Source organism: Pseudophryne corroboree, chromosome 3 (assembly GCF_028390025.1).
Source record: "Pseudophryne corroboree isolate aPseCor3 chromosome 3, aPseCor3.hap2, whole genome shotgun sequence".
Classification (NCBI taxonomy): Eukaryota; Metazoa; Chordata; class Amphibia; order Anura; family Myobatrachidae; genus Pseudophryne; species Pseudophryne corroboree.
The window spans coordinates 340,239,695-340,528,052 of NC_086446.1; the positions used below are offsets into that span (position 1 = coordinate 340,239,695).

The 288,358-nt window shown below is 46.3% G+C and overlaps 3 protein-coding genes and 1 long non-coding RNA gene across 7 annotated transcripts; 2 read left to right on the forward strand and 2 right to left on the reverse strand.

Moving 5' to 3' along the window:
* Positions 1 to 44,583: 44,583 nt before the first annotated feature.
* On the reverse strand, positions 44,584 to 133,461 carry PNPO (pyridoxamine 5'-phosphate oxidase). Of its 2 annotated transcripts, XM_063959633.1 has the most exons (8): positions 133,222 to 133,439; positions 116,291 to 116,387; positions 57,141 to 57,265; positions 56,911 to 57,010; positions 56,164 to 56,217; positions 48,247 to 48,375; positions 45,192 to 45,262; positions 44,584 to 45,113 (listed from the first exon to the last, which is right to left on the reverse strand). In XM_063959633.1, the coding sequence occupies exons 2-8, from the start codon at positions 116,291 to 116,293 to the stop codon at positions 44,948 to 44,950; spliced, it is 648 nt and encodes a 215-aa protein (XP_063815703.1). In that variant the 5' UTR covers positions 116,294 to 116,387; positions 133,222 to 133,439; the 3' UTR covers positions 44,584 to 44,947. The 2 variants fall into 2 exon arrangements, with proteins under 2 accessions (XP_063815703.1, XP_063815702.1); XM_063959632.1 differs by lacking the exon at positions 116,291 to 116,387 and having other exon boundaries at positions 133,222 to 133,461.
* A 95-nt stretch (positions 133,462 to 133,556) lies between these two features.
* Positions 133,557 to 151,309, forward strand: LOC135055493 (uncharacterized). 2 transcript variants are annotated; one of them, XM_063959631.1, is made up of 7 exons: positions 133,557 to 133,659; positions 134,035 to 134,178; positions 134,259 to 134,746; positions 135,556 to 135,626; positions 135,754 to 136,062; positions 136,592 to 136,838; positions 150,868 to 151,309. In XM_063959631.1, exons 2-7 carry the CDS (start codon positions 134,066 to 134,068, stop codon positions 151,119 to 151,121), a joined length of 1,482 nt encoding a protein of 493 aa, XP_063815701.1. In that variant the 5' UTR covers positions 133,557 to 133,659; positions 134,035 to 134,065; the 3' UTR covers positions 151,122 to 151,309. The 2 variants fall into 2 exon arrangements, with proteins under 2 accessions (XP_063815701.1, XP_063815700.1); XM_063959630.1 differs by having other exon boundaries at positions 133,609 to 133,813.
* A 3,506-nt stretch (positions 151,310 to 154,815) lies between these two features.
* SP2 (Sp2 transcription factor) lies at positions 154,816 to 188,897 on the reverse strand. Its single transcript, XM_063959634.1, is given in 9 exon segments — positions 154,816 to 155,641; positions 155,728 to 155,921; positions 156,055 to 156,229; positions 156,380 to 156,671; positions 158,035 to 158,616; positions 158,619 to 158,939; positions 167,664 to 167,732; positions 168,228 to 168,390; positions 188,606 to 188,897. Coding segments are annotated over 7 exon segments (1,728 nt in total). The 5' UTR covers positions 167,727 to 167,732; positions 168,228 to 168,390; positions 188,606 to 188,897; the 3' UTR covers positions 154,816 to 155,540.
* Positions 188,898 to 189,056: 159 nt separating this feature from the next.
* LOC135055496 (uncharacterized) lies at positions 189,057 to 193,755 on the forward strand. Of its 2 annotated transcripts, XR_010243763.1 has the most exons (3): positions 189,062 to 189,335; positions 191,819 to 191,868; positions 192,879 to 193,755. It is a non-coding gene; the product is annotated as an uncharacterized LOC135055496 (long non-coding RNA). The 2 variants fall into 2 exon arrangements; XR_010243762.1 differs by lacking the exon at positions 191,819 to 191,868 and having other exon boundaries at positions 189,057 to 189,335.
* The last annotated feature ends 94,603 nt before the right edge of the window (positions 193,756 to 288,358 follow it).

A 288,358-nucleotide genomic window follows, 5' to 3' on the forward strand; every position in this document is an offset into this window, starting at 1 on the left:
GATTGAGGCAATGAAAAATGTTTTACACATTTCTGATAATACGAGTACCACCAAAAAGGGGTATTATGTTCGGTGAGGAAAAACTACCTATAGTTTTCCTGAATCTGAGAAATTAAATGAGGTGTGTGATGATGCGTGGTTTTCCCCCGATAACAACTGATAATTTCTGAAATGTTATTGGCATTATATCCTTTCCCGCCAGAGGTTAGGGTGCGTTGGGAAACACCCCCTAGGGTGGATAAAGCGCTCACACGCTTGTAAGGGCTCTACCCTCTCCTGAGATGGCCGCCCTTAAGGATCCTGCTGATAGAAAGCAGGAGGGTATCCTAAAATGTATTTACACACATACTGGTGTTATACTGCGACCAGCAATCGCCTCAGCCTGGATGTGTAGTGCTGGGTTGGCGTGGTCGGATTCCCTGACTGAAAATATTGATACCCTAGATAGGGACAGTATATTTTTGCCTATAGGGCATTTAAAAGATGCATTTCTATATATGCGTGATGCACAGCGGAATATTTGCCGACTGGCATCAAGTCTAAGTGCGTTGTCCATTTCTACCAGTAGAGGGTTATGAACACGTCAGTGGTCAGGTGATGCGTATTCCAAACGGCATTTGGAAGTATTGCCTTATTAAGGGGAGGAGTTATTTGGGGTCGGTCTTTCAGACCTGGTGGCCACGGCAACAGCTGGGAAATCCACGTTTGTACCCCAGGTCGCCTCTCAACATGAGAAGACGCCGTATTATCAGGCGCAGTCTTTTCGTGGACAAGCGGGCAAAAGGTTCCTCATTTCTGCCCCGTGACAGAGGGAGAGGAAAAAGGCTGCAGAAATCAGCCAGTTCCCAGGAACAGAAACCCTCTCCCGCCTCTGCCAAGCCCTCAGTATACGCTGGGGCTTTACAAGCAGAATCAGGCACGGTGGGGGGCCCGTCTCAATGAATTTCAGCGCGCAGTGGGCTCACTCGCAAGTAGACCCCTGGATCCTTCAGGTGATATCTCAGGGGTACAAATTAGAATTCGAGACGTCTCCCCCTCGCCGTTTCCTAAAGTCGGCTTTACCGATGTATCCTTCTGACAGGGAGACAGTTTTGGAAGCCATTCACAAGCTGTATTCCCAGCAGGTGATAATCAAGATACCCCTCCTGCAACAGGGAACGGGGTATTATTCCACACTGTTGTGGTACCGAAGCCGGACGGCTCGGTGAGACCGATTCTAAATCTAAAATCTTTGAACACTTACATACAGAGATTCAAATTCAAGATTGAGTCACTCAGAGCAGTGATTGCGAACCTGGAAGAAGGGGACTACATGATGTCTCGGGACATCAAGGATGCTTACCTTCATGTCAAAATTTACCCTTCTCACCAAGGGTACCTCAGGTTTATGGTACAGAACTGTCACTATCAGTTCAGACGCTGCCGTATGGATGGTCCACGGCACCCCGGGTCTTTACCAAGGTAATGGCCGAAATGATGATATTCCTTCGAAGGAAGGGAATTTTAGTTATCCCTTACTTGGACAATTCCCTGATAAGGGTAAGATCCAGGGAACAGTTGGAGGTCGGTGTAGCACTATCTCAGGTAGTGTTGCGGCAGCACGATTGGATTCTCAATATTCCAAAATCGCAGCTGGTTCCGACGACTTGTCTTCTGTTCCTAGGGATGATCCTGGACACAGTCCAGAAAAAGGTGTTTCTCCCGGAGGAGAAAGCCAGGGAGTTATCCGAGCTAGTCAGGAACCTCCTAAAACCGAGCCAAGTCTCAGTGCATCAATGCACAAGGGTTCTGGGTAAAATGGTGGCTTCCTACGAAGCAATCCCATTCGGCAGATTCCACGCAAGAACTTTCCAGTGGGACCTGCTGGACAAATGGTCCGGGTCGCATCTTCAGATGCATCAGCGGATAACCCTGTCACCAAGGACAAGGGTGTCCCTCCTGTGGTGGTTGCAGAGTGCTCATTTTCTAGAGGGCCGCAGATTCGGCATTCAGGACTGGGTCCTGGTGACCACGGATGCCAGCCTGCGAGGCTGGGGAGCAGTCACACAGGGAAGGAATATCCAGGGCTTATGGTCAAGCCTGGAGACATCACTTCACATAAATATCCTGAAGCTAAGGGACATTTACAATGCTCTAAGCTTAGCAAGACAGCCGGTGTTGATCCAGTCGGACAACATCACGGCAGTCACCCACGTAAACAGACAGGGTGGCACAAGAAGCAGGAGGGCAGTCGGCAGTATTCATTCCGGGAGTGGACAACTGGGAAGCAGACTTCCTCAGCACGACCTCCACCCGGGAGAGTGGGGACTTCATCCAGAAGTCTTCCACATGATTATAAACCGTTGGGAAAAACTCGACAGGTATTGCGCCAGGTCCAGGGGCCCTCAGGCAATAGCTGTAGACGCTCTGGTAACACCGTGGGTGTACCAGTCAGGGTATGTGTTCCCTCCTCTGCCTCTCATACCCAAGGTACTGAGATTGATAAGATGGAGAGGAGTAAGCACTATATTCGTGGCTCCGGATTGGCCAAGAAGGACTTGGTAACCGGAACTTCAAGAGATGCTCACAGAGGATCCGTGGCCTCTACCTCTAAGAAGGGACCTGCTCCAGCAAGGACCCTGTCTGTTCCAAGACTTACCGCGGCTGCGTTTGACGGCATGGCGGTTGAACGCCGGATCCTGAAGGAAAAAAGGCATTCCGGATGAAGTCATCCCTATCCTGATCAAAGCCAGGAAGGATGTAACCGCAAAAACATTATCACCGCAATTGGCGAAAATATGTTGCGTGGTGCGAGGCCAGTAAGGCCCGACGGAGGAAATTCAACTGGGTCGATTCCTACATTTCCTGCAAACAGGAGTGTCTATGGGCCTGAAATTGGGGTCCATTCAGGTTCAAATTTCGGCCCTGTCAATTTTCTTCCAAAAAGAACTAGCTTCAGTCCCTGAAGTTCAGACGTTTGTAAAAGGGGTACTGCATATACAGCCTCCTTTTGTGCCTCCAGTGGCACTTTGGGATCTTAATGTAGTTTTGGGTTCCAAAAGTCACATTGGTTTGAACCACTTAAATCTGTGGAGTTAAAATATCTCACATGGAAAGTGGTCATGCTGTTGGCCCTGGCCTGGGCCAGGCGCGTGTCAGAATTGGCGGCTTTATCCTGAAAAAGCCCTTATCTGATTTTCCATTCGGACAGGGCGGAATTGAGGACTCGTCCTCAGTTTCTCCCTAAGGTGGTTTCAGCGTTTCACCTGAACCAACCTATTTGTGGTGCCTGCGGCTACTAGGGACTTGGAGGACTCCAAGTTGCTAGACGTTGTCAGGGCCCTGAAAATATATGTTTCCAGGACGGCTGGAGTCAGGAAATCTGACTCGCTGTTTATCCTGTATGCACCCAACAAGCTGGGTGCTCCTGCTTCTAAGCAGACTATTGCTCGTTGGATTTGTAGTACAATTCAGCTTGCACATTCTGTGGCAGGCCTGCCACAGCCAAAAATCTGTATATGCCCACTCCACAAGGAAGGTGGGCTCATCTTGGGCGGCTGCCCGAGGGGTCTCGGCTTTACAACTTTGCCGAGCAGCTACTTGGTCAGGAGCAAATACGTTTGTAAAATTCTACAAAATTGATATCCTGGCTGAGAAGGACCTGGAGTTCTCTCATTTGGTGCTGCAGAGTCATCCGCACTCTCCCGCCCGTTTGGGAGCTTTGGTATAAACCCCATGGTCCTTACGGAGTCCCCAGCATCCACTTAGGACGTTAGAGAAAATAAGAATTTACTTACCGATAATTCTATTTCTCATAGTCCGTAGTGGATGCTGGGCGCCCATCCCAAGTGCGGATTGTCTGCAATACTGGTACATAGTTATTGTTACCAAAAAAAAAAAAAAAACGGGTTATTGCTGTAGTGAGCCATCTTTTCTAGAGGCTCCTCTGTTATCATGCTGTTAACTGGGTTCAGATCACAAGTTGTACGGTGTGATTGGTGTGGCTGGTATGAGTCTTACCCGGGATTCAAAATCCTTCCTTATTGTGTACGCTCGTCCGGGCACAGTATCCTAACTGAGGCTTGGAGGAGGGTCATAGGGGGAGGAGCCAGTGCACACCAGATAGTCCTAAAGCTTTCTTTAGATGTGCCCAGTATCCTGCGGAGCCGCTATTCCCCATGGTCCTTACGGAGTCCCCAGCATCCACTACGGACTATGAGAAATAGAATTATCGGTAAGTAAATTCTTATTTTATATATATATATATATATATATATATATACACACACACATATATATATACACACATATATATATACATATATACACATATATATACATATATATACACATATATATATATATATATATATACATATATATATATATATATATATATATATACAGTGGTCGAAGTGGAAATTTTGAAGTGGGGGTATGGAAAAGTTAAGGATGCAATTATGCGCGCGCGCGCTCCAGGAAAGAGGGGGTGTCCAGTGTAGTAGAACCCCTTATACTATCTAATACTGGTGTCCCTTTCACCTTATAGCACACGGTACGAGCCAAAATTCAGATTAAAGCACACGGTACGAGCCGAAATTCACAATATAGCACATGGTACAAGCCGAAATTTACATTATAGCACACGGTACGAGCCGAAATTCACATTATGCCACGTGGAATGAGACAAAATTCAGGGAAAGTGACAGCAGGGACATAGGGACAGGGAAAGTGACAGCAGGGACATAGGGACAGGGAAAGTGACAGCAGGGATATAGGGACAGGGAAAGTGACAGAGGGACAGTGAAAGTGACAGCAGGGACATATGGACAGGGAGAATGACAGAGAGAGGGATAGGAAGGGCATACAGTAGGAACTAGGGAGAGAGAAAGGCAGCAGGGTAATATTACCTATTTAGCAGCGGCGGTGCTGAGGTTGCTGTGGTCTGCGGTGCAGTGGATGAGGAGACTGTGGTCGGCATGGTGCAGAGGAGACGGAGGTGCATAGAAGGACTGAGGGCTGTGGTGGCGGCGGTGGAGCAGAGGAGAAGGCAGAGGACGGCGGTGGTGCAAGGAGGAGGCTGGTGGCGGCAGCACTGTGGCTCCTATGACCGCTGTGCTACTATTTCAAGTCTGTCGGGGACCGGCAGCCAAACATGAGTTGGCTGCCGGTCCGAGGCAGATTTGAAATACGCAGTCATAGGAGCGAGAGCTCAATGCAGCAGGGGTCTTCAGTGGTCAGTGCTCGAAGCAGTGCCGATATGCCATACCGTTATATACTGGCCAACTTCGAGCACTGCTACTATTACATGAGTGAGCCACCTGAGCAGAAGCAGGATCTGCATCCATGAGCATATTAAACCTTCAAAGCATATTTAAAAGCATTTAACAGAACTCATGTTTCATTTTGAACATATAGGGTCAAATACTAATCAGAAGTGAGAGGTACTGTGCCCTAAATGATTCAGTTACAAGATTTATGTGTACCGCTGCTCCCTCATACGCTCCTCCATCTGGAGTCTCTCCCCTCAGCGTGGCCAGCAGCTCAGGCTGGGTGCACCAGCTACTGCCCTTTGTCTCCTCTGATTGAACTTTAGGATGAGCAAGAGTGGCGGTGCTCACCCCGCACTTTTTAGTAGTGTCCAGCGCAGACCGGGAACTGCTGACATGGGTCAGCCAGGGCACTGCAAGCGTTGATGTGTGTGAGTTGAAGGAAGCGGGGACACAGGCGGTAACTCGCTTGGAGGGGAACTGATCCCAGGCGAGTACCTGCAGCTAAGGGAAAGGAATGAGAGGGGGCTGCCGCTGCTGCTGAGACTGAGAAAGGTGCCAGGGTCAAATCACGGGCAGCAGCAGCCGCGGGTAACTGGACGTGTCTCGCGTGCATTGCCATTTAGTGCCTGCCGCAGTGCTGTCGCTGCCGGTCCTTTCCGCTTCCCCTGACGCCGGGTGCCCGAAGCTCCCAGCACAAGAGAGCTTTGTTGAGCAGGGCTGCGCTCTCTATCTATAGGAGCTGCTGGCTGCGCTGATCATCGCTGCGGGGGTGTCTCCGTCTCCATCAGGGGGGGTTTCTGAATACTCAGAACCCCCCCCCCTGCATGCAGGACAGCACTGCAGCGGCGGCCGGCAGGAGGCATGAGAGTGGGCGGCGGGCAGCGGCCGTGCAGGTGGTGCTGCCAGATGGTGCGCCCACAGTGCAGTTGCGCTGTGTGCAATGCCCCTCACCTAGTTACGGCTCTGACCACACATGCAGAAACCCTCTGCTCACCTTCTCTGCGTCTCACAAAGACACGGCGGTTGGAACCAAAAATCTCAAATTTGGACGCATCAGACCAAAGTACAGATTTCCACTGGTCTAATGTCCATTCCTTGTGTTTCTTGGCCCAAACAATTCTCTTCTTCTTGTTGTTCATCCTCAGTAGTGGCTTCTTCATAGCAATTCGACCATGAAGGCCTGATTCACGCAGTCTCCTCTGAACATTTGATTTTGAGATTTCTGCTGCGGGGTACACTGGGCTCCACAAGGATTAACATCGGGGTGTATAGTAGGATCATGATCCGAGGCACCAACAGGCTCAAAGCTTTGACTGTTTCCAAGATGCACAGCACCGCCTCCTCTATAACCCCGCCTCTGTGCACAGGAGCTCAGTTTGTAAGTTGGTACCATGCAGTAAGCAGGCCTATCAACAGGGGGGCTGCTCCTGCAGCCCTAAGAAAAGCTAATTTCAGAAGAAAGAAGGCTGCAGCAGTGTTAGATGCCAGTCAGACATTCCCTGCTGCAGCTCCATCACTCCCCCAGCGGCGCTGTATACTCCCGTGCCCTGGTTGCCGGATCACTGCAGCGGAGGCTCCGGTGTTCTTCATACGTTAGTCACACACTCGCCGCTGTCTCCCGGATCGCGTGGCCGCATTAGAAGGGGAGGTAAGGGATCTCTTTGGCCCGCTGTAATCTTGATCTGGCACGGCCGTGGGATGCGGGCCGCGCGCGCTGGCATGGACACTGTAAAGGACAGCCGCTCCACTAGCCTCCGGGACACAGGGCACAGGTATGGTTTTTGTCTCTGTGTAAACCTTTTTCATAACAGCCCGCAGCGCTCGGTGGGGAAGCCAGCAGGGGGATAAGGCCTGACCTGTAGCCCCCTACCCCAGCCCCAGGGCACCATTCGAGTAAATGTTCCCACCCTGGAGCTGCATGTATATCTCCCTCACTCCCTGTCAGCCGCCATTACATGGAGTTCCTGGGACTGCTGGGGCAAATCCTCCTCTGTAAAGCCGCCTGCTCGTCAGCGCTGTGCATTTTACAGGACACTCAAGTATTCTACCTGTCAGTGGACAGTGTTAGTTAAGAAAGAGTGCATACAGTCAGGGTTGTGTGGTACAAATACCCTGTGATATACATCCAGTGCTTACTGTGTTTTGTTATATCTACTGTTTACATATATATATCTATATAGCTATACTGAGTATCACTTTGTATTGCTAGTCCAGTGCAGTCTTATTGTTTGGAATAACTTCTGCATTGTACATTTGTGACTATATGTGTGTGTGCATGTAGCTGCTGCGTGGCTTCCATCTTGTGTATTTCACTCAGCTTGCTACTCCTATATCCTGTAACCTGAAGGGGGCTAAGTGCGGCAGGTTTATTAAGTGGTATAGGTATTTCTCTGACGTCCTAGTGGATGCTGGGGACTCCGTAAGGACCATGGGGAATAGACGGCTCCGCAGGAGACTGGGCACATCTAAAGAAAGATTTAGGACTATCTGGTGTGCACTGGCTCCTCCCCCTATGACCCTCCTCCAAGCCTCAGTTAGATTTCTGTGCCCGGCTGAGCTGGATGCACACTAGGGGCTCTCCTGAGCTCCTAGAAGAAAGTATAGTTTAGGTTTTTTATTTTCAGTGAGACCTGCTGGCAACAGGCTCACTGCAACGAGGGACTAAGGGGAGAAGAAGCGAACCTACCTAAGTGGTGGTAGCTTGGGCTTCTTAGGCTACTGGACACCATTAGCTCCAGAGGGATCGAACACAGGACCCGACCTCGTCATCCGTTCCCGGAGCCACGCCGCCGTCCCCCTTACAGAGCCAGAAACAAGAAGGTGGTCCGGAAAATCGGCGGCTGAAGACTTCTGTCTTCTCCAAGGTAGCGCACAGCACTGCAGCTGTGCGCCATTGCTCCTCATGCACACCACACACTGCGGTCACTGATGGGTGCAGGGCGCTGGGGGGGGGGCGCCCTGAGACGCAATAATAACACCTTGGCTGGCAAAACTAACACCATATATAGCCCCAGAGGCTATATAGGTGTATATTAACCCCTGCCAGAAACGATAAAATAGCGGGAGAAAGCCCGCCGAAAAAGGGGCAGAGCCAACTCCCTCAGCACACTGGCGCCATTATTCCCTCACAGCTTCGCTGGAAGGAAGCTCCCTGGCTCTCCCCTGCAGTCCTGCACTACAGAAAGGGTAAAAAAGAGAGGGGGGGCACAATTTAGGCGCAGTATATATATATATATATTATAGGCAGCTATAGGGGAAAACACTCTGTATAGTGATATCCCTGTGTTATATAGCACCCTGGTGTGTGCTGGCATACTCTCCCTCTGTCTCCCCAAAGGGCTTTGTGGGGTCCTGTCCTCTGTAAGAGCATTCCCTGTGTGTCTGCTGTGTGTCGGTACTGCTGTGTCGACATGTATGATGAGGATAATGATGTGGAGGCGGAGCAAATGCCTGTGAATGTGATGTCACCCCCTGCGGGGTCGACACCAGTGTGGATGGACTTATGGAAGGAATTACGTGACAGTGTCAGCTCCTTACATAAAAGGTTTGACGACATAGGACAGCCGGCTACTCAGCTTGTGCCTGTCCAAGCGTCTCAAATGTCATCAGGGGCTATAAAACGCCCGCTACCTCAGATGACAGATACAGATGTCGACACGGATACCGACTCCAGTGTCGACGATGATGAGACGAGTGTACCCTCCAATAGATCCACCCGTTATATGATTGAGGCTATGAAAAATGTATTACACATTTCTGATGATACCCCAGGTACCACAAAAAAGGGTATTATGTTTGGTGAGAAAAAACTACCAGTAGTTTTTCCTGCATCTGACGAATTAAATGAGGTGTGTGAGGAAGCGTGGACTTCCCCAGATAAGAAATTGATCATTTCTAAACGGTTAATGGCTGCGTACCCTTTCCCGCCAGAGGATAGGTCACGCTGGGAAACACCCCCTAGGGTAGATAAAGCGCTGACACGCTAATCAAAGAAGGTGGCACTACCGTCTCCGGATACGGCCGCCCTAAAAGAACCTGCTGATAGAAAGCTGGAAAGTACCCTAAAAGCTATATACACACACACTGGCATTATATTGAGACCCGCTATTGCATCAGCTTGGATGTGCAGTGCTGCTGCTGCGTGGTCAGACTCCCTGTCGGAAAACATTGATACCATGGATAGGGACAATATTTTGCTAACGATTGACCATATAAAAGACGCGGTCTTATACATGCGTGATGCACAGAGGGATATTTGCCGGCTGGCATCAAAAATAAGCGCTATGTCCATTGCCGCCAGACGGGGGTTATGGACTAGGCAATGGTCAGGTGATGCTGACTCCAAGCGGCACATGGAAGTTTTACCCTATAAAGGGGTGGAACTTTTTGGGGAAGGTCTTTCAGACCTCGTTTCCACAGCTACTGCTGGGAAATCGACTTTTTTGCCACAGGCTACCCCACAGCAAAAGAAAGCACCGTATTATCAGGTACAGTCCTTTCGGCCCCAGAAAAATAAGCGGGCTAGAGGCTCATCCTTTCTGCCGAGGGGCAGAGGAAGGGGGAAAAAGCTGCAGCACACAGCTAGTTCCCAGGAGCAGAAGTCCTCCCCTGCGTCCGGTAAGTCCACAGCATGACGCTGGGGCTGCTCAGGCGGAATCGGGAACGGTGGGGGCACGTCTCAGGTTTTTCAGCACACAGTGGGCTCTCTCACAAGTGGATCCCTGGGTCCTTCAAGTAGTATCTCAGGGGTACAGGCTGGAATTCGAGACGTCTCCCCCCCGCCGTTCCCTAAAATCTGCCTTGCCGGCAACTCCCTCTGCCAGGGAGGCAGTGTTGGTGGCTATTAAAAAACTGTATTCACAGAAAGTGATCGTCAAGGTACCCCTCCTTCAGCAAGGAAAGGGTTACTACTCCACAATGTTTGTGGTACCGAAACCGGACGGTTCGGTGAGACCCATCTTAAATTTAAAAGCCTTGAACACTTATATCAAAAGGTTCAAGTTCAAGATGGAATCGCTCAGGGCGGTTATTGCGAGCCTGGAGGAGGGGGATTACAGGGTATCCCTGGACATCAAGGAGGCGTACCTGCATGTCCCCATTTACCCTCCGCACCAGGAGTACCTCAGATTTGTGGTACAGGACTGTCACTATCAGTTCCAGACGCTGCCGTTTGGGTTATCCACGGCACCGAGGGTCTTTACCAAGGTAATGGCCGAAATGATGATACTCCTTCGCAAGAAGGGAGTTTTAATTATCCCGTACTTGGACGATCTCCTGATAAAGGCGAGGTCCAAAGAACAGTTGATAGTAGGGGTGGCACTTTCTCAGGAAGTGCTACAACAGCACGGCTGGATTCTAAACATTCCAAAGTCACAGCTGGTCCCGACGACACGTCTTCTGTTCCTGGGAATGATTCTGGACACAGACCAGAAAAGAGTGTTTCTTCCACTGGAAAAAGCCGAAGAAATTTCCAAGGACTGTGGTCAAATCAGGAGATTTCTCTTCACATAAATATCCTGGAGCTAAGGGCCATTTACAATGCCCTAAGCCAGGCAAGACCCCTGCTTCAAAACCAGCCGGTACTGATCCAGTCAGACAACATCACGGCGGTCGCCCATGTAAACAGACAGGGCGGCACGAGAAGCAGGATGGCGATGGCAGAAGCCACAAGGATTCTCAGATGGGCAGAGAATCATGTGTTAGCACTGACGGCAGTGTTCATTCCGGGAGTGGACAACTGGGAAGCAGACTTCCTCAGCAGGCACGACCTCCACCCGGGAGAATGGGGACTTCATCCAGAAGTCTTCCAAATGCTGGTCAACCGGTGGGAAAAACCACAGGTAGACATGATGGCGTCCCGCCTCAACAAGAAGTTGAAAAGATATTGCGCCCGGTCAAGAGACCCTCAGGCGATAGCGATGGACGCTCTAGTGACACCATGGGTGTACCAGTCGGTTTATGTGTTTCCTCCTCTACCTCTCATACCCAAGGTACTGAGAATAATAAGAAGGCGAGGAGTGAAAACCATACTCGTGGTTCCGGATTGGCCAAGATGAGCTTGGTACCCGGAACTTCAAGAGATGCTTACAGAGGACCCTTGGCCTCTGCCGCTCAGACAAGACCTGCTGCAGTAGGGACCCTGTCTGTTCCAAGATTTACCGCGGCTGCGTTTGACGGCATGGTGGTTGAACACCGGATCCTGAAGGAAAAGGGTATTCCGGAGGAAGTCATCCCTACCCTGATCAAAGCCAGGAAGGATGTCACCGCAAGACATTATCACCGCATTTGGCGAAAATATGTTGCTTGGTGTGAGGCCATGAAGGCCCCGACGGAGGAATTTCAACTGGGTCGATTCCTGCACTTCCTGCAAGCAGGGGTGACGTTGGGCCTCAAATTGGGGTCCATAAAGGTCCAGATTTCGGCTCTGTCGATTTTCTTCCAAAAAGAACTGGCTTCACTGCCCGAAGTTCAGACTTTTGTCAAAGGAGTACTGCATATTCAGCCTCCTTTTGTGCCCCCAGTGGCACCTTGGGATCTCAATGTGGTTTTGGCATTCCTGAAATCACATTGGTTCGAACCACTTAAGACTGTGGATTTAAAATATCTCACGTGGAAAGTGGTCATGCTGTTGGCCTTGGCGTCGGCCAGGCGGGTTTCAGAATTGGCGGCTTTGTCTTGTAAAAGCCCTTATCTGATTTTCCATATGGATAGGGCAGAATTGAGGACTCGTCCTCAGTTTCTCCCAAAGGTGGTCTCAGCTTTTCACTTGAACCAACCTATTGTGGTGCCTGCGGCTACTAGGGACTTGGAGGATTCCAAGTTGCTGGACGTAGTCAGGGCCCTAAAAATTTATATTTCCAGGATGGCTGGAGTCAGAAAGACTGACTCGCTGTTTATCCTGTATGCACCCACCAAGCTGGGTGCTCCTGCTTCTAAGCAGTCTATTGCGCGCTCGATTTGTAGCACTATTCAGCTGGCGCATTCTGCGGTAGGCTTACCGCAGCCTAAATCTGTAAAAGCCCATTCCACACGGAAGGTGGGCTCATCTTGGGCGGCTGCCCGAGGGGTCTCGGCTTTACAACTTTGCCGAGCAGCTACTTGGTCGGGGGCAAACACGTTTGCAAAATTCTACAAATTTGATACCCTGGCTGAGGAGGACCTGGAATTCTCTCATTCGGTGCTGCAGAGTCATCCGCACTCTCCCGCCCGTTTGGGAGCTTTGGTATAATCCCCATGGTCCTTACGGAGTCTCCAGCATCCACTAGGACGTCAGAGAAAATAAGAATTTACTCACCGGTAATTCTATTTCTCGTAGTCCGTAGTGGATGCTGGGCGCCCATCCCAAGTGCGGATTGTCTGCAATACCTGTACATAGTTATTGTTACAAAAATCGGGTTTTGTTGTGAGCCATCTCTTCAGAGGCTCCATTTGTTATCATACTGTTAACCGGGGTTCCTATCACGTGTTATATGGTGTGATTGGTGTGGCTGGTATGAGTCTTACCCGGGATTCAAAAATCCTTCCTTATTGTGTCAGCTCTTCCGGGCACAGTTCCTAACTGAGGCTTGGAGGAGGGTCATAGGGGGAGGAGCCAGTGCACACCAGATAGTCCTAAATCTTTCTTTAGATGTGCCCAGTCTCCTGCGGAGCCGTCTATTCCCCATGGTCCTTACGGAGTCCCCAGCATCCACTACGGACTACGAGAAATAGAATTACCGGTGAGTAAATTCTTATTTTCACAAGATATACTTATTGTGTATTTTTCTTTGTGATTTATAGTCTTCATATATCTCTTGGATTCCTGGTTTGTGCTGACACACTGCACTGGGAGTTCTTGTTAGGTATATCGCTGCTACTATTGTACTGGGATGTCTGATATTGAGCTTATCGTTATGCCAGCTACACGGGGCAACGGATCTGGGGCTTCTCCCACATTGCGTGGTGGTGATGCTGCAGACACTTTTGGGGACAACATGGCAGCAGAGAGTTCAGGTTCGGGGGGTTCCTTACCTCCCAGTGGGTCTGTAGCACAGGGGGTCACTAATGACCCACCTTGGGCTACCTTCTCCACGTTATTAAATACGCTGGTAACAAAACTTACGCCCCCTGTGGGACCTCCTATGCCAGTGCAGCTGTTTATGGTCCCTGCAGTCAATTCGCCATGGGCAGATCAAATCTCATCTCAGTTACAGCATTTGAACCGATCGCTGACTAAAAATAAGTCTCACTCCCGCCTGCCTAGGACTAAGAAGTCTTCTAAACAGGCCGCTACGTCCTCACAATCCACCGCTGTTCCAGACACATCCTTTGAGGAGGATGGCGCATATACTGACCCCACAGACACTGACTCGGATGCCTCTGATGGGGAAGGGAAGTCACTGGTGGATGTCCCTGATTTGATTGAGGCTATCAGGCTCATTCTTCAGGTCTCTGATGAGCCTGAGGCTGTATCTAAAAACCCGGACAGATTTAAACGTAAGAAGGTGGTTAAACAAGTTTTACCTCATTCTCAACTCCTCGCTGACATACGTCAGGAATCCTGGGAAAATCCAAGAACAAAATTCACACCGCATAAGAGACTGTTGGCTCGCTATCCTCTCTCTGCGAAGCTATGTAAGAATTGGGAAACTCCTCCGCCTGTAGATTCTCATGTTGCACGCATGGTAGTTTCCTCAGCTCTGCCAGTGACTACCGTCACCTCTCTGAAGGAACCAACGGATAGACGTGTGGAGAGTTGTTTGAAAGCAATTTACACCCTAGTGGGGGCTGTGCATAGACCAGCCATTGCAGCGACATGGGCTGCTGAAGCTGTTGAAGCATGGGCTCAGGAGCTGGAGGCGGAGCTACCTTCCAACGCTTCTGATCATGCCAGACAATGTCTCTCATATATTGCCATGGCTTCTCTTTACCTTAAGGAGGCGGCTTCCGATGCCGGGGTGCTGGCGGCCAAGTCCATCTTGGCTCGACGTATCCTTTGGTTGAGATCCTGGTCGGTGGATATGGATTCTAAGAAAACCCTGGAGGTGCTTCCCTTTAAGGGAGACATTCTTTTTGGAGAAGACCTCAATAAGATTGTGGCTCACCTGGCTTCTGCTAAAACAGCTTGCCTACCAAGTACGGCTCCTTCTGCACAGAAGGCTAAAAGTACTTTCTCTCGGCCCTTTCGTCCTCCAGGTAAAGCAAAAGGTCAGGCGTACCTGAAACAAGTTCGTACTTCCAAACCTGCCAAGCCCAGACCAAAGCGGGCCTGGGCTGCCCGTCAGCCTGCTTCCAAAATTGACAAGCCTGCCATATGACGGGGTGGGCCTCCCTCTAGGGGATTCCAGGGTGGGGGGCCGGCTTCTAGGTTTTGCCCAGGAATGGTTGAAGACCACTTCCGATGCCTGGGTAAGGGAAGTCGTCACTCGAGGTTACGCAGTATCCTTCAAGAAACGTCCCCCCTCATTGATTTTGCCTGACAGATGTCCCTTTAGACACGGTGAAGGCAAACACTCTTTATTCGGTGGTATAATCCCTCCTGACCACAGGAGTGGTAGTACAGGTGCCTCTGGCTCAGAGAGGCAAGGGGTTCTATTTACTGCTGTTTCTAGTCCCGAAACCGAACGGGTCCTCGCGGCCCATTCTCAATCTCAAATCCTTGAATAAGTATGTGAGGGTCTCCAAGTTTCGTATGGAAACTCTACGCTCTATTGTTCTGGCCTTGGAGCCTGGGGACTATATGGTCTCCCTGGACATACAGGATGCCTACCTGCATATTCCTATTGCAATGTCACATCAGCAGTACCTGAGGTTTGCAGTGGGCAACCTTCATTACCAATTTCGGGCGTTACCTTTTGGTTTGAGAACGGCTCCGCGAGTTTTCACCAAAGTAATGGCGGTAATGACGGCTGTACTCCGCTGTCAAGGGGTCGGGATCCTGCCGTCCATTAGACGATTTGTTGATCCTGGCAAATTCCCCAGAAATTCTCCTGCATCATCTAGATCTGACTGTCCAGTTCATGAAAGCCCACGGGTGGCTAGTCAACTGGAAGAAATCTTCCCTGGTTCCTGCTCGAGCATGGTGCACCTGGGAGCGTTATTGGACACGCACAACCAGTGGTTGTTCTTGTCTCAGGAGAAAGTCCTGAAGCTTCAGGACAGTATTCGATGCTTCCTATCTCGTCCGCAAGTGTCGATACATTTGGCAATGCAAGTGCTAGGTCTCATGGTGTCGGCTTTCGACATGGTGGAGTATGCTCAATTCCATTCTCGTCCTCTACAGAAGTTAATTCTTGCCAAGTGGGACGGCCTGCCTCACCGGATCAGATCTCAAATGATCTCCTTGTCTCCGGAGGTCTGCCTGTCACTGAACTGGTGGCTTCAGGACCATCGATTGAGCAGGGGTCGTCCCTTCTGGATATCCAACTGGGTCCTGCTGAAGACGGATGCCAGTCTGAGAGGTTGGGGCGCGGTGTTGGAACAACACTCCCTTCAGGGTCGGTGGACCGAGGAGGAGTCTCTACTCCCGATAAACATTCTGGAACTGTGGGTGGTGTTCAAAGCACTGACCCTAGCCCAGCACTGATACAGAACAGACCTGTTCAAGTACAATCGAACAACGCCACCACGGTGGCATACATCAATAATCAAGGCAGCACTCTAAGCCGCATGGCAATGATGAAAGTATCACGGATTCTTCAGTGGATAGAACGCCATCTGCCGGCCATATCCGCAGTGTTCATTCCGGGAGTCCTAAACTGTGAAGCGGACTTTCTCAGTCATCAGGACGTACACGCCGGGGAGTGGAGCCTCCATCCGGAGGTCTTTCAACTTCTCGTGGACAAGTGGGGCCTTACAGATGTGGACCTGATGGTGTCTCGACACAATCACAAGGTTCCGGTTTTCAGAGCAAGGACAAGGGATCCTCAAGCAGCATTCGTGGATGCTCTGGCAATTCCATAGCACTTTCGGCTGCCGTACGTGTTCCCTCCGGTGTCACTCCTGCCCAGAGTAATATGGAAGTTCAAGCAAGAAGGAGGAAACCTACTTCTGATTGCTCCAGCCTGGCCCAGACGGCACTGGTTCTCCGATCTACAGGGCCTCTTGCTAGATCGTCTCCTTCTACTTCCACAACGACCAGACCTCCTCGTTCAGGGCCCTTGTGTTTACCAGGACTTGGTCTGCCTGGCTTTGACGGCGTGGCTCTTGAAGCTTCCATCTTGAGGGTCTTTCTGAGGCGGTCGTTTAAACTATGTTGAAGGCCGTAAGCCGGCTTCTGCTCGGATTTACCATAGGGTCTGGAATTCTTACTTTACTTTGTGCGCATCTCATAATCATGACGTTTTCAAGTTTAGTACAGCCAAACTGTTGGCCTTCCTACAACAGGGCCTGGACTTAGGCCTTCGTCTGGCCTCCCTCAAGGTTCACATTTCTGCCTTGTCGGTTTGGTTTCAAAGAAAGATTAGTGCCCTACCTGATGTTCATACCTTCCCTCACGGCATGTTGCGGATTCAGCCTCCTTATGTACCACCTGTGGCCCCTTGGGATCTGTCGGTGGTTCTGGAGGCCTTGCAAGAGTCTCCGTTTGAACCTCTTGCGTCTGCAGACCTTAAGTGGCTTTCCCTTAAGGTTTTGTTTTTGCTGGCTATCGCTTCAGCTAGAAGGGTCTCGGACTTGGGTGCCTTATCCTGTAAGTCCCCCTATCTGATTTTTCACCGTGACCGGGCGGTTCTTAGAACGCGTGTGGGTTATTTACCCAAGCTGATGTCTTCCTTCCACCTTATCCAGGAGATTGTGGTTCCGGCCTTTAATTCTCCTGAGTTGTCATCTAAAGAGCAGTCTTTGGATGTGGTATGGGCTCTCCGTATCTATGTGAAGAGAACCTCCTCCATTCGGAAATCTGATTCTCTTTTTGTACTGTTTGCTTTTCACAAACGTGGCTGGCCTGCTAACAAGCAGACTTTGGCAAGATGGATTAGAATGGTGATTGCACATGCTTATGTACAGCCTGGCCTTCCAGTTCCTGCTACTATTAAAGCCCATTCTACTCGGTCTGTCTGACCTTCTTGGGCGGCTCGCCGTGGTGCGACCCTTGAACAATTGTGCAAGGCGGCTACGTGGTCCTCTGTGAACACGTTAATTAGGTTCTATGCCTTCGATACTTCCGCCTCCCAGGATGCTTCCTTTGGACGCCGGGTTCTTGTGCCCGCTACAGTGCGTCCCCTCCCATAAGGAACTGCTTTAGGACATCCCCAATGTTAATCCTTGTGGAGCCCAGTGTACCCCGCAGCAGAAAACGAGATTTATGGTAAGAACTTACCCTTGTTAAATCTCTTTCTGCGAGGTACACTGGGCTCCACAAGGCGCCCACCCTGACGCACTTGGCTTCTTTGGGTTGGTATGGCATTAGCCGCTGACACCCTCTCCTGTAGTGAGTGTGTGGTGTATGTGGCTACTCACGATTGTCATCTCTGGTACCTGCTACTGCATTGGACTGGTTAACGAAACTGAACTCCTGTGCACGGAGGCGGGGTTATAGAGGAGGCGGCGCTGTGCATCTTGGTAACAGTCAAAGCTTTGAGCCTGCTGGTGCCTCGGATCAAGATCCTACTCTATACCCCAATGTTAATCCTTATGGAGCCCAGTGTACCTCGCAGAAAGAGATTTAACAACAGTAAGTTCTTACCATAAATCTCGTTTTGTCTGCTACTTGAACTCTGTGTAGAATTTATGTGGGCTCTAATCTGAGGTGTTGTTAAGTAGCGGTTTCTGAAGCTGGTAACTCTAATGAACTTATCCTCTGCAGCAGAGGTTACTCTTGGTCTTCCTTTCCTGGGGCGGTCCTCATGAGAGCCAGTTTCATCATAGCGTTTGATGGTTTTTGCAACTGCACTTGAGGATACATTCAAAGTTCTTGAAATTTTCCAGATCGACTGACCTTCATGTCTTAAAGTAATGATGGACTGTCATTTCTCTTTGCTGAGTTGAGTGGTTCATGCCATAATATGGATTACAACAGTAGTCAAATAGGGGTGTCCACTGTGTACTAACCCTACCTCTGCACAACACAACTGATGGTCTCAAACACATTAATAAGGCAAGTAATTCCACAGATTGACTCTTGACAAGGCACACCTGTTAATTCAAAACCATTCCAGGAGACTACCTTATGAAGCTGATTGAGGAATGCCAAGAGTGTGCAAAGCTGACATCAAAGCAAAAGAGGGGGCTACTTTGAGGAATCTAAAATATAAAACATATTTTGATTTGTTTAACACTTTTTTGTTTACAACATAATTCCTTATGTGTTTTCTCATAGTTTTGATGTCTTCAGTATTAATCTACAATGTAGAAAATAATTAAAATTAAAAAAACTATTGAATGAGAAGGTGTGTCCAAACTTTTGACTGGTACTGTATAAGCATTTATTGATTGCCTAAGCCCTGTAGTGCCTGTCTTGGTTGGGATTTGCCAGTCTGAATCTATGCAAGTGTGTGTGTGTGTGTGTGTGTGTGTGTGTGTGTGTGTGTGTGTGTGTGTATATACATATATATATATATATATATATATATATATAAAATAGTGAGATTCAGCGCCACTTGTGGTATACCCCTTAACGTAATTCAAAATTATATTGGTTTGATAAAGAGACACTCCCTGTGATATAGAGTGTCAGCTAACCCCAAGTAACAGATATGATGGGGATAGCAGCGATCAATGGTGTCATTATAGCTCCATCTACAGTCTGTTGAATTTGATGCTTTTTATATACTTTATCCTAAATTAAGTGCTCATGTTCATTTTGTAATTGAATATATTCTTTCTTGATTATTATCACTGTAATGACACCATTGGTCGCCGATATCCCCATCAGTTATGCTTAGCTACCCTGTACTTGTCCGATATTGTCTTCAACTGTAAGTCACTGTTTTTCCTGTTTCGATTAAGTGCATATGTACTCTGTAATTGGGAGCTGCGGAACCCTTGTGGCGCCATATAAATAAAAGATAATAAAAATAATATGTGTATGTGTATATATATATATATATATATATATTGTAAAAGAGCTGGCACTCACCCTAAGTATATGGCTCCGGTGCCCTCTGGAATAATAAATATACGGCAGATAGAGACATGCAGCGGCACTCAGAGACTGATCCCAGTTGATAACGTGCAAACAGTAACTTTAATCCATAGGAAACAAAGTGGCGTGACCAACGTTTCGGGGCACTAACGCCCCTTTGTCAAGGTGATACAAATGTGCAAAGAAACAACATACCTTTAAATAAGCAATGAAGACCCGCGAACGGGACACACGCCGGCGGAAAGTGGGTGGGAACGGAGTCCGTTTGGTGCACTTCCGGGTGTGGTGACGTCAGCGCGACCTTGCGTCGTGGTCCGTCACTCCCTGGAAACACGGAGCTTACACGGTCGCCTAGGAGACCAGTGCTTGGTAGTAACCAGTGGGCGGATAGACGTAGGTACAGCTGACGGAACAAAGAAATGCAGTGCAATATAAACATGTATCTGAATCTGTAAAACTAAATACATGTAAAATACTTGGGTGATTGGTGAAAGTGCATTGTTGAAAAGATACACAATATGGCATACATGAAATAAAAAACACATATGAAGTGAATAAAAAATGAAAAATAAAAATAGAAAATAATAATACGAGCAGGTCATGTATAGCTGGATACATACTATAGAATAAATGAGTAAGAAGACAGCGACAGTGTGACCATATATCATTTCACAAGGTGGGTAAACCATGTGGGCAATTAATAGCAGCAGGAGAGGATTATAATTGAATATAAACAAACTAATGCATGGTTAATAACCTCACTGTACACAGATAATGAAAAAACCTTTGTTGCATGCTCACAACATATAGAAAAACCACAAGGACTTTACACACGAGATTTATGGAGCATAAACGAAATATCACTAAAAATCTGAAAACCCATTGCTTGTCAAGTCATGTATCAAATTGTTTAGAGGGTTCACTTGATAATATTAGTATAATTGGCATTGAACAAATTGGAGCGACACAGAGAGGTGGTGATCGCTTCAATAGGCCATGCAGACGCGAAGCCTTCTGGATATTTAGATTATGCACATTAAAACCGCAAGGACTAAATGATACTGTTGAATTAAATAATATATGAATATAACAATTAGTTAAGTGATTACTAATTGGCTAGAACACCACTCATTTTATTCATCTATATGAGTGGTACATGTAGGAAATTCTCCCCCTATAACTGCGAGATATTACATCATATGTATACATATCTTCCTCCTTTTAACAATTGTTCTTTATGATTGGTTTCCCTTGTATATGCATATGTACGTATATATATGTATGTGTATGTGCACGTATGTATGTATATGTATATGTATTACTACTTTGATTGTTGTCTAAATCTTCAGATATATCATTTGATGAAATATAATTAATTAATAAAATATTATTATTTTTTTGATTGTTTGACAATCATGTGATAATAATTATTATAATGATTATGACTAGTATGAGTATTGCTTATATATATAAATTTTCTTTTATTAATTTTTTAATCTGAACTGAGATAAATTGAACATATCAGTGGTGTGGAAAATTGCGATGATGATTGTTATATAGCTTAATAACTAATGATGGACGTGTGTGTGATATATTTATGTTTGTTTTTTTTAATAAATGCCACATAAGGAAAATATATATATTAATGGGCAAATACGAGATCGATACAAACAGGAAATGATACCATAACAACCATCAAAACGTATGATGGAACGCATGATTGGAACGCACGTAGTGCGCATGCGTGACTTACGGAAACTGGAAAGAGAGGGAGGTCCCTGGGTTCCGTTAAATACAGAGTGGTGTCAGACAGCACCATTCATTCATTTATTCTCTCTGGAGAAGCCGCCGAGTTGCACAAAGGCGGGGAAACGCGTTAGAGGAGTGCTATCCTCGGCTGGGATCAATTGTTGCTTACAACCAGCACCGCAAGCGTGAGGACCTGTTTGGAGCATAGGAGTGAGACGTCACCCCGGTTAATTACATCCCGGTCTGAAGACACGCCGAGTTGCTGCTTGATTAGCGTGGCCACGCTGGACTGATAAGTATATTACAAGCTGTCTGCAGTTGTTACAATTGAGCAAGGAGTTTTCTGCACTAATACGCTTGCTACTAACAAATTTCAAGCTTGAATTATCATCAAATTACCAGCTGAAAAAGTTGATGTTTTTAAACTCTCTCTACTCTCTATTATGGCATGCTAATGGCTACTAACATTTAGCCCATCAATTAAGCATAATTATTCCGGAGTGGCTACATTATATATTGTATATATTATATATGTTTTAAGTGATATTAGAATAGACACCGGCCGTGTGATTTATGTTTGTCTTGTAATTGGTAAATAAATGTTATATGTTTTAAATTTATATTGATTGGGACAGCGCTTCATTATTTTGTATATACCTTTTTGTATCTGTTTGTGAGGTTGACAGTGACCTCTGGGTGAAGCAGCAGTCCTAATCATTTGATATTCAACATCATTGTAATTATTATCAGCGCCCAGTATTTGCTATATTGTCACAACATATAGGCCTTAAAGATATGGTCAAAAACTTAGGTTTGAAACACACTCCAAGCGATCTTATCGTTGAGGCCTTTAGGTCTAATGGTATTAAGTGAATAAATCCATCTGGCCTCCAATCGTAGGAGTTGGCCCCCATGGTCACCGCCGCGTATAGACTTATATGGTCAATGATCTGTAAGTTCAAGTCCTGAAGAGAATGGTGAAATTCAGCATAATGTTTCGCAACTGGCTGATCTGAAGATTTTCCAGAGATCGCATACTTGATGGCCGATCTGTGCATGGCAAAGCGTTTTCGGGCAGTGCGTAACTTACAGGGGCAAGTAATTAAATATACAATATGGGTAGTGGTGCATGTGACAACATGCCTAATATTGTATGATTTGCCCGTAGAAGTAGATTTAAAGGATGCCCCTGGTTGCATATTGGCACAGGTTTTGCACCCAAGGCATCTGTAGCATCCCGGAGGTTTGGTCAAAAAGTTAGAAGTTGAATGATCCCCGAAGCCTGTTATGTCCGAATGCACCAAATAATCCTTAATGCTTTTACCTTTCTTGTAGCATGTAAGGGGTCTTTTTTTCTTAAAGATAGGTAATTTCTTATCGGTAGATACTATCGGCCACATAGCTTTGAGGGCTCGAGGTACCACAGGACTGGCGGTGGTATATTTGGTAACTAATGGTACAAATTGGTCTTGTTTCTTAGGTTTTTGTTGTAACAGATTGTGCCGAGGAATAGCCGCAACCTCTTGTTTGTGCTTAGAAAGTTCGCCTGAGTCATAACCCCTGACTAAAAAGCGGTTCACGACAGTAGAAAGGGCCTGATCTAATCTAGATGGATCACTAGTGATTCTTGCTGCCCTCATCAATTGGGACCTAGGAAGGCTTTTTTTCAGCGCCCTGGGGTGTTGGCTGTTGGCTCGCAGTAAAGTGTTCTTATCAGTCGGCTTGTAGAAGATATCTGTTCGGATGCTTCCATTGTTAATGGAAACTTGGACGTCCAGGTAATTAAGAGAATGGAAATTGCTTTCCGCCGTGATTTTAATTGGTGAATCTCTACTGTTGAATTTGTTGACTAGTTGCTCGAAGAGCAATTGGCCCCCCGTCCAAAGAATGAACACGTCATCAATATAACGTGAGTAGTGTAGAATATGGCTGCTGTTGACAGTGTCAGTGAAGAACATAGCCTGCTCCTCCGGCATCATGAACACATTGGCGAAGGAAGGGGAGACGTTGCTCCCCATAGCACATCCGCTGGTTTGACAACAGTATTTCCCATCAAACAAAAAATAGTTCCTAATCAAGGTGAGTTCTAACAATTTAAGAAATAAATCTAGATTAACAGTGGTCAAATTTTCTTTAATAAGGAACTGTTTCATGGCCGCCAGGCCCTGGGTATGGGGGATGCTAGTAAATAAGCTGCAGATGTCAATGGTGCAAATTAAAGTGCCTTCACGTATGTTGGAGAGTAAATTGGAGAATTCTACCGGTGTCCCTTTAGGGACCTCTCCTGTGGTCACGGAAACCACCAAAACAAGAGGGCGTCCACCAGCAGGGGTCAACAAAACCGCAGGATCCAGAAACACCTCCAGTAGATCCAGTAGATCTAGTGATCCATCTAGATTAGATCAGGCCCTTTCTACTGTAGTGTACCGCTTTTTAGTCAGGGGTTATGACTCAGGCGAACTTTCTAAGCACAAACAATAGGTTGCGGCTATTCCTCGGCACAATCTGTTACAACAAAAACCTAAGAAACAAGACCAATTGGTACCATTAGTTACCAAATATACCACCGCCAGTCCTGTGGTACCTCGACCCCTCAAAGCTATGTGGCCGATAGTATCTACCAATAAGAAATTACCTATCTTTAAGAAAAAAAGACCCCTTACATGCTACAAGAAAGGTAAAAGCATTAAGGATTATTTGGTGCATTCGGACATAACAGGCTTCGGGGATAATTCAACTTCTAACTTTTTGACCAAACTCCGGGATGCTACAGATGCCTTGGGTGCAAAACCTGTGCCAATATGCAACCAGGGGCATCCTTTAAATCTACCCCTACGGCAAATCATACAATATTAGGCATGTTGTCACATGCACCACTACCCATATTGTATATTTAATTACTTGCCCCTGTAAGTTACAGTATGTGGGCAAGACGGTACGCACTGCCCGAGAACGCTTTGCCATGCACAGATCGGCCATCAAGTATGCGATCTCTGGAAAATCTTCAGATCAGCCAGTTGCGAAACATTATGCTGAATTTCACCATTCTCTTCAGGACTTGAACTTACAGATCATTGACCATATAAGTCTATACGCAGCGGTGACCGTGGGGGCCAACTCCTACGATTGGAGGCCAGATGGATTTATTCACTTAATACCATTAGACCTAAAGGCCTCAACGATAAGATCGCTTGGAGTGTGTTTCAAACCTAAGTTTTTGACCATATCTTTAAGGCCTATATGTTGTGAGCATGCAACAAAGGTTTTTTCATTATCTGTGTACAGTGAGGTTATTAACCATGCATTAGTTTGTTTATATTCAATTATAATCCTCTCCTGCTGCTATTAATTGCCCACATGGTTTACCCACCTTGTGAAATGATATATGGTCACACTGTCGCTGTCTTCTTACTCATTTATTCTATAGTATGTATCCAGCTATACATGACCTGCTCGTATTATTATTTTCTATTTTTATTTTTCATTTTTTATTCACTTCATATGTGTTTTTTATTTCATGTATGCCATATTGTGTATCTTTTCAACAATGCACTTTCACCAATCACCCAAGTATTTTACATGTATTTAGTTTTACAGATTCTTATACATGTTTATATTGCACTGCATTTCTTTGTTCCGTCAGCTGTACCTACGTCTATCCGCCCACTGGTTAGTACCAAGCACTGGTCTCCTAGGCGACCGTGTAAGCTCCGTGTTTCCAGGGAGTGACGGACCACGTCGCAAGGTCGCGCTGACGTCACCACACCCGGAAGTACACCGAACGGACTCCGTTCCCACCCACTTTCCGCCGGCGTGTGTCCCGTTCGCGGGTCTTCATTGCTTATTTAAAGGTATGTTGTTTCTTTGCACATTTGTATCACCTTGACAAAGGGGCGTTAGTGCCCTGAAACGTTGGTCACCCCACTTTGTTTCCTATGGCTTAAAGTTACTGTTTGCACGTTATCAACTGGGATCAGTCTCTGAGTGCCGCTGCATGTCTCTATCTGCCGTATATATATATATATATATTGGAGAGAAAGTGTACAGGTGCGCTGGTGATGATTAGGTAAAGGTGTTCAGTTCACAGTAAATGAATCTCTGTGCTGTTGCACTGGTGTGCCTAACACCGCTGCAGATCTCCAAAGCCGCTCAGGACTCCTTGAGCAAGTGTAACTGGAAAGAAAAATCAGGAGAACGCGCCCATAGTGCAGATAAATTTATTTCAAACAACGGGTAACAATGGACATTTCATGAATAATGAGAGACCCGTACCCTATGAGACCCACTCTTTGGGCCAGTTTTAACACATGTCAGAATCAACCAGGCAACACACCAGACCTGCTGTCATCAGAGACCGGACCAAGCACCGTGCCGGAGACAACCAACCCATCAGGTCACTCGCAGGGATGCAGCCGAATTGTGTGAGCCGGGAGTAGGAGAACGCACGTCTGGCAGGCCCCGCGTTCGTATTTACTTGAATTTCAAAACTGCATTTTATTGGCTATCCGACTGTCATGTGTTTTAAATAGCCAATAAGAAAAATCTGGATAAATTCAAACTTAAACTAAGATCAGAGTAAATCCGAACCTGCATATTTAGATAGATAGATAAGATGTCCAGTAGTTCCCTGGGTACTGAGACTGAACTGCCCCCCCTTCCATGTGGTAGGAACCAGGTGTCACTCAGCGGATTTTTAGAAAAGTGCACATATAGTAAATGTAAAATAGCATTGTGAGACACAAGGTGCTGTGTAGTGAACAAACTGACAGCTGACAAGTTCTTACCTTGTATAAGAATGTATACAATAGTGTAAGTCCCCTCACAGAGTGCCTATTTGCGTCACAGATTTTATATATATATACACACACACACAGTACATCCAGAAAGTATTCACAGCGCTTCACTTTTTCCACATTCTGTTATGAAACAGCCTTATTCCAAAATTGAATACATTTATTTTTCCCTCAAAATTCTACACACCATAGCCGATAATGACAACGTGAAAAAAAGTTTTTTTGAGATTTTTGCAGATTTATTCAGAATAAAAACGACAAAATCACATGTACATAAGTATTCACAGCCTTTACCATGAAGCTCAAAATTGAGCTCAGTTGCATCCTGTTTCCACCGATCATCCTTGAGTGTTTGTGGATATTTCAGCTTGCAGGTTTAATAGTTAATTAACATGGAATGTAAGAGGAAGAATAAAAGGGAAAAGAAAAAGAAACGCGATCAGAAATTGGTTCAAATCTTTAGTCTCTGCTTCCACTCCCTGCCACCCGCGTCTCTACGTCCCCTCCCTGCCGCCCGCGTCTCTGCGTCCCCTCCCTGCCGCCCCACGTCTCTCTATCCCCTCCCTGCCGCCCGCGTCTCTGCGTCCCCTCCCTGGTACCCCGCGTCTCTGCGTCCCCTCCCTGCCGCCCGCGTCTCTGCCTCCCCTCCCTGCCGCCCCGCGTCTCTGCCTCCCCTCCCTGCCACCCGCGTCTCTACGTCCCCTCTCTGCCGCCCGCGTCTCTGCGTCCCCTCCCTGCCGCCCCACGTCTCTCTATCCCCTCCCTGCCGCCCGCGTCTCTGCGTCCCCTCCCTGGTACCCCGCGTCTCTGCGTCCCCTCCCTGCCGCCCGCGTCTCTGCCTCCCCTCCCTGCCGCCCCGCGTCTCTGCCGCCCGTGTCTCTGCCTCCCCTCCTTGCCGCCCGCGTCTCTGCGTCCCCTCCCTACGTTTCTGCGTCCCCTCCCTGCCGCCCGCCTCTCTGCGTCCCCTCCCTGCCACTCTGCGTCCCTTCCCTGCCGCCCCGCGTATCTGCCTCCCCTCCCTGCCGCCCCGCCTCTCTGCGTACCCTCCCTGCTACCCCACATCTCTGCGTCCCCTCGTCTCTGCGTCCTATCCCTGCCGCCCGTGTCTCTGCGTCCCCTCCCTGCCGCCCCGCGTATCTGCCGCCCCGCCTCTCTGCGTCCCCTCCCTGCCGCCCCGCCTCTCTGTGTCCCCTCCCTGCCACCCTGTGTTAGAGGGCCAGGCACAGTCACAGGGCAAATATATAGGAGATATATATATATATATATACATACATACATACATGCATTATATATTTACAACTATCTCTTCTTTATATGGCTTTAGAAATCATATGACCTTGAAAATAAATCTTCTCTCCAGCTTTAGATAGGAGTGGGGCATCCCATTTACCCCTTGCTAAGTTCCCAGTTATTCATTCGCTCAATAGCCACATATAATCTTAAAACTGTTTAAGTAAATACTTGACAACAAGGTCCTAAGTTCACTACTAAAGACATTCCTATTGGATCTTGGATACCTTCTATTTTTAACACTTTATTATTAACTAAAGATGTGAACCAATTTCTGATCGCGTTTCTTTTTCTTTTCCCTTTTATTCTTCCTCTTACATTCCATGTTAATCAACTATTAAACCTGCGAGCTGAAATATCCACAAACACTCAGTAGATGGCCACCGGGATACTTTGTTTACATTGAACAATGTCCACAACAGCAGGACTTCTAAAACATGGCTGTCACCTTTGTAAAACATTCTGACACTCCCTTTGTGATACGGAGCGGACACGTGCGCAGTGGGACCGCGGACACCGGAAGTGGGGCGGATACGAAGTCGTGCCCCACCGGAACAGGAAGTCCACAGCTCCGTACTTTAAACAGTATTTTAACATGTTTCTATTGTGTTTTTGTTATACTGTAACAGCGGTTTACATTCTTAGCACTATACTAATGCTAATTTGCCATTGGATTTGGATTTTGCTTATAGTGTGCCAATTAAGTAATCAACAACAGGAAATGATGTAATACCCACTTCCATTATGGATTAGGTATATATACATATATATAGTCTGTGAATAAACTGCCCTTTGATGAAGTCCAGCAGTGACGAAACGCGTCGGGTGCCACTTGTTGCTAACTCCTCCTCTTGAGTGAAGATATATATCTTATTTATCTTTTAATACATTTGTGTACCTTTTTGTTTTTTTATGCATTTTAGATTTTTTATACTTTTTTTTTCTCTTTTTGAGGTTTTCTATATATGTTTTTAAAGTTGCTCTTTATCCAGTATGATTTTGTTTTAGTGCTATATTTTGTGAATAAATATATCCTTGACTTTTAGCTTCTATAGTCCTCCACATCATTCAGTTACCATTGGTCGCTGAATACCACCTTATCTGTCCTAATATATATATATATATATATATATATATAATAGCAAAAAAATACTGCGGTACTCAGGGTCTTGTAAAGATGCTGTATATTGGTCAGCAATCACATCAGGAAAGCTGTGCACTCAGCTTTACAAGACCCTGAGTGCCGCAGTATTTTTTTGCTATTGTTGATTATCTTTCTGAAGGCACCGGGGCACGGACTTCACCAAGGGAGTGCCGGGCTACACGATCCTCTCTCTCTCTCTCTCTCTCTCTATATATATATATATATATATTGTGGCAGGAGAGGTACTTTGCCACTTGTAAGCCACACACAGGGTCCTGGGTGTGGATGGGAAGGGTGTATGGACCGGGTTCCCATCCATTTGGCCCAGACCAGGTCTTATAGGCTTCTTAGCCCAAGAAGCTGCTTCATCAGCCAGCACCTAAGTGCTGGGTTTAAAGCAAAGTCTCTCCCATGAGTCAGGGCTCCTGAAGGCAATTAGTGTCCAGGTGATAGGCCTGCTAGGGACAGTGGGATCCTAAGGGCTGGGCCACTAGTGTCAGGATGCCGTGACCTGAAGGGTTCCTTATTAAGTAATAGGGAGTGAGGCAGGGCCTAACCTCCCTGATTGTTTATACTAGAGACAGTGATCTTTCTTTTATGTATATCTTTGTTTTTAAGCTACCTGAAAAAAAGTATTTGTTGTTTTTGCACAAGCCTGGAGTCGGTCGTTGGTGGAATTTTGTAGCAGAGCACATTCTAGCAAGTCTCCTCTTACAATATATTTATTGTATATAAAATCTATATAGGGCCAGCGCAATGCAATAAGCATTGCAAGAGGGCACCATACCTGCCTGAAATTGTTGCCTCCTTGCTCTCTACTTTCTGAGCGTCAAGTAAACTGGTGTGGTGGTCGCAGACTGTGGCCAGTAGGCAGCAAGGGCTATTTGAACTTAGTGCCAGGCGCGAGCAACTCGCGGTTTGCGGACAAACAGCCAATCAGAAGCTGAAGTCAAACGCCACCAAGCGGAGTCTTTATTACGACGGCAGTCAACAGAAGAGGACATCAGGTGAACAGTTCTGGTGGAAGAGGCAGAAAACAGCACTGCTTGCCTGTCCTGGATGAGGACTGGAGAGTGCTGCAGGTGGTGAAAAGCAAAGAGCTAAACTAAGCTCCTCACTGCAGCCTCTTCCAGCTCACTGGTAGCTGGCCCTGGCCAACGGTAATTTACAACCCCTCCTCCCTAGACCACCAGGTGTCAAACATTAGGCCCCTGGGTGCAGTTAGGCTTCAGGTGGGCAGATTGCCCATGCCACAAGTAAAACTGATTCTGGGCATTGGGCCCAGATCACTTTTTGTGCCCTAAGGTAGAAAGGCAATAGCCTGAGCCCCTATCGAGTGCCTGGGCATTAGGCCCAGTCCACTCTCTATAAACAGATAAGTGGGGCCCCTACTGTGTGCATAATGTGTATCAGAGCCGGCCCTAACCAATATGATGCCCTAGGCAAGATTTTGGCTGGTGCCCCCTAGCACCGCCGCTAGTTCTGCAGGAGAAGCCTGGCATGAGTCAGCTGTCAGCTCTGCTAACGTCGGGCACCTTTTGTTTATGAAAATGCATATTATTTGCATTATTATATGGCTAGGATGCACAAGCAGCTTCTGCTGATTAAAATGATATGCAGCATGACTATGCGACTGCAGCTGTATCTGCATATGAAATGCTACATTACAGTGATTTCCAGGAATACACGCAACGTAGCATTTCGTATGCAGATACAGCCGCAGTCACACACAGAATATAGGCATGCCGCATATAATTTTAATCAGCAGGAGCTGCTGGTGCCCCTAAGCATGCCAAATGCCCTAGGCATTTGCCTAGTTTGCCTATGCCTAAGGCCGGCTCTGATGTGTATACAGAGTACTACTGTGTGGCATAATGTGTATAAGGGGCTCTACTGTGGCGCGTTATGTGCGTAAGAGGCTCTACTGTGGGGTGTAATGTGTATAAGTGGCTCTACTGTTTGGCATAAAGTCTATAAGGCCTCTACTGTGTGGTGTAATGTCTATAAAGGGCTCTACTGTATGTCATAAAGTGAATAAGGGGTACTGCTGTGTGGAGTAATGTGAATAAATGGTAAATATTAAACATAAAGATACATGTCAAGAGAACATATTTGTAGGAGGGTGAAAACCTATAGTTTGCAGGAGGGCATAAACACCCTTGCAACGGCCCTGTATATATAATACATAATTCATCCATGTTAGGAATTCATTACATCTATATACTAGCTGCAGTACCCAGCTCGGATAAAGAGGGCCTAATTCAGTATGGATCGCAGAAGATGGTTGGGAACTGCACACATGCAGCGATGCGAATGCCTCTGTCTGAAAGGCACAGGCGTTCCTGGGGAGTGGTGAGGCCAAGGACTGTGTTGTGGACGCAGTTTCCTTGGCCTCGCAAGGCCACCTGCGAGGGCAAGCCTGAGTAAGCTCAGTAAGCCGATGGTCACAATGTTCATCACAGTATCTCCTCCTGCATTTTGCACTGCAAAGGATTGCAATTGCAATCCTTACTAAATAAGGCTCAGAGATGGCTAGATAGCTAGATAGATAATGTGTCCAGTCAGTGACTCAAAATATAAATAAATAACAATAAAAAAAATGTAAAGTCCAAGTGCCAGAGTCAATTATTCTTAAAAAAGGATTAGTTAGACAAGATCAGATGCAATAAATCTGTATGTAGTCAAAGCGCCCCCCACCCCCATGTGCACGCTGAAGGTGCGCACGCTCCTGGAAAAGTGGGTGTGGCCTCGCAACTTCATATGATCAAACTATAAATATATTTTAACACCCCCTCTACACACACAAATAGCAGTCTTACACATAACAGCCTTAGTAGTGTTCCTTACATATAATGTCTATAGCATGTAGACTCTGGCACTGTGCCAGAGTCTCTAGTGCTCAGACAGAGCACTAACAGCACTGCTGCGCCTGCCGGCTACGGGGCTCGGGAGAGGAGGGGACCCACACCCGGACACCAGAAATGTAAGTATATAGAAGAAATGGGTGCAGTGTGTGCAGTGTAGGCCCCCCACTGCACCCATTCTAGATACGCCACTGTGTCCCCAGTATAGTGCCAGATACACAATGTCTCCAGTATAGTGTCAGATACACATAATGTCTCCAGTATAGTGCCAGATACACATACAGTGTAATGACCCCAGTAGTGCAGTGCCAGATAGACATGATATGCCCCCCAGCAGTGCCAGATACACGTCTCCAGTATAGTGTCAGATACACATAATGACCCCAGTTGTGTAGTGCCAGATAGACATGATATGCCCCCCAGCAGTGCCAGATAGACATGATATGCCCCCCAGCAGTGCCAGATAGACATGATATGCCCCCCCAGCAGTGCCAGATAGACATGATATGCCCCCCAGCAGTGCCAGATAGACATGATATGCCCCCCAGCAGTGCCAGATAGACATGATATGCCCCCCCAGCATGATATTTACCTGGACACTTTTTCACTACCTTCCCACTCTGAGAGGACCCAGCAGCTACCTATACGGAGAAAGACCCACACCATAACGCATGAGGAGCTCAATATACTAAGACCATTGGAGCCAACATTTCTCTAACGGTGAAAAGCTGCCATAGTCGGAATCTCTTATGCATATGGGACAATGCTGTCTATATAGGAAATTTGAAACAGGGGTTACAATAGGAACGGACTAGTCCAGCTCACGTGTCATTTGTTCCAGACGTACACAAAGGGTAATTTTATCCCAACCATTGTTTGATTAGTGTATTTTAACTTTATGTGACATGTATGTGTTTAAATGTTTTATTAAATTGTTTTATTAGATATTTTAACATTGATATTCATCATTTCATAACTCCATCACAGCGCAGCCTCCTTCTGTTGTTCTTTTACTTGTTCTATATTATCTTGAACAGTAAAGGTGCATACACACTAGATGAGTTCTGTGAGCGATATCGTCTAGTGTTTTCCCTCCCAGGCCGGGCCGCCGTCCATGTGCATACACACTGTTCGATATTGCTAACGATATTGCACAGCGGCGTCATGCTGCGGCCGGGCTGTACATGCAGCTTTTGGACGGTAGTTCAAATTGTGCTGCATGCACAGACAAGGGAGGGGGACAATAAAGATGCGCAGGACCGCGCATTGTTCATCGTCTGCAGTATACACACTGTAAACAATATCGCTCAGGACGGTAAAATAAGCGATACACGTATATCTGCTCCAGTGTTCCTTGTTGGTTGTAGCAGCAGCTGACACGTTTCGCTGCATGCAACTTGCAGCTTTTTCACCGATAATCGGCAAATTTGCAATTTTACAACTGAAGCTTCATAAGGCCCTTAGTTAATAAAGGCAAATCTGTCCATCTTATTACAACATTTTGGAATTTAATCCAGGCATTAATTGTCAAAACGCTGGGTGCATTTTACTGTGTAACCGCTGCAAAAACATACTGTATGTCATTGCATCATAGAACATTGTTGTCAAAGGTAAAAATATTGCAATCACATTATTAACACTGTTATACCCCTTTTCCACTGCAGCAATAACCAGGGTTATTGCTGGCACTACCTAGGTTGCGGATCAGTGGAATAAGGTCTCCAGGAACAGGTCCCTCAGGAATCTGACCCTTGTAACTACCAGGGCCGAACTCAGGTAAGGGTACAATTCCTTTAAAAAACTATGGAGAGCCAGCTCACTGGCGCTTGTAGATTGTCATCTCCCAGCGTCGACAGAGGAGACCCATCACTAACCCAGGTCCAGCCTGCAGTGTGAATGGGTTTTCAAGCTGCTGTGACACGGCTTAAAAACCCATGTTCAGTTACCCAGGTGAAACCTATGTTTTAGGGGGACAAGGGGTATTAAGTTTAGGTATCAGATTTTAATTAGGGTCAGGGTCAGGCTTAAATGTGGAGTGTAATCACATTAGTGGATTTGCTTGGGTTGAGGTTTTGATTGGATTATGGTCATATTTGTCCTTTACAAGTGGTAAGAGTAACTAAATATCACAACAATGGAACTGTAATTTAAAACACATTGGGGGTGATTCAGACCTGATCGTAGATGTCCTAAATTTAGCACATCTACGATCAGTTTCTCTGACATGCGGGGGGATGCCCAGCACACGGCTAGTCTGCCCGCATGTCAGGCCCTACCCCTCACCCCGCACGGGTGCAAAAGCATCGCACAGTGGCGATGCTTATGCACCCACCAAGTAGCTCCATACCTGCGCAGCCTAGCTGCACTGGCAGGCGACTACTCACCGCGTTCTGAGTCGCAGCGGCTGCATGTGATGTCATGCAGCCACTGTGGCCCGCCCCCGCAATGGTCTGGACACGCCTGCGTTGTCCGGACCACGCCCCACCAACAGCGTTTTAATTCCGTTGTCACGCCCTATGACCGCCTCTGCCGGTCAATCAGGGAAAGGCGATCGCACCAGTGAGATGCTTTTGCATCTCACTAGGTCTTTCTGGGTGCGCACGCATAGTGAGGATGCTGCACGTGCACACTCCAGAAAGGGCTTCAGGCTGCGATCGCTGTTGTACCAGCGATCGGGTCTGAATTAGGCCCCATGTTTATTCAAATCAAACCATCCTGTGCTCTTAACCAAATCTGGCACAATCCATTATCCATATGACTTTATGGGATGAATACTGTTTATAGGGTATTTATCTACACATACTCTATAATAAAGGGTTATGTCTGTACATAGCACTTTTTTTGAGAAATATACTTCTAGGAACTGTTTATGAACTATGGAGACGAATTTTGAATTTATGTCTTTATGTCTGTCTATGTCGGTATCACACATAAACTACTGGATGAATTTGGATTGCATTTTCACTTTTGTATAGCTTAGTGACCTAGAAAGAAACTGAGGTATGTATGATCTCGATGTGACATCAGGAAGAGGAGCAATAAAAGAAAAAACAGATGCTTGACGCTCGGCGTATGCAGGTTCCTCAAGTCAAAAATTACTATATATGTATCTCTCTCTATATAATATATATAATGCATTTAATATATAATTGTATCACATGATTCCCTGCAAAGCTGGGACCCTCCCACCATGCTATAACTGCTATAAATAGACTTGTAGGTCCATTGTACCCCTACCCCTTGAAGAAGTCTCATCAGACGAAACACGTTGGGAACCTTCACCTACCTCATTTAAGATAAGGAAAAAAACCTTAATACATGCTTTTACTGTAGTTTTATATGATTCATTTAAGTGCTTTTAGTTCAGTTGTGCTTTTATTGTTGTCCCATTTTTTTTAAATGTTTCTTTTATGCTTAATTGTACGTTAATAAATACCTTTTATTGTATAGAATTGGCAATTTTATACTTATTGCACTGACACCGTGGTCGCTATATATCCCTCACCCCCCCCTTATATATATATATATATATATATATAGTCAGAAAATCTGGCGGCACTCAGGAGACTGTTCAAAAGGTGCTTAGTTTAATGGAATAACATCCATGTTGGATGTTATTCCATTAAACTAAGCACTTTTTGAACAGTCTCCTGAGTGCCGCCAGATTTTCTGACTACATATATATATATATATATATATATATACACATACACACAAGATCTATTTCGCATAAAAATCTGACTATATATCAATCACTGATCAGGTTATCTTGACTCATGACTTTTCAGTTTACACGTCAATCCAGTAGACAGCGCGCCAAGGCAAATGGGGTAATTCAGACCTGATCGCTGCCGTGCATTTTCGCACAGCAGGCGATCAGGTCTGTATTGCGCATGTAAATGCACCGCAATGCACCAGCGCGTAGGACGACTTCACCGGGCATCGGAGCATAGCGACGGGATGGTGCGAAAAAAGTGATTGCACGGGTGATCGCAAAGTGACTGACAGGAAGAGGCCTTTTGTGGGTGGCAACTGACCGTTTTAGAGTGTCCGGGAAAATGCAGGAGGGACCAGGCGTTTGGAGGGAGGGTCTCTGACGTCAGCTCCGGCTCGATCATCGCAGTGGCTAAGTCCTGGGCATAACAGAAACTGCAAAAACTGATGTTTGTGCAGTTCTACTCCAAATGCGATTGCACACCTGCACACAGCTAATACCCTCCCCCTGTCGGCGGCGACTACCTGTTTGCAGGGATGCAAAAAAACGCACCATAGTGAGCAGGTCTGAATTACCCACATAGCACCAAGGATCTGTTTGTATTAATACCTGAAGGAAAACATTTCTAAAGAAATGTTGTGGTCAATGTGTACAATATAAAATATACATCACAATATTAGTTGGCACTACGGTCTTTGTAAAATTAGTTCTACTGAGCAATAACAGACATCCACGTGAGCAAAGCCGTGGGCAAACGCTAGGTTTATATACATTTTTTAATGACTGTCTGAGCAAATCAAAATGATTTAGCCTGCACACTAATGAGTGTCAAAGTCTAATAAAGAAGAAAAGGAATCACTGTTGACACTGTCAGGTTCACAGATAGGGTAGTACAGTAAAGGGGGGTACTCACGGGAGAGATGTGTGCTGAGCGATCTTAACACAGACCGCTCAGCACACATCTCTCTCACCGCTCAGCACAGCGCGATGTGCTGAGCGAGGGGGAAAGCCGACGGGGAGCCGCTCACTTCACACAACGGTGAAGTGAGCGACCCGCTAGATTGAGCCTGCATGCAGGCTCAATCTAGCACCGGCGATAGCGATGCGCGGGGCCGCGCATCGCTATCGCTGGGGGGCATACACACGGCAGATCCGTGCTTAAAATCTAAGCAATCTAGCAAGATTGCTTAGATTTTAAGCACGGATCTCTCCGTGTGTACCCCCCTTTAGAAAGGTTTAACTGAGCAAAATGTTAGATTAGCAGATAACTAAATAGTAACATGTTACATAAAATCCTAATGAAGCATTTCATTCTTTATTTCGTTTTTAAGATCCTGTGTAAAATAGACCTCTATCTCAACCCAGCCTAATTTTTTCAGTTTGCAGCAAGATAATTCTAGGTACTCACTAGGTAACATGAAGAATGCTGCACGGAGGCATTTTGAGCCTCCAGACCTTGTGAGAAGAAGGCAGTAGATGCTAAGAGATGACGTGGAGAAGGGGATAAGTAAAAATGACTTATCTTTAATAAATAGGGACACCATATTAAATATATTTAGCATATAGAGTCAGGAAAGGAAGATAAGAGTACAGCTTACTGCCTGGGGATAAGGCACACAAATTAGACATTTTATTTGGAGAGTTGAAAAAAGAAATAGGTACAAGCATTTAACATAGGAGACAGAAAGCAGATGTGACCATACTGAAGTTACAAGCAAGTAGTAATGTAAAAGTAAAAAGGCTTATGGATGCTGTTAAATTGTCAGTACAGAAGAAATAGATTCTATTCAGATTCGTTATTTAGGACACTACCTGCTCATTTATGTAACATGGATGAGGGGGTTTTGTTGTACAGGTTATAGGAAAACTATTCTGCATACCCCATACAAATATTAAATGGCATATACTGTATGAGCTTTAATTTTACCTACAGTAGATGGTAGGGTGTGCAGATATACACAGTCCTGATTTATGTTGTCATATACTTGTGTCACACTCACCTGCTGAACTCTGTTACAATGTGACAGGTGTGTCCTACCTATAAATATTCATGTTTCAGTTCCTGTTCTCTCCTGTTTGTTGAGCTGGGAGGGTCAGGTTTAACCTTCAGAGGGAGAGAGAAACAGGGACACCTGTATTAAGCCTAGAGAGACTCCTGAGTCTGAGAGAGCAATAGGCACCACTGTCCTAGACAAGCAGCTCTTACTGGAAAGCTGACAGATCTTTCAGAACCACTTACACCTTGAGAAAAGAGACACCTTCATCTGCAAGATCTTAATTCCTGAGGGTGATAGAATAATATTTCACTATATAAGAGATATCTGAGGTATTTGAGAGTACGACTCTAACACTGAAGACAGATCGGAGAGACACCTGTAACAGAAGGGTGACAGGTGCCTGGTGCTGTGACAAACAGACATTGTCTGAGGAACAGGTAAGCTTGAGGTCGTCCTCCGTAAATCTTGGTTCAGCAACCTCTTTTGATCTTCACATCTCTGTGTGATCTCATCTTCAACCATGCATGGTTTCTTTCTGCAGAATACTGCTCTTATGTTTTATTTATCCCTGTCCTCTTTGTAACAATGCAACCTCATTTGTTATATTTTTACTCCCTTGATCGCACTTGACCATATTTCAGTCCGTCAACTTATCTCTGATCTCAGTGTTTTAATTACTCCAGGCCCCGTGTACTGCAGCAGGTGTCCAACAACCACAATTCTTTGCTTGTAACTGGGTCATGAACAGTCAAGAGAGTTATCCTTTAATATTTTTAATTCAATGCTTGTCAGTGTTTAGGTCAGTGGTTCTCAAACTGATCAGGGTTCTCAAACCCTGAGGAGCCTCGGGACACTAGCAGGGGTGCCTTGGATTGGTGGTCCATAACCAATTTAAATAATTTATGGTCAATGTAATAGGCAAAAGCATTGCTAGTGTCTGCCAATCATAAAATATGAGGACAACAGAACCAAATCATGTCCCTCACTACACAATTTAACCTAGGGATGACATACAAAACACAAATTATTTGATTCAATATTTCTTTCTGAATTTCTCAATAAGAAACTTTTGGCCGAGGGGTGCCGTGAAAAAAATTCTAATACTCTAGGCCGCCGCAACTCAAAAATGTTTGAGAACCACTGCTTTAGCTGATTTAACAGCTAAGAGTAAAGCAGAGGTAGAAAATCATTATAATCACAGAAATTAAAGATTCTCAGCCTCAGAAAAGCGTCTCGACACACATAAGAATAATGTATTTATTCAAATATACAATGATTTAACAAATACATTTATCACAAATTATGTTTACCAGATAATGGGGTCGATTTATTAAGCATGGTGAAGTGATCAAGTGGAAGGTGATAACGCACCAGCCAGTCAGCTCCTAACTGTCATTTTTCAAACCCAGCCTGTAACATAGAAGTTAGGAGGTGATTGGCTGGTACTTTATCACATGCAATTTATTACTTCACCAGGCTTAATAAATCTGCCCCAATATTTTTGTTAGTTTAAAAATATTATTTCATATTCTGAAACAGGAAACAGGTAGTCATATAAAGCTACTATGTTAAATCTATGCCATCATCACTTGTAAAAATATAAGATTGTAGAAAGCAGGGTGCCTGCTGAATGTACAGGATCCGTTTTATCCCACCCACTGAAACTCAAACAAAATGGTTCATCCATAGGTTCCTCTGTGTTTGCTATAATCTCACTTTTCTATTGCTTGTCACTTTATAAGGCACTATTTTTGCCGAAATGGATATACAATAATGTGGTGATAGATTCACTGTTTGCAACATTTGTCAAGTTGTTAAATAATGCTATGCAGTGGTTATATGACTTTTCCAGTCACCAAGTGACTGTAGTGATTTTGTTGGACAATTGAAAACATTTTTTTTCCCTTTTGCTGGCTTTTAGCTTACACCTATCGCCATTTGCCAAGAATGACAAACAGGCACAAGTTTATCCAAACTGAACATTCCTAGTCACTAACCATCAGATCAAATGACTAGATTAAAAGATTGAATTTAAAGTAGAAAAGGATATGATATTGCCAATTTGGTTTTACAGTTTATTCAACTTATCCTGATAATGTGCTGTAGTTTGGAAATAAATGACAGTGACCATGCTGTCTAGATTGGTCTAAAGCCGCATATAGACGGTATGATATAAACTACCGATATGGACTATATAGTCCATATCGGTAGGAAACATAGTACACCGTATGTATACAGCTTGCGATGCCAATACACTCTCCCATGGGGTTGGTATCACAAGAAAAAATAGACTGTGCAGGCAGGTCAATTTTGACTAGAAAATGTACAATCTAGTACATAGTATAGTCAAAATTGTCCATAGCAAAAATCATACATAGCCAAAAAAAGTCAATATCGGTGGTTTTGGGCTCCGGGAAGTTCAAGCAAAATCGCATAGTACAAATTGGCCACATAGGCAGAATCGGACCATGTGTATGCACCTTTACTGTCTAGCCAGCAGATCAGCACAGATTTCCTAAAATGGCCCTGCTCTTAAAACCATATCCAAGATCTGTGATAGGGGGCTGTCTGCAACCAATCTTATCTAGCCATTATCTGCTATTCAGACCACATCAGTGTGCATGTGTGGCTAGTGTGTACTTTTGGTACTGTGTGAGTCACGATCCACCTTATCTCTCATTCTTTCATTTTGCACCTTTTTTCCCAGCACCATGGCTGAGTCCTCACATAGTTGGTGGAAGCTCACATTTCTCAGAAAAAAGAAATCCACCCCAAAAGTTGTGTATGAATCAGTCGGGGAACATGCAGGCTCTGAGAAGGGAGCAGAGGAGAACCCAGGAGACAGCAACTACACTGCACGCCTGGAGAAAATTGTTGACAAGAATACTAAAGGCAAGCACGTAAATGTGTCCAATTCTGGGCGATTTAAGGAAAGAAAGAAAGTCCGCCCTTCACTGAATGAGACACCTGGACTGTGTCCTGAGCCCCCATCTGGACAATAAAATAGTTGTACTCGTGGATTGTTCATCATTTTCCTTGCACGGATATATGACAGAGGCATCTTCAGTGCACGGAGACTCACAACGTTGGGAGTCTCATTATGTTTTGCACTGATCGGTTTGTAAAATGGCTTTAGTCAAGAGCTGCCCCTGATTTTGTTATGAGGACCCTAAGGGGCACAAAATCATGTGGCCTATTCCTGTGTTTACAGACACATTCATGCACATGTATGGGTACATGCCCTACTACCATTTCATATGAATGTGTGTGCGTGCACCTTTGAACATAAGTGCTATGGACACTACAAGACAAGGCACCCACTGACATCTCAGGAAGAGACATTGTCATATCTGTTTACATATACATATGTATCAGAACATGTGCCACATACATCTGCTGGGAATTACCTACTGTGTATAATATAGTAATTATATTTATTCAAGTGCTGGCATTAGTCACGTGTTTGTATCCACATTATATACAGAGATCAACAGGTATGCCTTTGCCCAGTACGCGCTGTATGCAAACATAAGTGGTGTATGTTCCATATAAACAGAACAGGGCCTATGTTCTATACGTGTATGTAGTTAAAACACATGCTGCATTGATTTATAAACATGGCGGTATACAGCTTTAATTTTAGGAAATCATTACAACATGCAGACTCCTAAATATAATGTATATATTTTTTATTTTATTTGTTATTTTGTTTTTTAACTTGAGCTGGTTAATTTGTCAAAGGATTTAATCCATTTGTTAATAAATTGCACAACATGTTTGGAAAAGACAAGCTGTGTCTGATTACAGATATATTTGTAAGTTCTATGCCCTCAACTCTAAGCGTGATCCTGATTCATGTGTGTCTCCAGGCTGGTCTGGCCTTTGGACTGAGTTTAGAGAAAAACTGGTATATCCCCCACAACTCCTGTATAAATCACAACTTTAATATTTACTGGAGTACATCGAGCTGCATATAATATATGTATATATATATATATATATATATATACACACACACAAACACACACACACACACACACACACACACACACACACACACACACACACACACACACACACACACACACACACACAGAGAGAGAGAGAGAGAGATACAGTGGGGATTGAAAGTTTTGGCACCCCAGGCAAAAATCCAGTTTAATGTGCAAAAAGAAGCCAAGGAAAGATGGAAAAGTCTACAAGAGGCATCAAATTACAGATTAGACATTCTTATAACATGTCAAAAAAAGTTTGATTTTATTTCCATCATTTACACTTTCAAAAGAACAGAAAACAAAAAATGGCGTCTGCAAAAGTTTGGGCACCCTGCAGAGTTAATACCTTGTACTGCCCCTTTGGCAAGTATCACATCTTGTAAACGCTTTTTGTAGCCAGCCAAGAGTCTTTCAATTCTTGTTTGAGGTATCTTCGCCCATTCTTCCTTACAAAAGTCTTCCAGTTCTTTGAGATTCCTGGGCTGTCTGTGACGCTCTGCTCTTTTAAGGTCTATCCATAGATTTTCAAATATGTTGAGGTCAGGAGATTGTGAAGGTCATGGCAAAACCTTCAGTTTACGCCTCTTGATGTAATCCACCGTGGATTTTGAGGTGTGTTTAGGATCATTATCCATTTGTAGAAGCCAGCCTCTCTTTAAATTCAGCTTTTTCACAGATGGCATCAAGTTAGCATCCAAAATTTGCTGAAATCTTATTGAATCCATTTTTCCTTCTACTCGTGAAATGTTCTCTGTGCCACTGGCTGCAATACAACCCCAAAGCATGATTGATCCACCCCCATGCTTAACAGTTGGACAGAGGTTCTTTTCATTAAATTATGTGCCCTTCCTTCTCCAAACGTACCTTTGCTCATTGCGGCCAAAAAGTTCTATTTTAACCCCATCGGTCCACAGAACTTTATTCCAAAATGCATCAGGCTTGTCTATATGTTCATTTGCAAACTTCAAACGCTGATTTTTGTGGTGAGGACGTAGAGGTTTTCTTCTGATGACTCTTCCATGAAGACCATATTTGTACAAGTATCTCTTTATAGTGGAATAGTGTACCACAACTCCAGTGTCTGCCAGATCTTCCTGGAGGGATCATGCAGTCAAACGTGGATTTTGACTTGCTTTTCTCACAATCCTGTGAGCTGTTCTGTCTGATATTTTCTTGGTCTTCCAGATCTTGCTTTAACTTCCACTGTTCCTGATGACTGCCATTTCTTAATTACATTCCGAACAGAGGATATGGGCATCTGATAACGCTTTGCTATCTTCTTATAGCCTTCTCCTGCTTTGTGAGCATCAACTATTCTCAGTTTCAGTGTTCTACACAACTGCTTAGAGGAACCCATGGTGCTGATTGTTGGAGCAAGGTCAGATGAGTCTGGGCTTTTAAAACCTTTGAGATTGACATCACCTGGTCTTTCCAGACGATAATTGAGAACAATCCATGACACTGCCAGGTCTCAGCTGTCCAAAGCGGGCAGTACAAGGTATTAACTCTGCAGGGTGCCCAAACTTTTGCAGACGCCATTTTTTGTTTACTGTTCTTTTGAAAGTGTAAATGATGGAAATATAATCAAACTTTTTTTGACATGTTATAAGAATGTCTAATCTGTAATTGGATGCATTTTGGAGATTTTTCCATCTTTCCTTGGCTTCTTTTTGCACATTAAAATGATTTTTTGCCTGGGGCTGGGGTGCCCAAAGTTTCAATCCCCACTGTATATATATATATATATATATATATATACACATATATATATATATATATATATATATATATATATATATATATATCTAGATATAGATATATAGATATATATATATATATTATTATTTTTTTACAGCGTTTCCCACAATGGGGGAATGATAGCACTCTACAGACTTTGGAACTATACAGGAAAAAAATATTATTCAAAAAAAGGAATTTTTTTACATACCAGTTCCACAACAACGTTTCGGTCCCAAAACGGGACCTTTCTCAAGGTGAACAGCAAAGCAGTAGATGCAGCATAGTCAAAGGAAAAACGACAGGTGTGGAGAGTAGTTGGGGCAGGCTTTGATTAGACACCCCAGCCAGAGTATGTTTTTAGGTGAGGGTGTGAGATATTCCTGTGTATGTATGTATGTATGTATGTATGTATGTATGCATGTGTGTGTATATATATATATATATATATATACACACACACACACACACACATAGATACATACTAGTTACCAGTCCGTTAAAAATGACGGTACAACTTAACAGTAATGTTAGCACCGGCAGATGTGCACGCCTATACGGGGTACCGTCTAGTGGCCGCCAGCACGCAAAACACTTGAATTCCCCCCCATATATATTTTGGGGAGGGTCTGTATGGTGTATAGGATGAGACAATAGTATAGTACCTGCCCACTATGTCTAAACTTTGTAGCCCGCGATAAGCCTGCAGGCTGCACTTAACACAGATTTTTGTCAAACCTCAGGAGGCTCAAATAGAAATCCATGGTAAGTAGGGCTTTCTGCCCTTATCGTGGCCACTGCAAATGCTGGATCCCTTTTAAAGTCATCATATCATGCTGTGAAATTGAGAAATACAACAAAAATAACAAATACAGACCAAGAGGCAGAGTTACTACCAGTCAGATGTTCAAAGCCTACAATGATCGGTGGCTTTCACTGCTGGATTTCAAATGGTAATAGTAATTAATGCTAAGCAGGCTTCTTTAGTATTAATCATTATAGCTGTTTGAAAGCTGACAATTACAGACAGCTTTGAAAATCCAGCGTTTTAGTAAATCTGCACCCAGTGTATTCAAATACACATATCTAACGCTAGATAATTGCTATACATGTAGTTAGAAGTGGCATAACTGTTTGTGGAGGGTTACTGTAAATAGTCTTTAACATTTGGCAAACAGGCATTGACTGAGGACATAATAGGGATCAACCAGAGTTTTTACAAGAATAATAGAAAAAAATACATCCCTAATATTTTAAAGAAAAAGGGCCCAATAATCATAGGACAGTTCCCCTCCTCTTAGCTCTTTATTGTTTACCTTCATATGTGCCAAAACCCTACATCATCCTTACTTTAATCACATATGCTTTTCTGTATTTTAAGAGTAACCTCAAGACGTTAGTCATGTAATGACGCATGAATATCTTAGCTGTATACAGTATTCATGACTTATTTATGTCCTACTTCAACCTATCAGATTTCTGTGCTCCACATTCCCTCAGAAGTATTAGTGATGTCCATCTTGCTATTTGATGTGCCAAATAGACATGTGCGTCTATGTATGTTTGATTCTGGTATGCCTTTACTGTGATATTTTTATTGCAAGGATTATTTGCACGTATACCTGCATATCTTTAATGCAGTAGCCAACTGCACTGTGTGGCTTCTGTATGTCTGCTACCTGTTATGTCCCAGGTCATCATTTTTCTCTGTGGGTCACTGGTGCAGCCGCTCCTTCAGTTTTATTATTGTCATATTCTGCCTCCTCCATATTTGCACAAGGTGTTCCTAGTGACTCAGCTCTAGGCACGTGAGTAACATTTTCACTCTATCTGTGCCTGTGACATTCAGTCTCCAAGATTGCAGATCATGGCACCTGATCATTTTAGTAACTAACATTTAATCTCATGCTATGCCTGTTTATAAGAAAAATAAAAATGCATCTACATAGAGCATGCAAAAACAAACAAACAATAGAAACCAAATGTTTACATATTGTGATGCTAGAACACCATTTATTAAGTTAGGAATACATTTCCCAGCTGGTATATGATCTTCAGTACAGATGTATCTGTTTAGTTTTACATAAGAAGTAAAATTTTAATTATTCCACAAGATAATTACAATGTCCAAATAGCAGAGGTAAAGTGTCATCAATACGAGGACTCACACACAGGCAATGGCATTGAGGGGCATATGTTCGGCTAACAGAAATGCCAGTGTGATTGCTATATGGCACAATGAAATACAAGAACCTGGAGGTAGCTGCCTTTTCAATGAGTAAGATAACCATGCTGCTCTTTGTTCCACAAAGATCTAGGAACAGTATTAGGTTATCTCAAGCTCTGGACCTAAGGGGCCAGGCGCTCATACATCCATCCACCCTCACCAGGGTGAGTCCAGGGGCTTGTCTCTGCTTCTCCTTCTGTTGGACGACGGAATACAATACGGTCATGCAGGCGATTAGTTTGTCCCTGCCAAAACTCAATGACAGAAGGACGGACAATGTAACCACCCCTGTGAAAAGAGCAGAAGACATCCTTAGTCAAGCATGTGTGTATTGAGTTTTCCATCTGAGCGCAATCCAACACTCACCATTCAACTGGTCTAGGCACCTCCTTCTCCTTGTACTTCTCCTCAAGCTCAGCATTCTTCTTACGCAGATACTGTGGAACAAAGATCATCATGAGTTTGTGCCATGAGACAAAGAAAATGGTGTGAAATGTGGTGTGAGTAATGTATAACTCCCAACAGTTCTTCTTTTCATAAGATTTATGAACTTTATGATACATTCCTTTTGGGAGTCTTAAAAGTGTATAAATTGTCTACAAATGGCTTTAAGTTAAACTCAGGGGTTTTGAAATTCTGGCAATTTATGTCTAGATATCTGATCCGATGTGTAACAGAGACTGGCATAACTACAGCCCCGCATCCACTGTGGAAGTTTGGAGTCGCCGGAATTGGGGAAGGGAATAAAGGGGGGAGTCCCTGCTGTTGAAGCGGATTCCCATACAGCTGTCCGCATGGGAATCTGCTAAATGTCCCTCCAAAATTGGCCGCCATCTTGGAGGGGACAGATGCTAGAGGTCACACTTGATCTCTAGCGTCTGACAAGGGGCACTGCGCTACAGCACTATCCTGGAAGTTCCGGGTGCGATTAACGCTAACAATCGTTACACCCCTGCAACGAGCATTACACCCCTGGCCACGAGCATTACACCCAGAGCATTCACCACTGGGAACGAGCATTACGCACCTGGCAATGAGTATGACACCCAGGGCAACGAGAATTCACCCCTGGCAACAAATATTGACCCCTGGCAACAAGTATTACACCGCAACGAGCATGACACCCAGAGCATACACCCTTGGCATGAGCATTAGACTGCAATGGGCATGACACCCAGAGCATTACACCCCGAGCATGAAACCCCTGGCAAGAGCATGGAACCCAGGGCATGAAACCTCTTGCAACAAGCATGGAACCCCTGGCAACGAGTATTACACAGCAACGAGCATGAAATCCAGAGCATTCACCCCTGACAACGAGCATTACACCGCAACGAGCATGACACCTAGAACATTCACTTCTGGAACAAGCATGACACTCAGATAATTCACCCCTGGCAACGAGCATTACACCCCTGACAATGAGCATGACACCCAGGGCATCTGCTCCAGGCAATGAGCATTCACCCCTGGCAACAAATATTACACCGCAACGAGCATAACACCTAGAGCATTCACCCCTGGCATGAGCATTAGACTGCAATGGGCATGACACCCAGAGCATTACACCCCTGGCAACAAGCATGACACCCAGAGCATGAAACCCCTGGCAAGAGCATGGAACCCAGAGCATGAAACCTCTTGAAACAAGCATGGAACCCAGAGCATGAAACCCATTGCAATGATCAGGTACTTTAAAAGTAATTAGAAGCCTTACTGTGGGGCATAATGTGTAAAAGGCATTGTGGTGTGTGGCACAATGTACCACTGGCATTGCAGTGTGTGGCATAATGTATCACGGACATTGCGGTGTGTGGCATAATGTATCACAGGTATTGCATTGTGTGATAAAATGTGTCAGGGGCATTGCGGTGTGTGGCAAAATGTATCATGGGCATTGCGATGTGCGGCATAATATATCACGGCATTGTGGTGTGTTGCATAATGTATCAAGGCCATTGCGGGGTGTGGCATAATGTATCAAGGGCATTGTGGGGTGTGGCATAATGTACAACAGGCATTGCGGGATGTGGCATAATGTATCATGGGCATTGCAGTGTTTGGCATAATGTACAATGGGCATTGCGGTGTGGCATAATGTATCATGGGCATTGTGGTGTGTGGCAAAATGTATCACGGCCTTGCGGTGTGCGGCATAATGTATAACGGGCATTGCGGATTGTGGTATAGTGTATAACGGGCATTGTGGTGTGTGGTATAGTGTATAATGGGCATTGCGTTATGTGGCATAATGTATCACGGGCATTGCGTTGTGTGGCATAATGTATCACGAGCATTGCGGTGCGCTGCATAATGTATAACGGGCATTGCAGTGTGTGTGGCATAATGTATCGTGGGCATTGCGTTGTTTGGCATAATGTATCACGGGCATTGTGGTGTGGTATAATGTATCACAGCATTGCGGTATGTGGCATAATGTATAATGGCATTGCGGTGTGTGGCATAATGTATAATGGCATTGCGGTGTGTGGCATAATGTATAATGGCATTGTGGGGTGTGGCATATTGTATCATAGGCATTGCGGTGTGTGGCATAATATGTCACAGAAATTACAGTGTGTGGCATAATATGTCACAGACATTACAGTGTGCGGAATAATGTGTCAGGGGCATTAAGGTGTGTGGCATATTGTGTAAGGGGCATTACTATAAGCAGTAAAAATGACAAATAATGTATGAATCAGGATTTTCTTTCCTGTGGTGGCCAATGTCTGGGCGTGCAGGTTGCAAAACTGGGGTATAAGGTAGTCTGTTCCTTCAATGCCACGCCCCTCGCAGTGAAGACAGTGAGGCCTTTTTCGGAGCATGCGTCTTAGCAAGTTGTTTACTTTTTAAATGGGAATAAGGGGGAGGAGGGCGCCAGAAACTTTTTTTGTTTGGGGTAGTAAAATTTGTAGTTACGCCGCTGGTAATGGTAACAGACATGACAATCAGAGTGTGTCACAGAGGCTGTGTTTGTTAGAACAAGAGAGAAGTAGTTGCCTATATGTACAATAGATAACAGGCAAAGAAAGGTCCATATTTGCTAGCAGTTGAAATCAGTCGGTGTCAGAAGCTTTTATTGGGAAACACAATAGATGTCCATTCACAATATTAAGGGTTGTCAGTATAACAGATCACTCACACAAGTCTGTGTCACTAATTATAGAGGTGTGTATTACTGATATGACAAATCTACAAAGAATGTGTCCGTGTCTGTCAGAATAACCAATACCATGGGAATTATTATTTGCTAGCCAAACAAGTATCAAAGAATTCACATGTCACAAGAGGAGGAGAGTCTGTGACAGGGTGGAAGTATGTGAGAAGCAGTGGTGTTATACTGCCAGGAAACATAATACAGACATGATTCAGACTCTGCCTATCTGCCAGTGCCAGGACCGGTCTCCTCCCCACTCACCTCTCGGTCTGGGATAACTTGGCTCTGATGGCTCACAGCTGCCCCAATTTGACTACTTTTGGGGCGTGAGTGGAAATAATCATCAGATTCTTGGTCTGAGAGTCTTTCCACAGACCCTTCTATCCTCACCTGAGGGGTACAAGTCACGTCAAAACAGATACTAGAATACAAATGAATAACATGAATAATACCTTAAGAATCATACAGAGACAAATCTGCATCAAACCATTAAAAAATACAACTAGGGAGATGGATGAGCACAAGAAACATTATCTTTCTTTATCATCATCACCACTGAAGAGCTTACGTTTCACAAATCAGAATCTTACAGATCATGGGTCTTCAACCTGTGGCCCTCCAGCTGCCGTGAAACTACACATCCCAGCATGCCCTGCCACAGTTTTGCTATTAAGGTATGCTAAAACTGAGCCAGTGCATGCTGGTATGTGTAGTTCCACAGCAGCTGGAGGGCCGCAGGTTGAAGACCCATGTTATAGATAGATAGACAGATAGATAACATATTTATATCCATTATATATATCCATATACATACATACATACATACATACATACATTTACGGAGAGAATATTCACAATCATTACCTTCCACACAAACAAATACACACTAGGGTTAATTTTCTCAAGAAGTCAATTAACCTACCAGTATGTTTTTGGATTGTGGGAGGAAACCAGAGCACCCATAAGGAAACACAAACAAAGAGTAAGCATACAAGCTGTACAGAGATCATGAAATGAAAATGTAATCTTCTACTAAAAAAGTAATAATCAAACACATATCTACTACAGGTGTATGCAGTAGTGAGCAAACTTTTATGATGTTGCCATATCAACCCTTCTACCCCTCAACAACAGTGACAGACTGCATGAATCATAGGGAGAGGTTCGATGTGATAAGAGTAACCTTTCCAGTTCCTATGTTGTTTTACAACGCACTGTTTTATGCCTAGTTTATAAACAATGAATGAATAGATGCATACACAAACATGGGAAGTGGACTTCAGAGCAGTAACTTTACTGCACATGCCACCATTTTAATTGTGTGCTGTTATTAATATTTCTTTCCTGCATTACAGGGTTAACAAAATGTTCTCCCTATTTGATACTTTCACAGAACGGTTTCATTTTATTTCACACTGGAAAAATAGTTATGGCTCCATTACAGGCTAAGGCCCACCTGCAATGCACATGGTTTTGCCCATTGCTGCGATCAGGTCTGAATTAGGTCCTAAATGTGTGTAGACTCACAAAATATTGTACTAGAGCACAGGTTCTCAAACTTGGTCCTCAGGACCCCACACGGTGCATGTTTTGCAGGTCTCCTCACAGAATCAAAAGTGAAATAATTAGCTCCACCTGTGGACCTTTTAAAATGTGTCTGTGAGTAATTAATACACCTGTGCACCTGCTGGGTTACCTGCAAAACATGCACTGTGTGGGGTCCTGAGGACCGAGTTTGAGAACCCCTGTACTAGAGCATATACATTGCAGAGTAACTGACAGGAAGTGACTTTAAGGGAGGTGACGGTGAGTGGCGGCAAAAATACAGGCATGTTATGGACATTTTCGGGACGTGTATATGCTGTCAGGTGCGAACATGTATGCAGAGAAACATGGCGCCTGCGTCGCTGCTGACACATCCAGTCTGCACACTTGATGTTCCTCGCTCTTGCGTATAGGCTGTGTATGTGCAGAGTTGGACTGGCCCACAGGGGTACAGGGGAAACCCCCGATGGGCCCCACTGCCGGGGGCCCTCCTCCACCTCTAGGGATCAGGTTCCAGACCTGATTATAACATGTTACCTTGTTCTACACAGGACTATTAACATTTATCTGACGTCCTAGTGGATGCTGGGGACTCCGTCAGGACCATGGGGATTAGCGGCTCCGCAGGAGACAGGGCACAAAATTTAAAAGTTTGACCACTAGGTGGTGTGCACTGGCTCCTCCCCCTATGACCCTCCTCCAAGCCTCAGTTAGGTTTTTGTGCCCGTCCGAGCAGGGTGCAATCTAGGTGGCTCTCCTAAAGAGCTGCTTAGAAAAAGTTTTATTAGGTTTTTTATTTTCAGTGAGTCCTGCTGGCAACAGGCTCACTGCAACAAGGGACTTAGGGGAGAAGAAGTGAACTCACCTGCATGCAGGATGGATTGGCTTCTTAGGCTACTGGACACTAGCTCCAGAGGGACGATCACAGGTACAGCCTGGATGGGTCACCGGAGCCGCGCCGCCGACCCCCTTGCAGATGCCGAAAAGAGAAGAGGTCCAGAAACCGGCGGCTGAAGACTTCTCAGTCTTCATGAGGTAGCGCACAGCACTGCAGCTGTGCGCCATTGCTCTCGGCACACTTCACACCAACGGTCACTGAGGGTGCAGGGCGCTGGGGGGGGCGCCCTGGGCAGCAATGAAAAATACCTATTCTGGCTAAAATACATCACATATAGCCCCTGGGGCTATATGGATGTATTTAACCCCTGCCAGGTTTTCAGAAAAACCGGGAGAAGAAGCCCGCCGAAAAGGGGGCGGGGCCTATTCTCCTCAGCACACAGCGCCATTTTCCTACACAGCTCCGCTGCTAGGAAGGCTCCCAGGCTCTCCCCTGCACTGCACTACAGAAACAGGGTAAAAACAGAGAGGGGGGGCACTTATTTGGCGATATTAACAATATTTGAGCTGCTATAAGGGGAACACACTTATTTAAGGTTGTCCCTATATATTTATAGCGCTTGGGTGTGTGCTGGCAAACTCTCCCTCTGTCTCCCCAAAGGGCTAGTGGGGTCCTGTCTTCTATCAGAGCATTCCCTGTGTCTGCTGTGTGTCGGTACGCGTGTGTCGACATGTATGAGGACGATGTTGGTGTGGAGGCAGAGCAATTGCCTGTAATGGTGATGTCACCCCCTAGGGAGTCGACACCAGAATGGATGGCTTTATTTATGGAATTACGTGATACTGTCAGCACGCTGCAAAGGTCGGTGGACGACATGAGACGGCCGGCAAACCAGTTAGTACCTGTCCAGGCGTCTCAAACACCGTCAGGGGCTGTAAAACGCCCTTTACCTCAGTCGGTCGATACAGACCCAGACACGGACACCGAATCCAGTGTCGACGGTGAAGAAACAAACGTATTTTCCAAGTAGGGCCACACGTTATATGATCACGGCAATGAAGGAGGTTTTGCATATCTCTGATACTGCAAGTACCACAAAAAGGGGTATTATGTGGGGTGTGAAAAAACTACCGGTAGTTTTTCCTGAATCAGAGGAATTGAATGAAGTGTGTGATGAAGCGTGGGTTACCCCCGATAGAAAACTGCTAATTTCAAAGAAGTTATTGGCATTATACCCTTTCCCGCCAGAGGTTAGGGCGCGCTGGGAAACACCCCCTAGGGTAGATAAGGCGCTCACACGCTTATCAAAGCAAGTGGCGTTACCGTCGCCAGAGACGGCCGCCCTCAAGGATCCAGCTGATAGGAGGCTGGAGAATACACTAAAAAGTATATACACACATACGGGTGTTATACTGCGACCAGCAATCGCCTCAGCCTGGATGTGCAGTGCTGGGGTGGCTTGGTCGGAGTCACTGACTGAAAATATTGATACCCTGGATAGGGACAGTATTTTACTGACTATAGAGCATTTAAAGGATGCATTTCTATATATGCGAGATGCACAGAGAGATATTTGCACTCTGGCATCAAGAGTAAGTGCGATGTCCATATCTGCCAGAAGAAGTTTATGGACGCGACAGTGGTCAGGTGATGCGGATTCCAAACGGCATATGGAAGTATTGCCGTATAAGGGGGAGGAATTATTTGGGGTCGGTCTATCGGATCTGGTGGCCACGGCAACAGCCGGGAAATCCACCTTTTTACCTCAGGTCACCTCCCAGCAGAAAAAGACGCAGTCTTTTCAGCCGTAGTCCTTTCGTTCCTATAAGAACAAGCGAGCAAAAGGACATTCATATTTGCCCCGAGGCAAAGGAAAGGGTAAGAGACTGCAGCAAGCAGCTCCTTCCCAGGAGCAGAAGTCCTCCCCGGCTTCTGCAAAGGCCTCAGCATGACGCTGGGACCTTACAAGCGGACTCAGGGGCGGTGGGGGGTCGCCTCAAGAATTTCAGCGCACAGTGGGCTCACTCTCAGGTGGACCCCTGGATCCTGCAGGTAGTATCTCAGGGTTACAGGTTGGAATTCGAGAAGTCTCCCCCTCGCCGGTTCCTAAAGTCTGCTTTGCCAACGTCACCCTCCGACAGGGCGACGGTATTGGAAGCCATTCACAAGCTGTATTCTCAGCAGGTGATAGTCAAGGTACCCCTTCTACAACAGGGAAAGGGGTATTACTCCACGCTATTTGTGGTACCGAAGCCGGACGGCTCGGTAAGACCTATTCTAAATCTGAAATCTCTGAACCTGTACATACAAAAATTCAAGTTCAAGATGGAGTCACTCAGAGCAGTGATAGCGAATCTGGAAGAAGGGGACTTTATGGTGTCCTTGGACATCAAGGATGCTTACCTTCATGTCCCAATTTGCCCTTCACACCAAGGGTACCTCAGGTTCGTGGTACAAAACTGTCATTATCAGTTTCAGACGCTGCCGTTTGGATTGTCCACGGCACCCCGGGTCTTTACCAAGGTAATGGCCGAAATGATGATCCTTCTTCGAAGAAAAGGCGTATTAATTATCCCTTACTTGGACGATCTCCTGATAAGGGCAAGATCCAGAGAACAGCTGGAGGTCGGAGTAGCACTAACCCAAGTAGTGCTCCAACAGCACGGGTGGATTCTGAATTTTCCAAAATCCCAACTGATCCCGACGACACGTCTGCTGTTCCTAGGGATGATTCTGGACACTGTTCAGAAAAAGGTATTTCTTCCGGAGGAAAAAGCCAGGGAGTTATCCGAACTCGTCAGGAACCTCCTAAAACCAGGGAGAGTGTCTGTGCATCAATGCACAAGAGTCCTGGGAAAAATAGTGGCTTCTTACGAAGCGATTCCATTCGGCAGATTCCATGCACGAATTTTTCAGTGGGATCTGCTGGACAAATGGTCCGGATCGCATCTGCAGATGCATCAGCGGATAAAATTGTCGACAAGGACAAGGGTGTCTCTGCTATGGTGGTTGCAGAGTGCTCATCTGTTAGAGGGCCGCAGATTCGGCATACAGAACTGGGTCCTAGTGACCACGGATGCCAGCCTGAGAGGCTGGGGAGCGGTCACACAGGGAAGAAACTTCCAGGGCGTGTGGTCAAGCCTGGAAACGTCTCTTCACATAAATATACTGGAACTAAGAGCAATCTACAATGCTCTAAGCCTGGCAAAACCTCTGCTTCAGGGTCAGCCGGTGTTGATCCAGTCGGACAACATCACGGCAGTCGCCCACGTAAACAGACAGGGCGGCACAAAAAGCAGGAGGGCAATGGCAGAAGCTGCAAGGATTCTTCGCTGGGCAGAAAATCATGTGATAGCACTGTCAGCAGTGTTCATCCCGGGAGTGGACAACTGGGAAGCAGACTTCCTCAGCAGACACGATCTTCACCCGGGAGAGTGGGGACTTCATCCAGAAGTCTTCCACATGATTGTGGTCCATTGGGAAAGACCAATGGTGGACATGATGGCGTCCCGCCTCAACAAAAAACTGGACAGGTATTGCGCCAGGTCAAGAGACCCTCAGGCAATAGCTGTGGACGCTCTGGTAACACCATGGGTGTACCAGTCAGTGTATGTGTTCCCTCCTCTGCCTCTCATACCCAAGGTACTGAGAATTATACGGCAAAGGGGAGTAAGAACGATACTAGTGGCTCCGGACTGGCCAAGAAGGACTTGGTACCCGGAACTTCAGGAGATGCTCACGGAAGATCTGTGGCCTCTACCTCTAAGAAGGGATCTGCTTCAGCAGGGACCGTGTCTATTCCAAGACTTACCGCGGCTGCGTTTGACGGCATGGCGGTTGAACGCCGGATCCTAAGGGAAAAAGGCATTCCGGAAGAGGTCATCCCTACCCTGGTCAAAGCCAGGAAGGAGGTGACTGCACAACATTATCACCGCATTTGGAGAAAATATGTTGTGTGGTGTGAGGCCAGGAGGGCCCCGACGGAGGAATTTCAACTGGGTCGATTCCTACATTTCCTGCAAACAGGATTGTCTATGGGCCTCAAATTAGGGTCCATTAAGGTTCAAATTTCGGCCCTGTCGATTTTCTTCCAAAAAGAATTGGCTTCAGTTCCTGAAGTCCAGACTTTTGTAAAAGGAGTACTACATATACAGCCCCCGGTTGTGCCCCCAGTGGCACCGTGGGATCTCAATGTAGTTTTGGATTTTCTCAAATCCCATTGGTTTGAGCCACTCAAATCGGTGGATTTGAAATATCTTACATGGAAAGTAACCATGCTACTGGCCCTGGCTTCAGCCAGGAGAGTGTCGGAATTGGCGGCTTTATCGTATAAAAGCCCATATCTGATTTTCCATTCGGACAGGGCAGAATTGAGGACGCGTCCTCAGTTTCTTCCTAAGGTGGTATCAACGTTTCACCTGAACCAGCCTATTGTGGTGCCTGCGGCTACTAGCGATTTGGAGGATTCCAAGTTGCTGGACGTTGTCAGAGCATTGAAAATATATATTTCAAGGACGGCTGGAGTCAGAAAATCTGACTCGCTGTTTATACTGTATGCACCCAACAAGCTGGGTGCTCCTGCTTCTAAGCAGACGATTGCTCGTTGGATTTGTAGCACAATTCAACTGGCACATTCTGTGGCAGGCCTGCCACAGCCTAAATCTGTCAATGCCCACTCCACAAGGAAGGTGGGCTCATCTTGGGCGGCTGCCCGAGGGGTCTCGGCATTACAACTCTGCCGAGCAGCTACGTGGTCAGGGGAGAACACGTTTGTAAAATTCTACAAATTTGATACCCTGGCTAAGGAGGACCTGGAGTTCTCTCATTCGGTGCTGCAGAGTCATCCGCACTCTCCCGCCCGTTTGGGAGCTTTGGTATAATCCCCATGGTCCTGACGGAGTCCCCAGCATCCACTAGGACGTCAGAGAAAATAAGAATTTACTCACCGGTAATTCTATTTCTCGTAGTCCGTAGTGGATGCCGGGCGCCCATCCCAAGTGCGTATTGTCTGCAATACTTGTACATAGTTATTGTTACAAAAAAATCGGGTTGTTTATTGTTGTGAGCCATCTTTTCAGAGGCTCCTACGTTTATCATACTGTTAACTGGGTTCAGATCACAAGTTGTACGGTGTGATTGGTGTGGCTGGTATGAGTCTTACCCGGGATTCAAAATCCTTCCTTATTGTGTACGCTCGTCCGGGCACAGTATCCTAACTGAGGCTTGGAGGAGGGTCATAGGGGGAGGAGCCAGTGCACACCACCTAGTGGTCAAACTTTTAAATTTTGTGCCCCGTCTCCTGCGGAGCCGCTAATCCCCATGGTCCTGACGGAGTCCCCAGCATCCACTACGGACTACGAGAAATAGAATTACCGGTGAGTAAATTCTTATTTTTTTTTACAGTGCATTTCTGGTACGAAATCTGGAACATTATCATGCATGTGCTAGCAGTATTATATATATTTATCAAGGGGCCTGGCCCATGCACTCTCTAATGGTTAGGCAAACCAATATGGTGGCTGAAGACTAGCTACACCCCTAAACATGGACCCCTACCACAGCATCCCCCCGATGGGCCTTTCATGCCCCAGTCCGACACTGTGTATGCATATGCAACTGTGAATGCGTTTACGATCGCTCCGGTGGATGTCTCATTTAATTTCTGGGCAGCAGCATCACTTTCTAACATTAGCAGTTCCGTAGCCTAGAAAATCGCAATTGCAAGTACATTAGCGCACAACTCTGAATCAGGCCCAAAGTTCTGCCACAGTTCACAACCCACATAGAGCACTTACCTGACGATTCAGGGGCTCCCAGAAAAACAGGAGAGATGCAACTGGGTTGGTCTCCTGCAGAGATATATTAAGATTTGAAGACACAGAAATATAGTTAACGGGGACTCTAATTTCTTTCTATACAAAATTATGCAATTACAGTAGTTATTACATTTTAGATTGGTTTGTGCAGGCCTGTGCCATCTGAAATGTCAGCATCTCATGCTCCTAGCAGGGGCGCATCTAGAGAGGAGGAGGCCCTGTGCAAACTCTGACTGGGCCCCGTCCTCTCTTGCCGGCAGTGCCATAGCTTTGGGCAGTAGGGTCTAGTGTGCATGTGGCAGGTCTCTGGAAAAATGGCGCGGCAGCAATGTTCCCAGCGATTTCCTTACTGCGCATGCGTGAAACACCAAGAAAATGTTGCACACTTTATAAATATGCCAGTGGCTCTCAGTATGACTAGGAGTTTGTAGCTCTCTTTATAGAATGATGTGAGGTGGTATGTTGTGGTATCTGTAATAGTGCTAAGCTTCATCTCCGTCAGATTGGAATGCCTAAAGATATGACAGTTGTCAGTGATTTTTCATAATATGTATTAATTTGTAAAAAAAAAAATAACAATATGTATCAGTGTTTTGCTTAGTGTAGGTACTAGATCAATAGGGTGATTAACTATACTGTAGAGCCACAGATGAATGTAACATGTTCTGGGGTATATATTGTTCTCTGTAGGCTTGGAGATGACTGTTCGACTTTAATGACCCTCACCAACTCTTTTCCTTTTCTGCTCTGCTGGTTTGTGTAAAATCGGAACCCATCGGAGCCAAACCCTTTCAGGAGAACCATACGGGCAGAGGGCTTTCCATCCCTACACAGAAAGGAAAGAGGCAGAGGAGAGATAAGGGTGAGGAAAATGCAAGACACCACACTCATGGACAGAAAGAAGTGATTAGTGGTGTGATATATTTTGGAGAGAAAATAAATAGCTAAGTCAATACCTGGTGGCAGTAGCCAGACACATAGCATTCGGCTCAGCAATCACTGGGCAATTTAAGACTTCCTGAAACCAAGCACCAAACTGAGCAATTGGATCAAGGGAAGCTAGATGACTTTCTTCAAATGCCTGCCAAAAATAATATGTATAATGAGGAGTGTTAAATGGGAAATACCACTAATTTATCCATATAGCTAATGAGGCAACACTAGCAGATATGAAGCTTTATAAATGAATGCTCAGCAGTTATATCAAGAAGTGTCGGTTTCTGTTAGCCCTAAACACAAAACAGTTCTTCTGTGTTCTCTGCATTGGACGCATTTATTCACTAAAGTCATATCTCTGGGCAATAAAAATAAAACAAATTGACCTGTTGACAAAGTCAAGTCAAAAGTACAAACCAAAGCAAGTACAAAGGTAAAGCACATTAAGATGTTAAAAAGAAAGGGCATATATTTAGTAAAAGGTGTGGGAGGTAAATAAAAAGTCAGAAGGTTAAAGCAGTCTGATGTTGGAAATCTTTTCTATTAACAAAAAAAATATGTGAGGCAATTCAACTAGCCAGCACAGTTCTGATCTTGCACAATTTTACCAATTTTTAGGAGATATATACAGTATATATTTAAAGACACGTTAACAGTGGTCTAGTGGTGTCAGGGATGACTCAACCATTATAAACTCTCATGGCTTTGGTCCAGAGTCCAAGAAACAGAAAGTTCTGCCAGCCCCGACTATGCAGTGTCTGTGTGGAGAGGGGACATTATACCAATGGGCAGCCTCATTTGTAAGGGAGACCTTGCTCTTTCAAATATGGATGCCTCTGAATAATTCCCCCATCCCTGGACCCCATAGTTTTTCTGCAGTGTAGTGGTTACTGCCTGGTGATATCAAGCAGGGGTGCTCCATCTCTCTAGGTGTCAGGGTGGGGAAAAAGATTTTACAGTTCCCCTCTCCCCATCCACTGGTTTATTTTTGTTGTTGTTTATAAGGGTTGGGGCTGAAATGCCAGCCAGCGGGATGCTGGCAGTGAGAATACCGACCATAGCATCCCGTTGTTTAGAATCGGGATTTAGGCCGGGAAGGAAGCTACACCTCACCCCATAACCCTCCCCCGCAGCCTAACTTTAACCTTCACTGGTGGTGCCTAACGCTAACCCCCCTCCCCGCAGCCTAAACCTAACTCTCCTCGGGGGCTGCCTAGGTCTAACCCCCCTCCCCCCAGCCTATCCCAACCTCCACAGCCAAACCCCCCCCCCTTACAGTACCTCTCCGATGTCCCTGCAGTCATCGATGGGGATCTCGGCTGTTGGGTGACCGGCGCTGGCAATGTGATCCTATTCAGGATGCCGGCGCCGGCATGCTAATCAGTGTTGGGATTCCGGCGTCGGTCTTATGACAGTCGGGATCAAGACCATCGGTATCCTGACCGGATCCCGTTCATGATCTTGACGTCACTTAACATAGAAACATAGCATTTGATGGCAGATAAGACCCACTGGGCCCATCTAGTCTGCCATAAACACATGTACATGCACACACTTATACACTAGAGTTAATTTTTTTGGCAGAAGCCAATTAACCTACCAATATATTTTTAGATTATCGGAGGAAACCGGAGCACCCGGAGAAAACACACACAAGCACAGGGAGAATATACAAACTCCACACAGTTACTGCAGCTTTCCCAGAGGGATTCATCATCTGTAGTTTTACTCTATGGCTCACATGTATTAAGCCTTAACAAGTATTAAAGTGGAGATAAAGAAAGATAACATGGCCAGCCAACCAGCTCCTGTTATTTTTCAAACAATGGGGCAGATGTATTAAGTTTGGAGAAGGGATAAAGAAGTGATAAGTGCAAGGTGGTAAGGCACCAGCCAGTCAACTCCTGTCATTTTGCAAATCCGCAATGATTGGCTGGTGCGTTATCACCTGCGCTTATCACTGGTTTATCCCTTCTCCAGGTTAATACATCTGCCTCAGTGTTACATGGCAGTTAAAAAGCTGATTGGCTGGTCATTTATCACTCTTTATCCATCTCCACTTTATCACTTGTTAAGGCTTATTACAGTTGGGCCTATGTGAGGATGACAAGTCCCACTTATCGTTCACTACAAGGTTCATTCACTATGGCTGTTGAGCCATTTTTGAGCTGAGTGTTCCCACATCATTTGCCAGCCCAAATCACCAGCAAACTGATGCTGCTGAAGCTGCATATTGTACAGGAAGTGTCAGTGGTTCCAGATGTTGGTAAACATCATGCAGTGGGAGGAAGGAATATTATTATGTAATTCACAGAGAAACGTATCATCCATGGCCACAGCCGGTGTCAGGGTGTTAGGCAGCACCCTGCAAACTATAAATTTGCGCACTACCATACTTTACAAAGGGTCAGAGTGTGCCAAAAGGGGTGTGGTCTCATGAGGAAGGGGTGTGGACACACAATAGTATCCCCATTTTTATATTACACCACACAGTAGCACAATCTTATTCACATTACACTGATAATACACATAATGCCACCAGCAGTAGCGCCCCTTATACACATATTGCCCATAAGAGTGATGCTTATAGACATAATGCCCCCAGTAGTAGCGTCACTTGTATACATAATGCCCATAGTTGTAGTTCCGCTTATACACATAATGCCCACAGCAGTGCCGCTTACACACATAATGCCCCCGGTAGTAGCGCCCCTTATACACATAATGCCCATGGCAGTAACATCCTTTATACACATAATGCCCATAATAGTAGTGTCCTTTATACACAGAATGCCCACACACACGCATACACTTTCTCCCTCACTTTCCCTTCACTTACCTAACAAAGTCTGGCTGGCCGGATCTGTAACCCCATGTAGCTCCGCCCATCAATACCATGTAGCTCCGACCCCCTTTTCAGGTGCTAAACACTACTGCTCTCACAGGAGGAGGGGAGGGGGCTTCTAGCTGCAGGTGCTGCTGCCTTTCATACAGTGTGACAGGCGCAGCAGCAGGGGACATCAGCAGGGAAGCAGAACAGGGAGAGCGCCTCTCCAGCCTGGCGCCTCCCTGCTTTGCACTCCTTTGCTGAGCGGGTAGCGCCGGCCCTGGTCATGGGTGTAACTATAGGCAGTGCAAGGGGTGCCACTGCTATGGAGCCTAGAGGTTTAGGGGGCCTGGACCCAGGTTATAATGTTACATACCAATTTCCCAGATTTACCTGCTAAGTAATTGGGTCTGATCCACTGCACTGGTTGTTATGCACTTTCCCAGTGGCTGCCATTGTCTGCAGCCACTGGGTGGGGGGTCCTGTCGTGGTGACCAATCAGCAGTGATCAGCAGCACGCCAAACACGGGGATCCCGGTTCCTCTGAGAGCAGCAGCGGAGGGAAGTTTAAAAAAAAGTCAGCGCTTGTCCGGCATCCCTCATGGTCGCTGAATGTACTCGAACTTTATTACATCCTGCCCCTTATGTTGATATGGGGCCCAAAAAGTTCTGGTTACACCCCACATTTCATCACACACTTATGCCGCAAACTTGGCAGGAACCAGGAGTGTGGGCTATTCTCCTAGGAGACTGGGTGAGCGTAACGATATTTGTGAGTCTCCGGGACATTTCCAGGAGAGTTAGTTATCCAATGAAACTGATACATTTAAATGCACTTCCCATTTCTCTTACGTCCTAGAGGATGCTGGGGACTCCGTAAGGACCATGGGGTATAGACGGGCTCCACAGGAGACATGGGCACCTAAAAGAACTTTCTAGTATGGTGTGCACTGGCTCCTCCCTCTATGCCCCTCCTCCAGACCTCAGTTAGATCTTGTGCCCAGAGGAGATAGGGTGCATTACAGGAGCTCTCCTGAGTTTTCTGTAAAAAGTATTTTGTTAGGTTTTTTATTTTCAGGGAGCTCTGCTGGCAACAGACTCCCTGCATCGTGGGACTGAGGGGAGAGAAGCAGACCCACTTCTTAAGAAGAAGAAACAATATAGCAAATTGTTTTAAATTTATATTGATTGGGACAGCGCTTCATTATTTTGTATATACCACTTCTTAAGAGTTAAGGGCTCTGCTTCTTAGGCTACTGGACACCATTAGCTCCAGAGGGAGTCGGAACACAGGTCTCACCCTGGGGTTCGTCCCGGAGCCGCGCCGCCATCCTCCTCACAGATGCCGGAAAAAAGGAGCCGGGTGAGTATGTCAGACATAAGAAGACATCAGGCGGCAGAAGACTTCAGATCTTCATGAGGTAAGCGCGCAGCAGGAAGCTGCGCGCCATTGCTCCCACACTTACACACACACATGGCACTGATGGGTGCAGGGCGCAGGGGGGGGGGGGGGGCGCCCTGGGCAGCAATAAACCTTGTTTTAGGCAAAAAAGTATGTAGTTACGCTGCGGAGGCAGTAAACTACGGATCCCCGCCATTTTTTTCAAATTCACGAGCGGGACCAAAGCCCGCCGCGCGAGGGGGCGGAGCTTGATCCCTCAGCACTAACCAGCGCCATTTTCTCCACAGAGGCTGCAGAGAACGCTGGCTCCCCGGACTCTCCCCTGCTGAGCATCACAGGGCTGAAAAAAAGAGAGGGGGGCACATAATTAAGGCGCAGTGAGTGGGGAAATCTATATACATTTATATATACTGTATTTGCTGGCGTATAAGACTACTTTTTTGCCCTGCAAAACATGCCTCCAAGTGGGGGGGTCGTCTTATACGCCGGGTGCACTTCATACGTCGGGTGCCATAGTGGCCTCCCGATGCACTGCGGCCGCGGCGGGTCATCAGCGTGGCTGCGGCGAGCATCAGCAGCGATACAGGGGTGCCAGCCTTTTCGGCGTGACTGGCCCGTTCTGCTTGGCGGGAAGCAGCGGCGCACCGACCCGCCCCTTGCACATGCGGTCATAATATACAGTATGTCACTTGGTATTAATAGACTGCTGCTAGTGACAGGGAGACAGGGAGGGCAGACAGGGAGCAGAGACCAATCCAATCAAGCTTTGTATACAGCCAACAGCCAACCACAGTACTGCACCATTGTACAGTACAATACAGCATAGAAAAAGTCCATCCGTCAAACGCCTATCAACCCTATCATGGCACCAGCAAAAAGAAAGAAATATGATGCAAGTTTTAAACTTCTTTGTTCTTTTACGTTTTATTTGGTGTGTGGAAGGTGTGCGGAAGAGGGGGTAGTCTTATACGGCGAGTATATAACAAACTCTATATTTTGAGTGGAAATGTTGGGGGTCGTCTTATACGCCCAGTCGTCTTATACGCCGGCAAATACGGTATATATAAAAGCTCTATCTGGGTTTTTCTTTCCCTGGGTCAGTTGGCGCTGGTGTGTGCTGGCATACTCTCTCTCTCTCTGTTTCTCCAAAGGGCCTTCTTTAGGGAATTGTCCCCTTATAGTTATATCCCAGTGTGTGTGGGGTGTCGGTACGTGTGTCGGCATGTCTGAAACGGAAGGCTTATCCAAAGAGGAGGTGGAACAGATGATTGGTGTGTCTCAGTCGGCGGTGCCGACTCAGGATTGGATGGATATGTGGCATATGTTAAATGCTAGTGTAGCTTCACTGCATAAAAGACTGGACAAAGCAGAGTCCAGTGCGTCGGCAGGTAATCAATCTACGGATTATACAGACTCACAGGACCCATCGGGGTCTCAGAAACGTCCCTTCTCACAAATAAGGGACACAGATACAGACACGGACTCGGATTCCAGTGTCGACTATGATGAAGCAAGATTGCACCCCAGGGTGACAAAAAGTATTCAGTGCATGATTATTGCAATAAAAGATGTGTTACATATCACTGATGAGCCCTCGGTGCCCGACACGAGGATACACATGTTTAAGGGAAAGAAACAAGTTATAAACTTTCCTCCTTCCCATGAAATTAATGAGTGATGTGAAAAAGCATGGGAAACTCCAGATAAGAAACTGCAGATTCCCAAAAGGGTTCTTATGGCGTACCCTTTCCCTACACAGGACAGGGTACATTGGGAATCCTCTCCCACAGTGGACAAAGCCTTAACACGCCATTCCAAGAAGGTGGCGCTACCGTCCCCTGACACAGCGGCCCTCAAGGATCCTGCGGACCGCAGGCAAGAGACTACACTAAAGTCTATCTACACTCATACTGGTACTTTGCTTAGACCGGCAATTGCGTCGGCATGGGTATGTAGTGCAGTAGCAGCTTGGACGGATACACTGTCAGCTGAACTTGATACCCTAGATAGGGATACAATTTTGTTAACATTAGCTCATATTAAGGTCGCAGTCTTATATATGAGAGACGCTCAAAGAGACATTGGTTTACTGGGTTCAAGAGCCAATGCTATGGCTATTTCGGCAAGAAGAACCTTATGGATCCGCCAATGGACGGGGGATGCAGACTCAAAAAGGCATATGGAGGTTTTACCTTACAAAAGGTGAGGTATTATTGGGGGCGGCCTCGCGGACCTGATCTCTACAGCTACCGCGGGTAAGTCGACCTTTTTACCTTTTGTTCCCCAACAGCAAAAGAAACCCCCACAATATCAGATGCAGTCCTTTCGGTCGCATAGATCCAGAAGAGGTCGGGGCTCCTCTTTCCTCGCCAGAGGTAAGGGTAGAGGCAAGAGGACACCTGCTGCGGCTGGTTCCCAAGAGCAGAAGTCCTCCCCGGCTTCCGTTAAGTCTACCGCATGACGCTGGGGCTCCCCTGCGGGAGTCCGCACAGTTGGGGGCACGCCTTCGACTATTCAGCCAAGTCTGGGTTCAGTCAGATGTGGACCCTTGGGTGATAGAAATATTCTCCCAGGGCTACAAGCTGGAATTCAAAGAGGTGCCCTCACGCCGATTTTTCAAGTTGGCCATACCAGCTTCTACCCCAGAGCGGGAAGTAGTGCTAGCTGCAATTCAAATGCTGTGTCAACAGCGAGTGATTATCAGGGTTCCCCTGAGCCTACAGGAATATTGGTATTATTCAACCCTATTTGTGGTTCCGAAGCCGGATGGTTCGGTAAGGCCCATTTTAAACCTAAAATCCCTGAACCTGTACCTGAAAAGATTCAAATTCAAGATGGAATCGCTCCGAGCGGTGATAGCCTGCCTGGAAGGGGGGGATTTTATGGGGTCACTGGACATAAAGGATGCTTACCTTCATGTCCCCGTATATCCCTCTCATCAGGAGTACCTGAGATTCGCGGTACAGGATTGTCATTATCAGTTTCAGACGTTGCCGTTTGGGCTGTCCACGGCCCCGAGGATTTTCACCAAGATAATGGAGGAAATTATGGTGATCATACGCAAGCGAGGAGTCACAATTATCCCATACTTGGACGATCTCCTGATAAAAGCGAGATCAAGAGAGCAATTACTGGAGAACGTGTCACTCTCTCAGAGAGTGCTTCAACAACATGGGTGGATTCTCAATCTACCAAAGTCACAGTTGGTTCCGACAACTCGACTACCATTCCTAGGCATGATACTGGACACGGAACTAAAGAAAGTTTTCCTCCCGTTGGAAAAAGTCCAGGACCTCCAGAACATGGTCCGAGAACTACTAAAGCCGAAAAGAGTGTCAGCTCATCAATGCACTCGTTTCTGGGGAAAATGGTGGCAACTTACGAGGCCATTCCCTTCGGCAGGTTCCATGCAAGGACGTTTCAATGGGATCTTCTGGACAAATGGTCCGGGTCCCATCTACAATTACATCAAAAAATAACACTGTCCCCCAGGGCCAGAGTGTCTCTTCTATGGTGGCTACAAAGTGCTCACCTTCTAGAGGGTCGCAGGTTCGGCATTCAGGACTGGATCCTGGTAACCACGGACGCGAGCCTCCGAGGATCGGGAGCAGTCACCCAAGGAAGAAATTTTCAGAGACTATGGTCAGACCAGGAGTCCTGTCTACACATCAACGTGTTGGAGCTAAGGGCCATATACAACGGCCTTCGACAAGCGGAGAATCTTCTTCGCAACCTACCGGCTCTGATTCAATCAGACAATGTCACAGCAGTAGCTCATGTGAACCGCCAAGGCGGGACAAGAATCAGAGTCGCGATGGCGGAAGCCACCAGGATTCTTCGCTGGGCGGAAAATCACGTAAGCGCTCTGTCAGCTGTCTTCATTCCGGGAGTGGACAACTGGGAAGCAGACTTCCTCAGCAGACACGATCTCCATCCAGGAGAGTGGGGACTTCATCAAGAAGTCTTTGCAGAGATAATGGGTCTCTGGGGAGTTCCTCAAATAGACATGATGGCGTCACGCCTCAACAAGAAGCTTTGGAGGTATTGTGCCAGGTCCTGGGACCCTCAGGCAATAGCAGTAGACGTTCTGGTAACGCCATGGGTGTTCCAGTCGGTCTATGTGTTTCCTCCGCTTCCTCTCATCACAAAAGTGTACTCAGATCTTCAGGAGATGCTCACAGAAGATCCTTGGCCTCTTCCTCTAAGAGAGGACCTGAGGGTATTTTTCAGGGATATTGAATGGGAAGGTTTGTTTTTAGGAAAAAATACTATGGAGAAATGGGAGGTACTAAAATTCCTGCTAGCTAAAAATACACTCAAATATATTCCTATGAGTAGCAAAAAAGGGAATAAAAATCATAAACCGATGTGGCTTAACAAAAAGATTAAGGAATTTATGGGCAAGAAAAGGCGAGCATTTAAAAAATACAAATCTGACGGGGAAGCAGAGTCATTTCAGCACTATAAGGAATGTAACAAAAATTGCAAAAAGGAAATAAGAGCGGCTAAAGTAGAAACTGAAAAACTAGTAGCAAAGGAAAGCAAAGCAAATCCCAAAAAATTCTTTAAATACATCAATAGCAAGAGATTAAAAAAAGGAGAGTATAGGCCCTTTGAAGGACACGTTGGGAGTCTTAAGCAAAAATGATAATGACATAGCGAACACACTAAATGAGTTTTTTTCAACAGTATTCACTAGAGAGGACCCAATTCAGGAACTGACACACAATCTCAATAAGGACAATATCACACTGATAGGTACTTATTTAAGCGAGGAAGTAGTCTGTCACCGATTAAAACATTTAAAGATTAATAAATCACCAGGGCCCGATGGTATTCATCCAAGGGTTCTAATGGAGCTTCACTCTGAACTGGCAAAACCGCTATCTCTGATCTTTGAGGATTCAGTTATATCAGGTATGGTTCCCAAAGACTGGCGTATAGCGGAAGTAGTGCCTATATTCAAAAAGGGAAGTAAAGCTGAACCAGGTAATTATAGACCAGTTAGTCTTACATCTATAGTGGGGAAAGTATTGGAAGGTATTCTAAGAGATAGTATTCAGAAGTTCCTTGAAACCAATAAGGTCATTAAAAGGAATCAACATGGGTTTATGAAGGACAGATCCTGTCAAACCAACTTACTTGGCTTTTATGAAACAGTAAGCGCAAACCTAGATCAGGGTAAAGACGTGGATGTAATCTTTTTAGACTTTGCCAAAGCGTTTGATACTGTACCACACATGAGACTTATATACAAGCTACAAGAATCAGGGCTAGGAAGCACAATATGCACTTGGGTCAAAAACTGGTTAGATAATAGGAAGCAGCGCGTTGTGGTTAATGGATATTTTTCAACTTGGACTGAAGTGCTAAGTGGTGTGCCGCAAGGCTCAGTATTAGGACCGCTATTGTTCAATATTTTCATTAACGACCTAACAGAAGGTCTAGAGAGCATGGTGTCAATTTTTGCAGATGATACCAAATTGTGTAAGGCTATAAATACAGAGGAGGATGCCGAGTCTCTTCAGAACGACTTAGTTAAATTAGAAGCATGGGCAGCCAAATGGAGAATGCGCTTCAACACAGACAAGTGTAAGGTAATGCACTGTGGTAACAAGAACAAAAATTACACCTACCTACTAAATGGGGTAAAACTAGGGGATTCTGTAGTGGAAAAGGACTTAGGTGTCCTCATAGATAGCAAGCTAAGCAGTAGTACCCAAAGTAGGACTGCAGCAAAGAAGGCTAATAAGATATTAGCATGCATAAAACGGGGTATTGATGCTAGGGACGAGAGTATTATACTCCCATTATATAAATCACTAGTGAGGCCACACCTTGAATACTGTGTACAGTTCTGGGCACCGTACTACAAAAAGGATATCCTGGAGCTTGAAAAGGTACAAAGGAGGGCGACCAAACTAATTAAGGGCATGGAGACGATGGAATACAAGGAAAGGCTTGAAAGACTAGGCATGTTTACATTGGAAAAGCGGAGACTAAGAGGGGATATGATCAACATCTACAAATATATAAGGGGACAATACTCAGAGCTTGCGCGGGACCTGTTTTTGGTTAGATCAACACAGAGGACTCGTGGACACTCGCTCAGGTTAAAGGAGAGGAGATTCCGCACAATACGGCGTAAAGGCTTTTTCACGGTAAGGACAATACGTGTTTGGAATTCCCTGCCCGAGGGAGTTGTAATGGCGGAATCTGTCAACACCTTTAAGAATGGGTTAGATAAATTCCTATTGGATAAGGATATCCAGGGGTATGGTGCATAGTCATGCATTATAGTTACTATTTAGTCAAATCATCATGCAGAGGACACCACTAATAGGTTGAACTCGATGGACAATTGTCTTTTTTCAACCTCAGATACTATGTTACTATGTTACTATGTTACAGCAGGGGCCCTGTCTGTTCCAAGACTTACCATGGTTACGTTTGACGGCATGGCGGTTGAACGCCGGATCCTAGCGGAGAAGGGTATTCCGGAGGAGGTCATACCTACTCTAATAAAGGCTAGGAAGGAGGTGACATCAAAACATTATCACCGTATCTGGCGGAAATATGTCTCTTGGTGTGAAACCAAGAATGCTCCTACGGAAGATTTCCATCTGGGTCGTTTTCTCCACTTCCTACAGACAGGAGTGGATATGGGCCTAAAGTTAGGCTCTGTTAAAGTACAGATTTCGGCTTTGTCAATATTCTTTCAGAAGGAATTGGCTTTTCTTCCAGAAGTCCAGACTTTTGTAAAAGGAGTACTGCACATCCAGCCTCCTTTTGTGCCCCCAGTGGCACCATGGGACCTGAACATGGTGTTGCAGTTCCTTAAATCACACTGGTTTGAACCCCTTAAAAACGGTGGAGTTAAAATTTCTCACCTGGAAGGTGGCCATGTTGTTAGCCTTGGCATCTGCGAGGCGTGTGTCAGAATTGGCGGCCTTGTCTTACAAGAGCCCTTACTTAATTTTTCATGTGGATAGAGCGGAATTGAGGACTCGTCCTCAATTTTTACCCAAGGTGGTGTCTTCATTTCATATGAACCAACCTATAGTGGTGCCTGTGGCTACGAGTGACTTGGAGGATTCCATGTCCCTGGATGTAGTCAGGGCCTTAAAAATGTATGTAGCCAGGACGGCTAGAATTAGGAAAACAGATGCATTGTTTGTCCTGTATGCTGCCAACAAGATTGGCGCGCCTGCTTCGAAGCAAACTATTGCTCGCTGGATCTGTAACACGATTCAGCAGGCTTATGTTACGGCTGGATTGCAGTTACCGCATTCAGTAAAGGCCCATTCCACTAGGAAGGTGGGCTCTTCTTGAGCGGCTGCCCGGGGCGTCTCGGCATTACAGCTTTGCCGAGCAGCAACTTGGTCGGGGTCAAACACTTTTGCTAAATTCTACAAGTTTGATACCCTGGCTGATGAGGACCTAGCATTTGCTCAGTCGGTACTGCAGAGTCATCCGCACTCTCCCGCCCGATTGGGAGCTTTGGTATAATCCCCATGGTCCTTACGGAGTCCCCAGCATCCTCTAGGACGTAAGAGAAAATAAGATTTTAAACCTACCGGTAAATCTTTTTCTCCTAGTCCGTAGAGGATGCTGGGCGCCCGTCCCAGTGCGGAAAATCTGCAAGACTTGTATATAGTTATTGCTTACATAAGGGTTATGTTACAGTTAGAATCGGTCTTGGACCGATACTGTTGTTTGTTCATACTGTTAACTGGTTAGGTGTATTCCAGGTTATATGGTATGATTGGTGTGGGCTGGTGTGAATCTTGCCCTTAGATTAACAAAATCCTTTCCTCGTATTGTCCATCTCCTCTGGGCACAGTTCTCTAACTGAGGTCTGGAGGAGGGGCATAGAGGGAGGAGCCAGTGCACACCATACTAGAAAGTTCTTTTAGGTGCCCATGTCTCCTGCGGAGCCCGTCTATACCCCATGGTCCTTACGGAGTCCCCAGCATCCTCTACGGACTAGGAGAAAATATTTACCGGTAGGTTTAAAATCTTATTTTTAAGACCACAAGGATTAAAATTAGGTAAAGTTAGACTTTTTTACAAGTATTATCAATGTGGGATCCGAATAAACACTGTTGTGGAGCAGCCTTTTCATAGCCAAAAACTTTAAAGACAATAGATAAAAAATACACAAGAGTTGTAATATACAGTTCACAATTACTTAAACTTTCCACTATAGCTCTGTCAGTAAGTACAGTTTAATTAGAGGGTAACTCCACTTCTGTAAAGTGCTCACATTCTTGGGCTATACTTTTAATAGACTTTATGGGTGGGAATTCAGTTGATATCTCTGCCTGATCTCCCGTCTAAAGTGACGGGAGATCGCAGTGGCAAAATTCAAATTTGATGCTGTTTATTGTGCCACTAAACTAAAGGCAGCAATCGCGAAAACTGCAGTTTGGGTGCCCAAACGGGTCACTTTTCACACAGTTCAGCTCGCCAGCATGGGGGCTGCGAGCTGAAATGTGTCTCCCTGCAGCTCAGCACGCCCAAACGAAGCAACAATTGAATTGCTCCATTGGGTGTCATCTAGTGATGGTCGTGGGGAGAAACAATTGAATTCCACCGTATACCTTCAATTTAGCACTTTTCCTGGTATTTAAAGAAGTGCTGAAAATATGGGAAAAATAGCTGATAAACCTAGTGAGCATGGTTTCAGATTCTGTTTTCTCTTAATAGAAGTCTATACATGCTGCAATTTTGATAACCAGATAGGGCGTTTTAGATTTAAGTGGCTTTAAATCACATTGTGCATGGGCAGGCCACTAATCCTAATTTAGGATCAATAACACATTGACAGGGACAGCAGACATAAGAGGTCAGATTATGACAGCAATAACGTGACAAATTGCTGCATGGTAGACTAAGCAAATTTAAAGCAATACATAGTAAGTTATTTTGAGTTTGGAACTTTCCCCACATATACTATACTACCCCAGCTCCTACCAGTTAATGTTGGCAACCCCCTTTCAGTTATTGTGGACAGTTTACCAACATGTCTTTCTAGGGAACCTAAATTAAGTATGTTTTTTAAAATATAACAGCTTGGTCTTTCACAGTCACTCTTTCTATTTATGACAACAAAACCAACCAACCAACCAACCAACCAACCAACCAACCAACCAACCAACCAACCAACCAACCAACCAACCAACCAACCAACCAACCGAGCTGCTTAACAAATAACACACAGACCAATTTTCCAATAGAACTGCATAACACAGCAATTATCAGTCCACATATAAATTCATTGTCTTCATATACTGCTAGCAATTTCTAATAGAACTATTATCACTGCAAAAATCTTATAATTGTAGCACAGCCATACAGCTAGCCAATATTGGGCCAGGGTAAATTGACTAAGAATCATGTTTGCCCAAGTTTGCAGTCTCTGGAGTGATTGGCCATTTGTGGAAACACAGAAAGCTAAAAAAAAAGGCAAACACGGGAGTGTTGTACCAAAGCAAACTTTCAAACACGGGTGTCTATGCAAATTTGATTAAAGACACCGTCGGAACAAACTTTGAAGTATTATTCCATAGACATTATTGAAACACAGGAATTTACAGAAAAAACGTGTTTGCAAATTCTGGAGAAAATTTAGCAAACTCAGCTCAAAACAGAAGTTTCAAATACACCTCCTCCTGCCCAGCGAGTTTGACATGTGTGACCACTTAAACATCACTGTGCACACAATTATGATGCCTATAAAAGGGGAGCAAGCAGCTGCATCAATTTCTCTGGTTACATTATGTCAGAATTTGCTAGTTTAGCTCCGATGCAGAGTGCTGTGGAATTCCTGATGCTCTACTATCAGATTGGAAGGACCTAGGAGCAAGAAACTGATAACCATCAGCAGGGCCGTAACAAGGGGGGCATGTGCCCCGGGTGCAGGATTTGAGGGGGGCACCAAAGAGTTACAGAAGAGCAGGGATCACCCCCCCCCCCCCTTCCACCGGCAGTACTGTGATAGCAGACAGCTCCCGGGGCAATGTCTCTGACCCACCTGTCTGTCCGCAGCTGGCTCTGACACTGGGCCTAATTCTGAGTTGATCGCAGCAGGAACTTTGTTAGCAATTGGGCAAAACCATGTGTACTGCAGGGGGGCAGATGTAACATGTGCAGAGAGAGTTATATTTGGGTGGGGTTTGTTCAAACTGAAATCTAAATTGCAGTGTAAAAATAAAGCAGCCAGTATTTACCCTGCACAGAAACAAAATAACCCACCCAAATCTAACTCTCTCTGCAAATGTTATATCTGCCCCCCCTGCAGTGCACATGGTTTTGCCCAACTGCTAAAAAATTTCCTGCTGCGATCAACTTGGAATTACCCCCACTGTGCGGGTGAGCTCCAGTACCTGGGATATCTCCTATGCCGGCTACTGTCTTAAACTTTTTTCTTTGCTATGCAGTGCTGCGACTAGCGTGCAGTGCACCATACAAGCTATGTGCACTGTGCTCCCAGTTAGCAGTATCAACCTCCACTTTGCCTCCCAGATGGGGGAATATGATGTAGCTTATAGGGGGGGGGGGGGGGGGGGGTGTAGTATAGTAATGTAGTGTACCATATAGGGTATGTAGTGTAGTAATATATTGCAGTATATAGAAACATAGAATTTGACGGCAGATAAGAACCACTTGGCCCATCTAGTCTGCCCCCTTTTTTTTTTTTTACCATATTTATATCTCAAACTTTATTTGATCCCTATTTCTTGGTAAGGATATCCTTATAACCCTTGTTATATTTTAAGTTTCTATCATGTCCCCATGGGCGGAGACAGAACTTTGTGGGCCCCATAGCAACATATTGAAGGGGCCCCTGTCCCAATGCTTTAAGAGAGACACCTCTCTGCAGGAATTGTTAATTTTATGCCACATAGTAGTGCTGGTGCTCTAGTTCATTTTCTGAACCATAGTAGAGCCTTAGTTAATATTATGCCCCATAGTAGTTTATTTTATGAACCATAATAGTGCCCTAGTTCACATTATGTCACATTGTAGGGCTGCCAATACATATTATGTAATACACTATCCCCAGTTTACATTATGACATACAGTGCCCTCAGTTCATGTTATGCCACACTATACTGCCTCCACTTCATATCGTACCACATTACAGTGCCCCCATTTCATATTATTTAACATTATAATGCCCTCCAGTTCATTTTATACCGAATTACAATGAGCAGTTCCACTCTAGTATATTGCAGGCCTCGAAAAGTGTGTAAGGGCCCTTATGTATCTACCAATGGTGAAAAAAATAAGATTTTACTTACTGGTAAATCTATTTCTCGTAGTCCGTAGAGGATGCTGGGGACTCCGTAAGGACCATGGGGAATAGACGGGCTCCGCAGGAGATAGGGCACTTTAAGAAAGCTTTGGATTCTGGGTGTCCACTGGCTCTTCCCTCTATGTCCCTCCTCCAGACCTCAGGTAGAGAAACTGTGCCCAGAGGATATGAACAGTACGAGGAAAGGATTTATGTAACCTAAGGGCGAGATTCATACCAGCCACAATGCAAAACAATGGGATGGGGAACAACTGGCGGCGCAAAAAAACCCCCAAAGTGAACGAAAAGGTACGATTACCTAGACACAGCTGAGACTACGCAATGTCCTTATGAGTCAGAAAGTCCAGAGTTCAGGGAATTCTCAAATAGGTTTCTCGTGAATGTCCGAAACCAAATGGTAACATGTAAAAAAACACAAATGGTATACACTAGTTCAGAAAAACATCCCAGATGTGATTTTTTTCAGTGATAAATGCTTCTTCCCGGATTCCTTGTACTGAGATGTCTATGGGAGGTGATGTTCTAGCCGTACAGGTTCACCTCGGTGTGAAAGGTAATATCGGTTCCTCACATGTGTGCTTACTTAAATATACTTCCAAACAAACTTATAAAGGTTTCTTTAGATTCTTGACATATAAACTTTATATCATATAATCTTTTAAAGTAGCAGCTCACATTCAGGCTTACTTCAAAAGATGCCGTTCTTCCATGTAGCGGTTTCTTTATAGGCAAGTCATCCTGTCGTCCTCAAATGTCTCCTCGCTTCGTGATGTGCTCGATAAAAAGCATACAAACGAGGGGACGTGTGAGGATTCGTATTAAATTTATTGTAAAAATAGTAAAAAAAATACTTCCAGAGATAAAACAGAAATAGGATCCCCACAATGAAAACCAGAAATGAAGATCTTATGCAGCACAGTCCGACAGTAAGAAAAGATGGTACCCCGGGAAATCTCACCGCTTTCTGGCTGAAAAAACTGGTTGCTGTGGTGATCCAATTTGTCACATGCTCCCACCAACGCGTTTCTACTATAAGTCTTTGTCAAGGTGCCAAATCAATCACACCGTATAACTTGTGATAAACTACCCAGTTAACAGTATGAACAAGTAATATAGACTCGGTTGAAGACCGACCAACTATAACATAACCCTTATGTAAGCAATAACTATATACAAGTCTTGCAGAAGAAGTCCGCACTTGGGACGGGCGCCCAGCTGTTAGGGTCTCCTGCTCTGTGCTGCCACGTCGTCATGGCAACCGGGAGACAAGTGCTAGCGGAGTAACCTGAGCGTAGCCGATACTCCGGTTCGGGTCTTTTGCTGTACAGTGGTTACAGGCTCTGTGCACAGCAGGGGATCCGGTGCTGGTTTTTGTGCTCACAGTCTGTGAGGTCTGAGTGGGGCGTGGACAGCACCTGCTATATAAACCCTCTTCTCAGGTTAGGCAGATGCTGCTGAATCTTTGTTGGTTAGTCAGTTCCTGAAAGCTAGCTAGTACTGTGTAAACTTTGTATTTGTTTGTTGCTTACTGCAAATAGGCCTTGGGATTTGGTATTACACTCTGCCAACCCAGACCTAGCAGTAAGACTGGAGTCAGTCGTTTAACCTGCTGGGGTTCTTTTGCTACTCTGTGAACCTAGCAAGTTTGCGGCTGTATTCTCAGACTTGCCTGCCAAAATCCTTTATCACTGTGCAAGGTGTTCAGGTGTCAGTTTAGTGGCAGTAAGCTGAACCAGTGCACTGCAAGTGAGGACTAGGATTGTGGAGACTCTCCTTGTGTCTATTATTCCATCTCTGACCAAGGAGTTTACTGCCACACCCGTTGGTAACCCTTTAGGGTTTTGCTGTTGCCCTTAGCAACAGCATTTCGGGTTCTCTACGTATTAAATCACTACATCTCGCTTCTTTCCATCTGAGCATTCCTAATACTAGGGAGACACCCAGTTTCTTAGCCTTTGGGCTTCTCTGTTCACTTTGTGTTTATTTTGTTATCCTATCACCTTCTGTGTATGTAATGTCATATTCCCCAGTCTGTCTGTGAGTTCATTTGTTTTGCATCCCTCACCGTTCAGACACCAGTACATTCCTGCTGGCACTGGTGTGCATAACATATTCAGCAGCCTAATACTCCTGTTGAAATTTTGTGGGAATATGGAGCATACCCCTCAAAATACTTTGCAACAGGTGGTCGATCAGGTGCAGGTCCTGACTCGACAATTTAATGATTTGTCCATTAAAATGCACACCTCGCAGGCCGCTGGCGGAGCTCCCGCAGCAGCAGTACCTTCAGGGGTTAAGGAGCCGAAAGTAAATCTCCCGGATCGTTTTTCTGGAGATCGCTCGCAGTTCTTTTGTTTCAAGGAGAGCTGCAAGCTATATTTCCAGCTTAGGCCTCAGTCTTCTGGGTCGGAGATTCAGCGGGTGGGCATAGTGATTTCCTTGCTACAAGGAGACCCACAGGTCTGGGCATATGGGTTGCAGCCTGACTGTCCGTCACTTAAAAGTGTTGATGCTTTTTTTACGGCACTGGGCATGTTGTATGATGACCCTGACAAGACGGCCTCAGCCGAGGCTCAGATTTCGATCCTTAAGCAAGGGCAAAGGCCAGTTGAGGTTTATTGTACGGAGTTTCGGAGGTTGGCCCATGATACCCAGTGGAATGACCCAGCCCTGAGACACCAGTACCGAAGAGGTCTTTCTAACCAGTTAAAAGACCAACTGGTACAATATCCCTTGCCTGATAGCTTGGATCAGCTCATGCAGTTATCCATTCGGGTGGATAGACGGCTGAGAGAGCGCAGGCTTGAAAGGGAGACCGAGGTTTCCTTCTTTCCCAAGGGAACCTCAGACTCTGAGGAATTTTCCGAGGAGCCTATTCAGATTGGGGCTACCCGCCTCTCCTCGCGTGAGAAGACGCGGAGGAGACAGCAGGGGTTATGTTTGTACTGTGGGAATAAAGGTCATGTGGTAGTATCATGCCCAGAAAAGCCGGAAAACTTCAGGGCCTGAGGGTGATGGGAAATATCCTGTCAGGTCAGAAGTCGGAATTTCCCAAGAAGACTTTTATCATTCCGGTGACCTTGAAGTTCCTCGGTCAAACTGTCAAGACTGAGGCCTTTGTGGACAGTGGGGCCGACGGGGTTTTTATGGACCGCCAATTCGCCCTGAAACACTCTGTTCCCTTAGTACCCTTGGCATCGGAGATTGAGATTTGTGGGTTAAACGGGGAACCCTTATCCCAGGGTAAAATTACCTCTTGCACTAGCCAGATTTCTTTGTTTATTGGAGCCACACACTCTGAAAAATTGTCCTTTTATGTGACTCTCTGTACTTTTGCCCCATTGGTGTTGGGGTTACCCTGGTTAAGGGCCCACAATCCTCAATTTGACTGGGTCTCTGGGGAGATTCTTAGTTGGGGTACTGATTGTTTCAGGAGTTGCTTGAGCCTTCCAGTCAGGCTTTCGCAGCTAAGTTTGCCAGGATTGCCAGGATGTTATGCAGATTTTGCGGACGTGTTCTCCAAAAGAGTTGCAGAGGGACTACCTCCCCATCGCCCCTATGACTGTGCCATTGATTTGTTGCCGAATGCTAAGCTTCCCAAGAGCAGGTTGTACTCCCTGTCACGTCCTGAGACTCAGGCTATGGCAGAGTACATTCAGGAGAACTTGGCTTAGGGATTTATCAGACCTTCACAGTCTCCAGTTGGGTCGGGGTTCTTCTTCGTGGGTAAAAAGGACGGTTCGTTGCAACCCTGCATCGACTTCAGGGAATTGAACCGTATCACGATTAAAAACTCATACCCACTGCCTCTCATTTCGGTCTTGTTTGACCAGCTTCGTACTGCCACCATTTTTTCTAAGATTAACCTACGCGGTGCGTACAATCTAATCCGAATAAGAGAGGGGGATGAATGGAAGACTGCCTTTAATACCCACTCAGGGCATTATGAATATTTGGTGATGCCTTTTGGGCTCTGTAATGCCCCGGCAGTCTTCCAGGACTTCATGAACGATGTGCTCAGGGAATATTTGGATAGATTCTTAGTTGTATACTTAGATGACATCCTAATCTTCTCCCATTCCCTGGAGGAACATCGGAAGCATGTACGCTTAGTCCTCCAGAAACTCAGAGACCACCGGCTTGGGGCGAAGCTGGAGAAGTGCGAATTTGAAGTTCAGCAAATCGCATTTCTAGGATATATTATCTCCCCAGAAGGTTTCCAAATGGAGGGTTCCAAGGTACAGGCAGTCCTGGATTGGGTGCAGCCCACTAGTTTGAAGGCGCTTCAGCGTTTTCTGGGCTTTGCGAATTTTTATAGACGATTTATCGCTGGATTTTCGTCTATAGTGGCGCCCTTGGTGGCACTCACTAAGAAAGGGGCGGATGTTGCTCACTGGTCTTGTGAGGCCAAAGCGGCTTTTGCCCGTCTCAAAAGGGCATTTGTCTCGGCCAAGGTGCTGCGACACCCAGATCCAGAGCGTCCTTTTGTGGTGGAGGTGGATGCCTCTGAGATGGGTATTGGGGCAGTGCTCTCTCAGATTGGGGTGTCTGATAATCGCCTTCATCCCTGTGCTTACTTTTCCCATAAATTTTCGCCTGCCGAGATGAATTATGACGTGGGTAACCGGGAATTGTTGGCTATTAAGGATGCACTCGAGGAGTGGAGACACTGGCTTGAGGGGGCTAAGTTTGTGGTCTCAATTCTCACCGACCATAAGAATTTGGCATATTTAGAGTCAGCGAAGCGCCTCAATGCCAGGCAGGCACGATGGGCTTTGTTTTTTGCTCGCTTTAATTTTTTGATAACATATCGCCCTGGGTCAAAAAACATCAAGGCTGATGCGCTCTCGCGGAGTTTTGCTCCAATCCAGGAGACCACCGAGGAGCCATTGCCCATTGTGTCCCCATCATGTATTAAAGTGGGCATTACCCAGGACCTCTTGTCATTAGTCCTTAGAGCACAGGAGCAGGCTCCTCCAGACCTTCCGGTAGGTCTTTTGTTTGTGCCTCCTAGGTTAAGACAGCGAGTGTTCCTGGAATTCCATGCCAAGAAGTCAGCAGGTCACCCGGGTATTGCCAGAACTCGGGAGTTGCTATCTAGGGCGGTGTGGTGGCCCTCGGTGGCTAGGGATGTGGATCAGTGGGTTCGGGCATGTGACATCTGTGCCCGAAATAAGACTCCTAGAGGGGTTCCTGTTGGCCCATTACATCCACTCTCTATTCCATCTAAGCCATGGACCCACATTTCAATGGATTTTGTGGTGGACTTACCCAAATCCTCGGGGATGACAGCCATCTGGGTTGTCGTTGACAGGTTTTCGAAGATGGCGCACTTCGTTCCATTGGTTGGGCTGCCATCGGCCAGACGCCTGTCTGAATTATTTATGCTGCATGTTGTGCACCTCCACGGGTTGCCACTTGATGTGGTCTCTGACCGCGGATCCCAGTTTGTGGCCAAATTCTGGAGGGCATTTTGTTCCGATCTCCAGATTTCTGTCAGCTTGTCGTCAGGCTACCATCCGCAGTCTAATGGGCAGACTGAAAGGGTGAACAAGTCCTTGGAGCAGTTCCTCAGGTGTTATGTCTCCAAGTGTCAGACTGACTGGGTGGCTCATCTGTCCATGGCGGAGTTTGCCTATAACAACGCAGCTCACTCTGCTACAGGGATCTCTCCCTTCCTTTGTGTGTATGGGCATCATCCTAAGGCCAATTCTTTTGACCCCCTGGACTCCACGCCTGGTGGTTCCTCTGTGGTTTCGGTCCTTAGAGGTATTTGGAGGAAAGTGAAGAAAGCCCTTGTGTCTGTGTCATTAGTGACCAAAAGGGTTTTTGATAAGCGGAAAAGACCCTGCAGCTTCAAATTAGGAGACTTCGTCTGGTTGTCTACCAAGAATTTGAAGTTGAGACAGCCATCTCATAAGTTAGGCCCCCGGTTCATCGGTCCTTATAAGATCACTAGGGTTATCAATCCGGTGGCATTTCAGTTAGATCTACCCCGTTCTTTGGGTATCAATAAAACATTTCATTGTTCCCTTTTAAAACGGGCTATTAGTAATCCTTCTTCCAGTGGAAGACCTTCCCCTCTTCTGATACGTGGCCAGAGGGAGTTTGCTGTTGAAAGGATTCTTGACTCCAAGATGGTTCGGGGTCGGCTGTCATTTTTGGTGCACTGGAAGGGGTATGGCCCGGAGAAGGCGGTCGTGGGTGCGCAGTTGTGATCTTCATGCCCCCAGACTGTTACGCTCTTTCTTCTCGCAGTTCCCCGATAAACCCGGTGGTAGGGGTTCTTTGACCCCTCGTCAGAGGGGGGGGTACTGTTAGGGTCTCCTGCTCTGTGCTGCCACGTCGTCATGGCAACCGGGAGACAAGTGCTAGCGGAGTAACCTGAGCGTAGCTGATACTCCGGTTCGGGTCTTTTGCTGTACAGTGGTTACAGGCTCTGTGCACGGCAGGGGATCCGGTGCTGGTTTTTGTGCTCACAGTCTGTGAGGTCTGAGTGGGGCGTGGACAGCACCTGCTATATAAACCCTCTTCTCAGGTTAGGCAGATGCTGCTGAATCTTTGTTGGTTAGTCAGTTCCTGAAAGCTAGCTAGTACTGTGTAAACTTTGTATTTGTTTGTTGCTTACTGCAAATAGGCCTTGGGATTTGGTATTACACTCTGCCAACCCAGACCTAGCAGTAAGACTGGAGTCAGTCGTTTAACCTGCTGGGGTTATTTTGCTACTCTGTGAACCTAGCAAGTTTGCGGCTGTATTCTCAGACTTGCCTGCCAAAATCCTTTATCACTGTGCAAGGTGTTCAGGTGTCAGTTTAGTGGCAGTAAGCTGAACAAGTGCACTGCAAGTGAGGACTAGGATTGTGGAGACTCTCCTTGTGTCTATTATTCCATCTCTGACCAAGGAGTTTACTGCCACACCCGTTGGTAACCCTTTAGGGTTTTGCTGTTGCCCTTAGCAACAGCATTTCGGGTTCTCTACGTATTAAATCACTACATCTCGCTTCTTTCCATCTGAGCATTCCTAATACTAGGGAGACACCCAGTTTCTTAGCCTTTGGGCTTCTCTGTTCACTTTGTGTTTATTTTGTTATCCTATCACCTTCTGTGTATGTAATGTCATATTCCCCCGTCTGTCTGTGAGTTCATTTGTTTTGCATCCCTCACCGTTCAGACACCAGTACATTCCTGCTGGCACTGGTGTGCATAACACCAGCATCCTCTACGGACTACGAGAAATAGATTTACCGGTAAGTAAAATCTTATTTTCTCTTACGTCCTAGAGGATGCTGGGGACTCCGTAAGGACCATGGGGATTATACCAAAGCTCCCAAACGGGCGGGAGAGTGCGGATGACTCTGCAGCACCGATTGAGCAAACAGGAGGTCCTCTTCAGCCAGGGTATCAAACTTATAGAACTTTGCAAAGGTGTTTGACCCCGACCAAGTAGCAGCTCGGCACAGTTGTAGTGCCGAGACTCCTCGGGCAGCCGCCCAAGAAGAGCCCACCTTCCTAGTGGAATGGGCCTTAACCGATTTAGGCAATGGCAATCCTGCCGTAGAATGCGCCTGCTGAATCGTGTTACAGATCCAGCGAGCAATTGTCTGCTTTGAAGCAGGAGCGCCAACCTTGTTGGCCGCATACAGAACAAACAGAGCTTCAGTCTTCCTGATCCTAGCTGTTCTGGTCACGTAAATCTTCAAAGCCCTGACCACATCCAGGGACTCGGAGTCCTCCAAGTCCCGTGTAGCCACAGGCACGACAATAGGTTGGTTCATATGAAAAGATGAGACCACCTTGGGCAGAAATTGAGGACGAGTCCTCAACTCTGCCCTATCAACGTGAAAAATCAGGTATGGGCTTTTATATGATAAAGCCGCTAATTCCGAAACACGCCTTGCAGAAGCTAAGGCCAACAACATGACCACTTTCCAAGTGAGGTATTTCAACTCCACTGTTTTGAGTGGTTCAAACCAAGGTGACTTGAGGAAACTTAATACCACGTTAAGATCCCAAGGCGCCACCGGAGGTACAAAGGGAGGCTTAATATGCAGCACTCCCTTCACAAAAGTCTGTACTTCAGGAAGAGAAGCCAATTCTTTTTGAAAGAAAATGGATAAGGCCAAAATTTGGACCTTTATGGACCCTAATTTTAGGCCCAAATTCACTCCTGTTTGAAGGAAGTGAAGCAGACGGCCAAAATAGAACTCCTCCATAGGAGCAGCTCTGGCCTCACACCAATAAACATATTTCCGCTATATACGGTGATAATGTTTCGATGTCACATCCTTCCTAGCCTTGATCAGGGTAGGAATGACCTCCTCCGGAATCCCTTTTTCAACTAGGATTCGGCGTTCAACCGCCATGGCGTAAAACGCAGCCGCGGTAAGTCTTGGAACAGACAGAGCCCCTGCTGCAGCAGGTCCTGCCTTAGAGGAAGAGGCCACGGATCTTCTGTGAGCAACTCTTGCAGATCCGGATACCAAGTCCTCCTTGGCCAATCTGGAACAATGAGAATTGTTCTGACCCTTCTTAGTCTTATTAATCTCAACACCTTGGGTATGAGAGGCAGAGGAGGAAACACATAGACCGATCTGAACACCCATGGTGTCACCAGAGCGTCTACCGCTACCGCCTGAGGGTCTCTTGACCTGGCGCAATACCTCTTTAGCTTTTTGTTGAGACGGGACGCCATCATGTCTATTTGAGGCAGTCCCCACCGACCCGTGATCTGTGCGAAGACTTCTTGATGAAGTCCCCACTCTCCCGGATGCAGGTCGTGCATGCTGAGGAAGTCCGCCTCCCAGTTGTCCACCCCCAGGATGAACACTGCTGATAGTGCGCTTACATGGCCTTCCGCCCAGCACAGAATCCTGGTCGCCTCTGCCATGGCCACTCTGCTCCTTGTGCCGCCTTGGCGCTTTACATGAGCCACTGCCGTGATATTGTCCGACTGAATCAGGACAGGTTTGTTCTGAAGCCACTCCTCCACCTGGCGTAGGGCGTTGTAAATGGCTCTTAACTCCAGGACATTGATGTGGAGACAAGTCTCTAGGCTTGACCAGAGACCTTGGAAAATTCTTCCCAGTGCGACCGCCCCCCAACCTCGGAGGCTCGCGTCCGTGGTCACCAGGATCCAGTCCTGAATGCCGAACCTGCGACCCTCTAGGAGGTGAGCACTGTGCAGCCACCACAGGAGAGATACCCTGGCCCTGGGAGACAGGGTGATCCGTTCCTGCATATGTAGATGGGACCCGAACCATTTGTCCAATAGGTCCCATTGGAAAGTCCTTGCATGGAACCTGCCGAAGGGGATGGCCTCATATGAAGCCACCATCTTCCCCAGAACCTTTGTGCAATGATGCACCGAAACCTTTTTTGGCTTTAAAAGGTTCCTGACCAGGGCTATGAGCTCCTGAGCCCTCGCCACCGGAAGAAAAACTCTTTTTTGGTCTGTGTCTAGAATCAGGCCCAAAAAGGTCAGACGTGTTGCAGGTACTAGCTGGGATTTCGGTAAATTGAGAATCCAGCCGTGCATCTGCAACGTCTTCACGGACAGAGACACGCTGTCCAGCAACTTCTCCCGAGATCTCGCCTTTATAAGGAGATCGTCCAAGTACGGGATAATTGTGACTCCCTGCTTGCGCAGGAGCACCATCATTTCCGCAATTACCTTGGTGAAAATTCTCGGGACCGTGGAAAGACCAAACGGCAACGTCTGAAATTGGTAGTGACAATCCTGTACTGCAAATCTCAGAAACGCCTGGTGAGGGGGGAAAATCGGAACATGAAGGTACGCATCCTTTATGTCCAGGGACACCATCCAATCCCCTCCCTCCTGGCTGGCGATGACCATTCTGAGCGATTCCATTTTGAACTTGAACCTCTTCAAGTACAGGTTCAGGGATTTTAGATTTAGAATGGGCCTGACCGAACCGTCCGGTTTCGGTACCACAAACAGGGATGAATAATAACCCTCTCCTTGCTGGAGATGAGGAACCTTGATTATCACCTGTTGAATGTACAATTTGTGAATTGCCGCTAACACTAGCTCCCTCTCTTACGGGGAAGCCGGCAGAGCCTATTTGAAAAACCGGCAAGGGGGCATGTCTTCGAATTCCAGTCTGTATCCCTGGGAAACAATCTCTATTGCCCAGGGATCCACCTGTGATTGAACCCAGATGTGGCTGAAAAGACGAAGACGTGCCCCCACTTGATCTGACCCCCCCCCCCCCCCCCCCGGAAAGCCCCAGCGTCATGCTGTGGACTTTGCGGAAGTAGGTGAGGACTTCTGCTCCTGGGAACTAGCTGAGTGCAGCTTTTTTCCCTTGCCTTTACCTCCGGCAACAAAGGACGATCCTCGTACCTTCTTATTTTTATTGGAACGAAAGGACTGCATTTGATAATGTGGTACCTTCTTATAATGCTGCGGGGAAACATAAGGTAAAAAATAAGATTTTACTCACCGGTAAATCTATTTCTCGTAGTCCGTAGTGGATGCTGGGACTCCGTAAGGACCATAGGGATTAGCGGCTCCGCAGGAGACTGGGCACAACTAAAGAAAGCTTTAGGACTACCTGGTGTGCACTGGCTCCTCCCACTAAGACCCTCCTCCAGACCTCAGTTAGGATACTGTGCCCGGAAGAGCTGACACAATAAGGAAGGATTTTGAATCCTGGGTAAGACTCATACCAGCCACACCAATCACACCGTATAACTCGTGATACTATACCCAGTTAACAGTATGATAACAACTGAGCCTCTCAACAGATGGCTCAACAATAACCCTTTAGTTAGGCAATAACTATATACAAGTATTGCAGACAATCCGCACTTGGGATGGGCGCCCAGCATCCACTACGGACTACGAGAAATAGATTTACCGGTGAGTAAAATCTTATTTTCTCTAACGTCCTAAGTGGATGCTGGGACTCCGTAAGGACCATGGGGATTATACCAAAGCTCCCAAACGGGCGGGAGAGTGCGGATGACTCTGCAGCACCGAATGAGCAAACTCTAGGTCCTCCTCAGCCAGGGTATCAAACTTGTAGACTCTTGCAAGAGTGTTTTAACCCGACCAAGTAACAGCTCGGCAAATTTGTAAAGCCGAGACCCCTCGGGCAGCCGCCCAAGAAGAGCCCACTTTCCTCGTGGAATGGGCTTTCACAGATTTAGGGTGCGGCATTCCAGCCGCAGAATGTGCAAGTTGAATCGTGCTACAGATCCAGCGAGCAATAGTCTGCTTAGAAGCAGGAGCACCCAGCTTGTTGGGTGCATACAGGATAAATAGCGAGTCAGTTTTCCCGACTCCAGCCGTCCTGGAAACATATACTTTTCAGGGCCCTGACTACATCCAGAAAACTTGGAATCCTCCAAGTCCCAAGTAGCCGCAGGCACCACAATAGGTTGGTTCACATGAAAAACTGATACCACCTTAGGAAGGAATTGGGAACGAGTCCTCAATTCCGCCTTATCCATATAGAATACAGATAAGGGCATTTGTATGACAAAGCCCCCAATTCTGATACACGCCTGGCCGACGCCACGGCCCACAGCATGACCACTTTCCACGTGAGGTATTGTAGCTCCACGGATTTAAGTGGCTCAACTCAATGCGACTTCAGGAAATCCAACACTACGTTGAGATCCCACGGTGCCACTGGAGGCACAAACGGGGGTTGACTATGCAGCACTCCCTTAACAAAAGTCTGAACTTCAAGCAGTGAAGCCAGTTCTATTTTGGAAGAAAATCGATAGAGCCGAAATCTGGACCTTAATGGAACCCAATTTTAGGCCCATAGTCACCTCTGACTTGTAGGAAGTGCAGAAAACGACCTAGCTGAAATTCCTCCTTTGGGGCCTTACTGGCCTCACAGCACGCAACATATTTCCGCCATATGCGGTGATAATGGTTTGCGTTCACTTCTTTCCTAGCTTTAAATAGCGTAGGGATAACTTCCTCCGGAATGCCCTTTTCCTTCAGGATCCGGCGTTCAACCGCCATGCCGTCAAACGCAGCCGCGGTACGTCTTGGAACAGACAGGCCCCCTGCTGCAGCAGGTCCTGTCTGAGCGGCAGAGGCCATGGGTCCTCTGAGATAATTTCTTGGAGTTCTGGGTACCAAGCTCTTCTTGGCCACCCGGAACAATGAGTATAGTTCTTACTCCTCTCCTTCTTATTATTCTCATTACCCTGGGTATGAGAGGCAGAGAAGGGAACACATACACCGACTGGTACACCCACGGTGTTACCAGAGCGTCCACAGCTATCGCCTGAGGGTCCCTTGACCTGGCGCAATATCTTTGTAGCTTTTTGTTGAGGCGGGACGCCATCATGTCCACCTGTGGCCTTTCCCCACGGTGTACAATCATTTGGAAGACTTCTGGATGAAGTCCCCACTCTCTCGGGTGGAGGTCGTGTCTGCTGAGAAAGTCTGCTTCTCAGTTGTCCACTCCGGGAATGAACACTGCTGACAGTGCTAACACATGATTTTCCGCCCATCGGAGAATCCTTGTGGCTTCTGCCATCGCCATCCTGCTTCTTGTGCCGCCCTGTCGGTTTACATGAGCGACCGCCGTGATGTTGTCTGACTGGATCAGCACCGGCCGGTGTTGAAGCAGGGGACTAGCCTGACTTAGGGCATTGTAAATGGCCCAAAGTTCCAGAACATTTATGTGTAGGGAAGTCTCCTGACTTTTCCATAGGCCTTGGAAGTTTCTTCCCTGTGTGACTGCCCCCCAGCCTTGAAGGCTGGCATCCGTGGTTACCAGGACCCAGTCCTGTATGCCGAATCTGCGGCCCCCTAGAAGATGTGCAGTCATTACCACAGCGACACCCTGGCCCTTGGAGACAGGGTTATCCGCCGATGCATCTGAGAATGCGACCCGGACCACTTGTCCAACAGATCCCACTGGAAGATCCTTGCATGGGGCTTGGCGAATGGAAATTCTTCGTAAGAAGCTACCATCTTTCCCAAGGCTCGCGTGCATAGATGCACCGATACCTGTATTTGTATTAGGAGGTCTCCGTCTAGAGACGCCAACTCCTTGGACTTCTCCTCCGGGAGAAACCCTTTTTATCCTGTTCTGTGTCCAGAACCATACCCAGGAACAGTAGACGCGTCGTAGGAACCAGCTGTGACTTTGGAATATTCAGAATCCAGCCGTGCTGTTGTAGCACTTCCCGAGATAGTGCTACTCCGACGAACAACTGCTCCCTGGACCTCGCCTTTATAAGGAGATCGTCCAAGTACGGGATAAGTACTTCGGCCATTACCTTGGTAAATACCCTCGGTGCCGGGGACAGACCAACGGCAACGTCTGGAATTGGTAATGACAATCCTGTACCACAATTTTGAGGTACACTGGTGACGAGGGTAAATAGGGACATGCAGGTAAGTATCCTTGATGTCCAATGATACCCTGAAATTTTCCAGGCTTGCAATAATCGCCCTGAGCGATTCCATTTTGAACTTGAACCTTTGTATATAAGTGTTCAAGGATTTCAATTTTAGAATGGGTCTCACCGAACCGTCTGGTTTCGGTACCACAACATTTTGGAATAGTAACCCCGGCCTTGTTGAAAGAGGGGTACCTTGATTTCACCTGCTGGAAGTACAGCTTGTGAATTGCCGCCAGTACTACCTTTCTCCGAGGGCAGCAGGCAAGGCTGATGTGAGGCAACGGCGAGGGGGAGTCGTCTCGAACTCCAGCCTGTATCCCTGTGATACTACTTGCAGAACCTAGGGATCCACCTGTGGGCAAGCCCACTGATCCCTGCAGTTCCCGAGACGCGCCCCCACCACACCTGTCTCCACCTGTGGAGCCCCAGCTTCATGCGGTGGACTCAGAGGAAGCGAGGGAAGATATTTGATCCTGGAACTGGCTGACTGGTGCAGCTTTTTCCTTCTTCCCTTGTCTCTGTGCAGAAAGGAAGCGCCTTTGACCCGCTTGCTTTTCTGAAGCCGAAAGGACTGTACCTGAAAATACGGTGCTTTCTTTAGGCTTTTGTGAGGAAACCTGAGGTAAAAAAATTTCTTCCCAGCTGTTGCTGTGGATACGAGGTCCCAGAGACCATCCCCAAACAATTCCTCACCCTTATAAGGCAGAATCTCCATGTGCCTTTTAAATGCAGCATCACCTGTCCACTGCCGGGTTTCTACTACCCTCCTGGCAGATTGGACATTGCATTAATTCTGGATGCCAGCCGGCAAATATCCCTCTGTGCATCCTTTATATATAAGACAACGTCTTAAATATGCTCAATGTTAGCAAATATTATTACCCCTTGCTTAGCGTATTAATATTATCTGACAGGGTGTCAGACCACGCTGCAGCAGCACTATTTATGCTGAGGCAATTGCAGGTTTCAGTATATAACCTGAGTGTGTAAATACAGACTTCAGGATCGCCTCCTGCTTTTTATCAGCAGGTTCCTTCAAGGTGGCCGTATCCTAAGACGGCAGTGCCACCTTTTGACAAACGTGTGAGCGCCTTATCCACCCTAAGGGATATCTCCCAACGTGACCTATCCTCTGGCGGGAAAGGGTACGCCATCAGTAACTTTTTAGAAATAACCAGTTTCTTCTCGGGGGAAACCACACTTCTTTACACACTTCATTCATTCATCTGATGGGGGAACAAAACAGTGGCTGTTTTTTCTCCCCAAAAATAAAACCCCTTTTATGTGGTACTTGGGTTTATGTCAGAAAATGCGTAACACATTTTTCATTGCCGAGATCATGTAACGGATGTTCCTAGTGGATTGTGTATATGTCTCAACCTCGTCGACACTGGAGTCAGACTCCGTGTCGACATCTGTGTCTGCCATCTGAGGTAACGGGCGTTGTTTTGAGCCCCTGATGGCCTTTGAGACGCCTGGGCAGACGCGGGCTGAGAAGCCGGCTGTCCCACAGCTGTTACGTCATCCAGCCTTTTATGTAAGGAGTTGACACTGTCGGTTAATACCTTCCACCTATCCATCCACTCTGGTGTCGGCCCTACAGGGGGCGACATCCCATTTATCGGCCTCTGCTCCGCCTCCACGTAACCTTCCTCATCCAACATGTCGACACAGCCGTACCGACACACCGCACACACACAGGGAATGCTCTGACTGAGGACAGGACCCCACAAAGTCCTTTGGGGAGACCGAGAGAGAGTATGCCAGCACACACCAGAGCGCTATATAATGCAGGGATTAACACTATAACTGAGTGATTTTTCCCCCAATAGCTGCTTGTATACATATATTGCGCCTAAATTTAGTGCCCCCCCCTCTCTTTTTAACCCTTTGAGCCTGAAAACTACAGGGGAGAGCCTGGGGAGCTGTCTTCCAGCTGCACTGTGAAGAGAAAATGGCGCCAGTGTGCTGAGGGAGAAGCCCCGCCCCCTTTTCGGCTGACTTTCTCCCGCTTTTTCTGTGATACTGGCAGGGGTAATTTTACATCTATATAGCCTCTGGGACTATATAGGATGTATATTTTGCCAGCCAAGGTGTTATTTATTGCCCTCAGGGCGCCCCCCCCCAGCGCCCTGCACCCATCAGTGACCGAAGTGTGAGGTGTACATGAGGAGCAATGGCGCACAGCTGCAGTGCTGTGCGCTACCTTGGTGAAGACCAAGGTCTTCTGCCGCCGATTTTCCGGACCTTCTTCGTGCTTCTGGCTCTGTAAGGGGGACGGCGGCGCGGCTCCGGGAACGAACACCAAGGTCGGGTCCTGCGGTCGATCCCTCTGGAGCTAATGGTGTCCAGTAGCCTAAGAAGCCCAAACTACCACCTGTTAGGTAGGTTCGCTTCTTCTCCCCTTAGTCCCTCGCTGCAGTGAGTCTGTTGCCAGCAGATCTCACTGAAAATAAAAAACCTAAATATACTTTCTTTCTAGGTGCTCAGGAGAGCCCCTAGTGTGCATCCAGCTCAGCCGGGCACAGAAATCTAACTGAGGTCTGGAGGAGGGTCTTAGTGGGAGGAGCCAGTGCACACCAGGTAGTCCTAAAGCTTTCTTTAGTTGTGCCCAGTCTCCTGCGGAGCCGCTAATCCCCATGGTCCTCACGGAGTCCCAGCATCCACTTAGGACGTTAGAGAAAATTCGATTTACCGGCCGTAGCAGTAGAGACTAGGTCCGAGAGGCCTTCTCCAAACAACTCCTCCCCCTTGTAAGGCAATGACTCCATATGCCGCTTTGAGTCGGCGTCTCCCGTCCACTGTCGGGTCCACAAGAGCCGCCTAGCAGAAATAGACATAGCGTTTATTCTAGAGCTTAGTAAACAAATGTCTCTCTGAGCATCCCTCATATACAAGGCAGCATCTCTGATATGCTCCATGGTCATTAGAATGGTATCCTATCTAAGGTGTCCATCTCCGTAGATAAGGAGTCTGCCCATGCCACGACAGCACTACAAACCCAGGCCGACGCCATGGCTGGCCTAACTATAGTTCCTGAATGTGTGTAAATGTGCTTCATGGTAATTTCCTGCTTGCGATCAGCAGGATCCTTGAGGGAAGCAGTATCCGGAGAAGGCAGTGCCACCTTCTTGGATAAGCGTGTCAGCGCCTTGTCTACTTTAGGCGCAGATTCCCATCGTATCCGATCCTTCTGTGGAAAAGGATACGCCATGAGAATCCTTTTGGGAACATGGAGTCTCCTATCCGGAGATTCCCAAGCCTTTTCGCATAATTCGCTTAGCTCAAATGAAGATGGAAACGTGACCTCAGGCTTTTTCCCTTTATACATGTGAACCCTCGTGTCAGGGACAGGGGGTTCCTCCGTGATATGCAAAACCTCTTATGGCAATAATCATGTACCTAATACCTTTTGCCACCTTCGGCTGTAATTTTGCATCCTCATAGTCGACACTAGAGTCAGTATCTGTGTCGGTATCTGTGTCAGCGACCTGGGATATGGGGCGCTTTTGAGACCCTGAAGGTCCTGGCACCACAGGGACAGGCACGGACTGGCTACCTGACTGATCCTTAGCTTCAGCCTTGTCTAATCTTTTATGCAGGAGATTTACATTTGCATTCAAGATATTCAGCATATCCACCCAGTCCGGTGTCGGCGTTGCCGACGGCGACCTGACATTCAAGCACTCCCCCTCCACATTAAGTGAGCCTTCCTCATCAAACATGTCGACACACACGTACCGACACACTGCACACACCCAGGGAAACTTTTTCTGAAGACAGTATCCCCTGAAAGGCCCTTTGGAGAGACAGAGAGAGAGTATGCCAGCACACACCCCAGCGCAACAACCTGGAGACCAACACAGAATGATTTTCCCCAGCAGCGCTGTATTATACTTTATCCGCCAATTATGTACCCCCCCCCCCCCCATCCCCTCTCTTTTTAAACTCCCTTCACCGTGTGTAAGCAGGGGAGAGTCCGGGGAGCTTCCTCTCAGCGTTCTGTGGAGAGAGAAATGGCGCTGGTGAGTGCTGAGGGAGAAGCCCCGCCCCTTCGGCGGCGGGCTTCTGTCCCGCTCAAAATCGTGTAAAATGGCGGGGGCTCAATTATATACATGTACAGTGCCCAGCTGTACATGTATATACCTATTTGCCATCTAAGAGGTGTTATTATTGCTGCCCAGGGCGCCATCCCCCCTGCGCCCTGCACCCATACAGTGACCGGAGTGTGTGAGGTGATGTGGAGCAATGACGCACAGCTGCAGTGCTGTGCGTTACCTCTGTGAAGCTGAAGGCTTCTGCCGCCTGAGACGTCTTCTTGCTTCTGTTCTTCTGGCTCTGTGAGGAGAATGGCGGCGTGGCTCCGGGGGTGGACGCCCAGGACGAACCTGTGTTCACCCCCTCTGAAGCTAATGGTGTCCAGTAGCCGAGGAAGCAGATCCTATCAGTTAAGTAGGTCTGCCCCTCTCTCCTCAGTCCCTCGATGCAGGGAGCCTGTTGCCAGCAGTGCTCCCTGTGAAAAAGGTAAAAATCCAAACAAAAATGCTTTCTGTAGCAAAGAACTCAAGAGAGCTCCCTGCAGTGCGCCCTTCATCCTCTGGGCACAGTGTAAAACTGAGGTCTGGAGGAGGGACATAGAGGGAGGAGCCAGTGCACACCCAGAATCCAAAGCTTTCTTAAAGTGCCCTATCTCCTGTGGAGCCCGTCTATTCCCCATGGTCCTTACGGAGTCCCCAGCATCCTCTAGGACGTTAGAGAAATGTATATAACACATGTAACTGTAACAGGGAAGGGGGCCCCTCTCAGCTCTTGGCCCCATAGCAGCTGCACTCCCTGCACCTACGGTAACTACACCCTTGCATGTCCCCCCCTTTCCCTTCTCTGCTCCAAACTATACATATTGAGATTTCTTAGTCTTTCTGGGTATGTTTTGTGATGTAGGCCATGCACCATTTTAGTTGTCCTTCTTTGTACAGTCTCTCTCTAATGTATTAATGTCCTTTTGAAGATATGGGCTCCAGAATTGAACACAGTATTCCAGATGAGGCCGTACCAATTACCTATACAGTGGCATTATTACTTCTTTCTTTCTGCTGCTGATTCCTCTGCCAATGCAGCCAAGCATCTGACTAGCCCTTCCTCATTGCTTTGTTACAAAGCTTACCTGCCTTTAAGTCACCTGAAATAGTGTCGCCTAGATCCCTTTCCTCCTCAGTAGTTTCCAGTATAGTGCCATTAATACTATATTTAGCCTTTGGGATTTTGAGACCCAAGTGCATGATTTTGCATTTTTTGGCAATAAACTGTAATTGCCACATTCTTGACCATTCCTCTAGTCTACCTAGATCCTCAATCATTTGTTTTACCCCACCTGGTGTGTCTACCCTGATATAGGGGCATCTAGTGCACTGATGTGGTGTAGCATGTAAGGGGATGTAGTGTAGTAATGTAGTAGAAAGAATTAAGGTTCAAAAAGGGTTGCGATTACCTAAAGGATAAAAAAAATGGGCAGACTAGATGGGCCAAGTGGTTCTTATCTGCTGTCAAATTCTCTGTTTCTATGTAGTGTAGCATATAGGGTATGTAGTGCAGTGCATAGGGACATGTAGTATAATGATGTAGTTCAGCGTGTAGGGGATGTAGTATAATGATGTAGTGCAGTGGATACTGGAATGTAGTGCAGTGATGAAGTGTTATGATATAGGCCCTCATTCCGAGTTGTTCGCTCGGTATTTTTCATCGCATCGCAGTGAAAATCCGCTTAGTACGCATGCGCAATGTTCGCACTGCGACTGCGCCAAGTAACTTTACTATGATGAAAGTATTTTTACTCACGGCTTTTTCTTCGCTCCGGCGATCGTAATGTGATTGACAGGAAATGGGTGTTACTGGGCGGAAACACGGCGTTTCAGGGGCGTGTGGCTGAAAACGCTACCGTTTCCGGAAAAAACGCAGGAGTGGCCGGTGAAACGGTGGGAGTGCCTGGGCGAACGCTGGGTGTGTTTGTGACGTCAACCAGGAACGACAAGCACTGAAATGATCGCACAGGCAGAGTAAGTCTGGAGCTACTCAGAAACTGCTAACTCGTTTGTAATCGCAATATTGCGCGTACGTCGGTCGCAATTTTAAGAAGCTAAGATTCACTCCCAGTAGGCGGCGGCTTAGCGTGTGTAACTCTGCTACATTCGCCTTGCGAGCGAACAACTCGGAATGAGGGCCATAGTGCACTGTATGGAGACACACAGAGGAGCATGTAGTTGAACACGCTGGCGCTGCCGCATAGTGCATTTGAGGCACATAGGGGAATACTGTCCAATAGTATCCACTATTCTCAAAATTTTGATAATCTGTTTATTTTAGTCTGACAGGGTTTTTTTTGGGTGGGGTGGGGGGCGCGCCAAATTACTGCCTTGCCCCGGGTGATGAAAATCCTAGTTTCGGCCCTGCCTTCAGCAGGTTTTGCAGGTTCCACGGAGGCTGCGCAGGCCTCATTTTTTCAGAGGGCATCTAAACCTGAACGCATTGGTCAATGGTGAGGTAATACAGATGTTTCGGCTCAATCGTAATCTCTCATGAGCAGGGCCCTCTTAACCCATGTGCTTTTCCTTCTCTTACTTGAATTATCTTCTATTCCATACTCCCTTCGACGGCACCAAATCCCTTGGTTTTCTGCCACCCTGATACTTATTTTAGTGTCATCTGCTGATGCAGCATTGTTTATATACCCTGTACTTGTCCTATATTGTCTTGAACTGTAAGTTACTGTTTTCGCTTATATGTTTATGTACTCTATAATTGGGCACTGCGGATCGCTTGTGGTGCCATATAAATAAAGGATAATAATAATAGTAATAATAATAACAACAACAACACCACCAACTTACACCATCTTTATGACCTTATCAAACTGGACCTAGACCCTGAGACAGCATGTTCATGCCTTCTGGATGTGTTGAACTTTTTGGCTACTGGCAATTTTCTGTTTGTAACCAAAAAAAGTTATTGGGATCTCAGTCAACCTTCTCAAGGTCCTCGCACAGATCCTTACTACATTCCAGCCACTAACAGATGCCTATATCTACTTCCCTAGCCAGGAGTCACAGTTGCCTGCAGTCAGGGTAGCTTTTTATCATATTGCAGGCATGCCTAATGTCCTGTGTGTGATTGACCACACACACATTGTGCTGAGACCACCTAGGGCCAGGGCACCAATCTAACTCAACATACATGCTCACTCATCTAATGTGCAGGTGGATTGTGATGCAAACATGAAAATAATGAGTGCTGTGATGGGTTATCTTGGAGCATGTAATGATTCCTTTATCCTCAGTCAGACATCCCTCCATGATACATTTGAGATGGGACAAATGCCAGAGGGTTGGCTGCTGGGTAACTACAAATGTCACTGGCCCTTTAAGACAAACACACACTCTTGTATGCTAATTAATTATGCATGTATATCCTCTGTCTTACAGGTGATTCTGATTATGGCTATTTCTCCTTGCTTTTGGTTCCGTTGTCACTTCCAGATTCCACTGCTGATGAGCACAAGTATAATGAGGCACATCAGGCCACTAGAGCAGTGATAGAAAGATGTTTTGGGCTATTAAAATATCAGTTCCGCAGTCTGGACAATTCTGATGGCATTTTGTTGTTTTCCTTGTTAAAAATTTCTAACATTGTGCTCAGCTGCTGTCTCTCACACAACATCTTACACATGATATATATTATGAGGCAGTGGAATTTGTTGCATCTTGTGACAGCATGTGCACAGAAAGTGGGAGTCAGGTAAGGTAGCATCTCATAAACTAACTCCAGCAGTAAGTATATGTATTATTTTGTTACAAAAATGTCCATTGTGGTTTTTCGTAACTGAAGTTTACTATGGGAAAATTGCTACAATTTTCATGTTCACAGTGTTTTAAGTTCTAGCTGCATCATGTGGTCTACTTAAAAACCAAAAAGGTGCGTGTTTGCATTCTTAAACCCTTAAATAATAAAAATGTGTGTATTGTATTTGCTAATGCAACTTCCTTGTGTGTGTTATATCTATAAGCATACATGCAAGTGTCATGTGAACCTTTTCCAGATGGCTACATATACTATCCTCATATTATTTTGTCTCTATGTGCCATTAAAATGTGTCCAAGTATTTGTACACTGTCTGTGTATTTGTCCCAAACCAATACTGCAATATAAATGTAACATTACACATTTCACTTTATAAAAAAAAACAGACAAAAAAATCTGTTAAGTTTTATTGTAACAATATCTTTGCTGAACAACAAGGTTCAAAACGATGTGTACCCAGGCTAATTTTGACTTTGCACACAAAAAAGGGTGTAATAAAATATAAAACTTTGCATAGCTATGTTTGTATTAATTTCGAACAAAACAAACATTCTCTCCCAGGCCTACCTCTAGATGAGGAAGGTCCTCTACATTGAGAGCCACTTGGCTCTCAAGTGAGCAACGTGTGCCTTGATGGGGAAGCCACAGCGATTGGGGAAGCCTCAGTTAAGCTGCCAATTGAGTCCCTATATTTAAAAGGGTGGCATTTAAGGCCTGGGATGCGTCATTTTGGGACTCCGTCATGCGGATGACTGTTTGATGGTGTGAAGTGTTTGCCTCCAACATCCGTATGTACGCTTGATAGAATTGTTGGCTGTCATGCGCAGTAATGTATTATGGAAGCAATTCTAGTCATTCCAACTATGCTCCATCGTGTCGGCTACCCTGGTGACTTTAGTAGTCGAGATGTTTCTGTTTGTCTTGTGGCAGCTTTTTGTCTGGGTGGTGATTTGCCTTGCTTGGGTTTCCAAACATTTTAGTTGTGTGGGTTTAGTTGTGTGCAGCAGCCATTTTTTCGGAGACCTGCGCATGCGCTGTAGACTCTGGCACTGTTCCAGAGTCTCTAGTGCTCAGAGTGATAACAGCGGCTACAGGAGAGGAGGGGGCCCACACACAGACACCAGACCGGTAAGTATAGAAGAAATGGGTGCAGTGTGTGCGGTGTAGCCCCCTCTGGACCCAGGGGCCCGTGTGCACCGCACACACTGCACCCATTATAGATACACCACTGGTCCGAATAGTTAGGTAATGCAACAGAATAAAGCCAATAAGTGGAATACTTAAATGGCTTTATTTCAGTGTATGTGCAGAAGACAGTAATGGATGATGCATCTTCACAATGATCTTTACCTGTTGCAATCAGCAACCAAATAATTGCTTAAACACTAGCCTTTCTAAAATGGTTGAAAAACAACAACAACAACAACAACAACAACACCACCACCACCACCACCACAATAGAAACAGATATACATCTGCCTCATTATGTGTCAAATAATAATTTCTGCTTTTTATATGTATATGGAATGGTGAAAAAAGATTTGTAGTTTAAAAAAAATCCCTCTTTTGACACAAATCACACTATATGTACATTACATACCATAGTTTCATATCCTTGCATACTAGGGTTTATAAGCAAGGTGTGCACACACATAAATACACACCATGAATAAGTTGGCCTATACAAGCTGCATGAAATATAGTTGAAAGGACTGACATAGAGTGGGCACTATGCCAGTTGGTGTGGCAACTGTTGTATATTTTTGCATGCACATGCCCATTTATTGACATATCGATCTTTACAACCAGAGAGGCATAACAGGGTATTCACACGTAGGCAAATTTAAGGAAGGGCGTGTTCACACAAATGTACCTCTATCAGCAATTATGTGCATATGCCCCTATTAGGATATATGACCAGATGCAAATAGGTGATGATGACTTATTGCAAGCTTACCATACAGATCCAGGTGCATCTTGAGATGTATATGGCACTGCATATGCTCAGCAAAATGCATTTTTTTGCATGCACTATTCTTAAAAAATAATCCGCTAGCAGCTTTGTATCAACCATGGAAAGCTTATTAGAATTATATTTACAGCTCTATCCAGGCATTGAAATGTGATCACCTGCACAGATAACAGGGCCGAAACTAGGATTTCTGCCACCCAGGGCATGCCAGTAATTTTGGTGGCGTACCCCCACCAATTAGACTCCACCTCACTCCTCCCCGCTGCAACCATAACCACCACAAGTATACAATCACTGCCCAGCTCTGAGTTCAATATCAGTCTGCATGACTGCAATAAAATGAAGCTAAACTACAAAACTGGAAAAAAATGTAACCCCCCCTCCCCCCCCACAAAACAAACAAACAAACAAACAAACAAACCTGAGAAGCCCCAGGCCTGTGCTCACCTTTGCATTTAGTTTATGCTTTTGAACCGATGACCACCATCTGTGCGCTGCTGTTGCTAAACAGATTGTAGCTCCCTCTGCGGCTATGGCAGATCAGGGTGCCGTTCTCCAGGCTGAGGTACTGGGGCGGCATCTTGAACATGGAGAGGGGCATAGCCAGTACACGTCTTCCTGGGGAGGTTGAGAGGTGGCTCCATTGCTCTGGGTCACTGGGACAGTTCATGGGTTCACAAAGAGCAGACATCCTGGATCCCAGTGCGGGTTCTCTCGTCACTGCAGCCTGGGGAAGATGGCGGTACCGGCTCAGGTCTGGAAGCAGAGGGTAAGGCTGGGCTGTAGCTCCCCTGCTCTTACCTACTACATCACAGGGGGGACATGACCTGCATAGATCAGTGGAGGGGACCTGGCAGGGCAGTAGGAGTAGAAAGTCAACAGCCGACGGAGTAGGGACGGCTTCTCTCCAGCACAGTGTCGTCCTGCAGTGCTTATGCCCACTTACCGCATCACCCTGGATCCAAGAAAGATGTGTGTGGCAGTGTGGGGTCCCTGGGTAACCGTCTCGGTACACCTTGAAATCCGGCACCCCCCATAGTTGCAGCCCTTGCTATAATATTGCATGAATTCTATTGCACTATACAGAGAAGGCATGAGTACCTGCATGCTTACCAATGCATGCTGGGATAATAAGATTTTTAATCTACCGGTAAATCTTTTTCTCCTAGTCCATAGAGGATGCTGGGGACTTCGTAAGGACCATGGGGTATAGACGGGCTCCGCAGGAGACATGGGCACTATAAAGAACTTTAGGTATGGGTGTGCACTGGCTCCTCCCTCTATGCCCCTCCTCCAGACCTCAGTTAGAGAACTGTGCCCAGAGGAGACGGACAGTACGAGGAAAGGATTTTTGTTAATCTAAGGGCAAGATTCATACCAGCCCACACCATCCACACCGTATAACCTGAACTATACGCAACCAGTTAACAGTATGAACAAAACAGTATCAGCCAACTACTGATCTTAACTGTAACATAACCCTTATGTAAGCAATAACTATATACAAGTCATGCAGAAATATGTCCGCACTGGGACGGGCGCCCAGCATCCTCTACGGACTAGGAGAAAAAGATTTACCGGTAGGTTTAAAATCTTATTTTCTCTTACGTCCTAGAGGATGCTGGGGACTCCGTAAGGACCATGGGTTTATACCAAAGCTCCAAACCGGGCGGGAGAGTGCGGATGACTCTGCAGCACCGATTGAGCAAACATGAGGTCCTCCTCAGCCAGGGTATCAAACTTGTAGAATTTTGCAAAAGTGTTTGAACCCGACCAAGTAGCTGCTCGGCAAAGCTGTAAGGCCGAGACGCCTCGGGCAGCCGCCCAAGAAGAGCCCACCCTCCTAGTGGAATGGGCCTTTACTGAATTTGGTAACGCCCATCCAGCCGTAGAATGAGCCTGCTGAATCGTGTTACAGATCCAGCGAGCAATAGTCTGCTTAGAAGCAGGAGTGCCAACCTTGTTGGCTGCATACAGGACAAACAGTGCCTCTGTTTTCCTAACCCGAGCCGTCCTGGCTACGTAAATTTTTAAGGCCCTGACTACATCAAAGGATTTGGAATCCTCCAAGTCTCCCGTAGCCACAGGCACCACAATAGGTTGGTTCATATGAAAAGCTGACACCACCTTAGGCAAAAATTGAGGACGAGTCCTCCACTCTGCTCTATCCTCATGGAAAATGAGATAGGGGCTCTTATGAGATAAGGCCGCCAATTCGGACACCCGCCTTGCAGATGCCAAGGCCAACAACATGACCACTTTCCAAGTGAGAAACTTTAATTCAACTGTTTGAAGAGGTTCAAACCAGTGAGATTTTAGGAACTGTAACACCACGTTAAGGTCCCATGTTGCCACTGGGGGCACAAAAGGAGGCTGGATGTGTAGCACTCCCTTTACAAAAGTTTGGACTTCTGGGAGAGAAGTCAATTCCGCTTGGAAGAATATAGATAGGGCCGAAATCTGTACCTTAATGGAGCCTAGCTTTAGGCCCATATCCACTCCTGTCTGTAGAAAGTGGAGAAAACGTCCCAAGTGGAAATCTTCCGTAGGAGCATTCTTGGCTTCACACCAAGATACATACTTCGTCCAGATACGGTGATAACGTGTCGCCGTCACTTCCTTCCTAGCCTTTATCAGAGTAGGGATGACTTCTTCCGGAATACCCTTCCCCGCTAGGATTCGGTGTTCAACCGCCATGCCGTCAAACGTAACCGCGGTAAGTCTTGGAACACGCAGGGTCCCTGCTGCAACAGGTCCTCCCTGAGAGGAAGAAGCCACGGATCTTCTGTGAGCATCTCCTGAAGATCTAAATACCAGGCCCTTCGAGGCCAATCTGGAACAATGAGTATTGGGGGTCATTCCGAGTTGTTAGCTCGGTAAATTTCTTCGCATCGCAGCGATTTTCCGCTTAGTGCGCATGCGCAATGTCCGCCATGCGACTGCGCCAAGTAAATTTGCTATGCAGTTAGGAATTTTACTCACGGTTTTTTCTTCGTTCTGGTGTTCGTAATGTGATTGACAGGAAGTGGGTGTTTCTGGGCGGAAACTGGCCGTTTTATGGGTGTGTGTGAAAAAACGCTACCGTTTCTAGGAAAAACGCGGGAGTGGCTGGAGAAACAGAGGAGTGTCTGGCCGAACGCTGGGTGTGTTTGTGACGTCAAACCAGGAACGACAAGCACTGAACTGATCGCAGATGCCGAGTAAGTCTCGAGTTACTCAGAAACTGCACAGAGATGTCTTTTCGCAATATTGCGAATCTTTCGTTCGCAATTTTAAGAAGCTAAGATTCACTCCCAGTAGGCGGCGGCTTAGCGTGTGCAAAGCTGCTAAAAGCAGCTTGCGAGCGAACAACTCGGAATGACCCCCATTGTCCGTACTCTTTTCCGTCTTATGATTCTCAATATTTTTGAGATGAGAGGAGAGGAGGGAACACATAGACCGACTGAAACACCCATGGTGTCACCAGGGCGTCCACCGCTACTGTATGAGGGTCCCTTGACCTGGCACAATACCTCCGAAGCTTCTTGTTGAGGCGTGATGCCATCATGTCTATTTGAGGAAGTCCCCAAAGACTTGTTATTTCTGCAAAGACTTCTTGATGAAGACCCCACTCTTCTGGTTGGAGATCGTGTCTGCTGAGGAAGTCTGCTTCCCAGTTGTCCACTCCCGGAATGAATACCGCTGACAGAGCGCTTACGTGATTTTCTGCCCAGCGCACAATCCTGGTGGCCTCCGCCATTGCCACTCTGCTCCTTGTCCCGCCTTGGCAGTTTACATGAGCCACGGCTGTGACGTCTCATTGAATCAGAACCGGTAGGTCGCGAAGAAGATTCTCCGTTTGACGTAGGCCGTTGTACATGGCCCTTAATTCCAGTATGTTGATGTGTAGACAAGCCTCCTGGCTTGACCACAGTCCCTGAAAATTCCTTCCTTGTGCGACTGCTCCCCATCCTCGGAGGCTCGCGTCCGTGGTCACCAGAACCCAGTCCTGAATGCCGAACCTGCGACCTTCTAGAAGGTGAGCACTCTGCAGCCACCACAGGAGAGACACCCTGGCCCTGGGGGACAGGGTTATTTTCTGATGTATTTGAAGGTGGGACCCCGACCACTTGTCCAGAAGGTCCCACTGAAATGTCCTCGCATGAAACCTGCCGAAGGGGATGGCCTCGTAGGCTGCCACCATTTTTCCCAGAACTCGAGTGCATTGATGAACCGACACTCTTTTTGGTTTTAGCAGGTCTCTGACCATGTTCTGGAGGTCCTGGGCTTTTTCCATTGGGAGAAAAACCCTCTTCTGTTCCGTGTCCAGAATCATGCCTAGGAATGATAGTCGAGTCGTTTGAATCAATTGCGACTTTGGCAGATTTAGAATCCAACCGTGCTGTTGTAGCACTCTCAGGGAGAGCGACACGCTTTTCAGCAATTGATCTCTCGATCTCGAATTTATCAGGAGATCGTCCAAGTACGGGATAATTGTGACTCCCTGCCTGCGCAGGAGCACCATCATCTCCGCCATCACCTTCGTGAAAATCCTCGGGGCCGTGGAAAGCCCAAACGGCAACGTCTGAAACTGGTAATGACAGTCCTGTACAGCGAATCTCAGGTACTCCTGATGAGGAGGATATATGGGGACATGAAGGTATGCATCCTTTATGTCCAGTGACACCATAAAATCCCCCCCTTCCAGACTGGAGCTCACTGCCCGGAGCTATTCTATCTTGAATTTGAACCTTTTCAAGTACAGGTTTAGGGATTTCCGATTTAAAATGGGTCTGACCGAGCCATCCGGCTTCGGGACCACGAACAGGGTTGAATAGTACCCTTTTCCCTGTTGGATTAGGGGAACCGTGACAATCACTTGCTGTTGACACAGCTTTTGAATTGCAGCTAACACTACTGCCCTCTCTGGGGGAGAAGCTGGCAAGGCCGATTTGAAAAATCGGCAAGGGGGCACCTCTTCGAATTCCAGTTTGTAGCCCTGGGATACAATTTCCATCGGCCACGGATCCACGTCTGACTGAACCCAGACCTGGCTGAAGAGTCGAAGACGTGCCCCCACCGGTGCGGACTCCCTCAGTGGAGCCCCAGCGTTATGCGGTGGATTTAGTAGAAGCCGGGGAGGACTTCTGTTCCTGGGAGCTAGCCGAAGCAGGTGTTCTTTTCCCTCTACCCTTACCTCTGGCGAGGAAGGATGAGCCCCGACCTCTTTTGGACTTATGCGACCGAAAGGACTGCATCTGATATTGTGGAGTTTTCTTTTGCTGTGGGGGAACAAAAGGCAAAAAAGTAGATTTACCCGCGGTAGCTGTGGAAACCAGGTCCGCGAGACCTTCTCCAAATAAAACTTCACCTTTGTAAAGTAAAACCTCCATATGCTTTTTTGAGTCGGCATCCCCCGTCCATTGGCGGGTCCACAGGGCTCGCCTAGCAGAAATCGCCATGGCGTTGGCTCTTGAACCTAGCAGCCCAATGTCTCTCTGAGCGTCTCTCATATATAAGGCTGCGTCTTTAATGTGACCTAAGGTCAATAAAATGGTATCCTTATCTAGGGTCTCAATGTCAGCAGACAAGGTATCTGTCCAAGCTGCAACCGCGCTACATACCCATGCCGATGCTATTGCCGGTCTGAGTAAAGCCCCCGTATGTGTATAAACAGATTTTAAGGTAGTCTCCTGTCTGCGATCAGCAGTATCCTTGAGGGCTGCTGTGTCGGGAGACGGTAACGCCACCTTCTTGGACAATCGCGTTAAAGCCTTGTCCACCCTGGGCGAGGATTCCCACCGTACCCTGTCCTGTGCAGGGAAAGGATACGCCTAAGAATCCTCTTGGGAATCTGCAGTTTTTTGTCTGGAGTTTCCCAAGCTTTTTCAAATAACTCGTTCAGCTCATGAGATGGGGGAAAGGTTACCTCAGGTTTCTTTTCCTTATACATGCACACCCTCGTGTCAGGGACAGAGGGGTCATCTGTGATATGCAAAACATCTTTTATTGCCATAATCATATAATGAATACTTTTGGCCACCCTTGGGTGTAACCTCGCAACATCGTAGTCGACACTGGAGTCAGAATCCGTGTCGGTATCTGTGTCTGCTATTTGGGATAGAGAACGTTTTTGAGACCCTGAAGGGCCCTGTGACACATTTAAAGCCATGAATTGACTCCCTGTTTTTTTCCTGGACTCTGCTTTGTCCAACCTCTTATGCAATAAGGTCACATTTGCATTTAAAACATTCCACATGTCCAACCAATCAGGTGTCGGCGTTGCCGACGGAGACACCACAATCACCTGCTCCACCTCCTCCTTAGATGAGCCTTCCGCTTCAGACATGCCGACACACTCGTACCGACACCCCCACACACACAGGGATATTTATCTGGAGATAGTCCCCCAATAAGGCCCTTAGGAGAGACAGAGAGAGAGAGTATGCCAGCACACACCCAGCGCCAACTGACACTGGAAAACAAATTCCCAGAATATATAGCGCTTTTTTATATAATTATGTATAATACACTCACTACGCCTCACAAGTGCCCCCCCCCCCCCCTCTTTTTAGCCCTGTGTCACAGTGTTCAGCAGGGGAGAGTCCGGGGAGCCAGCGTCTCTGCAGTGCGCTGTGGAGAAAATGGCACTGGTTAGTGCTGTGGGACCAAGCTCCGCCCCCTCCAGCGGCGGGCTTCGGTCCCGCTCAATTTTATAATACTGGCGGGGGATTTATATAACTACTGCCTCCGCAGCCTATAATACTCCTATGCCAGCCTTAGAGGTTTATATTGCTGCCCAGGGCGCCCCCCCTGCGCCCTGCACCCATCCGTGCCTGCTAGTGTGTGTTGTGTGGGAGCAATGGCGCGCAGCGTTACCGCTGCGCGCTTACCTCCGGGAAGATCTGAAGTCTTCTGCCACCTTGAAGTCTTCTTTTCTTCTTATACTCACCCGGCTTCTATCTTCCGGCTCTGCGAGGAGGACGGCGGCGCGGCTCTGGGACGAACAGTGAGGGGAAACCTGCGTTCTGACTCCCTCTGGAGATAATGGTGTCCAGTAGCCTAAGAAGCAGAGACTATCACTTAAGTAGGTCTGCTTCTCTCTCCTCAGTCCCACGATGCAGGGAGCCTGTTGCCAGCAGTGCTCCCTGAAAATAAAAAAACTAACAAAATTCTTTTTTCAGAGAAACTCAGGAGAGCTCCCTGTAATGCACCCAGTCTCCTCTGGGCACGGGATCTAACTGAGGTCTGGAGGAGGGACATAGAGGGAGGAGCCAGTGCACACCCATTCTAAAGTTCTTTATAGTGCCCATGTCTCCTGCGGAGCCCGTCTATACCCCATGGTCCTTACGGAGTCCCCAGCATCCTCTAGGACGTAAGAGAAATATACAGCAGCTCCACAAAAGTTTGTGATCCAACAGTTGCCTAAACATGCTGCACAGATTAAGCTAGATCATTCCATTGGTAAAAATTCTGATCAGATGACCTTTTACCATATTCTCTATGCAACCCTAGGGTAAGAACATGTGCCTCAAGGTTGCGTGATAGCAAGCATTACACTATATCAAAGTTCATTGTCACGTTATACTTATATGCTGTTAAACATTACCTACACTCTACACTGTCTAATTCACTGGTTTTCTCCAAGCAGGCATTTGACTCACAGTAAATCTGTAAAACATCCTAGGTGACCAATATAAATTTTACCTCTTACATTTCACTACTTATTTCTTTATTAGTTTTTAGACTTGCCTTTTATTTTGCTTCATACTTTAATAATCATGTGTTCTGCTGTATCCTTATCTAAGCAGAATAAAACAGCTCTGATATGTGATGTACTTTTGTCCAGCAAACTGATTTTATGTAATATTCAGTCACCAGCTACATGTGAACAAAAGGACTAAATAACCCAAATACAGGCAAGCTGTGGTACAGCAATCACCCTACTGGCAACAGGAAGGCAAATATACCTTTGAAGGGATTATAGGGGTAATGACCTTGGACAACAAATAATCCTTTGGATTCCATGGCTTTACCTAATTTGAACATCCTGGACTTCTCATTTGACGGCTTTTAATCGCTCCAGATTTACTAATTCCATAATTGATTGAAGTTTAACTATCATCTAATCCCCGGACTCTGATCATTACTGTATCTAAGGCTTAAATTCTATTTTGTATGTTACAAACATGATCACTACATATGCAGAACAGCAGAATGGTACTATAACTCCACTGATCGCTGCAGCTCTTGCTGTGGAACCTTATAGATTCAGTATTTGGCCCAAAACTTTGAGTGATTTCAATTAAAGCGGTCGTTCATCTCCCTTCTGTCCAGGCTAATCCCTGCTTTTGACAGACAGTGAGTTGTAACTGCTCACAACTATCCATGTCCCACCCCTTTACGCAGGCTACATAACTTTTTCACAAGTCTGGCTTCATTGTCTCACACATAGATCTTACCATCTACAGTAGGGATAGCTGTACAACCACTTTACAGTATGCATAATAATGGACATCTTTTAATACAATCGTACAAAACTAAAAAGTGTGGTTGCCCACAGCAACCAGATTCCATTATTTTGTAATATTTTGGGAACCTCACATGGACTCTGACCCTACTTCAATGCTTGCCTGTACATTTAAATTCTAAGTACAATATTGTACAAATGTTTTACTAAACATGCACAGTCATCCTTGATCTATTTGAAGTATTTAAATTGTATAAGTGATGAAAAAAAAGACTGCATTGTATAAATAATAACTTGCTTGCTTTTTATTCAGGATCTCCACTGGAGTACAATAGCACTCTACTGCTGTTACTGAGTGCCACCAGCACTAAGAATCCACAATAGGGAGCTGTGAACCCCCATTAGTAATCGTAATGCCCAGAATGATTTCATTAGCAACAGCAATGCAATTAATAAGCTACCTGCAATATTAATGCCCAAGCAGTACCAGTAAGGTCCTGCAATACGCACTAATAACAATGGGGGTCATTCAGACCCGATCGTTCGCTAGCGTTTTTTGCAGCGCTGCGATCAGGTCAGAAATGCACATGCGTATGCACCGCAATGAGCAGGCGCATCACACGGGTACAAAGCAGATCGTTGCTGTGCGATGAGTTTTATGAAGAATCCATTCACACAGCCGATCGCAAGGAGATTGACAGGAAGGAGTTTGTGGGTGGCAACTGACCATTTTCAGGGAGTGGTTGGAAAAACGCAGGCGTGTCAAAACGTTTGCAGGGCGGGAGTCTGACGTCAATTCTGGCCACGGACAGGCTGAAGTGATTGCAGCGGCTGAGTAAGTCCTGGGCAACTCAGAAACTGCACAAAGTTTTTTTGTACCACTCGGCTGCACATGCGATCGCACACTTGCACAGCTAAAATACACTCCCCGGTGGGCGGCGACTATGCGAACACAGGACTGCAAAAAACAGCTAGCGAGTGATCAGGTCTGAATGACCCCCAAAGTCCAGTAATAAGCCACCATTAATAATTATGAATAATAAACAATTTTCTAATAAAATGTCAGTTGGTGAAGCAGTAAACTACTGTATCTATTTCTACTAAAATAGTCAATCACTTGCAACTATTTATTAGTGTATGGGCTGCAGTGATTTTTTCTTATTCAAAGTGTTTTAATTTCTAATTGTTATTACATTTACAGCATTTAGTGTTCACTCTAGAATTCGGGCAGGGCGCCGGACTGAGATGGGCACAAGCGTGTGTGCGGCACCGAAAAGGGGCGTGGTCACGCAAAATAGGGGGCGTGGTCATTTTGAGTAATAAAAGTGGGCGGTTCAGCCCACAGACGTTATAAAAGGGGGTGTGGGCAGCCGGTGGCATCACTGTTGGGGGCGTGCCCAGCACCTACGGAGGTGCTGGGCTTCCCCCAAGCTCTCTCACAGCGTGAATGGATGCCGCACGCATGCGCACGGTATCTTTACACGCTTGGAGCATCAGCGCTGGCTTCCTTTTGGACTGCCAGATGCTGATTGCTCAGTGAAAAAGTAACCCCCCCCCAAAAAACAAACAAACAAACTTTGGCCTGCTGTGTGCAGCCCTTGTTCAGTGCGACCAGCTTCATGCTGGCACCAGAAAAAACTGATGTGCCTTAGCATGGGGGCAAGGTATGAAGGCAGAGGAGCCCACTGCATCATGGGAGCCTCACAAAGCTTTATTGTTTGGTGCCAGTCCTGGTCTCCACCAGATTATACCTCAAGGTTAACCCTGTAGAGACCATGGACCCCGAAGAAGAAATATTATTGCACCAGACATGTTATTAGAGCAATAGTGCTTTTGTGAATATTATGTTGGGTAAATTGGCATTAATGGCAATCTGCAAACTCTAATCTGATTTAAGGCATAGCTTTTTGTTAATGCCTGGGTAAATAGTATACTCCTCAGGCAATGTTTGCTGTGGAATTTACTGCTAGAGTGTAGTGGGAAGAGGGTGGGGTTCAATCATTCAGCACATGTCTGTACCACTATTTATTGATTAGTGTATGGCGGCAGTGTTTTTTTTCTTATTAAAATAATTTTCTTTCTAAGTGTTATTACATTTAAAACATTCTTAAGAGTTATAAAAAAGAGTTAAACAGGAGGAAACAGTAGGATAACAGTCTACCTAAAATCACTACTACTGTAAAACTACTTTGAGGAAACAGCTTTTTCAATTCAATTCAAACACCTGGAGCCTACTTGCTAGGTCACTGCTTGGAAATCGCAAGGTGAAAACATTTGCTTGATAACCTTCTGATGGTTTTTAGTCTTTTCCCTACTGCTCCTGTACTCACCCTTGACACTCCCCAGCTGGACTTCAATGACCAGGCCATGAATTTCTGCCTGACACTATTCCTGATGCAGCTGTAGGCCAGGGCTCTGTTCCCTGCACGGCACTGTCTACCGAGCGACTAAACCACTGACTTTGCACCCTTTTCTTGAGGGCTGGGGCACATGTCCCCATTTCCAGGGTTTGGATTATAAAACAGTTAAATGGACAAGAACCTGGTTGCAGGATAGGAAACAGACAGTTGTAGTAAATGGAGTGCAATCTATGGAGGGAAATGTTACCAGTGGAGTACCCCGGGATCTGTACTTGTCACCAACAAAAATCTTGAAGAGAACTGGTCCATTACAAATGGTATTGAAGGGAAAGTATGCCTTTTTGCAGATGATACAAAGATATGCAACAGGGTAGACACACCGGAAGGAGAAAACAAATGATTGATGACTTAGGTAGACTTGAAAAAACGGTCAAGAACATGGCAACTACAGTATAATGCTAAAAAATGCAAAATTATGCACTTGGGTCACTAAAACCCAAAGGCTAAATATAGTTTCAAGGGTACTATAATGGAAACTACTGAGGAGGAAAGGGATTTAGGACTCACTGTTTTAAATTACTTAAATACATGAAAGTAATGCAACAAAGCAATTAGAAAGGCAAGTCAGATGCTTGGTTGCATAGGGAGAGGAATTATTATCAGGAAAGAAGAAGTGATAGTGCCACTGTATAGGTCATTGGTACGGCCTCATCTGGAATACTGTGTCCAGTTCTGGAGACCATATCTCCAAAAGGATATAAATACATTAGAGAGTGTACAAAGAAGGGCAACTAAAATGGTCTGTGGCCTACATCACAAAAAACTTACCCAGAAAGACTAAAGTTTGGAGCAGAGAAGGGAAATGGGGGACATGATAGAAACTTTCAAATATACCAAGGGTCTTCACAAAGTATAGTAATGAAACATTCTTCAAAGGAAGAGAAGTATTAGAACTCGAGGACATACACTGAAACTGGAAGGAGACAGGTTCAGGGGAAACTTAAGGAAAAATGACTTCACAGAAAGGGTAGTGGATAAGTGAAATAGCCACCCATCAGGGGTGGTAGAGGCTAAGACAGTACAGCAATTTAAACATGCTTGGGCTAGGCATATGAATATCCTTACAAAGAACTAAGGTTCAAAAAGGGTTGAGATTACCTAAAGGATAAAAAAGGGGCAGACTAGATAAGAACCACTTGGCCTATCTGCAGTCAAATTCTATGTATCTATGTTAATCTCTGTAAGTTTGGGCTGTATTGCACCCCTACCTTATCCCCCATCCTAGTACCCTCAGCCTAAACATTATTCTTAATACTCTATCCCTAAAACTCCCTAACCATAACCTCTACACCATGGGTCTTCAACCTGTGGCCCTCCAGCTGCTGTGAAACTACACATCCCAGCATGCCCTGCCACAATTTTGCTATTGAGGTATGCTAAAACTGAGGCAGGGCATGCTCGGATGTGTAGTTCCACAGCAGCTGGAGGGCCGCAGGTTGAAGACCCATGCTCTACACCAAATACCTTATCCCTAAGACCAACCCTAATATCTAAACACAATCGCCTAAACCAACCCCAATACCCTAACCTAGTGGTTCCCAGACTAAGGGGGAGATTTACTAAGCAGTGATAAAAGTGGAGAAGTGAGCCAGTGGAGAAGTTGCCCATGGCAACCAATCAGCATTGATGTAACATTTATAATTTGCATACTTTAAAAATATACAGAGCAGCTGATTGGTTGCCATGAGCACTTCTTCAGTGGCTCACTTCTCCACTATTATCACTGCTTAGTACATGTCCCAATAAGTCCTCAAGGCAACCTAACAGTCCAGGTTTTAAAGGATATCAATGGCTGAGCACAGATGGTTAAATCAAATTTTTTGAGGTTCTAATTAAGTCACCTGTACCAAAGCTTGGTTATCCTTAAAACCTAGACCATTAGAGTGCCTTGAGTACTGAGTTTGGGAACCTCTGCCCTAACCCAAACCCCTAAACTAACCCTAATACCCGTAATCCTAATACTTTGAGCCCTAAACCTTAAAGGGCAGATTGGATGGGACATATGGTTCTTATTTGCCATGAAATTCTAAGGGAGTTTCCATGTGATTGTCATTCCTTCTTGTAAGAGTGTCATGGGAGCATCGGTATCCGTTTGTATGGTCGACATTCATTAGGTCGACCACTATTGGTCGACATTGACATGGTTGACATGGATGACACATAAAAGGTCGACATTCGTTTTTTTAAAATAAAATAAAAATTGGGGGAACTTTTCCATACTTTGCGATCCACGTGGACTACGATTGGGAACGGTAATCGGTGCCGAGCGCAGCGAGGCACCTTGCCTGACGCATGGCGAGCGAACGCGGTGCAGTAGTTGGGGTTCCCCGTCACTTTACGCAGAAAACGACACCAAAGAAAGTTAAAAAAAACTAATGTCGCCCCTTTTCATGTGTCGACCTTTCACTCATGTCGACCATTTTCATGTGTTGACCATTTGTCCATGTCGACCATAACATGGTCGACCATTCATACTGGAACCGGAGCATCATGGGCATGTATGCTGACTTCCTTGCTCGATGTAGCATGCTGACGGATATTCGACACCTTCTTCATACGGATCTTTGGCACCCAGTGTGGGATATTCGTACTGACATCTGTGGCTGGAAAAGCAGTGGGCAGGATAGGCTTTCACATGGTCACAAGGATTTTCACTATTCTCACATTAGCATAAGGAAATAAGCAGGCTGTCACGGCTGGTTGTAACAGCATCCACAGATGCGCCTGGCCTGGTTTTTGCCTTGTAAATTAATGCTTTAAAAAAAACAAAACAAAACCTCAGGTTTGCAGAAAGTCCCACACCTCTGGCAAGTCGGAGGCAATTACATTTAGCCTGATGTCTTTCATGAGCAGTGAATTAGTAGGCTGCATTAAATAAGAATTTACTTACCGATAATTCTATTTCTCATAGTCCGTAGTGGATGCTGGGGACTCCGAAAGGACCATGGGGATTAGCGGCTCCGCAGGAGACTGGGCACAAAGTAAAAGCTTTAGGACTAGCTGGTGTGCACTGGCTCCTCCCCCTATGACCCTCCTCCAAGCCTCAGTTAGGATACTGTGCCCGGACGAGCGTACACAATAAGGAAGGATTTTGAATCCCGGGTAAGACTCATTACCAGCCACACCAATCACACCGTACAACTTGTGATCTGAACCCAGTTAACAGCATGATAACAGAAGGAGCCTCTGAAAAGATGGCTCACAACAACAATAACCCGATTTTTGTAACAATAACTATGTACAAGTAATGCAGACAATCCGCACTTGGGATGGGCGCCCAGCATCCACTACGGACTATGAGAAATAGAATTATCGGTAAGTAAATTCTTATTTTCTCTAACGTCCTAGTGGATGCTGGGGACTCCGAAAGGACCATGGGGATTATACCAAAGCTCCCAAACGGGCGGGAGAGTGCGGATGACTCTGCAGCACCGAATGAGAGAACTCCAGGTCCTCCTCAGCCAGGGTATCAAATTTGTAGAATTTAGCAAACGTGTTTGCCCCTGACCAAGTAGCTGCTCGGCAAAGTTGTAAAGCCGAGATCCCTCGGGCAGCCGCCCAAGATGAGCCCACTTTCCGTGTGGAATGGGCTTTTACAGATTTTGGCTGTGGCAGGCCTGCCACAGAATGTGCAAGCTGAATTGTACTGCAAAACCAACGAGCAATCGTCTGCTTAGAAGCAGGAGCACCCAGCTTGTTGGGTGCATACAGGATAAACAGCGAGTCAGATTTTCTGACTCCAGCCGTCCTGGAAACATATATTTTCAGGGCCCTGACTACGTCCAGCAACTTGGAGTCCTCCAAGTCCCTAGTAGCCGCAGGTACCACAATAGGCTGGTTCAAGTGAAACGCTGAAACCACCTTAGGGAGAAATTGAGGACGAGTCCTCAATTCTGCCCTGTCCGTATGAAAAATCAGGTAAGGGCTTTTATAGGATAAAGCCGCCAATTCTGAGACACGCCTGGCTGAAGCCAGGGCTAACAGCATTACCACTTTCCATGTGAGATATTTTAAGTCCACAGTGGAGAGTGGTTCAAACCAATGTGATTTTAGGAACCCCAAAACTACATTGAGATCCCAAGGTGCCACTGGAGGCACAAAAGGAGGCTGTATATGCAGCACCCCCTTGACAAACGTCTGAACTTCAGGAACTGAAGCCAGTTCTTTCTGGAAGAAAATAGACAGGGCCGAAATTTTGAACCTTAATGGACCCTAATTTTAGGCCCATAGACAGTCCTGTTTGCAGGAAATGCAGGAAACGACCCAGTTGAAATTCCTCTGTAGGGGCCTTCCTGGCCTCGCACCACGCAACATATTTACGCCAAATACGGTGATAATGCTGTACGGTTACATCCTTCCTGGCTTTGATCAGGGTAGGGATGACTTCATCCGGAATGCCTTTTTCCTTCAGGATCCGGCGTTCAACCGCCATGCCGTCAAACGCAGCCGCGGTAAGTCTTGGAACAGACAGGGTCCCTGCTGGAGCAGGTCCTTTCTTAGAGGTAGAGGCCACGGGTCCTCTGTGAGCATCTCTTGAAGCTCCGGGTACCAAGTCCTTCTTGGCCAATCCGGAGCCACGAGTATAGTCCTTACTCCTCTCCTTCTTATGATTCTCAGTACCTTGGGTATGAGAGGCAGAGGAGGGAACACATACACTGACTGGTACACCCACGGTGTTACCAGAGCGTCCACAGCTATTGCCTGAGGGTCCCTTGACCTGGCGCAATACCTGTCTAGTTTTTTGTTGAGGTGGGACGCCATCATGTCCACCTTTGGTTTTTCCCAACGGTTCACAATCATGTGGAAGACTTCTGGGTGAAGTCCCCACTCCCCCGGGTGGAGGTCGTGTCTGCTGAGGAAGTCTGCTTCCCAGTTGTCCACTCCCGGAATGAACACTGCTGACAGTGCTATCACATGATTTTCCGCCCAGCGAAGAATCCTTGCAACTTCTGTCATTGCCCTCCTGCTTCTTGTGCCGCCCTGTCTGTTTACGTGGGCGACTGCCGTGATGTTGTCTGACTGGATCAGCACCGGCTGACCTTGAAGCAGAGGTCTTGCTAGGCTTAGAGCATTGTAGATGGCCCTTAGCTCCAGGATATTTATGTGAAGTGATGTCTCCAGGCTTGACCACAAGCCCTGGAAATTTCTTCCCTGTGTGACTGCTCCCCAGCCTCTCAGGCTGGCATCCGTGGTCACCAGGACCCAGTCCTGAATGCCGAATCTGCGGCCCTCTAGAAGATGAGCACTCTGCAACCACCACAGGAGAGACACCCTTGTCCTTGGTGACAAGATTATCCGCTGATGCATCTGAAGATGCGACCCGGACCATTTGTCTAGCAGATCCCACTGGAAGGTTCTTGCGTGGAATCTGCCGAATGGGATTGCTTCGTAAGAAGCCACCATCTTTCCCAGGACCCTTGTGCATTGATGCACTGAGACTTGGCCTGGTTTTAGGAGATTTCTGACTAGTTCGGATAACTCCCTGGCTTTCTCCTCCGGGAGAAACACCTTTTTCTGGACTGTGTCCAGGATCATCCCTAGAAATAGAAGTCGTGTCGTCGGGATCAGCTGCGATTTTGGAATATTGAGAATCCAACCGTGCTGGCGCAGCACTATCTGAGATAGTGCTACTCCGACTTCCAACTGTTCCCTGGATCTTGCCCTTATCAGGAGATCGTCCAAGTAAGGGATAACTAAAACTCCCTTCTTTCGAAGGAGTATCATCATTTCAGCCATTACCTTGGTAAAGACCCGGGGTGCTGTGGACAATCCAAACGGCAGCGTCTGAAACTGATAGTGACAGTTCTGTACCACAAACCTGAGGTACCCTTGGTGAGAAGGGTAAATTGGGACATGTAGGTAAGCATCTTTGATGTCCAGAGACACCATATAGTCCCCTTCTTCCAGGTTTGCAATCACTGCTCTGAGTGACTCCATCTTGAATTTGAACCTTTGTATGTAAGTGTTCAAGGATTTTAGGTTTAAAATTGGTCTCACCGAGCCGTCCGGCTTCGGTACCACAAATAGTGTGGAATAGTACCCCTTTCCCTGTTGTAGGAGGGGTACCTTGATTATCACCTGCTGGGAATACAGCTTGTGAATGGCTTCCAATACTGCCTCCCTGTCTGAGGGAGACGTCGGTAAAGCAGACTTTAGAAAACGGCGAGGGGGAGACGTCTCGAATTCCAATTTGTACCCCTGAGATACCACCTGAAGGATCCAGGGGTCCACTTGCGAGTGGGCCCACTGCGCACTGAACTTCTTGAGACGGGCCCCCACCGTGCCTGAGTCCGCTTGTAAAGTCCCAGCGTCATGCTGAGGACTTTGCGAAGGCGGGAGAGGGCTTTTGTTCCTGGGAACTGGCTGTTTGTTGCAGCCTTTTTCCTCTCCCTCTGCCACGGGGCAGAAATGAGGCGCCTTTTGCTCGCTTGCCCTTATGGGGCCGAAAGGACTGCGCCTGATAATACGGTGTCTTCTTAGGTTGAGAAGCTACCTGGGGTAAAAATGTGGATTTTCCAGCAGTTGCCGTGGCTACCAGGTCTGATAGACCTACCCCAAATAACTCCTCCCCCTTATAAGGCAATACTTCCATGTGCCTTTTAGAATCCGCATCACCTGACCACTGCCGCGTCCATAAACCTCTTCTTGCAGAAATGGACAGCGCGCTAACTCTTGATGCCAGTCGGCAAATATCCCTCTGTGCATCACGCATATATAGAAATGCATCCTTCAAATGCTCTATAGTCAGTAATATACTGTCCCTATCTAGGGTATCAATATTTTCAGTCAGGGAATCCGACCACGCCAGGCCCGCACTGCACATCCAGGCTGAGGCGATTGCTGGTCGCAGTATAACACCCGTGTGAGCGTATATACCTTTTAGGATATTCTCCAGCTTTCTATCGGCAGGTTCCTTAAGGGCGGCCGTATCAGGAGAGGGTAGTGCTACCTGTTTAGACAAACGTGTGAGCGCTTTATCCACCCTAGGGGGTGTTTCCCAACGTGCCCTATCCTCTGGCGGGAAAGGGTACGATGCTAATAACCTTTTAGGAATTATCAGTTTTTTATCGGGGGAAACCCACGCCTCATCACACACTTCATTTAATTCCTCGGATATAGGAAAAACTACAGGCAGTTTTTTTCTCACCAAACATAATACCCTTTTTAGTGGTACTTGTATTATCAGAGATATGCAATACATTTTTCATTGCTTCAATCATGTAACGTGTGGCCCTAGTGGAAGTCACGTTTGTCTCCTCATCATCGACACTGGAGTCAGTATCCGTGTCTGTGTCTGCCATTTGAGGTAATGGGCGTTTTAAAGCCCCTGATGGCGTTTGAGACCCCTGGACAGGCACAAACTGAGTAGCCGGCTGTCTCATGTCGTCAACTGTCTGTCGTAAAGAGCTGACACTGTCACGCAATTCCTTCCATAAGCTCATCCACTCAGGTGTCGACTCCCTAGGGGGTGACAACTGTATAATAGGCAATTGCTCCGCCTCCATCTCATTTTCCTCCTCAAACATGTCGACACAATCGTACCGACACACCGCACACACAGGGAATGCTCTGATAGAGGACAGGACCCCACTAGCCCTTTGGGGAGACAGAGGGAGAGTATGCCAGCACACACCAGAGCGCTATATATAGACAGGAATACCACTATAAAATGTGCTTTTCCTTTATAGCTGCTGTTAGTATCAAAACTGCGCCAAATTAGTGCCCCCCCCCCCCCCCCTCTTTTTTACCCTTTTCTGTAGTGCAGGACTGCAGGGGAGAGTCAGGGAGACGTCCTTCCAGCGGAGCTGTGATGGAAAATGGTGCCCGTGTGCTGAGGAGATAGGCTCCGCCCCCTTCTCGGCGGCCTTTTCTCCCGCTTTTTTGGCGAGTTCTGGCAGGGGTTAAAATACATCCATATAGCCCTGGGGGTTATATGTGGTGTATTTATGCCAGCCAAGGTGTTTACATTGCTGCTCAGGGCGCCCCCCCCTAGCGCCCTGCACCCTCAGTGACCGAAGTGTGAAGTGTGCCTGAGTAACAATGGCGCACAGCTGCAGTGCTGTGCGCTACCTTGTTGAAGACTGATGTCTTCTGCCGCCGATTTTTCCGGACCTCTTCTTGCTTCTGGCTCTGTAAGGGGGCCGGCGGCGCGGCTCTGGGACCGAGCTCCGATGCTGGGCCTGTGTTCGGTCCCTCTGGAGCTAATGGTGTCCAGTAGCCTAAGAAGCCCAGTCCACTCTGCACGCAGGTGAGTTCGCTTCTTCTCCCCTTAGTCCCTCGATGCAGTGAGCCTGTTGCCAGCAGGTCTCACTGAAAATAAAAAAACCTAAAACTAAACTTTCACTAAGAAGCTCAGGAGAGCTCCTAGTGTGCACCCTTCTCGGCCGGGGCACAAAAATCTAACTGAGGCTTGGAGGAGGGTCATAGGGGGAGGAGCCAGTGCACACCAGGTAGTCCTAAAGCTTTTACTTTTGTGCCCAGTCTCCTGCGGAGCCGCTATTCCCCATGGTCCTTACGGAGTTCCCAGCATCCACTAGGACGTCAGAGAAAATAAAATGTAAGGTCATTGTGCTTTAGGGAAATAGGATGTTGACGCTTTTCGTTTGTACAGTGTCTCATTGGTCTCTCTAAAAAGGAATCAGCAATAGTCCCCCCCATCATTGCAGGGTCCTAGTGTCCTTGGTAGCAATGCTCCGTTGTCAGAATGTCTGAGTGAAAATGTTCCCCCTGTTCTCCACTTAAATTACCCAGGTTGTCAGGGAAAAAGACATCCTACAACCCATATTCTTGTAGTTGTCCAACAGTTCATTCAATTTGGACACGTAGTTGGCCTCTTTTCTGGTCTGTAAGAATTCACACACAGCAACCTGACCAAACAGCAGACTCAATTAGTCAAATAACTGAATTAATTCGGAAGCAGTTTCCTTATTTGGGGGCCAACAAATATGCCTTCTTTTAGCTTTGCTTCATTTAATTTCGTAAATTTTTCCTTCAGATACTGTAGTTGAAAGCCTGGCCTCCTTTATCCAGAGCTTTCACAAAATTCTTCATTAGGCCCAACTTAATGTAAGGTAAAATTATTTTATGTGGCTCAATCAATGGGGTGTACTTGATATTTTTCTCTCCAGTAACATAAATCTCTCTCTCTGGCCACTTTGTGATATAGAGGGACATGAGCAATCAAGTAACATGGCATCCAACTCTAAGAGGATGGTTCAACCCCAGGACCAACACATGGAGGAGAATGAGGAAGATGAGGACTGGGATTCAGATGACAGAGGATGAAGAGTCTGGCCAGGATGCGCACCCCATAGCGCAGGCAGAAGAGAGTCTTGCCAAACACTGTGATTAAATACTTTCATTTTTTAGATTACATTTTTCTAAATATCTCAAAAACCTCACATGATATCAAATTTCTGATGGTGTATTTAGATTCTAAATTCCATGGAAATTGATGTATATCGTGTCAGAGGCAAAATGGCTATTGAGTAGTGTCATTGCTTTTGATATAGGGCTGAAATTAGATCTTACCATGCACTGACTCCAAGCTTAAAAGTTATTTTTTTCTTGTATCATGTCTGCCTTTTACTCCTTCCACTGACATTTAGCACCAGTCACACATGGATACCTATATAATGATAGGTATAGCTCACAAATAGTTTTTATAGACACTGCCAAAGTCTCCTCAGAATACAAAGGCAACATTTAAAAGGGAACAAAACTTTTTCTTTCTATTTAAATTAAACTTTTATTCCAATGACAACATAATGTACAAAATAAATCTATTTAAGAACATTCCAAAATACATAAACAAGTTTCACATAAACATTTTGTTACAAATATTTATTGTGATGTGAGAAACAAGTTTGGTAACAGAAAGGCAAACGGAATGGAAAACATGGGTGAGAAAAGGGAAATGGAAAAGCTGTGCGCTCTGCGAGAAATAGACAAAAAAGGCAGGAGAACTAAATACATAAAATGTGTGTATATAATAAATATTGAAGGTTTTCTCAGAAAGTGCGGTCCTGGTGCAAGCAAAGCAGACACCCCACTTTTTTTATATTATTATTACCGAGTATTTTTTATCTTTGTAGCACTGACATAAAATAAAAAAATAAAAACTTACAAGTAGTACTGTAAGCAAAAGTAATTCATTCTATCACTACTGTGATTAAAACAGGAGAACACACTATTTCTCATACATTAACGTGAATTATTATTACTACAATATACGTATACCATATATGGTATAAGGACAATAAGTAAATGAGAAGCAAATGGAAAATGCATTAAAAACACATCACTATTCTTATCAAGTATTTTCCAGCCAGTGTGTGAATGAGGGGATCCGGTCTGAAGATCGACAATGTTTAGGTCGACCACTATAGGTCGACAGTCACTAGGTCGACATGGATGGAAGGTCGACAGGGTTTCTAGGTCGACATGAGTTTTTCACATTTTTTGGGGGGGGATTTTTTCATACTTAACGATCCACGTGGACTACGATTGGAACGGTAAAGTGTGCCGAACGAAGCAGTAGCGGAGCGAAGGCACCATGCCCGAAGCATGGCGAGCGAAGCGAGCCATGCGAGGGGACGCGGTGCACTAATTTGGGATCCCGGTCACTTTACGAAGGAAACGACACCAAAAAACCCCCAAAAAACCTCATGTCGACCTTTAGACCTGTCGACCTAGCACATGTCAACCTAGAAACCCTGTCGACCTTCCATCCATGTCGACCTAGTGACTGTCGACCTATAGTGGTCGACCTAAACATTGTCGACCTAGATACTGTCGATAAAACGAACCACACCCGTGAATGAGACCTGACTTGACTCACAAGTTCCACTGGGCAAAGCCAAACAAGATATTCTATAATACAATTAAATAATGTAATCAATATGGCACTTTTTCATTTAACTGTATTAATATTTATTTAATTGTACTGTAGTCGCATATTTTGCCTAAAATTAATAGCTAAATAAACCCTACTTACACATAAGGTATATTTCCATTGACATAAACCACCCTAATTTAGATTTCCTTTTAGATATATATTTTCAGTACGTCAATCTTGCACCTGAGCAATCTACACGCACTTATTGCCACTAATAAACCAGAGCTACATCACTCTTCACCTTCAACTATATATCAATCAAAAATATAATAAACTCATATAAATTATAATAAACTCGAGAATTACCAAAAGTTTTTCCTAGATGTGTGATAAGATTTCTTGATTTTGCTCTTAGGAACGAATGACAGATGAAAAAGGTAAAAACAAAAAAAGTGGATTTTTTTTTTTTATTTCAATAATTTTTATTAAGAAATATGCAAACAAAGGGGTACAGAAAAAAGATGGAGGGGGAAGATGGGAAGGGGAACAGACATAGGGAAAGAAAAATGGGATATACACAGATACAGTATCAAAAACATATAAATAGAGAAAGAAAGAAAAATACATCAACTGACATATACAGTATAAAAACATTAGTGAGATATAATATGTAAAGGGAACATAACCTCCATTAGGTTTCCTCTAAAGCGCAAAAAAGAGAAGAGAAAGATAGAGATAGATAAGGGGAAAAAACGGGAGAAGCAGAGAACAAAATACAAATACAAGGGTTACAAATATATGAAAGAAGCACATTAAGAGGAAGAAGCTTCATTGAGACTAAACTGTAAAAGTTAAGTTTTAGAAGAGTATGGTAGTAAAACCGCTCCCTCACCATCTGTAATATATTCGTGCCAAGACCTCCACTTCACAAGGGGAGCAGAGGTCAAGGAAGAATAGGGTATAGTCTCTATTTCCATAAATAAATGGAAATGTATCTTGTAAAAAACCTTTATAACCGGAGGGGGAGCAGATAGTTTCCAAGCCTGAACTACAGTAACTCTTGCGGCAATAAGCATATGTCCCAGTAAATATCTATGATACAATGGAACCTCAGGTGGGTAAACATGTAACAAAGCTAATAAAGGCATTGGACTAAGGGACTGGTTTAGGACTGCATTAATTAACTCAAAAATCCCGATCCAGAAATCCTGTGACCTAGAACAGAACCAAAAAATGTTGAACAAATGGCCAATTTCTCCACAGTTTCGCCAACAAAACTTAGAGCATGAAGGCCAAATGGTATGCAATCTCTCCGGGGTTAGGTATAGTCTATTCAAAAGCTTAATGTGCATCTCTGTATGGTTCAAACACCTAGACATATGAAAGGCCAAATTGTATATATGTCCACATTGTACATCAGACATTGAAACATCTATATCCTTTACCCACCGAAGCCGCACATTAGACTTCTGGGAAGGAACCATTTGAATAAGCACATTATACCAGAAAGAAATATCTCTCGAAGAGGAGGCTAATGACATACATGTTACAACGGATTGGGTTATAGGACAGGAGGAGTGCCGAGGTGTGGGTTAACTGTTAAACCAATGTCTAACTTGAAGATATCGATACATTTCTATAGAAGGGAGTGAAAATCGTTCTTGCGGTTGGGAAAATTTTAATAAGACACCTCGATCAAGCATATCATCAAGGGTTCAAATCCGGCAAGAAGTCCAAGATGAGAGTTTTAAATTAGGAATTAATTTAACAATTGCATCTAAAGAGCAGCGTATGGAAAGGCATATCCTGGAAGTTTAGAAGTTAAATTGTCCCAAACTCGTAAAGAAGAAGCTGTAGAAGGAATTAAGGATAGTGGGAGAGGTCTCAGATGCTTAGGGGTAAGCAAAAGATCTTCTAGTGGATAATTGGAGCATGCATTTTTTTCAATGGATACCCAGGTGGGAGAAGAAGAAGGCCACCTCCAATGTTTAAGAGATGCTAAAATACAAGCTTCCTGATAAAGATTTAAGTCCGGGAGTGAGAGACCACCGCGATTTTTAGGTAAAATCATCCTATTACGAGCCAGCTAAGGGGGGTGAGATTTCCAAACATATTTAGTAAGTAAAAGTTTGCACTTATCCATATATTGTTTTGGAAATATAAATGGTATAGTTCAAAACAGATACATAAGCTTGGGCAATAAAGTCATTTTAAAACGCCGCTAATCTACCCAACCAGGAAATTTCAAACGACAGCCAGGAAGAAGTGAGAGACTTAAGAGCTGCAAGAAGAGGAGGCATATTTATGTCAAAGAGAGAGGAGGTGGAAGGGGAGATATGTATTCCAAGGTATTGGAGTGTCAAAGTCAGAAAAATATCTCTATGCACACTACCATATTTGCACCTCACACAGGTCCGTGCTGCGCATGCGTACGCTCTCCCGTACGTGCGCATACTCACAGTCGCGGGCACCCGCAGGCGCACGGTATGCGTATTTACGGTAGAGTTTATGTGATCGTAGCGTGCGACTCAATCGTTACATATTTTCACTATATAATGTATTTTGTAGATCATGGTCCCTTTGATAGATTCTGAAAGTTTGGTTAATATAGAATGTTCATGAACAGAGAAATCCCTCTTTGTTTGATACGAAGGGTCAGACAGGAGTAATACAGTGGTGTTTAGTATCCATCGGAAGAATATTTAATTAGAAATATTCCGGTGTTGGTTTGAAGCAGATCAATCGCTCGTGCGAATAGTTATGGACATAAGAAGTTTATGAACATTTACTTTATTTGCACTTTATTACCCATGCGGCGGGAAACCCAGTTTCCCTCCCACCTGAGCTGTTGGAAATAGTCACAGCCCACCTGTATGAATCAACCTATGACCTTTTGTTATAATGCGAGGAGGAATTCCTGTGTCCAATGAACAATGAGATTGTAGGGACCATTGAATTGCATTGTGTGTGGGGCATAAATAGGCAGGCCGACCATATCCAGTTCACTCTCTCTTCAACGGTTCTCATTGCTGATAATCGGGAGCTGGATATCGAGGCGCATGCGATCGTTTCCCCTTGTGCGTAAGTGTTTCTCCGCAGCTATATTGATCTTCTTGTTATTATGAGCCATTTCTCTCTCTCTTCTCTTTCTCTCTTATTTTCCCTTAGGTAGTAATTGTATTGTATTTCCTGTGTAGTTATCTGGTTAGGTAGTCTATGTTATATTGTAGTGTATGATTTGTATTTGTATTAATTCTTTTGCAAGTATATCATTCAAAATATATATATCTTAGGCGTTGGACCCTAAGCCCAGGTATCTGTGTATTTCTTATAGTGTCTAGTATTCTCAGAGCGTCGGTGACGCTCAAACAGCTTTTAAGTTAATAAGGTTACACTAGGTTGCATCTACACCCTATCTCTACACTAAGGTTTTACAGCATATTACATTGTTTCTGGTTTAGATATAAAGGTTTAAAATGGTGAGCGTCAGCGCCGCTCGTGATCTTGAGCGTCCGCTACGCTGATAGCGTAGCATTACGGTAGTCGCTCACCTATAAGTGTGCCCGATACCAACAGCGTATTTTCGTGAGCGTCTGTATCGCTCGAGCAGCCCGCTCCCGATACAGCGTCCATTACGCTATAGTGAACCATTACGTTAGTCAGCAGCCAATAGCGTGCCTGCCTGTGATCTCTTGGCCGTGAGCGAACGTGACGCTTGAGCGTCTCGACTACGGCTAAGCGATTGTTACGCAACGAGCGTACCCTTACAGTACTTCATACGTAAATAGCGTGCAGTGTTCTTAGACCTCACAAAGGGTTTTTATATACGATAAATATTTCTGCTTTATCAATTGGCGGCTCGCCCGTCCTTCACATATCTGCACTAGGTAGATACAGCAGACATTATCCATCAGCAAAGGGCGGGAGGTTATATTCCTCGTAGTGCTGTCGGGATAAGCGTCTGCTTCTCTTAGTAAAGGGTGCTGAAGGAATCCGGGACCGGAGGTAAGAACAAAACGATAGTCTCTTTTAAAACTGTTTATTTTTCTGTCTTGCGTACACACGCACGCACATATATATCTGCATTTCTTTTTCATTTGTGTATTTTCGTATATCACTCTTCTGTTTGCCTTTTTATAATTGATAAACGTGCTGAGAGAGATTTGCCGCTATTTCAATAGTTTGAGTAAAGGTAATATAGTTAAAGTATAGACAAACACAGCTGTGCCCGAGAGACAAGGAGGTCAGTGTGGTGCGCGGTAGATGATCGAGGATCATCTACATTGATAAACGTATAAGTTGTGTTACGGTGGATCTTTGCTTTGCGTACACGTGTCTCTAACAAAAGACTGAGACTTGTGTACGCAATCCAAGGGCCGACGCACGCAGCGTATATTACGCAACGGAGCGTACGGGTACCCCCACGTAACTCAAACCACAAGTGTTATTTTTAAAAGGCGATAAATAGCGCAACGCGGTAAATAACGCAAGGCGATAAATAGCGCAACGCGGTAAATAACGCAAGGCGATAAATAGCACAAATTGATTTCAGTTTTTCCAAAACTTAGTTTAAATACCTTACTTTACTGTAACGCCTCTGGGGAGAGCTATCAGACTACGGGAAATGATTTTTTCTGATCAGAAAACTATAAGAATGATAGTGGGTTGAAAACGGTATGAGTGTATTGAATCCCGCTTTGTGGACTTTGTGATCTATGTGATAAAACGGTATTGAATTCCGCTTTGTGGACTTTGTGATCTGTGTGATCTTTGGTGGAACGTGATGAGCACGGTCTGAGTGAAAACGTGCAACAGAGTGTGATAAAGTTTTCATTGTATTACGCTCTGGCTGTTTTGGAGCACAGTAGGGAGACTCCAATGATCCTACCATTTATGGGCAACAAGTGTCTATAAGTGGTACGATTGGACCGCACGGTTGTATGTGTGACCAATAACGCAACGTGATATGAGGTCGTATATCCATGCGTAAATCTTGCCCTCATACGTGTTGTAGGGAGCACATGCAAGCGTGATTTGTGTAAAGAAAAAGGAAGGGAATTTTCTCAGGAAAATCTCTAGAGATAGGGCCTGCAACGGCTACACGTGTCTGCTAGAAGGCGGACCGGAGATACTCGGAGCAGAAGAAGTTCAGTGGAAGAGCTTTAAGGATTTCCAACGTAAATTTCTGTGTTTGGTGCATTTTAGGAAGTTTTCCTGTGTAAGGTCCACAATGGCAGCCAAGTGCACAACACAGAGACGTTCAGCAGTCAGGATTCAGACTCCAGAGGCTTGCAGACCCCGAGGGTCTGCTCGGTTAGTAATGTGGGGGAAATATGGTCCCCACACTGAGACCTTTTGTGATGAATGGACACGAATGACTGCGGGGGATAAGGCACCATTTCCCGGGATAGGTAGTTTTGACACAGAGGTGTTGCATAATTTAAGGCGGAGGATCTGTCTCATAAAATTCTGAAAACAACGAGTTAAACATTATGATTGTTTGCAGTTATGGCAACAGGAAAGTGAAATGCAAAGAAATGTAACTTTGTAATCTCTTGGCCGTGAGCGAACGTGACGCTTGAGCGTCTCGACTACGGCTAAGCGATTGTTACGCAACGAGCGTACCCTTACGGTACTTCATACGTAAATAGCGTGCAGTGTTCTTAGACCTCACAAAGGGTTTTTATATACGATAAATATTTCTGCTTTATCAGGAGGGACTCAGATTTCCAGTTATAAGGATATTGAGAGTGTAAAGTGGTTATAAGAGAATCAGGTAAGTTAATAGTGAGATCGTCCAAGTATTCAATTTATAAAAAGAAGCGTCACTAAAGCTAGCTAAAATGTTGTGAAGGTGGGGGAGAGAAGAGGTAGGGTGGGAGACAAAGAGAAGTACATCAACCGCAAAAAGACAATTTATGTGAGGTCTCTCCTTGTAGCAATCCGGGAAAATGACTATCAAGTCTAATTTTAGCCGCCAAGGGTTTCATTACTAACACAAAAATCAAGGGGGAGAGAAGGCACCCTTGACGCATGCCATTAGAAATAGGGAACGTGTCCGACAGGAAGCCATTGCTAAACACCCTAGCTGTAGGAGAGCTGTACAATGCCAAAATAGAGGCCAAAATTTGATCACAGAAACCCATTTTAGTCAAAACTGTGCGCATATATAGCCAGTTTAACCTGTCAAATGCTTTCTCAGCATCCAGAGAAAGCAATAGGAATCCCTCCCCATCAGAAAGAGTCAAGCAAATTAAAAACTCTCTGGGTATTGTCTGAGGCTTGCCTGCCGGGCACGAACCCTACTTGGTCTGTGTGTATCAGGGAGGGCAGGTAAGCATTAATACGGGACGCTATCAATTTAGCATACAGTTTGACATCCCCATTCAACAGGGCAATTGGGTGATAATTGGAACATTGAGTTGGGTCCTTCCCTGGTTTAGGAATGGCAATGATTTGTGCTTCTAGCATTCCTGAAGGGAAGGAGCCCACGTGAGTTACCTAATTAAATAGGGATTTCAAAGTAGAGGAGAGTACAAAGGAGACGTAAAAGTCATTAGTGAAGCCATCAGGCCCTGGGGCTTTGTTTTTAGGAAAAGATTTAATTGTCCTTTCAATTTCCTGTACAGACCAGGGAGCGTTCAAAGAATCCAACTGGGAAGTAGTCAGAGTAGGGAGACAAACTGAAGAAAGAAAAGATTGTACAGTTGCAGAAGTGGGCTGCGGAGTAGACAAATCAGAACAGATTGTACAATTGGGCATAGTAACTTGCGAATTGATTAGCTATATCAAGAGGATTCGCTAATTTAGATCCTGACGGGGAAGAAATAAGTTTAATTCTATTCCGAGCTTGTTGGGCGCGTAGTTTACGTGCCAGCATCCTCCCCGGTCTATTACCTAACAAATAAAATTTCTGTCGCATTCTATTAAGAGCAGCTTGTGTTTTAACCATAAGAAATTTTTGTAGTTTGCTACGAACCTCGGACATTTCCTTTCGTAAAGCTTTGGTAGGGTGAGATTTATTCAGATCTTCAAGATCTTTAAGTTTAGTTTCTAAATCAGCCAATGTTGTGTATTTCGTTTTTAAGAGTGGCTCCAGCTTTAATAGCTGCTCCTCTGGTTACCGTTTTAAAAGCACACCCAAAATTTAAGATCGAAGTGTCGGAAGGAGAATTTGTTTCAAAATATAAGGAGATGGAATCATATATAATTTTCCTTGCTAAAGGGTCAGTTAATAAATGTGGGTAAAGGCGCCATGGTCTAGGGGGATGTGATTATTGGAGATATGCCATCTCCAAAGCAATGGGGCATGGTCTGACTAAGATATGGGTAAAATATCTAAAGGTCCAGAATGTTGGAGGGTCCATTTATCACAGAGAATGAGGTCAATACGGGAGTAGGAATTATGGACTGGAGAGAAGAACGTATAGTCCCTTCCCGTTGGATTCTGGATTCTCCACACATCATAAAGATCAAATTCCATGAGGGGATTGCTAAGCGCCAGGGAGGGACCTAAGTAAGATTTGTAGGAAGCTGAAGCAGGTGGAGGTGTCCTATCAAGACTTGGATCAACTACCAAATTAAAGTCTCCTAAGAGAATTAACGAACCAACTCGGACCTTCTGGATCAATAAGCAGAGCTTCCTTAATAAAACAACTTGGTTCGAGTTGGGAGCATGGAGGGACACAATAGTAACTAGTTTATTTTCTAGTAACCCTGTGAGAATAAGATAGCGGCCTGACTTATCAGCAATTTGCGAATGTAAAACAGAAACAGAATTGTGGAATAAAATGGCTATCCCATTTCTTTTAAAAGGGCCATTGGCAAAGTAACCTGTTGGGTAACGTTGATCTTTTAATACCGGGGGGCCTAATGAAGAGAAATTAGTTTCCTGGAGGGCCACAATGTCCGCCTATTGTTTATAAAAAGAGGACAGAGTTAGTCTACACTTATTAGGAGAATTTAAACCTTTAACATTTAGAGAAAAAAGTCTAACCATCGTACAACAGACAGCAAATATTGAGTAAACCGATATCCCGGGGGGGGGGAGGCAATCAGGGAAAACAGCAGGGTCAGCAAAAAAAGAGAGGCAAAATGAGAAAGAAAAAAAGAAAAGAAAAATGGGGGGGAGGGGCAGAGGGGATAGAAAACCCCAAAAAGATCCAGTGTATCGGATCAGCATTGCTACTGTAGGGGAAAAATTACAGTAGAGTAGGTGGGGGGGAGGCAACAACATAACCAGCTGAAAAGAGAAAAAATAATCCCACCAAACAGAAATATATTAGCAGAAATAACTGTCGGGTAGAAAGTCAAGTAGTAGACCATTCAGGTTGAGGCGGAGTACGACGAACAGGAGCTGCGGGAAGTTTCACCAAAAAATCCCATTCCGTAAGCAACTTCACTCCAGCATCCAGATCGGAGACTATGTACGAGGAATTGTCATAGGTGATAATTAGTTTCACTGGAAATCCCCACCTGTAACGTATATCCTGAGCTCGCAGGGCAGCAGTGACTGGAGCTAATAGTTTCCGCTTGGAGATAGTGTAGGCAGAGAAGTCTGGAAAAAGTTGCAAGCCTCCCAAGACGTCAGAGTCCTCCTCATCCCAAGCGGCACGTAAGATACTTTCTTTGACAGTGAAAAAGTGGACCCTAAGTACAGTGTCTTTAGGGAAGGGAGACGAGGAGGACCGCTGTCTGGGAAGACAATGGATCCGGTCAATCAGGAGGTCCTTAACGCCTGCCTTCGGTAACAGTTTACGGAACAAGGAAGTTGCGTAATCTAGTAATTTTGAGTTAGATACAGAGTCAGGGATCCCATGTATTTTAATATTATTCCTGCGCGAACAGTCCTCAATATCGGCTATCTTATCCTTGAACGCCTCTATTTTGGCCTGCTGGTGGTCTTGGGCATCTATAAGGTCATTATGTGAAGTGACTAACTCTTCCATTTTGCGTTCCAAATGGTCTGTTCTGTGTCCGATGGTGGTCAGCTCTACTTTAACTTCTCGGATAGCTGCAGTTAAATCTTGAGACAGATCTGACTTAAAAGCCGCTAAGACTTGACAGAGAGTCTTTACCGTTAAAGTGCCTGTAGAGTTAGGGTCAATTCCCGATACAGAGAGCAAATGAGTCTTCTCCAGCTGGCCAGGACTAGCAGTGGAAAAGGAGGCTAGTGCCCCGGGGGAGGATTGTGGTAATTTCTGACTTGGAAAAGAAACAGGCGGGGGTAATGACCCTTTAGACTTCTTAGGCGGCATGATTTCAGAGAGAAAGAGCACAAGAATGAAAACGTTCAGGCAGGTAACAAGTAGATTCAGCGGCAGGAGGTTGAAGGAGCTGGAATAATGTCGGATCCACTGCTATAACATGTGCTGAGTGGACAGACCCTGGGTGGACGTGTAAAGCTGTGTATCACATTACTCGCTCACTGCAGCAGGACACTGCATCACATAGTCACATATACCAAGAGTATAGACTGCACGGTAAATCTTGTAATACTGTGTAATATTGTAATATTCCCAGTAGAGTGGGTAATAAGAATGAGAGGTGGAGGGTAACTCAGGATAGAGAGCACCAGTCCAGGTCCTGCCTAAGTCTGGGTCTCCAATCCCGAGTAATGCAGGGCTGAAGGCTGCAGGCTATGCCAGAATCCAAAATGGCCACCTGCTATTTCTAACTCTCTGCTGGGCAGAGCTCCACAGTGCACCCAGCTGCTGTGAGAGGGGGCCCAGCGGTTCCCACGACCCACGTTCACCATGGGGTGCATGGGGTCCTTCTGGGGGTAAGTGCAGCAAGCCTGGGCCGCCGGATGATTTTCCCGGCTCCGGAAATCTTTCAAATCTAGTCCCCGGCTTCTGGAGGTCAGCTAGGCCGCAATCCGCGGGAGCGTCTAAGACGGTTCCCCGATTCCGCGGCTGTCAGGAGCAGTTCCCCACAGTGTGCTGTGGCAGGGGAGAGGGTACAGGAAGGGACAGGAGCATCAGCTGTGAGATTAGAGGAGCTAGAAGTGAGGTACACTGCAGAGCTCCTTACACAAGCGTCCTGCACCTTTAGCAGCTAGGCCACGCCCCCTCAGTAGAATTTTTTTAAATAAAACAAACGTATCTTCTTTGTTGTTCTATAAACAACTACAAACACTTTAAATTACTAAAAAACGTGTTATTTCTCTTTAAATCTACATAGGGTAACACAAAACATTAAATGTTTATTCACATCAGCCCCTCCCCTGGTGATATTTAAAATCAAATTCCCCTACCACAGGTATAGAAACATGCAAGCACCTGTGGTCTCTTTATTCACACCTTATTGCACATGACTGGGACCCAAGACTTCTCTATGGGCAGCCCTAATATTTATCAAGCAGTGCAGCAGTCATGTTGCTGTTTTTGCTGGTATTACCTACAGTAAAATAAAAATAATCATCCCTACACAATGTAATTTATTTTTTGAATGTACAAGGGTTGTCACTATTAAATGGTTTGGTCAAAAGCCACAGACCAAGGTTAAACAAAATCTGGTATCCAGGGTGTATTTTCTAGCAGACATAGTGACCAGCAATCCCGGTTATAATGCAGCTCTTCTATACTACTCAGCCAGGTACTGTATTGCATACCCGACCAGGGCATCTCACTGAAGAAGATAGTGGAGGCACTGAAGAGAAAGTGGTCGAAAAGCTCAGAAAAGTACTATATTTTATTGCCACAGCAATAGAAAACACTTTTGGGGGGCTTTTTATTAACCAGAGGAATCAAAAAGTTACAAAATAGCAAAAAAAAAGTTATATTTTTACAAGAAAAAATGCTTCATTTGACTAATAAGGCATTTTTCCCCCCTCTGTGCTGCAATGGCTATCGACATATTTAGATGACACCCAGTACCTACTCCATGCTGAGTATTGATACAATTGTTCCCCAGAAGGCCATGCTCACCTCTCTGGGCCCCAGGTAATTAACAGATGCCTGTGGAGTCCCTCTCTCATCACAGCCTGGTGGCTCTAACTAGCTCCAGTGCTAATATGATGCTGGGCTGGGGCCTCACACTGAGGAGGATGCGGTGACTTCTCCTCTCAACAATCCTAGCACCTCATGTGCTGCCTTGTACCCACCCACAAAAATAAATACAACATATATAAGATGGTATCCGGTCTCTAGGTTGTCTATACTTAAGTCGACACTGCCTAGGTGAGACACTATTGGTCAACATGGGTTCTAGGTCGACATGAGTTGTTCACATTTTTTTCTTCTTCATTTTTTTAACTTTTCACACTTTACAATCCACGTGGACTACAATTGGGAACAGTAACCTGTGCCGAGCGGGGCAAGGCATTTTGCCCGAAGCATGGCAAGCGGACTGTCAACCTGTGTGTGGTCGACTTTACATACCACACCCATAAAAGATACTGTAATACTTGTCACCATTTCTGTGGCTCATTAGTACTTTAGCCATTTTCTATACCTTTTTGAATTTGATCAGATGAGAAAGTAAAAAGGCAATAGGAGTAGCAATAACTGAACAATGAGGTATAGGAATTTGAATGCAACTGGTTTTATTTATGTAGGTTTAGATTGATCTGTATAAGCTCCAGTTACTGTTCACATACTGGAGTAAATTTGTGATTATATTTTATTAGGAGGGAGTAATTGTGAAAGTGTTTACAGACAAGGCATCCCAATGGGGGTTACAGTTCTGTCTTACCATTAAATAGCAGAACATACAGAGAGCTTATTGGATGCGCTGTCACTGTCAGAGAGCACTGCATCATACGTTTGGACACTAGCAAGTTTTTGATAGCAAAAAGACACAAATAAATTATGAATTTTACAAGTTGCTTGTGAGTGGCTGGTGGTCAGAAGTAAACCCAGGCATGCCGTCTATTGATCATTAGTGGTGGTCAGGGTTAGCGAGTATGGGGTTCATTCTTTCTGAAATGGAAGGGAGGGGGGGCTGTTTTTATTTTGACTAATAAAAAACAAGACACAAGACATTTTACTTCCTACAGTATGTGGACTACGAAAAATATTAAAACAAAAGATTACATTTCATAAATTGGTATCTAAATTTTTTGAGCGACTAATTATGTTAACAAAATAATAAAATTGTGTTTAACTTATTGTTAACAGGCAGGAATCTATGTTGGTACCAATGGTGATGTTAGGAAGTGCCACCCTAAAGGTCCTAAGCTTTCTCATTGCCCCACCTCAGCCCAAGAGGGATGTGGAGGAGCCCTAACATATTTTAACAAAGGACTAATAGAGTGAGGTTCAGTTGTTATTGCGGTTCCCAGCATACGAGCCAGCAGCTATTCAAATGTTGCTGCCGATGGGCGCAAGAACTTTATTTCAGCTTGCTACTCCAAATGAATAACCATAGTCTTTGGGGGCGCATTGCCTTGGGCTGTGTTTTTTGTTTGCTAAGAGGAGCAAGGATAATTATTTGGTCCTAAACTCGAATAATAACTCTAATAAAAAGGAGATAATTACTGATTTTGATGATCATCAAGGTCAGATCTGAGCTACTGATCTTAAATAATGCTGATGTAGAGAGCGTGAGCAATTTTAAACTGCTCTGTGTTCATATTAGCTCAATGGGTTCAGTATGATTTACCGACGGTCATAATTCAGACAGCCATTGGCCTACAGTCAAAATACCGACACTGTCAAAACACCTACATTCATTATGCCGACATGTTTAAAACGCCAGTCAGAATACAGACAGTTGAAATGCCGACATGTCAAAATACAGACATGAGTTTCTCTTTTTTTTGTGTGTCAATGTCGACATAGACACCGTCTAACTGTACCGCTACGCTCGCCATGCTTCGGGCACACTATTATATTCCCCTCCAGGTCCACTGGGATGGTAAAGTATGAACAAGTCTGTTTTTTTTGAAAAAAATCCTTAAAAACGCATGTCAGCATTTTGACATGTCAGTATTTCAAATGTCAGCATATTGAACGTGTCGGCATGATTGTCGGTGTTTTGACCATGTTGATAAATCAACTGCTACCCATCTCAATGGCCAACTGTAAGCTTTTATCGCAAGTGGCAAGATTTGCTGAATATGTAATGGCACATGGCTGTCCTCCATTAAGAGAATAGAAGGTGAAAAGAATTGTTATGCACTGTTACAATCCTAATCATATTGTGTTTTCTTAACTGCCATCAAAAAAGTGTTATCGACGTATTAAGTCATGGACATCTAGGTTGAAAAATACTTTTTCGCTCAGTTAGTGTTAGGATATATTTAAATGAGAGTGATTAGTTGAATTTTATGTCAGATCTCTGCTTGTATTGGGATTATGGGCGTATCAGGAAATGTGTTTCATAGTCAATACAGTTGTTTGTTTTGCATGTTGATAATAAAGTATTTCATTCAGTCATTTTCATTCAATAGGGAATTCCTCTTCCTCCTATAGAAAGCACAGGGTGACTAGAGCTGTCACACTGTCTGATTATTATTTCAATCATAACCCAGATGTTTTAGCATTCATTTTAATGGGGTTTCTACATAGAACACTTATACTCCTTTCACACCGCAGCTTGAACCCGGTAAATTGACGATTTTTAAGGCTTCCTAAACGGTTCGAGCTGCGATGTGAAAGGGTCACCTTCAATTTACCGTTTTCAAAATACCGGTATTTTGAAACGGTAAAAAAGCAGGGTCCTACCCGTTTCAGACCCGTTTCATTGTGCAGTGTGAAAGGGTCTGAAACGGTATTTGCAAGCCCCAGAAGGTGATAGGCTGTCTCCATGTGTGATGTCACCAGGCATAAGCAGGAAATAAACATTTAAAATGACAACTACTGTTTTGTATGGGTGAAACAGGTTCAGTGTGAAAGGTACCAAAACGGTAATGAAATGGTAATATACTGGTTACAACATGCGATGTGAAGGGGGTTTAACTGCTCAGACCAGTTTTAAGAACCGTTTAAATAACCATTTCAAAAGCAGGTTTTGCGATGTGAAAGCAGCAATAATCATCTAGAATGTAAGCTCCCATGAGCAGGGTCTTCTCTACCCTATGTCTCATGTCTGTCCGCCTCGTATGACCCTGATGTCATGTCTCAAGTAAAATCTTCTACTGTTTGTTCAGTCACATGGATGGAATTCATACCTGTATTTGTGTTGGGTGTAAATGCTATCTCATAACTATCCATGTATGCATCATCATGCTTAATTGTATTCATATATCTGTTACTAAGTTTCTTATATTTATTTATGGCATATCTGTATAATGATTGTCCAGTGCTACATAGTCTTTGGCGCCTTCTAAATAAACAATGATTATGATGATGCTGAAGACAGCGATGAAATTAATGGTTTAAGCTTCTACATTTTTAACACATCTCTGGTAAAATAATGTTTTGTTTTCTAAATGAGTGCCATTTGTCACAAGTCACATGAAGAAAAATCACTGCTAAACAAATTACAATGTGGTGACAATGAATTCCTTTTTTTTTTTTTATTTCTTTTTTTTACAGATTGTAACTTGCTGACAGAGTTGTTAAATGAAGTAATAATTTTAAATTTCTGAAATAGCGTTGGCATGTATGCTTTAGCCCATGAATAACATACATGTATGATCCTTCACAATATGACAGCATTAAACAATATTAAGTACTGCACATGTAAATCACATCATCACACTTCCTCCCCTTTCCGATAGGAGATGGCCAGTAAGCAGGAGGGTTCCTTCCTCTTCCAGAGAGATACTGTATCCAGATAATAGTTGACAATGTATAGGTAAGCAGGTACAAAAGGTCAACAGAAGGTCATCAGTGCTTATGGTCGACAGGTTCAAAAGGTTGACATGAAAATGGTTGACATATTTGAAATGGTTTACACATGTTTTTTCAACATCTGATTGACTTACTACTATACATGTGAACTTATATTGGGAATAGTAACCTGTGGCGAGAGAAGCGGAGTAGAGCGAGTTACCAAGGGTCGAAGTTTGTACTGATGGTGGTCAGATAACAGTAAAAATCCAAGAATTGTCACAAAACAACGCAAAAATGTGTTGACCTTTTGTACCTGCCAACCTAATGCATATTGACCATTCACTGCCAACCTAAACATTGTCAATCTATTAATCCACATATTTCCAGAGGTACTCCTACTGCTGCTAGCCAGTATCACCAGGAAGCTGAGCATCACTCAGCTGTTCTAGAAATTTTTGTTGATAAAAGGATTCTTTATCATTGCCAAAAGCAGCAATTAAACAAAATAAACAAAAAAAAACAGGCCATAATAATAATAATAATAAAAAAAAACAACTATGCCTATAAGGCTTACAGGGGTAGATTTATTAAGCCTGGTGAAGTGATGCGCAACGGAATATGCTGCGCTATATAAGAAACTGTTAATAAATAAATAAATAAATAAATAAAGTGGAAGGTGATAACGCACCAGCCAATCAGCTCCTAACTGTCATTTTTCAAACTCAGCCTGTAACATAGAAGTTAGGAGCTGATTGGCTGGTGCTTTATCACCTTCCACTATATCACTTCACCATGCTTAATAAATCTGCCCCACAGTTCCACAAAAATGGAAACCATCAGGCTGCCTCTCCCTGCCACATGCGAAATATGACCTGACATCGCTAGCCAAGGTTACGGCCTTTTACCTCATCGTCATTCCGGTAACTCTTCCGCATAGCCCCTAAATCCATGACGTCACTTCCAGCGTAGCCGCCGAACGCTCGGACAGACAGTGATAGACTATACCGGGCAACGTGCGGCGCCGACGTCACCAGCCCCCGTAACATGCCGCGTCACCGGGTGACGTCACTAGCCCGGAGCAAAGTCAGCGTCAGTTGCTGTGGAAACAAATGTCGCGGAAAGGGACTGGTCGGTACCGGAGGCGACATAGAATGATGTCATGGTAGGCGGAGTTAATGAGAGAAGACAACCAATAGCAACGGAGGAATGGGCGGCCCTAGATGCTCTCCACCGTTCCGCTTTGTAGCTATATTACGGAGCAACCAATCATAAGCGAGCTATAACCCAAAAGGGGTGGAGCTAAAGATCCGGAAACATAGGGCGACGTAAACAGTCACATGGAGGTGAGCACCGGCGGGGAGATCGGGAGAAGAGATCAGGGGGCGCAGACCGGCGGGGATGCTATGGCACGAACAAAGCTATGGGCCGGGAATGCGGAATCCCAGAATTGACCCCGGCTGCCCTAATCTAAGGTCACATGACCAGCAGCCAATCTAGGTAATGCTGGGGTTACAGATACCTCTTCCCTGGGTTTCATGCTAATTGTCCAATGTCCGTGTCCATATTCTTGTTGGTGCATATAACCAATGGCAAAAACAATATTATGACTGGGTTTTGCATTCAACAGCAGAATGTGTTTTTTAGAGTATGTGGATCCTAGCATGTGATTTATGTGTGGTTCACTGTCCACAGCAGTAATCATAAGGTGTTGCTTGCAGATCCTTGGCAAGGCCAATCATAGCCAAGCAGATGGACAGGTGTGCAGAGCCTGAATGTAGACAAGACAAGTCAGATGGTACACCTAATGGTGCAATCATAAAGTGTTCACAAGACGGACTCAGTCAGACAATACAGACACCCAGGTGAACCAAAAGTAGAATCTTTAAGGTTGCTTTCAGAGTGGTCACCATTCATAGTAATATTTTCTATTTGTATGTTACAGATGTTTGTCCACTTCAGTTCTGCAGAGGTCCAATGAGGACTTTTCCCCCAGGAAACGTCAGAGAGCCTTGAATGGTCCTCTATGCTCTCCCATAATTCCTCGGCAACAAAATGCCACCTTGCATGAGAGCCAGAGAAGTGGTGAACATGACACAAGAATCTCCAGCAGAGACACAGGCCTTGTTGAAGGTCCTGGTGTATCGGGAGAACACTACTGGGCTACTCGTCCTGGGAGTCGGGTAACAGCACTTTATGCAAAGTTGGTTCAGGAGCTGGAGGCACAGGTTACAGAACTGCACCAGATCTTGGCTTCTCGAGATGAAATAGCCAAAGTAAAAGAATGGAGGATACAGGAACTTGAGCAAGAGAATCAAGAATTAAGAAGACAAGTTCAAACTTTGGAAGAGCAGAATGATTCATTATCTCATAGTGAAACAAGTGCCACAAAAGAAAGTGGTAAACTTCTGGGATCAGATGGCCACTGTGTGGGTGAGGAGTCTTCAAACATTTCAGCCATCAAACTATGTGGGAAATTCAATTGTTTCTCCCCGTGGCAACATCTAGATGGCGTCCAATAGAGCAATTATATTGTTGCTCCATTTGGGCGTCCTGAGCTGCGGGGAGACATTTCAGCTCGCAGCCCTTCGTGCTGGCAATCTGAAATGTGAGAAAAGTGACCCACGTGGATTTCTCAAACTAAGCTTTTCGCAATCGCACCCATTAGTCGGGTTTAGCTGCTGTATGCAGCTAAACCCGACACTAATGAACACGATAACGGCCATCAATTGAATATCGCCCCTGCAATCTCCCGTCACTTTAGACAAGTGATCAGGCGGCGATCTCAATTGAATTCCCCCTTTGAGCGTTCACTATCTCATAATGTTGGCCTTTTGTAATAATCACATCCTAATTATCAAGGAAAAAAATGATAGTTGTGTATAAGGTGTAGAATACACTATGGTCCAGAAGAGTTAATTTGGACATTTAAAAGAGGAATTATATTTTGGTCTGCGGCATTGTAACACAAGCATTTTGTATTTAGTTTTACATTTTCTTTTCCTACTCAGTTATATATGTGGATCTGGAAAATACGGATATAATTTCTTTTACAAGATGCTGCTGCCATGTATCACTGTTACATCATTCCTAAAGTAGACAGTTTGGGAATAAATCCCAACACTTTGCATGGACAAATATGAAAACTATTTTTGTTTCAATGTTTACAACTTGCTACAAAGTTATACACAAATTCCAAGTTTTCACTAAGCCGCCTTCTGCTGCGTGTTTTGTCTCACCAGTTGTCAATGATAGCAACATCTCCTTCCTACGGAACCTGGCAGGATTTCTGGAAACAAATTCCAATTCACAGGTAATTGGATTGATTAAATAAATTCACAACCTCTTGCTTTGTTGCAAATATTATACACCATTGATATGGTTTATCAGTATTTTCAGTCTCTCAAATAATAATTATCATTTACTTTTTGTTTCTACAGATCTTCCCTCCACAATCCTTTTCTACACCCCTTCCATCGAGTGAAAGTAAACTCACACCCGTAGAAACCATTTCGCTCCCAGCGTCCCCCACTGTCTCAGATGCAGACCGTACAAACGCACCAGCAGAAGTGACCAGCTCTCCCCCAGAAGGAATGCTGCGAGTTTCTGGGGTAACAAGTGGCTTCCAGTATTGGATGAAAATGGACGATGGTGGAGAGAACACACTACCAGAATCATGTGTGTTGTGGGAGGAGCCTCTACAGGAAACATTGCCAGATGGTACCCCTGCATGGGCATCACCTATAGAGGTATATATAATTTCATAGTGCATCCCAACACTACTCAGTGTATGGGTAGCAGCTGATTTACTGACTGTCGTAATCCTGACATCCATTGACAGTCAAAACACCGACATTCATTATGCTGACGTGACCTGGTCATATTTTACCATCCCAGTGGACCTGGAGGGGGAATATAATAGTGTGCCGAGCGCAGCGAGCCCATTCCTTATGAAGCCACGTCCCTATATATTTGTTGCGTGCCTTCAGTCACTTAAACGGTGTCCATGTTGACCTATGTCGACATTGGGGGGGGGGGGGGGGGGGGGATTTCGACATTTTGACATGTCGGCATTTTAAACAGCGGTATTCGGACTATGTCGGCATGATGAATGTTGGTATTTTGACTGTAGGTCAATGACTGTCGGGATTATGACCGTCGGTATATCATACTGAACCCCAGTGTATTTATAACTGCGTATGTAACATAATGTAGTGGAGAAAATATGCTTGTAGCAGAAATTGCAGAAATAAATTTTTTGGAATTCTCGGTTTTTAGAGTAATGGACGTCCAAAACTGGAGTTGGTGCCTGCGTCTGGGGTATATATCACTTACCAGCAACTGGAAGACCTCTCTCATATCCCTCCAGATAAGCCCAAACTAATGACTCGACGGCTATTGGATTACTTCTTCTCACGGGAGACTCTGGCTCGATCTTCAGCCACAGGACAGCGGATTGCTCATAACAACACTACCATGGAGAAACCACTACGCCTGCCTGACACAGTGGTAACAGCTATTAAAGGTGAGGACCGTGCTATTGTGCCAACTGTGGGTCTGGTTCACTGTTAGAAGCAAATAAAAAATGGGAGCAATTTGCTCCTGGAATAAACCCTGTTGCAATGGTAGAGGTGAAAATGCATTAATTAGTTTTGCATGTAGGGTAAACACTGGCTGCTTTTGCATGTATTAAACAAATACTAGGCATCTTTATTTTTATACTGAAATTTAGACTTGCGCTAGACCACCTTTTTTTTTATTTTTATTAGCTTCTAAATAAAGCCTTGTATTCCCAGTTAGTATATGATGCCCAATTAGTCTTTGCCTATTGCAGACTGCTTTTCATTCTGCTACTGTGGGCTAAAGTCTCTCAAACCAAGTTAGATTTTTGGTGGAAGGACGTGAAGTACAATTTCAAAGACATGTATTTCTCCTGTATGAAGAGTAGGAATTGAGCTGGAGACTTTGTTATCTTTAACATATCCCCATTAAAATCTCAAGTAATCACCAAGGTTAAAGTCTGATATACACGAAGACAAGTAAAAGTTATAGGTAATTTCTCTTGGCTTTACTGATAATGTCTACTATTACTCGCACTTCTGCTGTCTAAAAACACAAATTATAAGTGTGCTATATTATTTATATTTAGCGCAAGATCACCATCCCTATCCATTAACCCAGTACTTTCCAAACTTTTTTGAATCACGGCGCCCTAGAATATCAGATTTTTTTTCACGGCACCCCTAGGCCAAAAATTTCTTATTGAGAAATTTTGAAATATTACATTAAGTAGATCGCGTTTATATGTCATCCTTAGGGTCAGTTGTGTGGGGAGGGACAAGATTTGCTTCTGTTTGGCCACATATTTTATGACTGGCAGCCACCAGCACTGGTTTTGCCTATTATATTGACCATGAATAATTTGAATTGGTCCTGGACCACCAACCCAGGGCACCCCTGCAAGTGTCCCGAGGCACCCCAGGGAGCCACAGCACACAGTTTGGGAACCTCTGCATTAACCTGCAGTTTGTACAAAGCATTTGTTACATGGAAGTTTGCAAGCCAGCGACACAAGCACTGTCTTTAAATACCCCTGCATTAATTACACATAGAGAAGCACCTCTGCCCGAAGTCATTTAGTTTCAGGAAAAGAATGTGGCATTACCCAGGAGTACCAGACACTATACTACAGAGTTGGCCATTTTATTTGATGAACTAAATGTTGCAAAATCTATTAATGCACTAATAGCAAGCAGTTTGCTGTTAGACTTCATAGTCAATATCCAGATAGTAAATTGTGCTGAATTGATAGGTTGCTTTCTTATAACTATTCATGCAGCCCATATAATGCCTGTTTTTATACATACATACATGTTGAGTATCCCTTATCCAAAATTAAAAATCCCAAATTTGTGGTTCCCCTACTGAGATCATGACATAAATATTATTTCTCTTATGTCCTAGAGGATGCTGGGGACTCCGTAAGGACCATGGGGTATAGACAGGCTCCGCAGGAGATAGGGCACCTAAAAAGAACTTTGACTATGGGTGTGCACTGGCTCCTCCCTCTATGCCCCTCCTCCAGACCTCAGTTAGATCTTGTGCCCAGATGAGAATGGGTGCACTGCAGTGAGCTCTCCAGAGTTTTCTGTGGAAAAAGAATTTTGTTAGGTTTTTTATTTTCAGGGAGTCCTGTTGGCAACAGGCTCCCTGCATCGTGGGACTGAGGAGAGGGAAGCAGAGCTGGCTTGTCAAGTTGGGCACTGCTTCTAAGGCTACTGGACACTATTAGCTCCAGAGGGAGTCTAAACACAGGTCTCACCTGGGGTTCGTCCCGGAGCCGCGCCGCCGTCCTCCTCACAGATGCCAAAGATAGAAGCCGGATAGAGAAGGCAGAAGACATCTTAGGCGGCAGAAGACATCAGATCTTCATGAGGTAAGGCGCGCAGCGGTAAGCTGCGCGCCATTGCTCCCAGTCTCACACACACACACACACACACACACACACACACACACACACACACACACACACACACACACACACACACAGAGCAGCACTGAAGGGTGCAGGGCGCAGGGGGGGGGGGCGTCCTGGGCAGCAATAAACCTCACATTTTGGCACAAATACAGTTGGATTAGACTGCGGTAACAGTAAATCTATGATCCCCCGCCATTTTATTGAAAAATCACTGGGACCGAAGCCCGCCGTCGGGTGGGCGGGGCTTGATCCTCAGCACTAACCAGCGCCATTTTCTCCACAGAAGCTGCATGAGGAAAACGCTGGCTCCCTGGTCTCTCCCCTGCTGAACTCACAGGCTGGAAAATAGAGGAGGGGGGCACATTAGCGACGCAGTGAGTGGGAATTGGCATAATATATATAAAAAAGCGCTATCTGGACATATTTTTTCCAGTGTTTTTAAGCGCTGGTGTGTGCTGGCATACTCTTTCTCTGTCTCTCCTTAGGACGTGGTTGGGGTTTTGTCCCCTTATAGGTTAATCCCTGTGTGTGTGTGGGGTGTCGGTACGTGTGTGTCGACGTGTCTGAGGCGGAAGGCTTCTCCAAGGAGGTGGAGCAAATGAGTGGTGTGTCCCCGTCGGTTGTGCAGACTCCGGATTGGATGGACATGTGGCATATGTTGAATGCAAGTGTGGCATCTTTACATAAAAGGCTTGATAAGGCTGAATTAGGGGGGACATCAGGGGGTCAATCCTCAGATTGGACCGACTCACAGGACCCGTCGGGATCTCAAAAGCGTCCCTTAACACAAGACACTACTACTGACACGGATTCTGATTCGTGTCGACTATGACTTAGTAAAATTGCACCCTAGGGTGACTAAAACCATTCAGTGTATGATTGTGGCAATAAGGGATGTGTTGCATATTGTGGATGAACCCTCGGTCCCCGACACAAGGGTACACATGTTTAAGGAAAAGAAACAGATTATTAACTTTCCCACATCTCATGAATTAAATGAATTCTTTGGAAAAGCTTGGGAGACTCCGGATAAGAGACCGCAGATCCCCAAAAGAATTTATATGGCATACCCTTTCCCTAAGCAGGACAGGGAGATTTGGGAATCACCCCCCACTGTGGACAAGGCCCTGAAGCGCTTGTCCAAGAAGGTGGCGCTACCGTCTCCTGACACAGCGGCCCTTAAGGACCCTGCAGATCGCAGAAGGAATTGGCTTCTCTTCCAGAAGTCCAGACGTTTGTAAAGGGAGTGCTGCACATCCAGCCCCCTTTTGTGCCTCCAGTGGCACCATGGGACTTGAACGTGGTGTTGCAGTTCCTAAAATCACACTGGTTTGAACCGCTTAACAAGGTTGAGTTGAAATTTCTTACCTGGAAGGTGGTCATGTTGTTGGCCTTAGCATCAGCAAGGCGAGTGTCAGAATTGGCGGCTTTGTCACACAAGATCGCAGGCAAGAAACTACCTTAAAGTGTATTTATTCTCATACGGGTGCTGTGCTAAGACCGACAATTGCGTCGGCATGGGTGTGTAGCGCAACTGCAGCTTGGACAGATGAGCTGACAGATCAATTTGATAATATGGATAAGGATACTATATTCCTAACTCTAGCCCATATTAAAGACGCAGTCTTATTTATGAGGGATGCTCAAAGGGACATTGGATTGCTAGCTTCTAGGGCCAATGCCATGTCTGTCTCAGCGAGAAGATCCTTATGGACTCGCCAATGGACGGGTGATGCGGATTCCAAGAAACATGGAAGTACTACCCTATAAGGGGGATGTATTGTTTGGGGATGGGCTGACGGACCTGGTTTCCACAGCTACAGCAGGTAAATCAAATTTTATACCATATATTCCCCAACAGCAAAAGAAAGTAACACCCTATCAGATGCAGTCCTTTCGGTCGCACAAGTCCAAAAGAGGTCGGGGATCCTCTTTCCTCGCCTGAGGTAAGGGCAGAGGCAAGAGAGCACCTGTTTCGGCAGGTGCCCAGGAACAAAAGTCCTCCCCGGCTGCTCCAAAACCCACAGCATGACGCTGGAGCTCCCCTGAGGGAGTCCGCACGATGGGGGCACGTCTTCGACTTTTCAGTCAGGCCTGGGTCAGTTCGGACCTGAATCCCTGGGTGTTGGAAATAGTTTCCCAGGGTTACAAATTGGAATTCGAGGAGATGCCCCCGCGCCGATTTTTCAAATCGGCCCTACCAGCTTCCACATCGGAAAGGGATGTAGTGTTAGCTGCAAGTGATAATCAAGGTTCCCCTGCACCAGCAGGGAAGAGGTTACTACTCAACCCTATTTGTGGTCCCGAAACCGCACGGTTCGGTCAGACCTATTTTGAATCTGAAATCCCTAAACCTGTACATAAAAAGATTCAAATTCAAAATGGAATCTCTGAGTGATAATAGCCAACATGGAGGAGGGGGAGTTTATGGTGTCTCTGGACATAAAGGATGCGTACCTTCATGTCCCCATATATGCTCCCCATCAGGAATACCTGAGATTCGCTGTACAGGATTGTCATTACCAATTTCAGACGTTGCCGTTTGGACTCTCCACGGCCCCGAGGATTTTCACCAAGATAATGGCGGAAATGATGGTGGTCCTGCGCAAGTATGGAGTCACAATTATCCCATACTTGGACGATCTCCTGATAAAAGCGAGATCAAGGGAGAAATTGCTGAGCAGTGTGGCGCTCTCTCTGAGAGTGCTCCAGCAACACGGTTGGATTCTAAATCTACCGAAGTCACAGTTGATTCCGACAACTCGACTACCGTTCCTAGGTATGATACTGGATACGGAACAAATGAGGGTCTTCCTCCCAATAGAGAAAGGCCAAGACATCCAGAACATGGTCAGAGACCTGCTAAAACCGAAAAGGGTGTCAGTTCACCAATGCACTCGAGTTCTGGGGAAAATGGTGGCGGCCTACGAGGCCATTCCCTTCGGAAGGTTCCATGCAAGGACTTTTCAATGGGACCTTCTGGACAAGTGGTCCGGGTCCCATCTGCACTTACATTGGAAAATAACTCTGTCCCCAGGGACCAGAGTGTCCCTCCTGTGGTGGTTGCAAAGTGCTCACCTCCTGGAGGGTCGCAGGTTCGGAATTCAGGATTGGATCCTGGTTACCACGGACGCGAGCCTCAGAGGATGGGGAGCGGTCACACAGGGAAAAAATTTTCAGGGTCTTTGGTCAGACCAGGAGTCCTGTCTACACATCAATGTGTTGGAACTCAGGGCCATTTACAACGGCCTTCGACAAGCGGAGAGTTTTCTTCGAGACCTACCGGTTCTGATTCAATCAGACAATGTCACAGCAGTGGCTCATGTGAACCGCCAAGGCGGGACAAGAAGCAGAGTCGCGATGGCGGAAGCCACAAGGATCCTTCGCTGGGTGGAAAATCATGTAAGCGCTCTGTCGGCTGTCTTCATTCCGGGAGTGGACAACTGGGAAGCAGACTTCCTCAGCAGACACGATCTCCATCCAGGAGAGTGGGGACTTCATCAAGAAGTCTTTGCAGACATAACACGTCTTTGGGGAACTCCTCAAATAGACATGATGGCGTCACGCCTCAACAAAAAACTACGGAGGTATTGCGCCAGGTCTCGGGACCCTCAGGCAGTAGCAGTAGACGCTCTGGTAACACCGTGGGTGTTCAAATCGGTCTACGTGTTTCCTCCGCTTCCTCTCATCACAAAAGTGTTGAGGATCATAAGACGAAGAAGAGTACAGACGATACTCGTTGTCCCAGACTGGCCTCGATGGGCCTGCTACTCGGATCTACAAGAGATGCTCACAGGAGATCCTTGGCCTCTTCCTCTGAGGGAAGACCTGTTGCAGCAGGGGCCCTGTGTATTTCAAGACTTACCGCGGTTACGTTTGACGGCATGGCGGTTGAACGCCGAATCCTAGCGAAAAAGGATTCCGGAAGAGGTCATCCCTACTTTAATAAAGGCTAGGAAGGAGGTGACGGTAAAACATTATCACCGTATCTGGCGAAAGTATGTGTCTTGGTGTGAAACCAAGAATGCACCTACGGAAGATTTTCATCTGGGTCGTTTTCTCCACTTCCTACAGACAGGAGTGGATATGGGCCTGAAATTAGGCTCTGTTAAGGTACAGATTTCGTCCCTCTCGATTTTTCTTTCAGAAGGAATTGGCTTCTCTTCCAGAAGTCCAGACGTTTGTAAAGGGAGTGCTGCACATCCAGCCCCCTTTTGTGCCTCCAGTGGCACCATGGGACTTGAACGTGGTGTTGCAGTTCCTAAAATCACACTGGTTTGAACCGCTTAACAAGGTTGAGTTGAAATTTCTTACCTGGAAGGTGGTCATGTTGTTGGCCTTAGCATCAGCAAGGCGAGTGTCAGAATTGGCGGCTTTGTCACACAAGAGCCCCTACTTGATTTTTCATGTGGATCAAGCTGAATTGAGGACACGTCCGCAATTTTTGCCTAAAGTGGTTTCTTCGTTCCATATGAATCAACCTATTGTGGTGCCTGTGGCTACAAGTGACCTGGAGGATTCCAGATCCCTGGACGTAGTCAGGGCCTTAAAAATTTATGTAGCCAGGACGGCTAGAATTAGGAAAACAGAGGCTCTGTTTGTCCTGTATGCGGCCAATAAGATTGGCGCTCCTGCTTCGAAGCAGACTATTGCTCGCTGGATCTGTAATACGATTCAGCAGGCTCACTCTACGGCTGGATTGCCGGTACCAAATTTGGTTAAGGCCCATTCCACTAGAAAGGGGGGCTCTTCTTGGGCGGCTGCCTGAGGCGTCTCGGCATTACAACTTTGCCGAGCGGCGACTTGGTCGGGGTCAAACACTTTTGCTAAATTCTACAAGTTTGATACCCTGGCTGATGAGGACTTAGCGTTTGCTCAGTCGGTGCTGCAGAGTCATACGCACTCTCCCGCCCGATTGGATGCTTTGGTATAAACCCCATGGTCCTTACGGAGTCCCCAGCATCCTCTAGGACGTAAGAGAAAATAAGATTTTAAACCTACCGGTAAATCTATTTCTCCTAGTCCGTAGAGGATGCTGGGCGCCCGTCCCAGTGCGAAAACTCTGCAAGACTTGTATATAGTTGTTGCTTACATAAGGGTTATGTTACAGTTGACATCGGTCTTGGACCGTTACTGTCGTTTGTTCATACTGTTAACTGGTTATGTATGTTCCAGGTTACATGGTATGATTGGTGTGTGGGCTGGTATGAATCTTGCCCTTGGATTGCTAAATCCTGCCTTGTATTGTCCATCTCCTCTGGGTACAGTTCTCTAACTGAGGTCTGGAGGAGGGGCATAGAGGGAGGAGCCAGTGCACACCCATAGTCAAAGTTCTTTTTAGGTGCCCTATCTCCTGCGGAGCCCGTCTATACCCCATGGTCCTTACGGAGTCCCCAGCATCCTCTACGGACTAGGAGAAATAGATTTACCGGTAGGTTTAAAATCTTATGTGTGTGTGTGTGTGTGTGTGTGTGTGTGTGTGTGTGTGTGTGTGTGTGTGTATATATATATATATAATATATATATATATATATATATATATATATATATATATTTATTTATTTTATTATTTAAAGATTATATATATATATATATATATATATATATATATATATATATATATATATATATATATATAATCTCTATCTCTACATACATATCATTAGCTCAGTAGGGGATACAAAAAATAAGATTTTACTCACCGGTAAATCTATTTCTCGTAGTCCGTAGTGGATGCTGGGTACTCCGTAAGGACCATGGGGAATAGACGGGCTCCGCAGGAGACTGGGCACGCTAAAGAAAGATTTAGGTCTACCTGGTGTGCACTGGCTCCTCCCCCTATGACCCTCCTCCAAGCCTCAGTTAGGACACTGTGCCCGGAAGAGCTGACACAATAAGGAAGGATTTTGAATCCCGGGTAAGACTCATACCAGCCACACCAATCACACCATATAACTCGTGATAGGAACCCCGGTTAACAGTATGATAACAATGAAGCCTCTGAACAGATGGCTCGCAATAACAACCCGATTTTTGTAACAATAACTATTTACAAGAATTGCAGACAATCCGCACTTGGGATGGGCGCCCAGCATCCACTACGGACTACGAGAAATAGATTTACCGGTGAGTAAAATCTTATTTTCTCTGACGTCCTAGTGGATGCTGGGTACTCCGTAAGGACCATGGGGATTATACCAAAGCTCCCAAACGGGCGGGAGAGTGCGGATGACTCTGCAGCACCGAATGAGAGAACTCCAGGTCCTCCTCAGCCAGGGTATCAAATTTATAAAATTTTGCAAACGTGTTTGCCCCTGACCAAGTAGCAGCTCGGCAAAGTTGTAAAGCCGAGACCTCTCGGGCAGCCGCCCAAGATGAGCCCACCTTCCTTGTGGAATGGGCTTTTACAGGTTTAGGCTGCGGTAGTCCCACCGCAGAATGCGCCTGCTGAATAGCGCTACAAATCCAGCGCGCATTAGTCTGCTTAGAAGCAGGTGCACCCAGCTTGTTGGGTGCATATAAAATAAACAGCGAGTCAGTTTTCCTGACTCCAGCCGTCCTGGAAATATAAATTTTCAGGGCCCTGACTACGTCCAGAAACTTGGAATCCTCCAAGTCCCTAGTAGCCGCAGGCACCACAATAGGTTGGTTCAAGTGAAAAGCTGATACCACCTTTGGGAGAAACTGAGGACGAGTCCTCAACTCTGCCCTATCCATATGGAAAATCAGATAGGGGCTTTTACAGGACAAAGCCGCCAATTCTGACACACGTCTGGCCGAAGCCAGAGCCAACAACATAACCACTTTCCACATGAGATATTTTAAATCCACAGTCTTAAGTGGCTCAAACCAATGTGATTTCAGAAACTCCAAAACCACATTGAGATCCCAAGGTGCCACTGGGGGCACAAAAGGAGGCTGAATATGCAGAACTCACTTGACAAAAGTCTGAACTTCAGGCAGGGAAGCCAGTTCTTTCTGGAAGAAAATAGACAGGGCCGAGATCTGGACCTTAACGGACCCCAATTTGAGGCCCAACGTCACACCTGCTTGCAGGAAATGCAGGAATCGACCCAGTTGAAATTCCTCCGTTGGGGCCTTCTTGGCCTCACACCAAGCAACATATTTTCGCCAAATGCGGTGATAATGTTTTGCGGTGACCTCCTTCCTGGCCTTGATCAGGGTAGGGATGACTTCCTCCGGAATGCCTTTTTCCTTTAGGATCCGGCGTTCAACCGCCATGCCGTCAAACGCAGCCGCGGTAAGTCTTGGAACAGACAGGGTCCCTGCTGCAGCAGGTCTTGTCTGAGCGGCAGAGGCCAAGGGTCCTCTGCAAGCATCTCTTGAAGCTCCGGGTACCAAGCTCTTCTTGGCCAATCCGGAGCCACGAGAATAGTTCTCACTCCTCGCTTTCTTATTATTCTCAGTACTTTGGGTATGAGAGGTAGAGGAGGAAACACATAAACCGACTGGTACACCCATGGTGTCACTAGAGCATCCACAGCGATCGCTTGAGGGTCCCTTGACCTGGCGCAATATCTTTTTAGCTTTTTGTTGAGGCGGGACGCCATCATGTCCACCTGTGGTTTTTCCCAACGGTTTACCAGCATCTGGAAGACTTCTGGATGAAGTCCCCATTCTCCTGGGTGGAGGTCGTGCCTGCTGAGGAAGTCTGCTTCCCAGTTGTCCACTCCCGGAATGAACACTGCTGTCAGTGCTAACACATGATTCTCTGCCCATCGGAGAATCCTTGTGACTTCTGCCATTGCCCTCCTGCTTCTTGTGCCGCCCTGTCTGTTTACATGGGCGACCGCCGTGATGTTGTCTGATTGGATCAGTACCGGCCGGTTCTGAAGCAGGGGCCCTGCTTGGCTTAGGGCATTGTAAATGGCCCTTAGCTCCAGAATATTTATGTGAAGCGAAATCTCCTGATTTGACCACAGTCCTTGGAAATTTCTTCCCTGTGTGACTGCACCCCAGCCCCGAAGGCTGGCATCCGTGGTCACCAGGACCTAGTCCTGTATTCCGAATCTGCGGCCCTCTAGTAGATGAGCCCTCTGCAGCCACCACAGCAGCGACACCCTGGTCCTTGCCGACAGGGTTATTCGCTGTTGCATCTGGAGATGGGACCCCGACCATTTGTCCAACAGGTCCCACTGGAAAGTCCTTGCGTGGAACCTTCCGAATGGAAATCGCCTCGTACGAAGCTACCATTTTTCCCAGGACTCGTGTGCATTGATGTACCGACACCTGTCCCGGTTTTAGGATGTCTCTGACTAGAGATGACAACTCCTCGGCTTTTTCCACTGGAAGAAACACTCTTTTCTGGTCTGTGTCCAGAATCATTCCCAGGAACAGAAGACGTGTCGTCGGGACCAGCTGTGACTTTGGAATATTGAGAATCCAGCCGTGCTGTTGTAGCACTTCCCGAGAAAGCGCTACCCCCACTACCAACTGTTCCTTGGACCTCGCCTTTATCAGGAGATCGTCCAAGTACGGGATAATTAAAACTCCCTTCTTGCGAAGGAGTATCATCATTTCGGCCATTACCTTGGTAAAGACCCTCGGTGCCGTGGATAACCCAAACGGCAGCGTCTGGAACTGATAGTGACAGTCCTGTACCACAAATCTGAGGTACTCCTGGTGAGGAGGGTAAATGGGGACATGGAGGTACGCATCCTTGATGTCCAGGGAGACCATGTAATCCCCCTCGTCCAGGCTCGCAATAACCGCCCTGAGCGATTCCATCTTGAACTTGAACCTCTTGATATAAGTGTACAAGGATTTTAGATTTAAGATGGGTCTCACCGAACCGTCCGGTTTCGGTACCACAAACATTGTGGAATAGTAACCCTTTCCTTGCTGAAGGAGGGGTACTTTGACAATCACTTGCTGTGAATACAGTTTTTGAATAGCCACCAACACCGCCTCCCTGGCAGAGGGAGTTGCCGGTAAGGCAGATTTTAGGAAACGGCGGGGGGGGAAGACGTCTCGAATTCCAGCTTTTACCCCTGAGATATTACTTGAAAAACCCAGGGTTCCACTTGTGAGAGATCCCACTGAGCGCTGAAATTCCTGAGCCGGGCCCCCACCGTCCCTGGGTCCGCCTGCGCAGCCCCAGCGTCATGCTGTGGACTTACCGGACGCGGGGGAGGACTTCTGCTCTTGGGAACTAGCTGCGTGTTGCAGCTTTTTTCCTCTACCTTTACCTCTCGGCAGAAAGGATGAGCCTCTAGCCCTCTTGCTTTTCTGGGGCCGAAAGGACTGTACCTGATAATACGGTGCTTTCTTTTGCTGTGGGGCAGCCTGTGGCAAAAAGGTCGATTTCCCAGCAGTAGCTGTGGACACGAGGTCCGAAAGACCATCCCCAAACAGTTCCACCCCTTTATAGGGCAAAACTTCCATGTGCCGCTTAGAGTCGGCATCGCCAGACCATTGCCGAGTCCATAACCCCCTTCTGGCGGCAATGGACATAGCGCTTATTCTTGATGCCAGCCGGCAAATATCCCTCTGTGCATCACGCATGTATAAGACTGCATCTTTTATATGCTCAATCGTCAGCAAAATATTGTCCCTATCCATGGTATCAATATTATCCGACAGGGAATCTGACCACGCAGCAGCAGCACTGCACATCCAAGCTGATGCAATCGCTGGTCGCAATATAATGCCCGTGTGTGTGTAAATAGCTTTTAGGGTAGCTTCCTGCTTTCTATCAGCAGGTTCCTTCAGGGTAGCCGTATCCGGAGACGGTAGTGCCACCTTCTTTGATAAGCGTGTCAGCACCTTATCTACCCTAGGGGGTGTTTCCCAACGTGACCTATCCTCTAGCGGGAAAGGGTACGCTGCCAATAACAGTTTTGAAATTATCAATTTCTTATCGGGGGAAGTCCACGCTTCCTCACACACACCTCATTTAATTCCTCAGATGTAGGAAAAACTACAGGTAGTTTATTCTCACCAAACATAATACCCTTTTTTGTGGTACCTGGGGTATTATCAGAAATGTGCAAAACATTTTTCATTGCCTCAATCATGTAACGGGTGGACCTATTGGAGGGTACACTAGTATCATCGTCGACACTGGAGTCGGTATCCGTGTCGACGCCTATCTGTCACCTGAGGTAGCGGGCGTTTTAATGCCCCTGATGACATTTGAGACGCTGGAACAGGCACAAGCTGTGTAGCCGGTTGTCCTATGTCGTCAAACCTTTTGTGTAAGGAGTTGACACTTTCACGCAATTCCTTCCATAAGTCCAACCACACAGGTGTCGACCCCGCAGGGGGTGACATCACATTCACAGGCATTTGCTCCGCCTCCACATCATTTTCCTCCTCATACATGTCGACACCGCAGTACCGACACACAGCAGACACACAGGGAATGCTCTTACAGAGGACAGGACCCCACAAAGCCCTTTGGGGAGACAGAGGGAGAGTATGCCAGCACACACCAGAGCGCTATATATCACAGGGATATCACTTATAAAAACGTGTTTTCCCCTTATAGCTGCATAATATATTTATACTGCGCCTAATTTGTGCCCCCCCTCTCTTTTTTACCCTTTTCTGTAGTGCAGGACTGCAGGGGAGAGCCAGGGAGCTTCCTTCCAGCGGAACTGTGAAGGAAAAATGGCGCCAGTGTGCTGAGGGAGATGGCTCCGCCCCTTTTTCGGCAGGCTTTCTCCCGCTATTGTAAAAGTTCTGGCAGGGGTTAATAAGCACCCATATAGCCCCTGGGGCTATATATGGTGCCAGTTCGCCAGCCAAGGTGTTAATATTGCTGCTCAGGGCGTCCCCCCCCCAGCGCCCTGCACCCATCAGTGACCGCAGTGTGTGGTGTGCATGAGGAGCAATGGCGCACAGCTGCAGTGCTGTGCGCTACCTTGGAGAAGACAGAAGTCTTCAGCCGCCGATTTTCCGGACCTTCTTGCTTCTGGCTCTGTAAGGGGGACGGCGGCGCGGCTCCGGGAACGGACGACGAGGTCGGGTCCTGTGTTCGATCCCTCTGGAGCCAATGGTGTCCAGTAGCCTAAGAAGCCCAAGCTACCACCACTTAGGTAGGTTCGCTTCTTCTCCCCTTAGTCCCTCGATGCAGTGAGCCTGTTGCCAGCAGGTCTCACTGAAAATAAAAAACCTAACATATACTTTCTTCCTAGGAGCTCAGGAGAGCCCCTAGTGTGCATCCAGCTCGGCCGGGCACAGAAATCTAACTGAGGCTTGGAGGAGGGTCATAGGGGGAGGAGCCAGTGCACACCAGGTAGACCTAAATCTTTCTTTAGAGTGCCCAGTCTCCTGCGGAGCCCGTCTATTCCCCATGGTCCTTACGGAGTACCCAGCATCCACTAGGACGTCAGAGAAATGTGGGATTTTGAATAAGGGATACTCAATGTGTGTGTGTGTATATATATATATATATATATATATATATATATATATATATATATATATATATAATGTGTATGTATATAATATAAAACACAAGTTATTTAAGGTACATTGGGCTTGATTCAAATGCAGACGCAATGTTGATATTAACGCAGTGGAGCGATTATCAACCGATCCTACTGTGCATATGCCAAGGTACTTTTGCGAGAATGCTCACAGTGAGGAATCGCAAATTACTGTCAGGAAGCAGTTTTGTAGACAGCAAAGGGGAGTTGTGGCAAAAAAACAAAGGCTTGTCCCGACAGTGTGTAGGGCATGTCTCTGCCTTCATTTCGTAGGCAGAAAATGTGACACCAGTGTCTCAGTTCATGCGGCCATTCTACATGACCAAAGAGTCACTCATTGTCGACTGTTGAAAGATACGGAACCACCACTGTGTGTGTACGCAGTTGCCGATATTAGCGAAGCCCCCGGTGGACGTCTAACTACTTTCCATGTGGTGGTGGCGGCAGCAGCAGCATTAGCATATTTTTGTACACTAAACTGCGTATGAAATTGTATCTGCTATTGCATCTGAATCAAGACCCTTTTTTTTTTAACCTCTATATTTATTATGACGATAAAGGTCTTAAAACGTTTACCTTTTGCATTTATCTTTTTTCTGATGTCTTCAACCCCTATCTTCTAGCATATGTAACGAGGGCTTGTGGCCGTGGCTGTAACTTTAATGCAGTTATAAATAGTAAGTGTGGGACATCTCGACGGGCAGTGAAAAAGATGTCTATACGCATTGACTGGACAGAAGGAGGTACTAAACACTGTCCCAAGCCACCACCCACATTACCAGCTCAGAGGCTGCAGTCCCTCACGGAAAAGTCTACAATTCCTGCAGCAAAGGCAACAGAGCAATTGATAACACAGTGTGCGCCACAGAACAGTTAAACATTGCTGCACGAAGCGTTCACAGACTACAGCAATTGGTGATTTGGGTATGGATGGCATAGGACTAATATAATAAAACATCCTTGCAATGGTAGCAAGTGGACAAAAGATGACAGAGTACATTCATAAGCATGAGACAGTATTGTCTGTACATCTAACAATTTTAAAATAAAATGGGTTTGTTTGTATGTTTCATTGTGAATAGCAATCCTATAAATCTAAGGGCCCGATTCAGACCTGATCGCTGCTATGCATTCTTGCAGCAGTTTGCGATCAGATAGAGTGAAAACCTGCCCCGTGCGAATGCATGTGTACGGCGTGCAAAAATTCTGCCGGACAGCTGCAAATCCGTTTGCATCTCACCTTCGAATGATTTTTCCGGTCTGTGTGTAGCCCAGGACTTACACCTACAGTGCGATGCAAACAGGCTGTTCGAATCCGGAGCCGACGTCACACACCCTCCCTGAAACCGCTTGGGAACGCATGCATTTTTCACCCACAAATGCCCGCTTCCTGTCAACCAGCTTGCAAACACCTGTGTTTGGCGATGCACCTGAGCACTACAGTACATACGCAGTTATTCGATAATCGGCTGCTGTGTGATTTCACACAACAGCGATCGGGTCTGAATCGGGCCTCAAATTTGGGTAAAGGGAAACTAGCAGTTGATGAATTACAAATGAAGTAGCATAAACCGGAACTATAAAAAGCTGCAATGTCTGAGCCTGTATAAATAAAATATTTATTTATATACACATACATACAATAAAATATATTATATATATATATATATATATATATATATATATATTTATTGTTGTGTAGAGGAGGGGCTTAGGGGTATATTCAACAACTGTCGGAAGCTGCCGTCTTGTAGGAAAGACGGCAACTTCCAACAGTTTTAGGTCAGAAGGGGTTCCGACCTATGCATTATGGCCCCGTTTTTTCCGACAAGGTGGGAAACCCGACTTGTCGGAATGCACGCTGATTGGTGGCTTCAGCCGCCGATCAGCGTGCATTGTTGGAATCATGGCAAAACCCAACAGGTTTTAGCCCTGTTTCAGACAATCTCAATCCAACTTTAAAAAAAGGCGGATTGAGATGAGGGAGCTGAGAGCAGGAGCCGGGGGGGAGGAAGCAGCGGGGAGAGCAGAAACACAATGGCAGCGTCCACCCTGCTCCAATAGCGGCAATAGCAGGAGGATGGGGCGCCGCCACTGACAGCAGCGTCCACCCAGCTCCAGTAAGCGAGGTCCTGCTTGCTGGAGCTGTGTGGACGCTGCCATGAGCTTCCAATTACGCTGCTGCAGCCGCTGCTCACCATGTCTCCTCCTCCTCCTCCGCTGCTGCTGACAGCTGCCACTGTCAGCAGGACAGGACATCGGGAACGACCAAATCAGACAGTCAGATTTGGCCGCTCTTTGAATAGGGGTTGTCAGGTCCATTCCGACAACTGCATGTCGGAATGGACCAGACTCTTAGTGAATATACCCCTTAATTGTACTTTAATAAAAGGACTATATCCTGGACTTTCACATAAATTACTGTTACAATGGCGGTAATTCCAAGTTGATCGCAGCAGGAATTTTGTTAGCAATTGGGCAAAACCATGTGCACTGCAGGGGAGGCAGATATAACATGTGCAGAGAGAGTTAGATTTGGGTGGGTTATTTTGTTTCTGTGCAGGGTAAATACTGGCTGCTTTATTTTTACACTGCAATTTAGATTGCAGATTGAACACACCACACCCAAATCTAACTCTCTCTGCACATGTTAAATCTGCCTCCCCTGCAGTGCACATGATTTTGCCCAACTGCTAACAAAGATCCTGCTGCGATCAACTTGGAATTACCCCCAATGAGCCAAACGTGCCTGCTTTACTGGAGCAGAGGTTATGAAGGATGATGGCACTTGTAGGTGGGAAGACAGCAGTGTGACATACTGCATAGTAATAAGTCATTACCATGCATACATTTCCTTGCTGTACACTAACCCCTCTTCCAGACAGGTGTAGTATGTTATACAGTCACCGGGCTCTTGAGCGCCGGAAAATGCCGGCAGCGGGGTGAGCGCAAAAGAGCCCCTTGCGGGCTCGGCACGCTATTTATTCTCCCTCCAGGGCTGTCATGGACACCGCAAGAGGGAGAATAGTTGTCGGTATACCGGCTGTCGGTATGCCGAGCGCCGGGATCCTGACAGCCGGCATATCGAATGCCTCCCTTCCAGACACATTCCAAACCCTTTGTGAAAATGATTTTTTTCTTTTAAAATTGTTGAGCTTCAAACACTCCCTCTAAGTGATTTGAAACAAACTTTATGCACCTTTTGCAATTGTTTTACAAACGAATTTAACTGAAAATATAGCAAAATACAAATACATTCACTTATAGGACTTCTGCACCTCATATATAGAAGAGATAATAGTAACATTCCTATATATGTTTCAATGAGATGTGTGTTAAAAATATAAAAGGGAGGCAACATCCAATTTGTAACACCCACAACATTTCAATAGCTAACAGAATAATGCCGACTGGAAATTCAAAACAAAAAAAAAAAAAAAGTCTGCAGTACTCTAAAGTTGCATTTTTATATTGAAGCACCTTGTATTTTTAGATTTAGTGACCCTTTAAGAATTCAGAGGAACAGGTTTTTTTTTGTTTTTTTTAACAGGCGACTAGAAAACGTAGTGTTGCTCGTAGCAACCAATTAGATTCTAACTTGCTTTTCTAGAGTAGTTTAGATAATGCAATTAAGTCATTGGTTGTTGTGAGCAATCTTTACTTTACAGTTGCTTGTTAAACAGTTATATAAACATCCCTTTCAGTTTTTAAACAGTGTAACTTAAAAATCCTGTTGTTGCCAGGAAGAAATGTACCAACTCCAAAATAGAAAAACATGTTTAAATATCAGTAATTGATTTACCTTGTGGTGATCAATGTGCCTTGTGCTACCATTTTACTATATTAAATTTATTATTAATATACATTTGCCAATTATAAAGCAGTCAGATAATAGTAAAAGAGGAGCCCGAATCGAAGGTTTGATGTGCCAACTTCACATCCCTGCTTGTTACCATATTGGAGCAGTAGAGCCAAGTCACAAAGCCTGTTATTAAAACTACATATTAATTATGTATTTTGGTTTCTCAAGCTTTCCTTTCTTCTTGTAATGTATTATGTATTCCCAAATATACAAGCAAAAAGGGATGGCAAGGATGTTCAAGTATTCTAAGTGTTTCTGCATACAGATTTCTGATTGTGTGGGAGCAAACAGTGGAATGTAACAAGAATTCATGTACCCAAAACTGTTAACAGTACCCATCATTCACTGGTCTGACTTAATTTGTGTCCAGTTATTTCTTCCTAAACCTGTAATGTAATCATTTATGGAAAGATACCTATATGTTTGTGCAAAGACCACAAGTCATGGTAAGTGTTCTGGGAGTATCACCAGGCCTCTCTATAACAAAAAAAGCCATATCTAACATTTATCCTTCTATAATATCCATAAGTATAATTTTGTTCAATTTATATTGTTGTTCTAAAAATGTGGTACCCAACAATGACATTGAAAGAATAGTGCAACATTTTGGTCCCAGTGCTGACTACAGATCAGAAAGAAATACTCACTTTTCAGTAAATCCAGCTTTGGCAACAACAAAGCCCAAAAATATTCCCTAGCACAAACTGCGCACAAGTTAAATCCCCTCTTTATTTGAAATTAAAAGCTCAGTTATAGCTAACATTGTAAATACATGTGTCATACACACTGCACAGAGAGAAAGGAACAGATGTTCTGGCACAGATACCCAAAAATAAGTATACATGGGGCAGAAACTCCTGCCATTTCATCATGGAGAATTGTAGGGAATTCTGTCCTGGGCACCTGGTATTGCGGATGTGAGTGCAGCACAGCCGCCTCTCCCGCACAGCATGGAAAGCAGTTTAGCGCAAATACAAGTAAGCTTTTACACGCAAGGATACTGGAAGAGGGGAGGTAATAAGGCACCTTCCTTTAGGTGGGAGGGGGGGGGGGGGGGGGTTCATTTTAAAAATGGGAATGATCTGGTTCAACCAACAGGTTGGTGTCAGGTAATGCACACTTTTTGTTACAGAGAGCAGTAGTACCCACTATGCTGTAAAGTTCATTACCCCATTGGTGCTGAAAGAGTAGGGCTGCGATCCCATCATACTGCGACACTTGTTCCTAGAGACCGTGAAGTACTCTGCATGCCAAGTACACTCCAGCAATACAAGGGTGTTCTGCTGCTCATTACTACTAGGAATCTCAGGTTGGGTGTCCCGCTAAAGCAATGTTATTTTTGGGTGGCCCAACATATTTGAAAGAGTTCTCACTCGGCGCACAATGGCATCATTTTTGGGGTCCCATACAGTTGGGATGTGTTTTCCACTAGCATTACAGCTTCTTTGGCACGAGGTGTGTCTTGAAATGCTTGCTGACGTGGTCGCTGCGTGTGAACCTCTTCTGACAGTGAGGGCATTCAAAGCGCTTGTCACCTGTGCAGGGACACCAGAGTAAAATCAATATACAAGTCATACATGTGGGCCTTACACGTGCATGCGAACATACATGCATCACACACCTGTGTGCGTTCGTGCGTGCCTCTGCAGCTCATCACTGCGGGTGAACTTCTTTGTGCAGAATCCCCAGTTGCACACAAATGGCCTTTCCCCCGTATGCAGCCGAACGTGAGCCCTCAAGAGTGAAGTCTTGCGAAATGTTCTCCCACACTCAGGGATGTGACATACGTGCCTCTTCCTGCCGGGGGGACCCCACCTGCTGAGAAGGAGAGAGTGTCTCTCCTCAGCACAACATTACCCCTCTCCATCAACACCCTCCCCACCACCACAGCCCCATTTATGCAAGCTGGGCCCACACCAACTCAGCTTTGCTTTCTGTACAATCTCACCCCTTCTCCCCGTCCTTGCAGTTTGGACATGTACAGGCCACCCTCCTCCTCTTCTCTCCTGGCTGTAGCTCCCCAGACAAGGCCTGTTCCATCTGCAGTTGTATCTGGGAAGGGCTGAGGCCACTGATGGCAACGTTATTACTGGACACGTTCTGCACACTGAGCTGCGGTTGCCCTGAGTAGACACACAAACACAAGGGTGTGTTGATTTATGTAATAGAAGTATAAGCAAGGAAATCAAATCAACCTGTTATCCTAAACTTTCTGGAGGTATGGACTGCATCTTATTTTTTGTTTGGTTACATGCTCACACTGGGATATACACCTGCAGCATTGGTGATTGTTACAGGCAATCCTTGCATTGGAACTCCATTGATACTTATAGTCTGTATGGCCTGGGCAGTGGCTGCTAGCTGTGCTGTATTCATGGTAATAATGCTCCCCGCTGGAGCAATTTTGGCTAAGGACCGCTCTTTGCGAGTGGTATTTTTCTTAGTAGGAGTGCAAGATTGTGTTCCCATCGATGCTGTGCCTCCTGTTGAGCATGGTTGAGGAATAGAAAGAGCATCCTGCATCACCAGAGTCTGCAATTCCCCAGTAGATGTGCGAAAATAAATCTGTGAAAGAGAAGTGTGAAGTATCAGAATGGTAAAGGGGAACTCAAATTGGGAGATGGGAAGGAACACAATTTGATAAAAACGCAAAAAGATATATATAAAAAAAAAAAAAACCTACAGAAAATCTTCTGCAGATGACATGTAATGCCAGAGCAAAGAACAATTATAGCTAAGAAAACTCAAGAACACCGTAAGCCAATATCAAGTTGAACAGTAACATTATCAAGGACTTTTCAAAAAGTGCAGCAGAAAGGGACTACGGGCCAGATGTAGCATGGAACGCAGCCCTATATTTCCACACCTTACCTCAAAAAATTATAGTACCAGGAGCAAACATGGTGACACACTTACAACCACTTCACCACCATTTTGTTTACTTCAAGTGTGAAAAATATCCCATTACTGACAGCTTTTTTTTTTTTTTTTTTTTTGGGGGGGGGGGGGAATCAATTACCCTCAGCAATTTACCACGGCTAATTGAATTCCCCCCATTATTATTTTTCAAGCCGAGTGCCCTGTCTATATAATATAACTCACAAACACAAAGGAGGAATTCAGTTAGAAGTGAGAGGATGTAGCATCTCAGGATGAGTGCCCGAAGCTTGCCAAATACCTGTGCTGTTAACCTGCGACTAGTGGATAACTGCTCATACCCTACTAGCCCCGAGACGCTACCTAGTGTCTCAGGGCTAGTCATAGGAAACGGAATCTCCCAATTTAAGTGCCGGGCGCAATGCAGTCAATTACATGGCTCATGGTAAATTCCTTGCTTCAAACTGAATTCCCCTCCATGCCTTTCCAAAGACTGTTGAACATTCAGGAGCATGCTATTATAGTGAGAAGAAAAGCTTCCATAGATCAAGTATAAAATTATTTCTTGAAAAGAGAGTTAGATCAAGTATCACTCGCATACAGATGACTTATTAATATCATTGCTGCTCCCCAAGCATAAGATTTCACAAGCAATTTGACTCTCATACAATGCATATTATCCACTATAACTTTATATTCAAGACAGTGCAGACTATTAGGGGGTAACAGACCTCTTATCAATGGCTGCAAGTTGTCTGCATCCCCCCCACCCCATCCTTCTAATTATATAACCAACTCCAAAAAAACAAACACAGGAAAGAACATTAATGACTAGAAAAACTTTCCTCTAGGTCTATGCCACAGCCTGTCTGAGTTTGCCACAAACATGCATGGAAACATGGTCATACCCATGATTCTTCTACGACAAGCAAATTCACAAACTACAAGGGGTAAATGCTTGAGATTAACAAGAGGGTGTAATCATCAAGATAGAGATGGAGTAAGCGATATAGAGTAGAAGATGGCAGAGATAAAGCATGTAATTCCATACCTGTGTGGGTAAGAGGTCTGTGCTCTGGACACTTTGTGCTGGCTTTTGTGGTACTGTTGGCAGTGTAGCCGACGCAGCTTGTACCACTCTCAGCGCCTGCTGGGGTATCTGTACTAGCTGTGTGTCAGTCTTGGGCTGTACCAGCTGAAGTACAGCATGCTGCCCAGTGCCAGGGCCCTGGACAATCAGCAGGTTGTTACCAGCTTGCAGGAAATTTTCTGCTGTTGTCTCAATTAAAACAGTCTCCACTTGCTCCTGGGTAGGTGAGCCTGGGGTTGGTCCTGGTGGAAGAGGCTTCCTACGTGGCTTTTTGCTTTGCTTGCTTGGCATAATCTGAGTGCTAGTTTCAGTGGAGGAGTCTGTCAGACTATTGAGGGGCAGTGCCAATGTGAGGGTATTGCCAGCATTTCCAGTCACTTTTACTAGATTGCTGGTTTTCTGTGGAGGGGCAGGCTTAATGGGCACATGTTTTGAAGAGCCTGAAGCTTGAGTAAGTTGAAGTGTTGTGCCGCCATCAGTGGAACTGATGATCTGGAACGGATTACCCAAATTCTGTGGAATTCCCTGTGTTGTTGCTTGTATGGATTACCCAAATTCTGTGGAATTCCCTGTGTTGTTGCTTGTATGCCTTGATAACGCCCAGCCTTGCCAACTGGGTTCTGGATGGTAAAGAAGAGCTGCCCATTTCCTGTGCCAAGCTGCGGGATCTGGATGACATTACCTTTGGACAACAGCCCTATACCAGACTTCCCTGGACTCAGTGGTAATGGTGCAGGCTTTATAGGTATCAGCCTTTTGCGGTTTGGCCTTGGTGGTACAGGAGAAGTCACAGCGGCTTCAACTGCAGGGGGTCCAATCTTACTGCATGTGGCTGCAAGGAGAGCCAGGGGAGAGGGCTGTGTGTCCTGCATGGAAACAAGATGAAGGATACTTTTTTTTATACAATATGTATTTTCTTCACACTCAGGAAGTAGTAATTGTTGTATTTCCTTAATTCAACTGCATGTAATCCCAACTAAAGAAAGTTTAACAAGTCTTCCATGTAAATAATACTGTCTATTACAGAAGAATTTTCCTGCTACAAATTCTGGGATAGGCTACTCTGAAGATAGCGTGAACCCACCTAATTCCCTGGAAGCCATGTACATACTAGCAACATTATGGGGTATATGCAATTGCGGTCGAATTCCCGAAATTGTCGAATTTCGGGAATTTTTCGCCCCCAAAAAAAAAATAGTCAGTGCTTTCCGTCCAAAAAACGGACTTTCAAAATTCGACTTTTTGAAATTCGAATTTTGTCAAATTCGACTTTTCTGCAATGATACAAGTGCTGCAATTCGACCAAAGTGTATTCAATTGAAGTTTGGAAATTCGACAACCGTGCTTTTAGACAGTAAATTCGACATTTTCAATCCGCCACACTTTGGTGGGTGAAATGAATATTTTTTTTTTTTAAAAACATGTTTTTTTTTGTGTTTTTTTTTATTGATAATAGCATATCTATTTATATTAGAAGGGATTAGGTACTTGGTTTGTCTTTTTTGGAGGCACAAGTATTTATATATTTTTTTAAATTTTTTTTTTTTTTTTTTTTAGATGGAATGGTAAAATTCAGAAAAAAAATAAGAATTTACTTACCGATAATTCTATTTCTCGTAGTCCGTAGTGGATGCTGGGAACTCCGTAAGGACCATGGGGAATAGCGGCTCCGCAGGAGACTGGGCACAAAAGTAAAGCTTTAGGACTACCTGGTGTGCACTGGCTCCTCCCCCTATGACCCTCCTCCAAGCCTCAGTTAAGATACTGTGCCCGGACGAGTGTACACAATAAGGAAGGATTTATGAATCCCGGGTAAGACTCAAACCAGCCACACCGTACAACTTGTGATCTGAACCCAGTTAACAGTATGATAACAGAGGAGCCTCTGGATAGATGGCTCACAACAACAATAACCCGATTTAGGTAACAATAACTATGTACAAGTATTGCAGACAATCCGCACTTGGGATGGGCGCCCAGCATCCACTACGGACTACGAGAAATAGAATTATCGGTAAGTAAATTCTTATTTTCTCTGACGTCCTAGTGGATGCTGGGAACTCCGTAAGGACCATGGGGATTATACCAAAGCTCCCAAACGGGCGGGAGAGTGCGGATGACTCTGCAGCACCGAATGAGAGAACTCCAGGTCCTCCTCAGCCAGGGTATCAAATTTGTAGAATTTTGCAAACGTGTTTGCCCCTGACCAAGTAGCTGCTCGGCAAAGTTGTAAAGCCGAGACCCCTCGGGCCGCCGCCCAAGATGAGCCCACCTTCCTTGTGGAGTGGGCATTTACAGATTTTGGCTGTGGCAGGCCTGCCACAGAATGTGCACGCTGAATTGTACCACAAATCCAACGAGCAACAGTCTGCTTAGAAGCAGGAGCACCCAGCTTGTTGGGTGCATACAGGATAAACAGCGAGTCAGATTTTCTGACTCCAGCCGTCCTGGAAACATAAATTTTCAGGGCCCTGACAACGTCCAGCAACTTGGAGTCCTCCAAGTCCCTAGTAGCCGCAGGTACCACAATAGGCTGGTTCAGGTGAAACGCTGAAACCACCTTAGGGAGAAATTGTGGACTAGTCCTCAATTCTGCCCTGTCCGTATGAAAAATCAGGTAAGGGCTTTTATAAGATAAAGCCGCCAATTCTGACACGCGCCTGGCCGAAGCCAGGGCCAACAGCATGACCACTTTCCATGTGAGATATTTCAAATCCACAGATTTAAGCGGTTCAAACCAATGTGATTTTAGGAACCCCAAAACTACATTGAGATCCCAAGGTGCCACTGGAGGCACAAAAGGAGGCTGTATATGCAGCACCCCCTTGACAAACGTCTGAACTTCAGGAACTGAAGCCAGTTCTTTCTGGAAGAAAATCGACAGGGCCGAAATCTGAACCTTAATGGATCCTAATTTTAGGCCCATAGACACTCCTGTTTGCAGGAAATGCAGGAATCGACCCAGTTGAAATTCCTCCGTTGGGGCCTTCCTGGCCTCGCACCACGCAACATATTTTCGCCAAATGCGGTGATAATGCTTTGCGGTCACATCCTTCCTGGCTTTGATCAGGGTAGGAATGACTTCTTCCGGAATGCCTTTTTCCTTCAGGATCCGGCGTTCAACCGCCATGCCGTCAAACGCAGCCGCGGTAAGTCTTGGAACAGACAGGGTCCTTGCTGGAGCAGGTCCCTTCTTAGAGGTAGAGGCCACGGGTCCTCTGTGAGCATCTCTTGAAGTTCCGGGTACCAAGTCCTTCTTGGCCAATCCGGAGCCACGAGTATAGTTCTCACTCCTCTCCGTCTTATAATTCTCAGTACCTTGGGTATGAGAGGCAGAGGAGGGAACACATACACTGACTGGTACACCCATGGTGTTACCAGAGCGTCCACAGCTATTGCCTGAGGGTCCCTTGACCTGGCGCAATACCTGTCCAATTTTTTGTTGAGGCGGGACGCCATCATGTCCACCTTTGGTTTTTCCCAACGGTTTACAATCATGTGGAAGACTTCTGGGTGAAGTCCCCACTCTCCCGGGTGGAGGTCGTGCCTGCTGAGGAAGTCTGCTTCCCAGTTGTCCACTCCCGGAATGAACACTGCTGACAGTGCTATCACATGATTTTCCGCCCAGCGAAGAATCCTTGCAGCTTCTGCCATTGCCCTCCTGCTTCTTGTGCCGCCCTGTCTGTTCACGTGGGCGACTGCCGTGATGTTGTCCGACTGGATCAGCACCGGCAGACCTTGAAGCAGAGGTCTTGCTTGGCTTAGGGCATTGTAAATGGCCCTCAGCTCCAGGATATTTATGTGAAGTGATGTCTCCAGGCTTGACCACAAGCCCTGGAAATTTCTTCCCTGTGTGACTGCTCCCCAGCCTCGCAGGCTGGCATCCGTGGTCACCAGGACCCAGTCCTGAATGCCGAATCTGCGGCCCTCTAGAAGATGAGCACTCTGCAACCCCCACAGGAGAGACACCCTTGTCTTTGGTGACAGGGTTATCCGCTGATGCATCTGAAGATGCGATCCGGACCATTTGTCCAGCAGGTCCCACTGGAAAGTTCTTGCGTGGAATCTGCCGAATGGGATTGCTTCGTAGGAAGCCACCATTTTTCCCAGGACCCTTGTGCATTGATGCACTGACACTTGGCCTGGTTGTAGGAGGTTTCTGACCAGTTCGGATAACTGCCTGGCTTTCTCCTCCGGGAGAAACACCTTTTTCTGGACTGTGTCCAGGATCATCCCTAGGAATAGAAGACGTGTCGTCGGGATCAGCTGCGATTTTGGAATATTGAGAATCCAACCGTGCTGCCGCAACACTACTTGAGATAGTGCTACCCCGACTACCAACTGTTCCCTGGATCTTGCCCTTATCAGGAGATCGTCCAAGTACGGGATAACTAAAACTCCCTTCTTTCGAAGGAGTATCATCATTTCGGCCATTACCTTGGTAAAGACCCGGGGTGCCGTGGACAAACCAAACGGCAGCGTCTGAAACTGATAGTGACAGTTCTGTACCACAAACCTGAGGTACCCTTGGTGAGAAGGGTAAATTGGGACATGGAGGTAAGCATCCTTGATGTCCAAAGACACCATATAATCCCCTTCTTCCAAGTTCGCAATCACCGCTCTGAGTGACTCCATCTTGAATTTGAACCTGTGTATGTAAGTGTTCAAGGATTTCAGATTTAAAATAGGTCTCACCGAGCCGTCCGGCTTCGGTACCACAAACAGCGTGGAATACCCCTGTCCCTGTTGCAGGAGGGGTACCTTGATTATCACCTGCTGGGAATACAGCTTGTGAATGGCTTCCAATACCGCCTCCCTGTCGGAGGAAGACGTCGGTAAAGCAGACTTTAGGAAACGGCGAGGGGGAGACGTCTCGAATTCCAATTTGTACCCCTGAGATACCACCTGAAGGATCCAGGGGTCCACCTGTGAGTGAGCCCACTGCACGCTGAAATTCTTGAGACGGGCCCCCACCGTGCCTGAGTCCGCTTGTAAAGCCCCAGCGTCATGCTGAGGACTTGGCAGAAACGGGAGAGGGTTTCTGTTCCTGGGAACTGGCTGTTTGCTGCAGCCTTTTTCCTCTCCCTCTGCCACGGGGCAGAAATGAGGAGCCTTTTGCCCGCTTGCCCTTATGGGGCCGAAAGGACTGCGCCTGATAATACGGCGTCTTCTTATGTTGAGAGGCTACCTGGGGTAAAAATGTGGATTTCCCAGCAGTTGCCGTGGCCACCAGGTCTGATAGACCTACCCCAAATAACTCCTCCCCTTTATAAGGCAATACTTCCATATGCCTTTTGGAATCAGCATCACCTGACCACTGCCTCGTCCATAACCCTCTTCTGGCAGAAATGGACAGCGCACTTACTCTTGATGCCAGTCTGCAAATATCCCTCTGTGCATCACGCATATATAGAAATGCATCTTTCAAATGCTCTATAGTCAGTAATATACTGTCCCTATCTAGGGTATCAATATTGTCAGTCAGGGAATCCGACCAAGCCACCCCAGCACTGCACATCCAGGCTGATGCGATTGCTGGTCGCAGTATAACACCCGTGTGAGTGTATATACATTTTAGGATATTCTCCTGCTTTCTGTCAGCAGGTTCCTTAAGGGCGGCCGTATCAGGAGACGGTAGTGCTGGCGGGAAGGGGTATGATGCTAATAACCTTTTAGGAATTATCAGTTTATCGGGGGAAACCCACGCTTCATCACACACTTCATTTAATTCTTCAGATGCCGTAAAAACTACAGGCAGTTTTTTCTCACCAAACATAATACCCTTTTTAGTGGTACTTGTATTATCAGAAATATGTAAAACATTTTTCATAGCATCAATCATGTAACGTGTGGCCCTACTGGAAGTTACATTAGTCTCTTCATCGTCGACACTGGAGTCAGTATCCGTGTCGGCGTCTGTATCTGCCATCTGAGGTAACGGGCGTTTTAGAGCCCCTGATGGCTTTTGAGACGCCTGGACAGGCACGAGCTGAGTAGCCAGCTGTCTCATGTCATCAACCGTCTTTTGTAAAGAGCTGACACGGTCACGTAATTCCTTCCATAAGCTCAGCCACTCAGGTGTCGACTCCCTAGGGGGTGACATCTCCATTACAGGCAATTGCTCCGCCTCCACACCATTTTCCTCCTCATACATGTCGACACAATCGTACCGACACACAGCACACACACAGGGAATGCTCTGATAGAGGACAGGACCCCACTAGCCCTTTGGGGAGACAGAGGGAGAGTATGCCAGCACACACCAGAGCGCTATATATATATATATATATATATTATATATATATATAGGGATAACCTTATAGAAGTGTTTTTCCCCTTATAGCTGCTGTTTTATTAATACTGCGCCTAATTAGAGCCCCCCTCTCTTGTTTTACCCTTTTCTGTAGTGCAGGACTGCAGGGGAGAGTCAGGGAGACGTCCTTCCAGCGGAGCTGTGAGGGAAAATGGCGCCCGTGTTCTGAGGAGATAGGCTCCGCCCCCTTCTCGGCTGACTTTTCTCCCGCTTTTTGCTGTATTCTGGCAGGGGTTAAAATACATCCATATAGCCCTGGGGGTTATATGTGATGTATTTTCGCCAGCCAAGGTGTTTTTATTGCTGCTCAGGGCGCCCCCCCCCCCAGCGCCCTGCACCCTCAGTGACCGGAGTGTGAAGTGTGCCTGAGGAGCAATGGCGCACAGCTGCAGTGCTGTGCGCTACCTTGGTGAAGACTGATGTCTTCTGCTGCCGATTTTCCGGACCTCTTCTTGCTTCTGGCTCTGTAAGGGGGCCGGCGGCGCGGCTCTGGGACCGGACTCCGAGGCTGGGCCTGTGTTCGGTCCCTCTGGAGCTAATGGTGTCCAGTAGCCAAGAAGCCCAAGCTGGCTGCAAGCAGGCAGGTTCGCTTCTTCTCCCCTTAGTCCCTCGATGCAGTGAGCCTGTTGCCAGCAGGTCTCACTGAAAATAAAAAACCTAAAACTAAACTTTTACTAAGAAACTCAGGAGAGCCTCCTAGAATGCACCCTTCTCGGCCGGGCACAAAAATCTAACTGAGGCTTGGAGGAGGGTCATAGGGGGAGGAGCCAGTGCACAGCAGGTAGTCCTAAAGCTTTACTTTTGTGCCCAGTCTCCTGCGGAGCCGCTATTCCCCATGGTCCTTACGGAGTTCCCAGCATCCACTAGGACGTCAGAGAAAAATGGCGTGGGGTCCCCCCTCCAAAGCATAACCAGCCTCGGGCTCTTCGAGCTGGTCCTGGTTCTAAAAATGCGGGGGGGGAAATTGACAGGGGATCCCCCGTGTTTTTAAAACCAGCACCGGGCTCTGCGCCTGGTGCTGGTGCAAAAAATACGGGGGACAAAAAGAGTAAGGGTCCCCCGTATTTTTTACACCAGCATCGGGCTCCACTAGCTGGACAGATGATGCCACAGCCGGGGGGAGTGGGGACCCCTTCAATCAAGGGGTCCCCCCCCCCCCAGCCACCCAAGGGCCAGGGGTGAAGCCCGAGGCTGTCTCCCCCATCCAAGGGCTGCGGATGGGAGGCCGATAGCCTTGAGTAAAATGACAGAATATTGTTTTTTCCAATAGTACTACAAGTCCCAGCAAGCCTCCCCCGCAAGCTGGTACTTGGAGAACCACAAGTACCAGCATGCGGAGGAAAACCGGGCCCGCTGGTACCTGTAGTACTACTGGGGAAAAAATACCCAAATAAAAACAGGAGACACACACCGTGACAAGTACAACTTTATTACACACTGCCGACACACACATACTTACCTATGTTGACACGAAGCAGTCGGTCCTCTTCTCCAAGTAGAATCCACGGGTACCTGAAAATAAAAGATAATTATACTCACCTGATCCATGGTCCAGAGATAAATCCACATACTTGTCAAAAAAAGAAAACGAACACCCGACCAGCGAACTGAAAGGGGTCCCATGTTGACACATGGGACCCCTTTCCCCGAATGCAGAGAGACCCCCCCGTGACTGCTGTCACTGAAAGGTCTCGTAAGCCAATCAGCGAGCGCAACGTCCTTGTACTCTGCTGATTGGCTCTGTGCGCGTCTGAGCTGTCAGCGCATCGCACAGCTCCCTCCATTATATTCAATGGTGGGAACTTTGCGGTTAGTGGTGGGGTCACCCGCGGTCAGCGGCTGACCGCGGGTAACCCCACCGCTGACGGCAAAGTTCCCACCATTGAAAGTAATGGAGGCAGCTGTGCGATGCGCTGTCTGAGCTTAGACGCGCACAGCCAATCAGGTGAGCGCCACAGAGTAGCGTTTCCTGATTGGCTGAAGGGACCTCAGTGACAGGAGTCACGTGATGTCCCGGCATTCGGGGAAAGGGGTCTCATGTGTCAACATGGGACCCCTTTCAGTCCGGTGGTTCGGGTGTTCGTGTTTTTTTTTTGCCAAGTACGAGGATTATCTCTGGACGTGGATTTATCTCTGGACACTGGCAGGTGAGTATAATTTTTTTCACAGGTACCCTCGGATCGTCGGAGACTGTGGCAGTCGGCGTGTCAACATAGGTAAGTATGTATGCGTGTCGGCAGTGTGTAATAAAGTTGTACATGTCACTGTGTGCGTCTCCTGTTTTTATTTGGGTATTTTTTTTCCAGTAGTACTACAGGTACCAGCGGGCCCGTTTTTCTCCCGCATGCTGGTACTTGTGGTTCTCCAAGTACCAGCTTGCGGGGGAGGCTTGCTGGGACTTGTAGTACTATTGGAAAAAACAATATTTTGTCATTTTACTCAAGGCTATCAGCCTCCCATCCACAGCCCTTGGATGGGGGTGGACAGCCTCGGGCTTCACCCCTGGCCCTTGGGTGGCTGGGGGGGGGGGGGGGACCCCTTGATTGAAGGGGTCCCCACTCCCCCAGGGTACCCCGGCCAGGGGTGACTAGTTGGATATTTAATGCCACGGCCGCAAGGCACTGTATAAAAGTGACCCCCGGCTGTGGCATTATCTGTCCAGCTAGTGGAGCCCGATGCTGGTGTAAAAAATACGGGGGACCCCTACTCTTTTTGTCCCCCGTATTTTTTGCACCAGCACCAGGCGCAGAGCCCGGTGCTGGTTTTAAAAATACGGGGGATCCCCTGTCAATTTTCCCCCCGCATTTTTAGAACCAGGACCAGCTCGAAGAGCCCGAGGCTGGTTATGCTTTGGAGGGGGGACCCCACGCCATTTTTTTCCGGGTTTTTCCCGTTTTCCCCCGTTTTTTTAAATCGCGGCAAAATCCGGCAAATCGGCCGTTTTTCGCCCGCGGGACTGTCGAATCCATTTTTCATTGAATATGGTGAATTCCGGAAACCACCTGCCGGAATTCACCTGTCGAATTGTGTCGAATTAAAAAAACGGCGATAATTTGCCGCGATTCGCCGCTAATTGCATATACCCCTATATATTTCAGAGGGCAGCCCAAATAGCATTTTACAGTTTCCTCACTGGTATGATGCAAACAAGAATACATCTCCATTACTAGCTCAAATGTCAGTCTAGTCTATGTGACAGTTACACACTATGGGCACAGATAATTACAATACAGACAGTTCTGCAATCACTACTATCAGCGATCTAAAATAAACTCACCTGGGAAGCAGAAGCGGCAGGTTGTAGGTATTCACTAGGACTCACCGCAGCTGTTGCCGTCATACTGACCTGAAAGCAAACACGTTACAAAATTAGTAGTAACTAAGTTCTGCCAAAGAGAAAACATTTAAATATAGACCTTAATGTTATTTTATAGGACACAATGTTTGTCATGATTTCTGCACCTGTTATTCCCATTGTTGGATATAGAGTAGCTTATATACTTACCACAATGAGAACCACACACACTTACCCAGCCTAGCATTAAAGTATAGAGATATAGGGGGATATCCAATTAGCCTCAGTAATTTACCTGTGTGTTTTTGGTAGAAAGGGCATTTTTTTTTTTCTTACAGGCAATCAATCTGGATAGCCTGTAAAAAAAAAAGAAAAATTGCCGAAACATCAGAAGAAAACGTGAAAAGCGTACGTTTTTTGCACCCGATGTTTTACCGGACCTAATAGGATATCCCCCATAGCCTGGTACAACTTATAACTGCATATAATCTGCAAATATTCTAACAGTAAATCGCCCAGTGTGACACTACAAGCGCAGGGACTCACCTTTGCTTTTAAGACACTGCTGGATAATTATGATCTGCCATTCATTGTAGTCATCCTCTTCACAAGTCCTTCTAATACAGTAAATGTCTGTGTCCCAACAAAGGTAATAAGTTACATTCCTGTAGATCTTAACTTACTGCAGACCAAACATGTCAAACCCAACCTAAAGGAGAAAAAAAATTTAATAACTCACTTTTAGCGAGGTCTGGTAAGCTGTACATGCTTTCATAAAATGGCTGCAAATAAAAAGAGTTGTAACATTTGCAAAGCTCTGTAAATAAAAATAAGATTTTAAACCTACCGGTAAATCTTTTTCTCATGGTCCGTAGAGGATGCTGGGGACTCCGTAAGGACCATGGGGAATAGACTGGCTCCACAGGAGACATGGACACTAAAAAGAACTTTAGGTATGGGTGTGCACTGGCTCCTCCCTCTATGCCCCTCCTCCAGACCTCAGTTAGAGAAACTGTGCCCAGAGGAGACGGACAGTACGAGGAAAGGATTTTGTAAATCCAAGGGCAAGATTCATACCAGCCACACCGTATAACATGGGATATATACGAACCAGTCAACAGTATGAAACAAAACCAGTATCAGTCCAAAACTGATCCAACTGAAACATAACCCTTATGTAAGCAACAACTATATACAAGTCCTGCAGGATGTTGTCCGCACAGGGACAGGCGCCTAGCATCCTCTACGGACTACGAGAAAAAAAGATTTACCGGTACGTTTAAAATCTTATTTTCTCTTACGTCCTAGAGGATGCTGGGGACTCTGTAAGGACCATGGGGATTATACCAAAGCTCCAAAACGGGCAGGAGAGTGCGGACGACTCTGCAGCACCGAATGAGCAAACATTAGGTCCTCATCGGCCAGGGTATCAAACTTGTAGAATTTTGCAAAAGTGTTTGAACCCGACCAAGTCGCGGCTCGGCAAAGTTGTAATGCCGAGACGCCCCGGGCAGCCGCCCAAGAAGAGTCCACCTTCCTAGTGGAATTGACCTTAACCGAATTTGGTAACGGCAATCCAGCCGTAGAATGAGCCTGCTGAATCGTGTTACAGATCCAGCGAGCAATAGTCTGTTTAGACGCAGGAGTACCAACCTTATTGGCTGCATACAGGATAAACAGAGCCTCTGTTTTCCTAACCCGAGCTGTTCTGGCCACATAAATTTTCAATGCCCTGAACACATCTAGGGACTCGGAATCCTCCACGTCCCTTGTAGCCACAGGCACCACAATAGGTTGGTTCATATGAAAAGAAGAAACCACCTTAGGCAAAAATTGGGGACGAGTCCGCAACTCAGCTCTATCCACATGGAAAATCAGATAAGGGCTTTTGTGAGACAAAGCCGCCAACTCTGACACTCGCCGTGCCGAAGCTAAGGCCAATAACATGACCACTTTCCAAGTAAGATACTTCAACTCAACTGTTTGAAGCGGTTCAAACCAGTGAGACTTAAGGAACCGTAACACCACATTAAGGTCCCATGGTGCCACTGGAGGCACAAAAGGAGGCTGGATATGCAGCACCCCTTTCACGAAAGTCTGGACTTCTGGAAGAGAAGCCAATTCCTTTTGAAAGAAAATGGATAAGGCCGAAATCTGAACCTTAATGGAGCCTAACTTTAGGCCCAAATTCACTCCTGTTTGCAGGAATTGAAGAAAACGGCCCAGATGGAACTCTTCCGGAGGCGCAGTCTTGGCTTCGCACCAAGACACATACTTCCTCCAGATACGGTGATAATGTTTCAATGTCACCTCCTTCCTAGCCTTTATCAGAGTAGGAATGACCTCCTCCGGAATGCCCTTCTCCGCTAGGATCCTGCGTTCAACCGCCATGCCGTCAAACGCAGTCGCGGTAAGTCCTGGAACAGACAGGGCCCTTGTTGTAACAGGTCTTCCCTGAGAGGAAGAGGCCACGGATCTTCCGAGAGCATTTCCTGTAGATCCGGATACCAGGCCCTTCGAGGCCAATCTGGAACGATGAGAATCACCTGAACCCCTCTTCGTCTTATGATTCTCAGTATCTTTGAAATGAGAGGAAGAGGAGGGAACACATAGACCGACTGAAACACCCACGGTGTCACCAGTGCGTCCACTGCAATCGCCCGAGGGTCCCTTGACCTGGCGCAATATCTCGGAAGTTTCTTGTTGAGGCGTGAAACCATCATGTCTATTTGAGGCAGACCCCACTGACTTGCAATCTCTGCGAAGACTTCCTGATGAAGTCCCCACTCTCCTGGATGCAGATCGTGTCTGCTGAGGAAGTCTGCTTCCCAGTTGTCTACTCCCGGAATGAAGACTGCTGTCAGAGCGCTTACATGACTCTCCGCCCATCGAAGAATCTTTGAGGCTTCTGCCATTGCCACTCTGCTCCTTGTGCCGCCTTGGCGGTTTACATGAGCCACTGCTGTGATGTTGTCTGACTGAATCAGAACCGGTAGACCCTGAAGTAAGGTCTGCGCCTGATGAAGGCCGTTGTTTATGGCCCTTAATTCCAGAATGTTGATGTGTAGACAAGCCTCCTGGCTTGACCGCAGACCCTGGAAGTTTCTTCCCTGTGTGACTGCTCCCCATCCTCGGAGACTCGCGTCCGTGGTCACCAGAACCCAGTCCTGGATTCCGAACCTGCGATCCTCTAGAAGGTGAGCACTCTGCAGCCACCACAGGAGAGATACCCTGGCCCTGGGGGACAGGCGGATCATCTGATGAATCTGTAGATGTGACCCGGACCACATGTCCAGAAGGTCCCACTGAAAGGTTCTGGCATGGAACCTGCCGAATGGAATGGCCTGTAAGACGCCACCATTTTTCCCAGCACTCGCGTGCAGTGATGTACCGACGCCCTGTCTGGCTTCAACAGGTCCCTGACCAAGTCCCGCAGTTCCTGGGCCTTTTCCGTCGGAAGAAATACCCTCTTTTGTTCCGTGTCCAGAATCATGCCTAAGAAAGGCAATCTGGTTGTTGGAACTAACTGTGACTTTGGCAGGTTTAGAATCCAACCGTGTTGTTGTAACACCCTCAGTGAGAGTGATACTTTGACCAGCAACTGTTCTCTCGATCTCGCTTTTATCAGGAGATCGTCCAAGTATGGGATAATTGTGACCCCCTGCTTGCGCAGGAGCACCATCATCTCCGCCATTAATTTGGTAAAAATTCTCGGGGCCGTGGACAGCCCAAACGGCAACGTCTGAAATTGGTAGTGACAATCCTCCACCACAAATCTCAGGAACGCCTGATGAGGTTGATAAATGGGGACATGAAGGTATGCATCCTTTATGTCTAGAGACACCATATAATCTCCCCCTTCCAGGCTGGCAATGACCGCCCTGAGCGACTCCATCTTGAACTTGAAACTCTTTAAGTATAGGTTTAAGGATTTTAAATTTAGAATGGGTCTGACCGAACCGTCCGGTTTCGGGACCACAAACAGGGTTGAGTAATAGCCCACATTGACCACCACTTGTTGGAGACACAATTTTTGAATTGCTGCTAAAAACTACCTCCCTCTCTGGGGAAGAAGTCGGCAGTGCTGTTTTGAAAAACCGACGAGGAGGCACCTCTTCGAATTCCAGCCTGTACCCCCTGGGAAACAATGTCTGTTGCCCAGGGATCCACCCGAGAGTGAACCCAGACTTGGCTGAAAAGACGAAGACGTGCCCCCACTGGAGCGGACTCCCCCAGCGTCATGCGGTGGATTTAGTAGAAGCCGGGGAGGACTTCTGTTCCTGGGAACTGGCTGTAGCTGGCAGCTTTTTCCCCTTGCCCTTACCTCTGGCAAGAAAGGAAGATCCCCGAGCTCTCTTGGATTTATGCGGCCGAAAGGACTGCATCTGATAATGTGGCGCTTTCTTAGGCTGTGAGGAAACATAAGGTAAAAAAGTTGATTTACCAGCAGTAGCTGTGGAAACTAGGTCCGCGAGACCTTCCCCAAACAACTCCTCACCCTTATATGGCAAAACCTCCATATGCCGTTTTGAGTCGGCATCACCCGACCACTGTCGGGTCCACAGCACCCGCCTGGCAGAAATCGCCATAGCGTTTGCTCTGGACCCCAGTATGCCTATATCCCTTTGAGCCTCTCTCATATAAAGTACAACATCCTTAATATGTCCCAGGGTCAATAAAATAGTTTCCTTATCCATCGTATCCATATCAGCAGATAAGGTATCGGTCCACGCTAGTACAGCGCTACAAACCCAAGCCGACGCTATCGCCGGTCTGAGTAATGTACCGGTATGTGTGTAAATTGACTTCAAGTTGTTTCCTGCTTGCGGTCAGCAGGATCCCTGAGGGCCGCTGTATCCTGAGACGGCAGCGCCACCTTTTTGGAAAGGCGCGTCAACGCCTTGTCCACCCTTGGGGAGGATTCCCACCGTATCCTGTCCTTGATAGGGAAAGGATACGCCATAAGAATCCTTTTGGGAATCTGCAACTTCTTATCTGGAGTTTCCCAAGCACTTTCAAATAATAAGAATTTACTTACCGATAATTCTATTTCTCGGAGTCCGTAGTGGATGCTGGGGTTCCTGAAAGGACCATGGGGAATAGCGGCTCCGCAGGAGACAGGGCACAAAAAGTAAAGCTTTAGGATCAGGTGGTGTGCACTGGCTCCTCCCCCTATGACCCTCCTCCAAGCCAGTTAGGTACTGTGCCCGGACGAGCGTACACAATAAGGGAGGAATTATGAATCCCGGGTAAGACTCATACCAGCCACACCAATCACACCGTACAACTTGTGATCTAAACCCAGTTAACAGTATGATAACAGCGGAGCCTCTGAAAAGATGGCTCACAACAATAATAACCCGATTTTTGTAACTATGTACAAGTATTGCAGATAATCCGCACTTGGGATGGGCGCCCAGCATCCACTACGGACTCCGAGAAATAGAATTATCGGTAAGTAAATTCTTATTTTCTCTATCGTCCTAGTGGATGCTGGGGTTCCTGAAAGGACCATGGGGATTATACCAAAGCTCCCAAACGGGCGGGAGAGTGCGGATGACTCTGCAGCACCGAATGAGAGAACTCCAGGTCCTCTTTTGCCAGGATATCAAATTTGTAGAATTTTACAAACGTGTTCTCCCCTGACCACGTAGCTGCTCGGCAGAGTTGTAATGCCGAGACCTCTCGGGCAGCCGCCCAAGATGAGCCCACCTTCCTTGTGGAATGGGCCTTAACCGATTTAGACTGTGGCAGGCCTGCCTCAGAATGTGCAAGTTGAATTGTGTTACAAATCCAACGAGCAATCGCCTGCTTAGAAGCAGGCGCACCCAACTTGTTGGGTGCATACAGTATAAACAGCGAGTCAGATTTTCTGACTCCAGCTGTCCTGGAACATATTTTCAGGGCCCTGACGACTCCTAGCAACTTGGAGTCCTCCAAGTCCCTAGTAGGTGCAAGGCACCACAATAAGCTGGTTCAGGTGAAACACTGACACCACCTTAGGGAGAGAACTGGGGACGAGTCCGCAGCTCTGCCCTGTCCGAATGGACAAACAGATATGGGCTTTTTTGAGAAAAAACCACCAATTTGACACTCGCCTGGTCCAGGCCAGGGCCAAGAGCATGGTCACTTTTTATGTGAGATGCTTCAAATCCACATATTTGACTGGTTTTAAACCAATGTGATTTGAGGAATCCCAGAACTACGTTGAGATCCCACAGTGCCACTGGAGGCACAAAAAAGGGGTTTGTATATGCAATACTCCCTTGACAAACTTCTGGACTTCAGGAACTGAAGCCAATTCTTTCTGGAAGAAAATTTACAGGGCCGAATTTGAACCTTAATGGACCCCAATTTGAGGCCCATAGACACTCCTGTTTGCAGGAAATGCAGGAAACGACCGAGTTGAAATTTCTTTGTGGGGCCTTCCTGGCCTCACACCACGCAACATATTTTCGCCACACGTGGTGATAATGTTGTGCGGTCACCTCCTTTCTGGCTTTGACCAGGGTAGGAATGACTTCTTCCGGAATGCCTTTTTTCCCTTAGGATCCGGCTTTCCATCGCCATGCCGACAAACGCAGCCGCGGTAAGTCTTGGAACAGACATGGTACTTGCTGAAGCAAGTCCCTTCTTAGCGGCAGAGGCCATAAGACCTCTGTAAGCATCTCTTGAAGTTCCGGGTACCAAGTCCTTCTTGGCCAATCCGGAGCCATGAGTATAGTTCTTACTCCTCTACGTCTTATAATTCTCAGCACCTTAGGTATGAGAAGCAGAGGAGGGAACACATACACCGACTGGTACACCCACGGTGTTACCAGAACGTCCACATCTATTGCCTGAGGGTCTCTTGACCTGGCGCAATACCTGTCCCGTTTTTTGTTCAGACGGGACGCCATCATGTCCACCTTTGGTATTTCCCAACGGTTTACAATCATGTGGAAAAAAAACTTCTCAATGAAGTTTCCACTCTCCCGGGTGGAGGTCGTGCTGAGGAAGTCTGCTTCCCAGTTTCCATTCCCGGGATGAAAAACTGCTGACAGTGTTATCACATGATTTTCCGCCCAGCGAAAAGTCCTTGCAGTTTCTGCCATTGCCCTCCTGCTTCTTGTGTCGCCCTGTCTGTTTACGTGGGCGACTGCCGTGATGTTTTTCCCACTGGATCAATACCGGCTGACCTTGAAGCAGAGGTCTTGCTAAGCTTAGAGCATTATAAATTTACCCTTAGCTCCAGTATATTTATGTGGAGAAAAGTCTCCATACTTGATCACACTCCCTGGAAATTTTTTCCTTGTGTGACTGCTCCCCAGCCTCTCAGGCTGGGCTCCGTGGTTACCAGCATCCAATCCTGAATGCCGAATCTGCTGCTCTCTAGAAGATGAGCACTCTATAACCACCACAGGAGAGACACCCTTGTCCTTGGATATTGGGTTATCCGCTGATGCATCTGAAGATGCGATCCGGACCATTTGTCCAGCAGATCCCACTGAAAAGTTCTTACGTGAAATCTGCCGAATGGAATTGCTTCGTAGGAAGCCACCATTTTTACCAGGACCCTTGTGCAATGATGCACTGTTTTTAGGAGGTTCCTGACTTGCTCGGATAACTCCCTGGCTTTCTCTTCCGGGAGAAACACCTTTTTCTGGACTGTGTCCAGAATCATCCCTAGGCACAGCAGACGTGTCGTCGGGATCAGCTGCGATTTTGGAATATTTAGAATCCACCCGTGCTGATTGTAGCAGTATCCGAGATAGTGCTACTCCGACCTCCAACTGTTCCCTGGACTATGCCCCTATCAGGAGATCGTCCAAGTAAGGGATAATTAAGACGCCTTTTCTTCGAAGAAGAATCATCAATTCGGCCATTACCTTGGTAAAGACCCCAGGGTGCCGTGGACAATCCAAACGGCAGCGTCTGAAACTGATAGTGACAGTTCTGCACCACGAACCTGAGGTACCCTTAGTGAGAAGGGCAAATTTGGGACATAGAGGTAAGCATCCCTGATGTCCCGGGACACTATATAGTCCCCTTATTCCTGGTTCGTTATCACTGCTCTGAGTGACTTCATCTTAATTTGAACCTTTGTAAGTGTTCAAAAACAAATTTTTAGAATAAGTCTCACCTAGCCTTCTGGCTTCAGTACCACAATATAGTGTGGAATAATACCCCTTTTCTGTAGTAGGAGGGGTAATTTAATTATCACCTGCTGGGAAAACAGCTTGTGAATTTTTTTCCCATACTACCTCCTTGTCGGAGGGAGACTTGGTAAAGCAGACTTCAGGAGCCTGCGAAGGGGAAACGTCTCGACATTCCCATCTGTACCCCCGGGATACTACTTGTAGGATCCAGGGGTCCTGTACGGTCTCAGCGCCATGCTGAGAACTTGTCAGACGCGGTGGAACGCTTCTGTTCCTGGGAATGGGCTGCCTGCTGCAGTCTTCTTCCCTTTCCTCTATCCCTGGGCAGATATGATCTTATAGGGACGAGAGGACTGAGGCTGAAAAGACGGTGTCTTTTTCTGCAAAGATGTGACTTAGGGTAAAAAACGGTGGATTTTCCAGCAGTTGCCGTGACCACCAGGTCCGATGGACCGACCCCAAACAAGTCCTCTTCCTGTATACGGCCATACTGTGCCGTTTGGAATCTGCATCACCTGACCACTGTCGTGTCCATAACATCTTCTGGCAGTTATGGACATCGCGTTTATTCATGATGCCAGAGTGCAAATATCCCTCTGTGCATCTCGCATATATAGAAATGCTCTATAGTCAATAAAATACTGTCCCTGTCAAGGGTATCAATATTTTTAGTCAGGGAATCCGACCAAGCCACCCTAGCTCTGCACATCCAGGCTGAGGCGATCGCTGGCCGCAGTATAACACCAGTATGTGTGTATATACTTTTTATTATATTTTCCAGCCTTGTCAGCTGGTCCTTGAGGACGGCCCTATCTATAGAGACGGTACCGCCACTTGTTTTGATAAGCGTGTGAGCGCCTTATCCACCTTAAAGGGTGTTTCCCAACGCGCCCTAACTTCTGGCGGGAAAGGGTATACCGCCCATAATTTTCTATCGGGGGGAACCCACGCATCATCACACACTTTATTTAATTTATCTGATTCAGGAAAAACTATGGTAGTTTTTTCACATCCCACATAATACCCTCTTTTGTGGTACTTGTAGTATCAGAAATACGTAACACCTCCTTCATTGCCTTTAACGTGTGGCCCTAATAAGGAATACGTTTGTTTATTCACCGTCGACACTGGATTCAGTGTCCCTGTCTGTGTCTGTGTCGACCGACTAAAGTAAACGGGCGTTTTAAAACCCTTGACGGTGTTTTTGAGACGTCTGGACCGTACTAATTGTTTGTCGGCCGTCTCATGTCGTCAACCGACCTTGCAGCGTGTTGACATTATCACGTAATTTCCTAAATAAGCCATCCATTCCGGTGTCGACTCCCTAGAGAGTGACATCACCATTACAGGCAATTGCTCCGCCTCCTCACCAACATCGTCCTCCTACCTGTCGACACACACGTACCGACACACAGCACACACACAGGGAATGCTCTGATAGAGGACAGGACCCACTAGCCCTTTGGAGAGACAGAGGGAGAGTTTGCCAGCACACACCAAAAACGCTATAATTATATAGGGACAACCTTATATAAGTGTTTTCCCTTATAGCATCTTAATATATATATATAATAAGAATTTACTTACCGATAATTCTATTTCTCGGAGTCCGTAGTGGATGCTGGGGTTCCTGAAAGGACCATGGGGAATAGCGGCTCCGCAGGAGACAGGGCACAAAAAAGTAAAGCTTTACTAGGTCAGGTGGTGTGCACTGGCTCCTCCCCCTATGACCCTCCTCCAGACTCCAGTTAGGTACTGTGCCCGGACGAGCATACACAATAAGGGAGGCATTTTGAATCCCGGGTAAGACTCATACCAGCCACACCAATCACACCGTACAACTTGTGATCTAAACCCAGTTAACAGTATGACAACAGAAAGGGCCTCTTAAGATGGCTCCTTAACAATAACCCGAATTAGTTAACAATAACTATGTACAAGTATTGCAGATAATCCGCACTTGGGATGGGCGCCCAGCATCCACTACGGACTCCGAGAAATAGAATTATCGGTAAGTAAATTCTTATTTTCTCTATCGTCCTAAGTGGATGCTGGGGTTCCTGAAAGGACCATGGGGATTATACCAAAGCTCCCAAACGGGCGGGAGAGTGCGGATGACTCTGCAGCACCGAATGAGAGAACTCCAGGTCCTCCTTTGCCAGGGTATCAAATTTGTAAAATTTTACAAACGTGTTCTCCCCCGACCACGTAGCTGCTCGGCAGAGTTGTAATGCCGAGACCCCTCGGGCAGCCGCCCAAGATGAGCCCACCTTCCTTGTGGAGTGGGCTTTTACAGTTTTAGGCTGTGGCAGGCCTGCCACAGAATGTGCAAGTTGAATTGTGTTACAAATCCAACGAGCAATCGACTGCTTAGAAGCAGGTGCGCCCAACTTGTTGGGTGCATACAATATAAACAGCGAGTCAGATTTTCTGACTCCAGCCGTCCTTGCAATGTATATTTTTAAGGCTCTGACAACGTCCAACAACTTGGAGTCCTCCAAGTCGCTAGTGGCCGCAGGCACCACAATAGGTTGGTTCAGATGAAATGCTGATACCACTTTAGGGAGAAAATGCGGACGAGTCCGCAGTTCTGCCCTATCCGAATGGAAGATTAGATAAGGACTTTTATAAGATAAAGCCGCCAATTCAGATACTCTCCTGGCAGAGGCCAGGGCTAGTAACATAGTCACTTTCAATGTGAGATATTTCAAATCCACCTTTTTCAATGGTTCAAACCAATGGGATTTGAGGAAATCTAAAACTACATTTAGATCCCACGGTGCCACCGGAGGCACCACAGGAGGCTGTATATGCAGTACTCCCTTGACAAAAGTCTGGACCTCAGGGACAGAGGCCAATTCTTTTTGGAAGAATATTGACAGGGCCGAAATTTGAACCTTAATGGATCCCAATTTGAGACCCATAGATAATCCTGATTGCAGGAAATGTAGGAAACGACCCAGTTGGAATTCCTCCGTCGGAACCCTCCGATCCTCGCACCACGCTACATATTTTCGCCAAATGCGGTGATAATGTTTCACGGTGACTTCCTTCCGTGCCTTAATCAAGGTAGGAATGACTTCTTCTGGAATGCCTTTCCCTTTTAGGATCTGGCGTTCAACCGCCATGCCGTCAAACGCAGCCGCGGTAAGTCTTGAAAAAGACAGGGACCCTGCTGTAGCAGGTCCCTTCTCAGAGGTAGAGGCCACGGTTCGTCCGTGAGCATCTCTTGAAGTTCCGGATACCAAGTCCTTCTCGGCCAATCCGGAACCACTAGTATTGTTCTTACTCTTCTTTGCCGTATGATCTTCAATACCTTTGGTATGAGCGGCAGAGGAGGAAACACATACACTGACTGGTACACCCAAGGAGTTACCAGTGCGTCCACAGCTATTGCCTGTGGATCTCTTGACCTGGCGCAATATTTGTCCAGTTTCTTGTTGAGGCGAGACGCCATCATGTCTACAATTGGTCTTTCCCAACGGTCTATTAACATGTTGAAGACTTCTGGATGTAGACCCCACTCTCCCGGATGAAGATCGTGTCTGCTGAGGAAGTCTGCTTCCCAGTTGTCCACGCCCGGGATGAACACTGCTGACAGTGCTATCACGTGATTCTCCGCCCAGCGAAGAATCTTGGCAGCTTCTGCCATTGCACTCCTGCTTCTTGTGCCGCCCTGCCTGTTTACATGGGCGACCGCCGTGATGTTGTCCGACTGAATCAACACCGGCTTTCCTTGCAGGAGAAGTTCCGCCTGGCTTAGAGCATTGTAGATTGCTCTTAGTTCCAGAATGTTTATGTGAAGAGACTTTTCCAGACTCGTCCATACTCCCTGGAAGTTTCTTCCTTGTGTGACTGCTCCCCAGCCTCTCAGGCTGGCGTCCGTGGTCACCAGGATCCAATCCTGAATGCCGAATCTGCGGCCTTCTAATAGGTGAGCCTTCTGCAACCACCACAGAAGTGACACCCTTGTCTTTGGTGACAGGGTTATTCGCAGGTGCATCTGCAGATGCGACCCTGACCATTTGTCCAACAGATCCCTTTGGAATATTCTTGCATGGAATCTGCCGAATGGAATTGCTTCGTAAGAAGCCACCATTTTTCCCAGGACTCTTGTGCATTGATGTACTGACACTTTTCCTGGTTTTAGGAGGTTCCTGACCAGATCGGATAACTCCTTGGCTTTTTCCTCTGGAAGGAAAACCTTTTTCTGAACCGTGTCCAGAATCATTCCTAGGAACAGCAGACGAGTTGTCGGGATTAAATGGGATTTTGGAATATTCAGAATCCACCCGTGTTGTCTTAGCACCTCTTGAGATAGTGCTAAAGCTGTCTCCAGCTGTTCTCTGGACCTTGCCCTTATTAGGAGATCGTCCAAGTATGGGATAACTAATACGCCTTTTCTTCGAAGAAGAATCATCATCTCGGCCATTACCTTGGTAAAGACCCGAGGCGCCGTGGACAATCCGAACGGCAGCGTCTGAAACTGATAGTGACAGTTTTGAACAATGAACCTGAGGTACCCCTGGTGTGCGGGGTAAATCGGAACGTGTAGATACGCATCCTTGATGTCCAAGGATACCATAAAGTCCCCTTCTTCCAGGTTCGCTATCACTGCTCTGAGTGACTCCATCTTGAACTTGAACTTTTTTATGTAGAGGTTCAAGGACTTCAGATTTAGAATAGGCCTTACCGAGCCATCCGGCTTCGGTACCACAAATAGAGTGGAATAATACCCCTTTCCTTGTTGTAATAGGGGTACTTTGACTATCACCTGCTGAGCGTACAGCTTGTGAATGGCTTCCAACACCCTCTCCCTTTCGGAAGAGACGGTTGGTAAGGCAGACTTCAGGAAACGATGAGGAGGATCCGTCTCTAATTCCAACCTGTACCCCTGAGATATTATCTGCAGGATCCAGGGGTCTACCTGCGAGTGAGCCCACTGCGCGCTGTAATTTTTGAGACGGCCCCCCACTGTCCCCGAGTCCGCTTGAGAGGCCCCAGCGTCATGCTGAGGTTTTTGCAGGAGCCGGGGAGGGCTTCTGTTCCTGGGAAGGAGCTGCCTGTTGGTGTCTCTTCCCTCTTCCTCTGCCTCGTGGCAGATACGACAAGCCCTTTGCTCTCTTATTTTTGTAGGAGCGAAAAGGCTGCGGTTGAAAGGTCGGTGCCTTTCTCTGTTGGGGAGTGACTTGAGGTAAAAAAGTGGATTTCCCGGCAGTAGCCGTGGCCACCAAGTCTGATAGACCAACTCCAAATAACTCCTCCCCTTTATACGGCAAAACCTCCATGTGACGTTTTGAATCCGCATCGCCTGTCCACTGTCGTGTCCATAAGGCTCTTCTGGCTGAAATGGACATAGCACTCATCCGAGATGCCAGTGTGCAAATATCCCTCTGTGCATCACGCATATAGATAAATGCATCCTTTATTTGTTCTAACGACAGTAAAACATTGTCCCTATCTAGGGTATCAATATTTTCAATCAGGGATTCTGACCAAACTACTCCAGCACTGCACATCCAGGCAGTTGCTATAGCTGGTCGTAGTATAACACCTGCATGTGTGTATATATTCTTTTGAATAACTTCCATCTTTCTATCTGATGGATCCTTAAGTGCGGCCGTCTCAGGAGAGGGTAACGCCACTTGTTTGGATAAGCGTGTGAGCGCCTTGTCCACCTTAGGGGGTGTTTCCCAGCGCGCCCTAACCTCTGGCGGGAAAGGGTATAATGCCAATAACTTTTTTGAAATTATCAACTTTTTATCAGGAGCAACCCACGCTTCATCACACACGTCATTTAATTCTTCTGATTCAGGAAAAACTGTTTGTAGTTTTTTCACACCATACATAATACCCTGTTTTACGGTATCTGTAGTATCAGCTAAATGTAACGTCTCCTTCATTGCCAAAATCATATAACGTGTGGCCCTACTGGAAAATACGTTTGAATTTCTACCGTCGTCACTGGAATCAGTGCCCGTGTCTGGGTCTGTGTCGACCGACTGAGGCAAAGGGCGTTTTACAGCCCCTGACGGTGTTTGAGGCGCCTGGACAGGCATTAATTGATTGTCCGGCCGCCTCATGTCCTCAACTGACTGTTTAAGGGAAGATAAACCATCACGTAATTCCACAAATAAAGGCATCCATTCTGGTGTCGACCCCCTGGGGGGTGACATCTGCATATTTGGCAATTGCTCCGCCTCCACACCAATATCGTCCTCATACATGTCGACACCACGTACCGACACACACCGCAAACTCACAGGGAATGCTCTAATGAAGACAGGACCCACTAGCCCTTTTGGGGAGACAGAGGGAGAGTCTGCCAGCACACACCACAAAGCGCTATATATACAAGGGATATCCTTATATTAAGTGCTCCCTTATAGCTGCTTTAATATATATATATATAGCCATTAATGTGCCCCCCCTCTCTGTTTTACCCTGTTTCTGTAGTGCAGTGCAGGGGAGAGACCTGGGAGCCGTTCTGACCAGCGGAGCTGTGACAGAAAATGGCGCCGTGTGCTGAGGAGATAGGCCCCGCCCCTTTTTCGGCGGGTTCTTCTCCCGCTATTTTTCCAGTCAGGCAGGGGTTAAATATCTCCATATAGCCCCTATGGGCTATATGTGAGGTATTTTTAGCCTTGTATAAGGTTTATATTTGCCTCTCAGAGCGCCCCCCCCCAGCGCTCTGCACCCTCAGTGACTGCCCAGTGAAGTGTGCTGAGAGGAAAATGGCGCACAGCTGCAGTGCTGTGCGCTACCTTATGAAGACTGAGGAGTCTTCAGCCGCCGGTTTCCGGACCTCTTCACGCTTCAGCATCTGCAAGGGGGTCGGCGGCGCGGCTCCGGGACCGGACTCCACGGCTGGGCCTGTGTTCGATCCCTCTGGAGCTAATGGTGTCCAGTAGCCAAGCAGCAAATCCACTCTGCATGCAGGTGAGTTTACTACTTTCCCCCTAAGTCCCACGTTGCAGTGATCCTGTTGCCAGCAGGACTCACTGTAAAGAAAAAAACCTAAACTAAACTTTCTCTAAGCAGCTCTTTAGGAGAGCCACCTAGATTGCACCCTTCTCGTTCGGGCACAAAATCTAACTGGAGTCTGGAGGAGGGTCATAGGGGGAGGAGCCAGTGCACACCACCTGACCTAGTAAAGCTTTACTTTTTTGTGCCCTGTCTCCTGCGGAGCCGCTATTCCCCATGGTCCTTTCAGGAACCCCAGCATCCACTTAGGACGATAGAGAAAAGCATATCGCCAAATTAGTGCCCCCCCTCTCTGTTTTAACCCTGTTTCTGTAGTGCAGTGCAGGGGAGAGCCTGGGAGCCTTCCCTCCAGCCTTTCTGTGAGGGAAAATGGCGCTGTGTGCTGAGGAGATAGGCCCCGCCCCTTTTTCGGCGGCCTCGTCTCCCGCTCTTAACGGATTCTGGCAGGGGTTAAATATCTCCATATAGCCTCCGGAGGCTATATGTGAGGTATTTTTAGCCAAAATAGGTATTCATTTGCCTCCCAGGGCGCCCCCCTCCCAGCGCCCTGCACCCTCAGTGACTGCCGTGTGAAGTGTGCTGAGAGGAAAATGGCGCACAGCTGCAGTGCTGTGCGCTACCTTTAGAAGACTGAGGAGTCTTCTGCCGCCGATTCTGGACCTCTTCTTACTTCAGCATCTGCAAGGGGGCCGGCGGCAAGGCTCCGGTGACCATCCAGGCTGTACCTGTGATCGTCCCTCTGGAGCTGATGTCCAGTAGCCAAGAAGCCAATCCATCCTGCACGCAGGTGAGTTCACTTCTTCTCCCCTAAGTCCCTCGTTGCAGTGATCCTGTTGCCAGCAGGACTCACTGTAAAATAAAAAACCTAAGCTAAACTTTCCTAAGCAGCTCTTTAGGAGAGCCACCTAGATTGCACCCTTCTCGGCCGGGCACAAAAATCTAACTGGCTTGGAGGAGGGTCATAGGGGGAGGAGCCAGTGCACACCACCTGATCCTAAAGCTTTACTTTTTGTGCCCTGTCTCCTGCGGAGCCGCTATTCCCCATGGTCCTTTCAGGAACCCCAGCATCCACTAGGACGATAGAGAAAACTCATTTAATTCAAAAGAAGGTGGAAAAGTAACCTCAGGCTTCTTTTCTTTAAACATGTGGATCTTAGGATTAGGCACCGCGGGGTCATCTATAATATGCAGCACATCCTTTATAGCAATAATCATATAATGAATACTCTTTGCCAATTTTGGCTGCAACCTCGCATCATCATAATTGACACTAGAGTCAGACACTGTGTCGGTATCTGTGTCAACTAACTGAGAAAGCGGCCGCTTTTGAGACCCAGAAGGTCCCTGTGACATAGGGAAAGGCAGGGTATGACCCTCTGTGTTGTCCCTGGACTCTGCTTTGTCCAAATGTTTGTGCAATAAATTCACATTTGCATTTAAAATATTCCACATATCCATCCAGTCATGTGTCGGCGTTGCCGACGGCGACACCACACTCATGCGCTCCACCTCCTCCCTAGGAGAGCCTTTCCGCTTCAGACATGCCGACACGCACGTACTGACACACCACACACTCAGGGAAAGCTCTATCTGGAGACCGTTCCCCCACAAGGCCCTTTGGAGAGACAGAGAGAGAGTATGCCAGCACACACCCAGCGCCAATAATCTTGGGAAAAAGAAAAATATTACCCAGATACAGCGCTATTCACTGCACCCAATTATGTGCCCCCCCCCCTTCTTTAAAACCCTCTGTCACCGGTGATCAGTAGGGGAGAGTCCGAGGAGCCAGCTTCTCAGCGTGTGCTTGAGGAGAAAATGGCGCTGGTGAGTGCTGAGGGATAAGCCCCGCCCCCCTCAGTGGCGGGCTTCGGTCCCGCTCTTTCTTTAAACTGGCGGGGGCTCTGAAATAATATCAAACTGAGTAATTATATTCCTAAAAGCCAGTGCTGAGGTCTACATTGCAGCCCATGGCGCCCCCCCCCCCCCGCGCCCTGCACCCCACAGTGTGCGCTGTGTGTGTTGTGGGAGCAATGGCGCGCAGCGTTACCGCTGCGCATTACCTCTCCAAAGCTCTGAAGTCTTCTGCCGCCTGTGAAGTCTTCTGCCTTCCTATACTCACTCGACTTCTATCTTCCGGCTCTGCGAGGAGGACGGCGGCGCGGCTCCGGGACGAACCGCTAGGGAAGACCTGCGTTCTGACTCCCTCTGGAGCTAATGGTGTCCAGTAGCCTAAGAAGCAGAGCCTAGCATTTAAGTAGGTCTGCTTCTCTCTCCTCAGTCCCACGATGCAGGGAGCCTGTTGCCAGCAGGTCTCCCTGAAAATAAAAAACCTAACAAAATACTTTCTTTTCAGGAAGCACAGGAGAGCTCCCTGTAGTGCACCCAGTCTCCTCTGGGCACAGTATTAAACTGAGGTCTGGAGGAGGGGCATAGAGGGAGGAGCCAGTGCACACCCATACCTAAAGTTCTTTTTAGTGCCCATGTCTCGTGTGGAGCCTGTCTATTCCCCAAGGTCCTTACGGAGTCCCCAGCTTCCTCTAGGACATAAGAGAAAAGCATTTGGGGACTGGAATATTTTGTGCATTTAAAGACAACTAAGCTCAAGAAGTGACACGTTCATATAAGAGGGGAATAAATACAGAATTATGTAGGCCAGCACACAAAACTGATGCAACACAAACTGATCCTAAAAGGCCATGGAATTAAACAGTGTACAGACAGCATAATCAGGCAAAGCCATTATTTCAGGTAAATTAAGATACTTAGTAACACAGTAGTCTCAGTAATCGTGATTTTACATGATCTTACAAGGGGTAAGCCTTCCATTTTAATAGAGCTATTTTCAAATCAAAACCAGTTTGGTCATCCAAACTTTAACTATTTATGGCTATTGTCCATTAATACAACAAAGGTTTGTGGTGTCCTGTGCATTGAACTAGAGCTAACTAAAAATAAATTGCCCTTATGAGACTAAGGGGTCTATTTACTAAACCTTGGGTGGAGATAGAGTCAACGGAGATAAAGTACCAGCCAATCCGCTCCTAACTGACATTTCACAGGCTGAGTTTGAAAAAGGAGTTGGTTGGCTGGTACTTTATCTCCGTGCACATCTCCATCCAAGGCTTAGTAAATAGACTCCTTAGTACTCTATTTACTAAGCCTTGGATGGAGATAAAGTACCAGCCAATCAGCTCCTGTTACTTTCCAAACACAGCCTGTGGCATGGCAGTTAGGAGCCTATTGGCTGGTACTTCATCTCTGTTGACTTTATCTCCATTCAAGGCTTAGTAAATAGACCCCCAAAAACAGTATCCTATTACCATGGGTAATGATATTGCCCAGGGCTATCCTATTAGCCCCAATAAGCGTGCACGAGCTGTTGTGTATGCAGATTTGTGTGTACTGCATTGGGTGCCAGCTCCTGGCAGCTCCCGATGCATCGCTCCATATCCCCCCCCCCCCCCAGTCACATGACAGCTCCCCCATCATGTGACCGCTGCCAGGGGAAGAGGGTGGGATGCAGATCACAGCGCTTCCCTGGCTTCCGCGCCAGGGGTCAAAGCGCCGAGCGCCGGCTCCCAGGCCGCGGCGCCCTCCCTGCAGTCCCAGCCTGCTGCAGTGGGCATTGGACAGTGCAGGTCACCGTGGAATCTGTTTCACCTACTTTGGGCAGACGAAACCTAACCTCAGAAACAGCCCTGCTTTCATTCGAAAACGGGGTCGTTTCTACAAAAACACGGGTTTCAACAAACCTGTGTGTTTTCAGGAGAAAAGCACACTAACGGGCAAAACTATTTTGCACTGCAGGTGGGCAGATGTAACGTGCAGAGAGATTTAGATTTGGGTGGGGTATTCAAACTGGAATCTAAACTGCAGTGTAAAAATAAAGCAACCAGTATTTACCCTGCACAGAAACAATATAACCCACGCAGATCTCTTGTTATATCTTCCCCGCCTGTAGAGCACATGGTTTTGTCCATAAGTGTGCTTTTTATTGGTTTGCTAACAAACCTGAATAACCCCCATAGGACGGCATCATATTAACCACGGTAAAACATTGGGTATAAAAAAATACAGGTTTCTGTCTATGCTTTTAGCAGATGATTTCCATGGCGTGTATAAAAGTTTAGTTGCTTGGTTTCAACCACAGGAGCGGAAGCAGTATGGTCATTTCTAATTAATGTAGATAAAATACCAACATAATTAAACATCTGCCATAAAACTGAGTAGTATATTGTGAATGTACAATAACACAAGGAAAAGCTAGATCTGACTGGCGTTCACTTGATCATCCTTGGTGGAAAGTTGCTGCTAAATACAGTATAGCTGCCCATACACCTAAAGATTTATTGTCCTATCTGGCTGGTTGGAACAAAAATCTGGTAATGTATGGTCGCAAATGACAATTGACCATTTACTACGAAACGCCAGAAAACTGACAAAAACGGTCTTTCAGACAATTGGTCTAATCAATTTGTCTGATTGACTATTTTTGTCTGTTCTTCAGGGTTTGGGAGCAAATGATCAATTGTCATTTGCTCCCGTACATTACCAGATTTTCGTTCCAATCAGCCAGATTGGACAATAAATCTTTAGGTGTACGGCCAACTTATGATCTCCTTTCTTTATGTGGATGCATTTGCTAGATAAATCAGGACCAGGTGTGAGTGTGAAGTAGTTAATGGAGAGATGATATTGTTCATAGTATTAACGGACAACTGATTTCGTAGCATTCTAAAAATACAGTGCCAGTTCACATAATGTGGCAACAACACAAACTGAGAATTGATTTTGTGTTTACATAGCCATGTGAATATATCATGCTTGACAGCTAAAACCTCAAGAAGTCAATCTTAAATCTAGATCACAATCTGTCTAAGCACACCTTCACACAGTTCTAATTAGAATCCCTAGTGTATTTATCAGTTACATACAGTAGAACCTATAAATTGACTACAGACCATTACATCAAACCTCAATGACATCACTCCTCAGTGCTGAAAGTTTCACTTGTGAAATGAGAGGCTGAATATTGGTGCAGCCCACTAGAAGGAGAGCTTTCTACGAGTGTAATTGAAAGTGGTCATCCACAAAATGTGAAATATCACTTCTCCATGAAAGAAACTTCTCAAATTATAATAAAATGTATATTGTTGAGAAAACCTAGGCATCTGAAGCCACATTTGTCTAGCCATCCAAGGCCACCAGCACCACAGAGATTGTGTTGGCACAATGACGCTGTCAATACAGTGATGGAGTGGTGGCTGGTTACCATGGCTAATGGAGCTAGAAGGAAAACACGTATCAGATGCGGGCTCTGTGCACATAGGAAATGTAAGTCATATATAAGCCATAGTCATAGACAAATGTGCGCCCAACTTTTGGATGTAAATTAGCACCAAGCAAAACATCTACAAACACTGTACACAATATAAGGAGTAAAATTCTAGGTAATTCTGGAATCCAACCAATGACCTACCCACACGAATCAACGTATCTGCCCTATATTGGTTTGATAGAAAAGAGGATTTAGTGGGCATTAGAGCACAAAGAAAGAAATTGCACACCTGTGTCATAGTTAGACCACACTCAAGTTCTGCTTTTCCCACGTTACTAGGAAGTGTAGTGAGGCTGGCAGCAACTATACTGTGCATTCAGGGCAGGAGAAACGCATATGCAAGTACTGCAGCAGCTTCTCCCCACTACATGTACGGCCAGCACAGGGCATGCTGCCCGGCACAGCTGCTGGCGTCCCCTCCCGGCACAGCAACCTCCACAGCTGCTAATCCTGGACGAGCTTACCCTAATGCTCCAGCACCCTCACGTCAGACACACCCGTCTTACACCCTCCATCTTGGTGTCTCTACACCACAGTCTTTGTTATTTACTAACATTCTCCATTCAGAGTGTCAGCTCTTGGCCTCAGCTAGGCTGTTTACCCACAGACGCCGCTGCTGCTTCCCACGTACTGTCAGCACCGAGCACATCCTGTTTACATCGGTCCCTCCCACTCCCCCAGAGACGCTCGCGGTCAGTCCCACCCCATGACCGGTAGGGGGAAGCCCTGTGCTCCGCCATCCCCTACAGCTCGGTACCGGAAGCCGTGCAACTCACCCGCAGGTTATAGCGGCAGCGCTGGTTACCGGGCCCGCAACCAAACCCAGTATGCACAACCTACACCGTCCCAGCCAACCGTCGCTGCCCCAAGTTGGAGTGACGCACACACGGACCAATTGACGACAGGTAACGGGAAGACGGACACCCACAGAGGCCAATCAGCAATCGGAATGCTGATTCCTGCTCTGATGAGCGTGCTCGCTGACCAATTATAAACAATCTTTTTACCGTCACATTTTCTCTGGCCGTGAGAGAAGCTGTGGAGTGAGACTCTGTGCGCCCGCATCGTGTACGTGCTGCGGGTGCGCCGCTGTGCATTGGTCCGTAGTATGGGGAATAGGTTGGTGCGGGGTCTCATACAGCAATGAGGCGTTGTGTTTGGATGTAAAATACATTAAGGCTTTGCAAGCGTACGGTAAGTTTAGCAGTGAGCGCTAGGTACAAGACAGAAGTTGGTTTCTCATTCACTTCTTATTCGAACTACAGCTTCTTATTCAGAAAATTGAGTTTTGCAAGGGTAACTAGTCTTGTGCCACAAATTTGATGCCTGAACTCAACACAGGGTGGCCACTTACATATGACCCACTTGTATTTTGCTTGGCCCAACGCTGTTTTGGCCATGAAATACACTGGCAAAGTGGGCACACACTCAATGTTTCACAATTTTGAATAAGTAGCTTTAGTTTCGCAAGGGTTAACTAATCTTGGACCACAAATGTGAGACCTGAAATTAACAGAATGTAGTCACTTACATATCACGCACTTGTATTCTGCCTGGCCCAACATTGGTTTGGGCATGAAATACGCTGGCAAAGTGGGCACAAACACCATTTCTCTTATGTCCTAGAGGATTCTGGGGTCCACATTAGTACTATGGGGTATAGATGGGTCCACTAGGAGCCATTGGCACTTTAAAAGTTTGAGAGTGTGGGCTGGCTCCTCCCTCTATGCCCCTCGTACCAGGGTTGGTTCTATATTGGAGAAGGGACCTTCTGACGTACCTAGGAGAGGAGACCCGTCACCAGGGGGAGGAGCTGCGGCCGAACAAGGTACCCGAAAAGTACCCTGGCAGGCTCGCTTCGCTCGCCACGCTTCGGGCACGGTGGCTCACTTCGCTCGCCACCTAATTACTAAAGGTAATAGTTGGTGGTGTGGATACTAGACCAACTGTACCGCTGGCGTAGCTCCTCCCCCTTGTGTCGTGGCTCCTCCCCCTGACGGAAAAGGTCCCTTAGGCCACTTGGATCTAGCCTCTACCCTCGTACCAGACCCAGTTTAGAAAATGTGCCCGGAGGAGCCAGTAACAGCTAGGGGAGCTCCATAGGAGTTCTTTTAGTTTTATTATTTTATTTAGAGTTTAGGCACAGGGAGGCTGCTGGCAACAGCCTCCCTGCTTCGAGGGACTAAGGGGGTAGTAGTGTCCGCCCTGCGGGGTCTGAGCCACTATCTCCGCTGACAGGACACTGAGCTCCTGAGGGGATCGAAAGTTCCCCGCCACAGGGGATCGCTCACCCCGGCAGCATGCCGCCAACCGCTTACAGAGTCAGAAGATGGCGACATATGGCGGCACAAGGGTAGGCGCGCAGCTCTGTGCAGCTTCGCTCCGGGAAGGCTCAGCGTCACACAGTGTTGGCGCTATGAGGGGCGTCCTGAGCCAGCGTCTTAATACCCTAAACTAGTCACAGACGCTCACCGGAGACTGAATCCCCAGGCTAGCATCACAATCCTCCGTACTCAGACGCTAACCGGGGACGGAATCATGGCCAAAACAGGGTTGTGGCAGGAAAAATACAAGTGGGTCATATTCAAGTGACCACCCTCTGTTGATTTCAGGTCTGAAATTTGTGGCCCAAGACTAGTTAACCCTTGTAAAACTAAATTTTCTGAATAAGAAGCTGTAGTTCGAATAAGAATCTGGCCGAATAAGAAGCTAACTTCAGCCTCGTGCGCTAGGATGCGGAATTCAACTGGGTTCAGTGCCGTCCCAGATGGCTGTTTATGAAATCATGGCATTAAAATACGCTGAAGCCGTTTTGTTCGTTGAAGTTTGAAGACGAATTAAGTGTGTCACATTTATTAAAGTGTAGGTAACGATAGCGGAGCTGCTGTGTTTTGCTATGTGAAGAGTGACGCTCGCTTCAGCTCTCCACATTTTGTTCTACTAGGACAGCTATGTAACAAACTGCAAAAGGAATGGCTTTTAAGGTGCCCATACACCAGAAAGAGGTATCGCATGTGATAGATACCCCTTAACTCCCTGCCAGCTCCAGAACTCACAATATCGTGAGTCCATGTGCTTCTACTCACGATGTGCTAACGATAGCTTGCATGCAGTCTAGCGTTACAGATCCGAAAACCCTACTTAGGATGACTAGAGATGGCTATCGGTGTGTTTTCCGTCTATAATAACATGGTAGGTAACCATCGGTGGTTGTAAATGATGTAATGGGTGACCATCAATGGTTGCACTAACCGATAGTCCTCCCTATTACCTCACTGACTGGCCCGTGGGGTAATCAGACCCTGGGGCCGGGGCTTAGTGGGTGTCTAGGAGAGAAGCTATGCTCAGTGTCCTAGCACCTTTGTTAAACCCTCCCCCACAAAACTTCGGGAGGTTCTGTACCATCAGTGGTGGAAAACCATCTGGTTCTCTCCCATCAATGGCAAAAGTATTTGCATTGTCTATAAACTATTGATGATTGGAAACTATCGATGTGCATCCCTACTGATGACCATCCTTACTATGGGGGTAGCTCTGCCGGGGTATGGACTAAAGTGAATGTGATCTGCAACATAAAGTTTCCACACTGCACATGCGTTGATGGTGGTGCGTGCGCGGTTATGTAGCAACATCTGAAGGCAAAGTGCTATTATAAGATAATGCTACATTTCTTACAGATTGCCAGGACAGGCTCTTACCTGAGTTCGTGTCCGGTAACTTCACATTGGTGAGTACCTAAAATAAAATATTCTTCATTGCCGCAATATGTAGCGATAAGTAAATTTACTTTGTTGATCGCACATATTATTAGGAAATGTCTGGCAACAGCACTTAACTGGGAGTAGGCCATATTGGCATTTGGAGATAACCTAAAGTAATGTTGTGGTTTACATGGTCACTGTTACAGTCAAATGTAAATCATCTTTCCCACCAATAACCTCTTGTTCCCCAAACGACATTATCCTAATCCCTAGTTCATCTTGCATTTCATAGTACAAGGAGTTTGCAATACGTTTCCAGGGGTGGTCTTCAGTATGCCGGCGGTCGGGCTCCCGGCGACCAGCATACCGGCGCCGGGAGCCCGACAGCCGGCATACCGACACTTATTCTCCCTCGTGGGGGTCCACGACCCCCCTGGAGGGAGAATAAAATAGTGTAGCGCGCCACCGTGCCCGTAGCGTGGCGAGCCCGCAAGGGGCTCATTTGCGCTCGCCACACTGTCGGTAAGCCGGCGGCCGGCCGGCCGCCGGCAGATCGTAGTGAACCCGTTTCCAGATGTGCAGTGCATAGGTAGAGTAGACACAATCTCACCGGTTTTGAACTGTAATCTCTGAGTAAAGTTCTGAAATGTCAAGGTACAGAATCGCATATAGGGGGGTTATTCAGGTTTGTTAGCAAATCAAAAAAGCACACTAATGGGCAAAGCCATGTTGCACTGCAAGTGGGGCAGATGTAACGTGCATATAGATTTAGATTTGGGCAAGTTATATTGTTTCTGTGCAGGGTAAATACTGACTGCTTTCTTTTTACACTGCAATTTAGTTATCAGTTTGAACACATCCCACCCATATCTAACTCTCTGTGTGTGCATATGTTACATCTGCCCCACTTGCAGTGCAACATGGTTATGCCCATTAGTGTGTTATTTTTTTTGCTAACAAACTTGAATAAGGCCCATAAGCAGCACTGCACAGCGAAGAAGTTAACAAGTTCACTTCTTTCACAAACTCGTTACAGAGCTCAACAAAGGCTACTGGAGAGGCATGATCTCCTACAACTACAGGAGTAGTCTGCAACAACATGGGAGTTATGACTGACTGCAAGCTGCTTTTGGGGAGGAAACACTGTCCGTGAAATACTGTGTTTGATTTGCAGAATTTTGTTTGTTTCTTTGTCCTGCTGCAGAATACATTTTGAGTCAATCAGATGCGTCCCTGATTGTATTGCATTATGGATAAGTACTTGCATATATATCTCAGCATTAAAGCACAACGAAATGGGCAATGTTGAGGACCATAGGCACAGTGGTCAGTGTTTGCCGAAGGGTGGCGAGTAGTACAATAATAAGTGTCTGCAGGCAGTAGTGAAGCATGGTGGAAGTTCCTAGCAAGTTTGGGGCTGCATTTCAGCAAATGGAGGTGGGGATTTGGCCTGGATTAATGGTGTCCTCAATGCTGCGAAATACAGGCACGTATGTTTATCCATCATGTAATACCATCTGTTTGGCAGAAGGACAATGACCACAAACATACAGCCAATGTCGTTTAAAAACTATCTTCAGTATAAAGAAGAACAAGGAGTCCTGGAAGTGATGATATAGTCCCCACAGAATCCTGATCTCAACATCATCGAGTCTGTCTGGAATTACATGAAGAGACAGAAGGATTTGAGCAAGCCTACATCCACAGAAGATCTGTGGTTAGTTCTCCAAGATGTTTGGAGCAACCTCCCTGCCGAGTTCCTTCAAATACTGTGTACAAGTGTACCTAGGAGAATTGATGCTGTTTGGAAGCCAAAGGGTGGTCACACCAAATATTGATTTGATTTAGATTTCTCTTCTGTTTTGCACTTTTTCATTGATAAAAATAAACTATTAACACTTCTATTTTGGAAAGCATTCTTACTTTGCAGCATTTTTTCTGCACCTGCCTAAAACGTTTGCACAGTAATAGCGGAATTTTACTCTTTGCACTGGTTAGGTTGTTCGTGGTGGAGCTGTTTATTGGAGGTGAAACATGAAAGGTAATTATTTCTCAATACCACTTTTAAACTAGTATATAGTGCATCAATACAGTGCAATAATATGTGACACTTTTCATTTCTATTTAATTTCTCTTCATGAACAGAACCCTAAGGCATTTAGCTCACTTTGCTCAATTAAGTGGTCCCCCCCCCCCCGTTTTATTCTGGACTGTAACTGGGGGAAGGGGGGCTTGATCTGCACACCGTGATTATAAATATAATGAGTTATTACCATGCTGAGACTTGTAGTTGCACATAGAAGATAACTGGTAATAAATAGATAAAATAAGATGCTAATGCACACTTCCAATGTATGGATAGACAGTTAAAAGTTAGTAATTAGGTCGACACCATATGATTGACAGTCAAAGGTCAACATGGTCAAAAGTTCAGTATGTTTTTTACAGGGTTTTTTTTCATGCTTTTACAACTTTTGCCTCATTTACTATACATGTCACAAACTTAGGCCTGCCTGCTTCGTGGGACTTAGGGGGAAGAACGGCCCAACTTCCTGAAGAGTTAATGGTCCCGTTTCTCCGCTGACAGGACACTGAGCTCCTGAGGGAGTCATTCGCAAGCCCCACCACGGCGAGCATACCCTCCCGCGGCACGCCACCACCCCTAAAAGAGCCAGAAGAAAGAAGTGTGAGTAGAACGCCGGCGACCCGGTTAGCGGGTCGCCGGCGGTAATGGCACAAGGGTAGGAGCGCAGCGCTGACAGGCTGCAGCTCCAGGCTTCAGAGTAACATGCTGTGAGGTGTGTATCCACGGTGAGGGGTGGGCTGAAGCCACTACAAGTACCCACACTGGCACCACTAGCTTACAGGGGTTGGCGTGATATACAAGCCACCAGGACAGGAGGAAGAACTGGACAAGAACCTATTGCAGGACATAACTAAAATGGCATTAAAATGAGAGGTAATAATCATGGGAGACTTTAATCTTCCTGATGTAAACTGGGAGGTGTCTGTTGCTAGTTCCACTAGAAGTAGAGACTTTTTAAATTCCCTTCAGGGAGCATCCCTCCACCAATTGGTGAGGGAGCCCACTCGGAAAGACGCAATATTAGACTTAATACTTACAAATGAAGACAGAATATCGGATGTAAAAGTGGGTGAAAACCTTGGATCCAGTGATCATCAAGCAGTATGGTTCAGCATTAAGACAGAGACTGACTCATCCCATACAAAAACAAAGGTGTTGGATGTTAGGAAGGCTGATTTTGTAGGGATGGGAAAATGTGTAAGCAATTCTTTGGCTGAGTGGAGGAACTTGGAAGAAGTGCAGGAGAGGTGGGAAACATTAAAAAGTGCAATATTAAAGGCAACAGACCTTTGTATCAAAAGTGTTAGGAAAAACACAAGGAAAAGGAAGCCAGTGTGGTTTGCGAAAGAAGAAGCAAATATTGTGAAAGAAAAAAAGATGGCTTTTAGGAAATATAATCAGACACAAAATAATGAAGACAAAGAGATATATCTTGTTAGACAGAAGGAGACTAAGAAGGTAATCAGATGTGCAAAGGCACAAGCTGAGAAAAAAATGGCCCAGTCAGTGGGTAAAGGAACAAAACTTTTTTTTTTTTTTTAGGTATATAAGCGAAAGGAGAAAAACAAAAGGCGGAATTATAAAACTAAAGACAGACTGGGAGTCTTGTTGAGGGAGACAGTGTAATAGCAGATCATCTTAATTATTTTTGCTCAGTATTCACTACTGAAAGAGAGGGGAAGGGGCCATGGTTAAGTTGCAGGGATATTCAAGAAAATGAAAAAAGTACATTTACAGAGGAGAAGGTCCTAACAGAACTCTCAAAGCTGAAAGTGGACAAATCTATGGGGCCAGATGGGATAGGAGGCGGTCAAGATCCCGCCGGACGGAATCCCGGCGGTCGAAATACCGACCGGCACAATCCCGACATATTCTCCCTCCGTGGGTGTCCACGACACCCGTAGAGGGAGAATGAGTTAGTGTGCCGAGCGTAACGAGGCACCGTGCCCGCAGCGTGGCGAGCGCGCGTTCCGCTCGCCACCCCCGTCGGGATTGTGTGGTCGGGATTCCGGCGTCGGGATTTCGACCGCCGGGATCCCGTCCAGCGGGATTTAGTACTGATCCCGATGGGATACATCCAAGTATACTAAAAGAACTTAGAGGTGCTGGTAGCACCATTGACAGAATTATTCAACCAGTCATTAGCTACAGGAGTTATTCCAGAGGACTGGAAAAGAGCGAACGTAGTCCCACTGCACAAAAGTGGAAGCAAGGAAGAGGCAAACAACTACAGACCAGGGAGTCTTATATCAGTAGTAGGGAAATTGATGGAAACACTCTTAAAATAAAGAGTTGTAGATTATCTCAAATCCAGCAATTTACAGGATCCCAAACAGCATGGATTCACTGGGGGGAGATCATGTCAAACAAATCTTATTGACTTTTTTGACTGTGTGACTAAAGTGATGGATAAAGGTGGAGCCGTGGATATAGCTTATCTAGACTTTAGTAAGGCCTTTGACACTGTTCCACATCGCAGACTGCTAAATAAACTTGGAAGCTTGGGATTGGATACTAGGATTATTGAATGGATAACATCTTGGTTGCAGGATAGAAAACAGAGAGTTGTGGTAAATGGAGTGCATTCACAGGAGGGAAATGTTACCAGTGGAGTACCCCAGGGATGTGTACTTGGACCAATGCTTTTTAATATCTTTATTGGTGACATTGCAAATGGCATTAAAGGGAAAGTATGCCTTTTTGCCGATGACAAAAAGGTATGCAACGGTAAAATGGAGAGAGACTGCGCTCACTGGGATGAGGGGTTAGTGCTGCTAGGCCTAGAGGTGTCCTACCTCCGTATTAGTGTTAAGCAATGGTAAGGTCAGCGCACTTAGGGGAGAGAAGGAATGTGAGAGAAAGGGTGAAGATGGAAAGGGATGAAAGGAATTGGGAAGAAAGTAAAGTGACAATTTAAATGTATAATGGTATTCAAAAATGACCATATGTGGCAATTTAACTGGTCTTTATTATGGTGGTATGTTCCCACTGTCAGGTGTGTCATGCAGACCACCCTTTTCGGTGTACCCTCCTGAATGGTACACTTCTGCTCAAAAATTCTAGAAATAATAATAGTAGTAGGTGAAAGTATGTGCGTCTCCGTAAAATCTGGCACAATGTCCTTGTGTCAGTGTTACGTCCTTTACCATAGGTATTGTAACACCTTAGTTTCAGAGCCACATAGGTGTTACCATACCTATGGTAAAGGTGCACCCTTGGGCATACATGACATTCATCCCGCAAGGGACCTCTGAACATTAGGACTCTTTAAGGACGTAACACTGACACATTTTATTCTCAGAAAGGGTAGTGGACAAGTGGAATAGCCTCCCATCAGAGGTGGTAGAGGCTAAGACAGTAGAGCAATTTAAACATGCATGGGATAGACATAAGGATATCCTTACAAAGAAATAAGGATCAAATAAGTTTTGAGCTAAAAATATGGTTAAAAAAGGGCAGACTAAATGGGTCAAGTGGTTCTTACCTGCCGTCAAATTCTATGTTCTAACCCACTGTTAAGCACACAAAATTACCTCAGCCAGTCTAAAAAACCAGGAAGACCGCGCACCATTAAGGGGGCGGGGCTTCACTATGAGCAGATCCAGCAGCTCACCAGCCCATTTTCTCTCTCTGCAGCTCACGCTGAAAATGCTGGCAGGAAAGCGCAGCTCCTCCACAAAGGGGGGGAGGGGGGAGCAGTATTATAAGTACTAATACCCTATTAAGGCTACTTAGTCTGCGCCCAGCTGAGATTATTATTGGCTAAAGGAGCGCTGTGTGGCTGGTTTCCTCATAACTCTGTGTCTCCCTAGAGGGCTCTGTTGGTTATTTGTGCTTAACCTGTATTTTGTGTGTGTGTGTGTGTGTGTGTGTGTGTGTGTGTGTGTGTGTGTGTGTGTGTAAACTTCCACATTACAATGTTTAAGGAGTGTGTTTCCTGCACAGCAGAGTGTTTCTTCCCCTGGGGGATCATTACACTGTACTCAGTACATATTCTCAGGCTAGTGGGTCCGACACAGCATGGTTGGATTCCATAATGGGGATGATTAAAAATATTCAAATAAATTATCCCATAATGAAAAAGAGACGCAATGCTTAAGAAAGTCTGTCGATGACCTGAGGAATAGAGATTCAGCTCCCACACCAGCGCCTCAAACCCCTACCATCGGTCCACAAAAGCGTACACTGGCCCAGATCTTGCAGGCTGACACTGATGATGATGCCTCAGATGCAGGGGACGGTGAGTGTGGGGGGGGAAGGGATGCAGCCCTGGCTCATGGGGTGCGAGCTCTGATAGAAGCTGTTAGAGATGTATTGCAGATTCCTGATAAGGTGACAGTAGGCGAGGAGGAATCTTATTTTCTCTATCGTCCTAAGTGGATGCTGGGGTTCCTGAAAGGACCATGGGGAATAGCGGCTCCGCAGGAGACAGGGCACAAAAAAGTAAAGCTTTTACCAGATCAGGTGGTGTGCACTGGCTCCTCCCCCTATGACCCTCCTCCAGACTCCAGTTAGATTTTGTGCCCGAACGAGAAGGGTGCAATCTAGGTGGCTCTCCTAAAGAGCTGCTTAGAGAAAGTTTAGCTTAGGTTTTTTACTTTACAGTGAGTCCTGCTGGCAACAGGATCACTGCAACGAGGGACTTAGGGGAGAAGTAGTGAACTCACCTGCGTGCAGAGTGGATTTGCTGCTTGGCTACTGGACACTAGCTCCAGAGGGACGATCACAGGTACAGCCTGGATGGTCACCGGAGCCGCGCCGCCGGCCCCCTTGCAGACGCTGAAGAGAGAAGAGGTCCAAAATCGGCGGCTGAAGACTCCTGAGTCTTCATAAAGGTAGCGCACAGCACTGCAGCTGTGCGCCATTTTCCTCTCAGCACACTTCACACAACAGTCACTGAGGGTGCAGAGCGCTGGGGGGGGCGCTCTGAGAGGCAAATAAAAACCTTATTAGAGGCAAAAAAATACCTCACATATAGCCCACAGAGGCTATATGGAGATATTTAACCCCTGCCTAACTTCAAAAATAGCGGGAGACGAGCCAGCCGAAAAAGGGGCGGGGCCTATCTCCTCAGCACACAGCGCCATTTTCTCTCACAGAAAAGCTGGAGAGAAGGCTCCCAGGCTCTCCCCTGCACTGCACTACAGAAACAGGGTTAAAACAGAGAGGGGGGGCACTGATTTTGGCGATATTGTATATATATAAAAGATGCTATAAGGGAGAAACACTTATATAAGGTTGTCCCTATATAATTATAGCGTTTTTGGTGTGTGCTGGCAGACTCTCCCTCTGTCTCCCCAAAGGGCTAGTGGGTCCTGTCCTCTGTCAGAGCATTCCCGGTGTGTGTGCTGTGTGTCGGTACGTGTGTGTCGACATGTATGAGGACGATGTTGGTGAGGAGGCGGAGAAATTGCCTGTAATGGTGATGTCACTCTCTAGGGAGTCGACACCGGAATGGATGGCTTATTTAGAGAATTACGTGAGAATGTCAACACGCTGCAAGGTCGGTTGACGACATGAGACGGCCGACAATCTATTAGGACCGGTCCAGGCGTCTCAGAAACACCGTCAGGGGTTTTAAAAACGCCCATTTACCTCAGTCGGTCGACACAGACACAGACACGGACACTGAATACAGTGTCGACGGTGAATAAACAAACGTATTTCTCATTAGGGCCACACGTTAAGGGCAATGAAGGAGGTGTTACGTGTTTCTGATACTACAAGTACCACAAGAAAGGGTATTATGTGGGAGTGAAAAAACTACCTGTAGTTTTTCCTGAATCAGATAAAATAAAATGAAGTGTGTGATGATGCGTAGGGTTACCCCGATAGCAAATATTGGCGTTATACCCTTTCCCGCCAGAAATTAGGGTACGTTGGGAAACACCCCTTAGGGTGATAAGGCGCTCACACGCTTATCAAGTGGCGTTACCGTCTCCAGATACGGCCGCCCTCAAGGAGCCAGCTGATAGGAAGCTGGAAAAATATCCTAAAAAGTATATACACACATACGGTGGTTATACTGCGACCAGCGATCGCCATCAGCCTGGAGATGCAGTGCTGGGTTGGCTTGGTCGGATTCCCTGACTGAAAATATTTTATTCATGTAGAGCATTTAATAGGATGCATTCTATATATATGTATGTGAGATGCACAGAGGGATATTTGCTCTCTGGCATCAAGATAAGTGCGTTGTCCATATCTCCCAGAAGATGTCAGGGACACGACAGTGGTCAGGTGATACAGATCCCATACGGCAGATGGAAGTATTGCTGTATAAAGGGAAGGAGTTATTTGGGGGTCGGTCCATCGGACCTGGGGACCACAGCAACAGCTGGGAAATCCAACCTTTTTTACCCCAAGTTACATCTCAGCTAAAAAAGACACCGTCTTTTCAGCCTCAATCTTTCCTTTCCCATGAGGGCATGCAGGCAAAAGGCCAGTCATATCTGCCCAGACATAGAGGTAAGGGAAGTAGACTGCAGCAGGCAGCCCTTTCCCAGGAAAAGAAGCCCTCCACCGCGTCTGCCAAGTCCTCAGCATGACGCTGGGGCCGTGCAAGCGGACTCAAGGTGGGGGGGTAGTCTCAAGAGTCTCAGGGCGCAGTGGGATCACTCGCAAGTTGACCCCTAGATCGTACGAGTATTATCCCAGGGGTAAAGATTGGAGAGTCGAGACATCTTCTCCTCGCAGGTTCCTGAAGTCTGCTTTACCAACGGCTCCCTCCGACAGGGAGGCAGCATTGGAAACAATTCACAAGCTGTATATCCAGCAGGTGATAATCAAAGTACCCCTCCTACGACAAGGAAAAGGGTATTATTTTTCCACACTATATTGTGGTACTGAAGCCAGACGGCTTGGTGACACATAGTCTAAATCTAAAATGTTTGAACACTTACATAAAAGGTTCAAATCGAGATAAAGTCACTCAGAGCAGTGATAGCGAACCGGAAAAAAGGGGACTATATGGTGTCCCTGGACATCAAGGATTACCTCCATGTCCAAATTTTGTCCTTCTCATCAAGGGTACCTCTGGTTCGTGGTACAGAACTGTCAATATCAGTTTCAGACGATGCCGTTTGAATTATCCACGGCACCCCGGGCCTTTTTACCAAGGTAATGGCCGAAAAGATGTTTCTTCAAAGAAAAAAGGCATCTAAATTATCCCTTACTTGCACGACCTAAAAAGGGCAAGTTCCAGAGAACAGTTGGAGGTCGGAAGAGCACTATCTAAAGTAGTTCTTCGACGGCACGACTGGATTCTAAATATTCCAAGAATCGCAGCTGTTTTCCGACGATACGTCTGCTGTTCCTAGGGATGATTCTGGACACGGTTCAGGAAAAGGTTTTTCTTCCCGAGGAAAAAGCCAAGGAGTTATCCGACCTGTCAGGAACCTCCTAAAACCAGGAAAGGTGTCTGTACATCAATGCACAAGAGTCCTGGGAAAAATGGTGGCTTTTTACGAAGCAATTCCATTCGGCAGATTCCATGCAAGAATTTTCCAAAGGGATCTGTTGGACAAATGGTCAGGGTCGCATCCTCAGATGCACCTGCGAATAACCCTGTCGCCAAGGACAAGGGTATATCTTCTGTGGTGGTTGCAAAAGGCTCATCTATTGGAGGGCCGCAGATTCGGCATACAGGATTTGATCCTGGTGACCACGGACGCCAGCCTGAGAGGTTGGGGAGCAGTCACACAAGGAAGAAACTTCCAGGGGGTATGGACGAACCTGGAAAAGTCTCTTCACATAAACATTCTGGTACTAAGAGCAATCTAAAATGCTCTAAGCCAGGCGGAACCACTCCTGCAAGGAAAACCGGTGTTGATTCAGTCGGACAACATCACGGCGGTCGCCCATGTAAACAGACAGGGCGGCACAAGAAGCAGGAGTGCAATGGCAGAAGCTGCCAAGATTCTTCGCTGGGCGGAGAATCACGTAATAGCACTGTCAGCAGTGTTCTTCCCGGGCGTGGACAACTGGGAAGCAGACTTCCTCAGCAGACACGATATTCACCCGGGAGAGGGGGGTCTTCATCCAGAAGTCTTCCACATGCTAATAAACTGTTGGGAAAGACCAATGGTAGACATGATGGCGTCTCGCCTCAACAAGAAACTGGACAAGTATTGCGCCAGGTCAAGAGATCCACAGGCAATAGCTGTGGACGCACTGGTAACACCTTGGGTGTACAAATCAGTATATGTGTTTCCTCCTCTGCCTCTCATACCAAAGGTATTGAAGATTATACGGTGAAGAGGAGTAAGAACAATACTAGTGGCTCCGGATTGGCCAAGAAGGACTTGGTACCCGGAACTTCAAGAGTTGGTCACGGACGACCCGTGCCCTCTACTTCTGAGAAGGGACCTGCTACAACAGGGTCCCTGTCTCTTTCAAGACTTACCGCGGCTGCGTTTGACGGCATGGCGTTTGAACGCCAGATCCTAAAAGGGAAAGGCATTCCAGAAGAAGTCATTCCTACCTTGATTAAGGCAAGGAAGGAAGTCACCGCGAAACATTATCACCGCATTTGGCGAAAATATGTCGCGTGGTGCGAGGATCGGAGTGTTCCGACGGAGGAATTTCAACTGGGTCGTTTCCTACATTTCCTACAATCAGGATTGTCTATGGGTCTCAAATTGAGATCTATTAAGGTTCAAATTTCGGCCCTGTCAATATTCTTCCAAAAAGAATTGGCCTCAGTTCCTGAGGTACAGACTTTTGTTAAAGGAGTACTGCATATACAGCCTCCTGTGGTGCCTCCGGTGGCACCGTGGGATCTAAATGTAGTTTTAGATTTCCTCAAATCCCATTGGTTTGAACCATTGAAAAAGGTGGATTTTAAATATCTCACATGGAAAGTGACTATGTTACTGGCCCTGGCTTCCGCCAGGAAAGTATCTGAATTGGCGGCTTTATCTTATAAAAGCCCTTATCTAATCTTCCATTCGGATAGGGCAGAACTGAGGACTCGTCCGCATTTTCTCCCTAAGGTGGTATCAGCGTTTCACCTGAACCAACCTATTGTGGTGCCTGCGGCCACTGGCGACTTGGAGGACTCCAAGTTGTTGGACGTTGTCAGAGCCTTAAAAATATACATTTCAAGGACGGCTGAAGTCAGAAAATCTGACTCGCTGTTGATACTATATGCACCCAACAAGTTGGGTGCCCCTGCTTCTAAGCAGACGATTGCTCGTTGGATTTGTAACACAATTCAACTTGCTCATTCTGTGGCAGGCCTGCCACAGCCTAAATCTGTTAAGGCCCATTCCACAAGGAAGGTGGGCTCATCTTGGGCGGCTGCCCAAGGGGTCTCGGCATTACAATTCTGCCGAGCAGCTACGTGGTCGGGGGAAAACACGTTTGTAAAATTCTACAAATTTGATACCCTGGCAAAAGAGGACTTGGAATTCTCTCATTCGGTGCTGCAGAGTCATCCGCACTCTCCCGCCCGTTTGGGAGCTTTGGTATAATCCCCATGGTCCTTTCAGGAACCCCAGCATCCACTTAGGACGATAGAGAAAATAAGAATTTACTTACCGATAATTCTATTTCTCGGAGTCCGTAGTGGATGCTGGGCGCCCATCCCAAGTGCGGATTATCTGCAATACTGTACATAGTTATTGTTAACAAATTCGGGTTATATTGTTAAGGAGCCATCTTTAAGAGGCTCTTTCTGTTATCATACTGTTAACTGGGTTTAGATCACAAGTTGTACGGTGTGATTGGTGTGGCTGGTATGAGTCTTACCCGGGATTCAAATTGCCTCCCTTATTGTGTACGCTCGTCCGGGCACAGTACCTAACTGGAGTCTGGAGGAGGGTCATAGGGGGAGGAGCCAGTGCACACCACCTGATCTGGTAAAAGCTTTACTTTTTTGTGCCCTGTCTCCTGCGGAGCCGCTATTCCCCATGGTCCTTTCAGGAACCCCAGCATCCACTACGGACTCCGAGAAATAGAATTATCGGTAAGTAAATTCTTATTTTCTCTATCGTCCTAAGTGGATGCTGGGGTTCCTGAAAGGACCATGGGGAATAGCGGCTCCGCAGGAGACAGGGCACAAAAGTAAAGCTTTTACAGGTCAGGTGGTGTGTACTGGCTCCTCCCCCTATGACCCTCCTCCAGACTCCAGTTAGATTTTTGTGCCCGGCCGAGAAGGGTGCAATTCTAGGTGGCTCTCATAAAGAGCTGCTTAGAGAGTTTAGCTTAGGTTTTTTATTTTACAGTGATTCCTGCTGGCAACAGGATCACTGCAACGAGGGACAGAGGGGAGAAGAAGTGAACTCACCTGCGTGCAGGATGGATTGGCTTCTTGGCTACTGGACATGAAGCTCCAGAGGGACGATCACAGGTACAGCCTGGATGGTCACCGGAGCCACGCCGCCGGCCCCCTCACAGATGCTGAAGCAAGAAGAGGTCCAGAATCGGCGGCTGAAGACTCCTGCAGTCTTCTTAAGGTAGCGCACAGCACTGCAGCTGTGCGCCATTTTCCTCTCAGCACACTTCACACGGCAGTCACTGAGGGTGCAGGGCGCTGGGGGGGGGGCGCCCTGGGAGGCAAATGAAAACCTTTTAAAAAGGCTAAAAATACCTCACATATAGCCCCAGAGGCTATATGGAGATATTTACCCCTGCCTAAATGTACTAAATAGCGGGAGACGAGCCCGCCGAAAAAGGGGCGGGGCCTATCTCCTCAGCACACGGCGCCATTTTCTGTCACAGCTCCGCTGGTCAGGAAGGCTCCCAGGTCTCTCCCCTGCACTGCACTACAGAAACAGGGTATAACAGAGAGGGGGGGCAAAATAAATGGCAATATATTAATATAAAAGCAGCTATAAGGGAGCACTTAATCATAAGGCTATCCCTGTCATATATAGCGCTTTTTGGTGTGTGCTGGCAGACTCTCCCTCTGTCTCCCCAAAGGGCTAGTGGGTCCTGTCTTCGTATAGAGCATTCCCTGTGTGTCTGCTGTGTGTCGGTACGTATGTGTCGACATGTATGAGGACGTTATTGGTGTGGAGGCGGAGCAATTGCCAAATATGAGGATGTCACCTCCTAGGGGGTCGACACCAGAATGGATGCCTTTATTTGTGGAATTACGGGATAGCGTCAACTCGCTTAAGCAGTCGTTTGCCGACATGAGGCGGCCGGACACTCAATTAGTGCCTGTCCAGGCGCCTCAAACACCGTCAGGGGCTGTAAAACGCCCCTTGCCTCAGTCGGTCGACACAGACCTAGACACAGGCACTGATTCCGGTGGTGAAGGTGACGAATCAACCGTATTTTCCAGTAGGGCCACACGTTATATGATTTTGGCAATAAAGGAGATGTTACATTTAGCTGATACTACAGGTACCACTAAACAGGGTATTATGTGGGGTGTGAAAAAACTACCAGTAGTTTTTACCGAATCAGAAGAATTAAATGACGTGTGTGATGAAGCGTGGGGTGCCCCGATAAAAAACTGCTAATTTCAAAGAAGTTATTGGCTTTATACCCTTTCCCGCCAGAGGTTAGGGAGCGCTGGGAAACACCTCCTAGGGTGGACAAAGCGCTAACACGCTTATCAAAACAAGTGGCGTTACCCTCTCCTGAGACGGCCGCACTTAAAGATCCATCAGATAGGAGGATGGAAAATATCCAAAAAGGTATATACACACATGCAGGTGTTATACTACGACCAGCTATTGCGACTGCCTGGATGTGCAGTGCTGGGGTAGTTTGGTCAGAGTCCCTGATCGAAAATATTGATACCCTGGACAGGGACAATATTTTACTGTCGTTAGAACAAATAAAGGATGCATTTCTTTATATGCGTGATGCACAGAGAGATATCTGCACACTGGCATCACGGGTAAGTGCTATGTCCATTTCGGCCAGAAGAGCTTTATGGACACGACAGTGGACAGGCGATGCGTAGAGGAGTTATTTGGGGTCGGTCTATCGGATTTGGTGGCCACGGCTACGGCCGGGAAATCCACCTTTCTACCTCAAGTCACTCCCCAACAGAAAAAGGCACCGACCTTTCAACCGCAGCCCTTTCGTTCCTTTAAAAATAAGAGAGCAAAGGGCTATTCATATCTGCCACGAGGCAGAGGACGAGGGAAGAGACAGCAACAGGCAGCTCCTTCCCAGGAACAGAAGCCCTCCCCGGCTTCTACAAAAGCCTCAGCATGACGCTGGGGCTTCGCAAGCGGACTCGGGGGCGGTAGGCGGTCGTCTCAAGAATTACAGCGCGCAGTGGGCTCACTCGCAGGTAAATCCCTGGATCCTGCAGATAATATCTCAGGGGTACAGGTTGAAATTAGAGACAGAGCCACCTCGCCGTTTCCTGAAGTCTGCTTTACCAACGTCCCCCTCAGAAAGGGAGACGGTTTTGGAAGCCATTCACAAGCTGTATTCTCAGCAGGTGATAGTCAAGGTACCTCTTCTACAACAAGGGAAGGGGTATTATTCCACTCTTTTTGTGGTACCGAAGCCGGATGGCTCGGTAAGGCCTATTCTAAATCTGAAGTCCTTGAACCTGTACATAAAGAAGTTCAAGTTCAAGATGGAGTCACTCAGAGCAGTGATAGCGAACCTGGAAGAAGGGGACTTTATGGTATCCTTGGACATCAGGGATGCGTATCTCCACGTTCCAATTACCCCTCACACCAGGGGTACCTCAGGTTCGTTGTACAAAACTGTCACTATCCGTTTCAGACGCTGCCGTTTGGTTTGTCCACGGCACCTCGGGTCTTTACAAAGGTAATGGCCGAGATAATATTTCTTCTTCGAAGAAAAGGCGTATTAATTATCCCATACTTGGACGATCTCCTAATAAGGGCAAGGTCCAGAGAACAGCTAGAGATGGGTTTAGCACTATCTCAAGAGGTGCTAAAGCAGCACGGATGGATTCTGAATATTCCAAAATCCCAATTAATGCCGACAACTCGTCTGCTGTTCCTGGGGATGATTCTGGACACAGTTCAGAAAAAGGTTTTTCTTCCCGAAGAAAAAGCCAAGGAGTTATCTGACCTGGTCAGGAACCTCCTAAAACCAGGAAAGGTGTCTGTACATCAATGCACAAGAGTCCTGGGAAAAAATGGTAGCTTCTTACGAAGCAATCCCTTTCGGCAGATTCCATGCAAAGGGATCTGTTGGACAAATGGTCAGGGTCGCATCTTCAGATGCACCTGCGGATAACCCTGTCGCCGAGGACAAGGGTATCCCTTCTGTGGTGGTTGCAGGAGGCTCATCTATTGGAGGGCCGCAGATTCGGCATGCAGGATTGGATCCTGGTGACCACGGATGCCAGCCTGAGAGGCTGGGGAGCAGTCACACAGGGAAGAAATTTCCAGGGAGTGTGGTCGAGCCTGAAAAAGTCTCTTCACATAAGCATTCTGGAACTAAGAGCAATCTACAATGCTCTAAGCCAGGCGGAACCTCTGCTTCAAGGAAGACCGGTGTTGATCCAGTCGGACAACATCACGGCAGTCGCCCATGTAAACAGACAGGGCGGCACAAGAAGCAGGAGGGCAATGGCAGAAGCTGCCAGGATCCTTCGCTGGGCGGAGAATCACGTGATAGCACTGTCAGCAGTATTCATCCCGGGCGTGGACAACTGGGAAGCAGACTTCCTCAGCAGACACGACCTTCACCCGGGAGAGTGGGGACTTCATCCAGAAGTTTTCCACATGCTATTAAACCGTTGGGTAAAACCAATGGTGGACATGATGGCGTCTCGCCTCAACAAAACACTGGACAGGTATTGCGCCAGGTCAAGAGATCCACAGGCAATAGCTGTGGACGCGCTGGTAACACCTTGGGTGTACCAGTCGGTATATGTGTTTCCTCCTCTGCCTCTCATACCAAAGGTATTGAGGATTATACGGCAAAGAGGAGTAAGACTAGTGGCTCCGGATTGGCCAAGAAGGACTTGGTACCCGGAACTTCAAGAGATGGTCACGGACGATCCGTGGCCTCTACTTCTGAGAAGGGACCTGCTTCAGCAGGGTCCTTGTCTTTTTCAAGACTTACCGCGGCTGCGTTTGACGGCATGGCGTTTGAATGCCAGATCCTAAAAGGAAAAGGCATTCCAGAAGAAGTCATTCCTACCTTGATAAAGGCAAGGAAGGAAGTCACCGCGAAGCATTATCGCCGTATTTGGCGAAAATATGTTGCGTGGTGCGAGCAGCGGAGTGCTCCGATGGAGGAATTTCAACTGGGTCGTTTTCCTACATTTCCTGCAATCAGGATTGTCTATGGGTCTCAAATTGGGATCTATTAAGGTTCAAATTTCGGCCCTATCAATATTCTTCCAAAAAGAATTGGCCTCAGTCCCTGAGGTCCAGATTTTTATCAAAGGAGTACTGCATATACAGCCTCCTGTGGTGCCTAAGGTGGCACCGTGGGATCTAAATGTAGTTTTAGATTTCCTCAAATCCAATTGGTTTGAACCACTAAAGAATGTGGATTTGAAATATCTCACATGGAAAGTGACTATGTTACTGGCCCTGGCTTCGGCCGGGAGAGTATCTGAACTGGCGGCTTTGTTTTATAAAAGCCCTTATTTAATTTTCCATTCGACATAGGGCAGAGCTGCGGACGCGTCCGCATTTTCTCCCTAAGGTGGTATCAGCGTTTCACCTGAACCAGCCTATTGTAGTGCCTGCGGCTACAGACGACTTGAAGGACTCCAAGTTGTTGGACGTTGTCAGAGCCTTAAAAATATACATTTAAAGGACGGCTGGAGTCAGAAAATCTGACTCGCTGTTTATACTGTATGCACCCAACAAGTTGGGTGCACCTGCTTCTAAGCAGTCGATTGCTCGTTGGATTTGTAACAAAATTCAACTTGTACATTCTGTGGCAGGCCTGCCACAGCCTAAATCTGTTAAGGCCCATTCCGCAAGGAAGGTGGGCTCATCTTGGGCGGCTGCCCGAGGGGTCTCGGCATTACAACTCTGCCGAGCAGCTACGTGGTCAGGGGAGAACACGTTTGTAAATTTTTACAAATTTGATACCCTGGCAAAGGAGGACCTGGAGTTCTCTCATTCGGTGCTGCAGAGTCATCCGCACTCTCCCGCCCGTTTGGGAGCTTTGGTATAATCCCCATGGTCCTTTCAGGAACCCCAGCATCCACTTAGGACGATAGAGAAAATAAGAATTTACTTACCGATAATTCTATTTCTCGGAGTCCGTAGTGGATGCTGGGCGCCCATCCCAAGTGCGGATTATCTGCAATACTTGTACATAGTTATTGTTAACTAATTCGGGTTATTGTTTAGGAAGCCATCTTTCAGAGGCTCCTCTGTTATCATACTGTTAACTGGGTTTAGATCACAAGTTGTACGGTGTGATTGGTGTGGCTGGTATGAGTCTTACCCGGGATTCAAAATCCACCCTTATTGTGTACGCTCGTCCGGGCACAGTACCTAACTGGAGTCTGGAGGAGGGTCATAGGGGGAGGAGCCAGTACACACCACCTGACCTGTAAAAGCTTTACTTTTGTGCCCTGTCTCCTGCGGAGCCGCTATTCCCCATGGTCCTTTCAGGAACCCCAGCATCCACTACGGACTCCGAGAAATAGAATTATCGGTAAGTAAATTCTTATTTTAATGTAAGTCCTCAGCTACTTTTCCTGCATCAAAAGAGTTCAATTCTCTGTTTGAAGTAACTTGGGTAAAGCCAGAGGAAAAGTTTCAGATCCCTAAGAGGTTGCTCATTTCCTTCCCTTTCTCTCAGGAGGATAGGAAGAAATGGGACAATTCACCAATAGTAGACGCATCTGTATCTAGATTGTCACGTAAAATAATTTTACCTGTCCCAGGCGCAGCCTCCTTAAAGGATACGGCTGACCGCAAGATTGAGACCTCTCTCAAATCCCTGTACACAGCTGCAGGGGTGGCCCAGAGACCCATTATTGCTTGTGCATGGATCACTAGGGCCATTGCAAAATGGTCAGGTAACCTAGTTGATGATTTGGATTCTCTACACAGGGGAGAGATCGTTTTGCTCCTGTAACATATACAAGACTCTGCGAAGTTTATGGTGCAGCCCATGAAAGAAATAGGCCTGCACAACGCATGCGTCACTGCCATGGCGGTGTCAGCACGCAGAGGCTTATGGATACACCAGTGGACTGCGGATGCAGATTCCAGGAAAGGCGTGGAGAGCCTACCTTTCACAGGTGAGGCCTTGTTTGGAGATGAACTGGATATGGGGATAGCCAAGGCAACTGCGGATAAGTCTGCATATCTTCCTTCCGCAGCACCCTCAGCTAGGAAGTACTCCTCTGCCCCAACGTTGTGGTCCTTTTGGACAGCCAAATTTGAGAATAATTCCAGAGGTTCCTCTACAGTCTTCAGACGTGCTAAGCGGTAAACCCAGAAAACCGGCAACTGCAGGTTCATAGGAACGGAGCTCAGGTTCTGCTTCCTCAAAGCCTTCAGCATGATGGTGTACCTCACTGCCTGAAGTACAGGCAGGTTGGAGCCCGATTACAAGATTTCAGTCACATATGAGCAACATCATACCTAGTTCCCTGGGTCAAAAATCTTATTGCCCAGGGTTACAGACTGGAGTTTCAGGAACTCCCACCTCACAGATTCTTCAAATCAGGCTTACCAGCTTCTCAGGAAGCAAGTATAATCCTACAAGAGGCAATTCAAAAGCTGGTACAGACCCAGGTCATTGTCCCAGTTCCACCTCTGCTACAAACAGGGGTTACTATTCCAACCTGTTTGTGGTTCCGAAACCAGACGGTTTGGTAAGGCCCATTTTAAATCTCAAGTCACTGAACCCGCACTTACGGGTTTTCAAATTCAAGATGGATTCTCTGTGAGCGGTAATCTCAGGTCTGGAGGAGGGGGAATTCCTGGTGTCTCTGGATATCAAGTATGCGTACCTTCATATTCTGATCTGGCCGCCTTAACTAAGGTTTGCATTACAGGACTGTCACTGCAAGTACCAGGCCCTGCCATTTGGCCTTTCCACAGCACCGAGGGTGTTCACCAAGGTCATGGCAGAAATGATGCTTCTCCACCAACAGGGAGTGAACATTATTCCGTACCTGGACGATCTGCTGATAAAGGCATCATCCAGGGAGAGGTTGTTGGAAAGCATTTCCCTTTCAACTCGACTACTCCAGGATCACGGGTGGATTTTGAACCTACCAAAATCTTACCTGGAACCAACACAGAGACTTCCTTTCCTGGGAATGATACTGGATACGGAAGCACAGAAGGTGGTCCTTCCATTGGAAAAGGCATTGGTAATCCAATCAATGGTCCAGGATGTCCTGAATGCCAGCGCAGATATCTGTGCATCTGTGTAATCATCTAGGGAAGATGGTAGCCTTCTATGAGGCGCTGCAGTACGGAAGGTTTCGTGCAATGCACTTCCGGCAGGAAAACTGGTTCGGATCGCATCTTCACATGCACCAGATTATTTGTCTATCGCCAAAGGCCAGAATTTAGCTTCTGTGGTGGCTCCAGATTTCTCACCTGATCGAGGGCCACAGGTTTGGGATTCAAAATTGGATTCTACTAACCACACATGCAAGCCTCAGAGGTTGGGGAGTAGTCACCCAGGGGGAACAGTTTCAAGGAAAATGGTCATGTCAGGAAACCATTCTTCCAATCAACATTCTAGAACTAGGGCCATATACAACGCCCTTCTAGAGGCATCGCGTCTTCAAGATCAAGCCATTCAAGTGCAGTCGGACAATGTGACAGCGGTAACGTACATAAACCGACAGGGCGGTACGAAGAGCAGAGCAGTAATGTCAGAGGTAACAAGGATTCTCCTCTGGGCAGAAAGACACTCAGTGGCGTTGTCGGCAATCTTCATTCCGGGAGTAGACAACTGGGAAGCAGGCTTCCTCAGCAGACACGACCTCCACCCAGGAGAGTGGGGCCTCCACCCGGAGGTGTTCGGGTGCTTGACACGTCGGCGGGGCATTCCACAAATCGACATGATGGCCTCTCGTCTTAACAAGAACCTCAAGTGGTATTGTTCCAGGTAGAGGGACCCACAGGCAGTGGCGGTGGACGCTCAGGTGACTTCATGGGTCTACCAGATGGTGTACGTGTTTCCACCACTTCCATTGATCCCAAAAATTCTCAAAAGAATAAAAAGGCAAAAGGTTCAAGCAATTGTCATTGCTCCGGAAGGGCCTGGTACGCGGATCTACTGGAGATGCTCCTAGTGGACCCGTGGCCTCTTCTACAGCAGGGGCCGTTCATCTATCAAGACTTACCACGGCTACATTTGACGGCATGGAGGTTGAGCGTCAAATTCTAGCCCGAAAAGGGATCCCGGACAAGGTTTTTCAGACTTTGATCCAAGCCAGAAAAGGGACAACGTCTAAGCATTACCGCCGTATTTGGAAAAAGTACATCTCTTGGTGTGAGAACAGGATATTTCCTGCGGTGGAATTTCAAGTGGGACGTTTTCTGTTGTCAGGTGTGGATGTGGCTTACGTCTGGGCTCCTTGAAGGTCCACATTTCGGCCTTATCCATTTTCTTCCAGAAACAATTGGCTTCCCTTCCTAAGGTTCAGACGTTCTTGAAGGGTGTCCTGCACTTTCAACCGCCCTTTGTGTCTCCCACGGCACCTTGGGGTCTCAACGTGGTGTTGCAGTTCCTCCAGTCAGAATGGTTTGAGCCCTTACAGGTGGTTGATGTAAAGTTTCTTACGTGAAAGGCTGTCAGACTGTTGGCCTTGGCTTCTGCCAGGCCTGTGTCGGAACTGAGGCCACTGTCTCAAAAGAGCAATTTCTCCCGAAGGAGGTGTCTGCGTTTCATATCAACCAACCTATTGTGGTTCCGGTGGTTACCGACTCCTCTTCTACCTCAAAGTCCCTAGATGTTGTGAGGGCTTTGAAGGTGTATGTAAAGCGAACAGCTTGTCACTGAAAATCGGACTCGCTGTTTGTCCTCTATGATCCCAATAAAATTGGGTGTCCTGCTTCAAAGCAGTCTATTGCTCGCTAGATCAGGCTTACTATCCAGCATGCTTACTCTACGGCAGGTTTGTCGGTTCCAAGATTTGTACAGGCCCATACTAGGCCGGTGGGTTCTTCATTGGTGGCTGACCGGGGTGTCTCGGCTTTAGAGCTCTGCTGAGCAGGTACTTGGTCAGGTTCAAACACGTTTGTAAGTTTTACAAGTTCGATGCTTTGGCCTCTGAGGCCCTTCAGTTTGGTCAATCAATTCTGCAGAAACCTCAGCACACTCCCACCCGGTTTGAGAGTTTTGGTACATCCCCATGGTACTAATGTGGACCCCAGTATCCTCTAGGACGTAAGAGAAAATAGGATTTTAATTACCTACTGGTAAATCCTTTTCTCGTAGTCTGTAGAGGATACTGGGTGCCCGCCCAGTGCTTTGTACTTCCTGCACTGTTACTTGGTTAAGTATTGTTGTTTGGTTCGGCTGTTGCTGTTCCTGGTTCAAGTTTGGTTAGGATGGCTTTCCTCTTTTCTTGGTGTGTGCTGGTTCGAATCTCACCACTGTCTTTGTATATGCTTCTCTTAAAGTATGTCCATCTCCTCGGGCACAGTTTCTAGACTGAGTCTGGCAGGAGGGGCATAGAGGGAGGAGCCAGCCCACACTATTGATTTCTTAAAGTGCCCATGGCTCCTAGTGGACCCATCTATACCCCATGGTACTAATGTGGACCCCAGTATCCTCTACGGACTACGAGAAAAGGATTTACCGGTAGGTAATTAAAATCCTATATTAAATGTTAGTGGAGTTACATATTCAGTGGCGTTGGGTATGGGATACCAGCAGCCGGGATCCCGTGGTCAGCATACCGATGCCGGGATAACGGCCGCTAGAATGCCGGCAAGGGGGCGAGCACAACGAAGCCCCTTGCGGGCACGCTGCACTTGCCACACTGCAGGCGCGGTAGCTCTCTGCACTCGCCACAGGTTTTATTCCCACTCTATGGGTGATTAGTGGGAATAGCCCCTGTTACCCGGGATTCAGTCTGGCGGCTTTGCGAGGGGTAGGGATTCCGGCATCTGTATACTGACTGCCGGGATCCCGACTGCCGGTAATGTAACTACATCCCCTTCAGTATACATCTCAGTAATACACATTGATAATTAGAATAGGCATATGTATCAATATTGCACAGACATCTATGCAAAGTACTGAAGAGAAGTTTGTTAACAAACAAAGAATGGCAAACTAAAGTGAAGCACACTATAAAATATCCACTAGGGGGAGCTCCATCCTCATCAATAACACCCAGGATCAGGCTGCAGTAGTGTTTTGTCTACTAGAATAAATTGATTATGTTGTGAACAAATATTTTCCATTGGATCCTAAGTAAAATCTTATGGAAACCCTTATTTTCTCCAGGGACCCACACAAGATGGTTCTGGGCTTTGCTTCACAGAATCCAAAGGTCGTGGCCTTACAAGGCAGCAACTGATTATATACCAAATGAGAGATCTATTATGTTAAGTATACAATATAGTCAAAAGGAAGTGCAGGCAGAAAAGGTTCATAAACATGAAACAAGCTGAGATCAGGATCACAAGCCGATCACAAGCAAAATGACCACAGTCCAGAAAGTTGGGAGAGAATTATTAGCTTTTATTTATAAAAAAACCCAGCATATTTTGTAGTACTGTGCAAATGGGATCCGGTCAGAGTTTCGGCAGTAAGAATCCTGGCACCAGAATCTCGACGCGAAGCCATATTGCCGACACCGGACGAAATGCCTTTGACGGAACTCCGACCGCCAGCATCCTGGGTTAGGTTTGGCCATGCCCGGTTAGGGTTATTGACCCCCCTCAGGAAGGGTTAGGCTGCAAACGAGGAGGGTTAGGTTTAGGCACAACTGTTAAGGTTAGGCTGCAGGGTGGGGGAGTTTAGGGGGGTATTGGAATAGGGAAAGTATACTTACCTAGCCCCTCTCGGGATTGTCTCCATCAGGGTGCCCCGGTCACTCTCTGCATATATCACACCTGTGCAATGTGGGCACCATAATACAAGTTAATATACAATTACATGAAACAAGGTAAAGACAGCCTGCACAGTCTTAAAGGCCCCATACAGTAGTACGATAATGCCCGATTTCATCCGATTCTGACGTTTTGGGATGATAAATTGGGTGAAATTGGGCAAATCGCATGTGCTTTACTACCGATCCAATGCGCAGACCAGTGAGCATCGGATCGGAGCCCCTAGATCGGAAGTGCTGCACTAATCTGAAGTGCTGCATTCAGACCTGATCGCTAGGGTGCGTTTTTTGCATCCCTGCGATTTAGTGCAGCACTTCCGATTAGTTCAGCACTTCCGATCTAGCGGCTCCGACCGATGCTCACTGTATCCCACAGGCATGGCTGGGATCGCATACGATACATCGTATGCAAAAGGACCGCATACGAAGCTGCTGGGCGTTTCAAGGGAAATCTTATGCGACTTGAGGGTACGACATGTCGCTGTAGTATATGGGGCCCTTAAGAGGTGTGGGAAACACTTGATATATAAGATGGCAGAGTAACAATTGTGGCTGGTGCAATATGTTGCTATTATTAGGCTACAGCGTAATCAACCACCATTGATATAGGAGCCATTGCTGACTGGCATCCTATCCCCAGGGTCACCTCTCTACCTCCCAGGATGTGGACTCTTCCCTTGCCTTTAAGAAATTGCTAGCAGAGTTCGACTTGTATGATGTCTGACGCACCCATTCACCTGGCGTGAGAGATTACACTTTTTGCTCCTTGGTCCATAACTAGTTACTCCGGAATAGATTTTATCCTCATGGACAAGAGTCCTAAAAGGATTAAAATTCTCCCCATTATATGGTCCGACCACGCCCGTCTTATGGATTTGGGATACGGTTGGAACAACAGCACAATTGTATGAGACCCCGAGAGCAACTGGGAAGGTCTTCCACCTACAATAGCTGCCCGTTGCTCTCTTAGTATATTATGCACACATCAGGACTTAGGATACCGTCAGATCTTAGGGGCTAATTCAGACCTGATTGCTAGGGTGTATTTTTTTTTTTTTTAAACATTTCTTTCTTTATTGAAGCATTTCTTTGAATAAAGTAACAATAAATACAATGACATTGTGAGTATCAGTCTAAGAAAATAACAGCAGAACAGACGGATATAACGTAGCATTCACCAAGTACAATGTATGACTTAAAGAGGAGTCGATATACAAGCGGTTTGTACAATATTTAAGAATACCAGATACCCTCTATAAATATGCCATATACTTACAGAGAGATAGGAACACATCAGGGCCCCTAGCTAGCGCCATCAAGCTCTATGGGAGGGTTTCCAAGAAAAACCCTGGTTTCATACCAAAGTGTGTTACGAAAACACTGACCAATGGCCTCCTTGGTATGAATAGGGAGCGTTTCAACAAAACTCTCCCATGTTTCAAAAAAAAGTTCCGTGCGAGATTCCTTTTGCAGTGAGGCCTCCAGCCAATCCATATGGCAGATAAAAAAAAGTTTGTCCTTAAACATTTCCAGTGTCGGAACAGAACTATGGACCCACATTTGCAGGACAGCTTTCCTAGCTGCCGAGGAGATTGCCAACAACAACCTCCTGACGGGTTTGGAAACTCTAATGTCAGGGGGTATAATGCCAAATATGGCCCATTCCGGTGTAAGGGGAGTATAACTCACTAAATGTTGAGAAGCAAAGCGCCATACTGCTAACCAGAACCTTCTCAAAAGCGGGCAGGCCCAAAAGCAATGATATAGGTCGGCAGAGGGGTGGCCACATTTAGGACAAGAAGAATCAGCTAGTAGACCTATCAAGAAACCCCTGTGGGGAGAAATGTAGGATCTGTGGAATATGCTTAGGTACATTTCTGTGTATTTGGCGGCTGGAAATGTGGTTATTGAAAAATGTAACATGCTTAATAGCCCCTCTACTTCTAGATTGGGAAAGTGTTCCAACCATTGTGCTATTCCAGTTTTATATAAAGAATGGTCTAGTGTGGTGTGAATCTGTTTATAGTAGAATGAGATAGCCCCTTTAGATTGCTCTGGTCGCGTCAATATGTGATCTAATTGGTTCCCCCAATCAGTTGTAGGTACTAATCTGGAGATTTTACTTATATAATGTTGGGCTTGAAAAAAGGCAAAGTTCTGTGGACCAATGTCAGGGAATTTAGATAGGGCCTCCGCATATGTTAATGGTTTATGGGATTTAGGGTTAAGGAGTTGGCCTATGTTACATATTCCCAGGGTTTTCCATTCCTTGAAAGAAGAGGCGGCTTCTCCGTTTTGGAAGCCCGGGTTATTTAAAAAGGGCAAATGAATGGATATATGTTTGTGTAATTTATATTTGTGTCTCAAAGACAGCCAGACTTTCCTCGTGGTCATTAGGAGGGGGTTAATCATTAAGTCAGGTGAAATCTCGGCATCAGTCAAGTGTAAAAAGGCTACCAAAGACACCTGTGGAGTAAAATTTTGTTCGAGAGATGAGTCAGCGTATGTGTGGGTGTTAGACAACCAGTCTTTGATATAACGAACATGGGAAGCATAACTATACGTCAGGATGTCTGGAAAGTTAATTCCCCCATTTATTTTAGGCTGACTTAATTTGAACAGACCAATTCTCGCTCGCTTATTGTTCCAAATAAATTTCCTAAAGGTCGCCGTAATTTGTAGGAGATCTTGCCTAGAAAGTATGAGGGGGAGGACTTGTAGTGGGTAAAGGAGTTTCGGGAAGTATATCATTTTTATTATGTTCGCCCTTCCTAAAAAGGAAAGTGGCAGTTGTACCATTGCCTCAATATCCCTTGTAAGTTTTAAAAGTGTTTTACCAATATTTACATCATAGAGGTCCATAATGTTCTTGGGAAGGGTGACTCCTAGGTATGGAAGTTTCTTTTTAGCCCAATTTAAAGGTAGCTGCTTCGCCCATAACGGTCTATGAAAGCCCTTTTTAAGATAAAGTGCGTTGGATTTTTCAAAGTTGATAAAGAAGCCAGATAGGGATCCCACCCTGTCCAGCAGTTCTAACAATGGTCCTAGGGAGTGTTTAGGATTGGACATGTATATCAGAACATCATCTGCAAATGCGGTGAGCTTTATTTCCACCGAGCCAATCGAGATACCCTTCAATGTGGGCCAGGAATCAATTATACGGAGTAAGGGGTCGAGGGATAAGTTAAAGAGCAGTGGGGATAAGGGACAGCCCTGGCGGGTGCCTCTAGACATGACAATAGGATCACTTCTCGTGCCGTTTACTAAAAGGTGAGTTGTGGGGGAACTATAGAAGAACTGTATAAGGTTGATAAAGTCTGAGCCAAAATTTCTGGTTGACAGAACTTTGAATAAGAATGGCCATGATACCGTATCGAAAGCTTTCTGGGCGTCTAAACTTAAAAGCATGTTGGAGATAGTGGGATTTTGGTTGGAAGCCACAATAGAAGCAATAGCTGTTCGAATACCCTTGACTAGCTGTCTGCCTCGGGTAAATCCTAGTTGATGAGGTGAGCAAAGGGAAGAGGAAAATAGTTGTAATCGAGAGGACATTATTTTGGATAAAATTTTGAAGTCCACATTTAATAGAGTGATAGGGCGATATGAACTCAATTGTGTGGGGTCACGGTCGGGCTTCGGGATGAGAGTCGTGTAAGCAGCGTTAAAGGAAGGATAGTGTGGGCGTTGTTTGTGGATGGTGCGATATAGTTCTAACAACGTCGGGACAATGTCTGTGGATAGGATTTTAAAGTATTCTCCCGAGAATCCATCTGGTCCCGGAGCTTTGCCAGTGTGTAAGGATGAGATTGCCAGTCTTATTTCCTCTTCGGTAATTTCTGAATTTAATAGATCAGTTTGTTCCGGATCTAGACTAGGTAAGTTGGCCTCTCTAATAACTTCTTCTAATGATTCTGGGGTCGATGGTCTTGCGGAATATAGTTTGCAATAGTAGTCATAAAAAGCCTTTGATATGTCCGATGTGCGTGTCAGACAAAGAGAAGTCCTATTGTTTTTAATGGAAACAATATGGTTTCTTCGTTTATAGCCTTTAGTTAACGAGGCCAATAAGCGTCCCGTCCTGGCTCCCCATCTATAATATTTATTTTTTGTGTAATCTAATCGTGATTGGGCCTGGGAAAGTAAAAAATTTTCCAATACAGATTTAGCCTGATTATATATGGTTAATTTCTCCTCCAAGGGATCCGCCACATATTCAGCAAATGTAGTCTGTACCTTGTGGGAGAGGGAACGATATTGGTCTTTTTGAATCTTATTGCGCCCCGATACGTATGAGATGATACTACCACGCATCACGGACTTCGATGCTTCCCAGAAAAGGACCGGGTCATTCCAATGTGTGATATTGTTGTCTATATAATCTAGCCAATTACGTTTCAAATATTCTTTAAATTTTTCTGATTGAAATAGATATGCAGGAAATCTCCAAGTGCGGTGTGTAGGGCCTGTGTGTGGCAACCTAAATGAAAACTCAATCGGTGCGTGATCCGAGACCAAAATTTCAGCGATGTTTGCAGAAGTCACCTCTGATATTAGAGAGTCCGCCACTAAAAAATAGTCTATACGAGAGACTGTGCGATGGACCCCCGAGTGGAAAGTGAAAGATTTATCTGATGGGTTGAAGAGTCTCCAGACATCAGTCACTTGGAGCTCCAGTGTAAATTTCGCAAGTGTAGACCAAATAGGAGAATGGCGGTTGGACGGGATTGGGGTTTTGTCCAGGGTCGGATCACGCACCGTATTGAAATCCCCTCCGAGTATTAATTGAAAATTCTCCCGTTGTTGTATCTGGGAGGTTATTTTGGTCAGGAATTCAGAGACCTGAATGTTGGGGGCGTATATGTTCACAAGAGTATATGTGGCATCTCCAATCTTAACATCTATCAGTATATACCGGCCATCAGGATCTTGGACAACGGTCAAAATAGTGTATGGGAGGTGTCGTGCAAAAAGAATGGCCACCCCTCTTGTTTTGTTAACAAATGAGGCCGAAAAACAATCGCCAAGCCAGCCAGCGTGGAGGGAGGAGCCATCCCCTTCCCTCCAGTGGGTTTCCTGTAGGAAAATAATATCTGGACTGAATTTCTTCAGATGGGATAGGACTTTTTGACGCTTAATGGGGGTGTTGAGCCCACCTACATTCCATGACAGGCATTTTATCGAGTCATGGGGAGGCATGTATGGTAAATTGTGTGTATTACCTGCCATCATCCGATCCCCGATTGCGCTGCGGACTGTTCGTCACACGGTCCCTGCAATATTCTTTGGGGTCCCCCGTCCCAGCAAGCGGAGGACAGCCCTACTAGCCCATTTTCGGCTAGGTGTTCCCATCTCTCTGCCGACGTCGCTCCAAAATATAACATAAACATTTGTAAATACAATGGGTTGAACATATTACAATTGTCAAAAAATGAGAAGTCATGCCTCAATAATCTTTTCTGAATTTTCTCATACCAAAAATTTTTCTGAGTGGACACAGTGACAACACTGCAGCCATCTCTTGAAATCAACAAAGAACAAATAGTAAACTGAACTTGGAGAGCCAGTCTCCTGTGTAATAGCATATTAACTGTTAACCGTCTAGGGGCGGATAGAAAACAGAACATTGTCCCCTATCGCTAAATTTAAAATAGTGTAATAATACAAATGCCACATTCGTGTTTGCAGATTTGTTCAGCGATTGGGGGACCTCTGGGATAATGTTACTGGTGAACTCTGTGTGGAGAGAGGGGACAGGAAGTGTCTACGGGCCTCTTCTGGGTCATCAAAGAAAAGGGTGCGGCCATTTTCAGTGACCCTCAATCTAGCCTGGTAAAGCAAGGCAAAGCGTTTTTGCGATTCTACTAAGAACTTGCAAACGGGTGAGATTGCTCTGCGTTTTTGGGTGACCATCACTGAAAAATCTTGAAAAATCAATGTACGGGTACCTTCAATAACTAATTTGCCCATTTTCTTATATGCCCGTAGTATTATTTCCTTTTGTCCTATAATCAAAGTAGCGGGCCACCACCGGTCTTGGAGGGGAATTAGGACCTTCCCGCTCGACCCCCACCCTATGAACCCTTTCAACCTGAGGAAATTCTATTTTGTCGGATATATGGAGAGCAGGAACTAATTGAGAGGCGAGGAAGTCACCCAGTAGAGGGGGTTTGACATGCTCCGGGATACCAATAAAGCGAAGATTATTTCTCCTGTTTCGATTTTCTAGTTCATCTAGCTTGTCTTGGAGTTCCCGAATCATGCCAATGGATGAGTTGGACGATGACTCCACATTGCGGACCGTGTCCTCTATGTCACTGACTCTCTGCTCCACCTCCGATATTCTCGAGGTGTTCGAAGCCACGTCTCTCAGAGCAGACTGGAATGAGTCTCTGAATTCGTCTAATTTTCTGTCAATATGGGGCATTAGCACCGAGAGAATCTCTTTGGCGGTTTGGGACACTGGGGGGGTCATGTCAGGTTGGGACGTGGGGTCGGAGTTCCCATCTACATTTGTTGCGGGCTGTGACTGCGGTGGGGAAGAGCCGCCTGTCTTATTTGCCTTTTTGTTTTTTACCATATTTTCTGATACGGTTCTGTTCAAAAACCTCTCCATTAATTATGAAATATTTAGTAGGAAAGATCCAAGAGGATCGGATACTGTTCACCAGTTAATAGAAGTATCAGATGATAAACATCTGAATTCGTAAAGTATATCGCCCCAATAGGGTATGTAAGGTATCACATAGTTAGATATTAATCCTACACCACCTAGCTATGTACCAAGCCTATAACGTTACAGCAGGCTCTAATATCAAAAAGGAGGTTATAGAGTGGCAGGTATTCTAGCAGAAGTGGTAGCGAAAACAGGTTCAGAGTATAAGTTAACAATATTGTACCAGTAAGGTATATAATATTCACAATGATAGTAAATGGTCACAAGGTGGCAGTGTATGCCAGGCCAGTGAGCAGAGATTTAAACAGGTTCAGAGTATAAATTAACAATATTGTACCAGTGAGGTATATAATATTCGCAGTGGCGGTAGTCGGCCACTAGGTGATAAATGATGTGGACAGATTCAGAGTATAAGTTAATAATATTGTACCAGTGAGGTATGTAATATGCACAATAATGGTAATCGGCCACAAGGTGGCAATGTCTACCAGGCCAGTGAGCAGAATTACAACAATTTGCAGAGGATCAGTGTGGAGAGAAAGATAAGAAAAAAAGGGGGGGTATATAATATCTTTTAGATGGAATTGAGGGGGGGAATAGGGAAAGAAGGGCAGCATCAGCGGAATAAGAAAGTGAGAGGGGAGGCAGGAGAAAAATAGGAAGAGAGTGTAATATGTAAAATAAGTATAATAAAAAGAAAATAAGGGCAGAGGTGGTAATGATACCAGGCACCCTCCAATAATCAGTGGTTCTGCAGTGTCCAGGAGCTCCAGCAAGGCCCAGGGACTGTCAAAGTAGAGGCAGGGAGCGTCAGCAGTATCCCTCAGGGTCGGATCAAGCAGCTGTCCCCGCTCAGATGACCAACAAGGCCCAGGTTTCCAAGCCTTGGCAGCGGGTCTTCAGAGGTAGGGATCCGAAATCAGTGGGCGTACAGCGTTGGGGAGGTTGTGGGAGAACACAGGCAGGCAAGCAGGGAGCGTCTCTGGCCACGGGCTCCACCACAAGCAGGGATCTCGGCAGCAGGACCATCCGCTGAAAGGTTAAGCAGGTCCAGTCTCCTTAACGAGCGCCGGAGTAGGTGAAGCGCCGTCAGGGTAGTGCAGCTCCGGATGTCTCAATTCTTCACCACCGAGGGCGCCTCGACGAGGAACGTTATTCAGACCCACAGGGGTCGCGGCTGCGGCAGCAAGCTCTCCCGACAGCCAGGAGAGCAGGTAACAAGACCGGCGAGTCAGTGCCGGAGGGGGTCAGACCAGCGGCAGTCCGCCCTGCAGGGGAGCCGCAGCGCGTGTGCCAGCCGAGCGACAGCCAAGGTGACGGAGCCCCGAACACCTCGGGCCGCAGGCTGTCAGCGCGGCCCCAATCCAGCGGCCACAGGAGTCCCAGGAGCGGGAGGAGGTAAGTGTGGGCTCCCTCTTCAGCTTCGAGCTCCGCCGGCCCGTTAGCAACTTAGGCGTCACAAAGGCGGCTCCACGGGTATCTGGGCTCAGTTTTTAGCCCGACTGCAGGCAGGCGGCAACCCAAGGGGACAGTACGGCAGGCTTCCCCAAGTCCTAGATAGAGGTGCGGCAAGCCGGCGGTGACTGCAGGACCATCCAAACGGGAGGGCGGGTAGCACAGATCCTCGCCACGCGACGGCCCGGACGTGGGCCCGACTCCGGGGAACAGGGCCTCCACTCCACTGATCCGCTCCCAACAGACAGCAACAGGTATCCCAGTGTTAGGGGGAGAGAATCTTATCAAAGATATCACAATATGTGGCTGGGAAATGAGTGGATGGTGATGGATGGGGCCGTTGTGAGCAGAGCTCAGTTAAAACGTGGCCATCTTGGATGCGCCACCCACCGGAAGTCCTAGGGTGTATTTTTTGCATCCCTGCTATTAGGTAGTCACCGCCTACAGGGGGAGGGGTAAATTGCTGTGCAAGAGTGCGATCGCATGTGCAGGAGAGCTGCACAAATCTGCACAGCCCAGGACTTACTCAGCCGCTGCGATGATCGGGGCCGGAGCTGACGTCAGGAATCCTTCCAAATGCCTGGTCCCTGCTGCGTTTTTCCGGACACTCCTCAAAAACGGCCAGTTGCCACCCACAAACGCCCTATTCCTGTCAATCTCCTTGCGTTCGCCGGTGCAATGGGATTTTTCGCACCATCGCAGCGCTGCCTGACGCCCCCCGTCACTGCGTACCATCTCGCTTGCGCCTTGCGGTGCATATGCATGCGCAGTTCAGACCTGAAAATGCACAGCAGCAATCAAGTCTCAATCGGCCCCTTAAACTCAAGCAGTATATAGTTGGCTGGAGTAATATACAACATGCTGATTGTCAGCAAGGAATGGCACACAGGATCTGGATCTCGGTAGCAGCAGGAGAGGTACCATGAGTGTTGATACTGCTTAACATGGTGCAGCTGGTATACCTACTTGTGGCTGAGCTGTGGGAGAAAGAACAAAGTGCAGGCAAAGGATTAACCAAGGATTATAACAAGGCATGGTTCAGGCATGACTGGGAGTCCAAGGTACGGTTATACAGAGTATCCATTGGATTGCACAGCGTATCAACAGGAGGTGATACAGAGTACTGGAATCTGGGACACAGACCAGCTACTTATACCCAGGTATAATGCTATAACCGGCAAGGGTGAGCTGGGCTTGCTGACAGAAATTGCTGCCCAGAGAACGCAAGTACTCAACTGTGGAGCAGGAGTGCTTACCGATTAAATGAGATACTAATTGTTGGGGCGAGAATTCTGGATAATCACCGACCATGCACCCTTACAGTGTATGCACACAAACAAGGAGGTGAATGCTTGTGTGACTCACCGGTTTCTAGCCTTACAGCTGTACAAGTTTGAGGTGCAGCATCATCCAGGAAAACAGCACCTCAATGTAGATGCCATTTCTAGAAAGTTTATGGGTCCTAATCCTCGTAGCAACCCTGTGGTGAAGCTAGGGGAGGAGGAGGGTGGAGAAGGAGATCTGTGGAAGCTAGTTGAGGGGTGTGTTCCCGGATGGGTGGCACAAATAGATGTAGGCAAGGCCGAAAGCTCACCTGGAAAACTCTTTTCTTCACCAGGGTGGTTGAAACTAAAAGGGGGGAGGGGGATTGTGGCAGATACAGCTCAGATGTGACATGGCCTTAGAATTACAGCATTGTGGCTATTGAGGTCAGGTGTTACTGTTGTTTGTGGTTGAGAAGCAGTTGATTACAGGCACCTGTAAGAGTGTGTTAAAAGGGTTCCAGGCACAAGGGAACAATGCTTCAGACGGTGTCTGGCATCCAGAAGGGGGTGCAGGGACTTTATAGCCACTGGACCTGTACTGATGTGATCCTGTACTGATGTAAACCTGCATTGCTATGCTGAAAGATCCCTGTGCTGTCCTTCCTAACAAATAAATGAAGAAACTGGTGAAGTTTATCTGGTCTATGTGGTTCCTGTCACAGTATATTTTAAGGTTGTTTAAGTTGTCTTTGGGCCTAATACACTAAGGATTGCACTGTGAGACACAGCTTGCAGCAGCTTTGCAATTGCAAATGCAGGAGGAGGTGCTATCCACCTCCATCCTGCATTTGTGATGCAATCGTATCTGTGATGAACATCGACCATCTGTCATGATGTTCATCTGCAATGACAGGCTGAGTAAGTCTAAGCTTTCTCAGCCTTGCCCTCGCAGAGCGGCTTCCGAGGCCAAGGAAACTGCATCTCGCAACGCAGTCCTTGGCGTCGCCTCTCCATGAAAACAGAGGTGGCATGCCCCTATTTTCACGAACGCCGGCTGCCCCTTCCCATGTCCCACCCCCGAATGCCTCTGCCTGTCACTCAGGCAGAGGTATTCACATTTTAAAGAAGCGATCGCAGGACCCGTTGTGCACATGCGCCGTCTCCGAACATCGACTAAAAGCAGAAGGGTAGCAAATTAGCCCCTTTGTTACACTACAAGAACACTTCATAAAATAGTTGTCTCTCAATTAGGTGGAGCTATAAACAGTACCAGACTATATTAAAATATTAGTTTAAATCTAATATACACCATTGGTTAAAATTTAATATACACTATCCATACCTCCCAACATGACCCATTTCAGAAGGGACAAAATGCTCACTACCTGGACTTCCCTCTTAATTTATGATTGCAATCACCTTTGTTGAAATACCTTTTTTGTCAATTAAATAGTTCAACACAGGTGATACCAATCATAATCACCTAATTTTCTTTTCCATCTCAGGTGTCTTACTCTTTTCTGTCACTCCACCGTCATTCCTAACCCACCTTCCTTTCTATACTCTCCATACATTTCATTAATGCATCTCTCAGTACTTTAATCATTTGAAATATTTTACTCTACTCTCTCTCTTACCTGACTTTTCCTGTCTGTTATCAAGATGCCATGCAGAGGGCAGAGCTTGTAGTACGAGGAAATGCAGCTCTGCACAGTGCACACTGAGCAGCGACACAGGCTGGGCTGCAGGGGACCATTTACAAAAGCTACTCGATTGGAGCTAAGCTCCGATGGCAGCAGTCGGCCCGGTGGAGTGGTGAGTCAGTGGCCTGACCAGGGGTGGATTGGGACAATGGAATGCCAGGCCAGTCCCCCATGAGCTGCTCTTGTTGCCCACTGACTGGCCTGGCATTCCATTGTCCCAATCCACCCCTGGTCAGGCCACTGAGGGGGCAACAAGACCGGCCCAGGGGGTGAGCAGCCCAATTCGTCCCGAATATAGGTCTGTAGGAGATGGGTGATTCTGACCTTCACCCTAGTTTAGGTAATAATCTATTGCTAGCGGAATTGTAGTGCAAGGGTAATGAGTGAGTAGTAAGGATGGCAGTGAGGAAATTATAAACTGGTTCTAGCAGGAGTTTTAATAATACTTCAAAATTTGCAACTCAACTCATCTGGTCCAGGAGCTTTCAAAAGTTTCAATGATTTGATATCTGCTGATACTTCTACTGTAAAAGGGGCCATTAAGAAGTCTGCCTGTGATATGGAGTCTGCCTGTCATGTATACCCTTCTAAATGGTGTGATGTAATGGCGTCCGAGTTTACTGGAGATGTGGGATGCTGGCTGAACGTGGACTTTTTTTTTTTAAAGCGGCAGACATTTACAAGGCAAAACCATGAATTGTAAATGACTGCCGCTTTAAAAGAACTTCTGACTCAGACCCCATCACATCCCACCAAAAATGTTTATTTGAGTCTTATAGAGAGAGGTTAGCATAAAAATAATTTAATCCTGAGCATCTCGCAATGCTGAAAAGTAAGTAGAGGTCCGATTTCTCCTTAACATACGAGAGAGAGGTGTCTCCCTAATTCCAAGTGTGCGCCATGGAATATTACAGCTGCTGCATCGTAATGTACACTAACCTTCATTCATGTGCATAACATTTGTATTTTGGTGTGTGTGTGTGTGTGTGTGTGTGTATACAATATATATATATATATATATATATATACCAAGCAGACGGGTGTCACTCCTCGGACTTCCAAACAAGAAACGACAGTACATTAAAAGCACCTGAAAGATGTACATTAAAAGCCCCCGAAATGTTGATAAGATGAAGCTGTTGTAGCTGACGTTTCTTGTTTGGAAGTCCGAGGAGTGCCGCCTGTCTCCTTTACATGTATCAAGGGTTCTGTTTAGTCCGTGGGAGGGCACCCAGGCAATTCAGTGTTGAAGTGGAGTGCCGGTCAAACTGCATTTATCTATATACATAAATGTGAAAATCCTCACATAGGGGCAGATGTATTAACCTGGAGAAGGCATAAGGAAGTGATAAACCAGTGATATGTGCAAGGTGATAAAGGCACCAGCCAATCAGCTCCAATATGTAAATTAACAGTTAGTATCTGATTGGCTGGTGCCTTTATTACCTTACACATATCACTGGTTTATCACTTCCTTATGCCTTCTCCAGGTTAATACATCTATCCCTCACTCGCTTGCTTACTGGCTGACTGACTCGTCACTTAGGGGCAGATGTATTAACCTGAGAAGGCATAAGGAAGTGATAACCCAGTGATATGTGCAAGGTGATAAAGGCACCAGCCAATCAGCTCCAATATGTAAATTACCAGTTGGGATCTGCTTGGTTTCTGCCTTTATCACCTTACACATATCACTGGTTTATCACTTCCTTATGCCTTCTCCAGGTTAATACATCTGCCCCTAATTCTCTTACTTCCTGATATGTTAGGAAGATGAAATTTAACGTAGGTATTCTGCAGGCGGGAAATAGGAAAACTACGTCATTAGAATTTTAATAAACCTCCCCTAAGGGTATGAAAAGGGGGTTGACAATGATGTCATCACCAATTCGTGGCTTGCGTTACGTGAATGATAACACCCAAACGGACAATCGGATCAAAATTTGGATTGCACCTCCAGTGTGTAGAATTTAATGAACTACAAAAATGGTCATGTCACTTTTTACAGTTTCTGCTATCGATGCTCCTCGGGTAACGCCAAAAACCATGGATTAATATTTACTTACATTAACACGTCCCAAAATTACATCTCTATAGATTACCAAATTATTAACACTCATGTATATGTACAACTGTGAAAATCAAACTCCCACGCAAAGAATGGGTAGAACAGCTAGTATATATCTCTATGCACACACACATCACAAGGAAATAGTAAAGTGTTACAATTATCAAATCAGAATGACTTGATTATCCACTCTGTACTCAAGGTGAGATAATCTGACATATAAATAAGCGACACCAGCAAATAGGTGTACAGTATCCTGCTTCTACAGCCGGACGGTATGATGCATCCTCAGCGGTGCCAGTGCTACACACATTTCACTAGATTCGTGCTATGGGATTCAGAGAGAGAACTTGATCTCTGGATAATTTCATAATCCAGTTCATTTATATTTTATTACATTTACATTTTTAGATGACTTAGTAGAACGGGAGTAACAGTTGTTTAGGTTGAAAAGACAATTTGTCTATCGAGTTCAACCTATATTTAATCTAAAAACTAGAGGTTGTATCCTTGGATTTCTTTTTCTGCTAAAAAATTGTCTAACCCTTTCTTAAACTTATCAATTGAGTCAGCTAAAACAACCTTCTCCGGCAGAGAATTCCATATCTTTACCGCCCGCCCTCACAGTGAAGAAACCCTTCCTTCACTGGGTATAACCATAGGGTGTGGCCACGCATTCTGTGTACAGATCTCTCGATAAATAAATTGCCTGTTATTTCCCTATTTTGCCCCTTAATATATTTATAAATATTAATAATATTTCCTCTTAGTCGCCTCTTTTGTAATGTAAACATATATAACCTGGTTAGCCTTTCATTATAATCCAACGACTCTATGCCCTTAATCCATTTTGTTGCTCTTCTCTGAACTTTTTCAAGTTCCAATATGTCTTTTTCTATAGTGTGGTATCCAGAACTGTACACAGTATTCAAAATGTGGCCGTACCAAAGATTTATACAGTGGCAGGATTACACTTTCTTCCCTTGTCTCCATCCCCTATTTTATGCATGCTAATACCTTATTTGCCTTTGCTACTGCACACTCACACTGGGCACTGGTACTAAGTCTATTGTCAATGAGCACACACAAGTCTTCTCCATTACCGATTCCCCTACCATTTCCCCATTTAATTTGTAAATTACGTGTTTGTTCTTAGTCCCAAAATGCATCACTTTACATTTCTCTATATTAAACCTCATACTCCCACTTTGGTGCCCAATTTTATTAAGTCATTCTGTAGACAGTCAACATCTCTATCTGATTTGATTATTTTACACAGTTTAGTGTCATCTGCAAAAATGGACACTTTGCGCTCAAGACATCTCATTTATAAATATGTTAAGTAGAAGTGGCCCTAGTACAGACCCTTGAGGTACACCACTTAATACTTTAGCCCAGTTTCAATACTTACCATTGATGACAACTCTGTTTCCTATTTTCCAACCAATTTTTGACCCAAGTACAAATTTGTTTCCTAGAGCAAGCTCTCTTAGTTTGTGTCTCAATCTCATGTGCGGCACAGTGTCAAAGGCTTTAGCAAAATCTAAAAATACCACATCCACTGCATTTCCCTGGTCCAAGTTCACACTCACTTCCTCATATACGCTAATTGAGTTTGTTTGACATGACCTATCCCTGACAAACCCATGCTGGTTCCTACTAATAATATTGCAGGACTCTAAGTACTCCTGAATGCTATCCCTTAATATGCTTTCTAATATTTTCCCCACTATAGCTGTCAAACTTACAGGTCTATAGTTACCAGGATGGGTGTTACTTCCCTTTTTCTCTTACGTCCTAGAGGATGCTGGGGTCCACATTAGTACCATGGGGTATAGATGGGTCCACCAGGAGCCATTGGCACTTTAAGAGTTTGAGAGTGTGGGCTGGCTCCTCCCTCTATGCCCCTCCCACCAGACTCAGTTTAGAAAATGTGCCCGGAGGAGCCGGTCACAGTTACGGGAGCTTTACAGTGCTTCTTTAGAAAGTTTTTTTTAGAGTTTGTTATTTTACATGGAGGCTGCTGGCAGCAGCCTCCCTGCTTTGTGGGACTAAGGGGGGGAGTAGTGTCCGCCCTGCGGGGTCTGAGCCACTATCTCCGCTGACAGGACACTGAGCTCCTGAGGGGATCGATCGTTCCCCGCCACAGGGGATCGCTCACCCCAGCAGCATGCCACCACCCTAACATCAATGCCACGAGCTGCCACCACCCTAATTGGCTACAAACCATTCCAGTGGGGCAGCTCAAAAGGGTAAAAAGGAACTGTTCTAGGCAAGAGGTTTATCAAGAACAGGCTAAAGAGATGCAGTTGAAATTTCTTTCTTGTGGATACAATGACAAACTAGTAAAAAGGGCAGTGGATGATACCGAAAAGATGGAGAGAAGTAAACTTCTAGAAAGAAAAGATGGTACAAGACAAAATGACAAGCAGGATTCTTTTGATTGGGCCTTTGTGACCACTTTTTGCAACCAGTATAAATCTATCGAGAAAATCATGTCTAAACATTGGGGGGTCCTACAGAAAGATCCCATTTTAGGACAACAACTCCCTGCAAAACCGAAATGTATATACAGGAGGGCCCCCAACTTAGGAAATAGCCTCATACGAAGCGCATTACCACTAGCATCACAAGGTGGAGTAAAATCAAAGGGGTTTTATAGATGCATGAATTGTATAGGGTGTAGAGAAATTAGAATGGAGAATCAAAGCAAGACTAGTGAGATCACAATTAATGGCAAAAAATCTGACATCAGAAAATTCATCACATGTAACACTAGAAATGTGGTGTATGCCATAAAGTGTGATTGCGGCCTGTTCTACATCGGGAGGACGTCCAGGGCCTTGAAAATACGGGTGGGAGAGCATCTAAGAAACATCAGGAAAGGCCTGGAGACACATGCTCTCTCGGACCACTTTAGGAAGCAACATGGCTGTTCCACAACTGCAATTAGGCGCTTTATAGGCCTACAATGGGTAAAGGGACATTGGAGGAGGCGAGACTTGTCAAATCAACTGGCAAAGTCAGAAATGAAAGCTATCTACGAGCTAGGGACCTTGCAACCAAAGGGCCTCAACTTAGATTTCGAGGTCAAATGTTTTTTGTAGTTTCCATGCGAGTCCCCTCACTCTCTTCCTTTTCACCTTTACAATGCCTTAATTTGAGCACGATATATAGTCCTTTACATACTTTCCCAATAGGTGGGAGGTTTGCTGCATTGCAACTGTTATCATTCTAATACCTGTACTTTTTGATTTGCTAGGAGATTGGGGAACATTCTTTATGCGACCCAATAGGAGATTAAACTATGTGATAAGAACCACCACCCATGTATACACATCAGAAACGATATGCTAACCAGGGGATCCAAGATTAAATCCCAAATGATGTGTCTGCCTACTGCGGGAGAAGTTTCAAATGGGAAACTCCACGGATGACTTAGACGACCGCTGGTGTAACCATAGAAACCGGAGAGGAGGGCCCGCGATATACCAATGACTATCAAGTGACGAAAAGACAAGTCACGTGATCGGGGATCCCGGAGGGGAGGATCGCGTGACGCGTGATGACGGGTCCGTCACGTGGGCGCAATTGGGCGGAAGTGTCAGCGGGCTCCGTCTAAGATGAGCTACGATTGGGGTTGCTATGGAAGCTGGCCAGGTGTTAGGGAGGATCCTAGCGCACACGATCATGGACTATTAGGATTGATGTGTATAGAGATCAGCTGTGCTGGGACCAATGAGGTGAAGTTAGTAGGGATATAAACCGGAGACTTTTCAGACATACACATTGGAGCTGACCTTGAGAAAGACCCGAGGAGGGTCGTAACGCGTGGGTGCTCTTCTGACTGACCTCCTGTGTGGACGCTAAGGCACAAAGAACTGATCTGGCGAGTGAAGGAGTTCTGAGACCGGGGAATCCCTATGCTGCAGCTTGGTGACTTCCTCTGATTTACTCATGCTTTTAGAACTGGTGTGAGCCAGTTCTCTCTTACAGACGGTAATCAGTCATTTTTAACATCGTTGCCTAGGAGGCCAGTTATAACAGTGAATGTCTGCACCACCACAGTGTGGTTTTCTGTGTTCTTAATTGTTTTTCTCTGACGTCCTAAGTGGATGCTGGGGACTCCGTCAGGACCATGGGGAATAGCGGCTCCGCAGGAGACAGGGCACAAAAGTAAAAGCTTTAGGATCAGGTGGTGTGCACTGGCTCCTCCCCCTATGACCCTCCTCCAAGCCTCAGTTAGGTTTTTGTGCCCGGCCGAGAAGGGTGCAATCTAGGTGGCTCTCCTAAAGAGCTGCTTAGAGTAAAAGTTTTATTAGGTTTTTTATTTTCAGTGAGTCCTGCTGGCAACAGGCTCACTGCAACGAGGGACTTAGGGGAGAAGAAGTGAACTCACCTGCGTGCAGGATGGATTGGCTTCTTAGGCTACTGGACACTAGCTCCAGAGGGACGATCACAGGTACAGCCTGGATGGGTCACCAGAGCCGCGCCGCCGACCCCCTTGCAGATGCTGAAGAGAGAAGAGGTCCAGAAATCGGCGGCTGAAGACTTCTCAGTCTTCATGAGGTAGCGCACAGCACTGCAGCTGTGCGCCATTGCTCTCAGCACACTTCACACCAACGGTCACTGAGGGTGCAGGGCGCTGGGGGGGGCGCCCTGGGCAGCAATGAAAATACCTATACTGGCTAAAAATACATCACATATAGCCTCTGGGGCTATATGGATGTATTTAACCCCTGCCAGGTTGTCAGAAAAACGGGAGAAGAAGCCCGCCGAAAAGGGGGCGGGGCCTATTCTCCTCAGCACACAGCGCCATTTTCCCTCACAGAACTGCTGGTGGGAAGGCTCCCAGGCTCTCCCCTGCACTGCACTACAGAAACAGGGTTAAAACAGAGAGGGGGGGCACGTATTTGGCGATATGATTATATATTAAGATGCTATAAGGGGAAAACACTTATATAAAGGTTGTCCCTGTATAATTATAGCGTTTTGGTGTGTGCTGGCAAACTCTCCCTCTGTCTCCCCAAAGGGCTAGTGGGGTCCTGTCCTCTATCAGAGCATTCCCTGTGTGTGTGCTGGGTGTCGGTACGTGTGTGTCGACATGTATGAGGACGATGTTGGTGAGGAGGCGGAGCAATTGCCTGTAATGGTGATGTCACTCTCTAGGGAGTCGACACCGGAATGGATGGCGTATTTAGGGAATTACGTGATAATGTCAACACGCTGCAAGGTCGGTTGACGACATGAGACGGCCGGCAAACAAATTAGTACCTGTCCAGGCGTCTCAAACACCGTCAGGGGCTTTAAAACGCCCATTTACCTCAGTCGGTCAACACAGACACAGACAGGGTGAAGAAACAAACGTATTTTCCTTTAGGGCCACACGTTACATGTTAAGGGCAATGAAGGAGGTGTTACATATTTCTGATACTACAAGTACCACAAAAAAGGGTATTATGTGGGGTGTGAAAAAACTACCTGTAGTTTTTCCTGAATCAGATAAATTAAATGAAGTGTGTGATGATGCGTGGGTTTCCCCCGATAGAAAATTATTGGCGGTATACCCTTTCCCGCCAGAAGTTATGGCGCGTTGGGAAACATCCCTTAGGGTGGATAAGGCGCTCACACGCTTATCAAAACAAGTGGCGTTACCGTCTCCAGATACGGCCGCCCTCAAAGAGCCAACTGATAGGAGGCTGGAAAATATCCTAAACAGTATATACACACATACTGGTGTTATACTGCGACCAGCGATCACCTCAGCCTGGATGGGCAGCGCTGGGGTGGCTTGGTCGGATTCCCTGACTGAAAATATTGATACCCTTGACAGGGACAGTATTTTATTGACTATAGAGCATTTAAAGGATGCATTTCTATATATGCGAGATGCACAGAGGGATATTTGCACTCTGGCATCAAGAGTAAGTGCGATGTCCATATCTGCCAGAAGATGTTTATGGACACGACAGTGGTCAGGTGATGCAGATTCCAAACGGCACATGGAAGTATTGCCGTATAAAGGGGAGGAGTTATTTGGGGTCGGTCCATCGGACCTGGTGGCCACGGCAACAGCTGGAAAATCCACCTTTTTTACCCCAAGTCACATCTCAGCAGAAAAAGACATCGTCTTTTCAGCCTCAGTCCTTTCGTCCCCATAAGGGCAAGCGGGCAAAAGGCCAGTCATATCTGCCCAGGGATAGAGGAAAGGGAAGAAGACTGCAGCAGGCAGCCCATTCCCAGGAACAGAAGCCCTCCACCGCTTCTGCCAAGTCCTCAGCATGACGCTGGGGCCGTACAAACAGGTGCGGTGGGGGGTCGTCTCAAGAGTTTCAGCACGCAGTGGGCTCACTCGCAAGTGGACCCCTGGATCCTACAAGTAGTATCCCAGGGGTACAGATTGGAAATTCGAGACGTCTCCCCCTCGCAGGTTCCTGAAGTTTGCTTTACCAACGTCTCCCTCCGACAGGGAGGCAGTATTGGAAACAATTCACAAGCTGTATTCCCAGCAGGTGATAATCAAAGTACCCCTCCTACAACAAGGAAAGGGGTATTATTCCACACTATATTTTGGTACTGAAGCCAGATGGCTCGGTGAGACCTATTCTAAATCTGAAATATTTGAACACTTACATACAAAGGTTCAAATCAAGATGGAGTCACTCAGAGCAGTGATAGCGAACCAGGAAGAAGGGGACTATATGGTGTCCCTGGACATCAGGGATGCTTACCTCCATGTCCCAATTTGCCCTTCTCACCAAGGGTACCTCAGGTTCGTGGTACAGAACTGTCACTATCAGTTTCAGACGCTGCAGTTTGGATTGTCCACGGCACCCCGGGTCTTTACCAAGGTAATGGCCGAAATGATGATTCTTCTTCAAAGAAAATGGACGATCGCCTGATAAGGGCAAGGTCCAGAGAACAGTTGGAGGTCGGAGTAGCACTATCTCAAGTAGTTCTACGACAGCACGGGTGGATTCTAAATATTCCAAAATCGCAGCTGTTTCCGACGACACATCTACTGTTCCTAGGGATGATTCTGGACACAGTCCAGAAAAGGGTGTTTCTCCCGGAGAAGAAAGCCAGGGAGTTATCCGAGCTAGTCAGGAACCTCCTAAAACCAGGAAAAGTGTCAGTGCATCATTGCACAAGGGTCCTGGGAAAAATGGTGGCTTCTTACGAAGCGATTCCATTCGGCAGATTTCACGCAAGAACTTTTCAGTGGGATCTGCTGGAAAAATGGTCCGGATCGCATCTTCAGATGCATCAGCGGATAACCCTGTCTCCAAGGACAAGGGTGTTTCTTCTGCGGTGGCTGCAGAGTGCTCATCTACTAAAGGGCCGCAGATTCGGCATTCAGGACTGGGTCCTGGTAACCACGGATGCCAGCCTGAGAGGCTGGGGAGCAGTCACACAGGGAAAAAATTTCCAGGGAGTGTGATCAAGTCTGGAGACTTCTCTCCACATAAATATACTGGAGCTAAGGACAATTTACAATGCTCTAAGCTTAGCAAGACCTCTGCTTCAAGGTCAGCCGGTATTGATCCAGTGGGACAACATCACGGCAGTCGCCCACGTAAACAGACAGGGCGGCACAAGAAGCAGGAGGGCAATGGCAGAAACTGCAAGGATTCTTCGCTGGGCGGAAAATCATGTGATAGCACTGTCAGCAGTGTTCATTCCGGGAGTGGAAAACTGGGAAGCAAACTTCCTCAGCAGGCACGACCTCCACCCGGGAAAGTGGGGACTTCATCGGGAAGTCTTCCACATGATTGTGAACCGTTGGGAAAGACCAAAGGTGGACATGATGGCGTCCCGCCTGAACAAAAAACTGGACAGGTATTGCGCCAGGTCAAGAGACCCTCAGGCAATAGCTGTGGACGTTCTGGTAACACCGTGGGTGTACCAGTCGGTGTATGTGTTCCCTCCTCTGCTTCTCATACCCAAGGTACTGAGAATTATAAGACGGAGAGGAGTAAGAACTATACTCGTGGCTCCGGATTGGCCAAGAAGGACTTGGTACCCGGAACTTCAAGAAATGCTCACAGAGGACTCATAGCCTCTGCCGCTAAGAAGGGACTTGCTTCAGCAAGTACCATGTCTGGTGCCTCCAGTGGCACTGTGGGATCTCAACGTAGTTCTGGGATTCCTCAAATCACATTGGTTTAAACCGCTCAAATCTGTGGATTTGAAATATCTCACATGGAAAGTGACCATGCTGTTGGCCCTGGCCTTGGCCAGGCGAGTGTCAGAATTGGCGGCTTTGTCTCACAAAAGCCCATATCTGATTGTCCATTCGGACAGGGCAGAGCAGCGGACTCGTCCCCAGTTTCTCCCTAAGGTGGTGTCAGCGTTTCACCTGAACCAGCTTATTGTGGTACCTGCGGCTACTAGGGACTTGGAGGACTCCAAGTTGCTAGATGTTGTCAGGGCCCTGAAAATATAGGTTTCCAGGACGGCTGGAGTCAGGAAAACTGACTTGCTGTTATCCTGTATGCACCCAACAAACTGGGTGCTCTTGCTTCTAAGCAGACGATTGCTAGTTGGATGTGTAGTACAATTCAGCTTGCACATTCTGTGGCAGGCCTGCCACAGCCAAAATATGTAAATGCCCATTCCACAAGGAAGGTGGGCTCATCTTGGGCGGCTGCCCGAGGGGTCTCGGCTTTACAACTTTGCCGAGCTGCTACTTGGTCAGGGGCAAACACGTTGAAAAATTCTACAAATTTGATACCCTGGCTGAGGAGGACCTGGAGTTCTCTCATTCGGTGCTGCAGAGTCATCCGCACTCTCCCGCCCGTTTGGGAGCTTTGGTATAATCCCCATGGTCCTGACGGAGTCCCCAGCATCCACTTAGGACGTCAGAGAAAATAAGAATTTACTTACCGATAATTCTATTTCTCGTAGTCCGTAGTGGATGCTGGGCGCCCATCCCAAGTGCGGATTGTCTGCAATACTTGTACATAGTTATTGTTACAAAAATCGGGTTATTATTGTTGTGAGCCATCTTTTCAGAGGCTCCGCTGTTATCATGCTGTTAACTGGGTTCAGATCACAGGTTGTACAGTGTGATTGGTGTGGCTGGTATGAGTCTTACCCGGGATTCAAAATCCTTCCTTATTGTGTACGCTCGTCCGGGCACAGTATCCTAACTGAGGCTTGGAGGAGGGTCATAGGGGGAGGAGCCAGTGCACACCACCTGATCCTAAAGCTTTTACTTTTGTGCCCTGTCTCCTGCGGAGCCGCTATTCCCCATGGTCCTGACGGAGTCCCCAGCATCCACTACGGACTACGAGAAATAGAATTATCGGTAAGTAAATTCTTATTTTAAATGTAATGTTTGGTTATGTGATGTGTGTTATGTATTAAATTGTCATCTTTTATACAGTATCACACTATGTTTGCATACCATTTCTTTTTCATGGTACAATCCCTGAAAATGTTCCCGGAAGTTTCTCCATAATAGGAGATATACGGAGGTTGGGATATACCTGTCCATGAGAAGTGAGGCACTGGTCCAGTGGTAGTTCACGTATCGTTTTCATTCTTGCATTTTGTATCGGGAGGTGGGAAAAGCCTCTCTTGTGATATACCACATTACTAGCTGCCTCTGCGCACTGTTTGGGTTCTTCATACTATCTATTGCTTACAGAGCCAGAAGACTGGTGGCGAGTGAGTCACCAACCCCCCAAGCAAGCGGGGGGCCAGTGTGAAGATGGCGGCAACAGGGTATGGAGCGCAGTACTAACTGCGCTCCGGAGCTCAGCGGTACACAGTGCGGCGCTGTGAGGGGCACCCTGAGCCAGCGCCTACACTGGTCACACAGCCTGTCGGGGTCCCGGGATCTCTGCCAGCATAATTCCTCAGACCAGTATAATCCTATGAAAAGCGGGAAGACAGCGCCATTTTGGGGGCGGCGCTTCTCCTCAGAGCGGACCCAGCAGCGTTCAACACCATTTTCCTGCCTGCACAACGCTGACAGTGAAGACAAGACCCTCCAGAACAACTCCAGCTATCTCTCACGGTACCAGGGGGTTGCAGAAAGGGGGGGGGGGCTGTATACAGGCTGTGTAACCTATTAAGGTGCACAGTCAGCGCTGGTTGGGGGTCTCCCTTTGTCTAAAAAGCGCTATGTGTTGGTTGGCTCCAATCTCTGTGTCTCTCTTTCCATTCTTGGGGTTGAAACTCTGTCTGCCCTCCCCTGTGTGTGGAGTGTCTGTGGTCTCTATTAAGCTACGTCCAGGGACTCTGTGTCATATGCTGCAAAGGATATGTCCTCTCAGGATGATCCCATTCCATGTAATCAGGATTACACTGTTTTAGCACAGATACCAGCATGGGAGCCTGAGTGGTTATCCTCTATCAAATCTATGATTTCTCAGATTTCTACTAGGGTTGCACAGAATCAGTCTGCAACTCAGTCTTTACAGAACTCTATGGCAGTCTGGCCCAGTTCTGTTACCTCAGGGCCCCCCGCTGTATATTCCCAAAAACGTGCTCTTGCACAGATTATGCAAGATGACATGGATACCGATTCTGACACTGAGGACGGTGATGGGGATGTGTTGAGGGGGGCAGCATCTCTTGCAAAAGGGGTGCAGTTGATGATAGAGGCCATTAGGGATGTGTTGAATATTACTGATACAACACCTGTGCAGGTTGAGAAGGCTTACTTCACTGAAAATAAGAAAGCCTCACTAACCTTCCCTGCGTCAAAAGAATTAAATGCTATTTTTGAAAAAGCATGGGAAAACCCTGAGAAAAAATTCCAGATCCCTAAAAGGGTCCTGGTGGTGTTTCCTTTCCCTGTGGAGGATAGAAAAAAATGGGAAAACCCGCCCATTGTTGACGCGGCTGTATCCCGACTCTCAAAAAAGGTGGTTTCACCTGTTCCAGGATCCACCGCCTTGAAAGAGCTTGCTGATCGTAAAATTGATAATACGCTCAAATCCATGTACACGGCTTCAGGGGCTATATTACGTCCCACTATTGCCAGTGCTTGGATTGCCAAAGCTATAGTAAAGTGGTCAGGCACATTGCTTGAAGATTTGGATACTATGGATAAATCTGATGTTGAATTGTTTTTGCGTAACATTCAGGATTCGGCAGGATTTCTGGTAGGAGGACTGTGACTGCGACAGTGGTCTGCCAACGCAGAATCCAGGAGAAGTGTGGAGACCCTACCCTACACAGGTCAGTCTCTCTTTGGGGAAACGTTAGATGCGTGGATCTCCACGGCTAAGGCGGGTAAGTCACCTTTTCTTCCCTCCGCTGCACCTGCTACGAATAAACCCTTTTCTTCAACTGCATCACAGCCCTTTCGGGCTGCCAAGCCACGAAAGGCCAGACCGTCCAACACCTTCTTTAGGGGAGGCCGGCCCAAATCCAAGAAACCGGCTGCGGTGGGTTCCCAGGAACAGAAACCTGCTTCAGTTACGCCGAAGTCCTCTGCATGATGGTGGACTGCATGCCCCGGAGGTGGGGCCGGTGGGAGCGAGACTCAGGCTTTTCTGTCACGTCTGGGTGTCATCTGGCCTGGATCCTTGGGTGCAAGATATCGTGTCCCAGGGGTACAGGCTGGAATTTCAAGATCTCCCTCCTCACGATTCTTCAAATCAGGATTGCCAGCTTTGCTGGCAGACAGGGCTGTCCTGCAGGCAGCTGTCCAGAGGTTGGTGGAGGCACAGGTTATTGTACCGGTCCCTCCTCATCTGCAAAACAAAGGTTACTATTCAAACCTTTTCGTGGTACCGAAACCGGATGGTTCGGGCAGGCCCATTCTGAATCTAAAATCACTAAATCCCTTTCTGAAGGAGTTCAAGTTCAAAATGGAGTCTCTAAGGGCGGTGATTTCAAGTCTGGAAGAGGGGGAAATCCTGGTATCCCTGGATATCAAGGATACGTACCTCCACATTCCGATTTGGCCACCGCATCAGGCTTATCTCCGATTCGCACTGTTGGACTGTCACTGTCAGTTCCAGGCTCTGCCATTTGGCCTCTCCACAGCACCGAGGGGTTTTCACCAAGGTTATGGTTCTCCGCAGACAGGGGGTGAACATAATTCCATATCTGGACGATCTGCTGATAAAGGCTCCGTCCAAGGAGAAGCTGTTACAGTCCATCCTTTTCACGACCCCCCTGCTCAGGGAACACGGTTGGATCCTGAATCTTCCAAAATCAGATTTGGAACCAAGCAGGAGGTTGTCCTTTCTGGGAATGATCCTCGACACGGAAGTGCAGAGGGTGTTTCTTCCAGAGGAAAAAGCGTTGGTGATACAAACAATGGTCCGGGATGTTCTGAAGCCAACCCGGGTATCAATTCATCAGTGCATTCGCCTTCTGGGAAAGATGGTGGCCTCTTACGAGGCTCTACAGTATGGGAGGTTTCATGCTCTGTCCTTCCAACTGGATGTCCTGGACAAGTGGTCGGTATCCCATCTACATATGCACCACAGGATACGTCTGTCACCAAAGGCCAGGATTTCACTCCTCTGGTGGTTGCAACTACCTCACCTTCTGGAGGGCCGCAGGTTCGGGATTCAGGACTGGATCCTTCTAACCACGGATGCAAGTCTCCGAGGCTGGGGCACAGTCACTCAAGGGGAGACATTCCAAGGAAGGTGGTCAAGTCTGGAAGCCGTCCTGCCGATAAACATTCTAGAACTAAGAGCCGTCTACAACGGTCTTCTCCAAGAGGCCCATCTTCTGAGAAATCAGGCCATGCAAGTGCAGTCGGACAATGTAACGACTGTCTTACATCAACCGACAGGGCAAAACGAAGAGCAGAGCTGCAATGTCAGAGGTAACAAGAATCATCCTCTGGGCAGAAAAACACGCGTTGGCGCTGTCAGCAATCTTCATTCCGGGAGTAGACAACTGGGAAGCGGACTTCCTCAGCAGAAATGATCTCCATCCAGTAGAGTGGGGACTCCATCCGGAGGTGTTCACGGAGGTAACAGATCTTTGGGGTGTACCTCAATTCGACATGATGGCCTCTCGTCTCAACAAGAAACTTCAGCGATATTGTTCCAGGTCGAGGGACCCGCAAGCGGTGGATGCCCTGGTGACTCCAGTCGGTGTACGTGTTTCCACCACTCCCACTCATTCCAAGAGTGCTAAAGCTCATAAGGAGGACAAGGGTTCAAGTGATCTTCATTGCTCCAGACTGGCCAAGAAGGTCTTGGTATGCAGATCTTCTGGATCTACTGCTAGAAGAGCCAAGGCCTCTTCCTCTTCAGGAGGACCTGCTGCAGCAGGAGCCGTTCGCCTATCAAGACTTACCGCGGCTGCGTGTGACGGCATGGAGGTTTAGCGCCAGATACTAGCTCGGAAGGGCATTCCGAACAATGTTATTCCTACTCTGATACAGGCTAGGAAAGGAGTTACGTCTACACATTACCATCGTATTTGGAAAAAATATGTATCTTGGTGTTAGTCCAAGAAGTTTCCTACAGTGGAGTTTCAACTGGGACATTTTCTCCTCTTCCTGCAAGCAGGTGTGGATATGGGCCTGAGGTTGGGATCCATTAAGGTCCAGATTTCGGCCCTATCCATTTTCTTCCAGAAACAATTGACTTCCCTTCCTGAGGTTCAGACTTTCTTGAAAGGGGTTCTGCACATCCAGCCTCCCTTTGTGCCGCCTACTGGTATCTTAACGTGGTGTTGCAGTTCTTCCAGTCGGACTGGTTTGAGCCTCTACAGGAGGTTGAGATCAAGTTTCTCATGTAGAAGGCTGTCACTTTGTTGGCCTTAGCTTCTGCTAGACGTGTGTCGGAGTTGGGGGCTTTGTCCTGTAGAAGCCCATACTTGATCTTCCATGAAGATAGGGCTGAGCTTCGGACACGTCAGTAGTTTCTTCCGAAGGTTGTGTCGGCATTTCATATCAACCAACCTATTGTGGTGCCAGTTGCTACTGACTCCTCAATTTCATCAAAGTCTTTGGATGTTGTAAGGGCTCTGAAAATCTATGTGAAGGGGACTGCTCGTCACAGAAAATCGGACTCTGTTTGTCCTGTATGATCCCAAGAAACTTGGGTGTCCTGCTTCTAAGCAGACAATCTCTCGCTTGATCAGGTTCACTATCCAGCATGCGTATTCTACGGCAGGATTGCCGTGTCCTACGTATGTTAAGGCATACTCTACTCGTAAGGTGGGTTCTTCCTGGGTGGCTGCCCGGGGTGTCTTGGCTTTACAGCTTTGCCGAGCGGCTACTTGGTCTGGGTCGAACACGTTTGCAAAGTTCTACAAGTTCGATACTTTGGCCGCTGAGGACCTGAAGTTTGGTCAGTCAGTTCTGCAGGAGCCTCCACGCTCTCCCTCCCGTTCTGGGAGCTTTGGTACATCCCCATGGTACTAATGTGGACTCCAGCATCCTCTAGGACGTAAGAGAAAATAGGATTTTGGTTACCTACCGGTAAATCCTTTTCTCGTAGTCCGAAGAGGATGCTGGATGCCCGCCCAGCGTTTCGTTTTCCTGCTATCGTTATTTGGTTCAGTACACCTTCGTTTTAGTTGAGTACTGCATTGTTACTTGGTAAGTAATGTTTCAGCAGTTGCTGCGTTTCAAGCTAGTTAGCTTGATGTGCCTTGTATGTGTGAGCTGGTGTGAATCTCGCCACTATCTGCGTAAAATCCTTCTGTCGAAGATGTCCGTCTCCTCGGGCACAGTTTCTAGACTGAGTCTGGTGGGAGGGGCATAGAGGGAGGAGCCAGCCCACACTCTCAAACTCTTAAAGTGCCAATGGCTCCTGGTGGACCCGTCTATACCCCATGGTACTAATGTGGACCCCAGCATGCTCTACGGACTACGAGAAAAGGATTTACCGGTAGATAACCAAAATCCTATTTTAAATAATGGCGCTACATCTGCTATTCACCAGCCCCTTGGTACCAAACCAGATGTAATTGAATAACTGAATATTAAGTATAAAGGCCTTGCTATTTCTGAGGTTAGCTCCATTAAAACCCATGGGTGAAGTCCATCCGGACCAGGATATTTATTAGTTTTAATTTTGTTTAGTCTCTCACGGACTTGTTCTTCACTGAAACTAGTATTAAGTAACAGGGCATTAGCAATTACGTTATGATATAATATTCCCAACATTTGGTCCTCTCTCTCTAGTAAAAATTGACATTAAAAAATCATTCAATTCCTCTGATGTTTCCTTGTCATCAGTAATGGAAACGCCCAACTCTCTTTTTAAGGGTCCTATATTGTCCTTTTTTTAGCCTTTTACCGTTGATATACTTAAATAACTTTTTTGGGTTTGTTTTGCTTTCCTCTGCAATTTGCTTTTCATTATCTATTTTAGCAATTCTTATTTCCTTTTTAAATTTTTAATTAAATCCTTATAGTAGATGAAAGACCCCACATTCCCATCTGACTTGTAAGTTTTAAAAGCACGCCTCTTATTTTCTATTTATACCCTTACCTTCTTGTTATGCCACATCGGTTTATATTTAGTATTTTTGCCTTTGCTGCCCATAGGAATGTACTCATGCGTATACAGTGCCTCCAGAAAGTATTCACAGCGCTTCACTTTTTCCATATTTTGTTATGTTACAGCCTTATTCCAAAATGGAATAAATTCATTTTTTCCCCTCAAAATTCTACACACAGTACCCCATAATGACAATGTGAATTTTTTTTTTTAGATTGTAGCAAATTTATTAAAAATAAAAAACTAAGAAATCACATGTACATAAGTATTCACAGCCTTTGCTCAATACTTTGTTGATGTACCTTTGGCAGCAATTACAGCCTCAAGTCTTTTTGAATATGATGCCACAAGCTTGGCACACCTATCTTTGGGCAGTTTCGCCCTTTCCTCTTTGCAGCACCTTTTAAGCTCCATCAGGTTGGGTGGGAAGCCTCGGTGCAGAGCCATTTTCAGATCTCTCCAGAGATGTTCAATCGGATTCAAGTCTGGGCTCTGGCTGGGCCACCCAAGGACATTCACAGAGTTGACCTGAAGCCACTCCTTTGATATCTTGGCTGTGTGCTTAGGGTCGTTGCCCTGCTGAAAGATGAACCGTCGCCCCAGTCTGAGGTCAAGAGCGCTCTGGAGCAGGTTTTCATCCGCGATGTCTCTGTACATTGCTGCATTAATTTTTCCCTCTATCGTCACTAGTCTCCCAGTTCCTGCTGCTGAAAAACATCCCCACAGCATGATGCTGCCACCACCATGCTTCACTTTAGGGATGGTATTGGCCTGGTGATGAACAGTGCCTGGTTTCCTCCAAACATGACGCCTTGCATTCATGCCAAAGAGTTCAATCTTTGTCTCATCAAACCAGAGAATTTTGTTTCTCATGGTCTGAGAATCCTTCAGGTGCATTTTGGCAAATTCCAGGCGGGCTGCCATGTGCTTTTTACTAAGGAGTGGCTTCCGTCTGGCCACTCTACCATACAGGCCTGATTGGTGGATTGCTGCAGAGATGGTTGTCCTTCTGGAAGGTTCTCTCTCCACAGAGGAATGCTGTAGCTCTGACAGAGTGATCATCGGGTTCTTGGTCACCTCCCTGACTAGGGCCCTTCTCCCCCAATCGCTCAGTTTAGGCGGCCGGCCAGCTCAAGGAAGAGTCCTAGTGGTCCCGAACTTCTTCCATTTACGGATGATGGAGGCCACTGTGTTCATTGGGACCTTCAAAGCAGCAGTTTTTCTGTAGCATTCCCCAAATTTGTGCCTCGAGACAATCATGTCTCGGAGATCTACAGACAATTTATTTGACTTCATGCTTGGTTTGTGCTCAGACATGCACTGTCACGTGTGGGACCTTTATATAGACAGGTGTGTGTCTTTCCAAATCATGTCCAATCAATTGAATTTACCACAGGTGGACTCCAATTAAGTTGTAGGAAGATCTCAAGGATGATCAGTGGAAACAGGATGCACCTGAGTTCAATTTTAAACTTCATGGCAAAGGCTGTGAATAATTATGTACATGTGATTTCTTCTTTTTTAATTTTTAATAAATTTGTAAAAATCTAAAAAAAAAAAAAAAATCACGTCATTATGTGATACTGTGTGTAGAATTTTGAGGGGAAAAATTAATTAATTCCATTTTGGAATAAGGCTGTAACATAACAAAATGTGGAAAAAGTGAAGCGCTGTGAATACTTTTCGGATGCACTGTATTTGTCTAGCAACATTTTAAAAGCATCCCACAGTTCGACAGTGTTCTACCCTTTAAACAATGTGTTCCAATCTAAGGGGGTAATTCTGAGTTATCGCAGCAGCAAGTTTGTTAGCGATTGGGCAAAACCATGGGGGTAATTCCAAGTTGATCGCAGCAGGATTTTTGTTAGCAATCGGGCAAAACCATGTGCACTGCAGGGGAGGCAGATATAACATGTGCAGAGAGAGTTAGATTTGGGTGTGGTGTGTTCAATCTGCAATCTAATTTGCAGTGTAAAAATAAAGCAGCCAGTATTTACCCTGCACAGAAACAAAATAACCCACCCAAATCTTACTTACTCTGCACATGTTATATCTGCCTGCCCTGCAGTGCACATGGTTTTGCCCAATTCCTAAAAAAAATCCTGCTGCGATCAACTTGGAATTATCCCCCATGTGCACTGCAGGAAGGGGGGGGGGGGGGGGGGGGGCAGATATAACATTTGCGGAGAGAGTTAGATTTGGGTGGGTTATTTTGTTTCTGTGCAGGGTAAATACTGGCTGCTTTATTTTTACACTGCAATTTAGATTTCAGTTTGAACACACCCCACCCAAATCTAACTCACTCTGCACGTTATATCTGTCCCCCTGCAGTGCACATGATTTTGCCCAACTGCTAACAAATTTGCTGCTGCGATCAGCTCAGAATTAGGCCCTATGTTCTTTAGAGCATTCTTAAGCAAAGTAAAATTTGCCTAGTAGTGGGAATGTGCATCTTTTCATACAGAATAAAAATGGATATTAAACTTTGCATATCGAACAAGAGTGACATGGTGCTTTTCTAAAATGATGACATCAGTGTGAAAAAAAGGTCCAGAGCTACTTGATCAACACTTTACCTATACACAGTGGATTTACTTTTTCTTTGTGTTGTACTGTATATAGCCATTATCATTTTACTCTATTTTTTGTCACAAGTTTTTTTTCTACAGTATGTAGTATGTAAACCCAAACTCTTAAGGCAGATTGGCTTCATTGTGAAGTGGCCCAGCCCTCAGGGTGTTAACCAGTGTTTGTCTCTCATACAATGCACACATTTTGTTGCAGGTTTCACTATAATAGTCAATTAGTCATTGCAATAAATTTGAAAGGATTTTGTCAGCTGACATAAAGCAGAAAGATATATGTCTTCAATGTTTTGTGCACGCCTTTTCTGTATTACTGACACATAGGGTCTACGTGTTTGAAAATGATAAAAAGTAACTAACATTCCTTAATAATGAGTGGTTATCAGAGAACTCCCCCAACAGTATTTTATATACCTTGACATCTAATTTCTGCCTAAAATCATGTTAAGCTTGTAGTACTATATTTCTTTGTACATACAAAATACTAAAACTAATTCACAGGAAGGTTTTAGATTTTTCTACTGAAATTTATATTTTGAGATTTCAAAGTAAGATAGAAGATGTCTGAAATAAAAAAATGAAGACCAATGACTTGTAACCGTAAGGCACGGTATGAGTGACCGTTTATAATAGCAGATAAACTTTATATTAATATGTGCATTACTGCTTTGTGATGTTTGTAGTATACTGTACTGTAGCTATGTTTATGAAGTCTGAAAAGGCTTATGGAATATCTGTGAATACATAAAAATAAAGTTGTGGGCCTCGGGTGGCATTTTCACACCATTAGCTCACCCCACCTTGCAGGTAACTGATTTCACTCCATAGCAATTCAAACAGACTGCAGTCCGATCAGAGCAATAAGACCTGCCATATTGCCAGCCTCTGATTAGATTTCAGCATTTCAATACAATCAGAATTGAACTACATGCGATTTTGACTACACTACAATATGTAATGTATGCAATGTAGTACAGAAATTCCTGACTGCACATACTATTTAGCCTTGCGATATTGACTACGGGGGAGCGTGCATCGCATCACAAGGGAAAATAAACACGTGCGATTTGAACTAGACGCTATGCGATTTGAACTAAAAGATCAAATCGCACGCGATAATCGCACCATGTGTTGGCACCATCACTCTCCCACACTCTCTCGCTCTTCATGAAGCAGCATCCTAGGAAGGGACAGCATGCCAGAGCAGCAGGCGTCGGCAGCTCACAGTCCGTATCTCGCGTGTTTTCCCTTCACCATCCTGCAAGACTGTACACGGAGAAGCTCCTTAGAGGAGATTGAAAAAGCAGTGTGCTGGGTCCCTTAATGTGTGGGGGCCCCGGACGGCCGTCCCTGTTGCCTTTCCCTTAATCCGGCCCTGAGCTACACAGCTGTTTAAGCATTGACTTTACATACATTGGATCACCCTTATTTCCCACTCTGCTTTATCAAATGATGTTATCAAGATGATTGGGGTCAGTTACTGGTATGCCAGAGAAATCAGTCGGCCGATGGTGCTCCTAAAGTAATCTCCACAGTTTGTATTCCATGCACACAAGTCAATGCAGTGTTCTGTCTGGCATGGTGTCCCTGGGAGATATATTGCTGTACTGTACATCAGGGAGGTTACACAACAGGCCTGGAGTTATAGGGTTTTAGAAGGGCTTCTACTGCTGCCTGCGGCTTTGATGTTGAGAAGAGAGATGACTGTGAATGTCTATAAAGCAGGCCCAAGCCTGTTGCTGCTCTATCACTGGTGGGGTTGTGACTTGTCGGATTAGTAAGGAAGGGGATGTGAGATCTGCATATGTTGTTGTGACATTATGAAATAATAGTGACTAGGGGCTTTTATAAAAGAGAAACCAAAGCATGTTATATATGGACATCATTGTGACATCCCCTATGCATAAAACTGTCAACAAGTTATAGATGTAGTATACAATATGTACCTTCTTGTGTTTGTTATTTTGCTTTGGGACTCTGTATCCAGACCACATCTTCCTTATGTTTACATATTATCCCACATTTTCCTTTCACTGTAATATTTGCTTTTTACTTTATGTCCCTTTTTAGAAACTGAAACCTTAATTAAATATTATATTCGATTACAGCAAATAATCATAATGCAGAACTTAATAAAATAGATTTTTAATACCTACCGGTAAATCCTTTTCTCTTAGTCCGTAGAGGATGCTGGGGTCACCATTAGAACCATGGGGTATAGAAGGGATCCGCAGGAGACATGGGCACTTTAAGACTTTCAAAGGGTGTGAACTGGCTCCTCCCTCTATGCCCCTCCCCCAGACCCCAGTTATAGGAACTTTGCCCAGGGAGACGGACATTTTGAGGAAAAGATTTATTGTTTCATACCAGCTCACACCTCAAGCATGCTGCACAACATGGCATTCAACAGAACACAAGCCAACGGCATGAACAATTTCAGCAACAGGCTGACTATGGGGTATATGCAATTGCGGTCGAATGCCGTCTGGAATTCGACCGTTTTTTTAATTCGACACAATTTGACAGACACCCTGCCGCCGGGACCCGAATTCGACATATTCAATAAAAAACGGATTCCTGCTGTCGAAAAACGGACCAACTGACGTTTTGGATGGCACAAAAGTGTTTAAAAAACCCAGAAAAAAATTGCGTGGGGTCCCCCTCCTAAGCATAACCAGCCTCGGGCTCTTTGAGCCGGTCCTGGTTGTAAAGATATGGGGAAAAAATTGACAGGGGATCCCCCGTATTTTTACAACCAGCGGCTGACCGCGAGTAACCTCACCACTGACCGCAAAGTTCCCACCATTGAAGATAATAAAGCGGCATAGTGCTATGCGCCGTCTGAGCTCAGACGCGCACAGCCAATCAGGAGAGTGCCACTACGTGGCGCTCCCTGATTGGCTGAAGGGACCCTCTGTGTCACGGGGGGTCCCGGCATTTGGGGAAAGGGGTCCCATGTGTAAACATGGGACCCCTTTCAGTGCGTGGTCTGGCTTTTGCATTTTATTTTTTTGCCAAGTACGTGGATTACAAAAAAGAAGAGGACAGATCTACACTGGATTATGGTGAGTATAATTTTATTTTCAGGTACCCCGTGGATTCTACTTGGAGAAGTGGACAGAGTCGGCGTGTGAACATAGGTAAGTATGTGTGTGTCGGCGTGCATGTATGTAATAAAGTTTTACTTTCACGGTGTGCGTGTACTGTTTTTACTTGGGTATTTTTTTTGCAGTAGAACTACAGTAACCAGCGGGCCCGTTTTCCCCACGCATGCTGGTACTTGTGGTTCTCCAAGTACCAGCTTGCGGGGGAGGCTTGCTGGGACTTGTAGATCTGCTACAAAAAACAATATTCTTTTATTTGACACAAGGCTATCAGCCCCCCATCCGCAGCCCTTGGATGGGGGGGACAGCCTCGGGCTTCACCCCTGGCCCTTGGGTGGCTGGAGGGGGGGACCCCTTGATTTAAGGGGTCCCCACTCCTCCAGGGTACCCCGGCCAGGGGTGACTAGTTGGGGATTTAATGCCACGGCCGCAGGGACCGGTATAAAAGTGTCCCCCGGCTGTGGCATTATCTCTCCAGCTAGTGGAGCCCGGTGCTGGTGTTAAAAATAGGGGGGACCCCTACGCTTTTTGTCTCCCGTATTTTTTGCACCAGGACCGGACGCAGAGCCCGGTGCTGGTTGTAAAAATACGGGGGATCCCCTGTCAATTTTCTTCCCGTATTTTTACAACCAGGACCGGCTCAAAGAGCCCTAGGCTGGTTATGCTTAGGAGGGGAGACCCCACAAATTTTTTTTCTTGATTTTTAACCCATTCCCACCCCTTCCCACTGAAAGACATGCTCTGATCTCTTCATATTATTTTAGTCAGTAAAAAAAAAATTATTCTTTTAAAAAATATATAAATAATACTTGTGGCTCCTAATAGACAAACCAAGTAGATAATCCCTTCTAATATAAATAGATATGCTATTAGCAACAAAAAAACACACAAAAAAACATGTTTTTACATTTTTTTATTAGATTCCGCCACCATAATGAGGCGGACTGAAATTGACGAATTGACTGTCGAAAAGCACCGTTGTCGAATCGACATTCTTCAATTGAATATACTTTTGTCAAAAAGCCGCATTTTTACCATTGCAGACATGTTGAATTTGACAACTGTCGAATTTCAAAAAGTCGAATCTGAAACGGCCGTTTTTTTGTCGAAAAGTACTGTATTGCATTGTCGAATTTTTTTTGTGTGTCGAAAATGCCCCGTTTTTCGACATTTGCGGCAATTCGACCGCAATTGCATATACCCCTATAAACGTAACACAACATGTGTGTAACCACAACTAATAACTGCAGATATAGTATGCACTGGGACGGGCACATACAGTACGCACTGGGACGGACTAAGAGAAAAGGATTTACCGGTAGGTATTAAAATCCTATTTTCTCATACGTCCTAGAGGATGCTGGGGTCACCATTAGAACCATGGGGTTATACAAAAGCTCTAAAATGGGCGGGAGAGTGCGGATGACTCTGCAGCACCGATTGACCAAACTTGAGGTCATCATCGGCCAGGGTATCAAACGTGTAAAATTTTGCAAAAGTGTTTGAACCTGACCAAGTAGCTGCTCGGCAAAGTTGCAATGCCGAGATTCCCCGGGCAGCCGCCCAGGATGAGCCCACCTTTCTAGTAGAATGGGCCTTCACCGATTTCGGTAACATCAATCCAGCCGTGGAATGAGCATGCTGAATCGTATTACAGATCCAGCGTGCAATGGTCTGCTTGGAAGCAGGACACCCAATCTTTTTGGGAGCATACAGGACAAACAGAGCCTCCGTTTTCCTAACCTGAGCCGTTCTGGCGACATACATTTTCAAAGCTCTGACCACATCCAGAGACTTTGACTCAATTAAGGCGTCAGTAGCCACTGGCACCACAATAGGTTGGTTCATGTGGAAAGATGAAACCACCATCGGCAGAAATTGCTGACGAGTCCTCAACTCTGCTCTATCTTCATGGAATATCAAATAAGGGCTCTTGTGAGACAAGGCCGCTAACTCAGAAACCCGCCTTGCGGATGCCAAGGCCAACAGAATGACCACTTTCCAAGTGAGAAATTTCAACCCCACCTTCTGTAAAGGTTCAAACCAATGTGATTGAAGGAACTGCAACACCACGTTAAGATCCCATGGTGCCACTGGGGGCACAAATGGAGGTTGGATGTGCAACACACCTTCCACGAAAGTCTGAACTTCTGGAAGGGAGGCCAATTGTTTTTGAAATAAAACCAATAAGGCTGAAATCTGTACCTTAATTGAGCCCAACTTTAGGCCTGCATCCACACCTGTTTGTAGAAAATGGAGAAAACGTCCTAGCTGAAATTCTTCCATAGGAGCCTTCTTGGATTCACACCAAGAAACATATTTTCTCCAAATACGGTGGTAATGTTTAGACATTACTCCTTTCCTGGCCTGAATAAGTGTGGGAATGACTTCACTGGGAATACCCTTTCGGGGTAGGATTTGGCGTTCAACCACCATGCCGTCAAAGATAGCCGCGGTAAGTCTTGATACACGCACGGCCCCTGCTGTAACAGGTCCTCGCGTAGAGGAAGAGGCCAGGGATCTCCTATGAGTAATTCCTGAAGATCTGGATACCAAGCCCTCCTTGGCCAGTCTGGGACAATGAGGATCGCTTGAATCTTTGTTCTTCTTATGATCTTTAGAACTTTTGGAATGAGAGGAAGTGGAGGGAATACATACACCGACTGAAACACCCATGGTGTCACCAGTGCATCCACTGCTATTGCTTGAGGGTCCCTTAACCTGGAACAATATCTCTGAAGCTTCTTGTTGAGACGAGATGCCATCATGTTTATTTGAGGAATTCCCCTATGACTTGTCACTTCTGTGAAGACCTCTTGATGGAGGCTCCACTCTCCTGGATGGAGATCGTGTCTGCTGAGGAAGTCTGCTTCCCAGTTGTCCACTCGTGGAATAAAGATCGCTGACAGAGAGCTTGTATGCTTTTCCGCCCAGTGGAGAACCTTTGTGGCTTCTGCCATTGCTGCTCTGCTTTTTGTTCCGCCCTGGTGGTTTATGTACGCTACTGCTGTTACACTGTCTGACTGGATCAGTACGGGCAGATTGCGAAGAAGATGTTCCGCTTGTAGAAGGCCGTTGTAAATGGCCCTTAACTCCAGAATGTTTATGTGGAGACAAGTTTCCTGGCTTGACCATCTTCCTTGGAAGTTTTCCCCCTGTGTGACTGCTCCCCAGCCTCGGAGACTTGCATCCGTGGTTACTAGGATCCAGTCCTGGATCCCGAACCTGCGCCCCTCTAGGAGGTGAGAGCTGTGCAGCCACCACAGGAGTGAGATTCTGGTCTTGGAAGACAGGATTATCCTTCGGTGCATGTGCAGGTGGGCTCCTGACCACTTGTACAACAGGTCCCACTGAAACACTCTGGCATGGAATCTGCCAAACTGAATGGCCTCGTAGGCCGCAACCATCTTCCCCAGCAACCGAGTGCATTGATGGATTGACACTCTTGCTGGTTTCAGAATTTGTTGAAGAACTGTCAGGGAGAGTGCAATGTTTTGCACCAACTGGTCCCTGGATCTCGCCTTTATCAGGAGATCGTCCAAGTACGGGATAATTGTGACTCCTTGCTTGCGAAGGAGAACCATCACTTTGGTCTGTCCACGGTTCCGCGGATTTTCACCAAACAGCAACGTCTGAAATTGGTAATGACAATCCTGAATTGCAAACCTCAGGTAAGCCTGATGCGGAGGATAAATGGGAACATGTAAGTAGGCATCCTTTATGTCCACTGACACAATAAAATCCCCTTCCTCCAGACTGGAGATCACTGCTCGGAGAGACTCCATCTTGAATTTTAATTTTTTTAGGTAGAAATTGAGGGATTTCAGGTTTAGGATCGGTCTGACCGAGCCGTCCGGCTTCGGGACCACGAACAGGCTTGAATAAAAGCCTTCTCCCTGTTGTGACGGGGGAACCATGACAATGACCTGATTTTGACACAACTTTTGTATTGCGTCGCATACTACCTCCCTGTCCGGAAGAGAAGCTGGTAAGGCCGATTTGAAAAATCGGCGAGGGGGAACATCTTCAAACTCCAGTTTGTACCCTTGGGGTACTATTTGTAAAACCCATGGGTCCAGGTCCGAACGAAACCAGAACTGACTGAAGAGTTTGAGACGTGCCCCCACCAGTGCGGACTCCCGCAGAGGAGCCCCAGTGTCATGCGGTGGATTTGGCAGAAGCCGGGGAGGACTTCTGCTCCTGGGAATCTGACAAGGCTGGTGATCTTTTACCTCTTCACCTACCTCTAGTAGCAAGGAAGGAAGAACCTCGTCCTTTCCTGTATTTATTGGGCCGAAAGGACTGCATTTGATAGTGGTGTGTTTTCTTTTGTTGTGGAGGAACATAAGGCAAAAAGGATGACTTACCCGCGGTAGCCGTAGATACCAAATCAGCGAGGCCGTCACCAAACAAGGCACCACCTTTATATGGTAAAGATTCCATATTTTTCTTGGAGTCAGCATCAGCATTCCATTGGTGAATCCACAATGCTCGCCTAGCTGAGACTGCCAAGGCATTGGCTTTTGATCCCAAAAGGCCAATATCTCTCGCAGTTTCCTTTAGGTACGCTGCAGCGTCCTTGATATAACCCAGCGTCAAGAGGATGCTATCCCTATCTAGGGTATCTATATCAGATGACAAGTTATCTGCACACTTTTCGATAGCACTACTCACCCACGCAGATGCAATGACAGGTCTGAGTAGCGTACCTGTGGTCGCATAAATGGATTTCAACGTAGTTTCTTGCTTACGATCCGCAGGGTCCTTAAGGGCTGCCGTGCCAGGTGACGGGAGAGCCACCAATTTAGACAAATGTGATAGGGCCTTGTCTACAATGGGGGTGACTCCCACTTTTCCCTATCCTCAGAGGGAAACGGATAAGCCACCAGAATCCTTTTGGGAATCTGAAACTTTCTGTCAGGGCTTTCCCAGACTTTTTCAAATAGAGTGTTCAGTTCATGAGAGGGAGGAAACGTTATCTCAGGTTTCTTTTCCTTATACATACAGACCCTTTTATCAGGAACAGCAGGGTCCTCAGTGATATGTAATACATCTTTAACCGCCATAATCATGTACTGAATGCTCTTTGCCAAGTTTGGATCTAATCTGGAATCACTATAGTCGACACTGGAATCAGTGTCCGTGTCGGTACCAGTGTCTGCCAACTGGGCAAAAGTACATTTTTGTGACCCCGAGGGGTCCTGGACTTGTAATAACACATCCTCCACAGATTTCTTCCATGCCTGGGTCTGAGACTCAGACTTATCTAATCTCTTACTAATAAGAGCTACATTAGCATTCAAAACATTTACCCAATCAGGAGTCGGCGGTGCCGACAGGGTCACCCCCACAGCCGTTTGTGTCCCTAATACAGCCTCCTCCTGGGAAGAGCACTCAGCCTCAGACATGTCGACACACGTGTACCAAACACCCACAGACACACCGGGCATATAGGGGACAGACCCACAGTAAAGTCTGTCAGAGAGACACAGAGGGGATTTGCCAGCTCACAACCTAGCGCCAAATTAGCGGGTCTGAAAACACAAAAAAATGCCCCAGACCTGTAGCGCTTTAAATATCAAATATATTGCACCAAATAATACTGTGCCCCCCCCCCCCCCTTGTTTTGCACCCTGATACTTGTCAGCAGTGTGAGGAAGGACCAGCGTCTCTGCAGCCCTGTGGAGAGGAAATGGCGCCGAACTGAGAGTGAGCTGTGAGGAAGAAGCTCCGCCCCCTTAATGGCACGCTTCTGTCCCGCTTATTTTACTAAATAATTATACTGGCGGGGGTTAGGACAGTGCCTTGGCACTAATGTCTCCTCTTGCCAGTGGAAATTGAGGATTTTTGCTGCCCAGGGCGCCCCCCCCCCCCTGCCCTGCACTGCTGTGTGTGTGTGTGTGTGGGAGCATGGCGCGCAGCGTTCCGTTCGCTGCGCGGTACCTCAGAATGCCTTCACTGAAGAAGAAGTCTTCTTTTCTTCTGCTACTCACCTGTCTTCTGACTTCTGGCTCTGTAAGGGGGTGACGGCAGGCTGTGGGAGTGAGCATCTAGGCGTACCCAGCGATCAGCACCCTCAGGAGCTAATGGTGTCCTGTCAGCCAGAAGCAGAGCCACTGAACTCACTAGAAGTTGGTCATACTTCTCTCCCCAAAGTCCCACGAAGCAGGGAGACTGCTGCCAGCAGCCTCCCTGAAAATAAAAAAACTAACATAAGTCTTTTTCAGAGAAACTCAGTAGAGCTCCCCTGTAGTGCGTCCAGTCTCACTGGGCACAATTCTAAAACTGGAGTCTGGAGGATGGGCATAGAGGGAGGAGCCAGTTCACACCCTTTGAAAGTCTTAAAGTGCCCATGTTTCCTGCGGATCCCGTCTATACCCCATGGTTCTAATGGTGACCCCAGCATCCTCTAGGACGTATGAGAAATATAGAACCCTCATAAAAAAACCAAAGTAATACACAAGGATATTTTCCTAAATCCTACTGTCCGTCACTTTCATATAAATGGACACACTGGACTCAGAAGATGGATGATGCAGAGCCGTACATATTTTAGTCACATCTCCACTTACGACTGAAAGAGTATAAGTTTGCAATAACAAGGCAGTCACGTAACTTTATGCTAATATTAGTATATGCCCTTTCCTGGTGTACCTCCTTACATCTGAATGTGTATGGAGTGGGACACCCACTTTGGGGGACGCTTGTTGCGTCTTTTGATCCAACCATCCAGATTTTTAGCTACTTAGATGCATGTGGGGTTGAAAAATATTAACCAATTTGGAGTTACATTAACCAATTTGGAGTTCAACCCAACTGAGATCAATCTGTTAATTATGTTCATCCTTTGAATACTTGCCATCAGTGGCGTAACTTCATCCCAGTTGCCCGGAGGCAAGATAAATGTTGGTGCCCCCCCCCCTCCCCTGCCAATTTTTGTTTACCAGTATATTTTAGTATTGTGGGAGGAATGTATATAGAAGGCAGATACAAGGGCACTCCATTTATTTTGGTAGAATTGGAGGCGTACCTAATCTATCATACAGACATTATTACACTGTCTTGCTCTTCAACTATACGACTCCCGTAATATGTGTTTACAGAGCAAGAAACTGTAAAGATGGTATAATAATGTCTATATGAGAGATTAGGTACACCTTCAGTGCTACCAAAATAAATGTGTCATATATATATATATATATATATATATATACACACACAAAACATAATTTGGTTTTCCACAAATGACCAGGAATATGGAATGCACCTGGACACTCCCCCCCCCCCCCCCCCCCCCCCCTTTCCTGCCTGGGCCATGATGACTTTCCCTCTGAATTTCAAGCTCCGGTGGTTGCAATAAACACTTTGGGTGGCACTATTAAACATAAAACAAGTAAAGGATCTAAGTAGATGTGAGGAGGACATACTGGAGATATAAATACTGTATATATACGTATTTTGTTTTTTTTTTTATTCAAAAGTGACCAGAACTATGAAATGCATGCCAGCCCCAGCAGCTCAGCCACCCAACAATACTGTTGTTCTAATTGTAAAGCGCAACGGAATATGCTGCGCTATATAAGAAACTGTTAATAAATAAATAAATAAACATGCCCCCCACGGACGTGCACTTACTAGGAAAATATTGTATTTGTCACTGCTTTTTTTAGCCATCGCCGGCTGCTGCTGCTCTCTCCCACCTCTCTGTCACACAGTGACAGATGCGCAGCCCTCCTCTGCATGCCGCACTGTCTCCCGGCTCCTCTGTTATGGTCAGGCCAGAGTCGCACTCCTATGTTCAGTTACGTCCGCATGCTGCGACCGAAGCGATTGGTCCAGGTCACGGGGGAGGTGCGCCGCTGATGATCATCAGCGCTCGGCGGCTCCAGATGGAAAGACACTGGACGGGGATAATGGAGAAAGTGCCCCCTTCTGGGCTGGAGCCCAGCAGCTGCTGACTCCATTGACTCCGGGAGTTCAGCCCCTGCTTGCCACACAGAATGAAATAATTTATGTGAGATGAGACCACAGTTTTCCCTGACATGGTCTCATTAGATGTGACCGTGTCAGGGGTGCCTTCCAAGGGCTCCTAGAAGCTGATATTTCAGTAGTTGCCAGGCTCAGCCCACAAGGCCAACATCTCGGTTGCCTCGGCAACCTTCTCCTGCTAGCCGGGCTATAGATCCTAATAGGATCACTCACAAGGCTGCATGAAGACAGTCTTCCTGCAGGCCGGACTCAGGGAAGCTGCAGATTATTCTCTTACTCAGCTACCAGTGCTGTATTAAAGGGGGGATGTACTAAGCAGTGAACAAAGCAGAGAAGTGAGCCAGCGGAGAAGTTGCCCATGGCAACCAATTAAGCATTGAAGAAACATTTATAATTTGCATACTATAAAATTATACAGAGCAGCTGATTAGTTGCCATAGGCAACTTCTCCAATCTTTACTGATTAGTACATCTGCCCCTAAACTCTGTGGAGGCCCCTAGGCAGTCGAATCTCGGGGCCCCCTTTGCAAATGATCTTCTAATACGTTTTCAATTTTACCAAACAACAGTCTACAACCTGTGAACTATAAAGTGAATGTCAGAGGCAAACACAGGATTTACTGGGTTAGGGGGTTCCATATTGCACACATATACACATTGCAGACACATACATTGCACATATACATAGCACACCACACACACACATACACATTGCACATGTATACATAGCACACCATACTTACCGACTTTCTAGTTGCCCTCCCACACACACATACAGTACATAGTACATCACAAACACTTTGCACACACAGCACACCACACACACATACACACTGCACAAACATACATAGCACAGCATACATACACACATAGCACACCACACACACACAGCACCCCATACACATTGCACACACACATATACATAGCACACTATACACATACATAGTACACCACATACACATTGCACACACAGCACACCACACATACACATTGCACAAACATACATAGCACACCACACATACATAGCACACCATACACATTGCACACACACACACACACACACACCACACTATACACATACATAGTGCACCACATACACTTTGCACACACAGCACATCACACATACACTGGGCCTAATTCAAATCTGATCGCAGCAGCAATTTTGTTAGCTAATGGGCAAAACCATGTGGCAGATATAACATGTGCAGAGAGAGTTACATTTGGGTAGGTTATTTTGTTTCTGTGCTGGGTACATACTGGCTGCTTTATTTTTACACTGCAATTTAGATTTCAGTTTGAACACACCACACCCAAATCTAACTCTCTGCACATGTTATATCTGCCCCCACTGCAGTGCACATGGGGGGTAATTCCAAGTTGATCGCAGCAGGATTTTTGATAGCAATTGGGCAAAACCATGTGCACTGCAGGGGAGGCAGATATAACATGTGCAGAAAGAGTTAGATTTGGGTGGGTTATTTTATTTCTCTGACGTCCTAGTGGATGCTGGGGACTCCGTCAGGACCATGGGGAATAGCGGCTCCGCAGGAGACAGGGCACAAAAGTAAAAGCTTTAGGATCAGGTGGTGTGCACTGGCTCCTCCCCCTATGACCCTCCTCCAAGCCTCAGTTAGATTTTTGTGCCCGGCCGAGAAGGGTGCAATCTAGGTGGCTCTCCTAAAGAGCTGCTTAGAGTAAAAGTTTTGTTAGGTTTTTTATTTTCAGTGAGTCCTGCTGGCAACAGGCTCACTGCATCGAGGGACTTAGGGGAGAGAAGTGAACTCACCTGCGTGCAGGATGGATTGGCTTCTTAGGCTACTGGACACCATTAGCTCCAGAGGGAGTCGGAACACAGGTCTCACCCTGGGGTTCGTCCCGGAGCCGCGCCGCCGACCCCCTTGCAGATGCCGAAAAGTGAAGAGGTCCAGAAACCGGCGGCAGAAGACTTTTCAGTCTTCATAAGGTAGCGCACAGCACTGCAGCTGTGCGCCATTGTTGTCAGCACACTTCATAGCAGCGGTCACTGAGGGTGCAGGGCGCTGGGGGGGGGCGCCCTGGGCAGCAATGATAGTACCTTATTCTGGCTAAAAATACATCACATATAGCCCCTGGGGGCTATATGGATGTATTTAACCCCTGCCAGGTCTCAGAAAAACGGGAGAAGAAGCCCGCCGAAAAGGGGGCGGGGCCTATTCTCCTCAGCACACAGCGCCATTTTCCCTCACAGAAATGCTGGTGGGAAGGCTCCCAGGCTCTCCCCTGCACTGCACTACAGAAACAGGGTTAAAACAGAGAGGGGGGGCACTTATTTGGCGATATGACTATATATATATTAAAATGCTATAAGGGAAAAACACTTATATAAAGGTTGTCCCTGTATAATTATAGCGTTTTTGGTGTGTGCTGGCAAACTCTCCCTCTGTCTCCCCAAAGGGCTAGTGGGGTCCTGTCCTCTATCAGAGCATTCCCTGTGTGTGTGCTGTGTGTCGGTACGTGTGTGTCGACATGTATGAGGACGATGTTGGTGAGGAGGCGGAGCAATTGCCTGTAATGGTGATGTCACTCTCTAGGGAGTCGACACCGGAATGGATGGCTTATTTAAGGAATTACGTGATAATGTCAACACGCTGCAAGGTCGGTTGACGACATGAGACGGCCGGCAAACCAATTAGTACCTGTCCAGGCGTCTCAAACACCGTCAGGGGCGTTAAAACGTCCTTTTACCTCAGTCGGTCGACACAGACACAGACACGGACACTGACTCCAGTGTCGACGGTGAAGAAACAAACGTATTTTCCTTTAGGGCCACACGTTACTTGTTAAGGGCAATGAAGGAGGTGTTACATATTTCTGATACTACAAGTACCACAAAAAAGGGTATTATGTGGAGTGTGAAAAAACTACCTGTAGTTTTTCCTGAATCAGATAAATTAAATGAAGTGTGTGATGATGCGTGGGTTTCCCCCGATAGAAAATTATTGGCGGTATACCCTTTCCCGCCAGAAGTTAGGGCGCGTTGGGAAACACCCCTTAGGGTGGATAAGGCGCTCACACGCTTATCAAAACAAGTGGCGGTACCGTCTCCAGATAGGGCCGCCCTCAAGGAACCAGCTGATAGGAGGCTGGAAAATATCCTAAAAAGTATATACACACATACTGGTGTTATACTGCGACCAGCGATCGCCTCAGCCTGGATGTGCAGCGCTGGGGTGGCTTGGTCGGATTCCCTGACTGAAAATATTGATACCCTTGACAGGGACAGTATTTTATTGACTATAGAGCATTTAAAGGATGCATTTCTATATATGCGAGATGCACAGAGGGATATTTGCACTCTGGCATCAAGAGTAAGTGCGATGTCCATATCTGCCAGAAGTTGTTTATGGACACGACAGTGGTCAGGTGATACAGATTCCAAACGGCACATGGAAGTATTGCCGTATAAAGGAGAAAAAGACAACGTCTTTTCAGCCTCAGTCCTTTCGTCCCCATAAGGGCAAGCGGGCAAAAGGCCAGTCATATCTGCCATGGGATAGAGGAAAGGGAAGAAGACTGCAGCAGGCAGCCCATTCCCAGAAACAGAAGCCCTCCACCGCTTCTGCCAAGTCCTCAGCATGACGCTGGGGCCGTACAAGCGGACTCAGGTGCGGTGGGGGGGGTCGTCTCAAGAGTTTCAGCACGCAGTGGGCTCACTCGCAAGTGGACCCCTGGATCCTACAAGTAGTATCCCAGGGGTACAGATTGGAAATTCGAGACGTCTCCCCCTCGCAGGTTCCTGAAGTCTGCTTTACCAACGTCTCCCTCCGACAGGGAGGCAGTAGTGGAAACAATTCACAAGCTGTATTCCCAGCAGGTGATAATCAAAGTACCCCTCCTACAACAAGGAAAGGGGTATTATTCCACACTATATTGTGGTACTGAAGCCAGACGGCTCGGTGAGACCTATTCTAAATCTGAAATAGTTGAACACTTACATACAAAGGTTCAAATCAAGATGGAGTCACTCAGAGCAGTGATAGCGAACCAGGAAGAAGGGGACTATATGGTGTCCCGGGACATCAGGGATGCTTACCTCCATGTCCCAATTTGCCCTTCTCACCAAGGGTACCTCAGGTTCGTGGTACAGAACTGTCACTATCAGTTTCAGACGCTGCCGGTTGGATTGTCCACGGCACCCCGGGTCCTTACCAAGGTAATGGCCGAAATGATGATTCTTCTTCAAAGAAAATGGACGATCTCCTGATAGGGGCAAGGTCCAGAGAACAGTTGGAGGTCGGAGTAGCACTATCTCAAGTAGTTCTACGACAGCACGGGTGGATTCTAAATATTCCAAAACCGCAGCTGTTTCCGACGACACGTCTGCTGTTCCTAGGGATGATTCTGGACACAGTCCAGAAAAAGGTGTTTCTCCCGGAGAAGAAAGCCAGGGAGTTATCCGAGCTAGTCAGGAACCTCCTAAAACCAGGAAAAGTGTCAGTGCATCATTGCACAAGGGTCCTGGGAAAAATGGTGGCTTCTTACGAAGCGATTCCATTCGGTAGATTTCACGCAAGAACTTTTCAGTGGGATCTGCTGGAAAAATGGTCCGGATCGCATCTTCAGATGTATCAGCGGATAACCCTGTCTCCAAGGACAAGGGTGTTTCTTCTGCAGTGGCTGCAGAGTGCTCATCTACTAAAGGGCCGCAGATTCGGCATTCAGGACTGGGTCCTGGTGACCACGGATGCCAGCCTGAGAGGCTGGGGAGCAGTCACACAGGGAAAAAATTTCCAGGGAGTGTGATCAAGTCTGGAGACTTCTCTCCACATAAATATACTGGAGCTAAGGGCAATTTACAATGTTCTAAGCTTAGCAAGACCTCTGCTTCAAGGTCAGCCGGTATTGATCCAGTGGGACAACATCACGGCAGTCGCCCACGTAAACAGACAGGGCGGCACAAGAAGCAGGAGGGCAATGGCAGAAACTGCAAGGATTCTTCGCTGGGCGAAAAATCATGTGATAGCACTGTCAGCAGTGTTCATTCCGGGAGTGGACAACTGGGAAGCAGACTTCCTCAGCAGGCACGACCTCCACCCGGGAGAGTGGGGACTTCATCGGGAAGTATTCCACATGATTGTGAACCGTTGGGAAAGACCAAAGGTGGACATGATGGCGTCCCGCCTGAACAAAAAACTGGACAGGTATTGCGCCAGGTCAAGAGACCCTCAAGCAATATCTGTGGACGTTCTGGTAACACCGTGGGTGTACCAGTCGGTGTATGTGTTCCCTCCTCTGCTTCTCATAACCAAGGTACTGAGAATTATAAGACGTAGAGGAGTAAGAACTATACTCGTGGCTCCGGATTGGCCAAGAAGGACGTGGCACCCGGAACTTCAAGAAATGCTCACAGAGGACTCATGGCCTCTGCCGCTAAGAAGGGACTTGCTTCAGCAAGTACCAGGTCTGTTCCAAGACTTACCGCGGCTGCGTTTGACGGCATGGCGGTGGAACGCCAGATCCTAAGGGAAAAAGGCTTTCCGGAAGAGGTCATTCCTACCCTGGTCAAAGCCAGGAAGGAGGTGACCGCAAAACATTATCACCACATGTGGCGAAAATATGTTGCGTGGTGTGAGGCCAGGAAGGCCCCACGAAGAAATTTCAACTCGGTCGATTCCTGCATTTCCGGCAAACAGGAGTGTCTATGGGCCTCAAATTGGGGTCCATTAAGGTTCAAATTTCGGCCCTGTCAATTTTCTTCCAGAAAGAATTGGCTTCAGTTCCTGAAGTCCAGAAGTTTGTCAAGGGAGTATTGCATATACAACCCCCTTTTTGTGCCTCTAGTGGCACTGTGGGATCTCAACGTAGTTCTGGGATTCCTCAAATCACATTTTAAACCGCTCAAATCTGTGGATTTGAAATATCTCACATGAAAAGTGACCATGCTGTTGGCCCTGGCCTCGGCCAGGCGAGTGTCAGAATTGGCGGCTTTGTCTCACAAAAGCCATATCTGATTGTCCATTCGGACAGGGCAGAGCTGCGGACTCGTCCCCAGTTTCTTCCTAGGGTGGTGTCAGCGTTTCACCTGAACCAGCTTATTGTGGTACCTGCGGCTACTAGGGACTTGGAGGACTCCAAGTTGCTAGATGTTGTCAGGGCCCTGAAAATATAGGTTTCCAGGACGGCTGTAGTCAGGAAAACTGACTCGCTGTTATCCTGTATGCACCCAACAAACTGGGTGCTCTTGCTTCTAAGCAGACGATTGCTCGTTGGATTTGTAGCACATTTCAACTTGCACATTCTGTGGCAGGCCTGCCACAGCCTAAATCTGTCAAGGCCCATTCCACAAGGAAGGTGGGCTCATCCTGGGCGGCTGCCCGAGGGGTCTCGGCATTACAACTCTGCCGAGCAGCTACGTGGTCGGGGGAGAACACGTTTGTAAAATTCTACAAATTTGATACCCTGGCTAAAGAGGACCTGGAGTTCTCTCATTCGGTGCTGCAGAGTCATCCGCACTCTCCCGCCCGTTTGGGAGCTTTGGTATAATCCCCATGGTCCTGACGGAGTCCCCAGCATCCACTAGGACGTCAGAGAAAATAAGATTTTACTTACCGATAAATCTATTTCTCGTAGTCCGTAGTGGATGCTGGGCGCCCATCCCAAGTGCGGATTGTCTGCAATACTTGTACATAGTTATTGTTACAAAAATCGGGTTATTATTGTTGTGAGCCATCTTTTCAGAGGCTCCGCTGTTATCATGCTGTTAACTGGGTTCAGATCACAGGTTGTACAGTGTGATTGGTGTGGCTGGTATGAGTCTTACCCGGGATTCAAAATCCTTCCTTATTGTGTACGCTCGTCCGGGCACAGTATCCTAACTGAGGCTTGGAGGAGGGTCATAGGGGGAGGAGCCAGTGCACACCACCTGATCCTAAAGCTTTTACTTTTGTGCCCTGTCTCCTGCGGAGCCGCTATTCCCCATGGTCCTGACGGAGTCCCCAGCATCCACTACGGACTACGAGAAATAGATTTATCGGTAAGTAAAATCTTATTTTCTGTGCAGGGTAAATACTGTCTGCTTTATTTTTGCACTGCAATTTAGATTGCAGATTGAACTCAATAAACCCAAATCTAACTCTCTCTGCACATGTTATATCTGCCTCTCATGCAGTGCACATGGGCCCTCATTCCGAGTTGTTCGCTCGCAAGGCGAATGTAGCAGAGTTACACACGCTAAGCCGCCGCCTACTGGGAGTGAATCTTAGCTTCTTAAAATTGCGACCGACGTACGCGCAATATTGCGATTACAAACGAGTTAGCAGTTTCAGAGTAGCTCCAGACTTACTCTGCCTGTGCGATCATTTCAGTGCTTGTCGTTCCTGGTTGACGTCACAAACACACCCAGCGTTCGCCCAGGCACTCCCACCGTTTCTCCGGCCACTCCTGCGTTTTTTCCGGAAACGGTAGCGTTTTCAGCCACACGCCCCTGAAACGCCGTGTTTCCGCCCAGTAACACCCATTTCCTGTCAATCACATTACGATCGCCGGAGCGAAGAAAAAGCCGTGAGTAAAAATACTTTCATCATAGTAAAGTTACTTGGCGCAGTCGCAGTGCGAACATTGCGCATGCGTACTAAGCGGATTTTCACTGCGATGCGATGAAAAATACCGAGCGAACAACTCGGAATGAGGGCCATGGTTTTGCCCAATTGCTAACAAAAATCCTTCTGCGATCAACTTGGAATTACCCCCATGGTTTTGCCCATTAGCTAACAAATTTGCTGCTGCGATCAGATCTGAATTAGGCCCGTTGCACACACATACATTGCACACCACACACAGCAACACGTTGCACACACAGCACACCACACATACATAAATAACACACCTACACATAGCACAACACACATACATACACAACACACCATACACATTGCACACACTCATATACATAGCACACCACATGTGCATTGCACACAAACACATAACACACCATACACACCTATACATTGCACACACAGCACACCACATATACTTACATAACACACTATGAATGCCAAATTGATTTCTCACAAATATTTAAAATGCCCGCCCTAATATATATTGTAAACGCCTGCACCTCTTATTACCATATCCCATGAATGTGTGCTATACATCGCAAAACACTGCATCCCATAAGAGAAAACAATACATCCACACATTATCTGAGTTCCAAAGCTCATTGATGTATATATTTGTTATTAAAAGGATATGGATTCAATATATATTACAAAGTACAGTATACCTATAGTTACATGATTACAACTCACACAGTAAGCAGTTAATACATACAGTTACACACAGTTACATGCCAGCATACAATACCATTATCCTTAAGTTATATAAATTTGTCTTTCCATATCACTCTCTCTCTCTGTAAAGTAATGCTGGGACTCCATCTTCCTCTGAGACCAAAACAGGAACTGCCTTCCTGTGTGATCAGCAATGTGTTATCTAGTTTGGGGGAGGGGACTCTCTCTCATTCATGATGAGTCACTAGTCTCTTTGTATATGCTGAACAGGTTCAGCCTTGGGGACGTCAAAAGGGGCTGGCTTGAGCTTCCTGTCCACTGTCCTAATAAGAGTGATTTTTTTAGCTTTCATACATGTCATCATAATTATCCGCTGCAATGTCCCACAACTTCACAACAAGCATCAAATGAATCTACACATCAATCTGGTTGCTTCAATAGTAAACATGACCGGTCTATTTGGTTTCGTTCAAATAATACACATACATGACATTACTTCATTATATATAATTTTAAATCATCATGATGTCTGGCGCTTGATATTATTATAATTATGTACTGTATGAGATAAGTGTCGAATCCATCTCTGTGGCATGTCCGTGTAAATGCGTGTGTTACCATATATTGCTGTGCTCGCTGTGCGTATTTGCAAGTATAGCGACTCATAATGTGTGTAGTTTGTATGTTCTCTTTATGTAATATTTTTTGACTTCGACAGTCCACCCTTTGGCAGCAAACAATAACTGCCATCAATTATTAACATAAGAAAAATATTTCATACAATAATCGGTGACCTAGACACAAGTATGTATGCATTTCGCAAATCAGACACTTGACTATATTTGGGGAAGACAGGGAGGAGGACGAGACATCCTCTATATGCACTCGGCGGTCACGGGACCACTGGTTGGGTGTGGGACAACATTCAACCTATAGAGTATGCTGGGACAGTGCTTTGGCCTATAATGTCTGATTTGCAATGAACATTTCACACATACATGTACCTACGTCTTTGTACCCTGATGTTTGGATTCGATTGAGGTTCTGCTGGGTAGATGAAGAAGACACAAACAAATCGTGACAGTGACATATAAAATTTTCATGGTCTACATATTCCTATCATTTTCTGAACATTTTTCTATTTCTGGAACGTATGCTAGGTCTGTTTAATCATTGAACAAGGGTTATAAGTAGTGTCCTTCCTAAATAACATAACCTTCGGAGTTCGGGGAGAGCCACTCATAAACCTTTCTTCCACATATATTAATGAGCTCTTTATCTGCAATGTGTAAATAGCCATTGTCTGACTGTTCCTGATTACCTCTGAACTCCATAACTACTAGAACTTTGATTTTTCTCTGACTTTAACAAACTGATCGGCTAATCCTGGGATCCTATAAGGAAATCACTCCTTCCTACAGAACCAGTTCCAGTCCCACACTCGACTCCTCATAAAAAAACCTCGCAAAAATAGAATATCCTGAAAGAAAATGTTTGTCAGCGGGAAAGAGAGAAAAGAGAAATAGAACAAAACAACTCTTGTTCATAACAAATCAATTACAATGACTGGTCTTTCTGCAATCCTTTAGTACGCTCAGGTAGTGTTCAACAGTGCCGCCTCTCAGTCTTCACGGAACAGAGTCTCTAGTGATACGAGATTCTCTTTGCCTTGCTCTTTGAACACACAGTTCACTTCGAACACACAGTTACCAAACTACACAAACTCGATGAATGTGAGCAATAAACTTCTTTGTCACGAGTTCTCTCTGGGTCAGCGACCTTCTTGCAGTGGGACGAGTGGACCCAAATCTCTCTTTTGGCGACCTTTAGTGCTGTCAACAAAACTTGGTATGGTCATTCCCACCTGTCTATTAGGCAACCTGAGCGTAAGAACAATCACACAGTCTCTTGGTTCACAATCAAGACAGTTAGCATTTGGCATACCAGCAATCAACAGTTTCAAGTTCTTTTGTTAAGTTCTCAAATGCTGGCTCATCTCAACAAGGTACTGTACTGTCACCTCATTGGTGTATTTCTGATCATTGTGCGGATCAATCATGACATGAGGTTGTCTTTCAAAAGCAACCCAAAAAAAAAGACACAAATATCAAAACAAAAACAAATTTCGAAGAGGGTCTAGTGAAGATCTGGGAGTGGTTCCTAAGCTACATAATACTAGTGGCAGTATCTATGATCACAATAGTACAATTTCAGGCTTTGCTCCTACTTCTAGGGGTACCATTATCTACACACAAATTTCTGCGCAATTTTTCTTTGCGGTAACCACAGCAGCATCCGTGGCGGCAGGAAATACCTCTACCCAGTTTGAGAAAACATCAGTGCACACCAATACATAATAATGGACTAATACATATCACCGTAAGCGCTGATAACGAGATTTGAGAGTGGTGACCTGTGATCAGAGCACAATAAAATCTGCTGCTTTGAATAAGACTCACTTGTGATTGAGTCAATAGATTCAACTTACGTGTTAGAATCTACCAGAACCACCTACATTATCAGCAGCAGTACAGTGGCAGTGTCTGATTATGTATGAGCTTAACATGACATAATATGTGGTGATATATGAAGAAGGAACACTAGCCAGCAGTTATTCAGCTACTTCAATATTGTATATTGATAACTATCATACTCGTGACTATATTTGCAAATTTGAATTAAAATGTATAGAAACCATGAATAAATCACAATATAAACATTGGTAATCAACCTTTATTCACATTAATGAATTGACAGTATACACAAGACAAAGAGAGGTCATTGCACCCACTAATTACTTACAGTACATAAGCAGTGCACGATACATGGAGTACAGTGTGTGTTTTTAAATATATGTAACACTTTGTCTTGTCATTGTCTGTTGGTTTTTAATTTCTCTAACGTCCTAGTGGATGCTGGGGACTCCGTCAGGACCATGGGGAATAGCGGCTCCGCAGGAGACAGGGCACAAAAGCAAGCTTTTAGGATCACATGGTGTGTACTGGCTCCTCCCCCTATGACCCTCCTCCAAGCCTCAGTTAGGTTTTTGTGCCCGTCCGAGAAGGGTGCAATCTAGGTGGCTCTCTTAAAGAGTTGCTTAGAAAAAGTTTTTAGGTTCTTTATTTTCAGTGAGTCCTGCTGGCAACAGGCTCACTGCATCGAGGGACTTAGGGGAGAGAATTTCAACTCACCTGCGTGCAGGATGGATTGGATTCTTAGGCTACTGGACACCATTAGCTTCAGAGGGAGTCGGAACACAGGTCTCGCCCTGGGGTTCGTCCCGGAGCCGCGCCGCCAACCCCCTTGCAGATGCTGAAGATTGAAGAGGTCCGGAACCAGGCGGCAGAAGACTTTTCAGTCTTCCTCAGGTAGCGCACAGCACTGCAGCTGTGCGCCATTGTCTGTCAGCACACTTCCCACAGCGATCACGGAGGGTGCAGGGCGCGGGGGGGGGCGCCCTGGCAGCAATGTAGAATACCTGTATGGCGAAAAATACATCACATATAGCCCTTGAGGCTATATGGATGTATTTAACCCCTGCCAGACTTCACAATCTCCGGAGAAGAAGCCCGCCGAAAAGGGGGCGGGGCCTATTCTCCTCAGCACACAGCGCCATTTTCCCTCACAGAAAGGCTGAGGGGAAGGCTCCCAGGCTCTCCCCTGCACTGCACTACAGAAACAGGGTTAAAACAGAGAGGGGGGGCACTGATTTGGCGATATACATATATATTAAATGCTATATGGGAGGAACACTTATATAAGGGTTGTCCCTGTATAATTATAGCATTTTGGTGTGTGCTGGCAAACTCTCCCTCTGTCTCCCCAAAGGGCTAGTGGGTCCTGTCCTCTATCAGAGCATTCCCTATGTGTGTGCTGTATGTCGGTACGTGTGTGTCGACATGGATGAGGAAAATGTTGGTGAGGAGGCGGAGCAAATTGCCTGTAATGGTGATGTCACTCTCTAGGGAGTCGACACCGGAATGGATGGCTTACTTATGGAATTACGTGATAATGTCAACACGCTGCAAGTGGGTTGACGACATGAGACGGCCGGCGAACAAATTAGTACCGGTCCAGGCGTCTCAGACACCGTCAGGGGCTTGTAAAAACGCCCATTTACCTCAGTCGGTCGACATAGACCCAGACACGGACACTGATTTCAGTGTCGACGGTGAAGAAACAAACGTATTTTCCTTTAGGGCCACACGTTAAGGGCAATGAAGGAGGTGTTACATATTTCTGATACTCCAAGTACCACAAAGAAGGGTATTATATGTGAGGTGAAAAAACTACCTGTAGTTTTTCCTGAATCAGATAAATTAAATGAAGTGTGTGATGATGCGTGGGTTTCCCCCGATAGAAAATTATTGGCGGTATACCCTTTCCCGCCAGAAGTTAAGGCGCATTGGGAAACACCCCTCAGGGTGGATAAGGCGCTCACATGCTTATCAGAAAAATATCCTAAAAAGTATACACACACATGCTGGTGTTATACTGTGACCAGCGATCGCCTCAGCCTGGATGTGCAGAGCTGAGGTGGCTTGGTCGGATTCCCTGACTAAAAATATTGATACCCTTGACAGGGACAGTATTTTATTGACTATAGAGCATTTAAAGGATGCATTTCTATATATACGAGATGCGCAGAGGGATATTTGCACTCTGGCATCAAGAGTAAATGCGATGTCCATATCTGCAAGAAGATGTTTATGGACACGACAGTGGTCAGGGGATGCAGATTCCAAACGGCACAAAGATGTATTGCCGTATAAAAGGGGAGGAGTTATTTGGGGTCGGTCCATGGGACCTGGTGGCCAGGGCAACTGCTGGAAAATCCACCGTTTTTTACCCTAAGTCACATCTCTGCAGAAAAAGACACCGTCTTTTCAGCCTCAGTCTTTTCGTCCCTATAAGATATCTGCCCAGGGATAGAGGAAAGGGAAGAAGACTGCAGCAGGCAGTCCATTCCCAGTAACAGAAGCCCTCCACCGCTTCTACTAAGTTCTCAGCATGACGCTGGGACCGTACAGGACCCCTGGATCCTACAAGTAGTATCAAAGGGGCACAGATTGGAATGTCGAGGCGTTTCCCCCCTCGCAGGTTCCTGTAGTCTGCTGTACCAATGTCCCCCTCCGACAGGGAGGCAGTATTGAAAACAATTCACAAGCTGTATTCCCAGCAGGTGATAATAAAATTACCCCTCCTACAACAAGGAAAGGGGTATTATTCCACACTATATTGTGGTACTGAAGCCAGAAGGCTAGGTGAGACCGATTCTAAATCTGAAAAATTTGAACACTTACAAGGGTTCAAATCCAGATGGAGTCACTCAGAGCAGTGATAGCAAAGAACAAGGGGACTATATGGTGTCCCGGGACATCAGGGATGCTTACCTCCATGTCCCAAAATTTGGTTTTCTCACCAAGGGTACCTCAGGTTCGTGGTACAGAACTGTCACTATCAGTTTCAGACGATGCCGTTGGAGTGTCCAAGGCACCCCGGGTCTTTACCAAGGTAATGACCGAAATGAGGATTCGTCTTCAAAGAAAATGGACGACCTCCTGATAAGAACAAGGTCCAGAGAACAGTTGGAGGTCGGAGTAGCACTATCTCAAGTAGTTCTACGACAGCACGGGTGGATTCTAAATATTCCAAAACCGCAGTTGTTCCGACGACACGTCTGCTGGTCCTAGGGATGATTCTGGACACAGTCCAGGAAAAGGGTGTTTCTCCCAGAGGAGAAAGCCAGGGAGTTATCCGAGCTAATCGGGATCCTCCTAAAACCAGGAAAAGTGTCAGTGCATCATTGCACAAGAGTCCTGGTAAAAAATGGTGGCTTATTACGAAGCGCTTCCATTCGGCAGATTTCACGCAAGAACTCTTCAGTGGGATCTGCTGGACAAATGGTCCGGATCGCATCGTCAGATGCATCAGCGGATAACCCTATATCCAAGGACAAGGGTGTCCCTCCTGTGGTGATTACAGAGTGCTCATCTTCTAGAGGGCCGCAGATTCGGCATTCAGGATTGGATGCTGGTAACCACGGAGGCCAGCCTGAGAGGCTGGGGAGCAGTCACACAGGGAAAAAATTTCCAGGGAGTGTGATCAAGTCTGGAGAATTCTCTCCACATAAATATACTGGAGCTAAGAGCAAATTTGTAATGCTATAAGCTTAGCAAGGCCTCTGCTTCAAGGTCAGCCGGTATTGATCCAGTGGGATAACATCACGGCAGTCGCCCACGTAAACAGATAGGGCGGCACAAGAAGCAGGAGGGCAGTGGTCAAAACTGCAAGGATTTTTCGCTAGACGGAAAATCATGTGATAGCACTGTCAGCAGTGTTCATTCCGGGAGTGGACGACTGGGAAGCAGACTTCCTCAGCAGGCACGACCTCCACCCGGGAGAGTGGGAACTTCATCGGGAAGTTTTCCGCATGATTGTGAACCGTTGGGAAAGACCAAAGGTGGAAATGATGGCGTCCCGCCCGAACAAAAAACGGGACAGGTATTGCGCCAGGTCACGAGACCTTCAGGCGATAGCTGTGGACGTCCTGGTAACACCGTGGGTGTAACAGTCGGTGTATGTGTTCCCTCTTCTGCTTCTCATAACCAAGGTATTGAGAATTATAAGACGTAGAGGAGTAAGAACTATACTCGTGGCTCCGGATTGGCCAAGAGGGACTTGGTACCCGGAACTTCAAGAGATGCTCACAGAGGACTAATGGCCTCGGGAGCTAAGATGGGATTTGCTTTCAGCAAGAACCATGTCTGTTCCAAGAGGAACCGTGGCATCTGCCTCTAAGAAAGGACCTGCTCCAGCAGGGACCTTGTCTGTTCCAAGACTTACCGCGACTGCGTTTGACGGCATGGCGGTTGAACGCCGGATCCTAAGGGAAAAGGCATTCCGGAAGAGGTCATACCTACCCTGGTCAAAGCCAGGAAGGAGGTGACCGCACAACGTTATCACCACATGTGGTGAAAATATGTTGCGTGGGTGAGGCCAGGAAGGCCCCACGAAAAAATTTCAACTAGGTCGATTTCTGCACTTCCTGAAAACAGGAGTGTCTATGAGCCTCAAATTGGGGTCCATTAAGGTTCAAGTTTCGGCCCTGTAGATTTTCTTCCAGAAAAAAAAAAAAAAAAAAATTGGCTTCAATTCCTGAAGTCCAGACGTTTGTCAAGGGAGTATTGCATATACAGCCCCTTGTGTGCCTCCAGTGGCACCGTGGGATCTCAACGTAGTGTTGGGATTCCTCAAATCATATTGGTTTGAACCGATCAAATCTGTGGATTTGAAATATCTCACATGGAAAGGGACCATGTTGTGGCCCTGGCCTCGGCCAGGCGATTGTCAGAATTGGGGGCTTTGTCTTAAAAAAAGCTCATATTTGTTTTTCCATTCGGACAGGGCAGAACTGCGGACTCGTCCCCAGTTTCTTCCTAAGGTGGTGTCAGCGTTTCGCCTGAAACAACATATTGGGGTGCCTGCGGCTACTAGGGACTTGGAGGACTCCAAGTTGCTAGACGTTGTCGGGGCCCTAAAAATAGATATATATATATATATATATATTTCCAGGACGGCTGGAGTCAGAAAGTCTGACTTGCTGTTTATATTGTATGCACCCCAAAAGATGGGTGCTCCTGCTTCTAAGCAGACTATTGCTCGTTGGATTTGTAGTACAATTCAGCTTGCACAGTCTGTGGCAGGCCTGCCACAGCCAAAATCTGTCAATGCCCATTCCACAAGGAAGGTGGGCTCATCTTGGGCGGATGCCCGAGGGGGTCTCGGCTTTAAAATTTTGCCGAGCAGCTACGTGGTCAGGGGGGAACACGTTTGTAAAATTCTACAAATTTGATACCCTGGCTGAGGAGGACCTGGAGTTCTCTCATTCGGTGCTGCAGAGTCACCCGCACTCTCCCGCCCGTTTGGGAGCTTTGGTATAATCCCCATGGTCCTGACGGAGTCCCCAGCATCCACTAGGACGTTAGAGAAAATAAGATTTTACTTACCGATAAATCTATTTCTCGTAGTCCGTAGTGGATGCTGGGCGCCCATCCCAAGTGCGGATTGTCTGCATTACTTGTACATAGTTATTGTTACAAAAATCGGGTTATTATTGTTGTGAGCCATCTTTTTTAGAGGCTACTTCATTGTTATCATACTGTTAACTGGGTTCAGATCACAAGTTGTACGGTGTGATTGGTGTGGCTGGTTTGGGTCTTACCCGGGATTCAAGATCCTTCCTTATTGTGTACGCTCGTCCGGGCACAGTACCTAACTGAGGCTTGGAGGAGGGTCATAGGGGGAGGAGCCAGTACACACCATGTGATCCTAAAAGCTTGCTTTTGTGCCCTGTCTCCTGCGGAGCCGCTATTCCCCATGGTCCTGACGGAGTCCCCAGCATCCACTACGGACTACGAGAAATAGATTTATCGGTAAGTAAAATCTTATTATTTCACAGTTACAGGTCTTCTTAACAGTAATGAATTAAAAGTTATATTTTATGTAGTTATTTATTTTGTGCGCCACTCAAGACCAATTCTTTCTCTTCTCTTGTGAACAACACACCAATACATAACAATCATTCCTAAAGGGTGTTAACTGTACGAAGTCGATTTGTATTTCCTGAAAAGATCCGTCTGCAGGAGGGATATGGGATGGCTCTGTTGGTATTGCTTTACCAATATTCTTCCTCAAGCAAGTAAGACAGGTCATTGCTCTCTTACCTGCATGAGAATAGAATCCTGGCGCACACCAGTAGGCTCTCATCAGCCTGCACCTACCCTCTTTGCCTAGATGAGTCAGACCGTGTGCCACCTCAGCTAGACTTGGAAGGTATGCTCTGGGGGCTACTGGCTTACCGTGTCCACCTGCCCACAGTCCTGAGGACTCCTGGCCATACCCCTTTGTCCTCCAGACTGCCTCTTCCTGCAGGGAACACAAATTTTTTGTATCTTAATTTAACTATCGTGTGTTTGCAATGTAGAGTACCATGAGCATAACTCAGATAGAAAAAAGAAAAAAGAAACATCTCTAGAGGAGAGAAGGAAGGAGAAAATGAAAATGAAAATGTCAGGTTTGTCATTCACCAACAGGCATATCAGTGTCTATACAAAATTTCCCTTCACCAGTATTCCCATTCTCCACCCTTTGTGCATGACAAGGCACACTGCAGTAATACTGGTGTCATCGTGCTGTTGAGATATACTGGGTTCGGGCAGAACTCTGAAGGACCTAGGCATGTGGAGTTTGAACTGTACTTGGGTCCATGTATTGTACCACCCTGTGTGAACGCAAAAGATGAAGAGGAAAACTGTAGAGAAACAGATTAGAGGTTGGTGACAGATGAGTTTGTTGAGGTGAAGAAGATTTTATAAAAATTTGACAACTGGATTGGGCACTACGGGGAAGTGATTCTCTACTGTCTATACCCCTTAAAAAAAATCTGTTTGTCTTATCTCTACTGGGACTATCCCAGCGTCCTGTCCCAGTGTCCTGTCCATCCTAAGTTCATAGGGAACCCGGTATCTGTGAGTTAATTTTCTCTACCTGTGATGGACATGCATCTAGAACAGTAGAATGCGACATTAGCCTTTGAGGGGTGTCTAGTATATTTTGTACTTCTTGAGCATGGTTCTCAGGTATATCCAAGAAGACACCCTCAGGAGTACAATATATGACACACCGCATTTTACACACTAAGTCTCTGCCGAGTAGATTAGTCGGAGCCGATGCAGCCAGCAGAAAAGACTGTTTGGTTTGCAAGGGCCCTATCGTAATCTCTGCAGGTCTACTGTTACTCCCATTGCCCTAATATGTGTTTTCTATATGGCTCGTGATTCCTTACTATATGTCCTTTGGTCCCGTCTATGTGTTTAATAATGTGGCTTGTGTATTCTGTCTAGGGGATCTATATTGACTATGTGTCCTACTACTCCTACAATCTCTGGCAAAATGCCCTTCCTTCCCGTCCATTTGCACAGAGACAGCCACTTCCCATTTGCCGAATTAGTGTTTACCAGTGGTCTTATCCAGATGGAGAGTTTTCTATTACTGCAAGAGACAAAAACAAAAAGTTTAACAAGCTTCTAGGTCATGCAAAGTATTTCATTCAATCCTTCTCATCCTGTATTAAGGGTCTGTACATGGTCCAACAAACATTTCCGAGCTCATCTTTACTAGGGGCATTACTAGGAATGAATACTTCTTATATGGTAACTGAAAGAAATACCCAGGGGTTACCTTGTCTCTGTCCGCTTTCCTACTGGCAAATACTAATGTGCGGACAGATTTGTCTCCATTTCTGACGTTACTTTCTTGATTTTTTTTTTTATATATATGTACACGAATGATAGCATACTTACCTGTTCCACTGGTCTCAGCCACTTCCCCCACAGGCTACTGCTCTTCTTTTACCGGTTGGATACTCCTCTGGGTGCATGAGAAATGGCTGAAAACGATCAGGTCACTTTCTCCTCCTAAATAAAACTTCAACATTCATTAGTACATATATAGGTTACAGTCATATTTTTCATATTTTTATTATTTTCTATAGTTTGTATGCTGGCCGTAACTGCTTCCACATCTGCAATACCTTAGGATCAAACTCACCAACCCCTCTTGCTGCCACAGGTTTAAACACTTTGCATGTCTGACCCTTTGTTTTCGGGATTTTATCAGACATATCCTTATCCTTAATTTCTGCAATACCTCTGGTTCAAAGCTGCCCACCCTAGGGAATGGTACCCTATCTTTGTCAGTCATACGTTCCCATTCAGACAAAAAGTCTTCAGCGTGTGGACCATATTTCCCACACATAATACTTTTTCCTTTAAACTTCGCTGACCCCCTGGGCCGCAGCTCTTCAACCTGAACCCTGGTTAAACGTCCCTTACTTGAGCAACTGGCTCCCATAATTGTGGGCCTTTTCCCACAAACACCAAAATACTCAATATAAGGTGACGGTGAAAGTTCTCTGAGCGCTCTTCACCCGCTCACCGCCCACGTTGGCCAGTACTACCATACACTGTCGATAGCGAAAGCAATGTACCCAATTTAGGGCTCCTATCAGACCTTACAACACCGTAATTTCTTTTGGTGGAAGCTCTGTTTGGAATATTTTCCTGAGAGAGGCAGCGAAAAATTCCTTTTCGGTATCTTTCAACTGGAATTGTTTGTAGGGTGAAAAACAGAGAAATTAGATAACTATACTTCACCCGTTCCAGTGAAGCCAGCCAGGGAGATTTCCCGACGTTTTCAAAGAAAAACCCCTTTTGTCTATGCAATCACGTCTGGTATGCTCTCCCACAGCGCATATGACACAATGGTATCACGCTGTGCTGTGCAGAACACACGGACATGCGATGCAATAGCACAGCCTATAGATACTAGTTATCTATATGCCCTACGATTGCTGTAGACCACCTAGCCTAGACCACTTCAGACCACTTCAGTGTATGGGATCACTAAGACCACTTCAGACCACATCAGTTCTAATCACGCAAGGTAGCGAACCCTACGTCGCCGGGCCTCTACTAACCCGGTGTTACCACTTCAGACCACTTCAGTTTCTGGGTTCAGTTCCACTCTGTCCGCTTTCACTCACTCAAATACACTTTGGTTTTTCTGTACAGAAATTTTTTTAATTCAGATAGGCAGCTTTACCCCAGAGGCAATACAGTTTTTTTAAGCTAAATTTAGAGTAACCTGCTTTTGAAATCTGATAGTTATGTGCTATTGTATTGTGGCTACTGTCCCACCTTTAAACTAAACGAACTATCGTGTGGTTTTATTATGCGCACACAACCCTACGCAAACTTGCGTAATTACGCAACCGTGCGTACCTCTATGCCACATGTGCGGCCTTGCGCCACGTGCACGTTTTTGTACGCTGTCCTCACGTTCCGTACCACGTGTACCAATGTGCGTACGTAATAAAACAAATCACACAACTTCGATAAATGTGAGCAATAAAAACTACTATTGCCCACTAAACACAACACACACTTGTTCCGTTTAACCTTATTACGACTGGGCCAGAACTGCGTTTTGTGTCTTTATACTTACTTCCTTAAACACCGTTATTTCAGTTTTAACTATATAGCAACAAATGTATCCTATTTCACACAGATCTATAATGACAAGCAATAATCAATAATTTAAATGATATGATTCAGATTGGATATCTATCTTGCAGAATATACACTGATATAAATCTACACATAATTATAATAATATTATATATAATATACCATTCACTGGTCTCCTATGAGACACCTTACCCATTCAGTGCTTCTGGTTTGCATATCAAAGCTATGTGCTTTTGCTTGCCTGTAAAAGTGGTTTTACACAAGTTAATTAACATTTCAATGGCTATCCTAAACTAGCAAGCAGGTTTAACTAAATCCTGGAGGAAAAAGAAAAAAACTTTGTTTATATCTGTGTGTAATTCTTACATCAAGTATTCATCTATTAACTCTCACTAGGCCCAGCTGAAACTATTTGTAATTGACTATGGCATGGGTTAAATAAATGCATTGGCAACTCATAAATTATGTTTAATGTGACCAAGGAAAGCTGATTATTCTGAGCAGTGAAAATCAGCCATTTAGAAAATGACCTTCCCAAAATGGCCGCTGCTCCTCCCCCTTCCACAGCCATGAGGGTTACACAAAATGGTGGACAGGCCATGTGGTTAGTCCAAAATGGAGGACAGACCATGCGCTTCCTTTGTCACAAAGAAATCACACACCATACAAGCACCAGGAGTTATTTTAGGCCTGAGTTAAAAAACAGATAAACAATCCAATCTGAATCAAACACAATATGACTTATTTGAACGATAAAAATACATTTTAGCATCTTAAATATTTTGAGAAACGCATTGTCCCTTGAAATTTCATATCATTGGCTTACTGATACCACAACAATACATTAACGTGGATGTTATTTTCATCAGATTCGCAATGCATCCATCGGAGCCGGTCAATTACAGCCGCGTTTGTAATGTACAGTGCATCATTAAGAACCTGATATCCCGTAAGAGCCCTCATCTATGAATGCCGAATTGATTTCTCACAAATATTTAAAATGCCCGCTCTAATATATATTGTAAACGTCTGCACCTCTTATTACCATATCCCATGAATGTGCACTATACATCGCAAAACACTGCATCCCATAAGAGAAAACAATACACCCACACATTATCTGAGTTCCAAAGCTCATTGATGTATATATTTGTTATTAAAAGGATATGGATTCAATATATATTACAAAGTACAGTATACCTATAGTTACATGATTACAACTCACACAGTAAGCAGTTAATACATACAGTTACATACAGTTACATGTCAGCATACAATAGCATTATCCTTAAGTTATATAAATTCGTCTTTCCATATCTCTCTCTCTCTCTGTAAAGTAATGCTGGGACTCCATCTTCCTCTGAGACCAAAACAGGAACTGCCTTCCTGTGTGATCAGCAATGTGTTATCTAGTTTGGGGGAGGGGATTCTCTCTCATTCATGATGAGTCACTAGTCTCTTTGTATATGCTGAACAGGTTCAGCTTTGGGGACGTCTAAAGGGGCTGGCCTGAGCTTCCTGTCCACTGTCCTAATAAGAGTGATTTTTTTAGCTTTCATACATGTAATCATAATTATCCGCTGCAATGTCCCACAACTTCACAACAAGCATCAAATGAATCTACACATCAATCTGGTTGCTTCAATAGTAAACATGACCGGTCTATCTGGTTTCGTTCAAATAATACACATACATGACATTACTTCATTATATATAATTTTAAATCATCATGATGTCTGGCGCTTGATATTATTATAATTTATTATAATTATGTACTGTATGAGATAATTGTCAAATCCATCTCTGTGGCATGTCCGTGTAAATGCGTGTGTTACCATATATTGCTGTGCTCGCTGCGCGTATTTGCAAGTATAGCAACTCATAATGTGTGTAGTTTGTATGTTCTCTATATGTAATATTTTTTTGACTTCGACACACCATACACACATAAACATTGCACACACTCAAATACATAGCATACCACATACACATTGCACACACATACATAGTATGCCACAAATACATACTGCACACCTCACATACATTGTACACCACTACACAGCACACCACACATATACACATTACACACCATACACTCATATACAGTGCACACACATATACAGTAGTTGCATTCACACATACGGTCACCACGTGCATTGCGCACACGCATACATAGTACACCACATACACATTGCACACATAGTACACCACACACACATACAAAATAAATATAGCTGCCATAATTTATTAAAGATCCCCCACTCCGCACAAGACATACAACTGTCTCTCTGAGGCAGAGCGGCTTCAATAAACATCAGCAACTCCCAGACAATTTTGTCACCCGGTGGCAGGTGTCTCATAATATCCCATGGGAACTGCCTAGGAGGGGCTTTGCGCTGATGCTGCAGCTCCCTATATGGTCAGCAAGTTTCTCTGTCAGTGTGGAGAGAAGGCAGCTGCCGTGTTACTGACACAGCTGCCTGCGTTCCACACTGTCTCCCCCCAAAAGAAAGTTAAAACTATTGGTAAGCTGCGCAATGGATGGTCGAGCAGGGAGGGTTTCCAGGTGCTCAGAAAGCCCCCCTGTGTGCGCATATGTATGTGTAGTCTATGGACTTTAAGTTGTTAATGAGTACATAACATTAATACAGTATTTTCTCTATAGAGTCTTTAATGTAAATTTTCATTTCAGTATTTTTGTTAATTTTTCTATATTTTGGAAACAATTTAAGAAAGCTTGATTGTAATTTTCTTTCAAGATCAAATCAATATTATTTTGATCCGTTGTCACGGGGCCCTAAAAGGTGTGGGGCCCATAGGCCGGTGCCTACTCTGTCTGTTTGGTAATCCAGAAATGCCATCTACTGTCACTGCTAGAGTGCAGCTGCAATAGGTGCTGCCTAAGCTGACTGCATTGCAGAAGTCCCACCTTCCCTTGTTCTCCCCCTTCCAGACAGAAGTGAGTCATGGATGATCGTCAGGACTAAGGATGGCCATCGGTATGTTCTCCATCGATGGTTAATATACCAAAAGCCATCGATGGTACACAATTTTGCTATGGCATACCATAGATGGTTTCTACCATTGCAGTTTTGCACCTATGCAGAAGAGAAGTGTGGCTCCAGTGCTGAGGCTGCTCTGCCAGACTCAGGATTTAGCAGATCGTCTCCCTGCAGCTACAGTGCTGCTGAGTCAGCGTGCCACTCAGTGGAGAAGAGAGAGGCCAGGGGCTCAGCTGTAGCAGCAGGCATGCTGCTGCTGTGTGTAGTGTTTAAGTTGTATGAGTACAGAGAATGGGCGGGGCTACGTAATTGACAGCTGAGCCAGTAAAGTCAGGGACGTGGGTGTGCCATCCCGTTCCCAGCCAACAATGCACAGTATTTGTAATATGGATGGCCATCAGTCCCCTCCCACATCGTTGGCAAAACCATTCGACATATCTATATTTCTCTTACGCCCTAGAGGATGCTGGGGTCCATTTAGTACCATGGGGTATAGATGGGGATTTTGGGAGCCATTGGCACTTTAAGAGTTTAATAGTGTGGGCTGGCTCATCCCTCTATGCCCCTCCTACCAGACTTAGTTTAGAAAATGTGCCCGGAGGAACCGGTCACAGCTAGGGGAGCTCCTAGGAGTTTTTCTAGTTTTATTATTTTTCTCAGTTAGGTACAGGCAGGCTGCTGGCAACAGCCTTTCTGCTTCGTGGGACTTGGTGGGGGGAGTAGGAACCAACTCTTGAAGTTAATGGTTCTCTATCTCCGCTGACAGAACACTGAGCTCCTGAGGGTGCTGATCGCAAGCCCACGAGGCGACCGCTCACCCCCGCAGGACGTCCGCCACCCCCTAACACAGCCAGAAGAAAGAAGAGTGGTGAGTTCAGTGCCGGCGGCCCGGTTAGCGGGTCGCCGGCAGGAATGGCGGCACAAGGGTGGGAGCGCAGCTCTGTCAGGCTGCGCTCCATGAAGGCTCAGCAACATTTCTATGTAGACGTGGTTGAGAGGCGTCCTGGGCCAGCGCGATCACCCTAACACTGGTAAAGCAGCTATCGGGCTAATCCCGCTTTTAGCACTAAAGACCTCAGGCCAGTATAATCATATTGTGTGCGGGAAGCCGAGTGCCATTACAGGGGGCGGCGCTTCTCAGAGCGGATCCAGCACTCATCAGCACCATTTTCTCCCTGCAGAATGCTGAAGCACACTGACAGGGAGCGCTGACCCTCCACATCACTCCAGTTGCGTGCCACTCAGTGGAGAAGAGAGAGGCCAGGGGCTCAGCTGTAGCAGCAGGCATGCTGCTGCTGTGTGTAGTGTTTAAGTTGTATGAGTACAGAGAATGAGCGGGGCTACGTAATTGACAGCTGAGCCAGTAAAGTCAGGGACGTGGGTGTGCCATCCCGTTCCCAGCCAACAATGCACAGTATTTGTAATATGGATGGCCATCAGTCCCCTCCCACATCGTTGGCAAAACCATTCGACATATCTATATTTCTCTTACGCCCTAGAGGATGCTGGGGTCCATTTAGTACCATGGGGTATAGATGGGGATTTTGGGAGCCATTGGCACTTTAAGAGTTTAATAGTGTGGGCTGGCTCATCCCTCTATGCCCCTCCTACCAGACTTAGTTTAGAAAATGTGCCCGGAGGAACCGGTCACAGCTAGGGGAGCTCCTAGGAGTTTTTCTAGTTTTATTATTTTTCTCAGTTAGGTACAGGCAGGCTGCTGGCAACAGCCTTTCTGCTTCGTGGGACTTGGTGGGGGGAGTAGGAACCAACTCTTGAAGTTAATGGTTCTCTATCTCCGCTGACAGAACACTGAGCTCCTGAGGGTGCTGATCGCAAGCCCACGAGGCGACCGCTCACCCCCGCAGGACGTCCGCCATCCCCTAACACAGCCAGAAGAAAGAAGAGTGGTGAGTTCAGTGCCGGCGGCCCGGTTAGCGGGTCGCCGGCAGGAATGGCGGCACAAGGGTGGGAGCGCAGCTCTGTCAGGCTGCGCTCCATGAAGGCTCAGCAACATTTCTATGTAGACGTGGTTGAGAGGCGTCCTGGGCCAGCGCGATCACCCTAACACTGGTAAAGCAGCTATCGGGCTAATCCCGCTTTTAGCACCAAAGACCTCAGGCCAGTATAATCATATTGTGTGCGGGAAGCCGAGTGCCATTACAGGGGGCGGCGCTTCTCAGAGCGGATCCAGCACTCATCAGCACCATTTTCTCCCTGCAGAATGCTGAAGCACACTGACAGGGAGCGCTGACCCTCCACATCACTCCAGTTGCTGCAGTACCAGGGTGTTATAGACAGGGGGAGAGTGTAGTTTGTACTATTTAACCTATTAAGGTTATTTAGTCTGCGCCACACTTTTATAATAATAACTGCCTACTGGGGCGCTGTGTGGCTGGCTCCTTATACTCTGTGACTCTCTGAAGGTACTCTGGGGGAAACTGTGTCTGACATTTTCCTGTGTTTGTGTGTATGTGTATTTATCCACATTTACCATGTCTAAGGGCTCTGTATCATGTGCTGCATAGTGTGTCTCTTCTTCTGAGGAGTCTATCCCATGTACTCTAGACTACAATGTGCTTTTCCAAACTTCCGAATCCGAACCCCCATGGGTGGATTCTTTAAGGGGAATGATATCCCAGATTTCATCAAGGATATCACATAAATTTGCAAAAAGGAAATAAGAGCGGCTAAATTAGAAACTGAAAAACTAGTAGCAAAGGAAAGCAAAGCGAATCCCAAAAAATTCTTTAAATACATTAATAGCAAGAGATTAAAGAAGGAGAGTATTGGCCCTTTAAAAGACAAGTTGGGAGTCTTAAGCAAAAATGATAATGACATAGCGGACACACTAAATGAGTTTTTTTCAACAGTATTTACTAGAGAGGATCCAATTCAGGGACTGACACACAATCTCAATAATGAGAATATCCCACTGATAGGTACTTATTTAAGCGAGGAAGTAGTCTGTGACCGATTAAAACAATTAAAGATTAATAAATCACCAGGGCCCGATGGTATTCACCCAAGGGTTCTAATGGAGCTTCACTCTGAACTGGCAAAACCGCTATCTTTGATCTTTAAGGATTCAGTTATATCAGGTATGGTTCCCAAAGACTGACGTATAGCGGAAGTAGTGCCTATATTCAAAAAGGGAAGTAAAGCTGAACCAGGTAATTATAGACCAGTTAGTCTTACATCTATAGTGGGGAAAGTATTGGAAGGTATTCTAAGAGATAGTATTCAGAAGTTCCTTGAAGTCAATAAGGGCATTAAAAGGAATCAACATGGGTTTATGAAGGACAGATCCTGTCAAACCAACTTACTTGGCTTTTATGAAACAGTAAGTGCAAACCTAGATCAGGGTAAAGACGTGGATGTAATCTTTTTAGACTTTGCCAAAGCATTCGATACTGTACCACACATGAGACTTATCTACAAGCTACAAGAATCAGGGCTAGGAAGCACAATATGCACTTGGGTCAAAAACTGGTTAGATAATAGGGAGCAGCGCGTTGTGGTTAATGGATCTTTTTCAACTTGGACTGAAGTGCTAAGTGGTGTGCCGCAAGGCTCAGTATTAGGACCGCTATTGTTCAATATTTTCATTAACGACCTAACAGAAGGTCTAGAAAGCATGGTGTCAATTTTTGCAGATGATACCAAATTGTGTAAGGCTATAAATACAGAGGAGGATGCCGAGTCTCTTCAGAACGACTTAGTTAAATTAGAAGCATGGGCAGCCAAATGGAGAATGCGCTTCAACACAGACAAGTGTAAGGTAATGCACTGTGGTAACAAGAACAAAAATTATACCTACCTACTAAATGGGGTAAAATTAGGGGATTCTGTACTGGAAAAGGACTTAGGTGTCCTCATAGATAGCAAGCTAAGCAGTAGTACCCAAAGTAGGACTGCAGCAAAGAAGGCTAATAAGATATTAGCATGCATAAAACGGGGTATTGATGCTAGGGACGAGAGTATTATACTCCCGTTATATAAATCACTAGTGAGGCCACACCTTGAATACTGTGTACAATTCTGGGCACCATACTACAAAAAGGATATCCTGGAGCTAGAAAAGGTACAGAGGAGGGCGACCAAACTAATTAAGGGCATGGAGACAATGGAATACAAGGAAAGGCTTGAAAGACTAGGCATGTTTACATAGGAAAAGCGGAGACTAAGAGGGGATATGATCAACATCTACAAATATATAAGGGGACAATACACAGAGCTTGCGCGGGACCTGTTTTTGGTTAGATCAACACAGAGGACTCATGGACACTCGCTCAGGTTAGAGGAGAGGAGATTCCGCACAATACGTTGTAAAGGCTTTTTCACGGTAAGGACAATACGTGTTTGGAATTCCCTGCCCGAGGGAGTTGTAATGGCGGAATCTGTCAACACCTTTAAGAATGGGTTAGATAAATTCCTAATGGATAAGGATATCCAGGGGTATGGTGCATAGTCATGCATTATAGTTACTATAAATAGGGATAAAATGCAACGGCTGACAGCAGCATCAGTCAGAAATTTTAGTCAAATCATCATGCATAGGAGACCACAAATAGGTTGAACTCGATGGACAATTGTCTTTTTTCAACCTCAGATACTATGTTACTATGTTATAATGAGAAAGAGACGCAGTTTTTGAGAAAGTCTGTAGAGGGTTTGCAGCATTCAGCTCCTACTTCCTCAAATACCCCACCTACATACCCTAAAAAGCGTACACTTGCCCAAATAATGCAAGTTGACACTGATACCGACTCTGATACAGGGGACGGTGACGGGGATATGCATGGGGGGAATGCATACCTTGCTAAGGGGGTGCAGCTGATGATTGAAGCCATTAGGGATGTTTTGCATATTACTGAGAAGGAATCTTATTTTACGGAAAATAAGAAATCCTCCCTCACCCTCCTGGCTTCTAAAGAGCTAAACTCTTTATTTAAAAAAAAAAAGAGCCGGCTGACCGCAAGATTGAGACTACGTTCAAATCTCTATACACTGCTACAGGCATGGCTTTAAGGCACGCTATTGCTTGTGCTTGGATTTCTAAAGCCATAGTAAAGTGGTCAGGCACATTACTAGAGGACTTAGATATTATGGATAGGAGTGACATTGATTTGTTTTTGCGTCACATACAGGATTCTGCTGGGTTCATGGTGGAGGCCATGAAAGACCTTGGAATGCTGAATGCAAGGGCTACTTCTATGGCACACAGAGGACTCTGGCTACGCCAATGGACTGCGGATGCAGAAGAAAAGTGTGGAGAACCTACCCTTCACAGGTCAGGCTCTGTTTGGGGACGCACTGGATGCATGGATTTCCACGGCTACTGCGGGTAAGTCAACCTTTCTTCCCTCAGCAGCTCCACCAACTAGGAAATCTTATCCTACGTCCACAGTACAGTCCTTTCGGATCGCAAAATTTTAAAAAATCCAAATCCCCTTCCACCTTCTTTAGGGGTGGTCGAGGAAAATCCAAAAAACCTGCACCAACAGGTTCTCAGGAACAGAAACCAGGTTCTGTTTCCTCAAATCTTCAGCATGACGGTAGACCTCCCAGCCTGGAGATCGGGCAGGTGGGAGCGAGACTAGAAAATTTCAGTCACATATGGGCGTCATTAGGCCTAGACCCCTGGGTGACAAACATTGTTATCCGGGGCTACAGACTGGAGTTTCAGGAATTCCCACCTCACAGATTCTTCAAATCAGGCTTACCAGTTTTGCTGACAGAAAGTGCTATCCTACATGAAGCCATTCAAAAATTGGTCAAAACAGATATTATTGTCCCAGTTCCATCTAACCTACACCACAAGGGTTATTACTCAAACCTGTTTGTGGTGCCGAAACCGGATGGTTTGGTAAGGCCGATTTTAAACCTAAAGTCATTGAACCCCTACTTAAGGGAATTCAGATTCAAGATGGAGTCTCAGAGTGGTGATCTCAGGTCTGGAGGAGGGGGAATTCCTAGTATCCCTGAATATCAAGGATGTGTACCTTCACATTCTGATCTGGCCGCCTCACCAGGCTTATCTCAGATTTGCGCTGCTGGATTGTCACTATCAGTTCCAGGCACTGCCGTTTGGCCTCTCCACAGCACCGAGAGTGTTCACCAAGGTCATGGCAAAGATGATGCTACTCCTCCGCATGCAAGGAGTGAACATAATTTCATATCTGGATGATCTCCTGATAAAAGCATCTTCCAGGGAGAGGTTGTTGCAGAGTATTACTCTCTAAACTCGACTACGCCAGGATCATGGGTGGATCCTGATCCTTCCAAAGTCACATTTGGAGCCGGCAAGGAGACTGCCCTTCCTGGGGATGATACTCGACACGGAAGTGTAGAGAGTGTTTCTACTGGTAGAGAAAGTGTTGGTGATCCAATCAATGGTACGGGATGTCCTGAAGCCAGCCCCAGTATCGGTTCATCAGTGCATTCGCCTTCTGGGGAAGATGGTAGCCTCCTACGAGGCTCTTCAGTATGGAAGATTCCATGCAAGGTCCTTCCAACTGGATCTCCTAGACAAATGGTCGGGATCACATCTTCACGTGCACCAGCGGATACGCCTGTTGCCGAAAGCCAGAATTTCGCTCCTCTGGTGGCTGCAAACTTCTCACCTACTCGAGGGCCGCAGGTTCGGGATTCAGAATTGGATCCTTCTAACCACGGATGCAAGTCTCAGAGGTTGGGGAGCGGTCACCCAAGGGGAAAACTTCCAAGGAAAGTGGTCAAGTCTGGAATCCATCCTTTCCGATAAACATTCTGGAACTAAGGGCCATATACAACGGCCTTCTACAAGCGGCACATCTTCTGCAAGATCAGGCCATTCAAGTTCAGTTGGACAATGTAACGGCAGTGTCCTACATAAACCAACAAGGCGGAACGAAGAACAAAGCGGCAATGTCAGAGGTAACAGAAAAGCATGCTGTGGTGCTATCAGCAATCTTCATTCCGGGAGTGGACAACTGGGAAGCAGACTTCCTCAGCAGACACGATTTCCATCCAGGAGAATGGGGCCTCCACCTGGAGGTCTTCGTAGAGGTGACAAGCCGATGGTGTGTACCTCAGGTAGAAATGATGGCCTCTCGTCTCAACAAGAAGCTTCGGTGGTACTGCACCAGGTCGAGAGACCCACAGGCAGTGGCAGTGGACGCACTGGTAACTCCGTGGGTGTTCCAGTCAGTGTATGTGTTCCCTCCACTTTCACTCATCCCAAGGATTCTCAAACTAATAAAAAGAACAAGAGTTCAGGTGATCCTCATTGCTCCGGACTGGCCAACGAGAGCTTGGTACGTGGATCTTCTGGAATTACTCCTGGAGGATCCGAGGCCTCTTCCTCTTCGCGAGGACCTTCTTCAACAGGGTCCGTTTACTTATCAAGACTTACCGCGGCTACGTTTGACAGCATGGAGGTTGAACGCCAGATCTTAACTCTGAAAGGCATTCCGAAAAAGGTCATTCCTACCCTAATTCAGGCTAGGAAGGGTGTTACGTCTAAACATTACCATTGAATTTGGAAAAAGTATGTGTCTTGGTGTGAATCCAAGAAGTTTTCAATGGTGGAGTTTCAACTAGGATGGTTTCTCCACTTTCTCCAGGCAGGTGTGGATGTGGGCCTACGCTTGGGCTCCATAAAAGTCCAGATTTAGGCCTTGTCCATTTTCTTCCAGAAACAATTGGCTGCCCTCCCTGAGGTTCAGACATTCTTAAGAGGGGTTCTGCACATCCAACTACCCTTTGTGCCTCCTACGGCACCTTGGGATCTAAATGTGGTGCTGCAGTTCCTGCAATCGGACTGGTTCGAACCTTTGCAGGAGGTGGA

Bases quoted from the DNA above. Each gene is read 5' to 3' on its own strand.
- LOC135055493 (XM_063959630.1), top strand. From the start codon at position 133,794: ATGACCAGCAGCCAATCTAG. The intron at 135,627-135,753 runs GTAATTGGATTG...TTGTTTCTACAG, and splicing joins AAACAAATTCCAATTCACAG to ATCTTCCCTCCACAATCCTT. The intron at 136,063-136,591 runs GTATATATAATT...CTCGGTTTTTAG, and splicing joins CATGGGCATCACCTATAGAG to AGTAATGGACGTCCAAAACT.
- PNPO (XM_063959632.1), bottom strand. From the start codon at position 133,362: ATGTTACGGGGGCTGGTGACGTCGGCGCCGCACGTTGCCCGGTATAGT. The intron at 57,011-57,140 runs GTATTGACTTAG...CTTTCTGTGTAG, and splicing joins TGTCTGGCTACTGCCACCAG to GGATGGAAAGCCCTCTGCCC. The intron at 56,218-56,910 runs GTGAGGGTCATT...ATATCTCTGCAG, and splicing joins GCAGAAAAGGAAAAGAGTTG to GAGACCAACCCAGTTGCATC.